The sequence below is a fragment of the Dromiciops gliroides genome, chromosome 4 (assembly GCF_019393635.1).
Source record: "Dromiciops gliroides isolate mDroGli1 chromosome 4, mDroGli1.pri, whole genome shotgun sequence".
NCBI classification, from domain to species: Eukaryota; Metazoa; Chordata; class Mammalia; order Microbiotheria; family Microbiotheriidae; genus Dromiciops; species Dromiciops gliroides.
In genome coordinates this window covers 462,315,689-462,559,481 of record NC_057864.1, presented here as the reverse complement: position 1 = coordinate 462,559,481, position 243,793 = coordinate 462,315,689, and the positions used below count along the sequence as shown (strand labels likewise).

General features: G+C 48.6%; 11 protein-coding genes and 4 non-coding genes across 33 annotated transcripts; 7 read left to right on the top strand and 8 right to left on the bottom strand.

The window, feature by feature from the left end:
• The first annotated feature begins 2,725 nt into the window (after positions 1-2,725).
• Positions 2,726-71,240, top strand: FAM222B (family with sequence similarity 222 member B). The gene is given in 4 exon segments (XM_044004610.1): positions 2,726-2,829; positions 58,154-58,275; positions 66,590-67,158; positions 67,160-71,240. Coding segments are annotated over 3 exon segments (1,683 nt in total). The 5' UTR covers positions 2,726-2,829; positions 58,154-58,193; the 3' UTR covers positions 68,192-71,240.
• Positions 71,241-74,524: 3,284 nt separating this feature from the next.
• TRAF4 (TNF receptor associated factor 4) lies at positions 74,525-83,589 on the bottom strand. 3 transcript variants are annotated; one of them, XM_043964249.1, is made up of 7 exons: positions 83,331-83,589; positions 78,021-78,072; positions 77,169-77,273; positions 76,893-77,054; positions 76,457-76,618; positions 75,988-76,140; positions 74,525-75,711 (listed from the first exon to the last, which is right to left on the bottom strand). In XM_043964249.1, exons 1-7 carry the CDS (start codon positions 83,471-83,473, stop codon positions 75,079-75,081), a joined length of 1,410 nt encoding a protein of 469 aa, XP_043820184.1. In that variant the 5' UTR covers positions 83,474-83,589; the 3' UTR covers positions 74,525-75,078. The 3 variants fall into 3 exon arrangements, with proteins under 3 accessions (XP_043820184.1, XP_043820183.1, XP_043820185.1); XM_043964248.1 differs by having other exon boundaries at positions 75,988-76,143; positions 83,331-83,588; XM_043964250.1 differs by lacking the exon at positions 75,988-76,140.
• Positions 83,590-85,031: 1,442 nt separating this feature from the next.
• NEK8 (NIMA related kinase 8) lies at positions 85,032-93,853 on the bottom strand. Of its 5 annotated transcripts, XM_043964333.1 has the most exons (15): positions 93,117-93,208; positions 92,358-92,563; positions 92,030-92,262; positions 91,597-91,728; positions 90,941-91,149; positions 90,323-90,402; positions 89,394-89,575; positions 89,152-89,302; positions 88,856-88,932; positions 88,441-88,558; positions 87,877-88,027; positions 87,301-87,464; positions 87,037-87,195; positions 86,563-86,721; positions 85,032-85,994 (listed from the first exon to the last, which is right to left on the bottom strand). In XM_043964333.1, exons 1-15 carry the CDS (start codon positions 93,161-93,163, stop codon positions 85,966-85,968), a joined length of 2,097 nt encoding a protein of 698 aa, XP_043820268.1. In that variant the 5' UTR covers positions 93,164-93,208; the 3' UTR covers positions 85,032-85,965. The 5 variants fall into 5 exon arrangements, with proteins under 5 accessions (XP_043820268.1, XP_043820266.1, XP_043820265.1 ...); XM_043964331.1 differs by lacking the exon at positions 93,117-93,208 and adding an exon at positions 93,735-93,853 and having other exon boundaries at positions 90,941-91,728; XM_043964330.1 differs by having other exon boundaries at positions 90,941-91,728.
• A 14,100-nt stretch (positions 93,854-107,953) lies between these two features.
• TLCD1 (TLC domain containing 1) lies at positions 107,954-111,973 on the top strand. 4 transcript variants are annotated; one of them, XM_044002051.1, is made up of 6 exons: positions 107,954-108,200; positions 108,351-108,523; positions 108,844-109,089; positions 109,464-109,546; positions 109,655-109,737; positions 110,843-111,973. In XM_044002051.1, the coding sequence occupies exons 3-6, from the start codon at positions 108,893-108,895 to the stop codon at positions 111,224-111,226; spliced, it is 747 nt and encodes a 248-aa protein (XP_043857986.1). In that variant the 5' UTR covers positions 107,954-108,200; positions 108,351-108,523; positions 108,844-108,892; the 3' UTR covers positions 111,227-111,973. The 4 variants fall into 4 exon arrangements, with proteins under 4 accessions (XP_043857986.1, XP_043857985.1, XP_043857987.1 ...); XM_044002050.1 differs by having other exon boundaries at positions 107,955-108,200; positions 108,351-108,449; XM_044002052.1 differs by having other exon boundaries at positions 108,003-108,074; positions 108,351-108,449.
• Positions 111,974-112,021: 48 nt separating this feature from the next.
• RPL23A (ribosomal protein L23a) lies at positions 112,022-116,325 on the bottom strand. The gene is made up of 5 exons (XM_044002049.1): positions 116,173-116,325; positions 114,750-114,933; positions 112,957-113,133; positions 112,393-112,462; positions 112,022-112,205 (listed from the first exon to the last, which is right to left on the bottom strand). The coding sequence occupies exons 1-5, from the start codon at positions 116,195-116,197 to the stop codon at positions 112,191-112,193; spliced, it is 471 nt and encodes a 156-aa protein (XP_043857984.1). The 5' UTR covers positions 116,198-116,325; the 3' UTR covers positions 112,022-112,190.
• LOC122727094 lies at positions 112,296-112,362 on the bottom strand. The gene has a single exon (XR_006353050.1). It is a non-coding gene; the product is annotated as a small nucleolar RNA Z17 (small nucleolar RNA).
• LOC122727075 lies at positions 112,541-112,606 on the bottom strand. The gene has a single exon (XR_006353034.1). It is a non-coding gene; the product is annotated as a small nucleolar RNA SNORD42 (small nucleolar RNA).
• On the bottom strand, positions 113,341-113,412 carry LOC122727093. The gene has a single exon (XR_006353049.1). It is a non-coding gene; the product is annotated as a small nucleolar RNA Z17 (small nucleolar RNA).
• On the bottom strand, positions 115,011-115,078 carry LOC122727077. The gene has a single exon (XR_006353035.1). It is a non-coding gene; the product is annotated as a small nucleolar RNA SNORD42 (small nucleolar RNA).
• A 2,448-nt stretch (positions 116,326-118,773) lies between the features above and the next one.
• On the top strand, positions 118,774-128,556 carry RAB34 (RAB34, member RAS oncogene family). 3 transcript variants are annotated; one of them, XM_044002047.1, is made up of 11 exons: positions 118,774-118,829; positions 120,445-120,520; positions 120,901-120,992; positions 123,340-123,408; positions 123,619-123,720; positions 124,491-124,555; positions 124,688-124,739; positions 124,955-125,036; positions 125,127-125,217; positions 125,585-125,692; positions 126,769-128,556. In XM_044002047.1, the coding sequence occupies exons 2-11, from the start codon at positions 120,467-120,469 to the stop codon at positions 126,834-126,836; spliced, it is 783 nt and encodes a 260-aa protein (XP_043857982.1). In that variant the 5' UTR covers positions 118,774-118,829; positions 120,445-120,466; the 3' UTR covers positions 126,837-128,556. The 3 variants fall into 3 exon arrangements, with proteins under 3 accessions (XP_043857982.1, XP_043857983.1, XP_043857981.1); XM_044002048.1 differs by lacking the exon at positions 118,774-118,829 and adding an exon at positions 118,845-119,258 and having other exon boundaries at positions 123,343-123,408; XM_044002046.1 differs by lacking the exon at positions 118,774-118,829 and adding an exon at positions 118,845-119,258.
• Positions 128,557-131,817: 3,261 nt separating this feature from the next.
• PROCA1 (protein interacting with cyclin A1) lies at positions 131,818-133,945 on the top strand. The gene is made up of 4 exons (XM_044005349.1): positions 131,818-132,035; positions 132,291-132,423; positions 132,732-132,866; positions 132,957-133,945. The coding sequence occupies exons 1-4, from the start codon at positions 131,861-131,863 to the stop codon at positions 133,462-133,464; spliced, it is 951 nt and encodes a 316-aa protein (XP_043861284.1). The 5' UTR covers positions 131,818-131,860; the 3' UTR covers positions 133,465-133,945.
• Positions 133,946-134,609: 664 nt separating this feature from the next.
• On the bottom strand, positions 134,610-167,809 carry SUPT6H (SPT6 homolog, histone chaperone and transcription elongation factor). 2 transcript variants are annotated; one of them, XM_044001392.1, is made up of 37 exons: positions 167,660-167,809; positions 157,127-157,269; positions 156,312-156,470; positions 156,149-156,222; positions 155,589-155,781; positions 154,974-155,058; positions 154,295-154,568; positions 153,911-154,012; positions 153,384-153,500; positions 153,101-153,190; positions 152,799-152,941; positions 152,492-152,643; positions 152,311-152,406; positions 152,019-152,148; positions 151,630-151,780; positions 151,268-151,422; positions 150,957-151,152; positions 150,466-150,605; positions 150,249-150,366; positions 148,296-148,372; positions 147,722-147,857; positions 147,252-147,389; positions 146,991-147,158; positions 146,671-146,798; positions 144,197-144,404; positions 143,582-143,729; positions 143,072-143,214; positions 142,281-142,421; positions 141,049-141,244; positions 140,427-140,665; positions 139,797-139,910; positions 137,328-137,452; positions 136,827-136,939; positions 136,603-136,680; positions 136,341-136,507; positions 135,647-135,837; positions 134,610-135,349 (listed from the first exon to the last, which is right to left on the bottom strand). In XM_044001392.1, the coding sequence occupies exons 2-37, from the start codon at positions 157,233-157,235 to the stop codon at positions 135,163-135,165; spliced, it is 5,181 nt and encodes a 1,726-aa protein (XP_043857327.1). In that variant the 5' UTR covers positions 157,236-157,269; positions 167,660-167,809; the 3' UTR covers positions 134,610-135,162. The 2 variants fall into 2 exon arrangements, with proteins under 2 accessions (XP_043857327.1, XP_043857328.1); XM_044001393.1 differs by having other exon boundaries at positions 156,149-156,219.
• Positions 167,810-167,890: 81 nt separating this feature from the next.
• SDF2 (stromal cell derived factor 2) lies at positions 167,891-176,001 on the top strand. Its single transcript, XM_044001394.1, has 3 exons — positions 167,891-168,261; positions 171,171-171,367; positions 175,329-176,001. Exons 1-3 carry the CDS (start codon positions 168,087-168,089, stop codon positions 175,614-175,616), a joined length of 660 nt encoding a protein of 219 aa, XP_043857329.1. The 5' UTR covers positions 167,891-168,086; the 3' UTR covers positions 175,617-176,001.
• Positions 176,002-179,862: 3,861 nt separating this feature from the next.
• KIAA0100 (KIAA0100 ortholog) lies at positions 179,863-213,095 on the top strand. 5 transcript variants are annotated; one of them, XM_044001400.1, is made up of 39 exons: positions 179,863-180,022; positions 180,955-181,084; positions 183,054-183,103; positions 183,416-183,563; positions 183,795-183,913; positions 184,196-184,256; positions 184,461-184,638; positions 185,688-185,811; positions 185,895-186,019; positions 186,243-186,310; positions 186,492-186,637; positions 187,076-187,194; positions 187,331-187,494; positions 187,692-187,950; positions 188,830-189,035; positions 194,798-195,857; positions 196,242-196,433; positions 196,580-196,782; positions 196,877-196,995; positions 197,115-197,335; positions 197,575-197,765; positions 197,905-198,004; positions 198,137-198,339; positions 198,721-199,015; positions 201,504-201,661; positions 203,030-203,236; positions 206,138-206,243; positions 206,536-206,721; positions 207,029-207,150; positions 207,467-207,622; positions 207,708-207,817; positions 208,343-208,523; positions 208,611-208,697; positions 208,876-208,986; positions 210,166-210,301; positions 210,406-210,536; positions 210,660-210,761; positions 211,003-211,137; positions 212,267-213,095. In XM_044001400.1, exons 1-39 carry the CDS (start codon positions 179,955-179,957, stop codon positions 212,447-212,449), a joined length of 6,660 nt encoding a protein of 2,219 aa, XP_043857335.1. In that variant the 5' UTR covers positions 179,863-179,954; the 3' UTR covers positions 212,450-213,095. The 5 variants fall into 5 exon arrangements, with proteins under 5 accessions (XP_043857335.1, XP_043857333.1, XP_043857337.1 ...); XM_044001398.1 differs by having other exon boundaries at positions 184,461-184,650; XM_044001401.1 differs by lacking the exon at positions 179,863-180,022 and adding an exon at positions 180,262-180,284 and having other exon boundaries at positions 184,461-184,650.
• Positions 213,096-213,280: 185 nt separating this feature from the next.
• On the top strand, positions 213,281-218,941 carry RSKR (ribosomal protein S6 kinase related). 3 transcript variants are annotated; one of them, XM_044001405.1, is made up of 12 exons: positions 213,281-213,565; positions 213,983-214,237; positions 214,340-214,423; positions 214,543-214,611; positions 215,068-215,137; positions 215,350-215,457; positions 215,690-215,730; positions 216,025-216,052; positions 216,205-216,294; positions 216,775-216,863; positions 217,033-217,143; positions 217,738-218,941. In XM_044001405.1, the coding sequence occupies exons 1-12, from the start codon at positions 213,425-213,427 to the stop codon at positions 217,957-217,959; spliced, it is 1,308 nt and encodes a 435-aa protein (XP_043857340.1). In that variant the 5' UTR covers positions 213,281-213,424; the 3' UTR covers positions 217,960-218,941. The 3 variants fall into 3 exon arrangements, with proteins under 3 accessions (XP_043857340.1, XP_043857339.1, XP_043857341.1); XM_044001404.1 differs by having other exon boundaries at positions 213,980-214,237; XM_044001406.1 differs by lacking the exon at positions 213,983-214,237.
• Positions 218,942-243,793: the final 24,852 nt, after the last annotated feature.

Here is a 243,793-nt window from a genome sequence, read left to right as displayed (position 1 = left end):
AACCAGATATCAGGAGGGACACTCCTAAGAAGTAGGGGGAGATTGAATTCTATAGCAGGAAAGTCTCCTGAGCTCGGAGACCGAGATAACTGCAGAGGTCCGGACTATCATTCCAAAGAAACATCCCACCCCTCATTCAAGCTTTCCCCACCTCCAAAGGGAACTTTCCATTGTCAGGTGGTCACCCCATTTGTTTTCCCCGCCCCTTCCCCCATCCATCATCCTCTATAAAAGCTTTGGCCTTCCTTCCAGTCCAGGAGAAAGGCATCTCAGAGAATCATGTCTCTAAGCCACATCTTCCTCTTGAGGCAAGTCTTTGACTTCCTTCTTGGTCACTTTCTCTTTGACTTCCCTCTTGGTCACTTTCTCTAAGCACCCCAATAAAAGATCATTTGATTCTAATTGGATTGTGTGCCCTACTTGTAATTCTTTACAGAGGAATACCTAAGGACCCCCAACACCTATTTCTCTGCAACAGAAATGTGATGTTAAGGCTTGTAGAAGTTATTGGAATGAGCAGAGTGGGAACCCCCTTCCCCTTGTCTCTTGGCTGCTTATCTAGAAAAGGGGCAGAAAAGAAAAAGCCCTACCTAGTCTGTGTTCTAGAATCTCTACCTCTAAATTTTTTATTATAACAACAACTCGGAGATTCTCCTCTCTTGAGCTGAGAAAAGTACAAAAAATACAGCTCCTGAATCCCTAACTTTTCATTCTTCCATTCAAACAAAGAAGTATTTTTTTTTTTTGCGGGGCAATGGGGGTTAAGTGACTTGCCCAGGGTCATACAGCTAGTAAGTGTCAAGTGTCTGTGGCTCGATTTGAACTCAGGTACTCCTGAATCTAGGGCTGGTGTTTTATCCACTGTGCCACCTAGCCGCCCCCACAAAGAAGTATTTTAAAAGATATTAGTCATAAATTTGGGGATGTAGACTTCCTAGATCTCAAGTATTGTCCCCAGCTTTATGTACACCTGCTATGCATAGTTTTATAGGGTCAGCTAGGTGGCGCAGTGGATAGAGCATCGGCCCTGGACTCAGGAGTACCCGAGTTCAAATCCGACCTCAGACACTTAACATGTACTAGCTGTGTGACCCTGGGCAAGTCACTTACCCCCAGTTGCCTCACTAAAACAAAACAAAACAAAAACCAACATAGTTTTATAACCATTTCCCCCATTTTCTCCCTCGAGTTCCTTGTCCATCTAGGACTGAGCATGGTGCCCTGCACATAGAGGGTTTTTCGCTAAATGAAGAGGGCCTTAACCTCCAGTAGAAGAGGGTTAAAATGCACACAGTAACAGTCCTTTTCGGCAATGACTCTGTTCATGTTAATGATCAAATAAATTTCCCAGATTAACTTGAGTTCGGACCAGATCTGGCTCTGGAAGACACGGACAAGAGTGGCACAGGGTGGTCATTCATTTCAGTGTCACGCACTGGGTGGAGCTCTCTACGGCACCTCCTCGGACTAGGAGGAAACAGCTCTTGTTTGGTATATGCTGCTCTGTTTAGGGCTTGAAGTCTTTCAGGCCTGTGTGCATTCTTTCCCTTTGTCCTGAGTATACCCTGGAGGAAGTGGAAGCTCGGGTGTACTTAAGTTAGTAACTTTCTTCCTGGACCACAAGATACCAGGGCAGTTCTTTGTGCTTTGTCGCAATGATTTATTTATCCTGCTTCACTTCCTTCACGTGGCTGTGGGGATGAGAAAAAAGAGAGGGTAGTAATATATCTAATAGTTAGCTGGGCTGAATTAGACAACTTAAAAGTTTCCCCATGAGGGAATCAATTGGCAAGGGAGGAAGAATGCCAATAAGAGTAAAGCAGAAGACATTCTAGAATGTTTTCTTTCTGATTCAGTTGTAGCAGAATTCACTTGAAGTCTTCCAAGGAAAAACTCTACACCATTTCAAGTCCTGGTGCCCACTTTTCCATCCTTGGAGTAGAATTGCCAGGAGGGGGACCGCTTGGGAATTACTGAAGGCAGGGAGAATAAAATTTAAAAATGGGTTTTTCTCTCCAATTAGTTGCCCTTAGTATACTGACTGCTCCCCAAAACTGGGCGGCTGAGACCCCCAGCACTGGACAGAATAAAGCCCCTGGTTTCATGGGAAAGTGGGCCTGGGCCAAGTAGATCTGCTAGTAGCCCTGTGAAGGGGCTGGGGGGTATGCAGCAGCACCTTTGCTGAGACTGACCCATTCTTAGGTTCCTGCAGTGCTTTCTGGGGGATGGCTTGGAGGGTCCCCCTCACTGTGGGGACCAATCATCACCACCCCCTCCAAAGACCCAGTGAATTCTAGGAGTGGGCTCCTTGAGAGGAGTCCCAAGACTTCTGGGGGCGGTCACCCCATGGACAAGGGCCCCAGGGCATTCTGGGAGTGGTCACTTCCTTGGCAGCAGCAGTGCTGGGGGAAAGTTGGCATTATGGGCATTAGCCAGTAACATGGTGTTTGACAGCGAGGCCGGGCTCGTCTGCCTCGCGGGGAAGTCCTGGCCAGGGCAGGCAGCCCCGTGGCTCTGACCCTTGCCTCGCCCCACCTGCACCTGGAGGAGGAGGAGGAGGAGGAGGAGGAGGAGGAGGAGGAGGGAAGAGGGTACTGGGGCATCAGGCACTGAGGAAGGCGCTCGCCAGCCCTGACTGCGCAGGCGCGACCGGTAGCCGAGGCCCCCTGCTTTCGGGGCTGCGCAGGCGCACGAGCAGCGCCCGGCAAGTCCCGACGGCGGCGGCGGCGGCGGCGGCGGCGGCGGCTGTGGAGGTGACGGCGGGGCCGGGGCAGGGAGCTTTGGCGACGGGGACGGAGCAGCCATGAGGGCCGGGCCCAGTCACCGACAGTGAGTAGTGGCTGCCAGGGTGCCCGGGCAGGATGGGACGCCTGGGGACGCGAGCGGGGGGGGGGAGAGGGCAGGCGGGGCCGGACACGGGGCTGGGCTGCAGCCGGGCGCGGAGGCTGGACGGCCTGGCCGGGGGCAAGAAGAGGCAAAGGAGGGATCGGGCTCCGGGTGGGGGTCCCCGACCCCCGCCCCTTGCATTGGGAGGTTCCAGCGCCCCCCCCTCCCGGACGGATCCTCCGGAGATGAGCGCTGAAGGAGATGGGGGCGGGGTGGGGAGGGGGGCACCGTGGGAAGAGGGAGTACCCGGCGTGGAGCTCGGGGGCCCGCGTTCTCGTCCTAGGTCTTACGCCTGGCACCTGCGTGACCTTGGGCAAGTCACTACACCTCTCTGGGCCTCAGTTTCCTCTTCTGCGAAATGAGGACTGTTGGGTTTGACGGCCCGGGGGGAGGTCCCCGTGATCTATGATCCTGACCGGGGATGGGAGGGGTTCGTGGCCGCTGCCCCTCCCCCCCAGCCGTCTGGGAGCCAGTGGCCACCTGGAGGAGGGGGTGGGCGGGGCCCGGCTCGGGCTGCCTTCCTCTAAAGGTGGGGATGGGGGCGGGGGATGAGCGGCATCTCTCCGATGTTAATTGAGCGATTTCGCTTCTGTAAAGGCCCAGTTGAGCACTTGCAAATTATCGGAGAAGTCGTGCCTAAGCAAAGTGACTGTAGTGTCTTATGTGAGGAAGCAACTAATACAGCTGATATATGGGTCTCTAATGTTTGGGGGGGGGGGAGTAGACGGGTGGGTTTGGACAAAGGATGTGCTCTGGGTTATTTAGGAAAGAAAGGAAACCTAAACCTATCTTGCCGTGGTCCCATGACCACTTTCTCAACAACACCCTGTGGCACCAGGTGTTTGTGTGACATGGTGTGAGTTTCAGTCAAATAGCTGGAAGGGTTGCCCAGTGAGAGCTGTGTGTGCAAACGTAATTTGGTATTTTAAAGTAGAAAAATGTCCCTCTGCAGAGGAATTCTTGATTACCTCCAGTTCAGGTTCAGCCCCCTGTTGGAGGCCGCAGCAGCTGTGGATGGAAGCGGCTTTTCAAACCCACTTTTTTGTTACCCTGTTGGTGGGAGGCTCCAGTATGGACTGGATCTCAAAGAAAGACAGAAACAGCTGTGCAAAGGCCTAAGATGTTGCAGACTCCTTGCTGAGAGGCAGGAAGAGCACAGAACATTGCTGGGTGGGTGGATTTTTTTTTTTTTTTGTAGACAAAGCAGAGCTAAACCAGGTGCATCTTGAGAGAGAAAATGGCTTCCTGTCCTCTGAGAGAGGTTCAAATTCCCTTCCGAGCCCTTCTGACTGATTTTTTTTTAAGAGATTAAAATAACTAAGGTTTGGGGGGGTTTCTGGGAAATGGGTGTGTAAGTTTACCTCTCTGCTGAGCCTTGGAGGAGTGGCTGGAATGGATGGTTTAGAGATTTTTCTGATAGGGAAAATGAATTCCTCTATGAGGGGGAGGTGGGGAGGAAGGGGGAGTGTGGAAAAGGTGAGTTGTTCTCCCCAAACTCGGGTTATCTTTAACTTCTCGATCTGGTAAAACATGTTTGACTTCTCTTCCCTGGAAAATTCACGGGGAGATATTTTGAACTTTTTCCTACAGTTCTTTAACCCCTTATTCTATTCTTTGGACACAGATAATCCTTTTGTTAAGAGATCAAATGAGAAAAGGAAGCTTTCCTTATCTTTTATGTTACTTTTATCTTCATATTCATCTTATCTCCTACTAGTCTAAACTCCGAGGACCGAACTGTCTCTCCTTCTGCTTAGCACAATGCCATGTATTCTGTAGGTGCTTAATAATGTTTGTCAAATAAATGTTATAGGTCACCCCAGATTACAAATTTAGTTGATTTAAAATGTGAGACTAGTTTATGGGACTGTAAGGAATTTATGGTAGATGAAGGATCTTTTGCTTTAGAGGGAAAAGGCAGTTTAAGAAACACTTTTAAAGTTTGAGAATTCCTTCTCTCTATTGTAAATTTCCATCAGGTCAAACAAGTACACAAGTGTCAGATGAATTGTGTTGGAATGATAGAAGTTTGTTCAGCTGTGAAGGGAATTTCCTGTCTCCCTTTTTCCTTTCTCCACCCCCCCCCACCCCCCATAGATTGCTACTTTTGTGCAGATGATAAATACCAAATGGTAACCCTTTACTCAGAGGTAGACACTGTTTCCCTGTTACATGTGCAATCTGCTTGAAAATGTGGGGCTAGCTGGTTGTGGGATGTAGGGAAATGAGGACTTCCCATGAAGTCATGGCATACCAGACATTAAGTTAAATAATTTGAAGTTCACTAAGCCTTTCTTTATCCTGATAAAATGAATCATTTCCTTTATAGACCAGGTAATGCTTCATGGAAAACATTCTATTTAAAGACTTCGGTTTGGTGTTTTCCTCCTCTTTTACTGAAGACATTTGCATGAAAACAGAATCTTTGTTTCTTCGGAGTCCCTCTGATCTTCTAGCTTATTCTCCAACTGAAGAGACCCCTTTGTGATATTTCCATGGTGGCTAATTATTCTCTTTAATAATAAGAGTACACACTGTATTTTTTGTTCACAATGCATTGCATATGTATAAAGGCAGTTTTAAGAACCTTAAAAATACTGGAAGACTTTAGACTGGACGAAGACCCCTTTGCAAATGAACTTTTTTTTTTTTAGAGGTGAAGTATATTTAGGGATGGGGGGGTGGGGTCAGTTTGGGGAAAGCTTGTATTTATTTATTTTTAAATTTTTTTTGAAAGCTTGTATTTAAAGGCCAGGAATAGGAGGGAAGGAGCTGCTGAAGTAGATAGAGCTCTTTATAACATCAGGCAGTTGGAGGAAATGAGCAAGGACACTGGCCGTGCACCATTGTGTAAGGCATAGAAGAGAAAGACAAGGAGCCCTGAACACTGTCTGAAGAGAAAACCCTGAGATTTGGATGTGATTCGAATGTGGAGAAGTGGGGGTGGGGGAGGGATGAGAGTGAGATGTAAAGTAGCTAGATAAAGGATACCAGTTGTCTATATAAGAGTCAGCCAGTCAGTAGACTTTGATTAAGGGCCCACAGTGGAAAAAGACAGTCCTTGTCCTCATAAAGCTTACAAACTTTTTGGGGGAGGGCGGAGCAATGAAGGTTAAGTGACTTGCCCAGGGTCACACAGCTAGTTAGTGTCAAGTGTCTGAGGCCAGATTTAAACTCGGATACTTCTAAATCCAAGGCCGGTTCTTAATCCACTGTGCCACCTAGCTGACCCCCTGAGGCTGGATTTTAACTCAGGTCCTCCTGAATCCAGGGCTGGTGCTTTATCCACTGCGCCACCTAGTTGCCCTGATAAAGCTTACAATGTAATGAGATGAAGTCACTTCAGTGTTGGTTCATTCTTTCTGCTTGAACTTAAACCCCTATTTTGTGAGGAAAACTGCTAGATGCTAAGAATACAAAGACAAAACTGAAAGTCGTTGCCCTCCTTAGTCAATATTGAGGGAAACGACACACACAATGACAAAAATACAAACTATCTAGAAAGTAGATACACAGTAATTGGAGGGCAGGGCCCCCTTAGCCTCTGAGTAGGTGGTAATCAGGAGGAGGAGCTAAGAGATGAGCTTCAAGAAGGATTTCTATGAATGTGCTTGGTGTGTGTGTGTATGTGTGCGCATTTTTGGCTTGGGACATAGCTTCTTTTTTTTTTTTTAATGAGGCAATTGGGGTTAGGTGACTTGCCCAGGGTCACACAGCTAGTAAGTGTTAAGTGTCTGAGACCGGATTTGAACCCAGGTACTCCTGACTCCAGGGCCGGTGCTCTATCCACTGCGCCACCTAGCTGCCCCTTGGGACATAGCTTCTACAAAAGCTTGCAGCCTGTAGATTAAATGTCCTATTTGGGGAACAGCAAATAAGACCAGTTTGCCTGGAACATAGAGTGCATGTAGAAGAGAAATGGTCAGTAAGCCTGGAAACCTAGGCTGGAGCCAGACTGTGAAAGGCTTTAAGTTTGTTTTAGCCTAAAGGGAGGAGGAGCCACTGAAGCTTCTGGAGCAGGGGAGTTGGTCAGACCTGTGCTTTGGGATGCTCTGGCTGCTGTATAAAGGCTGCAATGGAGGGAGGATATCACTGGGAGGCCAATTAGAGTTGCACTAGTAATCCAGACAAATGGAGATGGATTCTCTAGCTAGATTGGTTGCTTTGCGAGTGGAGAGAAAGGGGTGAATATGAGAACTTATGGGGGTAAAATAGATAAGACTTGACCACTGATTTGTCTGAAGGGTAAAGGAGAAGAAAGATTTGGTGGTGTCAGGTTGTGAGGCTGTGAGCCTGGGAAACCAGAAGGATGGCCGTGCCATGAATAGGAACAAGAAAGTGAGGAAGAGGGGAGGATTTGGGGGAAAATAATGAATTTTGTTTTGGATATTTTGAATTTCAGTCGCCTTTGGGACATTCAGTAATAATAATAATATTAATAACTAACATTTATGTGCTGCCTTCTGTGTGTCAGGCATTGGACTAAGTGCCTTACAGATATTCACTCTCTTTTGGGGGTGGGGTGGGGCAGTGAGGGCTAAGTGACTTGCCCAGGGTCACACAGCTAGTGTCAAGTGTCTGAGGATGGATTTGAACTCAGGTCTTGGTGCTTTATCCACTGCAGCGCCCCATAGCTGCCCCATAGATATTCTTTTACTTGATCTTCATAACCTGGGAGGTGGTGTGGTTATCATTCCCATTTTACAGTGCAAGCCTTGCCCATCATCACATAGCTGGTGAGTGTCTGAGGGCTGCATTTGAACCGGGGTCTTCCTGACTCCAAGTCTAGCATGCTCTATCCAACTGGAAATGCCCAATAGACAATTAATCAAAAGTGGAATTCAGAAGAGACTAGGACTGAGTATATAGAGCTATGAGAGTCATCTGTGTAGAGATGATACTTAAACCCACGGAAGCCCATCAAATGATGAGTTGCTGGATTAATATGAGAAATGTTGCATGCCTATTTCTGGATTTTTCACTTCCCCTCAAGAAATCTTCATTCCATCCTAGTCAGAGCTGCATCTTAGGTTAGAATTTAGGGTGATGAGGGATAAAAATTGAGCACTAAGAAAGCTGTTCTTTTTTGTTTAAAAATACATTTATTCTAAGTAGGGAAATATGGAACCAGAATAGCCTAGTAATAAGCTGGCTTTCTGAAATACAACCTTGGTGATATTGCCTTCAGGGGGAAATGTTCATCTGAAGACTAATTGAAATCACTTCTTTGGTGGCTAGTTGTCTTCTGTGAGCTCACCCTAAAAATAAAAGCATGAGAAGCCTGAAATATTTTAAGCTTGAATCAATAAACCTCTGTTTTTGCTTCAAGCTGAAACTAGGTTTATTATATTTATGCTCAACTTCTCCTTAAGACTGGTAGGAATTGGCATAATGGAAAATGGGAAATAAGTGCTTTTTGCTATGCTGTCTCCCTCTTGGAGTAGGAGCACCCTAGGAATGCCTGTTCATACTCCAGGTTGTTGGGGAGAATTGAAAGGCTTCTAAAAGGAAGCAGAAAAAGGGCTTCTATGGGGAGAAAGGGGAACTGAGGTAAGGAAGGGGAGACGTGAGCCTTGTCTAGTTGTTGGAGAAAAGTTTCACAGAGAGGAACGGAGAGGAAAGAACAGCTGGAAAATTAGAGCTTAAAACAGATCCGGGGCTCTTTGTGAGGCTGAGAGCTGGGTGCTTGAGGAATAAGAGTCTGCTTATCTTCCAAAGAAGGCAATAGAGAGATTCAGAAAGGGGCAGAGGAAGGAGAGAAAGAGGGCACTCTTGGGTAATTCCCTTCTTGGGGGTGCAGGCCAGCTATTTTTTGTGGTCTTCGCCTGGCATACATCCAAGATAGAAGAAAGCTGTCCACCCAAGACTTAACAAAATGAGTGACCGCTCCCCACTTCTAGGGATTTGCATGGGTGCAAATGGCATTTCCAGAAGGAACCTAAAAGCATGGCCAACTTTTATAAAGCTTCAGGTAATAAGTGGAAGGCTGTGTGTGTGTGTGTGTGTGTGTGTGTGTTGTGTTTTCCTGTTACCCATGGAAGGCAAGGGATGCAAAAAAGAAAAGTTAACTTTGGAATCAAACAACTGCCTCAGAAGGTGTTGTCTGAGAATGGGATTGGGACTTGTGGGCTGCAGCGTAAAATGCTGGAATGCCAGACATCTGATTGGATGGAACGAGCAAAGGCTGAGAATTCTGAAGGTATTTGCCAGGTGTCTTACAGGTCTGATCCTAGATTCTGTAGAGAGTAACCACGGAAGAATGGTGGCTGACACACCCAGAAGTTCCCAAGGGACAAAATTCAAAAAATCGTCAGGAGTAGAAACTCAGACCTCAAACGACCTCCGTACAAATGCTTGAAGAATAAACACCAAGCAAGAGGAACGGGTGGGCCTGATTCAGGGAGGGGGCACCTAGCCTGCTCTGTTCAGTTCTCTGAGACTTGGGAGGTGCAGACAAGGCACAGGTAGGGAAATCAGTAGGGGAGTTTCTCAAATCGGGAATCACCTGTGTTAAAGATAGCACAGGTCAATTCTCTACCCCTAATCCTGCCCCTGGGAGGAAATCCAGGAAGCAGGGGAGACATGATGGAATATTTAGGTGAAGGTCAAAGAAAGGAGAAACAGAAGAGATTTTTGTCATTGGGGTGTAGCATACATCATCTAGCCAGAAAGAGGGACTAGATGGGGAGTTTGGGAAAGCTCACAAGCCCAACACAGAGGCATGAGATTCCATAGTGAGGCGGGACATCAGTTATCCAGATGTTTGCTGGAGCTCTGCCAAAAACAGTTACAGTAACTTGTTTATTTGCCTTTAGTGATGACTTTTCAAAAAGTGGTTGGAGAGGTGGAAGTGTTGGTGATAGAAGATGGGGAAGTCCAGGTGTAGTCTATGGATGTAAAGGGAAACAATTTCAGTGACAACAGATGGGATTTCTCTGAAGAGACTGATATGAATGTCCAAGGACCTTCCTGACCAGTGTAGATTTTGGAAGCTAGAGGGGCAATGCCAGAGAGCAGAGGGGCAGTGAGATGTGAGTATCCGAGGATCCTCCCTGATTAGTAGATTATTGAGAGAGTGAAGATGATCGTGGGGGCAGTCTGCCAGAGAAGACAGGATGGAATGGTATCACTTGTGCATATAGAGGTTAGCCTTGGGCAGGAGAAGGGTCAACCTCTTCATGTGTGGTAAGGGTGAAGGAGGAGATGGTAGTGGATGGCATCTGTGGAATGTGAGATGATGAGAAGATGGGGTTCTGGCCTTAATTTTTTTCAGTGAAATATGAGGTAAGATTCTTAGCTGAGCAAGTGGGGGGAGGAGGAGCATGGGAAGTCGGAGGAGGAGCATGGGAAGTCGGAGGAGGAGCATGGGAAGTCGGAGGAGGAGCATGGGAAGTCGGAGGAGGAGTGCACAAGTTTGGAAGAGCCAAGGTGGAGAGTGAGATAGGCCATTAGGGAGGTGTGAAAGATTGCTTTACCACAGTGATGGCCCAGGTGAGTTTATGGAACACATTTGTAATGAGGCCAGTTGTTGGAGTTTGTTGCTTTTTCCTCACCTTTGTTCAGTAGCACATGAGTAGGAGCAAAAGCCATGGATGGTGAGAGTGGTCAAAGGCTAAGGCTTTGCAGGACAAGATGGGTCATATAGCAAGGGGACAGAGACTCCAGGAGAGGAGAGTATAGAATTGAACTGATTCATCTGCAGATCAAGATGGGGAAAGGAGAAACTTGGAGCCAGAGCAGAGGTGATGGCCTGGAAAGGAGCTGAGGGGTGGAGCTGGTGGTGAGGATAAAAAACTGACTTTGAAGTCTTAGGCAGAGGTTCAATGACAACGACAACAGATTGCAATCAGATAAGGGAATTTCAGAGTTACTGAACACTTGTGGGTGATGGGAAGATCAAGGCTATGACCATCTTTGTCTAGCTGAGTTAGAGTGGAGGAGCAGGTCATAGAAAATAGGTAGGTTGACTCTCTGGGAGGTGAGGGAGTTCCAGTGCCAGATGTCCCCTACTCTGAGGCTAGGAACTGAGATTACAGCTGTGGACAGAGTTTTCCCAGATTTTAGCCAAGTTTTGAATGCATTAAGTGATCAGATAGATTGAAAACTTATGGGATAACCAGTGCAGAATGACCCTTAATGTCTCTTCCATGGCCGGGTGGCCAGAGGGATCCATGCTTGGCCTTGGATCATTGAACATTACTCTCAATGATTTAGATAAAGGTTTAGGTGGTAGGAGTTCATCAAACACGGTCGATGGGAAGCTGGGAGGGATATCTTAACCATGGCTGACAGGGTCAGGAATCCTGGCTGCTAGAGCACTGGATGAGTTGTGATTCACTAGGGCTAACTGCAATGTCTTGCACTTGAACACAAAAAAAATCACCTTCACAGATGGAAGTTAGGGGAGGTGAAGATAGAAGACAATTCTGAAAAAGATCTGGGAATTTTAGTGGACTACAAGCTCAATGACTCAGCACAGTGACAGGGTGGACAGAGAAGGTAATGCAGTCTTGGGCTTCATTCAGCAGCCTGGATGGCTTCCAGGAACAAGGAAGTGATCCTCCTCCTCAGTCCTCATCTGGCATATTGGGTTCAGATCCCATCACCAAGAAGAATATTAATAAGCTGGGGAGCATCCGGAGGAGGACAGGTGGATATAGGATGCAGGGTCTTGAGACCATGACAGAGAGGAGAACCTGAAGGATCAGGGCATTTTGTCTTCTTTCAGAGGAAAGAACCTGGAGGGGGGCAAATTTGCTTGGAGGCCAATTTAGATAGGTGGGTCAGACTTGGAAAAGCACTGTCCTGAAAAGATGTTGTTCTTTAAATGGAGAAACTCTGTAGAGACTGTTTAGGAAGAATTGAGAGAAGCATGGAAAAGATCTGTATGAACTGAAACAGAGTAAAACAAACAGAACCAGGGAAAAGGTATACATTAAGATTAAAGAATAAAAGAGGGGCAGCTAGGTGGCTCAGTGGATAGAGCACTGGCCCTGGAGTCAGGAGTACCTGAGTTCAAATCCGGCCTCAGATGCTTAACACTTACTAGCTGTGTGATCCTGGGCAAGTCACTTAACCCCAATTGCCTCACTAAAAAAAAAAAGAATAAAAGAAATCAGAAACTTAATGTTTTGTAATTGTGATGACCAAGCTTTGCCTCAAAGAAAGGAGAAAATATACCTTTCTCCGTTGTTTATAGAAGTGTGGGACTGTGAGGAACATTGCACATGCTTATCAGATTCTGTTCATGTGTTTGTTAGTTTACCTGATCTGTTATTTTATTTCTTTCATTTTAGAAATTTTTGTTCAAAGGAATTTCTACTCTGAGAAGAGAGATATTCAGAAATGAAAGTGATATAAAGACAAAAGACATCTAAAAAGACATTTAAAAAAGAGCGTAGGGGCAGCTAGGTGGTGCAGTGGATAAAGCACTGGCCTTGGATTCAGGGGGACCTGAGTTCAAATCCGGCCTTAGACACTTGGCTAGCTGTGTGACCTTGGGCAAATCACTTAACTCCCATTGCCCCACAAAAAAAGGGAAAAAAAAGAGTGTAGTGAGGGACCTGTCTTATACAGTGGTCAAAGTGATAATTTGGAAGGGAAGAAATGAACCAAGAGTATTGCAAGAATTGATTTGAGGAATACTGTCAGATTTGGCAAAATAATGACAGCATAGTGAATTTCTTTTCTTTTTTTAAAGGAGCTTAATTAATCTTCAAGTGTCCAAGATGTTCCAGAACTACTTTGTGATTAGAACTTACTAAATGCTAAAACAGACTGAGACCAAATTTTCATCCTCTCCCACCTTCCCAGTCTCATTGCCTGCAAATACTATTATATTTATTGGTTTATATAATAATACCAAGCTGAAAGGATAGAAAGAGATGATTGCTCTAGAAAGTGCAAGAGGCAGAATAAGAATTCTGAGCAGTGATGCAGTGACAGTTGGAGAGAAGAAACTGGAGCAAAACTGGCTTGCATGACCTCACTTTCCCTCCATGGAATCAGAGCATTTTAGAACTAGAAGGGACCTTAACCAAAATCTTCATTTTATAGATGAAGAACTGGGAACCGAGAAGGGAATGTAACTTTCCTAGGGCCCCTCAGCTAGAGGCAGAACCCGTATCACCAGTGTTACTTTTCTTTTCTTTTTTTTGGTGAGGCAATTGGGGTTAAGTGACTTGCCCAGGGTCACACAGCTAGTAAGTGCCAAGTGTTTGAGGGTGAATTAGAACTCAGTCCTCCTGACTCCAGGGCCGATGCTGCCCCTAACCTAGCTGCCCCTAACCAGTGTTGCTTTTACTATATCACAGACCCTGTGGCCTCAAAACCAAGACGGACGAACAAACAAACATAAATAAATGAAAGCAGGAAAAATGAGATGCAGAAATTGGATGTGTTTTCCAGTGAAAGTAACACTGAATTTGGATCAGTGGACTGTACAGAATGTGGTTTTGAAGCATCAACACAGGCCTCTTGTGTGTGTGCAGAGATCCTGACCTTCTGCACTATGTATTGTTTTGAATATTTACTTGAACAGGAAACCTGGTATTTTTCTAAAACCTCTCTCCCTCCTTTCCCTTCCCCTTTAACTATTTGAAGTGCTTTCTGCTTGGTATTCACATGATGTATTTAGGAAAGCCAGTTTGGCAGCTCTCTGGAGAAGTTTTATATTGGGGCTTCCTTCTCTGCCTTTGTAGGCTAGTCTTTCTCTTTCTAGTCCCAGTGTACCACTGGCAGGAAGTCTCTTAGTTAAGCCACCACTAAGAAGTCTGGGCCTGTGAAGACTTGCATCTCTTTAACCTTTATCCCTAGTCCCTTCTTAAGCATAAAACTGATGAGCATCCTTAGGCAGATAACTTCTGGGTGATTTGGTAAAAAGCCTTTGTGGGTGGGAAGGGGGTGGAGAAGAAGACTTGAAAGAAAAGTTCCAGAAAAGTCATTGTCTAAATTTGTTTGGTGGTTTTGTTACCACAGCCTTCTTCCCCAAACACATACACAGACAGCAGAGATGGGCAAAATCTGGGTTCTTTTAAATGTCTTTACTTTGCTTAGAAATGTAGATGGTGCTTCATTGAGCACTTTGTCTTGTGTTTTATGAGGTTACTCCCTGGTCATTCTTGATGCCACAGCCCTTATTGGTTAGTGGATTGTTCATCTTCTTACCTCCTTTCCCAATAAACTGCTGCTCCATTAAATGGAGCTAGGTGGTGTCACAATGGATCAAGCTTTGGTCTGGAGCCAAGAAGACAAGTTCAAATCCAGTTCCTGACACTAGCTGTGTGACCATGCGCAAGTCACTTAACTTCAGTTTGCCTCAGTTTCCTCAATTGTAGACTGGGGAAACTAACATCACCTACCTTGCAAGGTTGTTAAAATCAAATGAGATAATATTTCTAAAGCTAAGCTTAGCGCAGTGCTTGACACATAGGTGAGTACTGATATGCTCATTCCCTCCTTTCCCCCCAACTACCTCCCAGCCCCCTATATGGATCAGTTTCTAGTAGTATATGTCCAGTTTGGGCATGTCAGAATCCTGTACCAAGTCTGGCTGAACTTTCTACTCTCCTAGGGATTGCTGCTTAATGGGTTGGTTCTTGGGCATTCTGAATTCTGGGATTACAGGGCTCTTTAAAGAGTCCTAGACCTTGTGTACTTCTGCTTTCAGGTGAATCTGGACAAATTTATTGAGAAAAATGATTATGATTATTAGACAACTGGACTTGGCCCCATTTGATAAATAGTATTTGCCTCTGCTTGGCACTGAGTTTCTTCACATTGATACAGAGTCCCTCCTGGGAGAGAATCTGAAGCCCCGTCAGTGTTTCTGGGGCTATCACCTTCCAGTACCTCTTTCATCTACTTTGCTCTGATCCACAGAGATGGTCCATTTTCTACCAGTTTCTAAGCCAAGACTTCACATTTTTTTCAACATCTCTAATGAAGTGTAGGGTAATTTATGTTCTCCTGGAATCTCCTCTATAATACTGAGCAAACAACGAGTACCTGGGTTCTTAACAATTTCTCTACCATGGACTCTTTTGGGCAGGCTGGTCAAAGCCTGTGGACCTCTTCTCAGAATTATCTTTTTTTTTTTTTTTTGCAGGGTAATGAGGGTTAAGTGACTTGCCCAGGGTCACACAGCTAGTAACTGTCAAGTGTCTGAGGTCAAATTTGAACTCAGGTCCTCCTGAATCCAGGGCTGGTGCTTTATCAGAATTATCTTTTAAAAGGCATATACTTGGGGCAGCTAGGTGTCGCAGTGGATAAAGCACCAGTCCTGGATTCAGGAGGACCTGAGTTCAAACCCGCCTCAGACACTTAACACTTACTAGCTGTGTGACCCTGGGCAAGTCACTTAACCCCAATTGCCTCACCAAAAAAAAAAAAAAAAAGAAGGCATACATTAAAATCCATAGGATTACAGAAGAAATCAGTTATATTGGAGTCATTATCAGAATAGGTGTTTTTTTTTTTTAATTCAAAGGGGTGTTGGGGTAAAGAGAAGGATGTTATTACACTCTTCTCCCACATAGTAATAAGCATTTGCCCTCTTTGGGTAATTAATTTCAGGTTCAGGTGGGCTCTTGAATCTCTTCTCCTGTGGCTGGGACCCCATTTCTCTTCCTGTGTCTACAGCCTCAGTGGAGGTAACCTCTGTGTGTCCATTTTCAAACTTCCTCGGCAGTAGTCATGAGTTCAGATCCTATTAGGAGGGTGAGGGGATGAAGCCATTTTTTTTTGCTGTGATGACATGAAGGTGGTGACGGTTCTAGTTGTGGTTGTTCCGTCTCCATTTGTGGCAAAAGTAAATGAGAACCAGAGAATACAACCCTTCCTTTTAGGAGGCTGGTTTTTTCATTGGCTCTTGGAGCCCTCCTATGCAGCACGTTTTTGGACTGCTCCGAGGAAGCCCGAGATAGGACTCTGAAATAGGTCATTTCATGACCTCAGATTTCGTCTGGCTTTTGTGCTATTCACCTTGGCCATGGACACTGAACACATCCGGGAGGGGGGCGGGCCTTGGGCCCTGCTTGGTGAAGCCCAAGTAGTCCAGCCCTGGTTCTTTCCTCCAATCTGGCTTTTGCCCATCTTGTTGGCTTTGTGAATGTGCTGCTTCAGATCTGGAATTCGGAGTGGTGGCTGAGATCCTTGCTTTTTTCCTCATTGCTCCCTCTCTCTGCTCCGAGGTGATTTTCCCATCTTGAATCTGCTTGGATCTATCCTGGCACTTGCCTTGTGTTCCTTGGATATTGTTTGAGTCCCTCTATTAGGTCATAGGTTCTTTGAGGGCAGGGGCTGCTTATCATTTCATCTGGGAGCTTTAAGAAATGTTTGACTTGAGCTGAAGTTCTTCCTTGCTTTAGTAACTGAAGAGAACAGCCCCTGGCACCTCAGAGACAAATAACCTTCTAAGCCTGCAGGTTCCCTTCTCCTGCCCTCCCCCAAGGTGACTTTTCCTGTTACCTACCACAGACATGGTCACATAGAAAAAGCACAGGTCAAGTTCTGAGCCTAAAGCTTATTAACTGTGTGACTTTGAGCAAGTCACTGAACTTGTCAGAGCTTCAGAGTCAGTCACCTAACATTTATGAAGCTCCTGCCATGTGTCAGACACTGCGCTTAGTGCTAGGGATACAAAGAAAGACCTAAGACAGGCCCTGCCCTCAAATTGCTTATAATCTAATGGGAGAAGATTAAAAGGGGATGGGAGGGAAGGAGATTCCCAGGCAGTCAGAAGGGAGAGGATCCAAGGAGGTGAGAGTTTTTTACATTTGATTTCACCTTGTGAAAGTCCAGGAAAGCAGCCAGGTGGGCAGTGATGAGGTGAATTCCCAGAGGGCAGAATGGAGGGTCTGGGGAGAGCTCTGTAATGTCCCCCTCCATCCCCCTCTCTGGAAGGGGCAGGTGGCTGAAGAGGGGCGTTTGAGTCGATTCCATTTTACAAAAGATAAGTTTCTGGAGGTCATGAAGTACAAGAAAGCTTTCCTTTCCATATCTGGAAAATGAGAATAATAATCCTTGGATATTATTGCAATTATCTATCTATCTATCTATCTATATCTATATCTATATATACTGAATAGAGTGAAAAGAACATTACATTTAGAATAGAAGGAACTGGAGTCCAATTATGGGCCTGGTTCCTTAGCTATATGAGGGATCCATCTGGCTCTAAGTGTTCTATACTCCTATGGAACCTCACAGTGCTGTTGTAAGCCAGTTGCTTTGGACCCTTAAAGTGCTGTGTTGAATTATGGTCATTACTCCTATAGAACATCCAGCTATGTAGATAACATATACTGTGGCTCTGTTTCTTTTCTTATGCTCATTCCACTTATTCCCTACCTTACTACCAGCCAAATTGTCACATATGACGTTATTTTAGCAAGGCAGCTGAATGAATGGCTTGGGGGCTACTATCCCTCTTCAGTTCAGCTCAGTTTCTGCTGATAGTTTGCCTGAAAATGTCCTCTGGCTTGGAGTTTGATCTGGCGCTGTGTAGCTATGGTGATGAGAGTAATACTGTTGTATCGAAGTCGAAGTCAGTCATCTTGGTGTGTGGTGCATTGTTCCGGTGGTCTCTGCTTTGAACTATCACGTTGTATTACATGACTGTAGCTCTTTTGAAATGTGCTCATTGTCATTGCTTTCTACTCACTAGTGCATTTCCTGCTGTATGTTATAAGTTATTTAGATTAGGTAGCCATTTATTCTTGATATTTGCTTGGACTGTGGTTCCAAATGTGTTCTAATTCTTTAAGAACTACTCTGACGGGGGCAGCTAGGTGGCACAGTGGATAGAGCACTGGCCCTGGATTCAGGAGGACCTGAGTTCAAATCTGGCCTCAGACACTTGACACTTACTAGCTGTGTGATCCTGGGCAAGTCACTTAACCCCAATTGCCTCACACACACAAAAAGAACTACTCTGACTACACTGGGACTAAGACTAGTATGAACAGAATATCTTGATTTATTACTGAGATGGCATTATTTAAGGGTTAGAGCCCCAGACTAAGGAATTGGAAGAGCAGAACTGATTGGCTATGTGACTTTGGGCAATTCACTTAACCTTGCTGTTTCTTCATCTGTCAGTTGAGGATAATGCTTGCAGCTTACCTCAGTGAGTGGTTGTGAGGTATCTGTGCCAAGAAGATAATTGTGCAACACTTTGGCAAGTTAAAGTGTGATATAAATGCTAAATAATATTTTTTCCCTGGGATGCTGTGATGTCTGTTGGAGGACTTTGAGCCCCTTTGGGAGGTGATATTTACATAAATACTATTTGGATAAAGGTAGCTCTGGATTTGAAAACAGTTGTTGATGCCCCAGTTTCCAGAATACAGTAACAGTAAATGGGAAACAAAGCAATTTCTGATTAGAAAAACTGTTTCTGAAAGATATTTATTGTAATAGCACTTTAGGGGATTTATAATGTGGGACCCTCAACTTGGGTTTTCTCAAATAAGTAAAGTTAGAGAATGCCACCCCTTCTGGTGTCTATAGATATAGCATAATGGTGGTGTTTGATTTGTCATCTGCAGTTAAAGCATCAACACTAATCAATAGACCGACTATGGGAAAATATTGAGAAAGCCATTTGTATTTATTAGACGTGACATGGAGTGGATGTCTGTACAGAGTTGGGAGATGGTTCTATTTAGGACTGTGGGAGTGACATGTTAACATCTACCACTAGTGCTCTGCTTATGGAGCTGCAGAATTGGAGTTCTCTCTGTTCATAACATGCTTAGGAACTGTGTTTGAAATTTGAATCCATTGAACCAAATTGTTCACAAGTTTCTCTAAGGAAGTATTAATAATGGGAGAAAATGGGGATGTGGCTCTTTTGAGGCCTGCAACTGATAAAAGGACTTGAAATCAGTAAATGATAGGTTGCTGACGTCCTTGAGATGGCCCAATTAGGATCTTGCACATTGTTTTCACTGGGGTCCTGTACATTTCTAATTTTAAAACCATGTGAGAGAGAGGCAGAGTAAGGGACGTGAAGTCATTAGCTATACATAGCTAGAATTGAATCTTTTTTTTTTTTCTGGAATTTTAGTTCTCCCACAGCCTATTGTGTCAAGGACAAGTTTAAAAGCTTAGATTTCTTTTCTTCAACCTGAGGACTTGACTAGGTTCTGTTGTAGATACACACTATTTGCTGGTTTCTTTTCTTTACTTTTCTTTTTTTTGCAGGGCATTGAGGATTAAGTGATTTGCCCCGGGTCACACAGCTAGTAAGTGTCAAGTGTCTGAGGCTGGATTTGAACTCAGGTCCTCCTGACTCCAGGGCCCGTGCTTTATCCACTACACCACCTAGCTGCCACTATATGCTGTTTTTTGAGGTGGGGAGTGAAACTGGTATCTGCAGGGGAGAAAAAGGGAGGGCACTTGGATGGACCAGCTTCCACAACACAGCTAGTAGAATAAAATCACATTCCTTAAATAGCCTTCAACTTTCTTTAGTTGATAATTTTGTTTGTGTAGATTCTTTTGTTTACCTCCAGGGCATAGAAGTTATTTCAAGGTATATTCTACTGTCTCTTATGGTTGTTTTCTTTGCCCAGTACCTATTTGGGATTTGGGCTCTCCCCACTTAACTATGTTCATTTTCAGCATCTTGTTCCCATTTGCTGGGATGTAAGTATTCATCCACACCACTTCATTGTGGTCTGTCCTGGAGTAGACATTTCACAATAAATCAAGCATTTTGTTAAGCAGTTCTTGTGGGTCAGGCCCTGGACTCAGAATGAAACAGTCTCTGTCCTCAAGGAACTTAGGATGTAGAATTCAAGCATTCATGGCTTTGGGTTTTCATTCAAAGAAGCCCGAGACCTCTGCAAGTTGGCACTTGGCAGGCCCAGAGAGCCAAAATGCAGCTAAGACCTAATGAAGAGATGGTTGCCTACCACTACCTGAGAACCAGGGAGCACGGGTTTCTAGTTCTGCTAATATCTAATGGTCTTCTCTAGGCTTCGATTTCTTCTTATGTAAAATGAGGGAGGGGGGTTGATGAGTCTATAATGTACAATGATTCTATGTAATCCTGAATAAGAAGTGAGAAATCATGATCTGGCATCAAACTGATCCAAACTGGTCGGTGTTTGTTCCTTGGTTCTCAAATAAACTAGTGACACTGAGCTTCTTCTCACTCCTCCCTCCAAGTCTTCCAAAAAGGCATTTCACAGGGGCTCCTTGTGAGAGCAGCCTGCCGTGAAGCACCGTCTGAGGATTCAGGCTCTGCTCTGTGTTGTTATCATTGACTTTTTCTGGCTGGTGTAGCCTTCTTTTCCATTTCTGTGTTCTGACAGATTATAAGATTGTGGGAAAACAACGGCCAGGGCTTTTTCAGGAACGGTGCCATTTTCTCTACAGGAGAATCCATTGGCTTTGGCACCAGAAGGGAATTGGCTGTGTACTTCAAGATGCCAAATCACTCTGGAGTCACAAGTTTGCCATCTCATTTTGTGTGTGTGAAACTTTTCCAGGATTTTGGCTTTCGCTTTTTCCACCATGTGCTACCCCCTTCGATGTGAGAACTGGAGTTTTTCTTTCCTAAAGCCTTGTCTTTTCCTTCCAAGTGTGAACAGCCCAAGCCATGTGAGATGGTTCTAGTTGTGGAAAAATAGGAAACAGACATGACAGCAGTCTCTCTCTTTTTCTTGGGCCATTTTCAATACTCACCTCCAATTGATCCATGACATTCTCTCCCATAGTGGTTGCATTTAGTGGGAATCATTTGCTAACCAGGATGTTACTTCATGGAAGTTTTCCAAAGAGATCAGCAAAGGCCTATTGCCAGGGAACTCTCTGATAGCCATATCTGTTTTTTGTTTTTTTCCAAAGTCAGAACAGGGGAAATTTCTCCCACTTGATTCTGTTGGTTCTTGCCTTTCCTTGCTTACTGTTCCAGTGTCATTTGCTCTCATTCCAATTAAGATGTTATTTTCATAACCATGTAAGTCATTTATAGTTAACCAAAGGTATATTTGTTACCTTTGCTTTTTAAAGTTAAGAGCAGTTGATTTTGAAAGCTGCTCAGTTCCAGCTCTTTTAGTAAATGTTCCTGCCTCCCAGAAGGTCTCCTCTGTTTAGTTCTCTGTGAAGAGCAGGTCACATGTCACCTTGGAGTGGGCCTGCCAGCCAGGAAAGCATCAGATGAGACAGGCTGCACTGTCCTTGTCCAGTATAAACTGTCATTGTACACACAGGTGACATTGCTCAGGGACAGTCAGAGGCTTTGCACATTTCCAGGAAGTGTATGGAAAGCAAAGTGCAGGCAGTGGAAAAAATGTTTAGTATAGTCTAACTTGCTTCTTTTAATGATTTTTTGTTTGTTTTTTTTAGTAAGGCAACTGGGGTTAAGTGACTTGCCCAGGGTCACACAGCTAGTAAATGTTAAGTGTCTGAGGCCGGATTTGAACTCAGGTCCTCCTGAATCCAGGGCCAGTGCGCCATCTAGCTGCCCCCTTTTAATGATTTTTTAAAAACTACATGATATTTGTTATTCAAGCCTGTTCTGAAGCTCAGGACTGGCCAATCAGAACAGGATTTCATTTCAAGGTTTTAAGTGTCAGGTGTTTATTGGTAAGATGGTGCCTAACAGGTCTTCCTGGGGAAAAAATCCAGCCTTTCTGAGTGCTGGGTTTCTTGCTCACATTAGATTTTTATGATGCTATCTCATATTCATTCTTTTCCACTGGATAATGTGTGTAATTTACTTGTGGCAAGTAGAGTAAAAGAAAAATGTCAAAAGCTGTGTTAATCTGCTTGTACTTGCTATGCTTGCAGGCTGAAAGCTTGAAAAACTGAGTATGTTGATAATAAATGGTATTGAAATAGAGCAAGTCAAAGTGGGTGCTCCTATATTAACTATATTATCCAAACTAAACTAGCTTCTTGTCTAGCCTTTTGATACCAAAGTTGTAAATGAGGTACTAATTCAGGATGATAAATAACATATTAAGGGAAACAGATTTGGGTCAGAAGGCCTCTGCTGAAATCCCATCTCTGTTTTATTATCCCAGTAAACTTGGACAAATCACTTCATCTCCTGGGACCTCAGTTTCCTTATCTGTCTTTTCCCATGAGCCTTCTCATTCAGGGGCTTGCTTATTTCCTACAATAAGAGTTCTATCCATTAGAGGGTTTTTTTTTCAAGTTTCTGCATTACTGACAAGGCGTAGAAAGGTGAAGTGACCTCAAGAGGCATAAACTTTCCAGAGTAAGTGGCAGATAAAGGCTTAAAATTTAGCAATTTCAACTACTATGGAGACAGATTGGAACAGCTAGGGTAGCTAGGTGGCCCAGTGAATAGAGCAGCCAAACCTGGAATCAGGAAGACCTGAGTTCAAATCCTCCCTTAGACACTTAGCTGTGTGACCTTAGGCAAGTCACATCACCCTGTTTGCCTCAATTACCTCATCTGTCAAATGAGCTAGAAAAGGAACTGGCAGACCACTCCAGTATCTTTGCCAAGAAAACCCCAAATGGGGTCACAAAGAATCCTATGTGACTAAACAAGAACATTGAGAATCAGGAGTAGTTGACTATAAAGTTTTTTCTGTATCCCATAACTATTTGGATCATCCCTTTCTGTCCAAAGTTAGTTGAGTATTGAGTCCCCCAAATATATTGTTTTACTGTGTTCCAAAACCTCTGCATTCACTTTGGAGGGAATATCTACAAAACTTAAAATCTGGGGGGAAGGGAGGGGTCTAAAGCTTGTGAAACATGAAAGCAATGAGATGTTGAATTAATGTGGGATTTGACTGTTGGGTTAAAAATCACTTTGGAGAAGGGAGAGGGCCCTCTGGGCAGAATTTAAAAAAAAACTTAGGGCAAGTGATGTTTGAGGGAGCTGGTAAGGATGGGGAGCATTTCTATTTTGGGGTGGGAAAGGAAGTATTGTTTCAGAAGGAAGTAACTCAGTGAACCAAAGCACTGATTAGGGAATCAGAATGATATGAGGTGGGAATGAGTGATATTTGTGGGTGGGTATGTGTATGTGTGTATGCTCACGGATAATGAGGAGAGTATCCCAACTAGATTATTAGGTATCATAGGAAGGGGAAAGGCATTTGTCAAGTTCCAACTTTGTGCCAGGAACTGTGCTAAGCAGTTGTTTACAAATCTCATCTCATTTGATCCCCACAACAGCCTTGGAAGGTAAACACTCATTATTCCCATTTCTCAAATGAGGAAATGAGGCAGAGATGAAGCCACTTGGCTGGGGCTACACAGCTAATAAATGTCTGAGGCTGGGATTCGAACCCTGGCTTTCCCTACTCCAGGTGCAGCCTTCTATCAACGTTCTTCCCAGCTGCTTTGGCAACAAACTCGGACAAGTTAAGGTGGGGCCATTAAAAAGCCAGAAGTTGGGAGATTAGACAGGAGGGAAGCACTGTATGTTCTTGAGAGGAGAGTGATGGAAGCTGAGTTTGGGAAAGATGATCCTGGCAGGTAAATGATGTGGAGAGGAGAGATGGGAGACTGCAAACCAGCTGGATTGGGTGGTGTGGTCATCCAGCTATGACATGTTGGAGGCCTGGACAGGAGAAGGAATGAACTTGGAGGAATAATAATATTAGCTTACATTTATAGAGTGCTTTGAGATTTGCAGAGAAAGCACTTTGTGTAACAAGACATTATCTTCTTTGATCGTAACAAAACCACTGGGGAACAGGTCATAAAAATATCATTCTCCCCTTTTTTAAAAGATGAATAGGGGCAACTAGATGGCGCAGTGGATAGAGCACCGGCCCTGGATTCAGGAGGACCTGAGTTCAAATTCGGTCTAAGACACTTAACAATTACTAGCTGTGTGACCCTAGGCAAGTCACTTAACCCCAATTGCCCCCCCCCACGCAAAAATTAAAAAAAAAATTTAAAAAGATGAATAAACTGAAGCTAAAAGAGGTCAAGTCACATCTCCAGAGGCTAGTAAGTGGTGGCCCAGGGGTCCTTTCTTTCCCAATACATCTTCATGTCGTTACCTCTTGAGTTTAGTCACTGACTTTCCCTTTCCTAGATTTCTTCCCCCACACACCCAGTTTAAGAAGACCATTGAGGTTGAAACAGCCATAGCATTTTCTCTCTTAGGAATGGGATTTCCTGTCAGGCATTTAAATTTCCTGTGATTCTCTTAACATAAGGATTTATGTGTGAAATGTCTCCATGACATTTTGGCTGAGTCTGCTGCCCCCCACTCCTCAATTTCAGTCTGTGTTGTCGACCTTCAATTTAATTGACAAATGATGACCTAGCTCTTGGTCTCAAAGTAAGCTTCTTTCCAGGCCTCTTTTTCCCTCAGTTGCATCTTGTCATTTTTGTGAAGTTGTGCTGCTTGTGATCTGTCTTGTTTTCAAATGAGCTAGTATTGAAAACCTATCTGGCCTTTGACTGTCCTATCTCTTTGTCTAGAAGATCGAATGTTTCCTTGATAAGATGATTGGGAGGCTTTTTCTGCCTCCCGATTTTGGTGATTGTTTACTATTGTTCAGATTTCTAAGCAATGGTCAGTCTGTGTGCGGTTCCCAGCCCCCCTCCCCTTTTAGCCATCTCCCATTCTTCAGGCATACAGGGACGACAGCTTGATTAAAAAAGCTGAGTAGGAGATGCTTTATTGCAGGAAGTGTCGTTTTATCTTGATCCTTTTTTAAAATTTGGTGTTGATTTTGAACTTTGGGCCTACTCAATGATATGACTACACATAGATGGCTTTGAAATGGCTGGTTTTTTCTTGCCAAGATGATCAGTTTCATTTTTGGTGTTCATGGGTCAAAATGCCCTGATCTCTTCATGAAGAAAGTATCGTAATATATGTGAGTGGCTTCTGAGTCATCTACAGGCCTTTTAATTTCTTGATCCGTAACCATATTTTACTACCCTCCTCTCTATCCATCTTCATATTTAGAGGATCTTGTTTAGTTCCTCAGCACTTCTCCACACTGGCCTCCTGTGCATTATCATCACGGTGTTCTGTTTGGTTTTGCTCATAAATGATTACCGAATGAAGAAAGATGAACAAATGTTCCATGAACTGATTTTTATGTTATTTTTAAGCACATGATGAAATCAGTTGTTCATCTCCTTTATTAATCTCTTAGAGGAGAAGCTGGCAGCTTTTCTTTCACTTAGCTGCAATTTCTTTGTCTTCTTGTTTCCTGGAAGAGGGGACATGTGAGTATGTGGTCCACTTCCTCCCAGCACTGTCTGTCATCTTGTTGATCTTTGAACAGAAATCACACATTTTGTACCCCCAGTTATACTAATGTGCATAAAGTGATGCTTTTAGAGAATGCTTGTTCGAATTCTCAGCCATGTTGTGTCCACCAATCTGGCCCCATCATTGCAGAAGCAGACAGAGGTGGGGGGTACCAGAAAAGACCATGCCATCATATTGTTGTGTCTGTTTTGTGGATCATTGTGGTCAGAAATAATCATTTGATGAGCGTCTTCCTCGTTGTGGTCCACCCCATACTTGGGCTAGTCCTTGGACAGCAAGCAGTCATTTGGTAGCCATATGAGCACCAGTCTTTGAGGATGATGGATCCTACCAGCTGGTGGACTTCGCTGGCATAGTGTTTGAGAACTCAGAGGCATCACTTTTGTAGAGAGTTTTATTGTTCCTTTGTTTCTCTTTTTGGTCCTTCTTTTCCTCAGCTCAAGCACCACCTTTTGCAGCCGACCTTCCTAGGTCCTAGCTGCTATTGATTCCCCTCCACCCCCATCCCCCTTCCTCAGGGCCTAGGACCAGTGTCTGGACATGTAATAGATTTTAATAAAAATGCTTAACCAATTGTAGTTTTGGAAGAGGTTATTGGCTATCTACCCAGAGGTGGTTTTTGGTGTGTGTGTGTGTGTGTGTGTGTGTGTGTGTGTGTGTGTGTGTGCGCGCGCGCGCGCGTGTGCTCTCTCGCTTGCGTGATCACGATCTCTCGAGGCAATTGGGATTAAGTGACTTGCCCAGGGTCACATAGCTAGTAAGTGTCAAGTGTCCGAGGCCACATTTGAACTCAGGTCCTCCTGACTCCAGGGCTGGTGCAGATGGTTGTTTTTTTTTAACCTTTTGTACATAGGAAAGTCATATACTATCTAAAATGTGACTGGCGGTCAGCTTCACAATTTTTTTTTCTTGGTTAAAAAATGGCACGTGGGCAGGACCAGGGCCAGAGGGAAGTCAGCATGTTCCATTGGAAGGCCCAGCCTAAGGAAGTTTCTACCCACCTTCTCCAGCTGTTTTGAACAGTAGCTTATTTTTTTCCTTTTTATTATTATGAAGTTGACAAATAGAAACAGACACAAATATTTCCCTGTGCAAAAAAAGAAGAGAAAAAGAGGCTCGAACACTAAGCCCTGAATCCTCCCTCAGTGCAATCTGTGTGGGTTGCGTGTAATTCACATTTGACTTGATAGTTCCAGCCCTGCCCTGCTCTCCCGTGGGCCCTACTGAAGTTTCTGCTTCTCTTTTTTACTGGAGTTTTTAAAAGAGTAACTTAGAAATGACATTAGAAAATTCCAGAAAGATGCTCAAATGGTTTCTTGAAGGATGGCAGAATTGTTACATTTTGAAATGATTCTTAAGGAGGGAAGCTGCCAGTGAAGGAGGGACAGAGATGAAAAGGACTTTCCCTAGTTTTTGAGCACCTTTGTCGGGAAAGCCAAAATTGATAGAAATTTTATATTTTGTCCCCTTTTAATAGGGTGTTTGGCTTATCTCTGAAACACCAATGAAGTTCACACATAACCTGTTGTCTTTTAGGAAAGATGGGGAAAATGAACTATGCAAGTATCTCCAAAGCTTAAGTTTCCACTTTACAGGAATATTGAAAACATATCCAGAGATCATACATAGCATATACTTTGAGATGCTCTAAAAGACCATTTCAGTTCAAAGTGATTATGCTCTTTTTAATTCCAATAGTGCCAAGGAAGCTAAGTATTATGTTTGCGGTAGACATTAGAAAATTTCCCAAGGGCTTTGTGGATAAAATGACTGCCTAGCCTCCCTCTCCCAAGGTCCCATTTTATTTGTTTCTCTCCAGCCTGTCAGCATAGATCTAAGATGTCGCTCCGTGACCTTCTGTTTTTCTTTTTCAACAAATCTAATCCAAGCAGCATCATGCCCTGCAATATTGGCATTGATGATTGAAGTGTTGGTCCAACCTGCCAGTTATGCTGTCTGCCAGTCCCAGAGCTGCTTTCTCCCGTCAGGTGTACGGTTCGAAGCAGGTCCGAGCATCGGCGCTCAAATGGTGCTGAAACCTACTCAAGGCGCGGCTGGCCCGGCTCTCGCTGGCCGGTCCCAGAGCCGGGTGGCCGCAGCTCTGCCCCCTTCCCCTGCCCCCCCCCCCAAAAAAAAACCAAACAGGCTGGGATCCGGCATGGTGGAAAGCCCCCGCGTTTCCTCGAGGAAGGGCCGCCGTGATCGGAGAGCCCGAGGGCCTGCGCCAAGGCGGGCGGGACGTGCTGCCCACGCCCGGGGCATCGCGGAGCATCTCCGGGATGGTGGCTAGCCGGCCGGGCCAGGGTGATTACGGACGTCTGCCCCGGGGCCCGGACGCAGCCGGGGGCGGGCTCGCCAAGAGCCCTCTTCCCGAGGACCCCTGGCTTGTGGGGAACCCGAGAATCCGGGCCGCGCTAACAAAGAGGAGCCTCGGCGGGGCCGGATCTGGGCTGGCCCGCCTCCCCCGGCGGCCGGCCTCCCCCCTCCCTGGCCGGGCCTCCCCCGTTGGCTGCGGCGCTCGTCTCTCCGCGGGCTCCTGGGCTTTCCATTGGCTGAGCCAGAGCTCGTCCCGCTGGGAGGGGGCCGGCAGGGGGCGGGGCCGGCTTCCGGCGGCGGAGAGGAGCCTGGCGGGGGCCGCCGGCTGGGAGGGGGCGGCGGCGGCGCACGAAGGAGCGGAGCGCGGTGCGGCGGCGAGCGAGCCGAGCAGCCCGGACGGGCGGGCGAGCGAGCGGCCGCCTCCCCCGCCGTGGCTACGCGGGCCCCCTCCCCCCCATCCTCCCGGGGCGGGGGGCGAGGAGGGCCGCGGCGCGGTGAGCCGGCTGGGGCGGAGCCCGGAGCGGAGCCGAGCGGGGCGCTGCAGAAGAGACCGCATCTGCCCGGCTGCACGGGCGTAAGGTGTGTTCCTTAGGCGGCCCGGCTCCGTCCCACGGAGCTCCGCTCCTCGGGGAGGGGAAACAGCCCAGCCTCTTGGCTTTCGGGCTTCACCTCTCCCCCTCCCCCCTAGAGCCGGGCCAGGAGAATCGCGTGGGGGGACGCTTGGATTTTTTACTATGTCGCTGTCTGTCGCCTAGCGAAAAATGCGTTGGGAGAAGAGAGCTCTTCGGGATGTGGCGTCTAATGCAGCAATCCGCAAAAAGGGGTGGGGGGTGGGGGGGAGCCGGCTGGGAGTGGGTTTTCTATACCGGACTACATTCGTTTGCATAGAGAGTCTCTTCATTTTCCGGATCTGGGACTGCTCAGGGATGGCTCAGACTTTGCAACAGTCTTTTAGGAAGTGGCGGGGGTGTCTGGAGAAGGAGGGTGAGGGGAACTGTTAGCTATTGATTCTTCCCATAGCCGCTACTCCCTGAGTTCACCAATATAGGCTTTCTGTTGCTCGAGCTTCTTGGAGACGGACCCCTTTGAGAGGGCACACTCGCTTTACCTTTGCAAAAACTTAACTCTGTCAATTTATTTATGGGTATGTTTCTACCTTTGCAGAGGAAGCAGCCAGGCCTGTGAACCGAAATCGTTGTTGGAAAGAGCAAAACACTGAGTCCCAACGGCTTTTTGTTGAGCTCGTTTTTCTTCCATTTGTTTTCTGGTTTATTTGAATTTAGGGGACAGGTGTTCCTATTATTTGATCAAGATTTAACGAGATATCTGGTGGATTCTGTAATTTGGGGTGTGTTTAAGAGGAAAGTGTGTTAATCTCCAGGAGAAATTGATGCCTCTTGCAGATGTAAAATTGAAAACAAAATCCTTCCACGAATTGATCTCTAATTGGAGATGAGCACTGAAATCCTTTGAAACAGATGATATATCTGTGTGCTCAGAGTGTATATATGCTAATTAGGTGGCTATGTTGATTGCAAACTTGCTCCAACTGGGCATTTTCTGCTAAATGCTTGGAACAAGTTTCTTATGTTGATTAGCCCAGAGCAAGTATGACTAATGTCTAGAGCAAAATGCCCGAAGAGTTGAATGCCAGATTTTTTAAGCACTTTGGTAAATATTAATTAAAGTGATTCAGAGTTCACTCTACAAAGCCAAGCACAGCTTGCTGACATGCTTTTAAGTAGAAGCCAGTTATGAAGGCAGAACCTATAGGACAGTAATGCCTCTTCTATGCAGGGTTAGCTGGGCCAGGTTTTTTGTCTTAGAGATGATTCATGGAACCTCTAATGGGCTGCAGTTTGCTATGAAGACCATGCTCTTGGACAGCAATAGATTGGAAATGGGTGGCCAAGTTATGTACATTATTTTTCATCTAGAAGATAGGGGTATCTAAAGAACCTTATAGCTCTGGTTTGGCATTTATTCAACATCTGGTGCCTGTATCCAGCTAGCTAGCATCTGTAGGAGTTGTGTCTTATGGAAATCTTACTGAGGGCAGGATTAATTAGTTCCGAGTTTTGAGGAGATTCATTACTACACTCCAGAACTAAACTGAAGTCCTCCCACACACAAAGGGAGCCCTATGATGGGTCCTGATGTGGTCCTAAATAAACGAAGGTGTTTAGGCTTCTCTAAGGTTATTTAATTGTGAACTCCCAGGATCTGGAAGGGGCCATGTCTTAGAGTTCTTTTGTGTCCCTGTGTCTCTAGCACAGTGCTCTACACATGGGTAATCAATGAATATAAATTTTTTTAAAAATTGTATTGACAGATTAACTCTTATCAGATCCTGGAGGTGGTGGTAGTGGAGGCAGAAAAGAACATTGTGAAATGTATTATTGAGAATGAGATATAAATAAGGAAGATCACTTTGCCCTAAGCTCTTGAGGTACTGTAGCTTGCTGTTGGGTCAAAGGAAGAGTTCTTTGATACAGGCTAAGATACTGTAAAAATGGGTGAGATCACTTGCCTTGGTAAAGCCAAACTGCCTCCTCCCACCCCCGTTCTGTCACGGTTGTTTTTTGGTTTTTGGACTGTGAGGGCCGTTGGGACAGCTTTATAACATACTACACCTTGTTCCTTTTTTTCATATTTTTATTTTCTTTGCTTAGTGGGATCAATATTTTTCGTGTAACAATGATTTCCCCAAAGAGCTTTCCCCAAACGGGAGGAAGAAAGGCTATGTTTAGAAATAATCACAGGTATGTCTACACTAATCTCCAAATATGATTTAAAGTGGATGCATAATGGGAAACCCTCAAATGCAGAGAAACAATTATATGAAATCATGACTTCTCATAATCTCTCTGGCTAAGAGACATTGTCCTGCTGAGGTTGAAGTAGCTGGTTTGATTTTCTTCAGCAATCTTGTTTACATCCATCCTCGTATTTTTGATCAGCAGAGCTTAAGGTGGTGTATAAAGGAAAAAGAGTTTTGTGCTTCTCCCTAAAAAGAGAAACAAATCCAGGCCCCAAATCACACCAGAAATACAAAATTACTCCCTTGAGAAGAAGGTGAAGGAAAAGATGGAACCCTTAGTGTCGCTTGATTGCTGCATTAATCAGCTTGGGTGTTTTAAGGTTTAGAACTAGGCAAAGCTCTGTTCAAGGTGAAAAAATATTTAGGGACAAAAGAGACCTGGGAAAGCTGTTCTCCAAGGTGAGAGACTGTTTAGAGACAATGAATGCATTCATATGGTGATTTGCCTGATGGTAATTTTTAGCTGTTCCGCTTTGTCGAGCGGGTGTTGGAAACTACATTTTGTATTTGTTTAAGGACAAGGGCCCCCCTCCCACTGGGCTGAACTATTGGAGGTGGAACCTTTTGAGGGAGCTGTTTACTGTGAATCTGGAGCTAGCGGGTAGAGGGCCCAGTGGAGACTGTTATCTGTTTACGGCTCAGATAAGAAGCTGGAATAGATTGCTGGCGGGTTTCTGAACTCTGCCTAATGAATGGTTGCTAGGCAAATTGCATCTCAATCAGTTTAATCCTCAAGATGTCATTTACAGGTCTGCTCTTTGTGAGGGCCGGAACTCTGCCTTCTGACTAGACTGCAAAGGCAACTTCAAATTGCTTCTTGGGGGTTTGATGGAGCGGGGAAAAGGGTGTTGCTTAGTGGTTATCCCTGTGTAAGAGGTTCGCCTTCCTAAGAAAGCATAGTTAGCTCTCCAGTGATAACTGATCTGGCAATGTCATGAAGGCCTTCCCCGAAGTAGGGCTGTATGTTTCTGAGAGACCATAATAGTTGGCTATTTTTTTTCCTGGTGTTTTTGGTTATTAGAAAGGCCCAGAGCTAAAAGGTATGGATTGGAAATAGACCATTACCTTCACTCTTGGATGGTAGGAAAGACAGGGCAACTTAAATAACTCTGAAGTTTCCAGTTAAGACTTGGGGAGAAGTGAAGACTAGCTTCCACACTTTTAGACCTTTCTGGAGGACGGGTTTATATGGCAGCTGTCCTTTGTGGCAGTCCAGTGAAGTTGAAGCAGGTGTTGTTCCCATTTTATAGATGGGAAAACTAAAGCCCAGAGAAGTTCAGTGATTACTTTTCCATTCTGTGGTTGACAAATAATTATTTTAATTTTTTGTGTTTAGCTTGGGGTGGGGAGGGGGGGTGCCTGGCATGCAGCATGTGATTAATAAATGTTTATTGGCTGAGTTGCTATTTGAAATAATTTGAAACCTCCTTACCCTGTGATAGACATCCTTTGCTTCTGACTGCAGTGGGACTCCCCACTCAGGACACATGACTGACAGGAAACTGAGGCAGTAGAGGTTTCAGTAAGGGCTGTTAGACTAGGGGTGATTCCTCACTCACCCAAAAAAATGAAGGAAGATTGGGGAAATGGAGTTAGAACATTTTGTGGTGCTGGATCTCAGAGAAGATCAGTTGAGGTTGAAGTGGGTTGCTCTCCTAAACGTGGCTGGGAAAGGAGCATGGGACTGTATGTGTGAATTCATACGGGCAGCATTTCCCTCTTGTGCAAAGATGATTAACCCTCCATTGTCCCTGCAGAGCAGAATGGGTGAATGAGATCTAGAGAACAGCCTCCATTCCGTGTTAGGAAATACCTTCAAACCAAAAGTAAAATGATTTGGATTTTGTTTCTTCCTCCTGACCTTTTCTTTCATGATTCCAGCCAGCAAGGAAAGGTCAAATGAGAAGTAATGAGAGATGTGGATAAAAAGTGAACTGTGAGAAATGCCTCTGAATCCTTCAGCACCAGGCCTGAGGAAGTTCAGCTCATTTCAGTGTCCCTGAAATTCACTTATATTCCAGTTTTATTAGTTACTGTGTGTGAAAGGCAAGAACAATTTAAAATCTGGGGCCTCTTTCGAATAGAACATTTTAAGAGATAATCTTACTTTGTCTACCCTACTAACTTAGGCCCTCTTCCTCCCTTTAATCTTGGGGGCCACAGAGACACTAACTCTTCACTAAAGGGGAGAGTATTGCTTATTGCTAGACTCAAGAGTAAGACAAATGAGGAAAAGACATTGGCTATAGTGGGTTACCTTATCTTAGTGAGACATCCTCTGAATGCTAGGTTGCAGCAGCTGTCTGTTTCCCTTATATTTAGGTGATTTTAGGAATTTAGTGCAGAGTTCTAGGAAGAAGCGGGGTGGGGAAGATCAGTGTTTTTATTTTTTTTCCCCCCTCAGGATAACCTTTGTGAATATTTTATTTTCTTGAAGCTTCAAATTTAGTTATATTTTGATCCCCTCAGATTTCACATTGGTCCAGTGTACAAAATTTCCTGCCAGTGTTTCAAAAACTGAAAATTTTCTTTACTTATAAAAGATTTTTAAAGAGCCATGTTAGCTTGTTGATTTAAGCAACCCCCATATCATAATCCTGTCTCATAGCCTGTGCATTTCACTTTTAAAAAATTTTCTGACACTGAAAGAAATTCTGGTGTTTTCACAATACTTTTGCATATCAATTTCTTTACATCTGTGAGGTCAATCAGGGGAATTTTCCCCAAACCTAAAGATTCTACTTTTCAGCAATAGATTCTCAATTTTGAGTATTCACTTACATTTTCAAGATAGCAAAAAATCACTTTACAAAGATGCTAGTTTTGAAATATTTCCAAGTCTGGGCCAGACATTTTAAATCTGGAAACTATATAGAGTCAAACTCTTCTGAAGATCCAGGCTGGGACCACCCCCACCTGTAGAACTCAACACTCATCACAAACAGTTCTGTGAACAAAGATCAGTGTTTTTAAAGATTGTTGTCGTGCTCCAACAACTGTACAGTGATTGGACTTTCTTATACTTCCTTAGTTTCTCACTGGCAAATGCATGCACATACTTACTCATTGGATTAGCTGAGAGTTGTGAGTAAATGAGCTGGAAGAGAGAAGAGTTGAGGCTTGGTAATTCTGCTCTACCAGGGAAGTACACTTTCTTAATGCTGAGTTACTTAGAAAGATTTCCCCTACTGTTAGGTGGACTTAACTAAAGACTGTGAATAATCCTTAAAGATCTCATAGTGATTTTCTAGTCCTATAAAATAATGAATCTGAAAGAGGCCCTTGAGGAGCATATAGTCCAGTCATTTTACAGATAAGCAAACTGAGGCCTCTAGAGGTGAAGTCATGAAGCTGGGGAAGATCTAGGACTAGAAGTGGTACCCTCACTTCCAGGGCTGTGTTCTCTTCACTACAGATTGGATTTTTAACTTGTCTCCACAGCCCCCCTGCAGGCTGTATTTGCTAAGGGGTATTTAGTAGCAGAACAGTATGGATTTCTCTTGTCAGCTAAATTGAATGCTGCAGCACCCATAAAGAGATGGTCTTTGGCATCTCTGTACCCAGCTGCTAGTTCTTTGCTTTCATTAAAGTAGGTTTGAGGATCAGCTGCTAATCTGAGTGAAGAGCAGATTTTATGCCATTTGGAGAGGAAGAACTACTTATAGGAAGTGAAGTTACAAAAGAGAATCATTAAGTGTCTCTTCCCTCAGATCTCACCTCCCCTTCTAAAAGTTGAAGTTACCAATACCAGATGCCCCTCATGTGCTTAGCTTTACAGCATCCCTGTGAAGGCGATGGGAAGTGCAGGAAACTTGAAATCTTTGGACATCTGCTAGCTGGAGTTCTCTTACTCTGCTCAAAAGGTAACTGAGCAATTCTTTCCTTGTCTTGTTGAGAATTTCATCTTTCAGAAGATGGAGGAGAGCTGCTGTTTTTGTTTTTTATTATTATGAATAAGGAGGAGTTGGTTAAGGAACTTGAAGTGATGAAAGCCTTCAATATCTTAGAGTTAGTGGTAGACTAAGTTGGGAATAGTTTTATGTTAGACTAAAATTGGAGAGTAGTTTTTGAAGAGGATGGAGAGTAGTCTGTAGGATCCCATAGACTTAGAATCCAAGAGGCCAGCGGCCTCCCAAGCGATAGGAGGCTGGCAAAGGGAAAATCTGGGGATGAAGTAGCACTTGATTCCAACAAGAAGAAAAGTAAGAGGCTTTTTTTTTTCTAGTAAGGCAATTGGGGTTAAGTGACTTGCCCAGGGTCACACAGCTAGTAAGTGTTAAGTGTCTGAGGTCAGATTTGAACTCAGGTACTCCTGAATCCAGGGCCTGTACTCTATCCACTGAGCCATCTAGCTGCCCCAGTAAGAGGCTTTTAGAGAGGCTGCTGCTCTTGTCACCAAACTCAGAGTTAGAGGATATGGAAAAGAAATGGGGGTCAGGGTGGCCAGTTGAATGACTTGCCCAGGGTCACACAACTAGTAAGTGTCAAATGTCTGAGGTCAGATTTGAACTCAGGTCCTTCTGAATCCAGGGACGATGCTTTATCCACTGCGCCACCTAGTGGCCCCCCATCAGTGGAAAGTCGTACACTTGGATTTCAGAAATATCAGTTGCACAAATACAGGATGGCAGCAGCATGACTAGAAAGCAGTTTGTGTGAAAACCTTTGGAATGTTAGTGACTGGCACGCTCTGTATATGACAGTCATGTGAGGTGGTAACCTTAGACAGCCTTAATAAAAGGGTCATATTCAGAGCAGTGGAGAGGTGCTAGAACCTATGTGGTTACCACATTGCAGCAGGATAAGGAGATGTGGAAAGGTGGCCCATACTAGTGGGGGACATGAAACTGTGCAATATTAGAGTTAGTCATTGGAACTGCAGATCTTGAGGTGGAGACCAGAAGACTGAGGGGTTGGGGTTGGCATGATTGCCTTCTTCACTCTGAAGAATCCTCATTGAAGGATTAGGGTTGTTCTGCCTGCCCTTAGAGCCTGGGACCAGGGCCAGTGAATGGGAGCTCAACAAAGAGACATAAGGAAAAATGAGAGCTATTCAGAAATAGAAATGAGCCTGAATGTGCTCCTTGTCTTTGGAGGTTTCTGAAGGAGACTAGGTCACTTATTGGGAGAATTGGAGAAGAGATAGATGTAGGCTTTTTGGTAGGGTTAGATTAAAGTTATTCTGTGGTCGCTTCCAGTTCAGAGATTTTGTGATAGGATTCTAGTAGTAGAGGATTGAAACCAGGCTGCTGCCCCCAGGTGCTGGCAGCCTAGCAGCAGATGGAAGACAGACCTAGGAATTGTAGCAAACTGAAAACTCCAGATGAGTCAGCAGTGTGCTGTGGCAGTCTGAAGTGTAGTGTCCAGAGCAAGGGATTTGTTCTCCTACAGTCTACTCCTGTCAGATTGCCAGTGTTCTTGCCACTGTACTGCTGTTCATTGGAAGGTATTCTGCAAGGTCACAGGACCATAGGTTTAGAGCTGACAGGGTACTTAGGGATAGAAGGCAGAACTGCAAAGATGTACTCTCATGTCATTCAGGCTGTTGGAAGGAAGAGAAAGAATGTCTTGAATGTGGGTGAGAGGGAAATATGACAGGTAATAGCATCCAGTCTGTGATTTTGTAGCTGACCAGATTCTAGTTATGGTATTTAAGAAAGATTGTCTCAGGGGCAGCTAGATGGCTCAGTGGATAGAGCACCGGCCCGGGAGTCAGGAGTACCTGAGTTCAAATCCAGCCTCAGACACTTAACTTACTTACTAGCTGTGTGACCCTGGGCAAGTCACATAACCCTAATTGCCTCACTTAAAAAAAAAAAAGAAAGAAAGATTGTCTTAGAATGTCCTGCCCACAACAGAAACCTACCAGAGGGGATAAGTTAGCAGATGGTCCAAACCTGCACCTGGCCAGACATTGTTATAAATTCACATAAAGTGCTTTTCCCAATCCTGTGAGGTATGGTGCACCCTGAGCATGATGCTGTGTTAGAACATTTTCACAGAGCTGTCAAAAGGAACCTCTCCCTTGGAGAGAAGATCTTCTTGGCCTATTTCTGCAGTCTGTATCAAAATTAGGTCAGAGCAGTGAGCATTCAGGGTAGGCTTTTTAAAAACAAGTGTCCAAATGGAGATACATCAATCAGCCTCTTCCTTTGTGGAAACGTTTTGGGGAGATTACGCTTTTGTCTATATAGAGGTGAGAGCTTGCTGCTACCTTAGAGGGGGTTGTATGTCAGTGTTGAATCTCCAGGGCTAATGCCCTCAAAAGCCATTCCGACTTGAGTCAGTTCCACATAACCCATCAGGCTCATCTGCACTGGAAAAAAGCTGCCCTGTCTGAGTCAGAATTGCATTTCATAGGGACAGCTGGGTGGCACAGTGGATAAAGCACTAGCCCTGGATTCAGGAGTACCTGAGTTCAAATCCAGCCTCAGACACTTGGTACTACTAGCTGTGTGACCCTGGGCAAGTGACTTAACTCTTGTTGCCCCACTGCCGAACCTCCCCCCCCCCCAAAAAAAAAAGGATTACACTTGATATCTGTCTTGGTTGTTTTCCTGTGTGCACAGGTATGCATTACTATATTGCAGGGTTGCTTTAAGAGCTGGCTTTTTGAATTAGAGCATCCAGCTCGTCAGAACAAGTTGATAAGTTGCTTTTCATTAAAGGTGTGAGTGCCAGAGTTGAGCTGGGGGGAGGGGGGCAGGCATTAATTAGAGCTTCATTGCCGTTTTTATCAATCACCTAGTTACAAGCTGTTCCAGTGTGTGGAGCTAAAACTGGTGACGACTTGTCCTCTTCGTTTCTTCCAGAAGGGCTCTTTGACAAGATGTCTGGGCTCTAGATTGTGTAAGCAAGGGGAGCCATGTGATGTATGCAACCATTTGGCTGGAGGCAGATCTGGTCCAGCCCTGAAGAGGCCAGAGGAAAACCCCCCCAAAAAACCCTGATTAATTAGCCTGGAAAAAAGTACAGTGAAGGCACAGCTTAATACAATAGCCTGCAAGTATACAAAGAACGGGAATGCTCTCCTTTTCTTCTCAACACTGGGTCACAGAGGAAGGACATGAGCTGAAGGTGCTGAAGGAAGGCTGGATTCTGGCTGCCATTTTTGTCAGGGCAGAGTTCAAACTGGTCTGGAGGAGACGCAAATGAGCATATATGACTCCCTTTAGGTGACGTTATGGCCAAGAGCCAGTCTGATGGATTTGAATGTCCTTCCTGACTGCACATTGGCTTTGGAAAAGAAGGTAAGAGAGCAAGAGTTTTGTCTCCTTTCTGTAAAGCAGGAGCACCAGCTTCTTAGATTTGGAAATGCCACAGGGATTCTTAGCCTGCCACCCTTGAGCCTTCTGCAGGGGCTGGACCCTCTGAAGAGGATCATTGAGCTTGGATGGGAAGCACTTTGATGGCTGTATTTCAGCAGAATGGATTTTCTGTGTCATCCTACACATTTTACTTTATATGTTTAAAAGCATTCCGAGAAGGGTTCTGCTTATGGAGGGGCCGCAGTTGGAAAACAGAAATTTCATATTAAATCCTGAGGGAAAGGACACTGTTTTTATATGTAATTGACGGTAAAGAAGTGGATCAGCAGGAATTTTCTCTGACAGAGCCACCAGAGAGGAGAAGGGCTCACCATTGAAACCCAAAAGATCCGGAGATGCAAGTCACTTGGCCCAAATAGAGATTACCCATGATTCTCATAGATGATTGATCAATAAAAGAGCTTTCTAGCTCAAAACAATATGACTTCTAAAAACTGGGTGGTGGTTTTGTTTTTCAATTGTGTCAGAGGGAGGCTTGAGGAGAAGAGGGAGTTATAAATCTATTGTAATTCAAAGCTTGGGGGTTGGGTCAAGGGTGCCCAATTGAAAGTACCCAGTGCAGCTTCCCAGTTCTCAAGAGTCCTGAGCTCGTAATGGTCTTGGTTATTGTTAAAAGTAGCCTCTTTAGCTAAGGGAGCACTCCTTTAATGACTTTCTCTTGGCCCGACATGCTGGGCATTAGCTGGAATCGTTGAGTGATTTGCAGTAGGGGAGACCACGAGAGCAATTTTGTGTTTGTCCACAAATTATCATTAGCAGTTTCATTTGCCTGGTACAGGAGCCGGGAGAGCCGGCTCACTGCCAGTCGCAGCTTTCCTTTGATTAGGGCGTTAGTTCAATTATGTCCAATTAACTTTTATTGCAGATAGCAGTGATAATTACTTGCAAGTCAGTTTTGTTGGCAGTAGTTATATCGAGGCTGAAGTATGAACTTGATGGATTTTAATAACCAGACTGATGCATTTCACCCTCTCCCTCCACTGTAGTTATTATTTTTTCCCAGGCTTCATTTAGACAAGAGGTCAGAAGCAATGTAAAAATCTATCTCACAATGAAGATGCACTGCCTTTCCCTTGCAGAGCTGTGTAGAATTGTATCTTCAAGGAAATCTGTTGGGAAGCAGCATTCTGAATGGCCTTTTGTGCTCTGAGATCACATCCTTGGACCAGTGGCACAAAGTGGGGCTGGTGTCTTTCAGAACACATTTGGGCCTATTGTAAGATCATAGTCATTGTTAAGGTGCACTTTGGTCTTCAAGTTAGATTTTAAATTTTCATAAAAAGAAAAAAGAACGCTTGGTTCGATTGATGGTAGAATATGATATTAAGTACATATTTCTTGTCAACCCCATTGGAGCTACAGGTTCCAAAATGGTATTTTTGGAGGCAATAATCCTGTTAGATTGAGGACCTGCAGTAGACAGGGAGCAAGCTGCTAACAGCACCGAGTTCTCCTTGAGATGGTGGTCTGCTTATATTTAACCTCTTCAATTTATTTTGTTATCTGACTAGAATTAGGAATGGGAGCCACCCAAAAGGTTTGTAAACACAATCTTGGCTTGTGAAAGGGCAAAAACCTGAAATGGAGATTGAGGTGGCAGGGGAGGAATGGAAAACTGACTCCTGATTCCCCTGTTGCCCCTGGTGTAGTGTCTGTCCTTTGTGTATCACTTAACTCTTCTGTCTCAGTCTCTTAGTTTATAAAACAAACACACACACACACACAATAAAACCCTTGATAATTTTTTTTTTTGGTGAGGCAATTGGGGTTAAGCCCAGGGTCACACAGCTAGTGTCAAGTGTCTGAGGCTGGGTTTGAACTCAGGTCCTCCTAAATCCAGGGCCAGTGCTCTATCCACTGCACCACCTAGCTGCCCCCCTTGATAATCTTTATAGTAGTGGCCACTGGGTTGTTGAAGCATCTCTTTAAAAATGTGCAGAAGCAAGGCCAGAAAGAGGCACAGGCAAGTTAAAAGTTACACACAGGGTCAGCTAGGTGGTGCAGTGGATAGAGCACCGGCCCTGGAATCAGGAGGACCTGAGTTCAAATCTGGCCTCGGACACTTACTAGCTGTGTGACCCTGGGCAAGTCACTTAACCCCAATTGCCTCACTAAAAAAAAAAAATTACACAGACACACACACACACACATATTTTGTGAGGCAATTGGGGTTAAGTGACTTGCCCAGGGTCACACAGGAAGTTACATATGTTTATAAACAAAAGCAAGCCCCACATAAAGAGACCTGAAGTTTCATGTACAGTCCTCTTTTATTTTGCTACATGTTTCGGAAATGCCCGTTTTATTTGGTGTTGGTTTAAATGAGGTGAGTGGGAGAAAGGAACCATGATTTATAGAGGGGGTAGTCACAGGTATTAGTAGAGGGGACACTGGGGAAAACCCAGGATAACTACAGTAGAATTCAGTTCAGCAAGCCTGTTGGCACTATGCTGATGTGGAAACAGCCCTATCCTCAGGTTGTGTTTACATTCTACTAGAAGGAAACAGCATGTACACATAAAAATCAATGCCATAGGGGCGGCTACGTGGTGCAGTGGATAGAGCACAAGCCCTGGAGTCAGGAGTACCTGAGTTCAAATCTGGCCTCAGACACTTAACACTTACTAGCTGTGTGACCCTGGGCAAGTCACTTAACCCCAATTGCCTCACTTTAAAAAATAATCAATGCCATAGGAGAGAATTTTTGTGGGGAAAGCACAGGCTTGGCCCGTAGTGAGTGCTGAATAAATGCTTCTTGACCTGACACTTGGGTGTATCAGGAAAGTCTTCCTGTTGGAGGTAGGGCCTGGACTGAGCCTTGAAGGCATTTGGGGTTTTCCAGAGAAGGGCTAGCATTCCGTGATCATGTTGCAAAGGCATGCATATGGGAGCTGGAATGCCTTGGTTCGGGGACAGCAAGAAGATCCCTTTGGCTGCATTGTAAAGTGTAGGAGAGAGAATGATGTAGAGTCTGTCTAGAAAGAAGATGTGGATCCAGATTGGGACATGCACTTCACATGTAGAACAGCATGAAAGCTCCTGGTGCTCTTGTGGTTGGCTCTGTGGGAGAGCTGGGCATCATGAACCAATCCTTTGAGGAGGGTTTCAGGCAAAAGTAATGTTACTTTGAGACATTTATGAGGGGCTTGGGCCCTTTCCTCTGCCTCAGTGCGAGACTTGCTTTGGGTTGAGTCATTTTCTCTAAGTAGTTTATATTTCGTGGACTCGTACTTGACTTGGTTTCAGTTAATATCAGTTTCTGGTGAGTAACAATACCAGACGTTTGGGAATTTCTCAGCAAATCAATGAATCAGAAGACTGAACGATTGTGAGGTTTGAAAGACGCCAGGGTGTGTAGCTCCTTTTAAAATACTTTGACTTGGTTTGTTTTTTTTGTGGCTTGGGGATCCTCCAGTTTGGGGAGAGCTTTGTGTGAAGCATATATACTATGCTAATCTGTTCTCCAGTACGTTTATTGTCCAGCATCCAAAGTGTGAAGAGAGTTCTCCTGGCTGGACTTTTTGGTCTCCTCGAAGCTGCTCCTGTTTCTATATCTTGTCCGCTAGCTGCAGTGGTTTGTGGGTTTTTCCCCTTAACTGGCTCACAGCATAGCATGCAGAACTCTTTGGGGTTAGCAGTCTCAAAGCCTTAGCTTTAGGCATCTGGCACAACCCGTGGAGCTTTGGGGTTTCTCTCATAAGACCTAGTGTCCTGGTGCAGCACTGTGGTGAATTTTGGGAAGGCCAGTGGAGGAAGCCCTGTTGTCTTACTCAAGGGCCTGCTTAGATTGGATTTGCTGTCAGTTCCACATCTTTATCAGATGTTTCAATTGCCAGAGGGCTTCATACAGCTATTCCAGGTGGTGTTCATGGAGACCTAAGTCTAAGAAGGTTACATTCTAACTGTACACCGACCCAGGGATGGGGGTGGGTTTAACATATACCACCTGTGTACTTTAAATTTGGGGGAGGGCAGGGTAATGAGGGTTAAGTGACTTGCCCAGGGTCACACAGCTAGTAAGTGTCAAGTGTCTGAGGCTGGATTTGAACTCAGGTCCTCCTGAATCTAGAGCTGGTGCTTTATCCACTGCACCACCTAGCTACCCCCACCTGTGTACTTTAGAAAATTAATTTCTGTGCATAAAATGTCTATAATAGCTTGTTTAGCCTCTGAGACCTGTTTTCTGTAATTTTAAAAAATCTTGGGGGGGGGGGCAGCTAGATAGCACAGTGGATAAAGCACCAGCCCTGGATTCAGGAGTACCTGAGTTCAAATCTAGCCTCGGACACTTGACACTTACTAGCTGTGTGACCCTGGGCAAGTCACTTAACCCCCATTGCCCCCCCCCCAAATCTTGGGGGGCAGCTAGGTGGCGCAGTGGATAAAGCACCAGCTTTGGATTCAGGAGGACCTGAGTTCAGATCCGGCCTCAGACACAACACTAGCTGTGTGACCCTGGGCAAGTCATTTAACCCTCATTGCCCTGAGCCCCCCTCCCCCCAAAATCTTGCTGAGTACAGATTCCCTCCCCCTTTTTGTTTTTGTTATTGTGGGTGTGGTTTTGATTATTTGGATTTTAGGGTTTAGAGCTGAAAGGGTTCTTAGAGATAATTTAGTCCAGACTCATTTTACCGGAGAGGAAGCTGAAGCCTGGGGAGGTAAAGTGATTTACTCAAATTCACCGGGCCTTGAGCAGAGTTACAGTTTAAACCAAAGTCTTCTGACTCCAGATCGATTGTTCTTACATCTCACCATTCTAGAAAAGCCTTTCCACATAGCTTTCTGCCCCTCCTATATACCATCTTCATTTCTTTTACATTACTCTACCATTCTTTCTTTCATTCAGCCTCTCACCAAGTGTTCAACATTTAGCCCTTTTCCAATTTTTATGGTTCTCATCTACTAGAAGATTGACTATTCAAGCCTCCCTGGAGAAAGCTGTCTTAGGAATTGTATATATTGGAGTTTAAGAGGTGGGTTTTAATTCAGAGATAGTCAGGGGCCACTACTTTCTTTGGCCATCAAGGATGGGGGTGGGAGAGCTTTGTGGCTGAGGATAAGAGAGTAACTGTTCTCCTAATTATTTGTTTTATTTTCTGACAGAATTTCCTCTTGGGAAGTAATGCCACTTTCATATGATGCAGCAATCCAACCAAGTACTTGCATTTGAAGCTTACTCTTTCTGTGAACTTGAGTCCTGCAGTCATATTCCTAATGGCGCCTTAGTGTGCTTAGAGCTGTCAATTTGCCTTGTTAAGAAGCAGTTCCAGAGTGGCAGGTAGAGGAAGCAGGGCCCTGGGCTGTGCATCTGGGGCAGGCAAGTGCCCCAGATCCATACGCTGCCACTGGCACCATCTAAAGCTTTGTTCATGGATCTTTTGTTGGAACTGAATGCTTTTAATGCTCCGTCTGGAGTAGCTGGTATGAAGGTCAGCGTGGTATGGTCAGAGGAGCAGGGGACTAGTGAAGGAATCCAGGGACTAGAATTAGCTATGCCTTTTACCAGCTGTGCTGCTTGGGGCAAGTTATTTATTTATTCTCTTTGGGCCTTAGATTCCTCATTTCTAAAAGAGGGGTGACCTTCCTCACCCTACTTAGGTCACAGGGTTTGGGACACTTTGGGACAGTCAGTCAATAAGCATTTATTTCTTGTGGAATAATGGGTATGAAAGAGCCTGGCATGGGATTGAATTGAAGACATTGAGTTTGGTTTTTTTCCCTATAAAAGTATTATTTTCTAGTTCCATGTAGTTTTCATTCTTTTTTTTTTCTTTCTTTCTTTCTTTTTTTTTTTTTGGCAGGGCAGTGGGGGTTAAGTGACTTGCCCAGGGTCACACAACTAGTAAGTGTCAAGTATCTGAGGCCGGATTTGAACTCAGATCCTCCTGAATCCAGGGCCAGTGCTTTATCCACTGTGCCACCTAGCTGCCCCTCCATGTAGTTTTCAACATTTGTTTTTATAAGATTTTTAGTTTAAAATTTTTCTCCCTCCCTCCTTTCTCTCCTCCCCAAGACAGCAAGTAAGCTGATATAGGTTATATATGTACAGTCACATAAAACATATTTCTGCATTAGTCAAAGAGAGAAGAATCAGCAAAAAAGAAAAAAAAAATAGAAATAGTAAGGTTCAATCTGCATCTAGATTCCATAGTTGCTTTTTTTTCTGGATTTGGAGAGCATTTTCCATCATGAGTCCTTTGGAACTATCTTGGACCATTGTATTGCTGAGAAGAATCAAGTCTGTCACAGTTGATCAAACCACAATGTTGTTGATACTGTGTATAATGTTCTCCTGGTTCTGCTCATCTCACTCAGCATCAGTTCATGTAAGTCCTTCCAGTTTCTCTGAAATCTGCTTGCTCATTGTTTCTTAGAGCACAATAGTATTCCATTACATTCACATACCACAACTTGTTCAGCCATTCCCCAATTGATGGGCAACCCCTCAATTTCCAATTCCTTGCCACCACAAAAAGAGCAGCTAGAAATATTTTTGTACATGTGGGTCCTTTTCCCTTTTTTATGATCTCTTTGGGATACAGACCTAATAGTGGTATTGCTGGGTCAGAGGGTATGCACAGCTTTATAGCCCTTTGGGCATAGTTCCAAATTGCTCTCCAGAATGGTTGGATCAGTTCACAGCTCCACCAACAATGCATTGGTGTTCCAATTTTTCCACAGTTTCTTCAACATTATTTTTCTTTTTTTGTCATGTTAACTAATCTGATAGGTGTGAGGTGGTACCTCAGAGTTGTTTTAATTTGCATTTCTCTAATCAATAGTGATTTAGAGCATTTTTTCATATGGCAGTTGGTAGCTTTGATTTCTTCATCAGAAAACTGCCTGTTCATATCATTGGACCATTTCTCAATTAGGGAATGACTTGGATTCTTATAAATTTGATTTAGTTCCCTATATATTTTAGAAATGAGGCCTTTATCAGAAATACTGGCTATTAAAAATATTTCCCAGCTTTCTGCCTCCCTTCTAATTTTGGCTGCATTGCTTCTCTTTGTACAAAAAACATTTTAATTTAATGTTATCAAAATTATCCATTTTGTATTTTTTAATATTCACTATCGTTTGTTTGGTCATAAACTGTTCTCCTTTCCACAAATCTCTGAGAGGTAAACTATTCCTTCCTCTCCTAATTTATTTATGGTATCACCTTTCATGTCTAAATCAGAAGACATTGAGTTTTAGGGCTTTTTGGTTTTTTTGTGGGGTAGTTGGGTTTAAGTGACTTGCCCAAGGTCACACAGCTAGTCAGTGTCAAGTGTCTGAGGCTGGATTTGAACTCAGATCCTCCTGAATCCAGGGCCAGTGCTTTATCCACTGTGCCACCTAATCTATGTCTACATTGAAGAAATAGTGCTTGTGTTCATCTGGACCCTTTAGTTATACTACAGTGAGCTAATTCTAAATTAGCCAAAAGTGAATTATTTCCCTTTTGGAATCATAAATTGTTCATATTAAATAGTAAATTGTCATCTTGCATATTATTTTAAAATTTTAAATTGTTTTTTTTTTTTTTAGGCAATGGGGGTTAAGTGACTTGCCCAGAGTCACACAGCTAGTAAGTGTCAAGTGTCTGAGGCCGGATTTGAACTCAGGTACTCCTGAATCCAGGGTCGGTGCTTTAACCACTGCGCCATCTAGCTGCCCCCTTTAAATTGTTTTTAATAAGGAATTTTAAAAAGTTTTCCTTAAATAACCATATAGGTAAAACTGAGAATTAAAGTTAATTCAGCTTTTTGTTCTTTTCTTTTTTCTTTTTGTGAGGCAATTGGGATTAAGTGACTTGCCCAGAGTCACACAGCTAGTAAGTGTCAAGTTTCTGAGGCCGGATCTGAACTCAGGTCCTCCTGAATCCAGGGCTGGTGCTTTATCCACTGCACCACCTAGCTGCCCCAAGTTCAGCTTTTAAAAAGACATAAGTAGAGATGTCTGTGAGTTTGTCCGTTATTTCCTCCCTTTGTGAATCTCTATTTGTGCAGCATTTGTGTATACAGTCATCATAGATTCAGAACTGGAGGGGGACCCTTCCCTAGAGATTTATACCCAGCCCAACACCCTCCTTTTATAGATGAGGATACTAAAGGCCATAGGGGCTGTGACTTTCCCCGGCAGTGTCAGGCTTAAGATTTGAGGGCTGTCACCTGGCCTGTCTCAATGCTAGACACCCAGGAGGTAGGTGAGCCTCTGTGCATCTTTCCACAAGGGGTATGGGGACTAAGGAGAACATTAGCCAGCATGAAAGAGCATCTGGAAGGCACCTCATACCCCTTCTTTTGCCCCTCACTTGACACTTGAGGAAGCAGGCTCAGAGGAGGCAAAGTCACTAGGGGATAAATGGGCTCTAGAACCTGGTTTCATGGGCAAACAGCTTTTGGATGGTTCCATTTTCTCCTTCCATGGCACCTTTGCCACTTCACTTCATCGCCATGAGGGCTTGCTTGGCTAGATTGGACTCACCTGTTGGCAATGGCATTTAGGCTGATCTCTTCAGGGCCAACAAGCCCTCTTTTAGGCATGTGGCATAGCCTGGCCTGTTTTGGGTCCAGCCTTCCATCACTTTCAGGCTTCCCCTCCCTCAAAACTCTTCCATTTTGAAATTGTTCTCCGAGATGACCCTTTGCCTCAGTTCCCTCTTCTACATTCGGGGTTACTCTTTTCAGGTGCCTCAGTCCTTTTGCCAGGAATTTCTAAATGATGGAGTGTTGGGTTGGGGGTCTGACCTTGGAAGATCAAAGGCCTGGATAATTTGCCCCTTGTTTGTTGTGTTCCATTTCACCTAAATAAGCAATTTGAAATACTCTGAATCAGCACAAGTGTTCAAAGAAATTGCCAAAGGTGGTAAAAATTCAGCCTTTGTGCCTAATCTGGAGGAAGTTAAATTCCTTCTACTCTCTTTTTGTTGTTGTTTTCTTCCATTATGTCTTGCTGGGCACAGTGCCATGGTATCCTGTGAGCAGAGTTCTCCTGGAGTCCAACAGCTTGACTTGAATTCATGAATAAGTCTTTTTCTTTCTGTGGTCAGCTGGTCTTCCTAAAGCCAGTGGTCAGTAAGCCAGCCTTCAGCCCTGACTCCCTTCCTGAAAGGGCTTTGGGAAGGCAAGCTCATTACAGAGGATAATGAAAAATTAGAGGTCCCTGAAACCCACAAAGCATGGGGCATTTTTGCATTTTCAGAAACATAAATGATTTCCATTTAGCAGGGATTAAGAAGAGAGAAGCCACGTGAAGCTGACAGAATAGTGCAAAAATGTTTCCCTTTACTCCTGGCCTGTGTCTGCCCCTGGGCCCAATATCTTATGGGTAAGTTGTTCAAACCAGTTTGCAGAATCCTGCCCCAGGTGTTTGTATTCTTCAGGGATGGGAACAGTGGCCAAAATGAAGATAAAGGCCACAGATAATTGTCATTCCTGTACTGAATATGTCGCCTTATTCTACGTGCTGGCTGGGGAGAAAGGCGGGGCAGTACAAGACTTGGATGACACCAGGCCACGTCATTAAGCAGCTTACCATATAGGTCATGAAATCATGAGACTGTCTAGTTTAGCCACCTCACGTGTAGAGGACAGAACTGAAGGGGAGGGAGCCATTGTGAATTTCCTTTCCACTGCTAGTAAATAGGACACTGAAGGAGAGTGTGTGCCAGTGGGGAAAGTGAAGCCTGCAGATTTGTTCTAGGTGGACTCTTAGAAAAGGGGGGGGAGGGGTGAACAGAACTGGGGTGAACTGTCTCAGGGATAGCTATTCATCCCCCAGGACTCCCTTTGAACTTGGAGAGTGATTCCACTAAATTGAATATGGAGCCAAGTGCTTCTGAGGAATAACTAAAGGAATTTGGATTGAGTGAATGACAATGACCTTTGCTTACTTGCTAAGATAGTCTACCTCTCCAGTTGGTGTGGGATTCATTTTTGTTTGCATCCTGCTCTGTCAGTGCATGGGAGTTCCCATTGGAAACCTTACTATAAAAATGAAAGAATCCTACTAGCTGGGTGTAAAGTCTTCAATCACTCTACAGACTTTTCAAATTTACGGCTTTTGGGGCAGCTAGGTGGCGCAGTGGATAGAGCACTAGCCCTGGAGTCAGGAGTACCTGAGTTCAAATCAGGCCTCAGACACTTGACACTTACTAGCTGTGTGACCTTGGGCAAGTCACTTAACCCGTTACCTCACTAAAAAAAAAAATTATGGCTTTTGTTTTTTACATAAATTTATTTCTAAATAAATTCCTCCCCAATCTCACAAGACTTCCTTGTAACTAAGGTTTTAAGAACCCCTTTATTTGACAGCCTATCCAATAATCCACACCCATCAGTCTCCTCCCTTTCCTCTGCTGACCTCTCCAAAGAAAGGAAGCAAGCATCTTTTCATCTGTGCTGTTGCAGTCATTGTGTCTGTTGTTTTCCTGGTCTTCTTAACCCAGCGTTTCTTGGAATCCCTCGTGCTTTATTTCTTCTTCTTCTTGTGGGGCAACGGAGGTTAGGTGACTTGCCCAGGGTCACACAGCTAGTAAGTGTCAAGCGTCTGAGGTCAGATCTGAACTCAGATCCTCCTGACTCCAGGGCCGGTGCTCTATCCACTGCACCACCTAGCTGCCCCATATGCTTTATTTTTTAAATTTTTTTTCTGGGCAATGGGGGTTAAGTGACTTGCCCAGGGTCACAGAGCTAGTAAGTCAAGTGTCTGAGGCCGGATTTGAACTCAGGTACTCCTGAATCCAAGGCCGGTGCTTTATCCACTGCACCACCTAGCCGCCCTGGCCCCTCATGCTTTATTTCTTGAGGCACAGTGATATTCCCTGTGCTACAGTTTGTTTAGCCATTCCCCATCCAATGGGCATCCACTCATTTCTAGTCCTTTACTACCACAAAAAAGTGCTGCTATGAATATTTTGGAGCATAGAGAACCTTGTTTTCTGTCTTTGACTTCATTAGATTACATGGCTACTAATAGGATCTCTGTGTCACTACTTCTTTGTCACTTTTTTGGGTTCCTATCTGGGCCCCTCCTGAAATCTGGGCAGTAGCTTTAGAGGCAAAAGGAAAAAAAAATACAAACTCTTTTGGAGTGATGGAGGGGCGGCATCAAAAAGAGCCTTTGGAAGAGGAAACTTTACCAAGGATAATGATAATGAGTCTTTTAATTAATGCAATCTCACAATTAGTTTTAATCACATTCTCTTGAGATGCATATGCCCTCAGGATTTTCACTGTTGAGTGCTTTTATAAATTGGAGTCATAAATAACAGAGGGTACATAACATTTTGCCTCTTTACCTGGGGTCTCAGATGCCACCGCCCCCAATTTCATTTTTTAATTAAAATCCATAAACAACAGTTTTAATTCAAAAGTGAATGCTGCTCACGATTTTTGTGCCTTTGGAAGAGCTGAGTTGGGGGAGGGGTTTCGAAAAGATAGCTAATCCTCAGAATTTCACATTTCCGTCAGTGCAAGGAATGATGGAAAGAACTGGCAAAGAACTCAGGAGGCACAGGAAAACACAGTAGATTCGAAACAGAAGGCACTGGGCTTAAATCCTGGCTTTGTCAGTACTTTGTATGCCCTTGGACAAGTCATTTAACCTCTGTGGGCCTCAGTTTCTTCATTTGTAAAAATGAGGAGGCTGGGCTTGATTGCCCCTTTCACCTCTGAACCTGTGATACTTTGAGCTGATGTGGCAGAGTGAATCTCCTAGGGAGACAGCTGCCCTCTAGCAGGGACTGGAAAGCTAGCCAGCCCAAGGGCCCTAGCACTGGGCCTGCCAAGGATGTCTTTGGCTTTTTTCTCATTGTTTTCTGCTGTCCTCACTTCCTGGACACGTGACTGCCCTTAAATAGCCAGGAGCTAGGGTCCGGGTCGTGGGAGTGTTGGTTTCTAGGTACAGTTGTGCATCTGGACGTATCAGCTGCAAAATCATGTTGGAATTTAAGTTCAAGGGAAAGCCAGACGGTAATCGAATGTGTGGGTGGCTTGGGATTTTTACTGAAAGGCCTGTGCTCATCTTCCAGGCCTCGCTCCAGAGGGATGCTTCATAGTGCTAGAAAGCCCATGTGTCCCTCCTCTTTGGGGTGGAGGTGGCCAGAAGCTGTTGGTTTTCTTCTGCTCATTCACAGGTGTCAGGATCACAGCCCCAGCCATCCGCACCCACCCTTCCTTCATAACCTACTGTTCTGCACTGAGATCCGAGCTAAATAAAGCCAGCCCGACCTTGCCTCAGGGAGACTGCCATCCCTATTTCTGCTACTCAGCTCTATCCAATTGTGACCTACCAAAATACCAGTGAGCTTAGGGGGGCAGTTGGATATCTTCCCTGAGTGCTGGAAAAAAGGACTCAGGCAGTGATACCACTACTAGGTCTTTTCCCCAAGGAGATCATAGAAAAGGGAAAAAGGACCCACATGTACAAAAATATTTCTAGCTGCTCTTTTTGTGGTGGCAAGGAATTGGAAATTGAGGGGTTGCCCATCAATTGGGGAATGGCTGAACAAGTTGTGGTATATGAATGTCATGGAATACTATTGTGCAAGGGGCAGCTTAGGTGGTGCAGTGGATAGAGCACCGACCCTGGATTCAGGAAGACCTGAGTTCAAATCTGACCTTAGACACTTAACACTTACTAGCTGTGTGATCCTGGGCAAATCACTTAACCCCAATTGCCTCACCAAAAAAAGAAAAAGAAAAAAAAAGAAACAATGAGCAGGCAGATTTCAGAGAAACCTGGAAGGACTTGCATGAGTTGATGCCGAGTGAGATGAGCAGAACCAAGAGAACATTGTACACAGTATCAACAGCATTGTGTGTTTGTTGATCAACTGTGATAGACTTGATTCTTCTCAGCAATACAGTGGTCCAAAATAGTTCCAAAGGACTCATGATGGAAAATGCTCTCCAAATCCAGAAAAAAACAAAACTGTTGAATCTGGATGCAGATCAAACCATACTATTTCTATTGTTTTTGTTGTTGTTCTTTTTTGAGGTTTTTCCTTTTTTGCTTTGATTCTTCTCTCATTACATGACTAATGCAGAAATGTTTAATGTGATTACCTGCTGTCTTAGGGAGGGGGGAGGGAGGGAGAAAAAATGTGAAACTAGAAATCTTATAAAAAACAAATGTTGAAAATTATCTCTAAATGTAACTGGAGGGGGCAGCTAGGTGGCACAGTGAATAAAGCACTGGCCTTGGATTCAGGAGGACCTGAGTTCAAATTCGGCCTCACACACTTGACACTTACTAGCTGTGTGACCTTGGGCAAGTCACTTAACCCTCATTGCCCCACCAAACAAACAAACATGTAACTGGAAAATGATACAATATTTATATGGGAAAAAAAGAAAGAAAAAAAAAGACTCAGGGCAACAGCCGGCAGTGGTGAAAAGGAATTGTAGATGATGTTGGAGACTGGAGGACCTTGTTCAGAAAAGATGTAGTAGAGGGCCTTGCAGTTCAGGTGTCCACCATGGCACCTACATTTAACAAATGCTTCTGGAATTTTTGGGGAGCCTTTCTCTTATTTTTATAACTGCGTTGTAATAAGTTTCTCAGTTTTCTCTCTGTTAGAGCATATGATATTTTACCCCCCATCCTTTCCCTCTTGAAATCCAAGACTTCTTTACCGAGACCTCCCATACTTCCTCTAGCACCCTACCATCTCATGGGAGAACTTGCCTGTGGAAAATAGCCAAGTAGAGGTCATCCTAGGGGAGTTCCCATTTCATCTCTCACTCTCTCCTCCTCCCTTACTCTCTCCTTTCACAGAGGTCAGCCCCTCCTGTCTTCTCCAGCCTCTCCTCTCCTCAGCGATTCCTTCTCTCTCTAATCTTCAGGCCCTCCCTACCTAGTGGTTTCTCCCTTGCTGCCTTCAAACGTGCTCACACCTTATGTCCCTGAACCTCAATTAACTAGAGCCTGCTCCCCTCTCAAGTGGTCATCTTGGATCTCTTCCTTTTCTCAGCCAAACAGCTGGGGAAATGCCTATACTCAGACATTTCCTGTTTCTGTCTGTTCTACAACCCTTTGCTCTCTGGCTTCCACTGACCTTAAACTGCTTTCTCCAGAGTCATCTATGATCTTCCTGCCACATCTGGTGGCCTTTTTCTCAGTCTTTATCTTTCTTGACCTCCTTGCAACATTCGACAATATTGACCACTGTCTTTTCCCTCATACTCTTTCTTCCCTGGGTTTTTATCTTTTGGTTTGCTTCTCAGTCACTATTGGTTCATCAGTAATATGCTGGGGTATGATAGCTACACTGTCACTGTGTGTGTGCCCCAAGACTGTCTTGGACCCTTTTATCTCTCCATTCTGTCATTCCGTGATCTCATTAGCTTCCTGGCTTTAATTATCCCTAGGCAGACATTGCCACAATCTGCGTATTCAGGCCTGCTCTCTTTCCCGAGGTCCAGTACTGCATCACCTATTGCCTCTTAGACATTTCAAAGTGGTCTCACAGAAATCCAACTCAGCAAATGCTAATAGAATTTTTCTTTCCCCATTCCCACCTCTCTTTTGAACCTAACTATTTCTGTAGAGGTCACCACCAGCCTGCTAATCTCCTAAGTTTGCAACCTCTGTGATAGCCCTGACTCCTCACCCCACATGTCTAATTAGTTGCCAGTTCTTGCTCATTCTGTCTCAGCATCATCTATTCTTACTCACACAGCCACCACCTTAGTTCAAGTCTGCATCCCCTCTTGCCTCAACTATTACAATAGCCTCTACATTGGTCCCTGGGCTCCAGTGCACACAGCAAGTTTCCTTAAGCACAGCTCACTTCCATGGCACCTCCCTATTAAATATATTGCAGTGGTTTTCTCTTGCTTCTAAGATCTAACATATACCTCCAGTCTCATATTTCCAGCTGCCTATTATTACTTGGGTTGGTCAAACTGGATGTTCTGTAGACACATTAAATTCAACTTATCCAAAAACCAGCGCATTGTCTTTTCCCCACAATGCTCCCTCTGCCCAATTCCCCTGTTACGGTCAAGGGAATTCCTACCAACCTTCCAGTTACCCAGGTCTTTGACCCTTCACTCTCTTGCTTAGTATCTACTTAGTTGTCAGATGCTCTTGTTTCTGGTTTAAATAACGTTGATAGTATATACTCCCATCTCTCCTCTGTCACTGCCATCACCCTAGTGCAGGCTGTCCCCATCTCACACCTGAACTAATGCTATATATAGCAAGCTGCTGGCCTTTCTGTATTCCATACCGTCTTCACTCAGTTGTCAAACTGATCTTCCTATAAAATGCACCAGTCACCGTATCAGCCTTCCATTCAGTGGACTCCAGTGGGCTAAACTCTGTTACCTCCAAGATCAGATACAAAATCTGTTTGGCTTTGATTCCTGTGTAAGCAGACCCTTTTATACCTCTCCAGTCTTCTGACTCCTTACTCCACAGTTCAGTGATACTGGCCTCTTTCATCTTAAAAAGGACACTTCGGGGCAGCTAGGTGGCGCAGGGGATAGAGCACCGGCCCTGGAGTCAGGAGGACCTGAGTTCAAATCCGGCCTCAGACACTTAACACTTACTAGCTGTGTGACCCTGGGCAAGTCACTTAACCCCAATTGCCTCACTAAAAAAAACAAAAACAAAAAAAGACACTTCATCTCACCTTCTGCAGGAGGCCTTTCCTAGTCCTCTTTAATCTTAGCACCTTCCCTCTGAGGCCACCCACCCCATTTATCCTGTATGGTTTTTATTTGTTTGTAGTTGTTTATATGTTGTTTCCCTCATCAGACTGTGAAGTCTTTGAGAACAGGGACTGTGTCCTTTTTTTGTTATTAACAACACATAAAACGCAATTCTGGTCGACTTAATTTGTTTGGCTTTTAAAACCCTTCAAACTGGGTCCTAACCTATGTTTCCAGTCTCGTGCATTTATTCCCTTTCAAGAACTCTACAGCCCATCCAAACCTGTCTCCTTGTTATTCCTTACACACAGTATTCCATCTTCTGCCTCCATTGCCTTTGTACAGGTTGTCCTTCATGAGTAGAATGCAATCCCTCCTCTCCTCTACCTCTGAGAATCCCTCCCTTCAAGACTAATGAATTTGCAAGACCTTATTTAGTTGCATTCATAGTTCCAATAGCTTTAATGATCCGATCCAACTTAGTGAAAGGTAGTGGTAGCCAAAAGACTTTAAAGGATTCTGATTATTGTAGAATTGTACTTGTCCAAACTGGTGTCTGCCAAAGGTGAATGGTTGTGGAAGAGACAGATTTAAGTTTACTGTTTCCTTTCTGAGGTGGTTTCTCCAGACTTTTGGGGTTTGGGAACTCCCCAGTGTGGAGCCTCAGGGCTGTGCTGGATAGTCTTAGAGAGTTGTAGGAGAGCTTGTAGGTGGTTGGTCCACCACCACTAGTATGGCTGGTAGTAGAGGGAGAACTGGAACCCAGGTCTTCCTGATCCCACAGCTCTGTCTACTCAGTTGGCTGTTCTCCAAGGATGGGGATTGGTGGGGGGAGGAACTGGGGGATCCTTGAGATCAAAACCATTTTCATTATAATATTAAGATGTTTTTGTTTTTAATAGAGTAAGCATCTGTAGATAAAGCTCACAGAAAGAGAAGCTCATTGAGTCCTTAATAATTAAAGGTGTAGTGGGTCCTGAGGCCACTGTACTAAGTCATGTCTACCTTTCTCCTAGAATTTAGGCCCATCATTAGCAGTCACTAACAATTATAGCACTCTCCTTAATACTAGCTTATGGTGGGTAGCTGTTACTTTCCACAGCACTCATCTTGTAGGGAGATCAAAACACCCTCTTCATAAGGCTTGAGACTAGAGTATCACCAACTTTATTGCTTTATTTCCTCTCTCCTGAGATCCTTAACCATTCTAAGAATTGACTGAATATTGTGTTTTTGTTTTTGTGGGGCATTTGGGGTTAAGTGACTTGCCCAGGGTCACACAGCTAGTAAGTGTCAAATGCCTGAGGCCGGATTTGAACTCTGGTCCTCCTGAATCCAGGGCCGGTGCTTTATCCACTGTCCCACCTAGTTACCGCCAGAAAAATTCTCACCCCTATGTGGTTGGTTTGTTGATCAATGCTCTCACTTATTTTCCCTGTCAGAGATTTTGAACATCGCTATTTCAGAGAGCTGCTAGGGGAACACTAAGAATTCTTGTTTTTCTAGTCCCCGTCCCGGTTTCCCCCCCCCCACCCCCTGGAAAAAGCCAAGGTTCTCTTCCCTGTGTTAGTTCATTTTTATAGTTCCAGTCTTCAAACTCGGGCAGCTTGATCAGTCTTTTACAAAGTGACTTTGGCTGTTCATTCTCCTTCTTAGGAAATATTGGGGGGGGGTGGAGCTGCCACTGGCTTTAAAGCCCCATAATTTTTAACCTTTGAACTTCCCCGGAATTTCCCTGATTTTCTGGCTTTGTTGTGGAGGGAAGACGTTTCCAACTTATTGCTTCCATATTAGGAACCAGGTTGCCCTATGGTGGGTTAGGAGCCTATATCTTTGCCAAGGGTGCCCCTACAGGAGGAAATTTGAGCTAATGACAGTCAGGCTGGGGTTCATGCTTGTAATTTATAGGTATGTTACCATGTCAGTTTGGGGGGGGGGGGAGTCTGAAGGCAGACTTTTGAGTTAGGTGCTCCATAGAGGCCTATGGTTTTTTCTTAGCATTTTTTTTTTGTTGTTGTAGACTTTCAGTTTTGTCCATCTTAGTTGGAGGCTGATCATATTGCGAATCTTCTCGCAATTTGCAGTTCATAAGTTGATCAGCCAGACTTCCTATAATTTGCCACTTGCTGTTAGCGGGCAATATCATGTTCTGCAAACTGTCATTACTAAACACTTAATACTGTGAGGTAAAGGATGATGGCTAGAGATGGTTTCTAGCAGAACTTGATGATCATCTGACATTGGCTAATCATAGGGGATTGGAATTAGCTCTACTGGTATCCATTTTACCTAATATTAACTTAATCTACTAATAAAATATCTAAATAAATCACAATTTTTTGGTTGATATATTAATCATTCATTCATTCATTTAGGCGGAGCAATTCGGGTTAAGTGACTTGCCCAGGGTCACACAGCTAGTAAGTGTTAAGTGTCTGAGGCCAGATTTGAACTCAGGTACTCCTAAATCCAGGGCTGGTGCTTTATCCACTGTTCCATCTAGCTGCCCCGATATATTAATTATTACCATTAAATTTCTTATAACTAAGGGGTGAGGAAAATCCCACTCACAATCAGGGACACAAATGAGGTAAGTATGTTGCCTCATTCTGAGTACCAGAAGGTCTCTTTGCCCTGAAAGGCCTTTTAAATATGGGCCAGATGAGTGGGAGGAGGGAACCCCCAGACTCAATTTACTTATTTTTTTTTTTACATATAAGGTATTTTGTTTTTTCCGTTACATGTAAAGATAGTTCTCAACTTTTGTTTATACAAGCTTTACAATTTCAGATTTTTCTCCCTCCCTCCCCCCTCCCCTAGACAGCAGGTAATCTGATATAGGTTATATCTATATATCTATATACATATACATATACATATAGCTATACACACACATACATATATCCATATAACATTAATCCTATTTCTGCATTAATCCTGTTATAAGAGAAAAAAATCAGGGCAGTAATGCAAAACCTCAAAATAGAAAAAAAAAAAACAGCACCCAAAACAAAAGAAAAAATATGGTTCAATCAGCATCTATACTCCACAGTTCTTTTTTTTCTTCTTTTTTCTTGGATTTGGAGATCTTCTTCTATCATGAGTTCCCTGGAACTCTTCTGTGCCATTGCATTGGTGAGAAGAATATAGTCCATCACAGTAGGTCAACACTCAATGTTGATGATACTGTGTACAATGTTCTTCTGGTTCTGCTCATCTCACTCATCATCAGCTCACCCAAGACCCTCCAGGTTTCTCTGAACTCCTCCTGCTCATCATTTCTTACAGCACAATAGTATTCCATTGTATTCATATACCACAACTTATCCAGCCATTCCCAAATTGATGGGCACCCCCTCAAATTCCAATTCCTTGCTACCACATAAAGAGCAGCTATAAATATTTTTGTACATATGGGTCCCTTTCCCCTTTCCATGATTTCTTTGGGAAAAAGACCTAAAAGTGGAATTGCTGGGTCAAAGGGTATACACAGCTTTATCGCCCTTTGGGCATAATTCCAAATTGCTCTCCAGAATGCTTGGATCAGTTCACAGCTCCACCAACAATGAATTAGCGTTCCAATTTTCCCACAGCTTCTCCAACATTTATTATCTTCTTTTTTTGTCATTTTAGCCAATCTAATAGGTGTCAGGTGGTACCTCAGAGTTGTTTTAATTTGCATCTCTCTAATCATTAGAAATTTAGAGCATTTTTTCATATGGGAATAGATAGCTTTGGTTTCTTCATCAGAAAACTGCCTGTTCATATCCTTTGACCATTTCTCAATTGGGGAATGACTTGGATTCTTATAAATTTGATTTAGTTCCCTATATATTTTAGAGATGAGGCCTTTATCAGAAGTACTGGCCTCAAAAATTGTTTCCCAGCTTTCTGCCTCCCTTCTAATTTTGGATGTGTTGCTTCTGTTTATACAGAAATTTTTTAATTTAATATAATCAAAATCATCCATTTTGCATTTTATAATATAATCTATCTCTTGTTTGGTCAAAAAAATTTACTTATTTTTTAACATAACTGGGCCTTCTCCCACTTAGCTCAAAGTTGTTTGGCTTTAAAGATTACAAGTTGTAAGGAGGTGGCCTAGGGGAAACAATCTGCTTCCCAACTTCTATGAAGCTTTGACATTCTCCCTTGTGCTGCAGATAATTTGAGACAGGATATTGAAGCTGGGGAGTACCCCCACACATACACACCTTTGTTCTACTTTTTTTTTTTTTTTAGTGAGGCAATTGGGGTTAAATGACTTGCCCAGGGTCACACAGTTAGTAAGTGTTAAGTGTCTGAGGCCGGATTTGAACTCAGGTACTCCTGACTCCAAGGCCGGTGCTCTATCCACTGCGACACCTAGCTGCCCCTTGTTCTACTTTTTTTAGGGGGAAAGAAAATCTCCTTAATTAGATGAGACATGGCCCTGGTCTGTGACTTAAATACAAAAAACTTTTCATCCTTCTGGCAGTATCAGGAGCCCCTATCCAAAATACTTAAGGGGTTCCTGAATTGGGAACTCATTCTTTATTGGGGGCAGAAGACAGGAAGCACAAATGCCAAGTGGTCCTATTAATGGGTGAGAGGGGTGGAGATAATGCTCCTTCACAAGGAATGAATGAGACTTGTCACTTAACTGTGTGGACAGGTAGTGATTTTCCAGTTGTTCCACTCTTGAGCACACAGCTGTATTGTTTGAAATGTCTCTTTAGCCAGCAGTTGGAACTGCTCCTGCAGTTAGAGAAATGGCAGGTAAATTTTGAATCAGCATATTGCGAATTAAATTGCATATTTGGAAAGTCTTGGGGTCTAGGCATACAACCTGGGAGTGGATGTGGCCTGGCCTCTCCCAGGTACTTGCTGGTGTTTGTGACCTTTTGTATCCTGACCATGTTTTCTTTTCTTCTAGTGTGAGTGACTGCTTCATGTTATGTTGATGCTGGTCTGCCATGCTAGCCTGTCTGCCTGGGCCAAGTGACCTGTCCTTTCAGCTTCTCTCTCACACGCAGATGAACACTGGACTTCAGAAATGTAAGTGTGTGGGCAGAACTAGACTGGGCTCCGTAGTCAGGATGGAGGCAGAACTGAAAGCCACATTTCCCCCATTAGATTGAACCTGGGCTGTCAATAACAGTGAGATTTCAACAAGATCCACTGTGGTGGGAAATTTCCGGGCCTTTGCCATCTTTCATGGTGGTTGCTTTTATGGGGCATCCAAAGTGCCAAAACAGATAGATAGAATGCCAGACCTGGAGTCAGGAAGATTCACCTTCCTGAGTTCAAATCTGGCCTCAGATACTTCCTAGCTAGGTGACCCTGGGCAAGTCACTTAACCCTGTTTGCCTCAGTTTCCTCATCTGAAAATGAGCTGGAGAGGGAAATGGCAGACCACTCCTATATCTTTGCCAAGAAAACTCCAAGAAAACTCTCATGGAGAATCATGTGTGACTGAACACAACATAGTAGGTGCCTTATTTGGGAGTTGGAGAGTGACCCTAGAGAAGAACTTCACTCTTGACTCTATTGTGTCAAATAAGGTGGAAGCAGAGTGCAAATCAGGCACCTGTAGACAGCCCTTGTGCTGTTGGCTTGTGCAGATGCTGATCCAGGAGCACCTGTCCCTTGGCCTTGCTCCTCGTGTGTTGGGGCTTAGAGCCACACAGACTTGGAAGGCAGAAGGACACTTACATGGGCATAGCTTTGGAAGCTGCCGGGTGGGGGGCCCCCCCCCCCCCCCCCCCGGACAGCTGTGGGTTCTTGTTGCTCTAAATCCCTGGTTATCCAGCAGCATCATTTGGATACTCTTATTAGCACCTCAGGCTGGTGGGCCCAGTGACCCCAAGGTACACTGCCTGAGTTGTGTCTAGTTGAGGGCAGTGATTCAGGAAAGAATTATAGAAGCTTAGAGCTGAACGGGAGTCAAGTGCCCACCCCTCAAGTTTCCTCATCTTGCCTTTGATCAGAGACCTCTGTTGGGCTTTCGTTGCTCACCCACACAGCCCCTTTCAATTGTGGCTGACTCTGAACGTTATTTTTTCCTTGTATCCAAAAAGATCAGCTTCGTTTGCTCATGGGTCTTTCTTTATCTGTGCCAATCCTCTTCGAGTTTTGTCCAGAGATATCTTTCCTCTTCCAGAAATAAATTAAATTGGTCCTAGGCCAGCCAGCTGCTGGGTAACCACAATGCAAAGTGTGTGTGTGGTTAATGTTCCATGGTGGAAGCAAAGTTACAAATCTTCATTTCATAGTTTCATGACAGTGAAGCAAGATTGGGCATGCCAGCTTTCCCCCCAACCCATCTCTATGCACAGTGATAGTTAAATGGCCTAAAGTTCTTTCCTCACAGAGGATCACAGAATTCTGTCACTGAAAAGGAGCTTGCTCCTGTCATCCCTTCCTGAAAGTAATGGCCACAAGTGAAGACCTCAAGGAGGGAGAGCCCATCACCTTGGTTAGAAGGTTTCTCCTGACATTGAGCCAAAGTGTGTTTCCTTCGGTTGGTTCTCGCTTGGCTCTTTAGGGCCATATGGGACAAGTCTAATCTCTCTTCCCTGTGATTGCCCTTCAGATACTTAAAGGTAGCTCTTCTGGCTCTCAGGGTCTTCTTCTCCAGGCTGAACATGTCTGGGACCTGGGACTCCAGGCCCCTCGCCGTGCTCATTGTCCTTGAGCCTGTGATTCCCAAACCTCTAGCTCTTCCCTTTTTCTGTAACCTGTGCCATTTTTAATGCATCTCAAGACCACACTGCATTGAGTTTTACCTCCCCATAAAACCTCCTGATCTCTGGCTGACAAACTGCTGGCTAACTATCTTTCCCAACCTTGTCAAAAAGGAAAAAATCAGCATAACTGATCTTTACATTGGCAAAGTCTGAACAAATGCGCAATGCACAGCACTTGTGGACCTCTCCTGCAAAGGAGTTTGCTGGGAGTGATTTCTCCTAGTTCTTCTTTCAAGCTAGGCTTGTTTTGAATAACGTTGGCAACATTCACTTTTTATTTTCTTGTTGCTCTTTTTTGTTTACTTTGTGGTAGCCATTGTGCATAATAATGTTTCCTGGTTCTTCTCACTTTTCTCTGTATCACTTCATGTAGATCTGCCCGTGCTTCTCTGTCTTTGTCATAGTCATCCTTTCTTACGGTACAGTAGTGTTTGATTACGTTCATGTATTGCAGTTTGTTTAGCCTTCCTCAGTTGATGAACATCTACTTTGTTTCTTCTTTGCTTTCAGGGAAAGTGCTGCTAGAAATATGCCAGTGTGCATGTTTTCTTCTTATCAATGGCTTCTTTGAGGCATAAGCCCAGTAATGGAGTCTCTGGGTCACAGCATGTGGCCATCATTCTATAGAGCTTTAGAGTTGCTTGGGGGGAGAGGGGGCGCAAGGGACAATGAGGATTAAGTGACTGACCCAGGGTCACACAGCTAGTAAGTGTTAAGTGTCTGAGGTCAAATTTGAACTCAGGTACTGAATCCAGGGCTGGTGCTTTATTCACTGCGCCACCTAGCTGCCCTCAGAGTTGCTTTTTTAACCTGTATCAGATATTACATTTACCCTCATTGAATTCTGTCAGACCAGTGTGTTACCTACTGTGCTCAAGGTTTGGGATCCCAAATCTCCAGTTAGCAATCCTTTAGCTTTGTGTCATCGTTTCATTTGGTGAGCCTTCCATCTCTGCTTTGATCATCCAGAGCACAGGGCCCTCCACTGGGGGCTTTGCACCAAGTTGAGAGTAAACCTGTAAGATGACTGTCCCAAACTCTTGGACCAGTTCCAAATCCATTCAAATGTACTTTTTGTCTAGTCCACCTTTCTCCATCTTTTACACAAAGATATAAAATGTGTGATCAAATGCCGTACTAAAATCTTGGTTTTATATGTGGAATTCTCCCCATTCCCTAGTTCACTGGCCCTTTTAAATGTAAATAAGGTTTAGTTTGGCAAGACCCATCTTGAGGAAGCCAGAGTAGCCCTCCTGTTCATGAAAATGAGATCTGATATAGATTTTGCACTCGTTGGTTTCTCCATCTTTAGAAGGATAAATTTTTTATCAGGGCAAGTCATTCTGATCTGCTTTTTTTCTGGATGTCTGGACTCTCAAAGTCTTCCATCACTATGACATCATAACCTATATGCCCGGCTTGTGATCTGTTTCCCTAACTCATTTATTTCTACTTTCTGTCTAGGTGGTCTGGAATATACTTCTGACACAATGGTTTCTTTTGATCCCTTCACTCTTTGCCTAAACTCTCTTGGTCACATTCCACCTCCTCCCACCCCCTTTCCTGGATTTCCCAGTGTCGACTATACTCTCATACTGTCACTCTCTCCCACCCTGTTCACCCATTTCTCTTTCTTCTGAAAACAGTGCCTTCCAGAGCTCTGCGCCAGTAATGAGTTTTATCCAAGTCTCAGGGCTACTTAGGTCACATTTTCTTCCTTGTATTAGTACCTTCAGGTCCTCTTGTCCATTTAAACTTGGACGTTTACAATATGGACATTCAAAGTCATGGGCTTTACTACTGACAACTTCTTCAGATTTTATCTCCTATGATCTTTCTTTAATCATTGCTATTCCCTATAGTATCTAGCTTTGGGGATGTACATAGGCAGTCCTCTTCCTTCCACCTTAAAGCTCTTCACCCCCCACCCCACCCCCAATTAGATTTGCAAGACACCAGGCAACCACATTCTTTTTTTTTTTTTTTTAATGTACAAAGAAATTTTTTTTTTCCCAGGGCAATGAGGGTTAAGTGACTTGCCCAGGGTCACACAGCTAGTAAGTGTCAAGTGTCTGAGGCCGGATTTGAACTCAGGTACTCCTGAATCCAGGGCCAGCACTTCACCACGGTGCCATCTAGCTGCCCCCTGTACAAAGAAATTTTTAATTCATCAGTCCCTTTTTTGTCTGTCACCTTTGTTTCTGAATAAATTGCCTCCTCCCAGCCAGCCCCTTCCAAGTTATCCTTTTTTTTAAAATTTATTTTATTATTTTCCAGTTACATATTACATATAAGGATAGCTTTCAACATTTGTTTACACTGGATTTTTAGTTCCAAATTTTTCTTTCCCCCCCCCCCATGCCTTCCCTCCCTCCTCCCCAAGATGGAAAGCAGTCTGATATAGGTTGTATATGTACAGTCATATCAAACATATTTCTACATTAGTCATCTTGTGAAAGAACAATCAGAGCACAAAGGAAAAGCCACAAACAAAAAAGTCCAGTCCAAAAGTAGAAGCAGTCTGGTTCAATCTGCATTCATAATTCACAGTTGTTTTTTCTGGATGTTGAGAAGATTTTCTATCACGGTTCTTTGAAACTGTTTTGGATTGTTGCACTGCTGAGAAGAGCCAAGTCTTTCCCCATTGTTCATCACACAATGTTGCTGTTACTGTGTACAGTGTTCTCCTGGTTCTGCTCCTCAGTCAGCATCAGTTCATTTAAGTCCTTCCAGCAGGCAACCACATTCTTATCAGTCTTTGTGAGGGTAAGAAATACGTCATCTCTAAGCCATGGTCCAGAAGTCCAGATCCTCTTCTCAGAATCTGCCATCTTAGCCAGCTGTTCTCTTCTCAGATTAATTTTTCTCTTCTTTATCCCCTGACTTCAGTGGCCATCAGCAAAGAAAATGCAACCCATGTTTCTGTGGTATTCAGTTTCTTGCTGAGACTTCATAACCATGGATAGCATTTTGAGGTTCCTTTGGGCACTATCACCTGTGTCCATGAATCACCAGGAGATAGTTGTCATCCATTCTGAGAAATGAAGGAATGTTCTCTTTTCTGCCTTGGATAAATGTCCTAGGAAGACTATTGATGACCAGGTGGGAGATGTGCTTGGTGGGGGCAAGAAGCCCCACATTCTTTTCTCTTCCTCTTTCTGGGTGATCTTTCACAGAAGAAAGCTTCTCTGAGGGTTCTGCAGTTTCCTAGAAGACAAGCAGCTACTTCCTCCTTGTAGGACAACTTTCCTTTTTCTTCCATTCCTCCTCCTCAGAATATTCTTCTACTCTCTGGTCACCTGACAAAGATTAAGTTTTCCCTTCTCTTTCCTTTAGGAATGCCTTCAGTGTGGAGGCCATTCCTGGTGCCTTCCACTTGTGTTGGCACCAGATAGTGAACTAGACACTATTATCCCCTCCAGTGTCTTGTGGCCAAAGAATGAGTGAACCATTTTTGATAAGCAGCTGCCTTTTTCTTTCTCTTCTGTGCATAGCAGGAAATGACCTTAGCAGCTAGAGTTGTCTCATCTCCTAAGCCAACAGAGTGTAAACTGTTCATGGCCAATTTAAGAACTCTCTTCATCCCAGGTTTTGTTTTCCTTGAACGGACCTGTTCTGCAGTGGCTTTTAATGGAACCATGGGCAGCAGTAGGTTGTCCCATTGGTTTCTACCAAGTTCTGGCCATTGGAAAGGAGCTTAGGCTGCCGTTGCCCCTCTGATCACTGCCATAGTCATCACTGGAACATGAGAGACTGAAATCAGAGAATCCCCAGACTGAGGACGTTTTAGACACTAACTTCAGACAGCAACAACTCTCTCCACTGTTTAACCTGCCTCATGGCTAACTCCAGCATCCATTGTTCAGTTTACAATGTGGGGTGTTTTTTTTTTCTTTTTCTAAAAAAGTTTTAATACATTGTCGGGGCAGCTAGGTGGCCCAGTGGATAAAGCACTGGCCCTGGATTCAGGAGAACCTGAGTTCAAGACACTTGACACTTATTAGCTGAGTGACCCTGGACAAGTCACTTAACCCTCATTGCCTCCCCCAAAAAACCAAAAACAAAAAACCCATTGTCTAAGGATAATAGAGCAACTTATCTTAGCACTTGATTTTCACCTGGTCGCCTTCTTGGGGACGCTCCAGGGGCAATGACCAGATCAAAAGCACCATAGGCAGGGGCAGGGGAAGCAGCTTCAAGGGACTCTGAAGCCACACTGTGGTGGTGACTTCAGGGCACCCTATTGGTGTGAGTTGGGGGGGATCTTCTTCCACTTGGCAGCTTCATCCACCGCTTCCAGAGAAGAGACAAAACTCTGGCTTGGGCAGATTACATTTCAGCACAGCTATTTTCAGAGTCAGTGCTGTTGCCCTTTTCCCTCTGAAATCAAACACAAGCAAGAACCAGTCATTTAACTCCAGAAAAGAAGCAGTTAATATAATGGAAGTCAGAAGACCCAATTCTGAAGCTCCTGGTGACCTATTACTCTTGGAGTTGGCTGCCTGCCTATGACGTTATAGGCTGTCTCCCCCTTCTCCCCCCTCCTGTCTTTCCTTCCCTCAGTTTCTCCTTCCCCAGACAGAAAGAGAAACATAAATGTATCTTTTTCTTGCTCACACCAAAGATAAGAGATTCTAGCTGAACTAAATTTCATTGACAAAGTATCCTAGTGAGTTTTACTTGAGGGTCTTGAAAATCGGTCTACTATGAAAAGCTCTTCGAGAGAGAGAGAGAGAGAGAGAGAGAGAGAGAGAGAGAGAGAGAGAGAGAGAGAGAGAGAGAGAGAGAGAGAGAGAGAGAGAGAGGGAGAGAGAGAGGGAGAGAGAGAGGGAGAGAGAGAGGGAGAGAGAGGGAGAGAGAGGGAGAGAGAGAAAAGCTTTTTCTTCCCAGAAATTGGCCCTCCTGTTCCTCTGTCCAGGTGTCTGTGATCCTGGCCTCTCCTGAGCCTGTTCTTCTGCAATGAATGGCCTTTAAAGAAACCTTGTGCACTTAGGCAGGTGTTACATTATAACAGAACCACTGGGGGCCCAAAAATGCAGTTCATTTTTTCAAATTAGCTTCTGACATCTCCTAAGGGAGATTCCTCAAGACAAGAGCTGCAGCTTCTCCTTGGCCTGATAAATTCTGCTTATCTTTCTGGCCATTCCAGAATCTGTGTCCTGTGGTCTTCCTCCCCTTGTCTCTAACTCTCAGACCGCTCTTTCCCTCTGCCTCTCCTTCCCTCGCCCCCCACCCCTTTCTCATTTCCTGTTAGTTTCTGACTCTGTTATTAGACTGACTCCAATTTCTTATGTCCTTCCCATTGTTGATGCAATCAGTGGAGGAGCTGAGGCTGGAGAGAAGGATCTGTGTGTGATAATTGTCCTCCCTGGGACCAGGTCTCTGAACCAGGCCATTGGAGGCAATGAATGAGTGTTCATGCTAAGCCCTTGTGCCTGCACCCTGGAGAAGCCCTCAGAAGGAGATAGAACGTTGTAGCCCTGATGGGAATGCCATAGGTGGAGAGCTGCTACCTGCCCATTCTCTGCACCATCAGGCTACAGTACTCGATGCATGAGATTTCGTTCCTTCACCTTTTGAGCCACATCCTCCTGTACACATTTTTTTTTTCCTGATCTTAGCTTTACCGCCCCCTTTCCAGAATGGTTGAGACCAACAACTACTTAATTGGATGCTTGCTTCTGGCATGGCCCTGGGCTTATTTCTGAACCTCTGCCCACCTGGCCATTCCCTAGGCCTGCCATTGGGACTTGGGCTTTAAACCCTATGCCTAACTCCTTTTTGGAAACCCGGCAGTTTGGGAGCTGATTCTGCCAGGGAGCAGAAGGAAGAAGGGGGTTTCTCAAAGAGTGTGAGTCACCTTTTCCCACAGCTCTGGAGCTCAGTGCCGTTCAGGTTAACTTGTAACCCAGCCGTGGGGCTTGGCTGATGGAGGCCAAGCCGCCTGGGTTGCCCATTCTGCATTAAGCATTCATTAAGCACCTCTTTTTCCATTGGGCTATCCCACAGACTCCATAATATTGGGGGCTAAGGGAAGGGACAGATGACAGAAAGAAGGGAGGGGGCTGACCTTCCCTGGGGCAAGAGGAGATGAGAAAGAACAGAGAAGGGCTGAGGACCAGAAGCTCCCTGAGCAGCTGTTGGGGCCTTTCACAGGAAGGCAGCAAAGGTGGCAGCTACTGAGGGCTCAGTTTGACCCAGACCGCTAGAGGACCCTCCTCTTTCGGGAGCCCCAGTGTAGGTGTGGTGGCTAAGCAGCTGCAGCTGACTTCTGAGTCTGGCTCTGGCACGTGGGGACGCTGCCTTTGTGTTGATTCCCAGGAGAGGCTGTTAGTGTGGCCTTCTCTGTAGAGCCCAGCCTTGCTCAAGCCCAGGCTGAAGTGTGTGGTCTGACAGGCCTTGGGACAAGTGCCTGGTACTGGGAAATCCTGGCTCTCTTCTTCACGCTTGCTTTGAGGGATGTTCCCTCCAGGTCTCCTGCTGCCCGCAGGCCTGGTTTGATTGCCTTGGCACTGATGAGCTCCTCTCTTCCTCCATCCTTTCCCTGTTCTCTTCCCTCCTCCTGTACCCCTCTCTCCTCCCCTGCCCCCCACCCCCCCCTTTTTCTCTCTTACTGTCTACAGGGGACACTACACAGAAAATGAGAACTGCTCACTACCCCACCCCAGCCGAATTGGATGCGTATGCTAAGAAGGTCGCCAACAACCCACTGACTATAAAAATCTTCCCCAACAGCGTAAAGGTTCCCCAGCGGAAACACATTCGTCGTACTGTGAACGGACTCGACACATCGACCCAACGCTACAGCCCTTACCCGGCCCAGGCCACTGCCAAGGCCGGCCTGCTTGCCATCGTCAAAGTGCCGGCCAAAAGCATTGTCAAAGACTTTGACGGCTCCCGTGCCCGACTGCTCCCAGAGGCCATCATGAACCCCCCATCGGCCCCATATGCCGCACCTAGCACTTTAACCCATCCCCAGGCCCAGGCCCTGGCCCGCCAACAGGCCCTACAACACGCACAGACACTGGCTCATGCCCCACCCCAGACGCTGCCACACCCTCAGGGTATCCCACAGTCCCAGGCACTGTCCCATTCCCAGAGCCTCCAGCAGAGCCTGGGCCACCCTCAGCCTATGGCCCAGACCCAGGGTTTGGCCCACCCCACAACCATGGCTCACCAGGGCCTGCAACACCCCCCCCAATCCCTTGCTGCAGCCAGGTTTGCATGGAGGCCGGAAGATGCCAGACGCAGACGCCCCACCGAATGTGACCGTGTCTACCTCAACCATTCCCCTCTCCATGGCAGCCACTCTGCAGCAGACCCAGCCCCCGGACCTGAGCAGCATCGTACACCAGATCAACCAGTTTTGCCAGACGAGGGCAGGCATCAGCACTACCTCAGTGTGTGAGGGGCAGATCGCCAACCCCAGCCCCATCAGCCGCAGCCTGCTTATTAATGCGAGCACTCGCGTGTCTACCCACAGTGTCCCTACTCCGATGCCTTCCTGTGTGGTCAACCCTGTGGAGCACACTGTGGCCACAGCAATGCCCACCACTGGTGCTGTCAACCTGCCTATGGTGGGCATCAATCGGGCCACAGCAGGCTACCCCAGTGACCTCAAGCCAGTGGCCTGGAACCAGCACCAGTTAGCCCACTTGCAGCAAATGTGCAGTGAGGCTGGTGGCAGCTCTGCCAGTGGCCTGGCAAGCAAGCTTCCTTCGGGGAGAGAAATGGCAGGGCCAGGTTTTACAGGCAAGGTGCCCAGTTACCCACAAGAACTTTGCATGGGCCAGCCCTTCCACCTGAAACCGCCCTTGGAGAAGCCAACCCCATCCCCGCCTGTCAATGGCCCAGCGGCCCCACTGGCCTACCCCAATGGGCACTATTTCCAACCCTTGTGGAACAACATTCTGCCCACACCTAACAGCGACAGCTCCGGGTCACAGGACCTCACCATGCCCTTCCACGGTGGGCAGCCTACAGGCGCACCCCTCGACTGTGCTGCTGCTGGGGCCCACTACCGTGCGGGTACCGGGGCCAGCACAGTGCCTGGCCAGAATAACTTGATGCAAACAGTGGATTACCTAAGTGGGGACTTCCAGCAGGCCTGCTTCCGTGAGCAAAGCCTGGCTATGCTGAGCAAGGCCCACCGCCCCCCGGGCAACCGGGCCCCTGAACCTACAGATAGTCGGAATCTTCATATTCAGCACCCTGGCTATAGATAGGTGCCATTGTTCTCAAGACACAGAACACACAACACACACAGACACAGACACACAGACACACACACATAGGTTTAGTCTTAATTTTGAGCAAATTGTTTTTAACTTTCAGAACTCCTTGGTGATCTTTCTACTTCACTCTCCTAGGGAGCACTCCTGTCATCTATCAGTGTGGGCACTTTGTCCTTCACCTTCCGGCACACTCCCCACAGCATCAGCTTTTAGTGTCAGAACATCTCCAAACCAGGCTTTCCATGGTCTCACTACCCAAGCTCCCTGGGCTTTCTCCACACGCCTTAGCTTGTCCTCTCTTCCTCCTGGTCACACAGTAAGCCCAGCTGTCTTGTTTTAGCCGCTTTCGACCACCTGTCCTATTTCTACTCTTCACATTCTTTAATAGTGGTGCCCACTGAGGGAAGGGCCATAGAGCTACAGTGGCCCCCTGGACCCAAAATTTCTGAGCTTGGCCTCTTTCTGCTTCCCTTTCCCCTTTGGAATTGACTGGCATTCTCAGACCTCGATTACTGTTAGCCCTCCGCTTAGACCCTCAGAAAACTCCATAACATCTCACCCCAATCCGTGATTCCGGTTTGACTTGGGAGGTCTTTACCTGGGCCTGTAGTGGGTTGATCACCACACACAGGAGGTGTTCAAACATTGCCCGGGAAGGACCCCAAATTTACGACCTTCCAAAATCTGGTCTTACTGATATTTTTGTGCCTGACGCCCTCCCTGTCCCTTCTCAAGAGCAATGGATGCAGACCCCTCCCCAGCCTGCTGACCTAATTTCACACACACCCTCCTCACTGGGATGAAGGATGATCACACTGGAGTTTGAAGTTAAAAACAACCTCCCCCACCCCAATTTAAAAAAAGTAAAATGCATTTGGTTCTTTCTCTGTCCACTGGCTAAGACTACTGCTCTACACTGTAAGTTTTAATGTACTATTTTGTATGAATGTAGTGTGGGTTTGAGTAGCGTTGTGTGTGAGTGGCCCCGAGGGCACATCCACCCACTAGCCACCTCTTGTCAGCCCCTCAGCTTAAAGAAGGAAAAGAAAAAAAACAAAAACAAAACACAAAGCCTTAAGCTCTGAACTCTTTCTTTACCAAACAGGAGCATGGTTTTAGTATCTGGAGACCTACCGATTTCGGAAACGACCTTCCCTTGCCCCTCACCACCTCTAGCACACACACTCAACACACACACACACACTCACACGCACACATAAACACACTCACCTTTTGCGATCAAGTAGCTTCTAGTTGTTTAAAGACTGAAAATGTTTTCAGTCACTGAAAACGTAGATGACATTTCTTTGTAACAATTTACTTCTTTCTCTCCCCACCCCCAGCCCCTCCTTTGAGTTGTAGTCACAAAGTTGGTCTGTAATTGTTTTTCTTTTCCCTCCCATTTCTTTTCGAGTTTCTGAGTTTAGCCATGTACCACACAGACCCTCTTCCCTGTCCCTTCCCTCCCCTGCTTCCTTACTCCTGCATCTCGGGGTCAATGTGAGCTGATGATGTCCTTATTTAAGATTTGAGGGTTTGGGTCTGCTACCCACTGTTGTTTAGCAAGAAACTCCTTTAGTGAGCTGAAGCGATGTGACAGAAGACTGGTTTTTTAAATTATGTGTTGGCGAGTTGCCTTATATTTAAGAAAAGAAAAAAAGAAAAAAATGCCTGATTGTGTTATGCCAAATGATGATAGCAACATGACGTCCTAATTTATTGTTTCTGATTGTTCTCCTGCAGTCTGTGTGAAAACTGGTAAAGGCCCCTCAGGGCCCACAGGAGCACTGGAGGCTTGTCTTCTGCCATCTTTTCCAAGGTGTCTCCCTCTTCTCCCCTCTCTTCCTCCTTTATCCTCTGCCCTCCCTTTCTCTCCCAATGCCCCTCTGCCCCCCCCCCAAACTATTCTCTGTCAAAGCCAGGTTTGTGTCCCCTCCCTCCCCCAGTTTCCCTTAGGCAAGCAAGACCTTTCTAGAAGTTAAGCAAGAAACTTTTTCACCTCTCCCTCCTCCTTTCCCTCCTGGCCAGAACAGCAGTGACTCTCTCCAGGCTCACACCCATTTTTAAAGAAATCAGACTGGAACTGATCTCTTGGGCATGAAAGCCAAACCGTCCAACTCAAGGCCTTTTCCTGGTGCAGGGATGCAGGGGGCTGAACCACTTGGCTCCTCCGGTGTCTATGGATCATGTACTGTGAACCCCCGGCCCCTCCTCCAGCCCCTTTGTTGGGGATCTCTTCCCCCACCCCCACCCCCACCCCACCAGCAATAAGGGTCCAACATGAGGCTGCCTCACACCCACCCTGCCCTGGCCCAGGGAGAAATGGGCTCCCCACCCATGTTCATAAACTGTAGCATTATCTGCTTCCTTCACCCTGCCCCCTTCACCTGGGGTGATAGATGGGGGTGAGGGGGAGGGACTTCTTATGACTAGGAACAATCTAGCCTTCTGACCTTGTACTATTTATTTAATGCTGTGAATGTTCGAGGTGGATTTGACTTTCTGGTTAGAACAGTTTCCAATAAGTCGTGTTTGTAGTCAGTTCAGGAAGAGGTTCCTCTGGAGATAGCCTGGGCTGCCTCTTTCCTTTGGAGGGGGAGGACCTCAGATTTCAGTTCCGTCTTTTTGCCTCTTCCACACAGACCCCTTTTTGTCCCACAACTACTGACAGCTCCAGCCACCGGGGAGCCACAGCCAGGGCAGATAGAACTTCCCCTGATGGATGCTGGCCCCCATCTCCTACCCCCTGTCAGGGCTGTCACTGGGCTTCATCTAGGGGAATGATGGCTGGCTGGAGCCCCTATCTCCATTCCAACCCCTGGGCAACTTTGGGGTTCTTGAGGACAGAAGAAAGCCTTGTGCTCACCGCTGGGCAGGCCTCTTGAGGTGGACCCTGTGACAGCTGCTGTAATCTCATGAAAACAAACCCCTTCTGGTTATATGAAGCTGCTTCTCATGTGCTACGGGTATAAACTAGAAAACCTTTTTTTTTTTTAATTTGTCTGCAGGAAAATTTGAAAAAAAACTAATAAAAAAAGCAAAGCCAAAAACATGCTGTTTGAACTCCCTCTTTCTGCTTTGTCTGTTGAAGTGTATGGTGGGCTAGGGCTCGGGCTGGGTGCCGGGGAGGGATTGCCAGTGGCCAACTGAGACTGAGACTGAGCTGCCCTTGAAGTAAGAGGGCCCAGAGTCACCACATCAGTAATGATCTGCTCTTGAGAGGCACAAAACCCATTCGAATTCTATCTCCATGGTTCCTCTTGTGTTGAATATATGAGATTTAAGTGATTCCATATCCTTAAACTTAGTTGTGATCTTTGGGATGTGTACGGGATGGGCCTTCTTGGTAGGAACCTTGTTGTCCTTCCTGTTTGCTGTAGAAACTGAGGCCATCAATGGTCCACTAGGTTCCCCTCCTGCGGTCTGTGCCAGGACTCATGACTCCTTAAGGAATCTCCCTGTTGAATCCTGCTGGGATGTGGGCTCTGATCCTACTCACCACTTAGCACTGACTTTTTTTTTTTTTTTTGGCAGGGCAGTGAGGGTTAAGTGACTTGCCCAGGGTCACACAGCTAGTAAATGTCACGTGTCTGAGACTGGACTTGAATTCAGGTCCTCCTGAATCCAGGGCCGGTGCTTTATCTACTGCACAACCTACGTGCCCCCTTAGCACTGACTTTCGTCAACTCTGATCCTGTCTTCTAGAAAATAAAATTTTGTGTAAAGTAGTTTACATTCCAGGGGGGCAGCTAGGTGGCACAGTAGATATGAGCACCAGCCCTGGATTCAGGAGGACCTGAGTTCAAATAAGACCTCAGACACTTGATACTTACTAGCTGTGTGACCCTGGGCAAGTCACATAACCCCAACTGCCTCACCAAAAAAAAAAAATAATAATAAAAAGAAAAGTAGTTTACATTCCAAAGTTGTGGAATGCAAGAAGGCTTTAGAAGCAGGGGCAGCTAGGTGGCGCAGTGGATAAAGTACTGGCCCTGGATTCAGGAGGACCTGAGTTCAAATCGGGCCTCAGACACTTGACACATTAGCTGTGTGACCCTGGGCAAGTCACTTAACCCTCACTGCCCCACAAAAAAAAAAAAAAAAGAAGGCATTAGAAGCAGGGGCAGCTAGGTGACGCAGTGGATAGAGCACCGACCCTGGATTCAGGAGGACCTGAGTCCAAATATGATCTCAGACACGGGACACTTACTAGCTGTGTGACCCTGGGCAAGTCACTTAACCCTCATTGCCCCTCAAAAACAAAAAAACTAAAGTAGTTGAGGGAGCTTGGTGAATAGTGCTTCCCCTGCCCTTAGATACAACAGGGCCCCACTCCCTGGTCCTTCAAGGCCTGCTGCCCTCTTCCCCCCCAACATACATGACATAGGGAAACATACATTCAGGTCTGGGGAGTAATGAGCTCTGACAGGTAACGCTGGCTTTAAGATGTGAGAGACACTGGAGAGCCAGGCCCCATTTGGGGCCTGGCCTCAGCATTGTGCCCCATAGCATTCCTCTGGAAATGGGCTTCCTTCTTGTTCCCCAAGGGGTGTTTTAGGATGCACGAATTGTGGAGCTGTGGAGGGGAGAGAGTAGTAACCCATTAATCTGGGCCTTGGCTACCACCTCTCCCAAAATAAGTTTGTGATCTGAGCTCATCCCGGTTCTGACCTACAAAGATGACAGAAAACTGGCTGGTCTCCCAATGGCATGAACAGTAATGTTCATCTTTAGCCATGCAACCTTAGTCAAGTTACTCCTCCAGTCTTCACTTTCTAAAGGAGAGGGTTTGATTAGATGCTCCCCAAGGTACCTTCCAGGAGTAAGTCCTATTAGAATCTATGGACACCACCCACGAGTCTTTCTGGACACCTGGACAAAACTGAAGTCCCCTTGAATTTCTCCCTACCCCGCACCCTATGTGGGCAGAGTGGAAAGAACACTCCTTGGCCCCGTGCCTGGCCCACAGCACGTGCTTAACAAATGTTTGACTTATCTGGCAGACCACCTGTGACTTCACATTGTTGACCCTTCTGAATCTCAAGTTTCTTCCTGTAAAATCCAAGTATTAACCTTGCCTTATTTTATACTAGGCATTTGGGAGACACTTAGCTGACCTTAAAAAGTGCTACAAAATGGGACAAATGTTGATGTCGAGGGATTCCTACATTCCTGGAGCTACTGATGACCAGTCAGGTGGGGGGAGTATGGAGATAAAAGCTCCAGGTGTGCCCTTGACTTCTGGGGTCAGCTTCCTGATCAGTTGTATTAATCACTCGGACTCAGGTTCGAGTTGTATTGTTTTCTGCTGGAGCCCAAAGGATTTGGCCACTACAGCCCCCCCAGGCCTCAGGAGTCATTGATGGCCCTTCTCTTGAGCCCTAGCTAATACAGCCCTAAGAGGCTGGGGACAGTTCATAGGCAAAAAACCTCTGAACCCTCTTTCTGAATGATGCTTTTAAATGCATTAAGTACATAGGAAACCGATTTGTTCATTGTCTTTCCCATTCTGCCTGAAAGGGTATGGGGCCCCTCAGCATTCCTATAACTTTCCAAGCCTAAAGACCCCTTCCCTGACAGCCAATCCCTTCTACCTGGTCTTCCCTTTATTGGAATGGAAGCTTCTTGAGGGCAGATTGGCATCCCTTTTGCATTTGCGTCCCATAACCCCCATTAGAGTGAGCAGATTTTCCCCCACTCCTGGTCCACTGTCCGCTCTGGCTCTTGGCCCACCAAGAACACTAAGAAATGTTATTAGCGGTCAGGCCGATGCACTGGCTGAGATCCGATCTTCCCTAATGTGCGAATTCGTCCTCCCCCGCTGCCCCCGCTTTCTTGTTCTCTCAGCTGTGGCATCCAAGGTCACACTCAAGGACCAGGAAAAAAAGCAGGCTTAGGAGGAGTGGAGAGCTTACTTCCACTGTCGGACCACCAGAGGGGGCCCGGCCCAAGTGCTGAGCACAGCTGCCACTGGCCGCCTGTGGCCACCAGAGGGGGCTGCTGTCCAGATGCAGAGAAAGCCGGAGCCCCAACACCAAGAAGCAGCCCAGACCCTGGAGGCAGGAGTCCTGGCTCTCAATTCCTGCTATATCCACTTTACTGTGGATGTGGACAGGCCAGAGGCAGTATGGAGCGGAGTGGGTGACAAGCCTCCCTGGGCATCTGGACTTCGGGCCTGCTTCTGCCATCAGTGTTGTCATTGTCCTTGTGCCTAGGGCCTCCCCCTTCGTTCCCCTTCTCAGGGCAGCTGTGCAAAACTTTCCTGGGCCCTGGGCCAGCCAAGCCCTTCTCCCACCCCCCAAAGCAAGGCCGAGCTGGACAAAGTTAATAAATACACAATCCAGAATTTATTACAAACCAAGGTTCCCCCGCTGTGCCCCACTGGGCACCCGAGCAATAAATAACCGGAGAGGGCACAGCTTCAGGGGATGGGGGAGGGGTGGAGTTCAAACCAAACTGCCCGCTAGCCAGGCTAACTCCAGCCCCACCTTGCCTCCCTATGGCTCTTGGGGTGGGGGCCAAGCAGCTCGCCTTGCTCCCCAGTACAGTACAATGGGCAGTGGGGCCAAGGCAGCCAAGGACCCACCAGGAAAGGAGACGGCTCATAGGATCAGTTATTTCAAGCCCTTAAAGACCCCAGTGCCTATTTCCCCCCCCCATCCCCCAGTGGGGTGAGAGGAACTGGGAGGAAAAGCACCAATAAGAGGCACCTGAGGGGGAGGGTACGTGGCAAGGGGGACACAGTGAGAGCCCAGTGGGTAGGGGAGAAGGGCAACCTGGCCTAGTGTGGTGAAGGGGGAGGGGTGAGAGAGGGGGGGCCTGCCCCCCTCCCTGTGTCTCTGCCCTCAGCAGCAGGGACACCCTGCCCACCCAGGTCCTCAACTCAGGATCTTCTTGGGCAGCTCGACAGAAGCACGGATGAAGACAGCATCATCACGCACATAGTTGCGCTTGCGGATGTCCTGGTGGGAGATGAACTTGGGGTAGCCAAAGCCCAAGGCGCTCTCGTCCACAGAGCCCCTCCAAGTGCCCGGCTTCTGGAAGTTCTTCCAGTGGGGGTCTGGATGGAAGGTCTCCGTGACGTGCTGGGGTTTGGTGACGGCCGGGTCGCTCTGGTCCAGCAGGGAGAAGGTGACCCGCCGGGCAAAGGGCCACTCCAGTAGGTTGTCAAAGGCACCGGGCAGCACCCGGATGTATAGGGATAGATGGGTCCCCTCGCCGCTGCCGTTGCCATTGAGGAAGGCCGACACCTGGAGCTTGTAGCCGTACTTGTGGGTGTAGAAGGCCGGGCTGAAGCACTCGTGGTTAGAGCGAGCCTTGGCTTCCTGAAGACGCCGCCCATAGCCGCCAATCTTCCAGATGAGGACACCGTCGCAGCCCACCGACAGCTCCTCCACGTCCCTCCTCAGCTCCTGCAGCTCCTGCCGCTGCCGACTCACCAGGGCGCACATCATAGCCAGGTGGGGCTTGACGCTGTCCTCCATGTGGCGGCCCATCGCCAGCTTGGGGCACTGCGGACACCGAGAGGTAGGGCAGGGGGCCGAGGCGGCCTGGGGAACAGGTGCTCCCAAGAAGCCGGCCCGGCCGGACACAGGACAGATGGAGTGTTTGGAACAGAGAGCAAATGGACACCCAGAAGCCACAGGTTGGGTGGCATGGGCAGGGGTGGCTGGGGGCATCCACAGTCCTAAGCTTCATCTTAGCCCAATCTCCTCACTCTGCAGATGAGGGGCCCAACGTCCGTCATGTTGGGGGAAGCTTGGGTCCCAAAGCTAAGGAACACTTACCCGGTGTTTGCAGCCCGCATCTTTGAATGGGCACAGAACGGGGGCTGTACTGCAGTTCTCTTTCAGGTGGCTAGGCAAGTCCTCTCGAGGAATGCTGCCCATTCCACACTGGTTAGGGCATGGCACAGGGTAGCGGGGGCACTGCTGCTGGTGCTTCTGGGCGGGATAGGGGAGGGACAGGGCAGTGAGTGACTTCTAGAATCTTAAGATTGGCAAGGGGTAGACTTGGAATGGGCCTACCTGGGTGCAGATCTCACCTCTGCCAGCTTGACCTCGGGCTCCCAGACTCACATAGAATGAAAGAGTTGAACTAGACACCCTCTGAATTCCCAACCAACCCTGGATGTGGAAGTGACCTCAGAGGCTCATCTAGGACCCCCTCCCCCCCCCCCCCGCCCCGTGCCCCCTCAGCCTGGCATGGGAATCCTTTGCCTTCCTGTGTGGGGCTCTGACATGGGAGATGGCTCACCTGGATGGTATCAAAGACAAACTCCTTGGTGCAGTAGGCACAAGGCTGGGTGCGCTTGGGGCACTCTGCGATCATGTGCTGCCCCAGCAGCCGCCGCATCATCCGGGCCCCACACTTGTTCTCACAATACACGCTTTCCTGGGGGCAGACCCCCTCGTGGCTCTGGAGGAGGAGGAGGAGGAGGGAGAGATAGCCTGAGCTCAGGCTCCAGCCAGATTCTCCCTCTGTACCCACCCTCAGCCTTCAGTACCTCCAAAGCCCAAGTCCCTGCTCCTAGAAGGTGACCGGTCCATCACAAAAGCCCCACCCTGGGCCGTCCTCTCCCTGGCCACACCCCATTGCCCACACCAGGCCTCAGACGCCCTCCTGCTCTCAGGCCATACACCTTCCACAGACTCCAGTCCACTTAGTGGCCTTTCCCCCTCCTCCCACATACCTCATAGGCTTCCCCAGTAAAGTCGATGCCACAAAAGTCACACTTGAGCCTCCTCTTGGGGCATTCGTGCTGCAGGTGGGTGGGCAGGTCCCTACGGCTCAGCTTGCTACTGCAGCGGTTGGGGCAGGAGACCACGTTATACCCACAGGAGCTCAGGTGGACCTATAGGGGACAGACAGGAGGGTTGTGCCAGTCCTGTCCCACAGGACTCTTCCAGCGGAGCCTGGGCAGCTCCCCCAGACTTCTGCTGGGTCAAGCACTGGGGGCTCCCCTTACCTGCAGGTGGCGTAATGCTCCTGTCCATCGGCAGCCCTCCTCACTGTGGATACAGCGGATGGCCAGGCTCAACACCTGAACTTCTAGTTCTGGGTCTGGGTAGATCTGAGAAGGAAGGGGGTACATCAAGGCTCTCTTCTGACTGCAAGAGGAAGCCTAGGGAGGCCTAGACTCTTGTCCTGGCTTTGCTACCTACTTGGTATGACCTTGGACAAGTCATTTAACTTCTCTGAGTCTCAGTTTCCCCTTCTGTTCCATGCTAGGTCTGGCCAAGGCCCCTGGCCACTTCTGATGTTCTAGGAATTCTGTGACTCTGCTCTCTCCTCCTCCCCAGACCACTCCAGGCCCAGTGACAGGCAGAGGTAGCCAGTCCCACCCAGCTGAGCTCTGGGACCCACCCCATCTGCTGTCTTTCTGGCTCCTCCTCCACTCCCAAGGCTGGAGCCTGGAGTGGGGGAGGGGTCCCTGCTCCAGGCTCAAGCCTGGCTTCCAGCCCAGCCCCTAGGACAGAGGGTGGGAAGGCAGCTTCCTGTGGGCACAGAGCGGTCTCTGTGAGCCTTGGAACCCCCCCACCCAGGCAGGGCGTTGTGCCCAACACTCCCCCAACCACACACACAGGGCAAACACCAGTGACTCCAATTTTAAAAGTGGTGGGGGAAGGGGGAAACAAGCCTCCTTTGTGGGGGCACACAGAGCCCCTTGCTCCAGAGTTGACATTGGCATCATGCTACTGCCCTGACTGCCAATACCCCCTTCCCCACAACCCACAGCCAAAATGAGACCGGTGTTGGAGGAGGGAAGATGGGATGGGCATCCGGATGCCCACTTGGCACCCAGCTCGCCAGGCCTCACCTTAGCATAGTCCAAGGGTAGCTGATCCTCAGGACACTTAAAAACTCCTTCACTGTGAGAGGGAAACATAATTAGGGGTACATGGTTAAGATAAGCCTAACCCCTGACACCCCCCCAAAGAGCAAATGCCTTGGGGTACAGGCAAGCAAGGAGCTGACCCTGCACTCACTCTCAGGGCCTTTCAATCCTCCCTTTGCCCCAGTCTCTCCCATCTCTGGGCAGAGAGGAGGAGATTGTGGCCACGCCCCCCCCACCCCCCACCCCCAGCCATGCCTGACTGGGCCAGCCCCCCCAAGCAGGGCTGGCCAGACCGGTTCCCAAACCTGCCTGCGGGTGAGAAACAGGCGCACAAAGAGTGGGGAGCACAGCAGCCTGCTCCGAAGTTCTACCCTCCCCCCCAAGCTGGGGGACCCCCCCATCTCCCCCATGGAGGGTGGATAGGCAAGAACGACAGGGGCTGGGGGAAAGGAAAAGCAGCTGCTTTAGGCAGCATTTGGCCAAAATATGGCAGCTGCTGCTTATTGGTCTGCACCCCCCACGGCAGCTGGGCTGGGGGGATGAAGGGGCCCCTCCTCTTCTCCCCAGTCCGTTACGAGCTCCAGGATTTCTAAGAGGGCGGGTTGAAAGGGGGGAGGGGGGCTGCCTCACCAGTGTCTACACTCCTGTTATCACGAAGGCACCCTGGCCCCACCGATCTCCCCCACCCATAGCCACTGATGCCAGGGCAAAGGTCATTCCCAGCAGCCCCACCCTTAGTGTGGATCTCCCCCAAAACACGGGGCGGGAAGTAGAAAGGGACCCACTAAACCATGAGATGGCTATCTGGAGAATGGCTGTGGGCCCTCCATCCCTGGGCACACTGGAAAGCGTGCCCCTTCTCCCCAAGTTCCTCAGGCCCAAATCTGCTCTGCTCTCTACCTACATTCAGTATCCCCTCCAAACCCTGCCTTGCTGTGCCTTGCCCCCTCTCATGCCCACTCCCACTAATTGGCAACTCCCTCACAGTATCCTCAAAGACCCTTGGCCAAGCCCCAGAGCCATGTGTGCCTGACCCAGTCTGTGGAAGCCTTGGCCACCCCTTCCCAGAGGACTAGCTAGGTGCCCCAGGGGCATGGCATTCCTGACGGGCAGATCTGAGTCAGGTGGGAGGAGTGGGCATGGGGCAGGCAGGGACAAGAGCAGCTCAAGGGGCCACGTGGCAGCCGGCAGCTTCCATAGCACTGGCACCTTCCTGGGCATGGTCAGCCCCCAGCCGAGAAGACTGCTGTTTCCTGATCAAACCTATATAGTTCCAAGCATCCCTACTTAACCACTGCTAAGTAAGCTGTAAGGGGCTTTTGCCCCCAAGCTTTCAGAAGCTTTCAAGTTTAGTTTTCCTGGTGGCCCCCCTAGAAGCTGGCTGCCAGTGGGGTTCAGCAGCCCAGTGTTACTCATTTATCCCCAATGCCAAGGGACAGTGCCAGGCCACCTGCCTACCTGTGTGGAAAGCCCAAGAACTAGCCTGACTAAAGAGTGAACTGTCTGGGAGAAACAGCCCTGGAGGAAAGTGGGGCTCCGCTTGACTTCTTTCAAGAATGTGCTGAGTTAGGAATTTTAGAAAGAAGGGGGAAGGGATTGGGTCAGCCGCCCTTCCCCCCACCATGAGCAAAGACTCCACCTTAGGTGGCACCTAAGCTTTGGCCGGGGCCTAGGATGGGGAAAGAATACAGTGTTGGACTAAGCTTCCCCCCCTCAAAAACCATTCTGAGTAAGCCTGAAATGGCGCCCCCCCCCCCCAGTTAATCTATTCATTCTCTCTCTCTCTCTGCCTCGGGGAGGCTGGGCTCAGGGGGTGGGGGAGAAGCAGCAGCTGCAAAACTGACTCCTTCATCAGACCGGACTTCAGAGCCAGCCAGGGAAACAGGCTAGGGGGGTGGGGGGGAGAGGGGGAATGGATCCTGTCCCCATAGGAGAAGTAAAGAGAGTCCTGAACAAGGCTTGTTCTGGGAAAAGCCCTACCCCCCCCCCGGAGGGGGGGGGAAGGAGGGGTAGGGGCCTAGAAAGGAAGAGGGGATTTCCGGGTGGGGGAAGTGGGCAGAGAGGCCCTGAGGCAGGAGAGGGGGAGGGGGGAAGGCATTGGACTTGGCAGCCCAGTCCCCCTTTCCCAGCTTCCCTCCAAGACAAGATCTGGGCTGGGGGGGGGGGGGGGCGGGACTCACTAACTTCCAGGTCCTTCAGGGGGCCAACTGTCAAAGAAGAGGGGGAGAGGAGGGAACATCTGGAGACCAAGGAGGCAATAACCCAGATGTGTGGGCAGCCTGAGTGAGAAGAGGAGCCCAGTCTATTGGAGAAAAAAGCCCGAAGGTCTGGCAGAAAACAGAAAACAAAAGCCAAGCCGGGAGACTTCCGTTCGGGCTCCGAAGGACCAAATAAAGGGCAGGAAGAGGAAGGGGCAAGGGTCCAGGTGGGAGCCCCCTGGCCTCTGCTCCAGGGGCCCCCAGTTCTCAATGGTCCAACTGGTTCTCCCACCCCCACCCCAGGCCAACTGTGTGTGCAAGATGTGGCCCTCTCTGAACTCCTCTCCCAGCGTGGACTTCGAGACCAAACTCCTGGAATTCCTCCAAAACGAGAAAGAGCAGGAAAGGGGAGGGCAGAGACAGACAGGGAGATTCCTTCCTCCTCTCCCTCAGCCCTTTCTCTGGCCTCCTCAGGCTTCTCAGTGACACTTTGCTGATTGCGTTTTTGAGGAGGTAAAAAACAACCTGAGTTCAAATCCAGCTTCTGCCATACTGATTCTGTGACCTCTTGCTGCCCCCCAGGGAACTCTCTAAGGCCCTAAAAGTAGCAAAGCAGGTGCCAACCTGCTCATCAGGTGGTAGAAGGGATTTCCTCACTGGAATTCCCTACAACAATGAAATCACAGGTTGGGCTGAAGAAAAAACAAAACAAAACAATGATGCTCTCTATCCCAAGCTGCCCCAGTGAGATATGGTACAGGGTAGAAAGGGCTGTCTAGGAGAAAATCCATTCTCTCTTTCCCCCCCCCCCACGATTCCCTGGTAGAAAAGAGTCCTAGGAAAAATGGGGACAGGGCGAGGGGAGTCTGAAAAATGGAAACATCAGAGTTTGGCGGAGGAGTCAGAACTTGGGGTGCTTGGGTGAAGGCTTCCATGCCAACAAAATCTTTGCTGGTCATAAAAGCCACCTATTCCCAACTGGTAAGAAAGAGATGGTGTGAGGCAGGGGGAATCCTTGAAACCAGGAAAGAGAGGGCAAAAGTAACAAATCCAGGTTCCAAATCAGCCCAACAGAAAGGTCTATGAGAGGAGGTAGGGAAGGAAAAGAGGAGAGAAGGGAGAGGAAAAAGGATAGAAAGGGGTAGAAAGGGCAAAGGAGGGAGAGAAATGTCACACTGGAAATGCTTGTAGAACCCCAAGACTAAAGATTCTGGGCGGCTTTTGGGATCACTGAGGCGGGCTGTCAACCCCCAGCCATCCCTAGAACTCAATGCCCCCTCTGTAGCCTGCCTTCCCTTTGTGCCCTGAGGGGTGGCACTAGCTTGGGGGAGGGTTGTATTAAAGTGGAACAGATGGTCAGGCAGGCAGGGAGACGGAGATACACAGTCGGAGAGAGAAGCTGACTGTCCTAGCTAGGCAAGGCAACTTCCTGGTCTTTACCTTTCTCTACCCTCACCCTTGTGTGGGAGGCTGTGGAGGAAGCTGGCTTAATTCAGGAGTGGGAAGAAAATAACATGGACAAAAGGGGGTGGAGAAAACGCTGCGGATCGTGCATGAGTGTGTGTGTGTGTGTGTGTGTTTGTGTTTTATGGAGGGCAGGGAGTTGGTCGGCTTGAATCACCCTCCAATGAAGACTCCAGAAACATGGATGGCCCTGATTTAGGAGAGAGTCTAAAAGTAGGGTGTCCCACGGCTGCAGTAGGCTGGCTTTGTGACCCTGGACCAATCACCCAACCTCTTCAGTGCCCCCAGGCAGCTTTCTAAGACGAAATTGCTGAGCCGGTCTTGCATCGGGAAAGCGAGTTCCCTCCAGGTCAAGTCTCTATCCCTAGCCTTAGGTGTGAAAAGCACCGTGGGGGAGACAAAGGTGGTTCCTGCTGGGGGTGGGGGATCCCTAGGGAGAAGCCTGTGACCTCTGGTTCCACTATTGCCCATAAATGGACCCAGATGCCAAGTATCAGACCAGCAGACCAGTCTAACTCTAATACCGATTCCTTTCACAGTTTATCGATCACCCCCAGAGTTTCCAAATCAGGTGACCCAGGGGCCGGGTATAGGCTGAGACCCCTCCAACCCTGCCTCTTACTCATCCAAGTCCTTCCCTCAGGAGGCGCTGATCTAACCCCTTTATGCCCAGTGTGCAGCGTAGACCCTGTTATGTGGGGAGGACTGGGAGCCGGGAGACCTCGCTGCCTGTAACTAGAGAAATCAAACAAGAGACACACTGTCAGAGCCCAAGAACAAGTTTGCATAGACTATTAGGAGACCTTTCAAGAGTTCTTTGGGGCTCCCGCCTAGAAAGAAGCTGGGGTTTCCCTAGAGGCGCTGGGACCCAGGCTGGCGGGCGGCGACGGGGCGGGCGGAGAATTTCTTTCCCAGCAGGGTGTCTGGGGAAAGAGTGCAGGCGGAAGAGAAAGTAAGGTAGGGAAGGAAAAGGTAGAGGACGACGAAGAAAAGGGGGAGGGGTCCCCAATGTGCTGACGTCACAAACGACCCTCTTCTGACGTCACGGCGCATTGTTGGGGGGCTCCAATGGGGTCACGGGAGGAGGGAGAGGGTGACCTCTGGCCGGAGCGGGTCCGGGAGTGGGCTCAGGAATAAAACAAAGGGCAAACAGAGCTCCCTGCCCAGCCCGGGCCGCCCCACCCTCGGCCCCACCTGCCCCGTCACCGTAGCGGCCGCCGATCGCTCCCCCTTCCTTTGTTACTCGGGTCCCTCCTAGCCAGGGGCTCGGAGCGCTCCCTCCCTCACTCCCTCCCGACCCCTTTGTTCGAGTCCGGGCCCAGGGGGTTCGAAAGAAAGCGAGAGGGGAAGTCACCCCGTTCCTCCCGCTCGGCCCAGTCGGGTTATCCCCCCCCAAGCCCACCTTGTCCAAAGAACCGTGCTCCCCCCGGCTCCCAACCACAGCGCGCTCCCTCGACTCTCCTTGGGAGGCGGGTCCGAGGACCCCCCCCCGGGCCCTCCCCTCCCCGCTGGGTCCTCCCCCAGGAGGGTCCTCCGGGGCTCACTCGGGCGTTGCCCCTGCCCGGGAACCCTCGGCGTCCCCTTGATCTCGGGCTCCTGGGCCCATGCGACCCGCCGGGACCCCGCGCACCTGAGAAACTCCTGCAAGCAGGTGTCGCAAAAGCGGTGGCCGCAGGTCGAGACCTGCACTGGCTCGCGCATGGCCTTCCCGCACAGCGGGCACAGCAGACGCCGCTTGGGCTTCTCCAGGAACTTGTAGTCGAAGCCGGGCATGGTGGGCGGCCGGGCTGCCGGGGTGAGAGCCGGCCCCGGCGCCCGCGGCCCCCGCAGCCAGCCAGCTCCCCAGCGAGGCACGGCGCGGCCGGCCCACTAGTGACTGCAGCCCGGGCAGCAGCCGCTCCAGGTCCATGATCCGGCCCCTCCCGGGGCGGGCGGAGAGGGGGCGGGGGTGAGGGCGGAGCCGGGGCCGACCGACCGGTCCTAGCGCCGTCCATCGCCTGCCCTTCCCCCCCCCCCCCCCCCCGCCCCAGCGCCGAGAGCCCGGAGCCCGCCCAGCCCCGAGTGGAGGGAAGGAGGGGCGGAGAGAGTAGCCCTCCAGCTCCCACTCCTCCTACTCATCTACCGAGCCCTGCTCAGCCTTGTCTAGGTACCCCCGACCCTCACCTCCCTAGTGCCCAGCTTTCTCATTCATTCATTCATTCATTCATTCATTCATTCATTCATTCATTCATTCATTCATTCATTCACTCATCTCTCTCCCTTCCCCCCCTTCTCCTCTATCTCCGTCTCTCCCAGTGTCAGACTCTGGCCAATTCAATTACGGACAGTGCCCTGGGGCTACCCTTTACCCACCCCACCCCCACCTTAAGGGTTGATTTCGCATCCCTGAAGAGCTGCGTCCCTCCCCCACACCCACGCCCCAGCCTTAAGTCCGAAGCAGGGTAGGTAGAGATTGTACAGGAGGTAGAGAATCCTCGGTGAATGAGTCACGCCCCCCTCACCTCCAGTTTGCTTCTCTGGCTCACTCTGCTACCTCCGGAAGTGGGGGAGGAGCTGCCCCCCATATCACCTCCTTACCCAAGTGGGGGAAGGGCAACTACTCCCCACCCTGCACAAGTCGGGGGAGTGGTTCGGGGAGTCCTCCCTCGCCGGCCGCAGGAGGTCTGCTTGGACCCTGAGGATTCCGGGACCAGGGCCAAGGGGAAAAATAGAAACACCCACAGACCCAGGTGCGGGTCCCCGGGCTGGGCGGAGGAGATTGCCCTGGCCGCAGGGCCTTGGGTCTGTACCCGAACTTGCATTTTTCCGGGAGGCTCAGGGCTCTGAGGGGCTGGGGGGTGGTTAGAGTGCCGGCAGCAGGGGTGGGTCCCATGCAAATCAGCCGGCTATTTTAGAAGTCCTAGTCTTTCGGGACCGAGGGGCGGGAAAGAAATGAGTGAGCCCAGGCTTTGCCCCGGCTCCCCACGGCCCCACGTGGCAGGCCCTTGGGGTCCAAGCGTGCCGAGCAGCTTGGCAACCCGAGGCCATAGGGAAGTGCCGAGCCAGTGGGGAGCGCGCACCAGGGCCCAGGGCAGCCAAGGGAGGGCACCCAGAGGGGAAAGGAGAGGAGAGACTAGGCCTGGGCATGGGGCCAGAGGAAACCGCAGCCCTGGGGCACCTGGCTGCACCCACATTCCTCCCCTGGCTACCCAGCAACCAAGGTCCCAGGCTTATCCGTACCCTTGGGTGCCTGTCCCCTACACCCCCACCCTCCCTACACACTCCGAGGCAAACAACCAGGTCTCGGCTTCCTTTTATTAGCCCCGCCCCCTGCCCCACCCCCACCCCACGAGATGACATTTCAGGCAACCCTTCCAGCCAGCCCTCAGGCATCTCTAGGGAGAGACCTCTGCCCAGGAGGACCTCCCCAAGGCAGCGAGGAGGCCAAGGCAGGAAGCTGGAAGTGAGGCTCCACAAGGCCCTTCCTCCTCTCCCCGTGGAGTGTTCTCTGCATTACATCTCTGCCCTTACCCAGGTGCCCCATACACTGCCCCCTTTCCCCCCAGGAATCTCTTGTGCAAATTCTAGACCCACTGGGGCTGCCAGTGTGGGGGTGGCAGCTACCCTTCCAGACACTCCCCCTCCCTAAAATGGAAAGCTCTGGACCATAGGAACAAGTTCAAACTTGCCTAGTGTCCAGGAGCCACGGGCATCCAATCTCCACCCTGGCACTGAAGAAATGAACTGACTCCCCTGTCCTGGATTTGTGGAAGTGTTCTTGGGGAAATATACACAGACACAGACACACAGCCTGCTGCCTGAAGGCCTGAGAGTGGGTACCTGCCCCCTCCCTGATGGCCAAGTCTGTTGTCTTCAAAAGCTTTCTGGGGACCAAAGCCAGGCTCTAAATGCCCCCAGGGAAGCTGGGCCCAACGCTGCCAGGGTGTGCTGCAAGCCTGACATGTAAGGGGGATTGGGGAGTGGGCTGGGGAGAGGGGCAGACCAAGCCTATCATGGAAGCTTGCACTTAGTGTTTGCTGGAGGAGCTGGGGGAAAGAGGTTGGCATTTCCAGTCCTGTGCCCGAGGCATTCCAGGGGAGCTAGAATACAGGCTCCCCTAGAGACAGATCACTGGTAAGTCACACCATCTTAGAGCTGAGGCACTGCCCACACTGAAGTCAGAAAACAGCTGAAAGTACCCACCCAGTACCAGCTGGGGGGTGGCACAGAGAGGAGGAGGGTGAGGTATCTGTTCTTTGCTGGAGCAGAAACCTAGCCTGCCGTCTTCATGGTGGTACAGATTCCTCTGTGGCAGCTGGAAAACAGAGCCAAGACACCAACTGAGCCCCTGGGGTGGGCGTGCCATCTACCTTCCCCAGCAGGCTTCAAGCAGTCCAAAAATAGAGTCTTCGTGGGGGAAGAGGGAGTAGTATTGGGGAGGGGAGGGCAGTGAGAGAATGGCTCAGAGGTCTCCCATGAAGGCTCCCCATTCCCAACCACAGCTTCCTGTGACCCATTTTCATAACCCTGTTTGGGACAGGTGCTTTGGGGAGGGGTGGGGAAGTGGGAGGAAGGGACTGACTGCCAGTTCCCTTAACAGAGAGTACATTCTGTAGCCCAGAAGATGTCAGAGACCCCCTTGGTGGGGCCCAGAGGATGATGGCCCATACCACTGTGACTTCAGGCATCAATGAGACTTTTCCAAGATTCTGGGAATTCTGAAGCTAGGCATGGTAAGGTACAAATGTCTGCATTTGGAGGCTAAGGGGAGTCTTCAGTGCCTACTCTGACCTGGGCAGAAGGATACAGGCAAGGAAAGCAGGGGGTATCCCAGGCTAGAGGGCTGATGGGCCCAAGCAGGGGGGATCTGAGGACTGACTCACGTCTGATGGCCAGCAGGGTGTTCCCATGGCAACAGGACACCGAGGTCACTAGGTAGGGCTGAGCTTCATCCAGCTGCACAGGCCGAGGGAGCCCAGCATCCTCATCCTTGCGCCCCAGTCGGCCACGGGCACCTTTGCCCCAAGTATACACGTCTCCTTCTGCCAGATGAGACCCCGAAAGAGGAATAGCCTGAAGCAGATGGCTCCATTCCCACTGGGGTCCAACCCTCACCACAGCTCAGGAGTCTGGCCCCCTCTTTTTACAGAGGAGGATACTGAGGCCTGGGGGGAGGGGAAGGGGTGCCCCACGGCTACCCAGGGTGTACATGCAGAGGCAGGATCTAAAGCCCAGGATCTCTCCATTGTCACAAGCTGACTTGCTGAATACCCAGGGGTATTTCCAATGCCCACTAAGTTTCCAGACATGCAGCACTACCCAGAGCACTGGCAAAGTCCATGTCACTTGCTCCTCACCTGCACCAATGGCCACGGTAAAGGCATCTCCACAAGCTACCATCACCACCTTGATGCCCTGGAGCCCTGCCACCAAGCAGGGGGCTCGGCTGCCCCGGTGGGCACTGGTGCCCAGCTGCCCATGCTGGTTGCTGCCAAATGTGTAGCATACACCAGAGGCTGAGGGAGAAATTGAGGGTGAGCTAAGGGGTATCCCATGAGAACAGCAAGCCCTGCTTCCTTCCTCTGGACTCCAAACTCAGGTGCAGAGAAGCTCCCACTCACCTGTCACAGCAGCAGAGTGGGCAGTGCCAACGTCCACACTCACTAGAGGCTCTGAGTCCAGGGGTACAGAACCAAGTGGCATAAAGCTCAGGGCTTCTTCCACCTGGTCATGGGAGGCAGGATCCTCCCCAGGGGACACTCGATCCAAGCCCAGCTTGTTGAACCTGCAAGGAAGACAAGGGACTCTAAATGGACAGAGGTCATAAGGGTCCTAGAGATCTAGACAGGGGACCAAGAGAGGTAGTCTAGAACACATCATTAGATCTGGACACTGGGGGCTAATGGAGGTAGTCTAGAACAGATCATTAGATCTGGACACAGGCCAATGGAGGTGGGAGATGGTTCTCTCCTAATCTGTGTCTTCGAGAACTGGCAATAGGAGGGAATAGCAGGAGATGAGGCTCACCACAGGGAAGAGGCAAAGGCAATGAGAGGCAGGAACTAGACAGGAGGGGAGGGCATCAGTAAGAGGATGGGCGGGTTGTGTAAGCCCACGGCTGGACGTCCCTGTGACTGTCTGGGTCCTGTGGGCCCTAATGATACAGAATTGAGGACGTTCAAGGGCCTTCCTCTCACCTGTTACTCCCGCAGGCCAAGGCCCGGCCAGGCACTGTGAGGATCATAGAGGAGTCGATGCCACACACAACCCACTGGGCTTCCTGTTCAGGGGGCATGGGCACCTGCTGTGGGGAGCTGTGAGACTCCCTGGTGCCCAGCCCCAATCGGCCTGCCAGGCAAGGGGAAGAAAGGATGAGACCTGGCAATGAAGGGACAGGGCAGGGCAGGGAGACAGGGCCCTGGAGAGAGATGAGCTGGAGGCAGTGGGAGGTGGAATAAATTGGGCCTGAGAGAGAACGGGGCTGGACAGAAGAGCATTTAGAAACTAGTCTAGACCTTCTGTTTTATGGATGAAGAATCAGAGGCCTGGAGCAGGGTCACACAGGGCTGCTCTATCCAGCCTAGATCCACCTTCCAAGATCCTGCCCCCTAGCCCAAGAATGGGACCTCCAACTGTGCAGGGGCATGTGGCCTGGGGAGAGGGGGGGTCAGAGGGCACCGAAGTGTTAGAGGTGCTGCTGGGGAGTGGCCACGAGACAGCCAGGGTTAGGGGCCTGTTAGTACAGAGGGGCCGGCCCTCACCACCGTCCCCACGGCCCCAGGCAAACAGCTCCCGCTCTGTGGACAGGGCCAAGACGTGGGATGCCCCACAGGCCACCTGCACCATCTCATAACCCAGCAGGGCCTCCACAATTGTAGGCTGCAAGATGGAAACGGGACCCTGAGGATTCCTCCTTGTCTCTCCTTCCCCTGGAGCCCAGCCCTGGCCCGGAGGCCTCAACCCCTGTGAATGCCCACAGTCCCCACCCCAGGCTAGACACCCCTCTTTGGGGGGCCTGTCTCTTTAAATCCCCCCTCCTTCCCACCCTGCCAGGATGGCACCAGGTGCAGGCGGGCACAGGTGCGGCCCCATGGGGAAAGGGAGGGTTTCTGGGGATTCCCCTTCAAACCCCAGGAGGTGGGCCCTTTGATGTTCCTCCTCCCCAACCCCACGCACCTGGCTGAGGTCAGTGAAGCTGCCGTGGCCCAGGCAGCCGTTACTACCGCTACCAAAGGTCATGATGATGCCCCGGTCTGGGGGGAGAAGAGGGAGATGCTGGAGCAAGGGGGCCAGCCAGGCCCACCACAGCGCAGTGGGGCATGATAGGGGCTGGAGTGGGGGGGCAAAGACCAGTGAGGGAAGGACATGGGGGAAGGAGTCGGGGCCTCCAGCACCCTGGGGTCCCTCAGTCCAGTGGCCTGCAGGCCCTCCCCTGGCCCAGACTTCACGTGGCACTGCCCTCTGTCCCATACCCGTGAGACAGGCAGTAAAGAGGTCCCCACAAGCCACATGTTTGATAGTCACACCCGACTGGCCCTCCAGAAAGCGCGAGATGAACTGAGGCTGGTGCTGTTCCAAAGCTCCTGGCAGCAGGATGCCCCCACCGACCCCCATGGGTGGCGCCTGCACTGACACAGAGCCGGCAATGAGCTGGGGTCCGAGGCACCAGCCTCTTCCTGCCCACTCCCCTGCCTGGCCCCAACAACCCCCTCACCTCCCACATGATGAGGCGCCCTGACCGTGTGACGCCAGCCTTCTGGGTGCGGCCGGCTGAGACCTGGACCACCTCAGTGTTGAGCATGGGCAGCCTGGTGGGGATGCTGAGCCCGCCGCCCCAGGTGTAGACAGAAGACAGGGGAGGTGGGATGGCCGGCCGGGGCAGCCCCTGAGGGCCACCTGCAGGGAGAGAAGATGGCCACTTCAGTGTGCCCTCCCTGTACTGACCCAAGGAGGCACCGGGAGAAGTCCTGGGGACTCTTCCAAACTGTCTCAGTAGCTAGTGATGGGGGCAGGAGTAAGAAGCCCCATCTCCTATTGTTGGAGGGCTGGGCTTGTGATCTGGCTGGCATCTCCACAATTCTCACACAGCAAGCCATGCCTCTGCTCAAGGGGCAGCTGGGCCTCCCTGCTGCCTAATAAGTGGCCCTGGCATTCAAGGCTCTCCTCCACCATCCTCCTTTGCCAGCCCCCCTTAAGTTTCAGCCAAATCGGCCCATCGGCCTCTGTCTGCATCTCGGCTTGGGTCTTAGATCATTCGTTCCCTGCTGGTACCTGGTGATGCCCTTGCCTTCACATTACTCACAAAGCCACACTGGGGAGTATGTGTCCTGGTCACTCCTTCCCTCCTCCCTTGGCTTTCTTCCAGACTTTCCAGGGGAGGCCTCTGCCCAGGCACCTCCCTTTCAGATGGCGTCCATCCACTGGGAGCTTTGGCATCCCAGGGATAAATACTTATGGACTAATGTCTCTCCAAGCACAATACTCTCCCGCTTTCCTTTGTGGGGCTAGTGTCTGCCTTACCCTTCTCCCTGCCATTAGACTGTAAGCTCACTGAAGCCAGGGTGTATGGCTTACCTCCCTTTGTGGCACCAGTGGCACTGAGGCCAGGATTGAGATGGGGGAGGGGGTCCAAGATGGACTTACCGCGAGATCGGGGGCCACTTGTTCTGCCACCTGCTCGGCCACACGGCATCGAGGGCACGCTTCCCAGGGGCTTCTCTACCCTGCAGGATAGATGGATGGATGTTGGCTCAGTGGCCACTTTGCCCCTGGTTCCTCCAGCTCAGCTAACCCCAAGGGGCGATTTATGCACACAGGGAGGAAGGGAGGGAGCATGGCCAAGTGTGAAGACTGGGCAGGAAATTGAGAGACCTGGAAGGTACTAGTACTGCCCCGCCAGGCCACTATGTCACTACTAGCCAGTCCTGTAACATCTTTGGACTCACCTGTAAAATGAGGGGGTTAGACCTAGAGGCAGCTTCAAAGGACCTGGGTTCAAATCCTCTTAGCCATTTACTAGCCGTTACCTCGGGCCAGTGATAAGCTCTGAAGCCTCAGTTTCTTTCTTTGGAAAATGAGGGGCTTGAATTGGATACTTTGTGAGATGCCTATAACTAGATAACCTGCCTCTCAGAATCCCCAGCTCTGGACCTATTTCTGTTCTAGATTCCAGGCCCACCTCCTGTACCCACCTTCCCGCCCCTGGTTTCCTCTCATGAATCTTTCCCTTCCCATCCACTCCCTCATGCCCATCCCACTGGCCTCTTCATCCTGACGCTGCCCACATCGGTATAGAGATTGAGCAGGGCCCGCACGCACAGGGGCTGGGCCATGATGTGGCTCAGGGGGGGCCGCTGGGAAGGCTCGAGGCTCAGCAGACTCAGCACCAGCTGGCGGAGTTCAACGCTGTATCGATCTGAGATGGGCGCGAAGGTTCCACTCATGATCTTCAGCACCAGAGCTGGGAGATTCTGTGCAAAGCCAAGGCACTCAAAAACCACGTGGACAGCACACAGGGCCAGGCCAGGCCAGGAGAGAGAGAGAGAGAGAGAAAACCCAGTTCCTGCACAGACACAGGCCCTTCCTCCTGGGAAGTTACCATGCTGATGAGGGAGACAAGACACAGACACGAGCCCCAGCAAAGAAGAAAAGACAGGAACAAAGCCAGCAGCAGCCAGTGAGAATGACACCTTCCAGCAGGACAAGAACCAGGTGGGGTCAATCAAGGGAGGCCGTGTGGAAGAGCTGAAGCCCTGAACATGAATGGGAAGGAGGAGAGGGACAAGGCTTGGTGTAGAGACATTCAGAGAGAGTCGGTCAGAGAAGAGGAATCCTGGATATTGTACAAGCTGTTGGAGCCACCAAAGGGAATGAGAAAGTGAGCAGGAAAGTCTCTCCTCCTGACCCCCAGGTCTTACCGCAGCCTCAAAGGCCCTCTTGAGGCTGGCCAGCTCATAGAGGACACAACCCAGGGCCCAGATGTCACTCTTCTGATTATAGGGCTTGCCCTCACACAGCTCCGGGGAGATGTAACAGGGAGTACCCACCACCTGCAGAGAAGGCGGCAAAGATTAACAAGGCCTTGGCTACAAGAATGTGGGACATAGATGTCTGGGACCAGAGTCTGACCCCAGCTCAGCCCCTTGTGCTGCACCTCAGTGTGGACCACAGATGGATGAGCCTTGAGTAATAGAGGACCAGAGGGCCTGGGAGACCACAAAGTCCCACCAGCAGCCTCATTCTAGAGAAAAGGGAAGGGAAAGTCATGTGTCCAGTACTGGCAGAGCCAACATTGAGAACTCAGGGAAGGGGGCCCCAGAGCCCCGGTCTGCTGCCCACATGCCCACATGCCGTGTAGGCCTTGCTCTTGCTGCTCAGGATCTTGGAGATGCCAAAGTCACCAATCTTGACGATCATCTGATGTTTGTCCAGGAGGATGTTCTGGGTCTTGAGGTCCCGGTGCAGGATGAGGTGGGTGTGCACATGGTGCAGGGCCAGCAGGATCTGAACAAAGAAATGCAGGATGGTCTCCTCATCCAAGAGGGAGTTACAGCGCTTCTGGATGAACTCGGCCAGCGTGCCCCCTGCGGGTAGAGAAGGGCATGAGGCTGTGCCCCAGGGAGTGAGGGCAGGCTGCCCCCAGAGGGCACAGAGTGGAGGGGATGGTGGGGGGCCCCACCTGGGGCATACTCCATGGCAATCATGAGGGCCTTGTCTTCCAGGAAGTTCTCGTAGTACTCGATGACGTTGGGGTGGCTGAGTAGCTTGAGCACCTGGCACTCGTTCTGAGCCGCCAGCCGCTCATCCTTGGTCATCTGCTCCACCGGGATCTGCTTAATGATCACCAGCTTCTGGTCGGCCTTCCGCAGGCACAGGTGCACAATCCTGAGGGGCACATAGTAGGTTCTCAAGAAAAGACTTGGGCGGGGAGGGGAGGGAGAGGGGAAAGGGTGGAGAGGATCATGGACCTGCTAAGAACTGAGAGAAGAGTCATGTAGAACCCCCCCCACAGACCCCATTTTACAGATGGAGAAACTGAGGTCTGAACTCAAGAGTTAAGTGACTGGTTGTGGGTGCCAGAGGCAGAACTTGAACTCGGGTCCTTTGAGTGGAAGCCAGGGGCTTCAGTCTAGACATGGAGAGCAAAGGGGCAGGGGCAGCAGGAGCAAGGAATAGGCCACACTGGGAGTTTGGGCCATGAGGTGGGCGTGGTCATAATAGGGGCGTGCCCGTCGGGGCGGGACTTCAGGGCCCGCCCAGTTGTGGGTGGGAAGCAGGGGCGGGACTTCCGGGAGCTGGACCTGAGCCCATCGGGGGCCAGGCTGGCGCTCCCAGACCCAGTGGATCTGAACTGGCCATGTTAGTCCCTTCCTCCTCAGTCGTGCCCTGCTTTTCATTCTCTCCCCCTCACCCCACCGCAGCCCGTGCCCTGCCTCACCCGAAGGCACCTCTTCCTACCACCCGGATCCGCTCGTACTTCTCCATGGCTTCCCTGCTTCCGGGACCCGCTACGGCGGCCGCAGGGCGGGGGGGGGGGTAACCCGCGCCGAGGACGCATGCGCAGAGCCTCCAGCCTCTCTGCGTTTGCTCCCCTCCCGGCTGGGGTGGGGCGCTGCTCTTGCCTCTTGGTTGCCCCCCCCCTTCACTCCCCGCCTTCTCCTCTACCCCCTCCCCCCGCTACCTTCCCTCTAGACGACGGTAGCTGATATTTCTAAAGCGCTTTAAAAATCACAGTGCTTTACATACATGAGCTTAACTGAGCCTCCCTTCTCCAGGCGGCTTAAGCCCCATTATACAGATCGAGAAACTGAGGCCGGCCCAGAGAGGTTGAGTGACTCGCTCCAGGACACACAGCAAGTGTCAGAGCGGAGATTTCAGCCCAGTCCAATTCCTCCGCAGTCTGCCATCACACTGCACTGTCTCAAGAACCGCCGAGTTTGCCTTACTGGCTCCTACCAGGGGGCCGTATTCTCCCCCAACGCCTCCCACTTCCCCGTCCCCCGTCCCTCCCCCTCCACCGCTCCTGCACCCCTCTCTGACACAGCCCCCTCCATACCTCGCATCTCATGCTTGGTCACCTCCAGAGGTTTCCTATCAAGTCCGGGATCAAACACGAAGTCCGGGTGAGCTGGGCCCTACCCGCCCCGCTCCGTTTCCAAGCGGGCTCTGAGATCCAGGGCCAGCGGCCTCATTGCACCCCGTGCCCTACAGGGCCCGGCCTGTCCCCCATGTCTGGAGGTCTCCCCCTCCCTGCTACCCCTGGCTTCTTTCAGGAGTCAGCTCAAGTCCCATCTACAAAAAACGTCTGTCCTGGTCCTCTCAATGCTACAAGCCTCCCCTCCCCTCTGAGCTTATCTCCTGTTGATTGGATACCCGGCTAGTGTAGACATACTTGTTTGCATACTCTCCCCTCCATTGGAATGTAAACCCCTTGAGGGCAACGACTTTGTTTTATCCTCAACCCTTAGCACCAGCCTGGCATACTGCCGGCACTTAACACCAGCTGGTCAAAAGTCCACCTTTTCATTTCCCCCATCTTCAATTCCCACCCAGAATGCCTCACTGCCAACTCCCGGAATCCCTCCATCTCCCCTTCCCAGCTCAGGGAACCCCCTGAGCGTTCCTCTGCTTCCACCCCCTTCTCCACCTTCTCCCCATCCTGGTGTAGCCAAATCTGGATTTCAGTTTGGCCTGATGCTTATTAGCTGTATAACCATGTGTAACCTATCTGATCTCCAACTTCTTTCTCTGTCAAAATTGAATAATAAAAACCCGTAGCATTTGGCTCGCTGGGAGGTTGTAAGCAGCAAACCTTACAACACTATATATACATTTTGTTTTATATATAAATATATACACACACATTTTATTTAAGTTTTCAGTCATGTCCGACTCTTGGTGACCCTATTTGAGGGTTTCTTGGCAAAAATACGGGAGTGGTTTGCTATTCCCTCCTCCAGCTCATTTTACAGATGAGGAAACTGAGGCAAACAGGATGAAGTAACTTGGCCAGGGTCACACAGCTAGGAAGGTCTGAAGCTGGTTTTAAACTCAGGAAGCTGAGTCTTCCTGACTCCAAGCCTGACACTCCGCTGCCCCACCTAGCTTCTTCCTCTTATATATATACATAGATGTCAATTATTTTTTTAATCCCAGGCACAGTTGTTGTAGAAACAAGACTGTGGTTTCCTGATTACTTCCTCTAGGAAGGGAAACACAAGCTCTAGCTAGGGAAGATAACCAAACCTTAACCTCAGAGGAGTCCCGAGGCAGGATCAGTCCTGATCTGAGGATCATTGAAGCAATAAGAATTTTTTTTTTTAGTGAGGCAATTGGGGTTAAGTGACTTGCCCAGGGTCACACAGCTAATAAGTGTCAAGTGTCTGAAGCCGGATTTGAACTCAGGTCCTCCTGACTCCAGGGCCGGTGCTTTATCCACTGTGCCACCTAGCTGCCCCACAATAAGCATTTATTAAGCACCTGCTTTGTACAGGTACTGTGATAAGCACCTAGAGATGCAAAAAGAGGCAAAAGACATTCCTAAAGCAGCTTACAATTTAATGGGGGGAGACAAACACATATACAAACTATATTTGGGATAAGTAGGGAATAACCAGGCACTAGAATTAAGAGAGATTGGGAAACCCTTCCTACAGAAGATGGGATTTTAGGATGGGTCTTGAAGAAAGGAGTCCAGGGTCACTGCTACTTTGGGAGCCTGAGGGACTGGGTGGATGGTGTGGGGAAGGTAGGAGAAGGAAGGGCTGTTTTGGAAATGTTAAGGTTAAAATGTGCACCAGGCATCCAGTTTGAGATGTCTGAGTGGCAGCTGGAAATGAGACTGGAGGTCCTCAGAGGATTTGGGATAAGATGGGTAGATTTTGAGGATCAACATAGCCATGGTAATTGAATCCATGAGAGCTGATGGGATGGTCAAGTGAAATAGTATGGCAGGAGAAGACAGAGTACTGTGGAATACATAAATGTAGTGTTTGACTCCGGTGAGGATGCAACAAAGGAGAGAAGGAGAGATTGAGATTGGAGGAGAACCAGGAGAGAGAGGTGTCCAGAAAACCTAGAGAGAAGAGAGGATCCAGGGGCAGACAGAGGGTGAATCAGCAGTGTCAGAGGCTGCAGAGGAGTCAAGGAGAAGGAGGACTGGCAACTAGGAGATCACTGGTAAAAACGGTCACTTTGGAGAGATCAGTTTCGTCAGAATGGGAAGGCCCAAAGCTGACAGTAAAGGGTTAAGAACAGAGAAGAGGACAGGAAATGGAAATGCCTTATGGTAGCTGCCCTTTCACTCCAGAAGGGTCAAGTGAGAGTTTTCTGAGGATGGGAGAGCTGCATGTTTGTAGGTTTGGCGATAGGGAAAGAAACGGGAGATAGGGAGAGACTGAAAGTTAGTGGGGATCATGGCAGAAATCTGTTGGAGGAGACTGGATGGAATGGAACCCTGCTTATGCAGGTAGAGTGGACTCCTCTTGGGCTCCTCACTCTAAATTACTTAGCCCCATAGCCAAAGCTGCTGCCAAGACCCGCAGATTTCACCTTTGTAACATCTCTCGAATCCCCTCTCCTCCCCCCATGGGTCCTTATCACTAGACTACTATAACAACCCGATAAAGGGTGTGCCTGCCTCATCTCTCCACACTCTGATCCATCTTCCATTCAGCCAACAAAGCAATTTTTCTAAAGCTCCAGTTGGATCATGTCACCACTACCCACGCCCACCACCTTCAATGGCTCCCTGTTGCCTCCAGGAGCAAATACAAAATGCTCTGACGTTCAGAGCCCTTCCCAACCCAGCCCCCTCCTACCTTTCCAGTGTTCTTCTGACTCACCCCCCAACATGGATTCTTCCACCCAGTGACACTGGTCTTCTGGCTGCTCCTTGAACAAGACCCCTCATCTCTCTGCTCTGGGCATTCTCTCTTGGCCATTCTCCATGCCTAGAATGCTCTCCCCTCTCCCCCCTCCTCACTCCGTTCCAACTATGGACCTCGCTGGCTGCCTTTAACTCTCAACTAAAATCTCTTCTTTTATTGGAAGCCTCTATGACTTGCTTATTTCTCCTGGATATAGCTTGTTTTCTATATGTCTGTTTGTCTGTTTGCATGCTGTCTGCCCCATTAGGCGGTAAACTCCTTGAGGGCAGGAATTGCCTTTTTTTGTATCCATAGAGAATGCTTAATAAATGTGTATTGATTCATTGATTGAGGGCGCCGCTAGGGGACGCAGTGGATAAAGCACTGGCCCTGGATTCAGGAGGATCCAAATTCAGATGTGACCTCGGATACTTGACACTAGCTGTGTGACCCTGGGCAAGTCACTTAACCCATATTACTACCCCCCACCCCAAAAAAAAGATTAATTGATTGAGGCACCGGGACAATGGCAGAAGGCATCTGAGTCATATGAGGAAGAGGAGAGAGGGAGCTCAAGGTACATGCCCAACACTGTCTATAACACCCAGGGCAAGGTTCTCACCTGAGAGGGAAGGGATGAAAAGGAGCCACGTGGAAAGTGGGAGGCTGAGTGGATAAGAGAGGCATGGAAGGCTTCCCTAGAAGCTGTGAGAGCCTGGTTAAGGTTGTAGAGTAGACCCATCCAGGCTCTTTGAATGATTTCCTCTAGTTACATTTGGCTGTAGGAATGGAAGGTGGCAGTGGCTGGGGCCCAGTACCCCAAACATGTCCTGGCCAGCCCCTCAATGCCATTCTCTGAATCTCTCTCCTCTTTCCACCACTTGATAATCAAATCAATATTACACGTGGAAGATGGTGTTGACCTTTGCCCCTGTGGCCCCACTCAGAATCCCTGGCATCTGAGTGTTAGGCCGCCTTATCCAAAGCTTCCTTCCCTGGCCACCATCCTCAGCTCTCACACACCTAGCTAGCCCTGGCAGTCCCATCCCTCCCCTAGTGTCCGTCTTGCCTTTTTAGGGTGCCCTCTGGCTCTCAGTTCTATTATACTACTATTATTGATGTGTTTTGTTTTGAATCACTTTGATTTCCAAATATATCCCTCTCTCCCAAGACCTATCTCTTGTAAGAAAGAAGAAAGCAAGCCCAGGCCCTGGATTCAGGAGGACCTGAGTTCAAATCCAGCCTCAGACACGTGATACTTACTAGCTGCGTGACCCTGGGCATGTCACTTAACCCTCATTGCACCACAAAAAAAAACAAAAGAAAGAACAAAATTTTCAAAAAACTAACCAACACGTTAATAGTTTATTAGCGGGGCAACTAGGTGGCGCAGTGGATAAAGCACCGGCCTTGGAGTCAGGAGTACCTGAGTTCAAATCCGGCCTCAGACACTTGACACTTGCTAGCTGTGTGACCCTGGGCAAGTCACTTAACCCTCATTGCCCCACACACACACAAAAAAATAGTTTATCAGTGTATGCCATGTTCCACCCCCATAATCTCTCACTTTTTCAAAGAAGATGCATTTTCTCCCCCATTTCCTTGTTCTATTAACAAACTGCCCTTCATAGTAGTCTTGTGCCCTCCCTCCAAATACTTTGTAAATCTTGTATATTTAATTTTCTATGTACATATTGTTTCTCCCTTCCCCAGCTCCCAACAGTTCCTTGTAAAGAAATAGGAAGTGAAGGAAGCTCTAGTTGATTAGTCATGTCCCACTCTCTGTGACCCCATTTGGGGTTTTGTTGGCAGAGATACTGGAGTCATTTGCCATTTCCTTTTCCACCTCATTTGACAGATCAGAAAACTGAGGCAAACACAGTCAAGTGACTTGTCCAGAGTCACACAACTATTGAGTGTCTGAGCTGGATCTGAATTCCAGGCCTGGAGCTTGAGAGGGATGGTTTATTGTCTTTCCATTCCCAGTATCTGGCACAGTGTCTTAGCATACAGCAGCTATTTAATAAATGCTTGTTGAACTGAGCCAAATTGGATGCAGAGCCATTCTGTTCCTTCTCTAGAAGTTGTTTTGTTTTGTGTAGGGCTCACCTGACCAGGTGTTTTACAGAGGGAGTGACCCATGTTCCTCCTGAGACAGAGACAGTCTCACTTAAAAATACACAATTCACAAGGACAACTGAACTGTAAACATTGAACCAAAATATAAATAACCCGATGGCAGTGTTGACATTGTCTTCAGGCAAAGGGCAAGGGGTAGGTGCGGCATTACCTGGGACAGGAAAGAGTGTTGGAGTTTCATATTTGCTCAAGGAGGGAGTGGGGAAGTCCCAAGGTCATGGAATGATTTAGCTGGGGAAGAAGAGGCATAGTCTTTTTTCTGGACTTCAATCCCAAGGGTATCGGAACTAATTTTTTCACAGGACTTTTCTGCATCTCCAGTGAAAGGGGCAGAACAACTGAGCTACCCCCAGAATTCATTCATTTACTCCATAAACTTGGATCGACCATCCACTCTGTCCATGACACTGGGTACCCAGCTCTGAGCTAGGCATCAAGGGGATAGAGAGAGATATAAATGGACACTTCTCTTAAGAAGTTTATAGTCCAACAAGGATCAGGGAAGGCATGTAAACAGCTTCCTTAGGTATCCTAAGGGAAAGTGAGCTAAGTGCAAGAATGAGTTTAATCGGTCAACAGGCATTTGCCAATGCTGTGACCTTTGTTAAGACACTGGAAACATGGACGGGAACAATCCCTGCCCTCCAGGAGTTTATATTCTATTGAGGTTAGAGATAAGTACATTTATAGATAGGATTGTTGAAGAGTATATGGAGGGGAAGGGAATAAACTCCAAGCACTTTTCAAATGTCACTTTTCAGGCAGTGTCTGACTTCTTGTGACTCCATTTGGGGTTTTCTTGGCAAAGATACTGGTGTGGTTTGCCATTGCCTTCTCTAGACAGGGTAAAGTGACTTGCCCAGGGTCACACAGCTAGGAAGTGTCTGAGGCTGGTTTTGAATTCAGCAGATGAGTCGTCCTGATTCCCAAACCCAGTGCCCAATCCAATGGGCCACCTAACTCCTTTACAAATATCTCATAGTGTGTCCAATGCGCCACCTAGCTGCTTTACCAATAGCTCATTCAAAAAGAACTCCAGGGGCAGCTAGGTTGCACAGTGGATAGAGCACCAGCCCTGGAGTCAGGAGGACCTGAGTTCAAATCGGGCCTCAGACACTTAACACTTACTAGCTGTGTGACCCTCGGCAAGTCACTTAACCTCAATTGCCTCACTAAAAAAAAAAAAAAAGAACTCCAGAAGAATAAATAGGCAGCTGGGTGGCTCAGTGGAATCAGGAAGACCTGAGTTCAAATGTAGCCTCAGACACTTTGGAGCTGCATGACTCCAGTGAGTCACTTAACTTGTTTGCCTCAGTTTCCTCACTTTTTTTTTTTTGCTGGGCAGTTGGGGTTAAGTGACTTTCCCAGGGTCACACGGCTAGTAAGTGTTAAGTGTCTGAGGCTAGATTTGAACTCAGGTCCTCCTGACTCCAGGGCCGGTGCTCTATCCACTGCGCCACCTAGCTGCGTCTCCTCACTTTTAAAATAGGGAAAAAAATACCTACTTCTCAGGGCTGTTGTGAGGATCGGTCTCCTTTGCTGGATTCTCCTCCAGAGGGGCTTCTGCCCTGGGCTCTTCTCCTTCTCTCCTACTTCACTTGGTGAACTCATCACCTCCCATGAATTTACTGACCATCTTTGTGTTGATTTTCAGACCTACCTATCCTGTCCCAAATACTCTGCTGACCTCCAGTCTCACATTTCCAAACTCCTTTCAGACATCCAGTAGACGTTTTAAACTCATTGTCTGATGCCTCCCCCTACCCCCACTTCTAGCTTCCCTATTCCTTTAGCAAACAACCTCCTCCCAGTCCCTCAGGCTCCCAACCAAGGAGTTGTCCTGGTCTCCTCACTATTTCTCACCAGCCCTGACCATGTCCAAGCTGTTGCCAAGGACTGCCGGTTTCACCTCTGCAACATTTCTCCAACATGCCTTGCCTTCTCCTGTCTTCTAACACAGTCACCATCCCTGTGAAGTCCCATCCCTGTGAAGTCACTTCCCCAACTCCTCTTAATTCCAGTGCCTTCCCCCACTCCCCTCTTTTTTTTTTCCTGTTTGTTTTTTTTTGTGGGGCAATGAGGGTTAAGTGACCTGCCCAGGGTCACACAGCTAGTAAGTGTCAAGTGAACTCAGGTACTCCTGAGTTTTGATTTGAACTTCAGGTCTTCCACTGGGACACCTAGCTGCTGCTCCCCCCCCCCCCTTAATAATTTCCTTCTTATCCTCTACTTAGCCTGTTCACATGTTGTCTTCCCATTACAGTGTAGGCTGCCTGAGGGCAGGGACTGTCTTTTGCCTCTTTTTGTATCTGCAGTGCTTAGCACAGTGCCTGACCCAGAGGAGGTACTTAACAAAATGTCAGCTGTTATTAGTACTAGCCAATTACTAGGCAGGGGGGCAGGACCAGATGGTGGGATCAGGAAAGACTTCCTGTAAAAAGTGCCATTTGAACTAGGTATGGACAGAACAAGGAATCCAAAGAGGCAGCTGGAATGTGAAGGCGTCCCAGGAAGGCTTGGGAGTACCCGAGCAAAGACAGACCCTCCCAAAACAGAGTGCCCTTGCAGAGGGATAGCAAGAAGACTTTCAGTCTGGCCTGTGGGGCCCATTAATATATAAGGAGGCTGAGAGGTAGATGGGGTCAGATTTCGAAGGGCTTTAATACCAAACAGACGAGTTTGCCTGTAATCGCAGAGGCCAAGGAGAACCACTACAGTGTATTTAGTTAAGGAATAACGTGATCAGATGTGCACCTAGGTAAATTACTTTAACTGTTTCATTATCTCTAAGTTAACCCCTATATATCTTGCTTGGGACAGTTAGGTGGTGCAGTGGATAGCGTGCCGGGCCTGGAGTCAGGAAGACTCATCTTCTTGAGCTCAAATCTGGCCTCAGACATTGACTAGTTGTGTCACTTCACCCTGTTTACCTCAGTTTCCTCATCTGTCAAATGAACTGGAGAAGGAAAATGGTTAACCATTCCAGTATCTTTTGCCAAGAAAACACCAAATGGGGTCACAAACTAAAATACTGAACAACAGTAATAGTTATATGATAGCAGCAGCAGCATTAGTAGTAATAATTAAGCATGAATATATGAATGCCTTGTTTGTACATAGTTGTGCCCATACTATCTTTCCCATCAGACAGAAGAAGCAGGGACTGGAACATAGAAGGCCTCAAAAAATAATGCTTGTTGACTGACTGAAGGATGGATTGAAGTGAGTAGACATGAACCAGGGAGACCAATTAGCAGGAAACTGCAGTAGTCTCAGTCAGAGACTATAAAGGCCTGAGCTAGGGTGCTTTCCCTAGCATAAATGGAGATGGAGAGGAGGGTCACATCCTAAGGGTAGGGACAACTCACAGATACTACTGATTAGATATGTTGGGTGAAAGCAGGGGAAGAGTCTTAGATAAGGGAGATAATGGGATAAATGATTCAGAAACAAATGGTGGCTTTTTAAATGGAAATTATGTGGGAAAAGGCATATCTATCTGCCTTATCAAAGTTATTGTTGTTTGTTCTTCATTCCCTAAGAGGACCTTGAAGTTAGGGTGATATCTTTTTTTTTTTTTTTGGTGGGGCAATTGGGGTTAAGTGACTTGCCCAAGGTCACACAGCTAGTAAGTGTCAAGTGTCAAGTGTCTGAGGCCGGATTTGAACTCAGGAACTCCTGAATCCAGAGCTGGTGCTCTATCCACTGAGCCACCTAGTTGCCCCTAGGGTGATATCTTGACTTACAGTGAAGTGGATTTAAGTGAGGGAGGGCTTTGCAAGGTCACCAACCTTACTCTCTCCTCCAGAGTCACCTGGATCCAGTGGATAGATAGATAGATAGATGGATGGATGGATGGATGGATGGATGGATGGATGGATGATAGATAGATATACATAGAGACACACACATACACACACACACACATCAGGACAACTGGAGATGACCCTGAATGTTTAAGGCAATTGGGGTTAAGTGACTTGCCCAGGGTCACACAGCTAATAAGTGTATGAGGTGAGATTTGAACTCAGGTCCTCCTGACTTCAGGGCCAGTGCTCTATTCACTGCCCCTATCTGACTTATCACTGTCCCCTAAGAATCCCTGGGCCTTTCCTTCAGCCCTGTAGCTGAACTCTCTTAGATCAGATGGTTTAACTGCTCCTTTAAGAAAGTAAGCCCCTGGGGGCAGCTAGATGGAGCAGTGGATAGAGCACCGACCCTGGAGTCAGGAGTACCTGAGTTCAAATCCGGCCTTAGACACTTAACACTAGCTGTGTGACCCTCAGCAAGTCACTTAACCCCAATTGCCTCACAAAAAAAAAAAAAAATTTAATTAAAAAAAAAAAAGATCACTGCAGACAGTGACTGTAGCCATGAAATTAAGACACTTGTTCCTTGGAAGGAAAGCTATGGTAAATCTGGACAGCAGATTAAAAAGCAGAGACATTATCTTGTCGACAGATGTCTATATAGTCACAGCTATGGTTTTTCCAGTAGCAATGGATGGCTGGGAGAGTTGAGAACTATAAGGAAAGCTGAGCGCCATCATGTTATTGACACTTTTGAAATGTGTTGGAGAAAACTGAGAATCTGTTGGTCAGCAAGGAGGTCAAATCAGTCAATACTTAGAGAAATTAATTCAGACTATTCACCGGAAGGACAAATACTGAAGCTGAAATACTTTGACCACATAATGAGAAGATGAGACTCACTGGAAAAGACCCTGATGTTGGGAAAGACAGAAAGCAAAAGAAAAAGGGGATGGCAGAGAATGAGATGGATAGACAGTGTCGTGAAAAAAGGACAAGATCCTTGGTGACTTTGGGGAAAACAATTTTGGTGGAATGATGGATTCATCAGCCAGACTGTTAAGAAGGGTGAGTATAAGGGGCAGCTAGGTGTCGTAGTGGATAGAGCACCGGCCCTGGAATCAGGAGGACCTGAGTTCAAATCTGGCCTCAGACACTTAACACTTACTAGCTGTGTGACCCTGGGCAAGTCACTTAACCTCAATTGCCTCACCAGAAAGAAAGAGTATAGGAAGTCGATGTCCTCCTGGAGGCACTATGTCCAGCTAGGAGATAGGTTGAGTGTGGTGATTATTAACAACAACAACAATAAAAACAAGTAGTATTTCTATAGTTCTTTAAGGTCTGCAAAGCACTTTACATTTTACCATGCTTGACCTTCACAACAACCTCATAAAATAAGTGCTATTACTGTCTTCATTCTTTTTGGGGGGGGGGGGGCAATGGGGATTAAGTGACTTGCCCAGGGTCAACACAGCTAGTAAGTGTCAAGTGTCTGAGGCCGGATTTGAACTCAGGTACTCCTGAATCCAGGGCCGGTGCTTTATCCACTGCGCCACCTAGCCGCCCCTACTGTCTTCATTCTACAGATGAGAAAACTGAGGTTGAGAGGTAAAGGCACCTGCTGAGAATCACACAGGGAGTGATTGGGGCAGCATTTGAACTCAGGTCTTCCTGATTGTTAGCCAGCACTATTGCACCACCTTCCCGTCAAAAAGATTTACAAGGGGAAAGCTAGGTGGCATAGTGGATAAAGCACCAGTCCTGGATTTAGGAGGACCTAAGTTCGGGCAGCTAGGTGGCGCAGTGGATAAAGCACTGGCCCTGGATTCAGGAGTTCCTGAGTTCAAATCCAGCCTCAGACACTTGACACTTACTAGCTTGTGACCCTGGGCAAGTCACTTGACCCCATTGCCCCGTAAAAAAAAAAGAAAGAAAGAAAGAAAGAAAGGAGGACCTGAGTTCAAATCCAACCTCAGACACTTAACAGTTACTAGCTGTGTGACCCTGGGCAAGTCATTTAACCCTCATTGTCCCACAAACAAACAAACAAAAAACCCAACAACAACAAAAAGATTTACAAGACATAAAGTCAAAGCATTTTTAAGACAGAAGATGCCATCTGTCAATTTAGTCAAATGTCACTTCTTTGTGCGGCAGAGGCAAGAAACCTGGGTCCCTTAAGGGGTTAGATGATTCCCCCAAGATCAACACAGAGAGTAAGAGACCCAAGCCAGGGCCTGTGAGTTCTTTCCACTACAAGTTACCTGTAGGGGTCACACCTAAGGCTATGAGAGCAAATGAGAGAAGATGGCCAAGGAGTGAACTCTGGGGGTACCCACCTCTAAAGGGGTTGCAGAGGATGAGGACGGAGCAGAGAGACTGGAGATGAAAGAACCAGGAGTGTTGCCTTTCAGAAATCTAGAGAAAAGAAAAAATGAAGGGGGGTTGGCTTCAAAGTCAGGTGTCTAGAGATCAAAGAGAACCTTGCAATGTCAAAGGATTTAGCTCCGTGATAAGAAAGTGCTTCAGAAGTTGGAGTGAGGTAGTTTTAACATTTCGAGAATGATGAGAAGGAAAGCTTGACTTCCTGGGGTGAAGACTGAGGCACCCTGGGGGATTCAAGAGTTTCTTCCACAGGAGTCCCCTTCCCTAATGAAATCACTGGTCCTGGCCAAGGACCACACTAAAGGACCGGAGTGAAGGAGAGGAAGGCTGGTGTGTTGGAAGGGAGCAGGCCTTGGCTTTAGGAAGATTTGGGCTCCACTGCCTCGAACACACTCAAGCCTAGGCAAGTCACTTCAATCAATCAATATTCAAAATAACAGACATTTATCAAGGGCCTACTCTGTGCCAAGCACCATGCTAAGTCCTGGGGATACAAAAGGAGGCAAAAGACAATCCCTGCCCTCTAGAAGCTTGCAATCTAACCTGAGAGACAAGATGCAAACAAATATATAGAGATGCAGCTATAGCCAGAATAAATAAGAAATAATTAACAGAGGGAGGGCCCTGGAATTAAGAGGGCTTGGGGAAGGCTTCCTGTAGAAGGTGGGACTTTAATTGGATCTTTATTGTGTTGGGGTTTTTTTGGTGGGGCAATGAGGGTTAAGTGACTTGCCCAGGGTCACACAGCTAGTAAGTGTCAAGTGTCTGAGGCTGGATTTGAATTCAGGTCCTCCTAAATCCAGGGCGGGTGCCTTATCCACTGTGCCACCTAGCTGCCCCTTAGTTGGATATTTTTTTTTTTTTTTTTGCAGGCAATGGGGGTAAAGTGACTTGCCCACGGTCACACAGCTAGTAAGTGTCAAGTGTCTGAGGCTGGATTTGAACTCAGGTACTCCTGAATCCAGGGCCGGTGCTTAACCACTGCGCCATCTAGCTGCCCCCCCCCCTTAGTTGGATCTTAAAGGAAGCCAGGGACATAAGTCTTTGGAGAGGAGGAGGGATGGCCACTCTACACATTAAGTGCAAATAAAGTCTCTTTTTGAAATTTGACAAGAAGATAGTTTAAAGGTCAAGAGGAGGGGCCTGTGTATGTGGGTCTTGAAGGTAAGAAGAATTTCACTTCTCACTCCTTAAAGTCTCTGATTGCAAAATAGGTCAAATTAATTCTCCAGAGGTTGCTATGAACAGGTCTTGAGAAAATAACCTGAGCCAGCTAGGGCAGGAACAGGTCAGATGTTCACCCCAAGCCTAGGAGAGCCCCTGGGGGACTGATGGTAGTTACTCTGACCTTCGGGGCTTCCCTGGGCCCAGGGCCCCTGATGGAATCCTGCTCTCCTGTCTCAAACAGGAAGTGGACCTAATAGTAGGCTACAGGTGGAGCCATAAATACCAAGTAATAATGGGGAATGGTGATAATTAGAAGAGTCCTGGCTTCTTTGGCTTCTGAGTGCATGGGAGAAGAATGTAGGAGACAGGGGAGCTGGGAGAAGGAAAACTAGCTTGGGACCCTCCCCCCCCCTTCTCTCCCACTTCCAGCGGTCCCTGTTTGGGTTTGGATAAAACAGTTCTCAAGAAGTTGCCTAATAATAATAATAATGATTGCAGCTTTACATATGTTAACTCCTTTGAATCTCACAACAATCCTAGGTACTATTATGATTCCCATTTTAGATGAAGAAACAGGCCCAGAGGTGAAGTGACTTGTTCAGCATCATCTAGTATCTGAGGCTAGATTTAAACTCAGCTCTTCCTGATTCTGAGTTCTGGTTTCTGTCCACTGCACCACGAATGCAGATGCCTTGTAATAGATATCAGGGCTTTAGAGTTCCAACAAGTACAGGGTGATATCTTTGGGGGTGGCATCTCTGAAAGCTTTGGGGCTTCTGGCTTCTTTCCCCTTCACCCCCTTCAGAGATTTGGTATCCTCAAATCTGTGCCTGCCTGGAAAAACCGAAGGGGCTGGGGGTGGGAGGTAGGCAACCCCATCTAAGGGAGCTTCCTGGGGTCTGGGGTGAGGGGCCAGCAGAGCAAGCAATGGGAGTGGGGGTGGGTATTCCCACTGACAAGCATGCTTCTCTCCAGAAAAGCTCTCTTAGCAAAGGTTTGGGCCTGGGGAGCCAGGCTAGGTTAATGTGTAAACTGAAGAGAAGCCCTCGGAGGGGAAGAGTAAACAAGTCTGGGGGTTGGGGAAGGGCCAAAGAGAAGGGGGGCTAGTTTGCTTCCCCAGCTCTGGGTCCCGAGGCTTTCAAGTGTGTGAGTGGAGGTTTAAAGGGAGAGTACTGCCCCTCTCTCCTCTGGGTGATGCCGGGGTGAGACACCCTCATGGGGTGCTGTCCCTCAGCGTCCTAGACTGTTGGAGCACAGATGGGACCCAGAGATCTTCTTAGAGCAGCAGAACTAGAACTTGGCCACCCTGGCCCAACCCCGTTCGCCTAGTGCCCATCCCAGTCACATTGCTCAGTCTGACCCAGCCTGACAGAATGCCAAAAACACTGCACTTGGAACCAGGAGACTGGGGTTTGAACGCTAGCTATGCTACTAACTAGCTGAGTGATCTGGGGAAAGTCCCTGGGCTTCTGTGAGCCTCAGTGTCCACATCTGTAAAATAGGAACAATAGAAACTTCGCAAATCTTTAAACGCAACTGAAATAATGCGAAATTACGGATCCTGCCATTTTTTACAGCTAAGAAAACGAGTCCTCGGGAGATGACGTTGTCCGGGAACTTCTTGCAAGGCTTTACACAGAATTTGGGGACAACTCGAGGGGCTCCAAGCGCTCCCACCCAAATGAAGGATTATTTGTCAGGTGCCCGGCACACAGCGGGCACCATCGCACTGCAAGGTAGCCAAGGAGGTGACATCTCATTTCACAACACCCTGTCTCCTCTGCTCTTCGGGTTGGAGCTGGACGTGGGGGGCCTGGGGGGCTCCACTGTGCAGCCACACTGACACCTAGTGGCTCCGGTCAGCAGCTGCTCCGGACATCTGGGTCTCAGGACACGTGCGGGGCAGGGGGAGGGAGGGGGCGGAGCGCCCCAAAGAGGCAGAGCCAACCGACGTCTGCAGGGACGAGTGCCTGCCATGGGGTCCGACGGGGCGGGACTGAGTTCAGCTGTCCGGTGGAAGTGAAGGTCACTCCAAGGGCCGGAGAAGTCGGAGAGATGGGAGGTGGGGAGGCCGTCCCCTCCCCCGGGGCCGAGGGAGGCGCGGGGCTGAAGCAACCAGCCCCTTTTCTCCCCCATCTGTGGCGTCGGGCGGTAGGCGGGGGAAGCGGGGGCAGGAGGGAACCCGCCCGGGGACGCTCCGGATTAATGAGGCCGGGGGAGGGGGCAAGGGGAAAGGGGCGGAGGAAGCCGGAAAGAATCCCTGGGTGTCCCCTCCGCCCGTTCACAGCCTCTTCATTGCAGGCGCCAGCAGCTCCCGTTCCTGGACGCGCAGTCCCCAGGCACCGGTAGCCCCCCCCGGCCGAAGCAAGCGGCTCCCCCACTCCGGGAGCTTCTTCGCAGGTGAACTCGCCTGGACGGGGCGGGAGGCAGAGGCCCCTTCCCCACTCCCGACCTGCTCTGGACAACTTGAAAAAGTTGGTCTACGTGGGTGCTGGGGTGGGGGTGGGTGGGCGGGGCCAGCGGGGCTCCCTTCGGAGCCGAGGGCGGGGGTCTGCCCCGAATAGGAGTGAGCGCTGAAGCCCTAACCCCCCCCCCCTCAGCGGGGGCGGGGGAAGAGGAGGCGGTGGCGAGAGGGCGGGCGCAGCGCCTGGCAGGCGGAGGGGGCGGGGGCTGGCGGGGGCCGGCGGGGGCGGGGACAGAGGCGCCGCGGGGGAGGGGCCGGCCGGGAGAGACCCGGACGGAGGGGCCGGCGGCAGGGGGCGGCTTTTGACGGCCCGAGAGGTCTCCCCGACAGACGCGGCGCATCCGGAGCGGCGCCGGCCGAGGCGCCCCAGCGCGACCCCATGCCCGTGCCCGTGCCCGTGCCCCCTGCGCTGCTGCTGCTGGGCACTACGCTGACCTTCCGGGCCGGGCTGCTGCTGCTGGGCCGGCTGCCCCTGCCAGTCCACGTGCGGGGCGACCCCCTGCGCACCTGGCGCTGGCACAACCTGCTCGTCTCCTTCACCCACTCCATCGTGTCCGGGCTCTGGGCTCTGCTCTGGTGAGTGAGGAGGGGGTTCGGCATCTCCCCGCCGCCCTCCGGGCAGGCAGCTCCGCCGTGACTCACGAAGGGTGGGGCGAGCCCTGCAGTCTCACCTGATTCCCATTTCAGAATCCCGGCCAGTGAGGGCAGGGCGGGGGCGTGGAGCGGGAGTGGGACCAAGCTGGCGAGGGGCAACTCTCACCTGGGAAACCGGAGGTACCTGGACGCCGGCCAGGCTCCGCCCGGCGTCTGGCCCCGCCCATCGCCTCCCTCTGCGGCCAATCAGGAGGGCCGGTCTCTCGGAACACCCCCCCCCCCTTGGGAGCCAGCGGAGGCCTGAGGGATCTCCCCAAGCGCCCTCTCTCTCTCCCCCCCCTCCCCTTTTCCCACAGCGTCTGGCAGACCCCGGAAATGCTGGTGGACGTTGAGACAGCATCGTCCCTCTCTGGGTATTTGCTCGTCTGCTTCTCCGCTGGTAGGTGCTAGCTTGGGTCAGGGCCCTCCTGGGTTCCCTGAGGATCTGGGGATACAGGGCCCCCAAGACCCCTCAGCCATGGCCTTTCTTGCTTTCTCCCATCTCAAGGTTATTTCATCCATGACACAGTGGACATCGTGGCGAGTAAGCAGGCCCAGGCGTCTTGGGAGTATTTGGTCCACCATGCCTTGGTGAGTGGGAGACATGGTTGGAGTGGTAGAAACCCAGAATTTGCACTTACCACATTTTTCTTATCCCCCTTCTGGAGGGGAGGAGGGGTAGGATTTCATCTTCTCAGCCCTGTGCTAGGAACAGGCTGTTCCAGAAGCTAGAGCTGCCATGGGGTCCTTTCCCCAACATTTTCCCGTTTTTTTCCTCAAGTGCACTTCTCATCTTGAAGTGGTTCTAGGAAGAGTTAGTCCAGCAGAGCCAGGGGCATAGAATACCCCTGCATAAAGCAGAAGAGAAATTTGGGCACTACACAAAATCGAGCTGCTTTGAGGAGGAACTTCTAGCCAAAGCAGAAACCTTGACAACTTTCTATACATTCTTCTGTACAATGAAAAAGGCTCTAAGTGACCCAGCCCAAACACCAGTCTTGAAATCCATGACAAGGATCTGGGTTGGGAAATCAATGAGGACATTTGCCTGAATGTTTGTTCCCATGTGTCTGGCTGCATCTACCAGCTTCCTCTGTCCATGAGAGAAGGGTCAAGCGTAGGCTAATGCCCTATCCAAGACAGGACACCCTTTTTACCACATAAGGGTTGGGCTGAATTGGTAAAGGTGGTTTCCTCTAGATAGGTCCCTTGTCCTATCATAGATTCAGTCCCTATCATATAGTGGGGGGTTCCCTTCTTAGAATTGTTTTTTTGTGGGTCATTGAGGGTTAAGTGACTTGCCCAAGGTCACACAGCTAGTGTCAAGTGTCTGAGGTCGTATTTGAACTCAGGTCCTCCTAAATCCAAGGCTGGTGCTTTATCCACTGTGCCACCTAGCTGCCCCCCCTTCTTAGAATTTAAGTACAAAATATATAGGATTACAAAGGAGACCAACCAATTGTATCAAAATGTGGTTAAGAAAGTATATTTACATATATTAAAAAAACCTAAGATCCCAGGTTAGAATGACACCTTGGGAGAAAATAGGGGATCACCTCTAGGGAGACCCTATCTCTGTCTTCTTAGCATAGGGGCTGCCACCTTTTCTACCAGCTGAACCGAGTTTCTCACATTTGGAATTTTCCAATGCTTAGCTTCCAAGGGCTTCACATTCCACATTCTGTCTCTTCTCTAGGCCATCTTTGCCTTTGCCTCGGGCATCTTTCAGGGCAGCTTCGTGGCAGGTGGGGTCCTGACCCTATTTGTGGAAGTCAGCAACATCTTCCTTACAATGAGGATGATGATGAAGCTCAGCAACAATCAGGACTGCCTTTTCTACCGGATCAATAAGTACATCAACCTGGTCATGTATTTCCTCTTTCGCCTGGCCCCCCAGGCCTACCTCACCAGCTTTTTCCTTCAGTACCTGGGCCGCTGGACACAGGGTGCCTTTCTGCTCAGTATCCTGTTGCTGGTGGATTTGATGATTCTCATCTACTTCTCCCGCCTCCTTCGCTCAGACTTCTGCCCAGAGCGAGCTTCTCCAGGGCACAACAAAGACAAGTTTCTGACAGAATAGATGCAGCTGGCTGTTCTTTGGTGACTTGGGGGGGGGGGAGGGTGTTTATTTCATCCATGTGGCCTAATACATGCAACCTATTTACTGACTTAGATGTACAACTGAAGACACTCAAGAAAAAAAAAAAAACCAAAACACACCATTTGGAAATCCTGTGTTGTCTATGGTTAAGGGAAGACAGGTTGGGGAGGACTCTCCTTGGCACAACAAAGGTAAGGCACCAAACTGAAGGAATGTCTGTCAGGAACAAGGATCACATAAAATGCTTCATAAACAAGGTAGGGGTGACTGCCCAGGCCAGACTCCCCCTTGCAACCAACCCAAGGGAGAAACCTTGGGGTCCTAAACAGTTAACCTCAACCTCGACAAAGGAGCCTCGATCTCCCCCATGTTCCTAGAAGGGGCTCACCCTGAGGTTTAGGAGCCTAAGTTCTAAGAAGAGGACCCAAACCCTCATCAGTCTCTCCCTGCTCTAGGCCCTAGTGCTTGTTCCTTTCCTTGGCTCTGGGCCCAGGCACTGCTGCTTTTTTTCCCTTCTCCCTCTGGACTAAAGGGTAGTGTGGCTCCCACCCTCCTGGGAGGAAACAGTTGTCAGGCCCTGAGAAACAACCATAGTGTAATGGCTTTCAGCCCTAGGGGACAGCACCAAGTGAAGAGAAAAGTGGCACTAGTTTCTGGGGGAAGCATGGATTCGCCCAAACTGTTCCCTCCACTGTGTGGGGGAGGCAGAATTGCCACTGCCTGCCCCACCCCCCATCCAGGCCCCGCCCTGATCTTCCAGATGACAAGCACAAATACACTGGGAATTGTCTTTATTGTACAGTCCTAGTAGGCCCTCTTTAGTCAATAGTAGTATGCAGGACAATTCAGGTAAAAAGCAAGTTGCTGATGAATGAAAGGTCACATGGCTATTAAGTGTCAAGTGTCTGGGGAAACATTTGAACTGAGTCTTCCTGGACACCGTTTAGATGATTCCAATCTGAAAGCAAAAGGCAACAGCGTTACCAGTTTACCAAAAGCTCCCCTGCCCCACAGCCCCCACCTAAGGATGCCCCTTGCTGCAGCCCAGGGTGCATCAGCCAACACAGTCATCACCGAGGCTCAGGCTTTGGTCACTCTGACTCATCACTTGCACCCAAGGAGGGGGAGGCCACCCCAACACTTACTTTGTTGGCAACGTCCAAAGCATCATAGTCTGGAGCCAGTCGGACATAGGCCTTCTTCTCTCCGTCAGGCCTAGAACAGAAAGTTACTTCAGCAACATCCTACATAGCACCTCTCCTGAGTCTCCTACCCCTTCTTTATGCCCACCTCATGCATCAGTGGTTCCTTTGTTAACATCATTTTTCTCTGTAAAATGGTATTTTCCATCATTTGCATGAACACTGGGAAATAGGCTCCAGAAGACAAGATCTCAAAGTAACACTGGATCATTTCCCTTTCCTTTTTTCACTTGAGAAATTCATCACTGTTCCTTATGTACAACACTGACATTCTAACCGCCAAGGCTTAAGTTAGAACCCAGGGAAGAGGCAGTAAAATCTAGCCACCAAGTCAAGCCAAAGCACGCCGAATCTCTCAACCTTGGTACAGCTGAAGATAGTTACATTGATAAGATGAACCATTCATTTGCCTCCCTGGCACCCAAGCTGCTTATGTTCCCTGAATCGGAACAGAAACACCATCTTACAGAACAGCTCCCTGCCCTGGGAGGAGGAGCCCAAACTCGCCTGATCAGTGTGTTGACCTTGGCCACATCGATGTCATAAAGCTTCTTTACAGCTTGCTTAATCTGATGCTTGTTGGCCTTGACATCTACAATGAAGACAAGGGTGTTGTTGTCCTCGATCTTCTTCATAGCAGACTCGGTGGTCAAGGGAAACTTAATGATGGCATAGTGGTCAAGCCTGGGGAAGAAAAAGAGCTGGTTATATGTATGGAGGCTGCAAGGCCCCTAACACTAGAAGAAGCAGGGATGACTTTAATCAACTGAGCAAACTTTAAAATAAAAAATTTCCTCCTATCGCTATTTTTTTTCCCTGGTGGATAAAATGATCCCCTGCAACACCTAAGGTAGCTCTTCCCTTCTCACTGTTGAGCCCCAGACTGAGCAGGGTGCATCAGACACTGAGTTTGCCAATCACTTTACTCAGACTTTGGTCGCTATGGATATCATCACCTGCACCCTGAAAGCTAGGGAGCTCATCCTGAGATGGAACCACAATCCCACTGGGAGGTTCCTTCCCTTTTACATTCATTCTCCAAGCACTTACTATGTAGGAGATGGTGGTGGTTGTCCTTCATTCTCCAAGAGGACTGATACTGGGAGGTGATGTCATAACTTGTAGTGAACTGGATTTAAGTGAGGCAGGGCTGTGCTAAGGCACCAACCTCACTCCTCCAGAGCCATCTGGCTCCAGTAGCAAGATACCCCCCCCATGACTAGAGATGGTTCAGAATGTTTTAAGGCAATTAGGGTTAAGTGACTTGCCCAGGGTCACACAGCTATTAAGTGTATGAGGTGAGATTTTAACTCATGTCCTCCGAACTTCAGGGCCAGTGCTCTATCCACAGCACCACCTCACTCCTCTAAGTATAAGGTACTGTGGACACAAAGACAAAATTCCCCTGAGAAACGGACTTCATTCCATGGGGAGCATGATCCTTACAACATTTCTTTTGGAGAGGTTTAGCTTTCCTTTGTTACCAAGGGAGAAATTTGGAGGTGGGCAAAGGAGCACAAAGTGGTTTAGGTAAGTGGGGAGAGTGCCCCCTCAGGACTACTGAAGGCAGTGGCAGAGCTGACAAGATTCCTGGGCCAGGAATATGCCAGTTACGTTTTCTTTGATTATCCTGTTCTACAGGATTATTATCATCTCTGTTCTCCTAAACTCCAGAACAATAATGGGCCTGGTCCACAGCCTTCCTATTCCATTCTGCAAACACTCCCTGGGGAGACTGAGACTGGCCAATGGATTCACACAGAAACAAGGTGACTGGCAGCACTGGCTTCCACGCCCACTTCTCCACCCATGTATAATCTCAAACTATTAGTGCAACTATGTGGACTGGAATACCTTTCGCCCCCACACTTTCGTCTAACTCTAAAGAGAAAGGCACTCGGGGACCGGGAGAGAGGGGCATGCTCTCTCCATTCCCAATGCCCACTTGGCATTAGTGACAACAAACCCAATTAATTAAATGGAAGCACTTCAACTACCTCCTCCACTCCTCCTGCAGGAGGTCACTTACCAGAAAGTGGACCCTCAATTTAGAGGGAAGTAACTATCAGCTCCTCAGGACAAACTAATTTCATGCTCCTCCGACTGTCTCCTGTGCCCATAGAATTTCCAAGCCTCACTCCATACCTTTCCACGAGGACCAGCCCACTCAGGAACTTCAAAGAGGAAGCAGTGATGGGGTGGGGGTGCTCCCCAACACCCACCTCATACGCCCCTGGTCGGGGGTTACAACTCCTCCTGCCACCCTCCCGGGGACCCAGAAGACCGAAATAAAGTCCTACTTGTTTCTCCTCGGGGCACTTTTCCGAGGGTACTTGGGCTGCCTTCGAAGTCTTAGAGTCTTGGGTCGCCGGAAGGTGGGGGACGTCCTGATCTTCTTCTTTCTGTGGCTGTGCACGCCCTTCAATACCGCCTTCTTGGCCTTCAAAGCCTTGGACTTGGCTTCCGTCTTGGGGGGAACAACCGCTTGGGGACACAAAGAGAAAAGGGCATCAGTCCACGAGATTCTCCCCACCAACAAGAGGCTGCTCCCAACCACCCCAATGCCATCAGTGGTTCCTTTGAGAACATCATTCCTGTCAGGAAAACAGTAGGTATCCATCACTGGCATGAGGTTCAACATCTCTCTAAAGTGAAATGCTCTGAAAAAAGCAATCGCTTTTAAAAACTCGAACCCAGGGGCAGCTAGGTGGCGCAGTGGATAGAGCACCAGCCCTGGAGTCAGGAGTACCTGAGTTCAAATCCGGCCTCAGACACTTAACACTTACTAGCTGTGTGACCCTGAGCAAGTCACTTAACCCCAATTGCCTCACCCAAAAAAACAAAACAAAACAAAAAAACCCCCAAAACTCGAATCCATCGCGAAAGGGGCGTGAGGCCCTGGGGACGAAGCAGCAACGAAACGTTTCCTGACCCCGAAGTGCTTACACCCCATCTGGGCATTTATCACGAAAGGGACCTCGGGGATCAATATGGCAGAAGAGTCTTCCCACTTGGGGTCCATAAATACATTTTGTAAGGACTTAGCCACCGTATTTAAGAAAGAACCCAACGCGACCCAGCTGTGACTCCGGGCAAATCCCTTCACCCCGTTTGCCTCAGTTTCCTCATCTGTAAAATGAGCCGGGGAAGGAAATGGCAAACGGCTCCACTAAATTTGCCGAGAAAACCCCACGGGCAGCGCCGGCGCGTGACGCGTGGTCCACGGGGCCGGATACGACTGAAGGCGAACAGCGTGTCAGGGGCTACGCTGAGTGCTGGGGATACGGGGAAAGGGGAAGGCCGCCCCTGACGTCCCCATGGGACACGATTCGCTAGGCCCGGGTCTTGCCCCAAGTCATTCAAAAGGCCTGGATTCACATTCGGCGCTCCTCTGCCCACCACGCCGCGGGCTGGGCCGGGATCCACGAGGAAGATCCGGCGGGAAGCCCTTACTTGGCCGAAGCCGCCTACCGGGGGCAGAGCCGGGGAGGGAGGGACTTCCTCGAGGGAGCCGGGCCGCAGGTCTTCGGACGCTGGGGCAGGAGACACCCGGGCTCTGCTAGGCCAGGCCCACGTGGCCCGCCTGAGGGCGGCCCCGGCCTCCGTGCCGGCAGCAGGGGCAGTGCGCACTCAGATAAGGCTTTCCCTGCTCCCCCTGTACCTGCCAGTCCTCTGCCGCCACCCACGCCCCGTCTTCTCCCCTGGCCCGGACCCCTCACCTACCTTCCTTCTTCGCCTTCGGCGCCATCTTAAGGAAAAAGATCTTCCGCACTGTTTCTCACGGGCTTATAGCGCTAACTCTCGCTCAAACCTCGCGAGGCTTCAATGCCTCCGAAGAGGACTGTGGGAAAAAACCCGAGACTGAGGGGAGCGAGATTATGGCGTTCGTGGGGAAAACTCGACGCAGAGCCTTTTGGGATTAGTAGTTCAAACGCTACCCCGATCCCGGAAAGCAGAGCGCCAAATTGAGCATGCGCCAATTTATCCGAAGCTTCATAGGAAGTGTAGTTTGTTGCAGACACGTAGTTGTTTGGCGGATTGGTGCTGTCTGAGGAGCTTAGTTCGGAGCTACTTTGCTTATCAGTTTTATCGAGGCGCTCAGGGTAGAAGGCGGGGAGGCTGTGGGCATATGAAGTGTTTGTGAGGGTGGGGGGCGATGCGAAGGGAGAGATCTGAGCCTAGATCGTTGAAGGCAAGGACTGTTTCTTTTTGTTACTCTGCTCTACAGGATTAGTCCGTCGACAGGCATTTATTAAGCTTGTACGCTGTGCCAGGTACTGTAGCCAAAAAGACAAAAAATAGTTCCTGAGGGACCTCATAGGTCATCTAGTTCAAAGTCTCTCACCTTTACAGCCGAGGATCGCGCTCAGAGTGACTTTGCCAAGGTCACCCAAGTTGTAAGGGGCCGACCCACCCAGAATTCTATCCCAGGTCCTGTGGCTCTACCACCCAGGGTTTATGGCCAGTACTACCCTACTTCCCATTTATGCGCCTTATGCTTAATAGGGTTTTTTAAGTTGAATTGAACGGAATGACAGGGGGAAAATAAACAGAGCAGGAAGGGACTGGAAAGTGAAAAATAGAGACCGTGGATGCGGCTGCCGGGTGGGAGAGAATGGGGAGAACTTCGGGACAGAAATGCTGGAGTGAGGATGTCAGAGCGGGGAAGGAGGACCTTTTATATCAGCCTATCCGTTTCATTTTGCAAATGAAGAGACACACCCAGAGAAAGGAACTAACTCGCTTAAAATTAAGGTAGTAGCAGAAATGTGCGGAATCCGGGAAAAAATCCCCAACCGTGAGAGGCAGCGAGATGGAGACCGTCCCAAAGGAAGCCAGGGGGCACTCTGAGAGTCTGCTCTAAGGACACATCCCTAATACTGTAAACAAACTGTTAAAATGCAGTGCAATGCTCCAGTTCCTCCCAGGAATTCCAGGTCGTTCCTGTGAATCATTCTCCTCACATAACCTTCTCTGCATTTAGAAAACTGCCCCATTTTTTTAAAGTAACAAACATTTTTATTTATAGTTTGGGGTTCCAATTTTTATCCCTCCTTCCATCCTTCCCCTCCCCTCTCCCAGAGTCGGTAAGTGATCAGACATAGCTTATACATGTATGATTATGTAAAACATTACCATATTAGTAATTTTGTATAAGAAAACTTGAATTAAAAAAAGATGAAAGAGTGAAAAATAGCATGCTTCAGTCTGTGTTCCATCAACATCAGTTCTTTATTTGGAGGTGGATAGTATGCTTCATCATTAGTGCTTTGGAATTGTCTTGGATCATTGTATTGTTGAGAATAATTAAGTCTTTCACAGTTCTTCATCAAACAATATTGCTCTCTGTGCACAGTGTTCTCTTGGTTCTGCTCTCTTCACTATACATGATTTCATACAAGTCTTTCCAGGCCTTTCTGAAGTCATCCTGCTTGTCATTTCTTTTAGCACAATGATATTCCATCATAATCATACTACAGCTTATTTAGTCATTCCCCAAATGATGGGCATTCCTTTGATTTCCAATTCTTAGCCACCACAAAAAGAGCTGCTAGAAATATTTTTGTACACATACTTTTTTTCTCTTTTTGGAAACTACCCCATTCTAAGCTGGCTTTTCCCCCTCAGTCCTATGGACACTGATTTCCCCCACTGTTCTCACCAGGACTGCTTCCCAATTCAATCACTTTCCAGTACCAGAAGGCCTTGGAAAATCCCATGGAAAATACTGAGAGAGTGAGAATCTCAGTATGTGGCAAGAACCTGGCTTAGAAGGGAGGGGGGTAGGGCAGCTAGGTGGCGCAGTGGATAGAGCACTGGCCCTGGAGTCAGGAGTACCTGAGTTCAAATCTGGCCTTGGACACTTAACACTTACTAGCTGTGTGACCCTGGGCAAGTCACTTTACCCCAATTGCCTCACTAAAAAAAATAAATTTAAATAAATTTAAAAAAAGAAGGGAGGGGGGCCCTGGAGTCAGGAATACCTGAGTTCAAATCCGGCCTTGGACACTTAACACTTACTAGTTGTGTGACCCTGGGCAAGTCACTTTACCCCAATTACCTCACTAAAAAAAATAAATTAAAAAAAAGAAGGGGGGGCAGGGGAAGGCATATAAACACGGAATAATCTCCCCACATCTCCAGCTTCCTCAAAAAACAAGAGGAGATGAAGGGCTGATCCGGGACCCCTCCACTAAGCCCTTCTTTTCCCTTGGAAGCAGGGAGTTAAAGAGAAACTTCTGTCTACCCTCCAGCCTTAGAGATCCTTGTTGGGGGGCGGGGCCTGTTTTTTACAGGATAGAGAGCAACTATGCGAGGAGCATCCAGACTTCGAAAAGTTCCTCTTCCCTGGGCTTAGGGACATCATCCAACCCAAAAGGGTAAGGGGGCCGGAGGTAAGGGTGGGCATTAATATGTCGGTACCCTTATGGCTGGGTACAGCGCGGGGGCACTCACACACACACGTACACCAAGGGTCATCGTAGCTGCTGGCTCGTATCCTCGGTCCTGAGTCCCTCGTGGTTCAGGGTCAGGGGACTGGCTGTACCCACCTCCCACCCCAGCCCCCCGCAAGGGGAAGAGGGAGGGGAGAGGGCAGAGGCGTCTGGCAGACTGTGTGACTCACTGCCGGGGGAGTCGGAGAAGGAGGCGCCGCCCCTCGGCTCTGTGCCCCCCTCTCTCTCCTCCCTCCTTTCCTCCCTTTTCCCTCGATCCCTCCTCCCCCTCCCCGATCCGCCTGCTCTGGCAAGTTTCTTCAGCCTCCCTCAACAAAACGATCCAGGCCTAGCCCTTAGCCCAGCTCTCGCTTGGTAAGTGGGTGAGGGTCCCCACCGATCCACGTGGCGAATAGATGCGTGGTCCGAGGGCACGGCCCGCATCTAGTTCTGGCGGGCATGGCCTGGCCATGGGTGTGTAGGGGTGGCACAGTCTAGATGGGCAGGGGGCACGAAGGGAGATCAGCTCTAGGTGGCCCGAGTTGTGGTCCATGGATCCCGGGAGATACCCTGACCGAAGGGAGGATACCCCGGTCCGTGGGGTGGCCCAATAGCCCCCTCGATGGAGCAGCTCGAGAATCCAAGAGTCCAGCCCCGGAGGGGTGGGGGTGGGGGGCGCCGCTCGGTTGCTGGAATTTCCGGGGATCGGGTTACAGCTCTGAGCCCTTCGGAGATGGCTAGCCGCGCGCTCGGGGTTAGCGAAGGCAAGAAAGCCCAGAATCTGGGAACAGACGACCTGGGTTCAAGTCCCGACTCGGACACTTATCTGTCTTTAGGCAAATCATTGAATTTAGCCCCTACCCCCGCCCTGCTTTCCTCGTCTATAAAGCTGGAAGGAGTTGTACTAGATGCCTCCTAAAGCCCCTTGCAGCTAGATCCAGGATCCTCCGACCCTGCCTTTGTTTCCTCCCTACCCAGCTTCCTCCCTCTTGGTTGCCCACGGTGACCTGGGGTGGTAGGGCTGCTCTCCGGAATTCTTCAGATCCCTGTGTGGCGTATGGTCTTTCACCCCACCCTCCCCCATCCCAGAGTTTTTGAAAGTTCCCTCATCCTCGGATTTTACGGTCTCTCTCCTCCCGGAATCAACAAGCATTTATCAACACAGCTCCTGCTGTGCCAGGCACATGCTGGGTGCCCCTGCCCTCCAGGAGCTTCCTCTCTAAGAGGGTTTCCCCTCCCCCCTCAACCGTGTTATGATGACATCTCTCCTTGCCTTGCGTTTTGGAAGGGTCCCTCTCCCTCAAACCCCTGTTTGGATCCCTGTGTTGAGAGGGTCTCTCCCACCGCTGGAACAACCCCCCCCCCCGGTTATTTGTCCTGGGGCTTCCCCCCTCTCCAAGAATGAGGCTCCCTACAGGCTGGACACAATCAGGGCACCGGACCAGGAGTTTGCGTTGGGGATGAGACCCGAGGGGCTGCCTCGCCTGACCCCCCGCCCACAGGTCAGGCCAGCTTCCCAGAGCTCCCTTCCACCCCCACCCCCACCCCCGCATCTCTCTAGTCTGTAGCTCCAAGGACGGAGGATGAACATCCTGGCTCCAGTGCGGAGGGACCGTGTCCTGGCCGAGCTGCCCCAGGTGAGTACCCGCCGAGCCGCTGTCACTGCCCGGCTTGGCTCGGTCGGGATATAGACTCGATGTCGTCCAGTTGGGGCAAAGGAAGCTAGACTGAGCTCCTGCCTCCCCTCTCTAGCCTTGGGCTTCCGGAGCTCCAACGGGGGAATTGGGAGTGTGTGGGAGGGGAGGGAGAGAAGCCCAACCACTCCTGGGTTCCCCAGCCGTGTTATTATAAGGTCGGCCTTTTGGGTGGGGCAGCCTCTGGAGCTTAGGTACCAGCCCGCCAGCTCCGCTGGCTCCCTTCAGGCTACTTCTGGGTGGTCCAGATTGGCAGCTCTTCGGGGGCGGGGCGGGGTGTGGGGCTCCACCCAGCCACCCAGCTCCCCCCCTCCCCATTTCAGTGCATGAGGAAGGAGGCTGCTCTCCACTCCAATAAAGCCTTCCACCCTCGGGTCAGCAGTGCGTGTCAGGAGCAGAGGACAGGCACCGTGGGGTGAGTGATGGGCGCTGAAGTAAGGGATGAGTGTGGAGGTCAGGGATGGCCACAGAGCAAGGGGTGCAAGGAGGGAGGAGCACAGTAGTGGGAGAGAACATAGTGAGTGGACTTGAGATCAGTGGTGAGTCTAAAAGGGATTAAAGGGATCTAGGGTCTGAATCAAACAAAAACTGAGCATCCTACAAAAGCTATGTGGTGAAGTGGATAGATTATTGTTTGTCCTTTCCTTCTCAAAGAGGGTCATGACATCAGGAGGTGATGTCATGACTTGCAGAGAACTGGATTTAAGTGAGGGAGGGCTGTGCAAGGTCACTAACCTCACTTTCTCCTCCAGAGCCATGACATATATCCAGAGGACTGGAGATGGCCCTGGATGTTTAAGGCAATTGGGGTTAAGTGACTTGCCCAAGGTCACACAGCTAGTGTCTGAGGTGATTTGAACTCAGATCCTCCCAACTTTAGGGCCAGTGTTCTATCCTCTGTGCCACCTAGCTGCCTGGAAGTGGCTAGAGCACTGCATCTGGAGTCAGGAAGATCTGAGTTCAAATCCAGCCTCAGACATTTAATACTTGGCCAAGTCAATGAATTTCCATTTGCCTCAGCTTCCTCAACTATAAAATGAGGATAATAATAGCACCTACCTCTCAGGGTTGTTGTGAAGATCAAATGAGATAATATTTGTAAAGCTGGGACTTGGAAACCAAGGAAGCCAGGAGGCTGAGATAAGGAGGGAGTTTCCAGGTATGTGGGACAGCTGGTGACAATGGCCAGACTGGGGACACAGAGTGTCCTCTGCAGGGGACAGCCACTGTAAATGGATCACTGTGTCACTGGATCACAGAGTATGTGGTATCTGTTGGGTTGTGGTGGTAGGGGGAGGTGTGAATAGGGTAATGGAGTAAGGTGTGAGAAGACTTGAAAGTTAGAGGAGGCCAGGGGATTTGATATTTGATCCTGCAAGTGATAGGGAGCCAGTGAAGTTTATGGAATGGGGCAGGGGGTAACATGATCAGGCCTACCCTTTGGAAAGGTCACTTTGACAACTAAGTGGAGGATGGAGTGAGGAGAGACTGGAGGCAGGGAGACCAGTCAGCAGGCAGCAGTCCAGATGTGAGATGATGAGTGCAATAGTGTAATAGTCCAGATGTGAGGTGGTGAGTGCTTGCATCACTGGGGTAGTATAGTGTCAGCATGTCTCTATGCAAGAGATATCATGAAGACAGAAAGAATAGGACTGACATCTGATAGGATATGGGCAGGTGAGAGAGAAGGGCCATTGAAAATGACACCTAAGCTGCAAGCCTGTTTAAATGAGACGATGGTATTGTCCTAGACAATAATAGGGAAGTGAAGGGAGGGTTTCAGAGGAAACATGATGAGTTCAGTTTTGGATATGGGGAGTGTAACATGGCTATGGGACCCCTAGTTTGAGATGTGCAATAGAGAGCTGGAGATGTGAGAATGGAGGTCTGAGAGGGGTCAGGGCTGGACAAATAGATCTGAGATTTGTCTGCATAGAGATGATCGTTGAATCCATGGGAGTTACCATCATTTTAAATACCCCTGGGAGGCCCTACAATCATAACACTACTACACAGACAAACCTCTACCCATAAAGCAACATCCACAGTCCTTCAAACACACAGACACATAGACTGTACTTTGACACACACACTCAGACACATATGAACTCACACTGTGGCACATCCAATGTTAATTTCTTACTAAAATTATGCCTCTGACTGGGGAGTGACTTCAGCTCAGCACTTATTGGGGAGGGGGTGTGTGTGTGGATAATCCCAGAAGGGAACTATGGGCCTGAAACTGTATTCCTTATTATCACTTCAAGAAGAGTTATTGTGGGGGGCAGCTAGGTGGTGCAGTGGATAAAGCACTGTCCCTGGATTCAGGAGGACCTGAGTTCAAATCCAGCCTCAGACACTTGACACTTACTAGCTGTGTGACCCTGGGCAAGTCACTTACCCCTCAATGCGCTGCAAAAAAAAAAAATGATGAAGAGTTATTGTGGGATAGAGGGAGAATAAGAAGGGGTTAGCCCATTCACTGAGGCCTGCCTTCTGCTCCACCACCTTTCCAATGCACTGGGCTGGATAGTGCCCCTCCAAGGCCCATGGGATCACCTCCTTCCTACCCCCAGCCTCACACCTCTGGCTTGGGCAAGGAGGCCTGGGAGGTCTGGCTTCCATGATATGCTTGGCTTGGGCTCAAGCCAGAAATTCCTTCTTCCCTTTGACCAGTTTCCTTTCTCAGCCCCTTAAAAACAGGAGTGGTCAAGACTGTCTGAAAGAGCAGGGGATAATGTTAACTACCTTCTTCCTCTCAGTAGGTTTAAGATCTCCAAAGTCATCGTTGTGGGGGACTTGTCTGTGGGGAAGACCTGCCTCATTAACAGGTGAGAAGTGGGGAGAGCTGGGAGAATCAAGAATGGGTGCACGGGGCCATTTGTGCGCATGCGCGCACGTGCGCGCGCGTGTGCGTGTGTGTGCATATGTGTGCATGTACGCCCTATATGAGTGTGGGAGCAGGAGAGATTGGGCTAGGAAGTGAAGATTGGTTCGAGGGCAAGACCTCACTTCCCCACCTTTTCTCTCCTTCCTTTCAGGTTTTGCAAAGACACTTTTGACAAGAATTACAAGGCTACCATTGGGGTGGACTTTGAGATGGAGAGGTTCGAGGTGCTGGGAGTCCCCTTCAGTCTGCAACTGTGAGTGCTTTCTCCCTTCTCTGATGCCAGGCTGTCTCTCCCATCACAGAAGCCCCTTTCCCAGAAGCCCAATCGGTCCTCATCATAGCAATCAACATAGACCAACAATTTAGGGTGGGAAGGACCCTAGAGGTCATCTGGCACCCTGGTGCCTAATCCCCTACCTGCTCATGCCCCCTCATGCCTGCACCCACTTCCATGGCCTCTGATGCTCTCCTCCTGATAGCCCATTCACATCTCCTTATTCTTCCTAACACCCACCATACCACTTCACTGCAGTCCCCATTGCCATCGCTGTCTATGCACCCATCTTTGTGCCTCCATTGCTGCGGCTCCAGCTCCTTCAGTCAGAGCCCTGTGCTGGGCTCACCTTCCGATGCCCAATGCCCACATCTGCTTCCCAGTCAGAGCCCTGTGCTGGGCTCACCTTCCGATGCCCGATGCCCACATCTGCTTCTTTAAACACTCCATAGCCCATGTCCCTGTGTCCTCCTGAACATGCTGTCCTCACTCCTTCCCTGTAATACAACCAACGTACTCCCCTTGCTGTGTCCAGTGCGCTGGGCCCAACTCTCTGTTCCCTCCATACTCTGTGCCTCTGTCTCTGCATCCTCCCTATGTGGTAGCTATCTCTCTCTGCCCCAGGGCCCCACACAAATCTCCCTGTGCCCCTGATGTCCTGAGCCCACTTCCTCTGCCCCTGATGTCCTGAGCCCCACGCCCATCCAGCTCCTCAGAGCCCCATACCCATACAGCATCCTCTCTTCCAGCTGGGACACTGCCGGGCAGGAGAGGTTCAAATGCATCGCATCTACTTACTACCGAGGAGCCCAAGGTGAGTGGAGGCAGCGCTCAGAGATGGTAGGACTGGAGGGGTGGGCCATGGGTGAGGCTAGGGAGCCTAAATGGAGGAGGGACAAGAAGGCCTCCCAATTTTTTGCTGAATCTGTTTGTCTTTCTCCCCCAGCCATCATCATTGTGTTCAACCTGAATGACGTGGCCTCCTTGGAACATACCAAGTATAGTGTTGGGAGGAAGGATTGGAGAGGGAGGGGCTGGGGTGGTAGGGAGGGGTTGGACAGGATGAGGGAGTGCCCAAGGGGGCAGGGAGAGAGCTCTTGGTCAGTGAGGGACTTCAGGGAATGAATGAGCATCACGTGGTTGGTGGGGATGGGGGGGGGAGGTGTTGACAGGAACGAGAAGGGGACTCTCACCTTTTCCTCCCTGGTGCCAGACAGTGGCTGGCCGACGCGCTGAAAGAGAACGACCCCTCCAATGTGCTTCTGTTCCTCGTGGGCTCCAAGAAGGACTTGAGCGTGAGTAAGACGAGGGGCCGGGACTCAGGATGCCAAGGCCCAGGAGGTGGCTCTCCTGGGCCCAGGCCCTTGATAATCTTCTCTTGTTAGACTCCAGCTCAGTATGTGTTGATGGAGAAGGATGCTATCAAGATAGCCCAGGAAATGAAGGCCGAGTACTGGGCAGTCTCATCTCTCACAGGTGAGCTGTGGGCACAACACCTTGTGTCGCACTCTCCGCTGGCAGCTGTGGCCGCCTTGGGTCTCTGGTCTCCCTTTTGGCCCACAGTGAAGTCCTGTAGTGCTCACCTGTGTCTGTCCTGTTGGCTCCCTCCCATGTCTGCCCTGATGTCACCCTCCTCCTTGCACCTTGGTGCCCATCTGTCCCACACTCCATAAACCTACCTTCTTGGTGCCCTTGTCCTGTACTGTGTCTAATGCCTAACCCTGGGGACCTTGATGCCCAAAGTCGCCATCCCCTGAACTCCCTACCATGACCTGCCTGCCCCATGGTTTCTGCTCTACCTGGCACTCTACTACCCATTCCTGAGTGTCTGCTCCCATTCCAGGTGAGAATGTGCGTGAATTCTTCTTCCGTGTGGCAGCGCTAACATTTGAGGCCAATGTGCTGGCTGAACTTGAAAAGACAGATGCCCGGAGGATAGGTGACATTATCCGTAAGTGTGTTGACAATTCCATTGCCTCCTCTGTTGATTACAGGGCTTCTGTAAATAGAATGTAATGTAATATGATACATGATGCAACATAATGGAATGTAACATATTTATCCAGGCATATAACTTATGGCACAGTGGGGGACCCAGGGATCAGTCCTTTCTTCCCCCAATCCCTCCCCCTTCCAAAAGGTCTTTGAGAAACTTCATCAAGTCTCATCTTGGACAAACCCAAGGGAACAAAGGGAATGGAGAAGGGAAGGACTAATGGGATTAAATTTTATTTTTTTTTATTTTAAATTTTTTTTGGTGAGGCAATTGGGGTTAAGTGACTTGCCCAAGGTCACACAGCTAGTAAGTGTCAAGTGTCTGAGTCTGGACTTGAACTCAGGTCCTCCTGACTCCAGGGCCAGTGCTCTAGCCATTGTACCACCTAGCTGCCCCCAGGACTGATGGGATTAAACCACACCTCCATAATAGACTTTGTCATAAGCAACTTGAGTGAAGGTCTTTTGCATTCTTTTCCCTGATGTCATCCCTACAGTTCATTTTAATGTCAATCACCTTCAAGTCATGTCAACCTATACAGTTGAATGATGCTAACCAATCAGATTTGACTCAACCAGCTTTGCTCAATGTATCATGACCCACTTCTGTCAAAGTAGGATAAACAAGCCCTTGGAAGACCCCTGAGGGGGTCTTCTGGGGTATCTTCTGGGTCTCCTTTGGTCTCTGTGTCTCCTTGAGACCACGTGCTATCTCCCAGTCTCAGCAGGAGTCTTTGGGGGCTTTTCTCCTGCTCCCTCTAATTGCCATGCTGAAGCTTGCTCCCTGCTTTCTCTCCCACACGGCCTGAGACCATGAGAAGTTAGGGAGAAACGTAGTCAGTCCTTTATTGGTATAATATCGATAAATTAATAATATGCTTACCCAAAGCTGGTGTCTATTGTAATTATTTTCAACACCACAACTATAAGCAGGATCTCAGAAAAATGTCCGCTGGGTGAGAAGGGAGGTGGAAGAGATAATCCTTCTAGATTCTGCCTTATTTCACACCTCATTCCCATCTCCTCATTTAGGAATCAACAGCAATGACAGCAACCTCTACCTGACGACCAGCAAGAAGAGGCCCAAGTGCTGCCAGTGAGCGTGCTGTCCCCAGATCCTGGCACTGCCCATGGATGCCATGCCTCTCCCTGGTGTTGGGCCCATAGACATTTGCACTGAACTGTTTTTTCCAGACCAAAGAGCTGTTCTCATAAGGGTAGCAGGAACCATGCCAGCCTGGATGCCCTTCTTCCCCTAGGCACTGCACCAAAGATTGGATCTCTCTCTCCTTTAAGGTGTTCCATGGGGACTTTGGGGAGATGATCAACATGGCAGAGTAGAAAAGGGACTGGAGGGTTCCTAGAGCTTTGCTCTGCCAGCTGGGCAAAGGTGGGCACAGATACCCACCTGCTGCTCCCTTGCCCCATCAGGCTGTGCTTTACACAATAATCTCACTCATATGTGGTGTCTTGGGGAAGAGGGTGAATCATGGACTCACAAGACCATGGAATTTTGGGGGATCTTTAGGATCTAGGGGATCTTAGAGACCAGTGCCAGCCCTTTATTGAGGCTGGATAGGAGGGAGCTGAGTGAAGTCACTGGGCAAACACTTAGTGCCTTGAAGGAGACAGCTGCTCTGTGGCTGCCCCCGAAGCTCATGCCCTGACCTTGGCACTGAGAGTGTTCTAAGCAGGCAGTGTTCCAGGCGGTTTGGGAAGCACACACCGTGCTGATTGTGGGGTGATGGAGGGAGAGCAGCTGTGCAGGATCTCAGGCCAGCATCCCCTAGGGTGGAATAGGCAGCCATCCAGAAGGGATATTCTGAGGGGCCCCCAGCATTAATCCCTGTCCGAGAATATCTCCCCAGGCCCGAAACTCCACCATTAGGGAGCTATTACTTTGGCTAAACTCTGTGCTCTCCCTGCTTTGCAAAAATTCTCCTCCAAGGAATAACAGGTTATCAAGTGTTTGTTTTGCTGGGGATAGCTGGAGATGGGCTCATGGATTTAGGTTTCATCCAGCCCAGATCTCTGACCCTATCTCTCCCTACACTGATAAGGGACCATCCCTAGTCCCTGTTTCCAGGGTCACAGACAGAATGTAAAATGGCTTCAGGTCCATCGCTTTCCAACCTTGATAACTTTGCCAAGTGCCTTACCCACCACTAACCCCCATCCTCGAGGCAGAGGTTGGCCGGACCCTGGGAGAACTTAGCTCCCTCCATCACACTTTGTGTCCCTTGTCACACCTGAGTTCAGAATCTCAGAGCTAGAAGGGACCCTAGAGATCAATCTACCCACACACCCCTGCCTTATTTTATAGAGGAAGAAATGACTTACCCAAGATCATACTGAATCAATGGCAAAGGAGGGCTAGAATCCAGCTCTCCTGACCCCCCTGCCCCCCGCCCCAGTCCAGGAGTCCCTCTTCCACAACACACAGCATCTAATCCCAGTCGTGTTCCCTTTGCCTTGATGTCTTCATTTGGCCCTGCCTCCGCCCCATACATTGTGTCCTTAGTTCTATTCCCCCCTATCGCCCACATGTGGGATATGCAGTTGACACAGGTTAAATGAGCCTTGGGGGCTCAGCAGGTACAAAGAGGCTCTCTCTTATTCGAGTGGGGAATTGGCCAGAACATCTTGCTTTGAAGGTGGGAAGTTGGTGAAATATAGTTAAACAAAACAGATGGACCCTTTGATAATGTCTGATGGAGTAAGCACTGTTCCGCACCTGTAGTCCACCACCTCTCTGCCCAGAGGAAGGAGCTTCACAAGAATCAAAGTCCACATTGGCCATTGATTGCACTGCTGATCTGAGGTCTGACGTCTCTGGGTGTTTTCCTTTATTCTATTGTGTGTATTGTCCTATGGTCGTCTGCTTTGCTCTGAATTGGTTTACACAGATCTTCCCAGGTTTCTCTGAATTTTGCATACTTGTAGTTGATGGTACAATAACTGACCTCAGTTTGTTTATTCAGCTGTTCCCGGTTCAATGGGCACCTGCTTTATTTCTAGTTCTTCGCTCCCACAAGGTTGTTCTGAATATGGCAGCTCTGTGTGGGGACTCTCCTGGCCCTCCTTGGCCTGTGGCATATGCAGTAGCGGGATCTCACCTGGACACTGGGTCCAACATCAGGCTGAGATTTGGATCCAATTCTCTTGCCCCGGGACTGATTCTTTCCCCTTTCATCAGGCTTGTCCTCTCCCATTGCACTGTCTCACTTTTCCCTGATGGGAAGGATGGTACACGGTGAGAATCATGCTGGATCGGGATTTGAATCCTGGCTTGGCCACTTCGTGTGTAACTTTGGACAAGTAATTAACCTCTCTTGGCCTTGGCTTCCTTATCTGTTTTCTTTGTTTTTTTTGTTTTGTTTTGTGGGGCAATGAGGGTTAAGTGACTTGCCCAGGGTCACACATCTAGTAAGTGTCAAGTGTCTGAGGCCGGATTTGAACTCAGGTCCTCCTGAATTCAGGGCTGGTGCTTTATCCACTGCAGCACCACCTAGCTGCCCCATTGGCTTCCTTATCTGTAAATGATGCTATAAAGTCCTCACATATATCTAACCTTAGATCTTGCTGAGTTTTTGTCTGTTGCCATTTACATCATTTTCTTTAGTCTAATCCCAGACACTCCAGGTGTTACACAGTCCACTGCCCCTTCCATCCACAATTGGCATAGACGCATGGTCACATTGGGTGGCTATCTATTCACAATCTACCCCTTCTACATAAAGTTTGGCATCCAAAGCCCTCCATAAGCTGTCTCCAGCTTACTATTTCCCATCATGCAGTCAACATTTTAGCTGAATTGGACTCTTCTCTGTTCCCTCTTCTTAGCCTCCTGGCCTTGACTACATTTGTTCCCCACATTTCTCCCCCAGTCTGTCTGTTGAAGCCCCTCCAAGGCCTGTTTCTGGTCCTACCTCCTCCATGAAGCCCAGGGGAAAGTGATCCTGATGTCTTTTTTTTTGGGTGGGCAGTGGGGGTTAAGTGACTTGCCCAGGGTCACACAGCTAGTAAGTGTCAAGTGTCTGACGCCAGATTTGAACTCAGGTCCTTCTGAATCTAGGGCTGGTGCTCTATCCACTGTGCTACCTAGCTGCCCCAGATCCTCAGATTTACTTCCTTTGCCCTCCCCATCCCTTCACACTCTACTGTCCTTTGTATGATATACATTTGCAGACTCGTCCTTCTGCCCTTCTTGGATTTATTTCCTTGAGAGTGGGTTCTATATTGTAAGACCCTGAGTGTCTGACAGTGTACTCTGCATACTGCAGGTGCTTAATAAATGCTCATTGGCTCATACCTTAAGGGTCATGAGCTCTCAGTGCTGGGTGCGTGGTGGTAGGCAGCCCTTGGCAGTGGTCTGGGCCTAGAACCAAGATCAATTTTCTTACCTTCCTCCTCCCTCACTCCTTATTCCAGTGTAGCAGGGGGTTGATGGGGATAGAGGTACCCCAATCCACAGACAAGGAAATAAACATCTAATCAGAGAGTTTGCCTTTTTTAGACTTCCAGGACGTGAACCACTGAACATAGACCTCCTTCCTCCTCTTACAACCTGTAATTTATTGCATGGAGGGCAGGCTTAATCAGCCAGGGGCTCCTAGACACAGCAATAGCTTCAGGGGACCCCTCTGGTGGTGTCTATGTGGCCTTGAGGCAGCTCTCCCATCCAGTGAGGCCATGAGCTAATCTCTCCTTTCTGCAGATGCTTTGGTTTAATGCCCACCAATGAACCAAGAAGGGTTCATGGGAAAGAGAAGGGCAAGGTCAGATCTGTGGGGTTGCTGGAGTTCCTTCCAAGGCTTGGAACCCAAGTAAAGATGTGGGGCTGATGTGTGTGTGTGTGTGTGAGTGTGTGTGTGTGAGTGTGTGTGTGTATTGTCCCAGAAGCAGAAGGGATGGCACCTGCCTACCCACAGGTCGAGGTGTGGTAGTGGGGAGGCTTGAAATGCCAGGGTGTGAACCACTCACATCCACCACGGATGGGGAAGGGGGGTCATTTTTCTCCCCCATACCCCCGACTTAGGTTCTTCAGAGCAACTTCAACTAATAAGGCAAGACCTCCTTCTATGCTAATTCCCTTGGCTGGTGGTGGGAATGAGGTCTCTCCACCAGCCCAGAGGGATGAAAAGATCCTCCTCCTCTCTTCTCAGCTCCCATGGGGAGGAGGGGAGGCTGGAAAAAAGGACCATCTCTGTGGCTCAATGGGCTTGTTTAGAGAGGGCCCGCAGGGCAACATCACCCCATTCTGGGCTGCCATGGCAACCAGGCAGGACCCACCCCCTGCTCACTCTTTGAAGGAAGAGGGGGTCAGAGGTAATTGGCGGTCGGACTGCCCAGATTAGGGGGTGGTATTATTTAACTCCTGCTCTTCCCCATGGGTCTGATTAGGACTTGGGGTGGACCGGGAAGAGGAAATTAAGTCGCATCACGTGGCCGGTAGCTTTGGAACTCTGAATGAGGGAGATGGTGGTCTGTTCTTCCTCTGTTCAGGCCAGAGAGCTGCAGGGATGAGTAGATAGGCAGCTTTTCTTGTTCCCGTCCCGGATTACACGGATGCCTCCAGCCAACACAGGGGTTGACCAGGGGAGAGGGCTTGGCCCAAACCTGGGCCGGCGTGATGCCCATTCGACATCTCCAGGCTACTTCCTCCCCAAAGATTATCACCCAAACTTGGACCCGGTGTCCAGAAGTCCAAGGACTCTGGTAAAGGAGGGAAGGGCAATGGTCCCTGGTGCCAAGCTGTGTTGGGGGAAGAGACAGTGGCCGATAGATCCAGGGAGATCAGAAGACTCTGGGAGAAAGGCAAGATAAGGAAGAACAGAGCTAGGAAGAAGGGGGCAAACAAAAGGGAGGAGGGAAAGGGGAGGGGAAAGGCAGACAAAGGAGAAAAGAGAAGGGGAAGGGGCAAGGGACAGGAGGTGGGTATAAAAGGAGTTGAAAGAAAAGGGAGAGAAAGGGGTGTGTAGAGGGGGAAGAGGGAGGGAGGGAGGGGTAGGCTGGGGGCCTTAGCCCCTCCCAAGGCGGATCAGGCCACCCAGCGGCCTTGGGTGGTTGTATAAGGCTGCGGGGAAGGAGAGACTTGCTTTGGCGATTCAGACCTGAGCAGGCCATGAGTTCCCAGGGCTGCTGGCTGGGGCTGCCACTGCTGCTGACCACCGTGGCTGGGGGACTTGTTGGCCCAGGAAGCCTAGGGATTGCACCCCACCGGGTCAAGAGGGGCTTCACTTACCCAGGCACACTGTGGTGTGGGGCAGGAAACAATGCCGAGAGCTTCGAGCAGCTGGGTGAGGGTCCAGAGCCGGGAGGTAGATTGGGGAGGAGGATGAGAACACTCCAAGGTAACAGGGCAGAGCTTCCCCCCTCCTGGCTAAGGCCTAAGCTTGGGTAAAGGGGACGTGGTCAACAGCCAGAAGGAGCTGCTGAAAGCTGCCTCCATCTCTATACTTGAGTCAATGGAGAGGGGGCAGGGGAAGCCTCCCTTGGGGGGGAAGTGGAGGCAGGGGTCCGGCCCGCTAAGCTCCTGCCTCTCCTCCACCCAGGGGAGCACGAGGAGACAGACAGATGCTGTCGAGAGCACGACCAGTGTGAACATGTCATCCACCCCTTCACTGTGGGCTTCGGCCATCACAACTTCCGCTGGCACACCATCAGCCATTGCGACTGTGACACCAGGTGAGTGGCCAGGGTCATGGGCTCAGCCGCCCTCCGATCTGCCCACCAGGCACTACAGAGCTTGGTTTCTAATGCGATCCTGGAGGTGACTCCCTTGGGGCAGATTCAGCAGCTCAGCCTCTTTCAGGTCGGGCTATGCCCACCTGGATGGTTCTGGATTTCTTATGGAAGGAAGGCAGGGTGCGGTCTGGGGAGCCAGGAGCCCAAGACCAGCCCTCTCCCCACTGCCCCGATCTAGGCCTTGGAAGTAGGGGGGTGGGGGAGCGGGGTGTGGCTAGGGGCAGGCCTGAGAGCTGGGTGTCTGGCAGGCTGAAGGAGTGTCTGAGGCAGGTGAATGATACCACCTCCCGGGCCGTGGGTCAAGCCTTCTTCAACGTCATCCAGGTGCCCTGCTTCGAGCTCACCTTTGAGGAGCAATGTGTGGAGCGCTACTGGTATGGTTGGTGAGTAGCGGATGGGCAAAGGCAGGGAGGTTGATGATGGTGGCTCCTCTTAGCCCCTGTGCTCAGTGTGCCCTCCCCTTTCTTTTGCAGGTGTAAAAGCTATGGCCCCATGCCCCGGGCAGTGCTCCATGATCCCGTGCTCTATGAGTTTGGGGGAGAGGTCATCGATGGCCTGTCCCACACCTCCCTACAGCTGGGCAGGACTACAGCTCCAGGCCTTGGGGTTCCCACCCAGACCTGGAGGGTCCAGTACTCTCCGGCAGAGCTGGCAGCCCAGGATGCCAAGGGTGGCAAGAAAGGGAAGAAGAAAAAGGAGAAAAGGAAAAGGAAGAAGGGCCTATCTCTGCCACAGCTCCTAGGACCAGAGCCCCAGCTGGTGAAGGAGCCAGGGGAGAGCAAAACCTCGGCACCCAGGGGCAACGGGGTAGTGGCCCTGGATTGGGGTGGCAAGGACAGCTTTAACGATGTCCTTCACGACGAGCCCAAAGCAGAGGAACTGACAAAGGCAGAGCTCAGGACCACGGCCCAGCCAAAGAAGGGGAGGAAGGGGCATCGAAGGAAGAAAGGCTTGCCCTTGGCAAGGCCGAGCCTCAGCTGAGGAGGGGGCTGGGGGGACTCCCCCTATGGGCTCCCTCTCCCTGGCTCCTCCACCGCTGTTGGTGCCCAGGCACCGAAGGGGCTGCAGCCATGGAGGGGCAGGCAGGGTTTTCTGGTAAAGGTCCAGGGACTGTCAGCGACTGGAGAAACTGTGAAGAGGGATGGGTGTGAGTGGAATCCAGATGAATGCTTCAATAAAGACTCTGGGGAGAATCCCACCGGGTAGGGGGGCTGCCTCCAGCCCCCCACCTCTGGCTTAGGGGCAGGAGATAGGGAGAAAAAGGGGGTGGTAGGGGGCAGAGAGGCTGCCTCTGTCCAGAGCTCCTCTGGGGAGGGAGGTTAACAATAACAGCGCTAAAATAAACCCATTTCAGCCTCTGCTCTGCCTGCATCAATTAGGTGACCCTTACAAGGAGGGCCAGGTCAGGGTGGGGGGCAATAACCATTAACCCTTCTGGCAACAGCTTTGGGGAAGTCTGGAGCGTGGGCAGCCAAACTTGCCAGGGCTGGCCACTAGGCCTGCACATGTAAAGCATCCAAGAGACCAGGAACCAAGTCAATAGCTGGAGGGCCTGGTTCCCTTCCCTCTGCTCAGCCAGGCAAGGGGGGAAGGCCCCCCCCCCCAAGACTGCCTTTCTCTGTCATCTCTTCTCTGCTCCGGGGTGGAAGAGGCAATGGGGGAGGGCCTGCCCACTTCCCAGGATTCTCTAACAAAGCAGGGATGAAGCCCTTGTAAAGGAGGCACCCAGGGGCTGGGCAGCTTTGAACAAAAGAGGAGGTGTTGGGGCTGGTGATGGGAGAGGGGGCCTGGCCAGGGCCTGGCAGCTCCAAACGCCCAGCGCGGGTGTGGAGACCAGTCTGGCCCGCACTGCTCTGCTGAGGCCCTCTCCAGGGTTGAGGCTGTAAGGAGCTGTTAAAGATGAGAATCGTGGGGCGGCCAGGGAAAGAACTCACAGAACACTGGGCCCCCGCTCGGGCAGAGGGTGAGGGCGGGGGAGAACACTGCCCTGGGGGAGGGAGAAAGCAAACAACACAGGAAGCTCAGAGCCCTCCTGCCTTTGCTGGGCAGCGCCAGCCTAACTGCCACCTCAGGGGACAGCTTTTTTGGGGGATCCTGGCAGCTGGGGAGAAAACCTGCGCCACGGCTCGCTCTGTAGAAACACTGTTTATTCCAATGACAGGGTCGAAGCTGCAGTGGGGGTGGCCATGCAGCGGCGAGGCAGATGAGGGTGGGGAGGGAAGGATCGCCCCAACACTCCGGTTTAGATGAGCTGCCACCGCCCCGGTTTGGCTTCAATGTCAGCTTGTTTTCCTTTTTCAGCCCTCCTTTAACCCGCCACCCTCCCCTGAATAAATAGTATCTCCTTTCAGAACTGGAGACTGGGGGTGGGGGTGTCTCTTCTCGAGGGGGCTCGGGGCCCCAAGTCATCCCCCAGAGTCAGTGGGTACAGAAGCCTGCAGGACGAAGTGGAACAAACTTGCTCCAGTCCCATCCTCCTCTCTCCGCCAAAGGGGGGTCAGCATGGGGAGGGCTGCCACCTAGCACCTGTACTGGTATACATGGGTGCCCTGTCTCCCATCCCCTATCCAAGCTGACCAGCATGGAAAATGTCACTTCATGCCATCCAATGGACAGAAAACGAGCTCTCAGAGGGCTTGGCCCAGCCCTGGAGGTGCCCAGAGTCCCAGGGCAGGCTCCCTAGCGATCCATCTCATCCAGGAGCGGTGTGGCATCGCCAGCGATGGACATGGGGGTGCTTTCGATCATGGGGCTGGGGGAGGGTCGAGGTGTCAGCCGCTGCTTCTGTTTCCGACGCTCTGCCTCCTTCTCCTGTAGCCACTGCTCTGCCATCTTCCCCCAGTCGATGGCGGCATGGCTGTTGGACCTGTATGCAGAGAGGGAGTTAGGTGTCAGAGCTGCTCCTGGAGGGGGTGGGGGGAGCCTCTCCCTTGGAAGGCACTCCCTACCCCTCCCTAGAGCCCGGGGAAAGCAGCAATGGCTACAGCTCCCAACCTGCCCCTCCTGCATCTCATACAGGGCATCACCAGTCTTGTCCACCGGCCTAGAACCCTGGGCACCTGACCAATTCAATATATCAGAGATTCCTCCTTCCCCACGACATCTGCCATTTCTCCTTGCTGCCCCTCACTGTCCTACTTCTGGCTCTTCCCAATATACTTACTTTGGCTGTTGTCGGTGCCGGGAGCTGGAGGAGGGCTGGGGCTGGGGCTGGGCCTGGGTGGACTGTGGGGTGGTGTTGGCTTGTAGCTGGTGGTACTGGGGCGTGGTGATGGGCTGGCTGGGGGTTGTGTATGAATAGCTGGGCGTCATCAGGGGCGTGGCCACAGGCTGCTGGGCTGGGGTTGGGAACACCTTGTTGAAAAGAGAAGAATGCACAAAGGTCAATGATTATAGATCAGCTTTGATTCCTAAATAAGGGACAAACTAGAGAGCAGGACCCTGAAACATCACAACAAAAAGACTGACAGCCCGAAATAAGAGGCTATCTTGTTTCTATACCAACCCACACTGACTGGGGGACCCCTGGGCGCATCCTTAAGCCTCTGGATGCTCCAGGCAACTTCCCAAGCCCGGAAGATGCAACGAAGGTTCTGACTAGGTGTCTGTTCAGGAGCTTCCAAGCCCAACATAATCCCAGGCCCCAGACCTTACCTGGAGCTTGACAATGAAGATGAGAATGTGACAGTCTAGGACTGCTCGGCACCAATACCCCCAAGGAAGGTCACAATCTCCCTCCCCCAGCAGCCTCTCCTCCACACAATGGAGTTCCTGGTCAGTGTGGGCATGGAGGAATGCATGGTATCTGCCTAGAGGGCCTCAGGCCTGCCTCCCCCTGTCCCAGCCGAGTCACTTACATGGTAAGCGCTGCTGCCGCCGCCGCTGCCACCATAGCCATACTGGCTGGAGGCCCACTGGGCCGGGGTGGCGTTGGGGTTCTGCCCTTGGCCAGTCACAGCGGCAATGGCACTGAACATCTGTGAGGTCATGTTCTGGGGCAGGGCGTTCACTGCTCTGGTCAGGTCTGCAAGACCAATCGAAAAGTGGATGGGATTGTGAGGTTGAGGTGAGGCTGGGCCCCGCTCGTGTCACCACGGCCTATGCTGGGGCCATCCTTACCTGCGAGGTTGATGTTGGCAGGGGTGGCATTGATGGAGGCTGGGGTCCTTGTCCTGCTGCTGCTGCTGGGTGTGATGCCTGGGGGAAGGGCAGGGTTTTAGTGAAGAAGCTTCTTGAGCTTTAGCCAGGGCAGGGGCTGGGTGGGATTCTGTCTAGGGACAGGGCGTCAGAACGCATCTGCCCACATGGCTGGCCCGGGAGTGGGGGAGAAGGGGAGGAGTCACCTGGCACAGGGTCCTGGTAATGATCCTTAAACCATCGGAAGAGCCCATTCACAGTCGGGAAGACCTGGCCTCGGTACCGGAAACCTTCTGGGGTCACACTCACATATTCTATCCTGGAGTTAGTGGGGAGAAAGCACATTAGGCGTTGATGAGCCCCACCCCAGGACGCCATGCACTGGTCAGAAAGGGGTGGGGAAGGTTATTTAGCAAATACTGGTAGAAGACAGTGGAGCAAAATGGTAGCAGTCACACAACTGTCTGTAACAGGTTTGTGTCCTTGACAATTCAGCTGAGTAGACAGGGGTATTCATTCTCATTCTCTCTCTCCCTCCCTTCCTTTCATCAACGTAAAGCAAAGTATAGACAAGGAGCAAACAGCCCAGTCAGCAAGTATTTCAGGGGGAGAAGTCACTATGGGCCAGAGACAAGTGGAGAGAGTTCCAGGTAGACAGCAGTACTTGAGCGCTCCCTCCTGAGCTTCAGCCTGGAATGGTGCCTCACCTTGGCTTGCCCCGGGGCTGGTACCCCAGCAGGAATTTGCCAGGGAGTTCCTTACAGGCACAGATGAAGTAAGGAATGAAGGTGGGCTTCTCCTTCTTGGTTTTGACGAGCAGCTCCTCTAGTTTCTAGGAGGAGAAAGGGCAAGAGAGATGACAGGGAGGATGGCTCAGCATATGGCTCCCATAAGGCCCATATTTGAGTTACTTCTGTACTGAACATGCCAGGGCCCACTTGGCGGCCATCCTGCCCCTGGGTGTGGGTCTCTTCCTGCACTCTTGAGACCCTCCCCAGGTCACATTACCCAAGCTCATCTCTACCTCAGAATGACTCTACTGGGGATACTGTTAGAAAAGGGTCTCTTTCACTAGGGGAGATTTGCCCTCTGCCAAAGAGGTATAAAGTGTTGTTCTTTATTAAAAAAAGCAGTTCCAAACAATCTCCCTCTTTCACCACCCCCATCCAATGAATGAGACAGCAAAACAAAGTTACAAGTATGTATAGGCATGTTCACTCTCTCCCCAAAAAGACAGTTTCCATTTGCACCCTGAGTGCATCAACTGTCTGGAGGTGGGCACCAGCAAGTTTCCTCATGAGTCCTCTGCAACGGTGGCTGGTCATTGTGTTGATCAGTTACTAAATCCTTCACAGGTGACTATCTTTACAATATTGCTGTGATTGTATAAACTGTTTCTCCTGGTTCTACTCACTTCACTCCGCATCAGTTCATGTCTTATCAAGTTTTTCTGAAACTTTCTCTTTATTACTTACAGTGCAAGAGTATTCCATCACATTCATAGACCATAACTTGTTCACAGCCATTCCCCTCAGTTTCCAATTCTTTAAAAAGAGCTGCTGGGCAGCTAGGCGGCGCAGTGGATAGAGCACTGGCCCTGGAGTCAGGAGTACCTGAGTTCAAATCTGGCCTCAGACACTTAACACTTACTAGCTGTGTGACCCTGGGCAAGTCACTTAACCCCAATTGCCTCACTTAAAAAAAAAAAAGAGCTGCCATAGATATTTTTGTACATACAGCTCCTTTCCCTTTCTTTGATCTCTTTCAGTAGAGACCTAACAGTGGTATTGCTGGTTCAAAGGGTCCACAGTTCAGTAGCTTTTGGGGCACAGTTCTAATTGGACTAGTTCACAGCTGCACCACCAGGCATCAGCATCCCTGTTTTACCTATGTCTGCTCCAACATTTATCATCTTAGCCAAATTCTTACTTTAGAACTGTGTTAATTCACATTTCTGTAATTATTAATCACTTAGAATCTTTTTCATGTGGCTATTGCTAGCTTGGCAGCTAGGTGGTGCCATAGCACAGAGAGTGCTGGGCCTGGAGGCAAGACTCCTCTTCCTGGGTTCAAATCTGGCCTCAGACAGGAGCTGGGTGACCCCGTCTGTAATGAGCTGGAGAAGGAACTATAGTATCTTGCAAAAAAAACTACCTAATTGGGATCAAGAGTTGGACATGAACTGAAATGACTGAACAACAAATTGATAGCTTAGATTTCTTCTGAAAACAGCTTATTCATGTCCTTTGACCATTGCAGAACGGCTTTTATTCTTGTAAATTTGACTCTGTTGACTTTATCAGAGAAACTTGCTGTAAAGATCCCTCCCTACCCCTGTCCCAGGCTCCTCTTCTTTTAATTTTAGCTTCACTGGTTTTGTGCAAAAAAACTTACATCACCCTTTATATCTAAATCATGTACCCATTTTGAATTGCTCTTAGTACATGGTGTGAGATATCGGTCTATGCTTAGGTTTTGCCAGACAACTTCCTAGTTTTCACAACAGTTTTGGTCTCATGAGTTCCTGCCTAAAAGGTGAGATCTTTGAGATCATCAAACACAAGGTTACTGTGTTTGCTTGTTTCTGTACATTGTGCACCTAACCTGTTCCACTGATGGACCTCTCTAGTTCTTATCTAGTACCAAACTGCTTGATCACTTTGCAATATGGTTTAAAATCTCATACTCCTAGTCCCTCTTCCCTCCCATTTTTTCTATTTATTCTCTTGGTATCTCAACCTTTTGTTCCTTCGCATTAATTTTGTTTTTATTTTTTCTAGCTCTATAAAGCAGTTCCCTGGTAGCTGGATGGCTATAGCACTAGCTAAGTACATTCATTTAGGGGGTGCCATCACGTTCACTCTGTTGTTTTGGTCTACTCATGAACAATGAATGTTTTACCAGGTATTCAGACGTCTTTACTTGTGCGAAGAGTATTTCATGAATGTGTTCATCTAGTTTCCAAGTGTTGGCAGACTCCCAAGTATTTTATACTACTTGCAGCTATTTTAAATGGAATTTGTCTTTTTGTTTCTTCCTGCTGTTTGGTAATACACAGAAGTGCTGGTGATTTCTTTGGGTTTACTTTCTATCTGGCAACTGTGCTTTAGTTCTTGATTGTTTCAGCTAGGAACAAGTCGCTCTTTCAAGGTTATGTGTGGCCTGCTGGGACTCACCTTGCGATCCCCACCACCACATTCCTGGTAATACTTGTGGTTAAGAAGATCTCGAGCAAAGGATGCCATGGGCTGGACATACCGGGCAACGATCTCATCTAGATCCTCAAACTCCTGTGGGGAAGAAAGGGTAGGGAGGATACAGGCAATCCGTGCACAGCGTAGCCACAGAAGTGCTCAGACCTCATCACAAAGGCAGAGTCGTCTCACCTCCATCTGTCCCGCCAAATGCCCACCACCCTCTCTCTACCTTTAGTAGAGACTCTGCTAGCATCTCCTTAGAAAAAAGGACCGAGACTGTTGGGAACACTAGAGGGCTGAGCAAAAAGCTTTATACGAGTATGTGAAAGGACTCCTTTCCATTCCTCTCCTCAGGGAAGAAGCTGGGGACAGGTTGAAAAACCACCACCCCCCCCCCCCCCCCCAGGTAAACAAGGACACACTGAGACATGACCAATTTAAGGAAAAGGTGACTGGCTCTTTGCATCAACAGAGAGAGGTCGTGTTTTACACTTAAGGGGATATGACCAAAGGATGGCTAGTGATGGCCACACTCTTGTCCAAGGGCAGAGATGGGCTCTAGTTGGATGAAGAGTCAGAAGGATGGGCTGAGCCCAGCAGAGTCCTTACCTCACTATTGATCCACAGGGTGGCCCCCAGGCTGAAAGCATTCTCTTTGCCTTCCTCCCGGACATCCACGTGTTGATAGATGCCATCGCTGACCTTCCAAGTCACTGTTAAGTGGTTCTCTCCTTTACTGCTTGGCCGAATAATCACATCGCCCTGGTCCATGGTCTCCATCATCTTCTCTGCTTGCTTAAAGTTAATATTATGGAACGACGGATGTGCAATCACCCGCTTAATGTATGCTGTGAGAAAGAAGGAAGGAACTCTTAGGCTGCAGGATAAGAAGCTGGGGAAGAGTGAGGCCTGAGACTGAGCAGAACTCTTGGAAACGGAGGCCCAGGAACAGATGCTGGTCTGAACTCGACAGATTTAGCTTCTCTGGGCAGTGCCCTAATGCCCCTCGATGCACTGCCGAGGGGGTTAACTGAGATGAAAGTGGCAAGGAGAGGCAGGTTCTGATCCCAGTCCTCAGTGCTCTATCCACTTCGCCACCTAGCTGCCCCTGTACTTCCTTTTAATACCCCTGGGCCTTAGCATTCTCATCTGCAAAATGGAGAGATCGACCCCTCCCCACTAGGAAGCAGAAAGAGTCTTATAAAAGGGAGAGGGTCACTGGGCTACTCACTGGTCCTCTGCTGCTTCCTCTTTGCGTCCTCTTCCTGCTTGTGGTCAGCCGCTTCAGCGTCAAAGTCGTAGTAAGTGTCTTTGGGCAGTTTCCACTCGTTGTTCTTGTCCATGAGGTCGGAGGTGCGGCAGGTCAGGTCTGCACTGAACTTCTCGATGTCTATCTTCATGATGCGGCAGTGAACGGTCATCCCCACCTAAACAGAGGGATGACAAACTTGCAGGCAGCTCACTCCTGCCCCCTCTGGCCCTTAGGCCTATAAACGCTTGCCCCTGGTGAGCCCCACCCAGCTCCAAGTCATGCCAGGCCTCATTCACCCAGAATGCTGACACAGCCTTTTCTACATGAGTCTGCACCACTTAAGGGACCTCTAGTCTGACCTCTTCAATGGCCCTGACACTTTATCTGATCTTATGTTTCAAATTAAACCATAAACTCTGAGGGGAGACAGTGCCTCGATCTTTCCCCTGCTTTTGAGTGCCCAGTACATGGCATACTGCATGAGGTTGATAAACAGTGGTGGCAACAACTCAAAGAGAAAAATGGAATGTAGCTTAAAAAGATTAACATTGGGGCAGCTAGGTGGTACAGTGGATAGAGAACCAGCTCTGGAGTCAGGAGGACCTGAGTTCAAATCCAGCCTCAGACACTTAACACTTACTAGCTGTGTGACCCTGGGCAAGTCACTTAACCCCAATTGCCAGACAAAAAAAAAAAAAAAAAAAAGATTAACATTAAATTGTTAAAGCCACTTTCTGCCCAGCAAACAATCCATAAACTTGACCCCCGAACTGTAAGAAAGACCAGAAATGTCCTCTTCTAGCAGCTAAGGCTGCTGCTGATTTCAGAACTCCTAGAGGATACGAATACTCTTAATAAGTGTTAACGCGCTTAGCAAATCAGAACACTGTTGTTCACTGACCCTATCCCTATGAGGTAGTTAAGTAGCCTAATATTGGCCCTTTTTACAAAAGAGGAAATGAGCTGGGGGAGGGGCCCAAGTCTAGGCAGTAGTGGAGATGCAGCTTTTTGGGAAAAGGGGTAAGAGGGCAGCTGCTGCTCCTACTTCTTTCTGTCCTCTGTGACCCCCCGCCAGGAAGGGAGCTGGTAAGGACAGAGGTTCCCTCTTCATGGGCTCAGTCCAGTCAAGGACAACTCAAGAGGGCAGCAGGGCTCTGGGAGCCTCAGGCCTTTCTTCAGTCACTTCCCTGCTCCAGCTCACTATCACCTACCTTCACCCGCTCCTCAGGCCGCTTCACCACCTTGTCACTGAGAAACTTGGTAGGGATAAAGCCAGTGACCCCATTGTCCAGTCGGGTCTTGACACCGATGGCCTGGCCTGGGCATGAGCCACTATCAAAGTGGTTCCAGACCTGAAGGAGTGGAGGGGAAAGAGGAGAAATACTGACCCACTGGTCTTCTACTGCATCCCCCCATGCCCCCACCTCTGGAACGAGTCACTGGCTGTATGCAGAGCTCAGATGGTGATGGAGGAGTGAGCGTCCAGCACCTGTAGTCCAAAGAGCAGGAGCCTCCCTGCACGGCAGACCTTGTGACTACCTGGCTTGTACCCCTGCCTCTAAAGGCTTACGTCCATTCACAAACTCCTTGAGGTTAAACCATATACCCTAAAACGAACCTTTTATTATTAACTTAAGTCCCTCCTGCTCCGCCTGAAAGCCCTTTCATTTTGCTCGGGTCTGACAGAAATACTCAGGGGGAACTCAGGGAACCTGTCCCCTAATAACCTATCCTGGTGAAGCTGGTTCCTCTTCTGCCACCTCTACCCTAGGCTTGGCTGCCCAAGGTCCTTTACTCCTTCCTTTTAGGACCTGATTCTCAGGCTGGGGAGTGATGACTTCACCTCACCTCTAACATGCTTTCTAGATCTCTACCCATTCATTCACAGGGCTGTGATCAGATGAACACAGTGGTCCTGGGTCATGTGGACTCTCCAGGGCACTGGGACTTTCTGAGCTGGGGGATTCTTCGGCCTGAGAGGACACAGTGAATTGCCACCAACCTCACTCAGCTCAGGGAAGTTGTCCTGCTGGCAGAAAGGACACTGCCACAGCCCTGTCTCATCATTGCGGATTGCCTGGTCGTAGCTTTCGCCTTGAGGGCGTCTGTGGGCAATCCCAGTGACGTTGCAGATGATCAGTTTTCCTGGAGGAACGGGAAAAAGAAGACTCAAAAGCTAGAGAAGAAGCAAGTCACATTTACCTCTCAATTACAGTATTGACACTCACGAGCCCCAGTTCTGAGAAGGGAGAGGCCGCCATGAATTAGTCACAGTAATTTGAAGTGGGAAATGAGACCCACATAAAGCAAGTCTGCCATAGCAAGGTGGAGCTCCACTTGGGTAATGACCCCCCACTGGAGGTGCTAGCAGCTGGGCTTCACAGCCTCTGTCAGTGTTCTCCTAACCATTCCCCATCCCCCGGCTCACCCTGCTCAGGCTATGAGCTTGGTGTAATGCCCATGATCCATCCTCTCTCTTCCACGACAAATGGGCCCTGGTGTTGGAACCTACCGATGTAGAAGGTTTCTGGTGTTTCTTTAGTCAGCATGTTGAAGACTTCCTCAGTGTTGGGAGAGCGGTAAGCTGTCCGGAGATCCTTGTATCTGCAGCTCAGCTCAGCACGGATGTCATACAGAGTGATGTGTTTATCACCATAGCCCTGTTGGGGAAGGGAGACTGTCACTGGACTGGCACATGGCTGGTGTCTGGGCAACAGGCCAGTTCCAGTGGAGACTGGCTCTCCCCAGCTACATTTTAGACTTCTTAGAAGAGAAGAGATAACTGGGTTCTTTGTTAAGCAAGAGTGCAGATGACTGCACATGCTATTCTTTACCTCTGACTTATTGTCAGCAGGAAATAATATTTTTGGAGTTCTTTTTTCCCACAGTGCTGAGACTCTATTTAACCCTGCTCCCTGTCTGGTCTACCCTTCAGCTAACGGCGCGTCTCAGTGATCAGGGCTGGAAGCAGTCCTGAATTACTGGGCTGCAGCCTGTGGAGCCTCAGCTGGCCTGCTAGACTTCTGTCTTTTTGGAAGGCCCCACCAGGCTGAGGTACTGAGGGCTCCAGATCTCCCCCCACCCCCCTCCCAGGAGGTTCCACCTGTGTAACAGCGATGATGCTCACCTGCCTCTCCAGCTCTTCAGCAAAGGCATCTAGATCTAGGTCCTTGAGCCGTTCTGGGTTCTCTAAGATCTCCTCTAAAGCCCCTGCAGGGTTAGCATCCTCAGCAGACTCATCATACTCCAGGGCATCAACTGCCATCTTCCTGGCCCATTCATAGGTCTCAGGATGGACCCGGGAGCCATCCAAAACCTCAATATATGAGTCGGTGCTAAAGGAGGGGAACAAGAAAGGTCTTGGCCATGTCTCCCGGGATCTCTCTCCACAAACCTTCCCAGACTGGAGCCATGCAGCGTACCCACACTGATACGTCCGGCACAAAGTGCATTTTGCCATTTATTTTTAGTACTACACTAAGTGTGTTCCCCTCTGATGGGGAATGGGGTGTCAGCCTTTGGGGAAGCAGGGGCCTAAGACAGCAGTCAGTTTGAGCACATCCGTGAGCCTCCCAAGGGCGTTGCTCTAGCTGCTCACTTTCCCTTGGTAGCAATTTCTTGTGTACCCAGAGGAATTTCTCCAACATCCGTGGGTCTGAATCTATGGGCTGCCTCCTGCTGGACACTCAGCTCACGCACTTTTTTAAACCTGAGTATCTGTAGCCAAGAGGAGAGTGAGCCTGTGACATAGCACACCTCCCCAGGAGATGCTAACATGTGAGGGAGCCCTGGCTGGGAATTCCTTATAGAGGGTTCAAATTAGATATAGCCACGAGTTGGTCTGAATCAAGGCCCTGCCTTCTCCCACCAATGAAGGCTTTAATCATCTCCCATCAGGGAGGTTTTTCAGTATGTATTTATTTATCTCATTTTAGGAGGGCAACTTGGACTTGACCCAACATGAGAGTGCTTTTCCTACTTAGCGATTTTTCGAATTCAAAATCTGGAGCTGAGTCTGCTCAGAAGGCTACTTAAAGACAATGCATTTTGGCATATACTTAAGTATATATGAGTTCACCTTTCTGTAGTATTCACACACACACACACACACACACGTATGTGTACACATATATGTATGTAAGTACATGTGTGTGTATGCTTTTAAAGCAGTCTGTTCCACTCTTTATGGCTCTAATTTTTGGAAAGATGTTTATGCTATGAATTTGTTCCCTGATCATTTCCACCTAGTGGTACTAGTTTGGTCCTCTGGAGTCACACACATGACAATACTTCTGGGCACTGGCCAGCTTCTATTTTTACAGTACGTTTACATTGCTATTTATGATTGCTTCACGCTAATGAGCTATCCTTGGCTAGCCTCGTTATGCAGAGTAAGCCAAAGTAAGCTGTTGCTCGTACTCTCTGTGTCCACGTGCTTTGGTCTGCCTCTCCCTTTATTGGACACGATGCCTATGGCAGATGCTCCAATCGAGAGGCCAACAGATGACGGCATGGCCAATAACAGAGCAGTGCTACCTCTCTTTCTGTCTGAGAGCCTTAGGAGACCGAGGCCTCGTTGCCATACAGATTGAAAGGAAGCAAGGCCAAGGTTCCAGCCCAAGACTGCAGGCCTTAGGGTAAAGGTTATAAATCTCCCTTGGACTGGACGGCTCTGGAAGTGATTCTGCTGGTTGTTGTTCAGTAGTTTCAGTTGTGTTCAACGTTGTGTGACCCCATTTGAGGTTTTCTTGGCAGAGACACTAGAGTGGTTTGCTATTTCCTTCTCCAGCGCATTTGACAGAGGAGGAAATCGAGGCAAACAGGGTGAAGTGACTTGCCCAGGGTCACACACCTTGTAAATGTCCGGGGCTGGATTTGAATTTATGGAGATGAGCCTTCCCGACTTCAGGCCCAGCACTCTGGTATAAGTGTTGGCAAATAAATGGCCATCAGATCTTTTTGTACTCTGCCAAGCTCTGGGATTTCAAAGCCAAGTTTTTAATTGAGGCAGAGATTAGAAAGGAAATTTGGTGGTGGGGGTCGGGGTCATGGGTGTAGGGATGGTTGGGATTCAAGACACCTTCCAGTTCCCAGGCTTAGCAAGTACTGCATGGGTGGAAGATGGACGAGCACTCTCTTAGCCAGGAAAAATCCCTGGTGTCTTTAAGATTATGCTTAAGACTTCTTCAAGTTCTGGGGTGGAAAATCCAGGCTACAACAGGACCAAATCTAGCTTTCCTTGAGAAGTACTTTCTGTGGCCCAGAGAATACTCTTCCTCTCTATCTCTTTCAGAATACTCTCCTGGGAGCTGAACAGAATTCAAACCAAAGGCCCTCGAAGACCTCAAAGAAGAACGGGGGGGGGGGGGGGGGGGGGGGGGGGGGGGCAGCTAGATGGCGCAGTGGTTAAAGCACCGGCCCTGGATTCAGGAGGACCTGAGTTCAAATCCGGCCTCAGACACTTAACACTTACTAGCTGTGTGACCCTGGGCAAGTCACTTAACCCCCATTGCCCCGCCAAAACAAACAAAAAAAAAAAACAAAAAAAAAAAAAGAAGAACGGGGGAGGGAGGGGAGGAATGGAAAGGTCAAGGGCATTACCTGTCACCCAAAGAGGCCGTGTCTATCTTGAGGAAGCCAGCACAGTTCATGAAGACCTTGGGCCCCATGTGGCACATGGTGACCAGCTGGGTGCGGCTTTCCAGGCGAGTGTTATTCTGTTTTAGAATCTAGAGGAAGAGGAGGGAGAAAGAAGCCTGGAGTAAACATGTGGCACTTCCCTTTCTCTTCTGCCCACAGAAGGTGTCCCATCCAACTAGAACCAATTCCTGCTTAGTCTGTGTATCTGATTTTGAATCCTGGCTCCAGGACACTCTCCAAGAAGTATTTTCTGACTAAGCCCGGCCCGGCCTGGCCCTTACCTTCAGAAGATGGGTCCCTTTGCGTGGCCCCAAGCCACAGACATACTGGATCAGGGCCTGGCTGTAGGGATGGGCGATTGCTCGGTTGACATCAACACCAACCTCATTGACTCGATTGATGAACTCACAGTACAGGGCATTGAGCAGCTCCTCCTTTACCACATGTTCCTGGTGGATGCCAGAGATAAGATTATTACATCTTTGTTGGGTCTCCTTATATGCACTAACCCCCACAAACACCTACCTGTTAAGCCTTATTACCTGCAAAGGGTGGAACTTGAGACAAAGGATGTCCTCATCTGTGCTGCACACCTGGGCAAACTCAATCAAGGGGTCCTGGATCCGTCGGGCCAGAGACACTGCCTGCCTCAGTACTGGGGGGTAATCTCTAAACTCCGCCTATAACCAGAGTTAACAGAGTGTGTCCCAATTGAGACAGAGCTGCTTTTCCTACCCCCAATAAAGAAGCAACAGAACATTTCTGGATCAGGGAAGCTTCTTTCTCCGTCCAAAGCTCTTTCTTTTCCACCCTCCTGGGTTCTGAACCCTAAACTCTGCCATGTGAGAAGGGAGCTATGATTAACAAGGAAGACATTTCTGCTTGGGCCAGAAACGGACGGGATCAAGTGTTTCTGCTGTCTTTTGCTTTCCTATTGACTTTGCCTGAGGTCAGAACGAGCACCACCTGAGGGGAGCTGAGGGACGGCAGGGAAGCGAAGGGTTTCACTCACCTCAGACTTTTTGCTATTCATGTAGAGGGTGGCCAGTTCATTGTCTACCATCTCCACCCCAATGGACGACAGCTGCTGGCCTTGGTCAAGCTCATGCACGATACGCTTCACATCTTCAATCATCATCTGAGCATCTCTGGAGGGACAGAGGGAATGAATCAGGGGTATGCCTAGAGAGACCTTACCCACGGAAAGCATCTGCCCAGCTTTGGACACACTCTCTAAGCAGACTTCCTCACTGGGCGTGCTTAAGCAGAGCTACAGAAGACAAAATGGGCCCAGGAGCCAAGAAGGTCCCATGGGTCAGTCTCTCTCTTTTTTTTTTTTGCGGGGCAATTGGGGTTAAGTGACTTGCCCAGAGTCACACAGCTAGTTAGTGTTAAGTGTCTGAGGCCAGGCCCGGTGCTCTATCCACTGCGCCATCTAGCTGCCCCCAGGTCAGTCTCTTTTGCAGCATCCTGAACACCCCCTTCAGGACTGGGTATTACAACATCAATGGTGCAGGGGCAGACAGGGTTGACCTAAAAAACACAACTCTGCTGAGGCACCAGACTGACCTTCCTGACCAACCTACCTGTTCTCCCCTGCAATGGTCACCACGTGTGGTTTCTTGTTCAGGAGGAATTTCTTTAGTGTTTCAATGTCCTGAGCCTGGGGTGAAAGAAAGTTGGAGCTGAATGGCCGTTGTGGGATTGAGGCAACTACTTTCCTCTCCCCCACTCCCCAGCAGAAGGACTTCAAAGAGTCATGGAAGTCAGAGGTGGACAGTACCTCGAGGTCACTTAGTCCAACCAAGGCTGAAGCCTTTCAGTGACACAGTTTATCTGATTCCTGGATGGTTCTCCAGCCCACCCCTCTCTTTTGTGAGGCTGTTTTTGTATCTTCTTCCCCTGGAGCACAGGTACTACAGCCATCTTCAGAAAGCTGCCTCCCCTTCACTTGTACCTACTAGAGTGTAAGCCCAAGCCCCTCATTGCACAGCAGCCCTCTGAGGAGCTGAGGATAGCGTGGGAGGTCCTCCTCAGCTCCTCCTCGGCCTAAAAGGGCTCGATTTCCTCATCATTCGGCTGCTCTCGATTCTGATTCAAGCTACTTTCATAATAATACTCAGATGTTACTTGCCACCTATCAAAGTGTTCCTCCCTTGTCCAACTACATGTGTGAGGCTGCACTTTCTTCTTTTGCTTCAATGAAAACAACATAAAGCAAAAGATTGAGTGCAGACAGAAGCAGATGGGAGAATCCAGCTGCCTCCTATTATGTCAGACATTAGAGATCTGCAAAAACATGCTATGAAACAATGATGCTCAGCTCCCTAAATTTTGTTTTCATGCAAATGTTATTTATATCAACATGTAAGGAGTTTATTGTTATTTTAAAATAAATTTATAACGATCTTAAAGACAGCAGTTTTAATTTCTGATATGGTCAACAACGATAGATATAATATGAACAAAAGTTCTCAATTTTTAAGTGTAAAGGGGTTCAAGGACGACTGTCCCAGTCCATCAGTACCTCCATTAGGTCTGCTCAGTGTCGAAATAACAATTATCTCTACTGATTGTGGACAATATCTGTCTCACAGCACAGAGCACCCCGCTGGCTCATACTCAACTCTGGGGTGCTACAGACCAGGGTTCTCCAAGGGAACTCCTTGGCAAGGTAGGGCTCCCACCCTCAGCTTCTATTTACACAAAAGATGTTTGGAAGCCCAGTACGGGACTCCAGAATTCATCTGTTCAATGGAATCTTGTTCATTTCAAATGGCTGAGTTTTTGTTTTCCTTTTTCTTTAAATTGTGACCGTCACCCAACGCATACCTTGGGTAGCTTGTAGCACCTTAGTGTTGGTTTTTTAAAAGGGAATGAGCACTTTTCTTTAGGAATAAAGACAAGCCAGCTTGTGTAGAGCTTCACTTCCCTCACAACCTTCCCACCCCACCCCACATGGTACACAGCAATATCAGCACCACTCCCATTTTAGAGACGGTTGTTAGAGCATGACCTGCCCCCCAAGTCTTACAGCTATTCAGTGGGGCAGGGCAGGCTTCTTCAGAGCCAGCAGGATTTCTCCTAGCCCTTGCTACCTTTAAACCCTTTCAATCAAACCAAAGGTGTTATCAAGACAAAAGGAGAGGCTGTGGCAGACCAGTGAAGTCCAAGATCTTTCTCCTCAGAGAAGAGCTGGGGAGGGCAGGCTGCCCCACACTCTGAAGGCAAAAATGACAAGCCACCCTCAAAGGTCCTTAAGTGTCGTTTGAGTATGACACCACTGCCTGCCTTCCTGCTTCAGGGGAGAGATGACCCCAAGCCAACACCAGCTGTTTCCAAGAATATACAAGGATATGGTTTGGCAACAGGCCAGAAATGGGCTTCTTACAACTAATAATTTAATTGTCATCTAAAGCCCATAGAAGCCGTATTTCCCCTGGGAAGAACTAGGGGCCAAAGAACAGTAAGAGGAATAAGAACAACAAGGGCAGTCTCCAGCTCAGATCCCACAGCCTTTCCCCGGGATCATCACTTACTTTTTTTTCCCTCTCTTCTTCCCTCCATGCAGTCCTCCGTTTGGTAAAGTGAGGCAGCCGTAGGAAATCTGTTACTTCTCCCTCTCCATTGACCAAGGCACAGAACACGGGGTGGTCTCTAGCAGAAAGAGGGGAGGCTCATGAGTCACTGCTGAGCATGCAGGGGATGCCTGAAAGGCATAGGACGAAGCTGGGCAGGGGGGCAGGGGGCACATACCTGGCGGAGGAGAAAGCGATTCCCAGGACCCGGACGCCTTTCCCTTGATTCTCTTCCATAAAATCATCATCTTCTTCTACCTGTTGGTCAGGTCGGTAGGGGGCCACCTTCAGCCAGTTGTACAGCTTCCGGCTACAAGCCTGGGAGGAAGAGAAAGGCCCATGGCAGACTGCTAAGGACAGACCTGTGTGTGGTGCTGAACCAGGTGCTGCGGTGGGACACCCCTTGTCTGAGGTGAGGAGCCCTGCTGAGCGCACGCAGAATATTCCGCGGTCAGCCTGGGGAACGCTGCGGCCGGCCGCTAGTGGGAGAAAGAGGCAGAGGCAGGTCCAGGAGGGACCTCAGGGAGCATCTGGTTCAAGTGCTTCCTCATACAGATGAAGAAAGTGACCTGCCCAGTCATCCAGCTTCCCTTCTGACCGGAAAGCAAACTCAACCACGGGGCCCGCCCCTCCGGCCAGAGCAAGAACACAGACGGCAGCCGCCCTCACCTTAATGACGAACTCTTTGGCCTCGGCCAGCAGCTTATTCTTCAGCTCTTTGGCCATTTGCACATAGAGGAACTGCTGCAGGGCCCGCTCGATGGCCATGGTCCGCTGTCGGTTCCATTCCTGCACTTGGTGGCTGAACTCGTCTCGGTAGTAGAACTGCTTGATCTCCTCAAAGTACGTCTGGTCACTGCCATAGCTGGCGGAGGAGAGGACGGGGCTTTAGCGGGAGAAGGGACTGCAGGGGACACAGGCTTGTACAGCCCCAGCTCGCTTCCCGAGGACGCCCCCGCCACACCAGGGACTGGCCTCACCCCTCGACTCCCTTCATGTCGATGCTGATGTCAATGGTGAGCAGCCCTTCCTCTTCAGCCAGGCAGGTCTTGAGGAACTGGTCATCTCGAAGCTCCTTCACGGGCTTATTCTTCAGATACTTGAAAGAGTAGGCGTAATGGGCCTCATCCACGTCCTGTAGGGAATGGCGGGGGCGTCAGGCCCTCGAGGGCTTACTGGAGAAATGGCTTTCCCGCCTTTCTGGGCCGCAGCCCTCGACCTCTGCTGACGAGGGTGCCAGGGGCTTAGCTAAAACTGCAGAGAAACCCGCTCTGTGCAGCCCAGCGCAGCAGGGCTGAGGTGCGGGGATCTCAGCAGCACTCGGGGCTCCCGGCCTGCTCACCTTCTTGCCCTTCTTGGTCGGGGCGATGTTCACTTTGGCCCTCTCCTGGAAGGTCTGTCGAAGCACCTGCCGGACAAGGGGCTCCCGGGCAATCTGCAGGGCCACCATGTACCGAGCACCCTCGAGCACGGCCTCCGGGGTGGGGAACTGACTGTGAGAAGAGAGGGCGACAGGAAGAAACCCGGTTAGCCACCATTCCCTGATGCGCTTCCCGGCCGACCGTATAAATCCCAGCCCTGCCCGTCACCAAGTTACAGATGAAGAGGCATCTAGGGTTTAGAGAGGCTGAATCCTGAAGCCTGGGCAGAGGCAGGTGTGGGACCCAGATCCCTGATGCCAGTCAGGGTTGTTTTCACTGACACACGCCCCAGCACCTTCTTTGTGCCCACCTGCACACGTAGTCTTTTGCCAGCTCCAGGGGCTCAGCAGGGAACTGCTCTGTCTCATGCCGCTGATAGCTGTCCCGAAGGTTCTCCCCAAACTGTTCTGGGGTGAGCCCAAACTTTTTGGCCAAGCCATCTAGAGAAAAGGGAGAAGACTGAGTGGGTAAGACATCACCTGGATGGGACCCTTTGTCTGGCTTCTTCAGAATCTGATGGTGAGATAGGTCCCCGAGTCAGAGAACCTCACAGAAAGCAAAGACGCCTGTGCTGGGCGCAAGGAGGGGAAGATGGCTCTAACCTAGGCCGGCACTCTGGCAGATGGTGTACATGTCTCGGCGGGAGGCCTGCTTGAGTTCTGGGCCCTTCTGTTCGTCTTCCACTTCTTCTCCTTCACCTGTTAAGAGGAAGACATTTGAGGTGTCAGTGCTCGGCCCCCAATCCCCGATCCTGGGGAGGGCCCTCCCTGGCCTGAGCCTCACCTTCCTCCTCATCTCCATCCTCCCGGGTGCGCTTTGACTTCTTCCGGCTGGCTTTGGCAGCATTCTGCATCTTTGGGATGTCACGCCCGTAGTAGAGCAAGAAGTGGTTGTAGACATCCTTCAGCTCATCCATCGACTGCACGTCTTTTAATCTGGAAGGTACAAGAGCCGGAGAGTCACCCCCAAGGGCAACACACCTGGCTGGGGCACAGACTGTGACTGGGGAGGAGTGCCAACCCTCCCATATCCTCCAGGATGCTGGGTGTTGTCTGGGGCATTGTCTGGGGCTGGGAGTTGCAGACTCTACCTCTCCATATCTGTGGTGTCCAAGGCCCTGATGCCATCAGCCAGGGGCTTGTCTGGGTCAGCAGATATCTGCTCATATTGATAGGCCTGCATCTTCTCAAAAAGCCGAGTCAGATTCTCTTTTCGGATCTTTAACTGTGTCCACTAAATGAGAAGAGGACAAGAATGAGCCCCCAACTTCTGTGGGCTTGGGTGAGCCCAGCCCTAGGCTCCACATGCTCACTGCAGTGAGGCTCCCTGTTTGGGAACCAGGCCAGGGGGCTCATCCTGTATCTGCTCCCGGGGGAGATGCCGGACAGGTACCTTCTCATCCCACTGCCACACCCTCCACAGGTCATTGATGTGCAGCTCAGGTTCCACATATTCCTTTCTGTAGAAGGCGATGAAAGGAACCTATGGGAGCAAAAAGACACCGCGGGCCATCACCCGGGGGCAGCTCTTGGGAGGCTGAGGGGGTCTGAGTGGGCTGGGATCTATTTTGCTACTTTAAGATACTTAGTATCTTAAAATGAGACCAGTCTCCCTCCCCCTTCTAATGGAGCTGCTGTTCAGCAGGCCACAGGCTACCAAGGACCCAGGACAGTACCTCGAAATGCTGATTTCGGATGAAGCCCAGGGCCTCTTTGATCTTTTGGATGGTGCTGGGGCCTTTACGACTGAAGCTGCTGACTGGCTGCCCACGGTCCAGGTAATCAGAGCTTTCCTGGCACGGAAAAAAAAAAAAAATAAAACCAAGGAATGATGGTCTTATTCTGGAGAGAATCTGAGCTCACTTTCTGGAGGGAGGGGCCAGACCCTTGGATTTACTTCACTTTCTACTCAACAAAGTATAATCTACACATAACAGGTGCTTGATGGAGGCTTCCAGATGATGATATCCACTTGTCCCCTATTCCCTTCTAAAGATTTCAACAGTCTCTCTCCCAATCTCTCAATTCCCCCATGCCACCATATCTGTCTCTGTCTGTCTGTCTGTCTGTCTGTCTGTCTGTCTCTCTCACACACACACACACACGGTCATCTGACCCTGAAGTAGCTGGTTTATGCCAAAGCCCAAGGGGGAAGAGCTGCCAAACTTAGCCAGTCTTCCAGCTAGGATGGGGATGCTGGTACCTGGAGTGAAATGGTTGGCGTTGCAAAGGCGTTCCTATAGATCCAGTCGGCTTCTTCTTCCAACTCATCATCTTCAGCTGCCTTGACAGGGATGGAGCGCAACTGGGAAAAGGAGATTTGTAATGTGGCCATTTAATCAATGCTCAATGACTGACTGACTGAGATTCACATCCTCCAACGGGCAATGCCGCCTTTGGGCAAGGATATTTGTTACACCATGCAGAACCAAGATGGGCTCCCCATGGCTAGGAGTCGGTCCATCTCTACAATTCTGGATCAGACTCTGTCTTCATCTTGCCCTTTCCAACAGACATTCCTAATTACATTGGGAGTGGGATGGAATGAATGCCCCTGGCAGGATGAGGAATGCGGGTCAGTGCTCACCTGGAACCTTTCTGGCAGATCAGTAGCACGGATCTCATTGTCCTGATCTGTCAGGTGGCTGCTCTCCAGCTCACTGGGTTCGTACATCTCAAAAATGCTTCGGCGGCTAACCCGCTTTTTGGCAGTCTTCTTGGGTCGCACCCGGATCTCACCCTCAGCCTCGTCATCCTCATACTCATACTCCTCCTCCAGCTCTTCATCATACTCATTGTACTTCTCAAACTCATCATAGTCAAAGTCTACCCCAAAGATCTCCTGGGCCTCCTGCAGGGCCCTGTAAGAGAAGAAAGCTCTGGTGAAAGGGAGGCGATCCTCTCACCTTCCTTTATTGTGGTCCAAGGGTACTAGGAAGGCTACGGGGAGAAGGACAAACAAATCGTCCAAGTCCACTGGGGAACAAGGGCTCAGCCAAGGTGCAGCTACAGACAAAAATCTGCCTATCAAGGGGGGGAGGGGGGGAGGAGAGAGAGCTCAGAGTCACCTGATATGGACATGGGAGAAGGTTCACAGCCATAGTGGTCAGCATTTGCTAAAGCCCCATAGGACGCCTGCTTTCTTTAGAGGGAAGACAACTTAAGGCAAGGAGGCAGGTAGAGGAACGGCAGTCATTCTGGCCTCTCGTGGTAGCCAATAATCCCACCTTGCCAGAACTCTGCTCATCATTGATGCCATCACTTACGCATCTGTATAGCCTGGAAGTTTCTTCCTCCATTTGGGCTTCTTAAGAGGCTGTCCATCGTCATCCACTATGAAGTCGTCAATATCTGAGCATGGAACAGGAGCGTAAGCACTTTCCCCCCAGGTGCATACCCCGTGTTTAGAGAGGTCAGGGATGCGAGATTCCCTTGGGTGAAGAATCTCAGCCTTCTAAGAAAACCATTTCACACACAAAAGCTGTCTGTCCTGTCCTGAGGTTTTTTAGAATCATCTGCAGAATGGGGTCAAGTCCCCACGAATGTCAAGGGAAGATAAGATTTGGCAGTATCCTAAAAACCACAACCCCCTGCTTGGAACCTCTTTTCCATCTCTTGCCATCAGTGGCATAATCCTGGTGGGAACCGCCAGAAGATGCCCATCTTACTGACACTACAGATTTTCCTTTTTAGGAGATTCTTTTGGGTAACCCCTGAAGCATGAAGTTTTGTGACAAGCACAAGTACTGAGCCGAATGACCTCACTGTGAACATTTAATCAGAACGCTGCCACCCGCTTCATTATTGCTGACCAGAAAAACCAGATTCACCTGAAACCATCCCCTCCAAAGGAGCCAGATTCCTCGATGCACGTCACCTACCTGACTCTTCATCCTCTTCCTCCTCTTCCTCCGGGGCTGCCATGGGGGCCTCCACAGCCTCCTGTCCCTCTTCTCCTTCACCATCTTGAAAGATTTCCTCAGCAATGGCCTCTTTCTCATGCTCCTCCTTCCCATATTCCTCCTCCTCCTCATCCTCATCATCCGACATCTTCCGCACTCGCCTGAACTTTTGCTGAGGGTGGAAGGGCCTCCATTGTTGGGTTGGACGTGAGGATTTCCCCTCCCTCCCTCCCTCCCTCCCTCCATACACTGTTAGGGAGGAACATGGAGTGTCTGGGCCATCTCCCTTTTGCCCTTCCTTCCCTTAAGTCACGATTTCCACGGCCCCGAGTGCAGGGGCCCAGTGCTGGAAAAACAAGGCGAGACCATCTCAGTGGACTCCCGGCGCCTTTTATAGCTGGTGGGGTGCCCCTGAGCCCAGCTCCCGAATGCGGTACGCAATGCACATTTTCCTTGCCCCCAAGGAGCAATTAAGAGGCGGATAGAGCAAACACCAGGCATCTCGCTTTTGCTCTTCCCTGACCAATTCTAGAACTCACCCGTTTGACTTTGACACCCAAGTTCTCCTCGATGAGGTCAAAGTCGTCATCTTCCAGGCGGTCATCAAAAGCTGCTGAGAGAGAACAGCGCTGTCCCTCTCAAGGTCGGGTACCCGCCTAAGGCACAGGCGCTCCTCGTCTCTGCCCTCGTCCCTCTACTTACTTCGCTTCCTCTTTTTGTGTCCCACGTCGTCCTCCGAGTCCCCAGAATCACTAGCCTCGTCCTCCTCTTCTTCCTCTTCATCATCATCGTCATTGATGAAGCCTTTCAAGTTCCCCTGTTCATCCTGGTCATCCAGGTTCTCCTCCTCCTCCTCTTCATCTGTAACAGATGTGTCTGTCACTCACCACCAGTAAAATGAACACATCTGTTCCCGTAGGACTTACCGGCAAGAGTGGGGAGTCAGGGGAGGAAACCACCCCAGCAAAGCGATGCTGTTTCGTTGTAAGGAAAGGGACACAAACACCCTCGTTCCCTATTGAGCAGGATTTAGAAAGGGTCTCCCCCATCACTGAGTCTACTCTTCTTGTCTAAGTGGGAGGAGCGTGACCCTTGGGCTCGAAATCATTCCAGCTCCTTCAAGTCTAAGGGAAGGGAAAGGCCTGATCCCTGTGGGCAATAGCCCTCATTAGACAGGGGCCTTCTTTTACACGAGTTTTTAAATCTTCCCTACGTAAGACAACTGCTTGTGAACCCAAGGCACACCGCCCACAATGCCCCCCTTTCTTTGATAAAACCTGCTTTCCCCTGACTCCCCCCAAAGTCCTCCCATGCTTCTACTTTCTCCATGTGCCCAGGTGGCTTTACTGGATTAGATCCTGCCTGGCTCTGCCAAAGGCTCATCATACAGATGAGGATGAATGGTGGAGAAATAGAAACCCTGCTACGTCTTTCACACACACAAGAGCAGTCTCTAAAACAGGGATCTCGCCTGCAGTGGCCTCTGCCTCAGGCCCCTGGTGCTGAGACACACTCACCATCTTCTTCTTCTTCAACAAACTTCTTGGTGACCCGAGGCACCGCCTCTCCCTCGGCGTTGTACTCTTCCTCAGATTCCTCTGCCTCGCTCTCCACAAAATCAGACATGGCTGCAGCTGCTCACGTGCTTCGTCAAGGAGATCTGAAGAGATGCAGGGGATTTCACCTTCCTGCTAGGAGGGTGAAAGCAGAACCCAAGACCCTGGAGTCTCGGAAGCTGTTCTCCACCCTGGTCTCTCCCAAGATAAACTCTTCCCTGGGGGTAGACTAGTTGCTAGGAGATCCCTTAGATGGCTTCCTTCCCCCCATCTTGCCTTCTTTACTCTGTTCTCTCATTTGGATTTCTCTCTCTGTCCCCTTTCTTGCCCAAATAACGCTCTCTACTCTCATGCCATCTGTCCTTGAGTTTCTTTACGAATGTGCCTTGAATGGTTAGGGTTATAGTAGAAGGGTTCCCATGTTACAGTCGGACCTCAGCTCCCTTCTCTGTAAAGTGATAGAGTTCAATTAGATCTCTCCGTGGTTCCTTCAGGTTCAATCTCTGTAAAATGAGATGCCCTGTCTGTCTGTCGTCATTTTAGCTCTCACTCCTTCCCCACAGGAGCCTTCTGCTCCAACAAGATTCATCTCCTTAGTGTACCCCTGAGCATTTCATGCACATGGTCCCCAAATCCCTATTGACCTATCCAGGGCCTACCTTCCATTGGAGTCTCCCCTTACCACCACACACACAATGACCTTTCTCTTCTGAATCCCTAAAACACTTGCTGACTCTTCCACTTCTTCAGAAACACTGATCCAAGGCTTCCTATCCACAGTGTACTTACTACACTAGGCCACTAGAGGAGATGCAAAGAAACATCATATATATAGTTCCTGCTCCTAAGAAGCATAAAGTATTGAGAACTCAGATACAGGAAAGATGACTATAAAACTGAGAGGACAGATGAGATCCTAGAGGTGAAACTAGGGGGAGTTGGGGCAGGGTTCACAGAAAAGGATGCATGTGAACCAAACTTGAAATAACAGGTCACCATAGGAGGAGAATATGTGACTATGTGAGGGGTGAGAGGCAGGAAGTGTTCAGTGTCACTAGTGCCAAGGACAAACGGGAAGTCGTACATGGTCGCGGTTAGAGGAGGGTTTCAGAATGCCAAGATAGGAGTCTGGGCTTTTCTGGGCAGGGAACAGAGAGCTGTGGAAGATTCTGAAGGGTCAGGACTGAGGACAAATTGTGCACAAAGAACAATTAATCAGAAGTTGTTGGAGGGATTCAAGGGCAGTGGAGCTTAGGGAGGGAGACCTCAAGGTAGAGGCAAACTCATCCACTGCATTTTGTACAAAACAAAGTAATTCACAGGTGGTCAAAACACATTTATATACACATATACATGTGTGTATGAGTACGTGTGTATATATGTATGTACGTGTATGTGTATATATCTATGTGCATGTGTACACTCATACCCCCACACCCCCTGGAAGCATAACAAGAGGAAGATAAAAACCAAAGCTGGGCTCTATGGAGCTCGTGACTTGTGAAGGTGGCCCTCAAACTCAAGCTTCATCTCAGAATGAATGTCTGAAGTGCTGTCACCCTACAGAGAACCATTAAGACTCTCATGTGCTTTCCAAACAACATAACCATCAGAAACCTTAGCTCCTTATCTGCAAGACTGAGGACACTGAAAAATCTCTATTTTTGATACCATTATGTGAGCCCATCATGTAACACTACAACCTCAAAGAATCAACATTGCAGCTGATGGAAAGCACAAGATGTCAGCTGACTATATGTAGCCTATCATTGGTGAGGAGTGACACACACAAACAATGGCCAGCAGAAAGGCATCATCGAGGGGCCGTGTGATTAGAAAAGGAGTAGCCTGGTCTCATGATAACAGCAAGGGTTAACAGATGGACAGGTCAAGTACTGTACCTTGACCCAAGGAGGATGGAAAGATTTTGATACTGGCCTCTAGCAGACCAGGGGGCCCCTAGGTGGTGGCACAGTCAATAGAACACTGGGTCTGGAGTCAGGAAGGCTCCTCTTCCCAAGTTCAAATCTGGCCTCAGAAGCCTTGTGACCCTGGGTAAGTCACTTCACCCTGTTTTACTCAGTTTCCTTGTCTGTCAAATGAGCCAGAGAAGGAAATGGCAAATCACTCCAGTGTCTTTGTCCAGAAAACCCCAAATAGGATCATGAAGAGTGAGGAAGGACTGAAAAAACCCTGAACAACAACCCAAGCGTGCTAAGTAGTTCTTCAGCAGAGGCTCAAAGACAGAAATCACAGATGACTTGCACTCGGCACCACTGGAGGGAGTAGGCATACTGGTCAGATCACGGATTCACCAAAACACGTGAGTTTCAGCGAGCCGGCAGTGAAGGTCAGGGTGATGTAGTACCCCAACTAAATCCTGAAGGGCTAAACGGAGAAAATCAGTATCAAGAAAGTATGTGCGTTTAGTGGGATGGAGGAAAGAAGCAAAGATACGGCTGATCCCTATTGACTCTCAGCCAGAGCTTGAAGGCTCCCAGCAAAAGGTTTTTTTTCCCCCTTGATAGGCCGTGCCTGAAGGCCTCCCACGTGTCACTCCTTTCTGTCTAACTGAAGTACCTGTTTTCAGCAGCTCCTAAAGGTCAGCTCACCTGGCTGCAGTGTTGCCAACACTGGGTGCTGTGCAACTCTCCAAGCCCATTTGGGGTTTCTAATTATAACTCCCTCGCTGCGCCCCCTCAGTTCAGAATCGCACCATTAAAATCGTCTTGGATAAACAAAAGTTGAGAACTATCTTTACATGTAACGGAAAAAATAAAATATCTCATAAAAAAAAATCGTCTTGGATACGACAGCCCCCACACACAGCCTGTATCAGTCCCACAGAGCTCAGTGTTTCACAGATTTCAGGCAGTGGCAGACCAGGTCTGGACATAGGGAGACGGCAGCCTCCCTTTGAACACGTGGCAGTTGTAGTCTGGAGGTACAGAACACCCTTCCCAGGCAATTCTATACACTCCCCAGAGGTGGCACGGCAGAGCAGAGAGAATAATGGCCTGGAGTCAGGAGGACTTGAACATTTACTAGCCATGTTAGCCTGTTATCACTACTTCTTTAAGACAGGCAGAAACAGCCCGTCCAGCACTTCCCTCAAACTCTGTGGGGAGGATCAAATGAGACCTTACATTAACATGTAAAGGGCCATCAGCCTTTGTTCTCTAGGGGAGGGAGGGACCTCCACCTTTGCTTTGGCTGAGGCTGTCCCTTTCCAGTTCCCCAGGAACAACACCCACGTCCACAGACATGGGGGAGGGACTGGTGGAAGGGTCCAGTGAACAGTATTCCTTCTCAAAATTAGCCTAGGGGATGAAGGGTTTTACAGAGCCCCAGTGCTGGTGGAATTGTCCTCAAGTCTGGGTATGTGAGTGAAACTGCAGCAGAGGCAGGCGGAGGCTATCTGGGAGGCACAGCTGAACAGGTGGCTGAGGCTCAACCGGCCCTGATGGTGGTTACCATGGCATCCCTGGGAAGGCAGGAAGGGGAAGGGAGCTTGGATCAGGATGCCACAGGGGAGGCTCACAGCTGCTCCTTCTCCTCAACCTGAGGAGCTGAAGGAGGGAGGAAGAATCCGAAGGTGAAACAAGTGGAAAAGGTCCAGTCCAAAACCCCATCTGTCTGCTTTCCGCTGTCCCTCTTTGCACCACCCCAGGATCTCCATGCCCTCTATCTCACAAACAAGGATCTGCTGGAGCAGGTCAAAGTCCTGCTGGAAAACAAGACTTTCCGGAGCTCCCGAGCTTCTCCTTTTACTTTATCGCTGGCAAGGGAACACCTGCTCAGGGCTGGGGGGAGAGTTCATGTTAGGGGCTGGGTCATAGCAACGATTCTTTATCATTCCAACTAAATGGTTTGGGGTGGGGGGAACCCCAAACCCCAAAACTTATTTTCAAAACCAGCTTCAATCATGTTGCCCAGACACATCTTCTTCCTAGTAGTCATTAAAATAATAAAAGGGTAGAGGAGCACTATTTCCTAATGGGGTGGTTAACAAGCAGTAGAAAGAGATAAAGGAGGTACAGATTAAGTCAGAAGCTCCTAAAACAAATGTACAATAAATTACGTGCAAAACTAAATACTGAATAGCAAGGGTTCTCTCTACCCAGTGAAAACAAGTTTATCAGGCAATCTTCTACTCCTTTCAAGTCCACACTCCTCCCTCTTCTCCTGGTTTATCCCTCTCCAAACTCAAGTTTAACCAAGCCAGTAATTGGCTAGCCACCACCTTAGAATCTCTCAGCCCTCTGCCACTCTGATGTTCTCCACCTGCCAATTCTCAATCCTGGGTAAACCAAACCATGCACATTACAAGATGGTATTGATTTTACTAATTCTATGTTGTCAAATAACAACAGCTGGACCCTCACAGTTACTCACTCATATCTGGCTGTCCCATGTTGCTCACAACAGATGACCTCAAGCGCTTTACGCCTGCTCCTTCTCAGCTCTAAATGTACGCCTATAGCCTTTTCTCCCCCTCCCCACACCACTCTTCCCATCCCTCTCCTCTTGGCTGGACTTGTTTCAATCACTTTCCCTCTTCTCTTATGCCTCTTCCATCTGTCCTTGCTCCCTGCTCTATCCTATTTGTCTACACTCCCTTTTGAAGTTTCTCCAGTCCTAAAAATGCTCCCATCAAACCACAGTTCCACCTCTTTCCCAAATGTGAGCTCTAGGCAGACTCACATCTGAAGCTATGTGCAATAAATCTCTATCCCCCCTGTGAAATACAAAGAGAAAATATTTCTAGCAGCTCTTTTTGTGATGGCTAAGAATTGGAAATCAAAGGCATGCCCATCAATTGGGGAATGGCTAAACAAGCTGTGGTATATGATGGTGATGGAATATTATTGTGCTCTAAGAAATGACAAGCAGGATGATTTCAGAAAGGCCTGGAGAGACTCAGATGAAATGATGTATAATGAAGTGAGCAGAACCAAGAGAACATTGTGCACAGAGACAGCAATATTGTTTGATGAAGAACTGTGAATGACTTGACTATTCTCAACAATACAATGATCCAAGACAATCCCAAAGAGCTAATGATGAAGCATAATATCCACCTCTAAAGAACTGATATTGACTGAACACAGATTGAAGTATGCCTTTTTTCACTTTCATTTTTTCCCTTTTATTTGAGTTTTCTAATACAAAATGACTAATATGGTAATATTTTACTCAATTGCACACATATAACCTATCTCTGATTGCTTACAGCCTCAGGGAAGGGACCGATAGAATTTGGAACTCAAAACTTTAAATAAATAAGAATGTTAAAATTTTAAAAATGGGGGCAGCTAGGTGGCGCAGTGGATAGAGCACTGGCCCTGGAGTCAGGAGTACCCGAGTTCAAATCCGGCCTCAGACACTTAACACTTACTAGCTGTGTGACCCTGGGCAAGTCACTTAACCCCAATTGCCTCACTAAAAAAAAAAAAAAATTTTTAAAATGTTTATTAAAATAAAAAAGGAAAGAAATTTGGGCTTCTTAAAGACAAACTACCATTCCCATTTGTATCCCCAGAATCTAGCACTATGCTTTGCGCTAACAACCCACACTCAGCACCACCAAATCCAAGCCTGTTAGCTGGTTTCAGGCTATCTTCCCAGTCTTATTTCGAGTCATCCCTGGCCACACTGGCACACTAGCCCTTCCTCGGAATTCTATCCCTTTCCTCCATACCCTTTGCAATGCCCTCTCTGCAATGTCTGCTGTGTCCCATACTCTTCATTTCTGCCTGAGAATCCTCAGCTTCTTTTAAGGTTCACCTCAAGTGCCATTTCCCATGGGAAACATTTCCTGATTTCCCCAGTGGTTGGTGCCATCTCCTCAAATCACAAGTAAATGATATTTACTTATATGTGCATATTGTATTCTTCTAACAGATTGTTAACTCCTTAAGCGCAAAGACTGTCTTGATGTTCCTAGCATACCACCTGGCACATATTAGGTGAAAATTCTTACCTAATTGAAGACCTTTTGCCCAAAAGGTCTTCCCTGTTTCTGTCAGCAGGACTAGCTAATTCACCTTTTTTTCTTCTGTGTTCCATAAACTGTAGTGTTATATGTTTTTCTCCCACTCCACCAGCCGCCGCCCAATCCAATCAGTGGACAAATTCTGTCATTTCTAAATCGGAAAAGCTCTCATCTATGTCTGTTTCTGCAGACACCATCCTAGTCCGGACACTCAGTCATCGGGCTGGACACACTAGCCTTCCAACAGGTCTTCATCCCCATACCTAATCTACCCATCACAACACGGCCAGAGGAATCACTTCCTTATGAAAAGATGTGAGCACCTTTCAATGGGTTCCTTAGCCTGGTATCCAAGGCTTTCCATAACCTAGTACCACATTATCTTGTTACTCACCTATACATCTGCAATGCTCTAAATCAAACTGGCTACTCATCATCTACGATAAACTTTCCATGCAGTTCTGCCCTTTTATCTTGACTCACTGTACTCCCTATAGTTGGAATAACACTCCTCTATTTCCACCTTTCAAGATTCTGCCCATTCTTTAAGGCCCAGCTCAAATGCAGCCAAGTCATGAGACCTTCCTTGATTTCCCCAAGACCAAATGATTCTTCCTTTCCCCCGGGGTACAAAGGTGTCATGCCTTTATTCATTTATGAGCCTCTCTTTATCGACACTATTTGATGTGGCTATGAATCAACAAGTATTTATTTTGCTCAGACTCCGTGGGAGGTGCTGGGGCTCTCCTACCCTTTTACTAGTCAGTGCTCTCCAAGAAGGCAGGAACCATTTGTTTCTCTATTTCTCTCAGCGCTCAGTACAGTGCTCTGCCCTCTGTGGAATATTTCCCCCAAAGTAGACATTGAACAAAATTACTGACAAGAAGTCATAGGAGACAGTGTATCACCCTCCATGCACGGAGGTGAGGCACCACATACTGGTCCAGTACTCATATTCCACTTAAAGGTAAGTAATTACTTTAAATTTAGGGATCTTGTTATTGTAAAAATGTGAAATACTTTGGTCCTATTCATTCATTGGACTGAATAACTCAGTTTCAGAAAGAATTTAAACTTTTCATTTAATCTATAATAATTACCTTTCGAGATAGGTAATGCCAAGCCTTCAACTCCCCATTTTCCAAAGAAGGAAGCTAAAGTTAAGAAGGGTTACCATCTTGCCAGAGATCACTGAGATGGGACCAGTCTTCAGTCTCCAAGACCAAGGTACCAAACCCCCTAGAGGTGAACAATTCCAACTGTACTTTCTAGTTGACATATCTCTAGAAGATTTATCCAAACAGTATCAACTGATGAGGAACTGAAAATTGACTAATTTAGCCCAGTGCCTAGCACAAAGTAAGACTTTAATAATAATAAATGTGTTATTTAATCTAAGTTTAGATCAAAGTTCTTAACAAAAATCTGATTATTATTATCAGCAGTAAGTTAAATAGTCATTTCCTTCCTGAGATTCAACCAATTTAAGGCCCAAAGATTGGAATCTCTTTCTCATTTAATATAGCATATAGACTCAGAAACATGCAGGACATTTCACTAGACTCAGAAACAGGTTGATTATGACAGGGTAGAGGACTTAGACTAGTTGACTGAAACCTGGGACAAGTAGAAGACTCTCCCCCCAACAGGAACCTGTCTAGTTATATACCCCATCCATATATATACCTCATACAAAGATCCCAAAAGGGAACAATACTAGAGTTAATCTGTCTTTGCATTCAGACTTCTTAAACCAACAATCACTGATTATTTCCATCACAGTCATTTTGGCTGGACGTGTCTATCAGATCAAACCTTTGTTACACTTAGAATCAAGACAGAGAACTGAGATGAAGGCTCATTAATAATATAATAACTGTTTCAGAGAAGTATGGGAACAATGTTTTCCCACAAGAGTCAGTTAAGCTGTGTATTCTTTCCACCTTCCTCCAGGGCTTTTAGTACCTCTATAGCTACTGCCTCTCACAGAAATAATGGCAAACTCCCAAGGTAGTGCCTCAGGATGTCTGGGACAGCAGACAGAGTTAAGGAGAAGTAGGAAGGGCAGGGATAATGGAAAGAGCATCAGACATACAGTTAGTTAGAGGGGATGGGCCCAATCTTGGCTATCATTTATCAGCTGAAGGAATCCTGGAGGCTTGGCAGTGGTTCTCCCTACCTCCCACCCTTCTCTCAAAAGATTAGGCTTTCCCCATCTTGCCCAGGCTAGAAGCTCATTGGCCATTTGGGGCCTGAACCCACTGATCGCCGCGGGGGCTTTAACCTGCTCCTTTTCAGATGTAGGACAGCTCCCCTTCTTTAGGCAACCTCATGGCCCCTTGCTCCCAGGGGCTCACCATATCAAGGCCAAATTTAGGCTGCATAGCTCACTGCAGCTCAAAGCTGTCAAGCTCAAGAGATCCAGTCTCTCCTGTAGCAGCACCCCAGGGCCAGTGGGTTCTTTTTTTGTTTGTTTTTTTAGTGAGGCAATTGGGGTTAAGTGACTTGCCCAGGGTCACACAGTTAGTAAGTGTTATGTGTCTGAGGCCGGATTTGAACTCAGGTACTCCTGACTCCAGGGCCGGTGCTCTATCCACTGCACCACCTAGCTGCCCCCAGTGGGTTCTTAAATGCCAAGTCCAAGGGCATTTTCTTGTTCTTAATCCTGATCCTTCTTAACCTCCAAACAGCATTTAACACAACTGATCATCTTCTTTTCTCTAAAAGTTATTGTGACTCAGCTCTGTCTTGGTTCTCCCCCTCTCTGTCCGACAACCGCTTCTGTCTCCTTTGCTAGAGCTTCATTCAGGTCATGCCCATTGTGAGTATCCCACACCAGTCTGTCCTAGGTGCTCTCTATTTTATCTCACTTGGTGATTCATTGGCTCCCATGAGTTTAATTATAATCTGTATACAGATGATTCTTGGCTCTATATATTCAACCCTAGTTTTTCTGCTGAGCCAATCACCCATCTTCAACTGAGTCTTGGATATCTTGGGCTGTCCCACAGCTATACCAAACACAATCCATTGTATTTTCCCCTTCTAAATTTCTCTATTACTGTTGAGGTTACCCACTATCTCCCAGTTACCCAGGTCGTCTTGTTTTTACTATTATAACATGTAACACATTTCTCAGATACGTTCCCTTCTCTTCACTGACACAGTGACAACTCTAGTCTGGGCCCTCAATACCTCTCCTCTGCATTAAAGCACTAAACCTTCCAACAGCTCTCCTTGCCTCAAATATTTTCCTACCCCAATGCATTCTCAGCTGCCAAGGTGATTTTCTTACGGGGCAGATAGAAAAATCTGTAACTCCCCTGGTCAATGAGCTCTAGTAGCTCCCTATTACCTTCAAAAATAAATACAAAACCTTCCAGTATTTAAAGTGCTTCCTACTTTTCCAGCCTGTTCCTTCCAAGGAGTCTATAATCTCGCCAGCTACACTGGCCTAGATGCAGTTTCTTAAACAAATCACTCAATTTTCCACCTCCATGAGGGTGGGGGGGTGGGCACGGCCTTGGTAATGGGGTGACCTGGGGCCTAGAATGCTGTCTCACCTCTTCCTCTTAGTTTTCTTCCTGGCTCCAAGATGCAGCTCAAATCTCAAGGAGGCCTCTCCCAGCTTCTAGAACCTTCCCATTCCAAATACCTGATTATTTATCCATTGCTTCCCCACACAGAGTGCACACTCATTTCTTGGTACTCCTGCAGTGCCTAGTACATAGCGAGCACTTAACAAGTGCTCACTGACTGATCTCTGAGTCAGGTCAACACCTCGTACGAGCCTAGTTTCTTATATGTGGTGTCCCCTATTAGACGGAGCGCTGCTGGAGGGCAGGGACTGGGTGCCTGGGGAGGTTTGGCCCCTTCTTTGTATCCCTGGCGCTCGGCACAGCCGGGCACACAGTAGGCGCTTCACTGATGCTGGAGGCGACGTGCTGACAGTCACGGACAGACAAGATCAGAGGGGTCGGAGCCTCGAATCTGGTCTCATTTAAAGGTCCCAAGCCTGCCCCCCCGCCCGGCGGCTGAGTAACTTTAGCTGAATTCGCCAAGAAACAGAGCAGGGGCTGCGACCCCCGGCTGTTGCGGGGGCTACCGTCCCCGGCTCGGAGCCATCGGGCAGGGGAGCGCCCCCCGTTTCCCCCCCCCCCCGCAAGACAGGCCGCTTGTCCTCTACCCACGAGGCCCCCCTCCAGGAAGCCGCCCCCTCCCCGCAGGAAGAACCAGGCCCAGGCGCCGCCCGCCGCCCTGCTTTGTCCCCCACCCTTCCCGCCGCCCCGGGAGGCGCCTCCCTGGGCTTCTGGGGGACGGGGGACCCCGAGGATTCAACAAGTGGCGGGAGGGGGCCGGCCCAGCTGAGAGGCGTGTGCGCAGGGGGGAGGCCCGGCTCGGAGTCCCGCGCCCCTCAGGGCCCCCCGCCCCGCCCCACCCGGTCCCACGGCACCCCGGGCCACCCGCGCAGTACCCCCGAGCCCCAGCCTCCGTCTTACCGAGCCCGCCGCAGCGCGGAGTCTCCGAGGAAAATGGAGTCGCCGCTTGGCAGCGCCACCGAAGGCGAATCCGGGGGCCCCCACCGACGTGCCCCCTCCCCGACGCCCGCAGCGGCCGCGGCGTCTGAGGTCACTTCCGGCGCGCTGTCACTGAGAGGAGGCGGCCCTCTCCCCCTCCACCCTGCGGGGCGGGGCGTTCTCGGGGGCTGGAGCAGCGGAGGGGCAACTAGGACCGCGGTAGAAAAGCAGCCCCTGGCGGCCTCCGCGTGGGGGCGGGAACGGGAGGCAGGCGAGTCCGGCCGTTTCCTCCCGGCGCTCTAGCGGGAGGAAGCATAGAGAGCAGAGGCCAGGGGGTGCCTCTTCCTCCTGGGCCTGGCTCCGCCCACTGCTTCCGGTTCCGGGGAGGGGCCGTGTTTCTGTCGGGGCGATGGGGCGTTGGGGCCCGGCCGGGATCGCGGTGGGGCCGCTGCTGCTGTTTGGGGGCTTGATGAGCCTGGCTGGAGCTTCCGATCTGCCCCTCGTCACTTGCGGCTCTGTCGTGAAGCTCCTCAACACGCGCCACAACGTCCGGTTGCACTCACATGACGTACACTACGGGTCCGGTGAGCCCACGGGGCGGGGCTGGCAAGAGGAAAGAACGGGGAAAGGGGGCGGGGCTTGGCCTGGGGGAAACCCCGGGGCGGGGCCTGGGCGAGCTCGAAGAGGGAGGGGGAGAGGAACCAGTGGGAGGCAGAGCCTAGAGGCGTCGTCGACCGGAAAAGCACTTGGGAGGGGGAGGAGCCCCGAGCTTCGAGGAATCTTGAGGGGGCGGGAAAGAGGGACGGAAAAGCACCTCGGGGCGGGGCCTGGAGGAGTCGCGGGGAGGAGGGGACGGGAAGACTTCCGGACTGTGGCCCACTAGGGGTGGGGAGGAAGGGAATAGGAAAGCTCCGGACACCTCGACCTCGTAGAGGGGAGGAGGAAGAAGAGGAAGAAGAGAGGAAGGGGGAGGGGGAGGCGGAGCCAGTCCGGGGGAGGGGGTGGTCGTAATAACGAACAGACTCTCCTGACCGATGGTGGCCAGTGTTATCAGGCTCGTGGGGGAGGAGGGCTTTGGACTGGTCTAGGCGGGGAGAAGGCCATTGGCTGGACTTGGAGGCTCAGGGAAGGACTCTGACTGAACCTCCCCAAAACAAAACTCATCTCATTCTCCCACCCCCCAAATCCAAACCTTCCTGGTCTGGAGGTCTTAAGAAGTGTAGAGTACGGGGCAGCTAGGTGGCTCCGGCCCTAGATTCAGGAGGCCCTGAGTGCAAATTTGACCTCAGACGCTTGAGACACTAGCTGTGTGACCCTAGGCAAGTCACTTAACCCTCATTGTCCCGCAAAAAAAAAAAAAACAACCAAAAACAGGGGGGAAAAAAAGTGTAGGCTGGGAAGGATTTTGGAGGGCATCTAGTCCAAACCCTACATTTTCTTGCCTTGTCAGTTGCCAGTTCTTGCTGATTCTAACCCCCACGCTGTCTATCTCTTGCATCTCTCTCTTCTTCTCATCACACAGCTGTCACCTTTGTTCAGGTGACTTGCTGTAAGCTCCTAACCGGTCTTCCTGAACTTAAGTCCACTTTTCTCCATTCTTACACCCTTCTTTTTTTTGCATTTTTAAAAAAATTACATGTCATTACAAATTTTTAACATTTTTTTTGGTAAATTTTGAGTTCCAAGTTTCATCCTTTCCTCCCTCCTTGAGAAGACAAGCAGTTTGATGTAAATTATACATATCAAAATAATCTCAACAGGCATGCTACTCCCCAGCTCAAAAAATTGTAGGGATTCTAGATTTTTTTTAAGGTAAAATGACAAATTTCTTGTTTTAGCATTGCCTTTCTTTGTATTCCCAGCACCGAACCGAATATCTGGCACATGATACATGCTTACTACATTGCTTATTGCTTGAGTTACAGTCGGGCTCCAGCCTATCTTTCGAGACTGATTTCAGATGACTCCCACTCTTGCCCTCTTCTTTGTAGCCAGTCCAGCTTACTTACTGTTCTTCCTTCATGACATTCACTTCCAGCCTTGGAACAAGCTCTCCCCCGGACTCTCTAGCTCCCTCCCAGAGGCCATTTAAGTGTCTTCTTATATGAGGGCTTTCTCGAACCCCAACTATTAGGTATATAATTTATGGTTCCCTATCTCTGTACAACCCACCTCCCAAGCTCCGTAAGCCCGGGGACTAGTTTAGTTTTGGTCTTCACATCCACATAGTACATACTTAATAAATACCTAATCGATGGAATTAAGTATCATAAAGAGCACTGGCTTTAGAGTTGGGGGACCCAGGTTCTAATCATGCTTACGACCTGCATAACCTGGAGGACAAGCCAGTTAACCCTTCCAGGCCTTAGTTTCCTTATCTGTAAAATGAAGGGGTTTGCATGAGAGGGTCTCTGAGGTCCCCTCTAATTCACTCAATCTGTGATCAGAATTGAATTTTTCTGGAGGGCACCATTGTGCTTCCTTGGTCACCCAGGTTCACCATCTCAGTCAGGCCCTTCTGTGAGGGAAAAATTCATCCTCTTATCAATAATTCTCAGGAACTCAGCAGCGAAGTGACAAAAGCTCTCTTATTTCCTTCTCTCAAAGAGGCACCCTAGTGTGCAGCTAAATGGGTGCCCCGAAAGGGGCCTCGCAGGCCCTGTTTTATACCCTAGTCCCTAACTCGAATGGACCTTCCCCTTTTTCATCACTGGTCGGGGTTACAATCTCCTCCCCAAAACTAGCTAATCAGAACGCAGTATTCCCACCCCTCTTCCTTGTATGGGCATAACTCAGGAGTGGACCTTATATTTCCTTATATGGACAGAACTCTGGAGAGGACCTAATTGAGACCAGGGCTCCTTGAACCATGTGACCTTGCTGAGGGGGAGGAGGGGATCTGAGACCTTTGTCCTACAAACAGGTCAGGGGAGTATGACTGACTGTTATATCCACATTGAGAGGAGACAATTACCCATTTCTCACACCTTCGTATCCAGTCATTTGCTGTACTCTAGTGTAGGACCGCATTCCCTCCTAGACTTTTGCTACAGCCTTCCTCACCTCCTTGCTTCCTGTCTCTTCAGCAGACTGCCAGATCAGGCTAACCAAGTCATTCCCCTACTCCATTTTCAGCCTAGGCTCCCTTTTGCCTCTAGGCTAAAATGCAAACACCTCAGCCTGGCCTTTGAAAACTTCCATTATCCTGCTCCCACCCATCTTTCCTGACTTATTTTTTATTACTTCTGATTAGATATAAATCTGCACTGTCAAAATTCAAATAGAAAAGTATCTCTCCCTTAGGGCACATTGACTTAGAAAACCACAAATTAACATTATCTTTGTAGTATTGTATTTTTATGGCTTTTGTTCACGTTTCCCTTTTCTGAGGTTCTGGCCACACATTTTGCAGAGTTTAACCCTGGATAGTTGATAACTAAGTTCCCTTCTAGCTCTCAGTCAGTGAGCCTAGAATATCTTCATTTTTTTCCAGGCAGTGGGCAGCAGTCAGTTACAGGGGTATCGGATGTGGACGACAGCAACAGTTACTGGCGGATCCGAGGAAAGACCTCTACGGTGTGTGAGAGAGGAACCCCAGTGAAATGTGGCCAGGCCATCAGGCTGACTCATGTTAATACTGGGCGCAATCTTCACAGTCACCATTTCTCTTCACCCCTGTCTGGCAACCAGGTGAGCACAGGGCTAAAGGAGCCTCATTCAGTGGGATTGTTTCATTTCTGGGCTGTTAGACCTGTTTGATCAGGAGGGCTTTGCTTTCCTCTTTGTTCATGAGGAGAAATGTATCTATTTAGGAATAAGAACCGGTTCAGGACAAGAAGGGAGGCTTGTTTGGCTCCCCAGTGATCAGAATCCTGGGCTAGAAGGGCTTGGGAGGTTTCTCCTTAATCTAACAAATTAGAAAAACAAGCTTGTCTTGCTGGTTAAACACCTAGGCTTCTATAGAATGTGGAACATCCAGAACTTTGTAGTTCTGGCGAAGACTAGAATTGTTTTCTGGGACACCAAGCCCCGTAAGAAGGAAAGGGAGGAAAAGAAGGGTCCTAGCTCTCAATGGCTTTACCATTTAGTCAGGGAAGGAAGGCAAAAATTCCAGAAAAGTCAAACAAGGGAAGAATTAAGGAACAGTAAAATAAACAGCACTAGAGATGTCCCAAAGGATTGGAGATCAGATTTGAACCTGACTTGGGTTGTGTTGGTGTCATTACTGCTTGAGTTTTACCTGCCACCATCCAAGTTTAGGCTTTTAGTCACTTGCCACCGCTGTCATTAGCTTGAATAATCCTCAATAAATTCCAGGGGCTCCCCATTGCCTTTAGGATCCAATATACCAAATGCTCTGTTTAGAGGCCTTTGTCACCTAGCCTCCTCCAACCTTTTTTTAGTCTTTTTACTCCCCAAAATGGACTCTTCCATCTGATGTGGGATGGAATTTGGTGTCAAATTGATCGTGAGTCATTCCAAAAGAATTACAAGACTCAGTGACTCAGTTTCCCAAGTGAACACAGGGAGAGAACCAGAAAAGTGGAAAGGTATCGCTCAAATAGGGAAAGAAAATTCAGTTATATTTGGATAAATTGATTATCAGTCTCATTATAATAATGTCCACCTAGGGGCAGCTAGTTGGCGCAGTGGATAGAGCACCAGCCCTGGAGTCAAGAGAACCTGAGTTCAAATGTGACCTCAGACACTTAACACTTACTAGCTGTGTGACCCTGGGCAAGTCACTTAACCCCAGTTGCCTCACTTAAAAAAATTAATAATAATGTCCACCTTAGGGAGGTACAGGGGAAGGTTTATCCTAATTTGGAGTTCCTGGGGTCCTAGGCCAACCCCTGAGGCAGGTACCTTTTTCCGTGGAGGTGTTTTTGAGGTTTACATGTCATAAGGTGAATCTGGGGTCAAATTGGGCCTTTTCTGCACATGTCTCCTTCTGATTCCCATGGCTAGTTTCAAAATATCTTCATTTTTTATTTATTTCTAGTTTGATCTCCTATAGCCTGTCAGTATATCATTGTTATTATGGTCTTTTTGACCTGGCTCTTTATGATCTTGTTATGGATACTGATTACTGTGGGTACATGAGAAGCCAGGCCCTGACTTACATTAATGAAGAAGTTATCCATTAACTGAGGTCTGAGTCCCGTTTAGAGCTCATATCTGAATTAGAGCTTGGGTCTTAGGTTTTCCTATTAACCCCTTTTTGCCTCCTACAGCACATCTAGTGACATTAGCCTCCCGGCTGGTCCCCGAACAAGACACTCCATCTCTTGGTTCCAGGCTTTGTCTCTGACTGTTCTCCCTGCCTGGAATGCTTTCCCTCCTACTCTCCACCTCCTCACTTTCCTGGTTTTTTAATTCCCAACTAAAGTCCTACCTTTTACAGGAAGCCTCCCCCCCCACCTTTTTTTTCCCATAAAAGTATTTTATTATTTTCCAGTTACATGTAGAGATAGTTTGAAACATTTGTTTTTATCCCCCCCCCTTAATTATTTCTGGTTTATCCTATATATATAGCTTGTTTATATATAGTTCTTGGCTTGTTTCTTACTTATTAGATTGTAAACTCCTTGAGAGCAGGGACTTTCTTTTGCCTCCTTTTGTATCCCCAGGGATTAGCACAGTGCCTGCCTGGCAGGTGGTAGGCACTTTAAAAACGGTCACTAATGGACTAACTAGTTTTACCACCAGTCTTTCCTTTCTTCAGCCCACACTGCAAATGTAGTCTTCCTAACACACAAGCCTAATCATTTCACTTACCCAAATCTTCACTGTCTCCCCACTGTTTGCCGAATTATATACAAACTCTTGGACCTGGTCCTTAAGGCCTGCACGTTTTTGGCTTGACTCTGCTATTCCAACCTTACTTCACAGTATACTCTTGCCCAGTCTGCTCTTGTTGTCCAGTGGTAAGATACAGATCAGGAAGACTGGAGATTGGCCCTGTCATGGGTGGAGTGGTTCTTGGATATCCTCAATTAAAGAATCAAACTCAGCACACACATCATTTAGCTAGAAGTAATACTTGGTTTGTTGCAATAGAGCAACTGGCCGGGAGGAGAGATCCTATCTCTCAACCTCCTCCCAAGCAAAGAAACTGCTGGCTTTTTACAGGACAGAGTAAACAAAGAAAAACTATGCAAAGGGTCTTCCTTACTTCTTCTTCTTCTTCTTCTTTTTTTTTGCAAGGGGCAATGGAGGTTAAGTGACTGGCCCAGGGTTATACAGCTAGTAAGTGTCAAGTGTCTGAGGCTGGATTTGAACTCAGGTCCTCCTGAATCCAGGGCTGGTGCCCTATCCACTGCACCACCTAGCTGCCCCTCTTCCTTACTTCTTGGGGCCCCTCTCTTGTGACACCTCAGCAGAATGTTTTGTCTTGGGAATGTTGCAGTGCCTCAGAGACTCTATCCTTGGACTGGGCGCCATCTTGGAGCAGGTATCAAGATGTTTGGTAGGCTTTAACCACATCCTTATCCCCCCAGAGGTTTACATGTTTCAGCTCTTCCTTACTAGGGGACTGAAAACTCAAACAATCAGGCCGGCCCGCACAACACAGCTCAGTGTTCTCTCTCTATGCCATTCTGCTATTTCTGATCCCTGTCCCTCACTGAAAACCAAACCAATCAGACCAGCCAAGCCAGCACAGTTCTTTCTCAATTCCAGGCTGCTACTTCTGCTCCCATCCCCCACTTCAGCCCCAGATGCTGTGGAAGACCTTGACCTTTTTAAGCTTAGGTCTTTCCCCAGTGTCAGTTTGCCTGAAGCAATGCCCATTCAGTGACTAAAGCTAGGTAAGAAAGGAGGCCAAGAAAGGCCTCTTTTACCTAGCCAAGAGAAAAATAAATAAATAGGTTGGGGGTGTGGGGAGAGAGCCTTAGGGTTTCTGGCCAAAATAGAAACACTTGCTTTTTCCTTTCACTGAACCATCTTGAGGCAAAACTATGGCCAATGAGGCTTGAGCTGGGACCTCTTATTGGCTAGTCAGTGAGAGCCAGACTCATACCTAGGATGTGCCCTAACCCAAATTCACTGTTTCCTTCCCTCATCCTGTCCTTTCCTTGTATCTCTCTGCCCAACCTGTCTCCTGTTCTTGGTATGAACCTCCATCACCCCCTTCTATGTCTTAAAATCCTTTTCTCCTTTCAAGCTCCCACTCCACTGTCACCTCCTTCCCCACTGACAAACTGGAAGTCATCTCTTTTTCTGTTAATCTCATGTACCTCTCGATTTGACTTCTCTTACATTTAATCCCACACTAAATTGTAGTCTAGCTACTTAGATATTTCTGTTTGTTTTGCTGTTTCTCTTTTCTAACTTCTAACTCATTGAGAACAAGGATGAAGTCCTTTTTCATCTCCCCCTCCTTGTAAGTAGGTGCTAAGCAAATGTTTGTTAGCATGTATTATCTCATTTGTATTCTTTTGGGGGCCATTCTTTGGTATTTTTTGAGCGGGGAGAGGCAGGAAAAGGGATTTGTTTTATGATCATTTCCCTCCTTTCAGCCCATACTTTTGAGTTCCTTCTGTGGAAGTGTTACCTATTTTCTGTTTTATCCCCTCATCCTGTCAGCCTTATAACCACTTCTCAAATTTGTCCTGGGGCTCATGTTAATTCTTCTACTTCTCTGTTCCAGGAAGTGAGTGCATTTGGAGAAGAGGGTGAAGGGGACTATCTGGATGACTGGACAGTCCTCTGCAGCGGGTCCCACTGGGTGAGGGATGATGAGGTTCGCTTCAAACATGCTTCCACAGACGTGCTGCTGTCTGTCACAGGAGAGCAGTATGGGCGGCCCATCAGTGGCCAAAGAGAGGTGCATGGCATGGCCCAGCAGAGCCAGAACAACTATTGGAGGGCCATGGAAGGCATCTTTATGAAGCCCAGTGAGCTGCTTCAGACTGAAGCCCACCATACTGAGCTATGAGAACCCTTTACTTCTCCTGGCCTGGCCACACAGTGTTGAGTTACACCCACTGCTTTCTTCATTGGAGCAGCTGAGGCCTCATCGTCCTTGGGGTGAGGATCCAGTGTGGGAAATTTCCAAGGTTCTTCAGAGCAGCAGCTCTCTTCCTGCCAACATGCATCTATCCTTATCCTGGACTTGGCGTCACCTCCTAAATGTGGGAGTTATTGCCAGTGGTGGCACTGATCCTTTCATCCGTTTGGAAGAAATAATCAAGAAACATCTCTTGGAGATGGGAAATTCCCCTCATTTGGGAGCTTTGACATAACAATCCGTTAATAGGCTGAGTACAGTCTCTAATGTATGCTTTTTTCTCAGGAGTAATAAAAGGGATTTGATTCTTTAAGTGGTCATTTAGTAACATCCCTAGGTCTGCTCACTACTGTAAGTCTTCTGAAATTACTAGGGATGGTGCAGTGGATAGAGCACCAGCCCTGGAATCAAATCCGGCCTCAGACACTTAACACTTACTAGCTGTATGACCCTGGGCAAGTCACTTAACCCCCAATGCCCCACAAAAAAAAAAAAAGGAGAGAGAAAAATTACTAGGGACTCTCAGCTATTGACCTTGTAAGGTCTTCACTTTCCTTAACCTCAATCCTTTGACTAGAGGTCCAGATCCTTATAGATTCAAACCTCTGATTAGTTTGCCTTCATGGTGTGACATAAAAAATTCAGGAACCAGTTTCTGAGTAGTTAATTATTGCTATTGGATAAAAGGGATCAGTGGCACTCTAATGCCAGAGACCCCACGTGGAACCCACTCAGGCTTATGTGCCCCTGGAAGAGTGGGTGTTTCTGTGGATGACAATTCTGATTGGCTAACAATGAGAAGAATGAGCCCGTTTTTTAGGAGAGGGCTGGAGGGTGGAGGGTGGGGCAGTTTGAGCTCTCTCCCGCCCTGACTATTCCCTCTCCCAGCTTCAGGCCATCTAGATTCCCACCCAAGCCTGAATAGAATACAATGGACTGGAATTCATTTTAGATGAAATTCTTTGTAAAGTTCTGGTGTGGGGTTGGGGGGTACTGGGAGGTAATGATTCCAAGATTTCATTACATCCATCCTTGCCCTTCAGAAAACTAAGCTTTGACCTAATATCCAAATGAGGAAGGGAAAAAATCCTGGAGCTCCCCAATATTAACAATTGGTTATTTAATGATCATTTCTCTCAGTGGTCAGGGAATTGATGCAGCCTGAACTCAGAGTCGATGAGTCTACTAGTATTGCATTTACCCCAAGGGCACCCATCTCTACTCCCCTGGAGGAACTGGGCAAATGAGGTCAAGTATATGAGTGTGAGCATAAGTCTCTGTGATGGGAAGAAACAGTCACTTATCTTCAGCCTCCCTCATACTCCCAAATCAGATGGATTCTGGGATGTTGGACTCCTGCATTCCAGAAGTGTGATGGGGGCGGAAGGGAGGTGGCTGCCATCTGCTGGGATTCCAGGGGATATGTCAAGAATCACTTTATTTTAGGATGGCTTTTTTTCCACTCACTCGTTTCGCAGCCTTTACATTTTACTTGGAGAATGTCAGCTCTGTGCCAGACCTCCCCTGTCCAAGATGTTAAGATTCTGTCTCTCTCCCAGGGACACAATCTGAACAAGGTGTCATAGCGAGACATGTTCCAACTACAGAAACTCTGATTTCCAGAAAACCTTCCCATTTCTCCACTTTAACTGTCTAGATGCTCTGAGAAGAAAAACCTTGAGAGAGAGGGGCCAGGTGGAGGCAATCATCTGAGGAAAGGGAGCAAGAGTCAAACTGAGGTGGGACTAGAAAAGCCAAGGCAGAGCTAACTAAAGGGGTTTCAGTTAATTTGGGAGATTCAGAATGAGGGTCTAAGTGACCGGCTGGCTGGGAGAGGAAGGGGAAGGACCAGAACTCCACTACAAGTGAGGAGCCATAGAAGTGGGGAGAGGCCGGAAGGACAGCTGAGCTACCTCTGCCTTGCTTACCAGGAATCTGTATAACAGGACAGGCAACTTGTTAGAGGGCTGATAATAGAACAGGAGAATGACCTATTAGGGGAAACTATTAGAAGGAAGTGGTTTGGGGTAAGACAGCAGATACGGATAGAAAAGAGGCTGGTTCATGAAACAGTATCGATGTGGCTCCCCCTTGAGCTCTCGGGACCCTAAGCCATTAGGCATTTGAATATGTGTTGCCCCAGGGATTAAACTTGGCCTGTTTCCTCTAGGTCTATCACTCCTATCCAGTGATTCCAGGGGGGCAAGAGGTAACCCCCAAACTCATGTGCTGTCATGCCGTGCACAGGGATGCTTCATATTTTGTGAGTGGAGAGAATTTGAAGAACTCACTGGCCATAGCAGGGTGTTGGGCCCCTGGTTCAATCAACAACAGCTGGCCAGAATAAGATACTCCCCGAAGTAAATGAATTAAATGCAGTGTTTTCTATTTCTATTTTGATACTTTGAATGACTCATGGCTTCATCAGTGTTTCTTTCAAAATGCAGACCACAATCCCTCCGTGCTTTCTCATCCTAAATGTCCGTGTTTTACTATAAATTCTCCACAACTGATTAACAGATCCATCCAGCATGCTACAAACTTTCCTAGGCAGCTGGTTGGCTCAAGGGATAGAGCACAAATCCAGCCCCAGATATTTACCGTGTCACCCTGGGCAAATCATTTAACGTTTTCTGTTTCTTTCTCTGCAAAATGGGAGTGATAATTGCACCTGCCCCTCCCCAGGCGTTGTTGAAAAGGCTCAGATGAGTTAACCTAAGTAAGATGTAAACCTTAAAGCACCAAGTAAAGGCCACTTGCTATTATTATCTTGCGCCTTTTTTTGGTATCTGGAAGATAGCTAGTCTATCAGTTGGGCTGTCCTGCTATTTTCTCTCATTTCTTTTTCCTTGGATGGGAAAAAGATGATGAAACTGTTGCTCTTATATTTACCTAGCTAGGATCTTGGGGTCCTCAGAGACCAGAGTCCAACCCCGTCCTCCTTCAATAGCAGAACTCGGGCCCAGAGGCAAAAAGCACTTTGCCTGAGGCTTCAGAAGCTGTAAGCAGCAGATCCGGGGTCCGTTCTGACCCCTCTACCTTAGAAAGAGTGAGCTGCCCTCTTAAGTTTCCTTCCAGCACCGGCTTTCTTGGCAAAGGGCCAAAGGTGGTCCTTTCCCCCTTATTCTCCTACCCCTGCACCCGCCTAGGAGCCCCCGAGATAGCCCAGACACACGGCTCCCCGGGTGGTAATGAATAATGCATCACTCCACAGAGATCGCCCTTGGACTTGGATGGGGAGACTCAGGAGGGGATTCTCTCCGGACAACTCGCAAAATAGGGTGGGGGCAAGAAAGACCTCAAGGGACTTGCCCGAGAACCCACGTCGGGGAAGGGTTAGCGCGGGAGCCGGCCCAGAAGGTGTAGGGCCTGGATTCTAGTCTCCTCCCACCGGCCACGCGCTGCCCGAGTGACCTTGGCCAAGTCGCTTCCCCCTCCTCAGCCAGCCAAAGCGTGGGGCTGAACTGGACCTCTAAGGTCCCACCCTGCTCCGTTCAGACCCCACTTCTTAGGACTCGCCCTCCACTCTAAGGCCGTTGCGAGAGGGATGGGAGAGGTGTCCTAGGACAATTCTTTGGGTTGCGGCCCGGAGGCTCGCCCCCTCCTCGGGAGACAAACGCCACGCTGGTCGCGGGGCTCCGCCCTCCCTCAGCGAGAGGCGAAGGTCGGCCCGAGCCAGCCGGGGCGGGGAAGGGGGCGGGACCAGCACCGTGTCTGGTTCCTCCCTTCGGGCTGGGGCTCCTGTGGGGCGGGGAGGGGGCGGGGAAAGGGAGGAGAGACGCTTCTGTCTCCTCCTCTCTGGCCCTGGAGCCCGGAGGGGGAGGCCCGGGCTGACGGAAAGGGGCGGGGCGAGGGAGAGGGGCGTGTCTAGCTCCTCTTCTCTGCTCCGGCCCCATAACCTGGAGGGCAGGTTAGGGCTGACGTGTGGGGGCGGGGCGAGGGAGAGGAACATGCGTTGGCTCCTCCTCCTCGCTCTGATCCTGGAGCTTGGAAGGGGGAGGCTGGGGCTGACGGGAGGGGGCGGGGCTAGGAAGAGAAACGTATACTGGCCCCTCCCCCTCCCGCCCTCCTTCGCTCGCTCGCGCGCGGGCGCCGCGGGAGGGGTGCGGTGGGGGTGGAAGGCTGCCGGGCCGGGCCTGGGCGGGGCTCGCGGTGTCTCCTCCTCGCGCCGTCCCCCGCGCAGGCGGCTAGTCGGCCCTCGGAGGCTCCGCACGGAACTCGCGGGGGCCGGGGCCGGGGCCGGGGCCGTGCGCCGCGGGGGACGCGATGCCTCTGCTTTTGGCCGCGTTGCTGTCCTTTCTCCTGGCTGCGCTCTGCGCCCTCTTCCTATGCCGGTGAGGGGCCTCTGGGGCCGGAGAGGGGCGAGGGGGCGCGCGGGAGCGCGCGAGGAGGGAGGGGCCGAGCGGCAGGGACGCGCGGGGAAGGAGGGGCCGAGCGGCGGGAGCGCGCGGGCTGGGGAGGGGCTCGAGGGAAAGGGGTGGGCCTGTGGAGAGTGGGAGGGGAGCCCCGCGAGTGGGTGAGTGGGGGGGTCCCTCGAGTCCCTTTTCAGCGCCCTTGGTTCCAGGTGACCTTGGGCAAGTCCCCACTTCTACAAAGGTTTGTGCCGCCAGCCGTGCCCCGAGCACTGCCCTCCTCCTCCACTGCCTCAGTTTCCCCCGCTGCACAGGAGGGGTCACTGGGCCCCCTGCCCACCACCGAGCTCGCCCGAGGAGGCTTCCTTCTCTCCCCGGGGGCAGGGGGGTACCTGGCTGTCCTAAGGGGCTACCCTCTAGCTCTTTCCTGGCCCTGACCGCCCAGCTCAGCTCGTCAACCTTGGGCTTCCCCAGAGCAGCGGGGTCCCCCCTTCCAGGGAGGCTGCGGCTTCAGACAACGGACTGGCGGGGAGCTCCCCGGCCCAGCTCGGAGCGCTGGGATGGGGTCTGGAGAGTGACTGATCCTCTGATTTCCCCTGGGGGGTGGGTGCAGGAGGGGGCCCCTGGCCTAGACCTTGGTTCCAGGGTCAGGACCTCTGAGGGCACTGTGGGGAGGGGGGGGAACGAGCCTAGCATCGTAGCTGTTGAGCCAGAAATCTCATTTTACAGACAAGGAAACTGAGGCTCAGAGAGGGCTGCCTAGGCGGCAGAGCAGGGATCGTTGAGTCCCCCTCATTTTACTGAGGTGCACACAGGTAGTGAGTGCCTGAAGTAGGGGGGCCCATCCAGAGCAAAGGGGAAAATGAGTGCTGGGCTCCCACAAGCAGCTGGCCCTCACTGGGCTTTTTGGGCAGGTGGCTTCTGGTCCGATTGGCCACCAAGTGGTGTCATCGGAGGCTCCAAGCTGAGCTCAAGATCGGCTCCTTTGGCTTCTTCTGGATCCAGAATGTTAGTCTGAAGTTTGAACAGCACCAGCAGACAGTGGTGAGTACTTGGGAATTCCCTGAATCAGGAGGCGGAGGGGAAGCCCAGCTGAAATCCCAGTGGCTAAGAATTTTTTCTCTTCTCCACAATAGTGTTTCATTTTTTTCCCTACAAATTTAAATCATCAGTACTTTTGGAAGTTGCTGTGCTGTGCCCTAAGAGGCATCATGATGTCACATATAGAGGGTTAGCTTCAGAATCAGGAAGACCTGATATCAAATCTTGCCTCTGACATTCTGGATGTATGATCCTGAACAGGTCATTGTGCCCCAAGCAAATCTCTAAAACTATATATTGTAGATAAGTTGCTAACCTGTATTGGTGAAGACAGTTTAATTTCCCCATGAAATCACAGAGCCAGGCCAAAAAACCCCATTATAAGATGTGGTTCTTACCCTGTTGTTCTTGTAGTTGTTGTTTTGGCCTTCCATTGTCCACTTTCCTGGCAGTTTTTATTGAAAAATAATTTTCCATCATGTTTTATGATCACACATTCTATATCAGTTCCTTATTTGAAAAAATGAGAGAAGTAAAGTAGGACCTCAGAGGTCCCTGCTAGCTGCAAATCTATAATTCTGTGAACCCAGCTCTGTTATATTCTTTTGGTTCTGTGTTCTCTATTTTGTTCTGTTGATCTATTTTCATACTTAAAAAAAACCAGACAATTTTGATAGCGCCTTTTACTTTGAGTTGTATTTTAGTTCCCCTCTCATTTTCCTTGGTAGTGTTGTTCCTGATAAATCTTCAGTTACAATCCTATGAGGTAGCTCATTGGTATTTTGATTGGCATTACATGAAATCCATCATTTAATTTGCATAGTACTGCTAAAACCTATTCACATGCACTGGCTAGCTCTTCAGTTATTTAACCATCCAGCTATTTATCCACCATGGTTTCTTCCTTCTTGAATGTTAGGTGGCTTTCCCAGTTAATCACTCCTTTAAGTTAATCCTGGATCTAACCTGAGAATACCTGGTTTAGGATGAGTCAGTTGATCAGTCGAGAACAGTTGTTGGGTCCCTACCATGGGTCTGCTTGGGCTCTTTGGAAGGATATAACAGAAACATCCTAGAGCATAATGGGAGAAATGTACCAACACACCCATAAAAGAGACATAGAAAAGTAATCAGCATGACTAAGATATACATGCTGAGAGAAAATGCGGTGGTTGCTCTGCATTTATACTGCCTGACTTCCCCTCCCTTCTCATCTCTGCTCTTTAGATGCATTATAATATCATTGAAAGACCTATATTTGAACCCTGGCTCAGTCCCTTCGGTGACCTGTCACTCTGGACCTCAGCTGCCTCCTTTGTAAAATGGGGGGCTTGAGTGAGACCCCCGAGGTTCCTTCCAGCTCCCTATCTAGTGTCTCTGATTTCTCTGAGCTTCTGACTCTGCAGCTGTGAATTGGCAACAGTAATAGTGTCTTATCTAGGATGACATAATACCCATAGAGGTTGGTGCAGACCTTAAGAGTGCTGTGTGTGAATATGAGTCTCAGTAACAATACTAATGATACTGTCGTCTTCCTTCACAGATCAGCTCAGGTGGTGCCTTTTTTTGGCCTTCCTTATCCCCTCAGCTGATAGCATTGGCTCCTTCCGCTAGTTCTACAGTACTTTATCTTCTGCTTCCTTCTCTCCCAACTTTGTACGGTGTTTATCTGTGCAGTGCCATAGTGCCACCATGCCCTTCCCCACAAGTAGACTAGAATCATCTTGAGGGTAGGGACTATTTTGGGATTTTTGTCTTCGTAGCTCCAGCAGTTAGCACAGTGCTTTGCATATAGTTGGTGCTTAATAAGTGTCTGTGGAACTTAATCGATCAGGGTGGGTTCAGTGTGGGCCTATGGACCACCCTCCTCCCCTGCTACTCCTCTGACCCTTGTGTCAGCTGTGGAGACTGTCCAATTGCTTGGGCCTTGGCTGGCAGCCGCTGCACAAAGCCTTTTCCCATACTGTTCCAGGAAATTGATAGTGTGTGGATTTCCAGCAAACTCCTGAGCCATGATCTGCTGTGAGTATCTCATCTTCCATTTTCCATTAGGGAGATTCTTGTAGTTTGGGGCTGGGAGTTGTTGAATGGGATCTGATTGATGTTAAGCCTTATGGCCTGAGGAGGGGACTGGGTTTTATCTTCTTAAAGCCACCACATTGGTCTTTACACTGTGAACCTGGTAAGACAAATAATGACATGTGCTAGCAGTCCTCACTTCCTGGACCAAAACCTGCTGGCAGGGAAGTTGGGTGGGTGGAGGGAGGGAAGGGTTCTCTGGCTGATAGACCGATTAAAGTACTGGTGGTAGTCGGGTCTCTCCCCTTGGGGCAGGCACTATGTGGCACTGTGTTTTGGGGAGGTGCGGATCAGAACTGATCTACAGAAGATGTCTGGCCTGCCCAACTCTTTGTCCCAGACCACTGGGGTGGATCAGAGAGAGCTGCCCCTCAGCCCATCCTTGCTGCGGATCATTTGCCAGGTGAGGCTTTTCCCTTTTTCTCCTGGACTCTGCAGCAGTGTATATTTGGGCCCATGCTGCAGCCTGGCTTTACCTTCACCTCCCTCTTCTGAGTTAGGGCTGTTCAGAACTGGTGTCAGCAGCTGTTTGAGGCCCTGGCTTGCATAGCCTCTGGGATGGGAGATGCCTCTTTCTCTGAGGGCCAACATTGGCCTGCCCCAGCCATTGATCATGCTGGCTTCTTCCCCTCAGCTTTTCTCTATCCATGTGGACTCCATCAACATCATGGTTCTCAAGGTCGCCACGTCTGAGTCCCTGTGGCACATTCAGATCAGTAGGAGCCGATTCCTTCTGGATAGTGATGGGAAGAGGTAAGTGCCGGGTGGGTCGAGTCCCAGATGGCAGCATCTAAACCAACTGTTCCCATCCTGGCACCAGAGAGGAGCAGCTGAAGCAGGGCTGGCTGGCGGAGTGGCTGACGCCACTCACGGTGCAGAGATGAGGCTCCCCCACCAGGCCAGGGCAGTTACAGTGACTGCTATGAGTCAGGCGTGAGGTCACCTTTTCTGCCTATAAGCAAAGCTTGCTTGGTGATGGCAGTTGAGGAGGGACCAATGACCAAGGATTTGGATTTTTTTTTCCCCCCTTCTCAGAATCGACTGTGAGGTGAGCCTAAGCCAGGTGAATAGCAAAGTCCTGAAGAGTGGTCAGTCGGTGAGTGTCACCTCTCTGCCCTCCTCCATTGTGGGTGGGAGCTCAGGAATACCGGGGCTCCCATTATTTCCTATGCCACTGGTTCTCTTGTCAGCCCAGTGGGGACCCCTTGGGACTTGCCATGTGAACCATCCTCCATCTTCCTGAGCTAAGCCTCCCGGGTATGAGGGGTTGACGTGTCATCTGTCTCCCTCACCTGTGCAGGAGGACACTTGCCTGGCAGAGCTCTCCTTGGCCATGGATCTGTGTGTGGAGGTGGCTTTAGGCAGCCTGCATCTGAAGGCTATAACCCTAGATGTGTGGACACTCCATGCTGAGCTGCACGAAGGCCTCTTCCACAGCCAGCTGCTGCATCCGAGCCTGGTGCCTACCTTGAGGCCAGGTAAAATGCCAGGTAAAATGCCAGGTAAAATGCCAGGTAAAGATAGACCTATTGTTGATCCTCTTCACCGAAGATGCACAGAGACTAAGTTCTGGGTCTTGCTATTCATCTGGCGTGTTGTTAATTTAAACTGGCATTGGCTGTTGGCAAAAGGGCCTTGACCTTGAGAATAGATGGACCAGGAGTAAGGATGGGACTCCCTCGGAGGCAGTTGGTCTCTTTCTTGGACCAGAGGAAGGAAGGAAGTCAGAATTCTGTGCCCCTGGAACATTTACCTGGGGCATCTTGGGGTTTTAGGAGACTGCCAACTCAGTAGAAGGCAGCAGTTCAGCACAACACCCCAGAAAGCCCACCGTCTCAGCTAGAGTCCCAGAACAAAGGAGGTCATGTTTGGGTTTTGCTCTGTTGTGGTAAGGCTTCATCTGGAATTCCGGGGGCACTCAGTCGTGCGGGCCCCCTTTTAAAAAAAGGGTATGGACTGGACAGCCTGGCTTTTGTCCGTAGGAAGGACAATGAGGACATGGAAGGGCCTAGAAATGATGCTGCAGGTGGAGCCTTGCAAAGGATGGGTTGATAGAAGAAGAGAAGGCTTGGGCTGGGGGACCATGAGCGTTCAGGCATTCAGAGTGCCGTCACATGGGGAAGGAAGCAGGCCCATTCTCCTTGGCTTCAGAAGCCAAACCAGGTGCCTGTGATGGCAATGGCAGGTGTTGGTTTCCTGTAAGGGAAGGCTTGCCAATCATTAGAGCAGCATTAGGATGTGAAACAGGCTGCCTTGGGAAGTGTCAGCTTTCTGGTCTGGTAGAGTACGGGAGGGCCACTCTCTGGGGATGTTGTAGAGAGGATTATTGTACGGGGTGTTCGTGATGGCCCGGGTGGCCTCTGAGCTGCCTTTGAACCCTACAGTCCTGTGGTTCTGGGAGGCGCTTTCTCAGGATGGAGGGACAGAAACAACCTTGTCTGCAAGAAGAGGACAGTTTGGGAGAATCCGAGGGGCCTTTCTTGGCTGTGGCTCAGTGGATGTGCCACCTCTCTTTTCTCGTTTGCAGAGGGGACAGAGGACTCAACTGAGCCAACCATTCCTGGCTTGAACCTCCTCCACCTGCTGCCAGGGAAGGTGAAAATAGAGATGGAGAATACCAGTGTGGTGCTGTCCATGAACAGCCAGAAGAGGTGAGGCCCAGTGGCCGCTACGGGGCCAGGGAGGGGTGGGCATGGAGGGGCTTGGGGGTTGAGCCGCCTCAGTTCTTGGCTAGGCACCTCAACTGGACGCTGAAGCTGTTGCAGTTCTGTTACCACCGTGATGAGGACCAGCTGCCCCTGCGAAGTTTCACAGCCAATTCTGACATGGCCCAGATGAGCACTGAACTGCTGCTAGAAGGTGCCCACGGGACCTAAGAGGAGGGAGTGCAGAGGGTCCAGTTTGCTCTGCTTCTTAATTTACTACGACCCTAAGTTGGGATGACGAAGGGCAGGGAAGATGCTGAAAGGAAGAAGTCCCTAAACTCGGGGAAGGTGGTGCGGGGGTGGGGTGGGGGGTGGTAGAAGTCAGGAATCTGCTTCTCTCCCTCCAAGCTCCTTCATGGTCCTTTTGCCTCCTGCAGATGGGCTGCTGCTTTCTCAGAGCCGTCAGCGCATCCTCTGCCTAAACTCCCTAAAGGCCAGCGTGCAGGTGAGGGCCTCAGCCCCTCCCCAGCCCCACCCTGCCATTAGTGCTCCTCAAGCTGGTAGCTAGTCCCCTTCCCAAAGAGGGGGCATATGGAGAGACCAGACCCCACCCCCTACCTCTCTCCCCTCCCCTCCTCCTTTTCCTTCTTCTCCTCCTCCTCCTCAGCCCTCGTACCTTCCTCTAGGTGACCACCATTGACCTCTCCGCCTCTCTGGTGCTCAGCACGTGCATTGTCCACTACCGGCACCAGGAATTCTCTCACTGGCTGCACATGTTGTCGAGAGAGAGGCAGGGGTCAAAGCGGCCCGTCTCCCACACCAGGAAAACCAGGTGAGATCAACCGTCTCCCAGTGTTCCACCTTCTGGCTTGGTTCCCTAGGACAGTGCTAGCATATTCCAGATGGGCATCCTTCTCATGTGAGCACATCGGGGGCCCTCAGTAAACACCTCTTATTTGGTTGGGCTCCTAAATAGTAGGAGCCACGTGGTGGCTCTCTGGAAATGCTTGGAACCACGTCGCACTCAAGGGCTGAGTTAGATTTTTGGTGGTGGCGATGGCTGCTTTCTTGGCTGTAGCTTTTTGGGTTTCTGTAGAAGCCAGAGGGACCAGGGCATTGAACATGTTTTCAGCTCGTTAGTCTCCCTCCGGCTGTCTGCTCTTCTGAGGATCCTATCAAAGCTCTGCTTCTCTGCTCCGCCCTCAGAGCCAACAAGAAGCCATCTCCAGGTGGGTGCCGACCCTTACGGTGCTGTTTTTTCCTTCTGCAGAAGCTTCCCTCAGATTCTGGCCCCCATCATCCTCAGCACTTCTGTCTCCAATGTCAATGTTTCCGTTCAGCTTGGAGACACTCCCCCCTTTGCTCTGGGCTTCAATTCCATCTCTCTGGGTAAGGTTCCTGGGAAGGGAGCAGTGAGTGTGTCCATTTTAGGGGGGCCAAGCCAGCTTGACAGTCATGATGGTCTTGGCTTGAGGGCAGGAAGCTGAAGACATCACCTCATCCCTTCCCACCGTCTTCCCTTCAGACTACCAGCACCTGAGGCCCCAGAGCATCCATCAGCGGGGCGTCCTGGCCGTGGACCACTTGTGCTGGCGTGTGGGAAATGACTCTCACATCCAGCGGGCACCCCACCCACCCAACATGCATGTCTGGGGTGAGGCCCTTGTCCTCGACTCCTTCACACTACAGGTAGGTGAGGAGCCCCTGGCCCTTGTGCCCCATGCTAGGTATCCAAGAGCCCCTCACACATGCTTTCTTGACTGAACTGTGGAATGATGATGAGCATTTCATGATGAGCCATGATATTGGAAGAAGGCGGTTCCCAAATCTGTATAAGGAGTGGGGGCAGGGCAGCTTACATCCAGACATCTCCATTCCCTTTCTAGGGCAGCTATAACCAGCCCCTGGGTCTGAGCAGCACTCAGTCGGACACCCTCTTCCTAGACTGTACCATCCGAGGTCTGCAGGTGGAGGCGTCAGACACTTGTGCTGAATGCCTCGCTCGAATCCTATCCCTGGTGGGTTCTTGGTCTGGGAAGCCAGTCCCGCCCAGGGAACTTCCTTCTGGGGAATGTCCTGTGCTCCTGTGGAAGGTGGACTTGAAGGTGGAGGACATGAACCTGTTCACCCTTTCTAGCCTGGTGGGTAAGTGTGGGCCCAGTGGCTCCAGCGAGAAGCCACATGCAGAGTGGGGACCACCCAATGGCGAGCAGAGACCTTCCCTTACTAAAGCAGGCGATGCTGGTCTGTTTGATTCTCCAGGAACTGGCCTGCTAATCACTCTGGGGTGGAAGAGGTACCACTATTCAGGGATGCTCTTTATTTTTATTCTTTTTTTTTTTTTTTGGTGAGGCAGTTGGGGTTAAGTGACTTGCCCAGGGTCACACAGCCAGTAAGTGTTAAGTGTCTGAGGCTGGATTTGAACTCAGGTCCTTCTGACTCCAGGGCCAGTGCTCTATCCACTGCACCACCTAGCTGCCCTGGATGCTCTTTATTCTTAAACACTCCTAAGGGGTGAGGTGTTCATGGTGCTTCGATATTTGGATTTGCCTGTCATTCGTGGTTTCCACTGTGCAGGTTGAGAACATATGGAAGGATTCAGATCAGTTCAGATCACAGTCTTTCCATGTCTTTGCAACCTGTCTTTCTGTAATTCTTCCATTGAGGATCCACCCATGCTGTGGAGGTGCTATTTCCCTGTAGCAGATGAGAGAATGAGACATACAGATCTAGGCCATTTTCTTTTTTTCTTGAATAACACTGAATGGCTGGGGGTGAGAGAGAGGACTTGTCAGTGTCTCTTGCTGTGCCTAATCTAGACAGGCCTCTTGCAGGAGACGAACTCTCAGGTGACCTTGGGATGAAGAATGGGGATAGAGTGGCTAGGCTGGTAGGACAGAAGGGAGTAAGTAGAAGGCTCAAGGAGAGGTGGAGGGAAGAGAATAGATGGAAGGGGAGAGAAGGAAGCAGAGCTGCCATTTGGGAATGTGGAGCCCCAGTCTAATGGGGAGTCTGGGATTCCAGGTGCCTCGGAGGTCCGACTGGACACCCTGACAGTCCTGGGCAGTGCTGAGAGCTCCACGGTCGGGATCCAAGGGCTCGTCCTGGCCCTGGTAAAGACAGTCACAGAGAAGATGCAGCCGTGTTGCAAGGCCCCCGACATTCCCACTCCTGTGCTCAGCCTTTCCATGCTCTCCATCACCTACCACAGTAGCATCCGTTCTCTGGAGGTAAGGCCTGGGCACTGGACGGTAGGGTCAGCATCCCCTTCCCTCATGGTTTGGATCCTTGTCCCGTGGAAGACAAGCAGCAGCATTGGCTCTTCAGCCAGCCCTCCCTCTGACCTCACTGGGGTTTTCTGCACAGACTCTAAAAGGCCTAGAGATTGGCATAGAACCATCCCAGTGAGGACTGCAGGGGAGGGAAGGGCCCGAGTCCTCGCTCAGGGGCATCACTGTCCTCGAAGAAGCCAAGAACTTCCTTTGGTGAGAAGGAGATCTGAGGCAGTTTGTCCATGCTGGAATTTTGTTTCCTGTGGCCTGCTTTCCCAGTCTGTTAAACAGTTCTCTTCATAATGCTCTTTAGCTCAAGACATAGTGTGTGGAACTTCAGGCCTTCCCAGCTGATGCTGTACTTGTAACATTCATCAAGGGCATTTTTCACATTAGTTGTCCTCTTCTGATTGCAGCTATGGGATACCAGGGCACAGCTCATGTTAACAGTAGTCCTTATAATAGTGGCATACATTGACATGCATAAATTTGGTTCCATCTTTACTTAAAAATCTGTAGTGGTTCCCAGCAGCCAGTTTGTAAAATGTAGCTACCTCTGCCTGGCACTCAGGACTTTCCACAGTCAGGGGTCAGCCTGCATTTCTTCTTTTTCTCTTTTTAAAATGATCTACTAGGGGCAGCTAGGTGGCCCAGTGGATAAAGAACCGGCCTTGGATTCAGGAGTACCTGAGTTCAAATCCGACCTCAGACACTTGACTTACTAGCTGTGTGACCCTGAGCAAGTCACTTAACCCCCATTGCCCAGTAAAAAAAAAAAAAAAGATCTACTGGTAATCTTCCATTTTTATATCATTGTCATTTCCCATTGAGTGTCCCCCCCCCCCACTCTCTTTCTCTCTCTCTCTCCCCCTTTCTCTCCTGTGTAATCCTCCATTCTAGCAAACAAATGCAGTTAAGCAAAACAAAGTTGACATCCGCTGTGTCTGAAAATGTAGGCCACGTTGCACACCCATTGTCCCCTAAACCCCTCTCTGCCAAGGGCAACAGCTGCGCTTCACCTTCAAGTTCTCTGAAGTCCTGATTGGCCATGATGTCGATCATAGTTCTGAAGCCATTCCGCATTGTTTTCCATTACCTTGCTGTCATCATTTTGTAAACTCTTTTCCTGGGTCCATCACTTTACTCCATATCAGTTCCTTCCTACAAGCCTATCCAGTCTATCCAAATTTCTGTCCATCTTTTCTTAAGGCACAATAAAATCTCACTACATTTAGATAACCCAGTTCAGCAGTACCTCAGTCAGTGGCACCTACTTTCCTTCCAGTTCTTTGCTACTATATATTTCTCTGTATAGATCACGGGACCTGTTGTTTAGTCATTGATCTTCTTGGGATGTTCTGAAAAGTGGTATTTGTGAGTAGTCGGTCAGAGGATTGTGTGCCACGTCGTGACTTGAAAGATCATTCCTAACAATCTTTGTCAAATGGCTGGACTGCGGTGTGATTAGGGGTGCCTCTCTTCTCACTACCCCTCCAACATTGGCAGTGTGATGATGGGTACATCCTGAAGCCTCAGCGCCGTCTAACTCGGCATTTCTTTTATCGTTGGTGATTCAGAGTGTTCTTTTACATGACTGCTTTTCCCCTTTTGAAAACTGCCTGCTCAGATCCTCTCCTTTGGCCACTTATCTGTTGGGAAATGAATCTTGTGCTGATGAGGACAAGAACCTCATGTGTCCTATAAGCACTACTTAAAGGAACTGGGAGTTCTCAGCCTCGAAGAGAGAAGACTGGGGGAAATGAGAGCTGTCTTTAAGTATTTGAGGGCCCTTCACATGCAGTGGGATTTGACTTGTACTGTTTGGCTCCAGAAACAGAACCAGGAGCAGGAGCAGTGGGTGGAAGTTGGAGAGAGACCAGTTTAGACGATGGGAACAAAAACTAACCCAAGTGAAAGATCCATTCTGAAGTAGAGAATGGGCTGTTCTCCTTGGAAGTCTCCACCTCCATATGGCTGGGCGGCCTTCTGAGGGGGAGATTCCCTCTGTGTGTACTTTGTTTTTGATTTTTTTTGGTTTTTTGGTGAGGCAGTTGGGGTTAAGTGACTTGCCCAGGGTCACACAGCTAGTAAGTGTCAAGTGTCTGAGGCCAGCTTTGAACTCAGGTCCTCCTGAATCCAGGGCTGGTGCTTTATCCACTGCGCCACCTAGCTGCCCCTTCTGTGTGTACTTTGGACAAGGTGATGCTGTGCTTCCTTCCAACTCTCAGATGCTGTGATATTTATACACTTGTGTCCGTTTTCTGTATATCTTGGATAGACTGACCTTTAGCAAGATATACTAGGTCTTCATCTTTTTTTGGGGGGGGGGGGACAATGGGGATTAAGTGACTTGCCCAGGGTCACACAGCTAGTAAGTGTCAAGTGTCTGAGGCCAGCTTTGACCTCAGGTCCTCCTGAATCCAGGGCCGGTGCTTTATCCACTGCGCCACCGAGCTGCCCCAGGTCTTCATCTTTTACCAGCAGTAAAGACTGTTCCTCTCAATTTACTCCCTCTCTAAGCATCGATTTGATTTGTACAACAGCTGTTCAGTTTATATGATCAAAATGATCCCCTTGATCTTTTGTGATCCCTGTTACCTCTTGTTTAGTTAAGCGTTCTTCCAGTAGCAATAGGTGTGCAATGCACTTCCTTTCTTCTCTCTCTCTTTTTTTATGACCTTTTCTATTTAGATCGTGTATCCATAAGGAGTTTATTGTGGTGTAAGTTTGTTAGTCTAAACCTCATTTCAGTCAAACTGCTTTCTGGTTATCCCAGTGGTTTTTCTTGACCAGTGGAGTCCTCATCTCAGTAGCTGATGTCTTGGGTTCATTAAACAGTAGGCTGCTATAGTTAGTAGCTTCTGGGTCTTCCTTGCTTAGTTCATGTATGCTGCTGAGCAGCCTTTTTGTTCTTCCACCAGTTCCAAATAGTTTTTGTGACCCGTGTGTTCTGGTGTAGTGTAAGATCTGGTGAGGGTGGCCCCTTCATCCCTACTTTCTTTATGATCTTCCTTGACTTTTAGTTCTTCCACATAAATTTTGTTATTATTTTGTTGAATCTTATAAAGGGAAGGGAAGGCCAGGGCAAGACCTTGGATATAGCACTGATTTTGTGCTCGGTGGGGTAGCTAGGTGGTGCCGTGGATAAAGCACCAGCCCTGGATTCGAGAGGACCTGAGTTCAAATGTGGCCTCAGACATTTGATACTTACTAGCTGTGTGATCCTGGGCAAGTCAGTTAACCAACCCTCATTGCCCTGCAAAAAACCAAAAACAACCCCAGTGTTTTTGCATGGCTACTCATGTATAACTTATATTGAATTGCTTGAGTACATGGTGGGGGGAGGGAGGGAGGAAGAGAAGTTAGAACACAAAGTTTAAAAAAAAATTTATGTCAAAATTTGTTTTTTACATATAATTTGGAAAAAGTAAAATTCTAAATGATTATGTGCTGGGCAACATGCTATGCACTTTACAATTAATTATTCTGTCAATACATATTTAGTAAGCACCTACTATGTGCCAGACACTATGCTAAGTGTTGGGACTACAAAAAGAGACAAAAATCAGCCCTTGCCCTCAGGCAGTTTACAGTCTATTGAAGGAAACAACATGCAAACAAATAGATGCAGGCTATCATATTGTATATTATTATATATATATTATTTATTATACTCCTATGTTATATATTATTTCATACATGTATGTATATGTACACACATATATAACATACATGTATACATAAATATGAAACAGACTTTTTACAGGATAAAAGAAATAATTAACAGAGAGAAAACACTGGAATCAAGAGGGATTGGGGAAGGCTTCCTGTAGGAGGCGGGATTTTAGTTGGAACAGAAAGGTCAGGAGCTGGAGAGGAGCATGTTCTAGGCATAGGAGACAGTAGAGAAGATGCCTGGAAATGAGCCATGGAGAGTCTCATTCCTGGAACAGCTGGGGGCCTATGTCCCTGCATTGAAGAGTGTATGGGGGGGGGGGGCAGCTAGGTAGTATAGTGGATAGAACACCAGTCCTGGAGTCAGGAGGACCTGAGTTCAAATCTGGCCTCAGACACTTGACACTTACTAGCTGTGTGACCCTGGGCAAGTCACGTAACCCTCATTGCCCAACCAACCCCCCCCCCCAAATGTCATTAGGAAAAGTGTATGTTGGGGAGTGAGGTGTAAGAAGACTGGAGAAGGAGGAGGGCTTTGAATGCCAAACAGAGCATTTTGTTTGGATCCTGGAAGTAATGGGGAGCCACTGGAGTTTACTGAGCAGGGGAGTGACATGGTTGGACTTGCAGAATCACTTTGCTGGCTTCATTGAAGATGGACTGGAGTGGGGGGAGACTTGAGGCAGGCAGACCCACCAGCAGACTTTGCAGTCGTCCAGATGTGAGGGCACATACCAGGTGGGAGCAGTGTTGGAGGAGAGAAGGAGCTCTCACTTTCTCCTCACAACAGCCCTGCATAGTAGGTGCTGTTATTATCCCCATTTTTCAGTTGAGGAAACTGAGGCAGACAGTAGTTAAGTGACTCGCCCAGAGTCACATAGCCAGTGTGTGATTTGAACTTGCGTCTTCTTCCTGACTCTACTCAAAGCTCTACCCACGGCCACTGCGCCCCCTAGCTGCCAGTAAAGTAACCTGTTAGTAGTTTGACTGACTTGACTCCCAGTCTGTCAGTCTGTTGCCATTTTATTATATTGGCAACACCTAACCACAAATAGTGAATCCTTCCCATTTTTATGAGGTGCACGTTTGTCCTGGCTCTCCTCCATGTCCTATGTACTCCAGTCAGCCCTCTGAACATTGCCCACAGCCTCCCTTGCATAACTACTTACATTGTTCCCTGTGTCTAGAATGTCCTTCTTTTTCTCCACCTTTAGAGTTTCCACCCACCCTTGAAAGTTCAGCTCAGAAGTCACCTTCTTGATAAGACTGTCCTTCTTCTCTACCCATTCCTCGCCAGTGGTGCCAGCCTCCATTCTTGGCCTTTACATAGCACACTTTGCTCTACAGTGCGCTGAAATACTTACAAGGGACGTTGTAAATGTTAGTTGGCCAGTAGGGTTCATGTCTGGTCTTTTCATTAGACCACAACCTCTGTTAGGACAGGGATGATATCTTGTCTATACTTCCTGTCTCAAAGAAGGCACTTAATGAAGGTTGGTTGGATGGTGGTTAGTGATTTACTAAGAACTTTCCTCCCAACAGCTCCATGGAGTGGGTAGTGCTGATATTATCCTCATTTGAAAGAGGAGAAACTGAGGCACAGAGAAATGGTGAAGTGACTTGGCCACAGTCAAACAGCCATAAAATGTCAGGGTTGGGATTAGAGCTCAGGTTTTCTGCTTGTGAGCCCAGGGCTCCTGAGAGAGTAGACATTTGGTTTTTCAATGAGGGCCAGACCAGCCGCTCAGGGGAGTACCAAAGAAATAACTGGTACCTGCCTTCAGGGCGTTTACAGTCTCGTTGAAGAGACAGTACACAGACATGAAACAACTCGAAAATGTGTGGTTGCAAGACAATATAAAACTCACTTTGGTGTGTTTGAAGAAAAGCAAAGTGAGGGAGCCAGTTGGGTAGTTGGAAACATTTCTGGGTAGAGAAGAGTCCTGTGCCAGGGGTACAGTGTTGATGGAATGTTGGCCCCCTGGGGAGCAGTGTTGGATGGGCTTGAACCAAGAGAGTAACATCTGCCCTTGATTCCCCCAAAGGTGCAGTGTGGGGCAGGGCTGATGGTGCTCTGGAGCCCCCCGGACCACATGTACCTGTACCAGCATGTCCTGGCCACGCTGCAGTGCCGAGATCTCCTCAGAGCCCGGGGGGAGCCAGGAACCCTGGCTGAGCCTGATGCCACTCCTCCTGAACCAGCCCCACCCAAGCGGCTCCTGAACCTGACCTTGGAGGTGAGCACAGCCAAGCTGACGGCCTTTGTGGCTGAGGACAAGTTCATCACGCTGGTGGCTGAGAGTGTGTCCCTGAGTCGCCATGGGGGCTCCCTCCAAGTCTACTGCCCGGAGCTGGCGGCTGGCTTTGACGGCAACAGCATCTTCAGCTTCAAGGAAGTGGAAGTGCAGTTGCTGTCCGAGCTGGAAGAGATGATCTTGCACCGCAACCCCTTCCCCGCCCTGGAGACCCTGCGCAACCGGGTCTGGCTTTTCTCCCTGGGCTCAGTGTCGGTGGAGTTTCCTTACCAGTACGACTTCTCTCGGACGCTGGACGAGGCCGTGGGTGTGCAGAAGTGGCTCAAGGGGCTACACCGAGGGGCTCGGGCTGGGGGGCCTCCAGCCCCAGCTCCACTGCCACCTGACTTGCTGATCAAGGTGCAGCACTTCTCCTGGGTCTTCCTGGATGACATCTTTGAGGTGAAGCTGCGGGACAACTATGAGCTGATGAAGGATGAGAGCAAGGAAAGCGCCAAGCGGTTGCAGCTGCTGGACGCCAAAGTGGCTGCCCTGCGCAAGCAGCATGGGGAGTTGCTCCCCGCCCGCAAGATCGAGGAGCTCTATGCCTCCCTGGAGCGCAAGAACATCGAGATCTACATCCAGCGCTCCCGCCGCCTCTATGGGAACACGCCCATGCGCCGGGCCCTGCTCACCTGGAGCCTGGCAGGGCTGGAGCTGGTGGCCCTGGCCGATGCCTCCTTCCACGGGCCTGAGCGGGTGCTGAGGCAGCTGCGGGAGCTTGACCCCGGCAGCCCCTTCCCCAGCGAGGGCCTTGAGCTGGCCATCCAGTGGTGCCGGATGCTCAAGTGCAGCATGAAGACCTTCCTGGGTAAGCGGTGCTCCCCCTACCCAGCCTCTTGTCAGGCAGGCCAGCTTCCCAAGCGCTCTGAGGAGCTGGGGGAGCAGCCCTGACTTCGAGCATATAGTGTAGCATAGGAAAACCCCCCTCCTCACATCTGGAACCCTGCTTGGCTTATGGTGAATGGGTTCCCCCTCCCTTCCTATGGACTTCTCTGGGCTAGAGTTGCCCCTCTGGGGTAGGTCTTTTCTCCTGGGCTATAGTGGGTGATCTGTGTCCTTCCCCGTGCCTTTTTACATGGTTTTGCCATCCCAGTGTGGCATCCTCAGGCCTTGACCTGAGTTGGTGAATGAGAAAACCCAAGGGAGATGACATGGGTTCCTGAGCGTCTGTCCCGTGTGTCTTTCCATGCAGTGCGGATCCGTGATTACCCACGCTACCTGTTTGAGATTCGTGATTGGAGGCTGCTAGGCCGATTGGTGGGCACGGAGCAGAGTGGGCAGCCCTGCTCCCGATGGCGACAGACCCTGCATCTGGGACCCCCCTGGGGCGATGTGGTCGTGGAAAGGAACATGCCTCCACTCAAGTTCTACCACGATTTCCGTTGTGAGTGGGTGTGGGAGTTTGGTTTGGAGGGGAGACACCTATGATGAAGAGGGTGGTCAGTGAGGTAAAGTTCATCTCCAAGACTCAGGGAGAATCCTGGGACTTTGGTAAAATGTTTGTGAGTGACTGGCCGACATTTCCTCCAGCTGAAGTCTTCCAGTACACGGTGGTCTGGGGGCCATGCTGGGACCCAGCCTGGACGCTAATCGGCCAGTCCGTGGACCTCTTGACCAAGCCCTCTGCCGACCCCAGTGCTCCCCTGCCCTGGTGGGACAAGAGCCGCTTGCTTTTTCATGGGGACTGGCATATGGACATCGAGCAGGCCAACCTGCATCAGCTGGCTACAGAGGTGAGCGGCTGGGCAGGGAGGCTGTGGATGTTGTCTTCCTCCCATCTGGTTGTGATGCTCAATGCTATAGGACGTGTCTATGGCTTACTTACAGGACCCCTACAATACCACTGAAAACATGCACTGGGAGTGGAACCACCTGTTTTTTCACTGGAAACCAGGCCAGTTTGTATTCAAGGGTGACTTGGACGTCAACGTGAGGACAGCCTCCAAGTGAGTCCAGCGGTGGGTACTCCTCGGTTTGGGGTAGCGGGGATGTCGCCGAGGGGAAGGGATGAGTTTGGGGCATTGGGGCAAGGGCACTGAGGGCCGGGGGCTCCTTTGTGAGGCAGGTACGACGATTGCTGCTTCCTACACTTGCCTGACCTCTGTATGACACTGGACCTGCAGTGGTTGTGCCACGGCAACCCCCATGACCACCACAGCGTCACCCTTCGAGCGCCAGAGTTCTTGCCTGAAGTGTCCCTGGGCCAGGCCCACGACTCCTACCGGGCCTTCAGATCCGAGAACCTCAACCTCTCCATCAAGATGGACCTGACACGGCACAGCGGGAGTAAGGCTGGGAAGGGGGCTGCGCAGGCCTGGGCGGGAAACTGGGAGACAAGAGAAAGCACAGGAAGCTTTGGTTTGGCCTATGTTGGGAGGGAAGAAGGAACCTTGGTCCCCAGGACCCAGAAAGTGCCAAGATGACAGGTCTGGGGCCTTTGGTCACAGTCAGAAAGGTGCCGGTTTTCTTGCATCCCCCTGAAGCCAGGCCGCTGGCTGAGGCTTCCCCCTTCTCTGCCTTGGCAGCAATGTCCCAGCCCCGGATTCTGCTGTATAGCAGTACTCTTCGGTGGATGCAAAACTTCTGGGCAACGTGGACCAGCGTGACCCGGCCTATCTGTCGAGGAAAGCTCTTCAGTAACCTGAAGCCGGGGAAGAAGAAGCTCGGCCAGCACTACAAGCAGCTCTCCTACACGGCGCTCTTCCCCCAGCTGCAGGTCTGAGCGGGGCCCTCCAGGCTTGGCTGCACTCTGCCTTGTGGCGCCCCCCCCCTTCCTCTCCGTAGCCCCGGAGGCTTTCCTTTGCACCTCTCATCCCCCTCTCGGTCACCTACCCACTGCCGTCGTCTCTCCTCAGGTACACTACTGGGCCTCATTTGCTCAGCAGCGGGGCATTCAGGTCGAGTGCAGCCAGGGCCACGTCTTCACTCGGGGGACCCAACGCCTCATACCTCAAGGTTTGCCCAGCTGCCCCTCGGTCTCCTTCCTCCTGTCTCTGCCCACACCCCTCTACCCCCTTTCTGCCTCCCTAACCCCATCCCAGGGGGCTTGCTGGGCAGACCTCTGAGTGCCTGTCTCACATCTCACAGCAGGCACTGTGATGCGCCGCCTCATCTCTGAATGGAGTGTGACACAGATGGTGAGTGACTTGAGTCAGGTGACAGTGCATCTGATGGCTTCACCCAGCGACGAGAGCTCCGACCACCGTCTCGATCTGCTGGTGACGAAGACTCACCTCCTGAGCCTGTCCTCCCTCACCTACCAGCGGCATAGCAACCGTACTGCTGAAGAGGTATCTTCTTGAGCCTGAGGGCTCCCTCCTCCCCGCTTGGGGGAGGAGGCACCCCAGACCTGCCTGACTTCCTCTCCCCCAGGTCCACAGGTGATTTCTCCATAAATCCTTTGTTTGGAAGCGTTTTTCCATCTGGATGAGGTCTTTATGTTGAGTCAGATACATTCTCAGTCCTGAGGCCTAATGTCCTGGGATATAATTGGGTCAGTCAAATGAGAGCTCTCCACATCCTTCCTAGTTGCCCCAAGTCGATTTCTTTTTTGGTGGTGCTGTTCTCCGTGCCCTTGCAGTTCAGATGCTTGAGCAGCCCACAGCCCCAGGTGGGAGTCAGTCCTAGGCCCCACATGACTCACCTTTATCCAGCTCTTCCTCTTTCTTCAGGAGCTCTCCTCCCGAGATGGGGACCCTGCCTTTCATACCCACCAGTTGCACTTAGTGGACCTGCGGGCTTCCTGGACCACCACCAACAGGGACATTGCCTTTGGCCTCTACGATGGCTACAAAAAGGCGGCTGTGCTCAAACGAAACCTTTCCACGGAGGCCCTGAAGGGGTTAAAGATCGATCCCCAGCTGCCAGCCAAAAAGCCCAAGCGGGGTGTCCTGCCCAACCCCCCAGCCCCACCTCGGGTCAATACCCCCAGCCTCAGCAAAGGGCCTGAGAAGGGCTCCTCCGGAGGTAAGGTTGGGGAGGAGATGCTGTGGATCAATTTAATAAGTGGACATGACAAGGTCAATTGGATCAGGGATCACAGACCCCAGGGATCGTCTGGCCTCACTCCCTCGTTCTCTTATTTTTATTGTTGCCTCGTGTTTTCACACCAGTCGTTTCTTATCGGATCACTCACCTCGTCAAACATAGAACAAAGAAAAACATGTAGAACCAACCAAGGCAATCGCTCCACGTTGTCAGGATGCCCCCTTCATCAGGAGCCCCCTCCTTGGGTGTTTCTATATTATTTCATCACAGTGGCCTCAGTGTACATTGTTGGAACCATTAGCTTATAGTTCTCCTGGTTCTGCTCATTTCCCTCTGAAATCTTTCCTAAAAGTCTGTCCATGCTTTCTCAAATCTCTTACATTCACCTTTTCTTATGGTGCAATAAGGTTCCATTCCATTCATATGTTGCAGTTTGTTCAGACATTTCTCATTTGATGCCACCCCTCTGCTCAAGAACCTTCCGAGGCTCCCTATTACCTCCAGGATCAAGTCCTGTGCTTCACATTTAAGTCTCTTTGTACTTTTCCAGGCTTCTTACACTTTATTGCACTAGGTCTATAGGCCAGTGTGTCCATTTCCTTGAATGCATCCCTCCCATTTCCGATCTCAGTGCCTTTGCAGCGGCTCTCATCCCTCTCATCCTTGCTTGGAATGCTCTCTGGCTTTGCCTCTGCCTGTGAGGTTCCTTGGTTTCCTCTCAGATGTGGCTCAGACCCAACTTTCACGAGGCTTTTTCTGGCCTTCCCAGACCCCCGGGTGCTGGTGCCTTTGTCTTTGAGATGACTTTCCGTCAGCTCTGTGCACAAATACAAATCTTGGATGTATCTAGTTGTTTCCATGTTTGTCTCTCCCTTTGGAATGTGGGCTCCTCGAGGGCAGGGCAGTTTTTATCTTTCTTGGTGACTCCAGTGCTTTTCCTGGAGGCTGGAACATGGTAAGCAGTTCATAAATGCTGGTTGATTGACTCTGACTGATATAGCTACTTTTGTTTCTATTTTTCTGCTGTCACAAAGAAGAGTTGCTTTGGATGTACTGGTGTGTTTACCTTCCCTGGGGTATATGCCTAGGAGAACATCTTTTTCATTTTACAAATGAAAAACCAAATGAGACCAACGGAAGTGAAAACCATTGTGTATTGCCCTTAGTTGACAGCACTGGATTCCAAGTGAGAAGAGGCCTGGATTCTAATCCTGCCTCTTACCCTTTGTGTCTGGGGGCCAGCCTGTAAGATCTGTGAGCCTTAGTGTCCTCATCTGCACAATGGGTGTATACATTTAGTAGCTGCCTAAGAGGATTGGATCGGGTCTGATGTACATAAGACATTTTGTAAACCTGAAAGCAAAGTGAGTTGGAAGGGAAGGGAATGTGTCTGTGAGCCAGGAAGTCAGCAGCGGACCCTGCTGGAGGGGAGTGTTTGACTTTTCTGATTCCAGAGACAGGCACTGCTCTCACTGGTCTGGAACTGGTGACTTCAGCTCGTGAAGACAGCTAGCCCACTGCTCTCTACTCATCTTGGGTCTCAGCCCCATGGTGGTCATCTCCTGTCCCTTCTTTTCCAGTCCAAAGATCGTTCTTGTTGTCAGAGAAGCAAAACAAGGCAGGAATGGAGGGGCTCTGGCAGCTTCTCCTCCCCTCCCCCCATCGTGCAGGGGCCCCGTTCACCTTCCAGGCTCCCTTTGCTCATTAGAGCCTTAAGAAGACACCTTGCTGTGGTCCTCACTCTTTGCCACTCGCAGCCAGTGCTGAGCATCCGCTCTCTTGGCACTCTTCCTAGGGGAGCGGGCCGTCCACACATTTGTGCTCCCTCTTGGTCATCTGCCTGGGCTTCTGTCTTCTGTGTACAGCTCTTTAAAGTCCAAGCGGGTTGGTCATGTCCTTGGGTATCCACAGGGATCTCTTCAGGCAACTCTTCTTTTTCTTCTTCATTAGAATTGTTTCTGAGCCTTCATTCCCATGATTGAGCGTCCCATCCTGGCCCGGCCTGACTTCCCACGTCCATGGGATCCTACTTGTCCTTTCTCTATATCCTTAGAAATGTGCTATCTGTATGTCAGACTCTGCTCAACTTTCTTCTTCTTCCCTGCCATACATTCAAAGATGGAGTAGTCACCTAGAGCAGGATTGCCGTCATTTCCGTCCAGCAACCAGTCCTTCCTTGTTAGTGAAGAGCAGAGCCAGGAGAGAATTTTGCCCTGTTAGCACTTTTTTCTGCTTGCTCTATTGGCTCGTTTTCAGTTCTGTTTCATACCACAAAGACTGGGGCATTAAAGGGCCCACAACAGAGACTATGAGGAAAGTTCTAGGACTAGGGGAGAGGGAGTTTACTTAAGGAGGATTATGATCCTGGGGGGCAATGGGGAGAGGAGGGGAGAATTCCATATGTTTTCTGGTTCAGCAGTATGTGATTAGACATGATTCTGACCATGGCCCTCTTCTTCCTCATCAGGTGCCCACATGTTGCGGAAGCTGATTGAGGAGACAGATAAATTTGTGGTGTTCACAGAAGAGGAGTCTGGTGTCAGCGAGCAGCTGTGTGGCATCGCTGCCTGTCAGACAGATGATATTTTCAACCGCAACTGCCTCATTGAGCTGGTCAACTGCCAGGTACCCTTCTCACCAGCACCCCAACCAAGGGGAAGGGTTTGGAGAGACCTCTCAAGCCAGTCGCTCTGCGGGGCTTTGAGCCTCTGGTGTTAAGAGCCTGCTGGGTAGTGGTCTGGGGAAGCCTTTTAAACGCATGGAATAAAGTACATAGTGTGTTGGAGGAAACTAGTCATCTTGACTTACAGTCATCGAAATATATTTTTTTAAATATATGGATCCTTGGGGGCAGGTAGGTGACTCAGTGGATAAAGCACCGGCCCTGGAGTCAGGAGGACCTGAGCTCAAAGCCAGCCTCAGACACTTGGCACTTACTAGCTGTGTGACCCTGGGCAAGTCACTTAACCCTCATTGCTTGCAGCAAAAAAAAAAAAAAAAAGGTATGGACCCAAGTTTGAAAACTCCTGTTCTACCAGGAAGAGATCACTCTGCTAAAAAATATTCCCATCTTTGAAGGCCAGAGAAGGTGAGGAACTTGGCCCTTGGTCACTTTCCCTCCGTCTCACTCTTTACTTGGTGATCGGGAGGTGGGTGCTTCTTCTGAGACATGCACAGAGAGGCATTGCAGGAAAGTGGCAGGTGGGGCCCAGGGTGTTCTTGGGCTGGGGAGCCAGAGGGGCCTGTGGGCCAGCCATAGCATTTGGTAGAAACTTTGAAACAAAATTGTATTCATCTTAAGCTTACGTACAAAGAAAGAAAAGGAAAAAGGAACATTTCTATGGACACAGTAGAACATAAGAGGATTCTATATAAACAATAAATTTCCATTTCAAGAAAACCTGTGTAATAAACACTACTTGTTATTTTCAGAGCTACCCTAGCTTTTCTGTGTTTCCTTCTAACTTTTGTTCTCTGCCGCGCACTTTTTATTTTAACTTTTTCTCCCTTTCCCTTTTTGTGCCCTAGAGAAGGCTATAATTAAACGTGACATACTCTCTCCATCTCTGTGTCTGTCTGTCTCTCTATGTATGCATGCATGCACATGTGTACACACATATTTATACATATATGCACATATACATATATGTGTGTGCACATACACATACGTAAGACCATACTGTGCACGTTTCTATTTGTCACTTCTTTCTCTGGAGGTAGCTCGTATCTTCTTTCATATGTCCAAGTCTTTCCATGTTTTTCTAAATCAAGCAGCTCATCATTTCTTCTATCGCAGTTGTCATAGATCATAACCCTATACCACAGCTTGTTTAGCCATTCCCCAATTGAAGGGCATCTATTATTTTAACCAGATGACTTGGTATAAACGTATGCAGCTGATCGGTGGCAGGATGAAATCTTTTATTCTTTTGGCTTATTTTCCCTCTTCCTCAGTGGTCCTGGTGTCCGACAGCTGCTTTTCTTTGCCCATAGATGGTTCTTCGAGGTGCAGAGACAGAGGGCTGTGTCATTGTGTCTGCTGCCAAAGCCCAGCTGCTTCAGTGCCAACACCACCCGGCCTGGTACGGCGACACCCTAAAGCAGAAGACATCCTGGACGTGTCTCCTGGATGGCATGCAGTACTTTGCTACCACCGAGAGCAGCCCTACTGAGCGTGATGACCGGCAGCTCTGGCTGGAGGTCAGTGCACACTACTCTCCCCCACCCATGTAATGAGTAAAACTATATGTGGTGGCTGTCCCAAGTATAGGGAAAATTAGCTGTGGTTTCTAATATAGTTGCTACTTATAAATTAGAAGCTTTAGCATCAGTTTTTGGGCATTAAGCATTTATTAAAGTATATTAAATATTAGTAAAGAGAGAACATGTAAGAGTTCAGAAAGTTCAGAAGCCCTACATAGAAGAGTCAGAACAAGGCACCCTCACCACCTTCAAGTCTCAGGCCAAAAAGAGAAAGTTCCTGTGCCTGTGAGAGTGAAAGCTACCTCTGGGTCTGGACAAGAGGCGGTCCTTACACACTGCTTCAAGCTCATTGGCTAGTATCACCCAGACCCATTGGTTCACTGGACTTGAGGGTGGTCCATGAGCAGACTGTGCCGAGGTCAGCAAACGCACTCCTTGAAGGCCAGGCTGTCAGGCAGGTGTGGTTTCAATCAAGTCAACTTCAAGTGAGTCAATCAGCAAAGTCAATCCAAATCAATCTTTTTTTTTTCCCAATCAATCTTAACATAATCCCAGCGGGGGCGGGGAGGGGAGCCCTCTGGGTGTTCCAAAACCCATTATTTTCTCACATCCAGCAGGACTAGGCACATCTTTCCCATTATTGAACGTCACTCCTGGCTCCCTCTTGCCTCTGGGATCAAATATGTACGGACTTTTCTCTTTGGTTTTTCAAACCATTTACCATCTGACTCCAGGCTGCCTTTCCAGGCTTCTTTGTGGACATCATACTAGGGGAGCAGGAGAGAGCTCGCTCTCCCTCTCCTATTTCTGTGTCTTTGGATACCTACATGGCACGCCCGCTTCCCCTCCACCTCCCATAGGAAGCCTCTCCAGACTCTCTTTCCCCCTCACCAGTTGTCAAGGCCCTCGCTCTAGAAATCACTTTGTATGTATTCGTGCTTAGTCATTTTTGTGCCGAGTATTTCCCTCAAGAGAATGTAAGCTTCTTGAGGGTAGCTACTCTTTCATTTATTTTTGTATCACCAGGCAGCCAATGCCTGGCACTTATTAGAGACTTCATCAGTGTGTGCTGAGTGAGTGAGTGAAATGAATCATTGACCTTTGTAGCAGTCAGCACAGGTGGGGAAATTCTTCCCATTGCCTGTTGCTGTCAGCCAAGTGTGGTGATGATGGCAGGAGTTCTGTGTTTGTAGAGCCTTGATATCTTTTAGGTTCTTCTCATACCCTCAGCACGTAGTACAAAGTTTGTTGGGCTTTTGACACCTGCTTGTTGAATCACCCCTCCATGGAGAGCACAGCCCTGCCCACACACCATGCGGGGGGGACCAAAGCAGGTGCCAAGCCTGGGAGCATGTTGTTAGTGGCATCTGACCTCTCGTGATCACTGTTTGTTGTTTGTCGCTGATTGCATTTGTCAAGTGAGAGCAGATCTGATTTTAGGGCTCCCCTGGGCGGACTCTCAGAATGTGCTCAGGCCTGTGAGAGGGTGTGCTGTGGGGAATAGAGAGGACAGGAGCTGGGAGCAGAGCTACAGGAAGTGTTCAGACTGTCCTTAATCTCTTGCTGAAGCACCCAGAGGCTGCAACAGCAGGAGAACCAGTTCTTGGGGTGATGGTGGTGAGAGGACAACTGCAAGGTCTCACCAGCAATATTGGACATTGGTGCCTTTAGTTATTAACAAGTGCAGGGGGCAGCTGGGTGGCACAGTAGATAAAGCACTGGCCTTGGATTCAGGAGGACCTGAGTTCAAATCCAGCCTCAGACACTTGACACTTACTAGCTGTGTGACCCTGGGCAAGTCACTTAACCCCCATTGCCCCGCAAAAAACGAAACAAAACAACAACAACAACAAAAAAAACAAGTGCAGCAAAATAAGGGGATTCTTCCCCCTCCCCAAGCCATGTTCCCTTTATCCATACTGCTGATGCAGCTGACAAGCACCAAAGCAAAAGTCACACTTGTTAGCCTGTTCTTTGGGAATAAAGCTGATCCCTCCTCCCTCACCCTAACAGACAGAGGAGCTCGGTGTAGGCAACATTCAGTATAATTATACAAGAGGTAAGAAACGTTCAAATCACATGTCACACCAGACAGGGGACGGGCAGATTGGTGGTGCTATGAAGAGGGCCTTGAGCTGATCCAGGCAAAGGGTGCCCCTGGCAGCAAACACATGCAGAGCAGCTGTTCTCCCTGTTGTGGTGGGCCGAGGGGAGCTGGGAAGCAGCCCGTCGCAGGCACACCCGGCCTTGGATCTTAGGTGGAAGTGACTGTGGCCTTCTGAGAATGATGCACTTGGGGATACTGTCCCTGTCCCATCAAAAAGGGGTATGTGACGGTACATTTTTCACAGAACTGATCCTCTGCGAATCAGTGTATTCAATGGCCGAGGGCTCTGCATTGTTTTCCCTTTTTCCAGTGTTCTCATTTAACTCCTGCTCTGGACCCCTCCTGGCAGAGAGGTTTCAATGCATGTCACTCTCGGTTTCACCAGCCCATCCTGCCATTATCCTTGTCCACAGAGAACAATGGGAATGTGAACAGGGCTAGAGAAGCTTCAGCTTTAGTGAAAGTGTGCACTGTCCAGAGTCTGATTTCTGATTTTTGCTTCCCACATTTCCTTGGCCAGCAGGGACTTTGGGAAAGGAGGGTTTACGGTCATGGCTGTGTCCTTGGAAGGCTCAAGGCCAGGCTTGGAGAACCGAAGGCATTTGAAGCTATGAAGGGGACTGTCTGTCTTCTTCTGTGGGGGTTTCTCTAGAGATCTGGGAATGGGAGGGCCATGGAACAAGCGGCGACAGCTCTCGGGTTAGGATGTGGGTCCCGTTTGCCCAGCAAGCGTCTGGCTCCTTAGCATCTGTGGCTATCATGGCTGAAGCTGCCTGCCCTTCCTTCCCCAGGTGAAGAACATCGAGGAGCATCGGGAGCGGGAACGTGCCCTGGACTCAGTGCAGGAGCTGATGGAAAGTGGGCAGGCTGTGGGTGGCATGGTCAGCACCACCACAGGTGGGTGTGGCAGGGTGCCAGGAAAGGGCCTGGGGTGCCAGGGAAGGTCTCAGGCCTTCAGCCTTCTCTTTGGGCCTGATCGTGCTGGGGCAGGGAGCAGGTGGAAGAGCACAGTGGAAGTTGCCCTTGGACTAGGCTGCTCATCTCTGAGTTTCTGCTGGCTTTCCCTGGAGTCTTTGGGCTCTTATAGCTAGATGCAAAGGCTCTCAGGCCTGGCTCTTTGGGTGTGAGTCAGCGGGATGGCCCCTGTGGAGGAGAACTTGCCCCTGAGTGGGCTTTCTCCCCTGTCCAGACTGGAACCAACCAGCGGAGGCACAGCAAGCCCAGCAAGTCCAGCGGATCATCTCTCGCTGCAGCTGCCGGATGTATTACATCAGCTATAGCCATGACATTGACCCTGAGCTGGCCACTCAGATCAAGCCACCAGAGGTCTGTGAGCAGCAGGAAGAAAAGGAGGATCTGCTCAAGAAACAGGAAGGTGGGCAAGAGCCAATGGGGAGAGGGGTTCCCCGGGGAGCTGCCCTCTGCCGGGGCCTGGGACCTGGGTGTTTGCCAAAGTTCCCGCTGGTCATGCCCCCTTGGGGCTAGCCTCAGGGGATAGACTGGCCCTAGGCTTTATGGTTCTGCTTCAGAGACAGCATTAGTTCTAACGAGGACCCCGCTCATGACCTAGAGACAACCAGTGTTTCAGCCTCGATGCAGTCTCCCGGCCTGTGAGGCTCCGGGGTGTGGAGGGTTCCACGGAGGGGCCCAGATGTCCTCCTTAACCCAGCCTGATGTCACAGGGGCTGTGGACACCTTCACCCTCATCCACCATGAACTGGAGATCTCTACCAACCCAGCCCAGTATGCCATGATCCTGGACATTGTCAACAACTTGTTGCTCCATGTGGAGCCCAAGCGGAAGGTAAGCCTGGCTTCTTGACTTCGGGCCCTGTGCCTCTTTGGGAGTGCTTGGCTGGGCTCTTCCTCCCTGAGGAGAGCCTCACAGGTGGGTCAGCATCGGTGGCTCCTCAGTGACGGCAGGGCTGGATCTCTTGGTCCTGTCCGGTTACCGCTTAACCACCACAGTAACCCCTATGTGGACCTGATCCGTGGCCGGGAGCAGGAGATCCCTGATCTGAGCTCAGCCCCTTCTCTCCCTCTTCCCCTTGGAGGGCAAAGATGCTTTCGCCCTGCGCCCAGCTATGCCCACGGGCCTTGTTCTTGCTCCCCTCTCTTAGGAGCATAGTGAGAAAAAGCAGCGGGTCCGCTTCCAGCTAGAGATCTCCAGCAACCCGGAGGAGCAGCGCAGTAGCATCCTCCACTTACAGGAGGCCGTCAGGCAGCACGTGGCTCAGATCCGGCAGCTGGAGAAGCAGATGTACTCCATCATGAAGGTGGGGGCACAGGGAAGGAGAGGGGGGGCGCCCTGGGCGCCGAGAGGGAGATCCCGCTCACCGCTGCCCGCTCTGCTTTCCCCAGTCTCTGCAGGACGACAGCAAGAACGAGAACCTCCTTGACCTGAACCAGAAGCTGAGCCAGGAGAAGGCTGACCTGCAGCTGGAGAGCGAGGAGCTGAATATCCTCATCAGGTGAGCCTGCAGGGCCCAGAGCCTTCTCGCGAGGGGAGGCCGTTGACTTGGGGTTTTTTCCTGTCTGTCTCCTTCTGGCAGCCTCTGCCCAGGAGCTGATAACCGGGCTTGGCTTCCTCGCCTCCCTCCCTTTGGCTCCCAAGCAGGTTGCATCCAGGAACAGATGGTTCTGAGGGAGGCACGCAGGGATATTTGGGGAAGAGCCAAGTCCCTTCTGGCTGGCAGCCTTGATGCCATGGCTCTGAACCTGAAACTCTATCTGGAGTTTGCTCAGCCGGAGGGTGTGATTGCAACTTAAATATTGGCCTTGGTTACAGGGAGGGAGCTTGGGGTTTCTTGATAAAGCAGAGCAGAGAAACAGGATTGGGCTTTGTGCGGCCTGGTGGCTGGGGCGGTGAGTCCAGGCCGGTCTCAGACTTGAGCCTGGAGTTTCCTCCTGCATTTGGGATGCCCTTGATACGCACGTTTGACCTGTCTGGCTTTGGCTCTGTCTGCTCCCTCCTGACCTCACCATCATGCTGTCAGGTGTTTTAAAGACTTCCAGCTCCAACGGGCCAACAAGATGGAACTTCGAAAGCAGCAAGAGGACGTGAGTGTGGCCCGCCGCACCGAGTTCTACTTTGCCCAAGCACGATGGCGCCTCACTGAGGAGGACGGGCAGCTGGGCATCGCCGAGCTGGAGCTGCAGCGATTCCTCTATAGCAAGGTAGTGCCGTGGCCCGCAGAGCCTCAGGAGGGCCCCTGGCAAGCCCCGGGAGGAGCTTATGGCAGTGGGTCACGTCTGTCTTAACAGGTGAATAAGTCTGACGACACGGCTGAGCATCTCCTGGAGCTGGGCTGGTTCACGATGAACAACCTCCTGCCCAATGCGGTCTATAAGGCAAGGTCCCTTCCTGCTGCCCAGCCCTGCGTACCCTCTTCCCTGCCCAGGCCCATCCCCCCTGCAGAGAGCAGTGGGAGAGAGTGCTGGAAAAGCAGGGCCTCTCCCCTGGCTCTCCCTACAACTCTTTGGGCACCAGGTGGATCTGGATATTCAGTTTCACTCTTTCATCCCAAAGGTGGTGCTGCGGCCCCAGAGCTCCTGCCAGTCTGGCCGGCAGCTGGCCCTGCGCCTGTTCAGCAAAGTCCGGCCTCCTGTGGGGGGCATCTCCATCAAGGAGCACTTTGAGGTGAGGTCACCCTACTCCTGGGAGTCTAAGGGGAAGCAAAAGACAGGGCTGTTTCTACAGTAGAATCAGGCAAAGGAAGAGTGACCAACTTTGTTGTTTCCTGTGTCTTTTTTCTTTTTTGATAAATTTTTATTTATATTTTTTGTTTTTAGTTCATTTCTATTTCCCACTGTATTCCCCCCTCAGAGAGCTATCCCCTATCATATGAAAAAAGGAAGAAAATTTCCACAAAATTAACCACTGCTTCAAAGTCTGACATCATAACCAGTAGCTCCCATCTGTCATCCCTCTCTTCTTCAAAGGAGTATTCTCATGTCTCTTCTTTGGGGCCAGGCTTGGCCATTGCAGTTCCCCAGCATTCAGTTCTGGTTTTGTTGTTTGGTCTGGTCGTGGTGTGGGTTGTTTTCCTGGTTGTGCAGACTTCACTCTGCATCGGTTCATTTAGGTCTTCCTGTGTTTCTCTGTATTCATTACATTCATCGTGTCTTTCGCCCAAGTACCACTCCATTACATTCATGTACCACAGCTTGTTTAACCATTCCCCAGTCAGTGAGCATCTCCTTTGTTTCCAGTTTTTTGCTGTTGTAAATATTTCGGTGTGTTTGGGACCTATCTTTTTGTTTTGTCATTGATACCCGGCAGCAAAATATACGGGGTCAGAGGGTAGGAACATTTTAGTCACTTTCCTTGCATCGTTCCAGATTGCTTTCCAGAATGATTAGACCAATCTGCACTTCCAGCAGCACTGCATTAGCGTGCATATCCTCACAGAATATCTCCAAAATTGACTATTTCCATATTTTTCATCTTTTCTCATTGCTTTGATTGAAATTTTTTATTGGTGCTTTGGAGCATTCCATCATATGATTATTAATCATTTGCAATTCTTTTGAGAAACTAACTTGATTTTTATTTTTTCAATGAACAAAATCTGCCTTCTCTCTTCAACCTTCCCTGAATTACCCCAAAAAAGGAAAACAAAACCCTTGTAACAAATATTCATCGTCAAGCAAAACACCTTCCCACACTGGCCACGCACCTCCCATCCATCCCCTTTGTGAGGGTGTGGAAACTTGTCTTTAACTGAGAGTCCTCTGGAGTTCTTGGTCTTTGCACTGATGTGAGTTCTCTGGGGGCAGCTGACACACTTTCAACCATCTGCCTGCCTCTGTCTCGCAGGTCAATGTGGTTCCCCTCACCATCCAGTTGACACACCAGTTCTTCCATAGAATGATGGGCTTTTTCTTTCCGGGTCGTAGCATGGAGGATGAGGAGGTTGGCGATGAAGAGGACAAGTCCAAGCTCGTGACCACAGGTGAGGGCCTCGGGATGGGCCTCCCTCAGAGCGGGGCAGAAGCCCCAGAAAGGAGCTGAGGCCATGGAGAGGGGGTGATGGCCAGCCTGCTCGTTCTCTCCTAGGGATGCCAGTGGTAAAGCCACGGCAGCTGATCACCGCCGAGGATGCAGTGTCTCTGGGCCCTGGCAAGGGTGTGGCCCAGGGCCTGAACCGTGGCTCTGGGGTCAGGAGGTCATTCCGCAAAGCACCAGAGGTACCCACTGTATCCTTGGCGTGACTGGATGGGGGCGGGGTCATCTCTCCCTGCTTCTTGGGACTCCCGGCTCACCCACGAGCCTTTCTCTTGGATGGATCTCATTTCTTCTGCCTTCCTCAGCACCCTGTGGATGACATTGACAAAATGAAAGAACGGGCGGCCATGAACAACTCCTTCATCTACATCAAGATCCCTCAAGTCCCACTTTGTGTCAGCTATAAGGTCTGGCCCTCCCTGGGCATGCTGGGGCCTGGTGAGGGTGGGGAGGTGGCCAAGAGTCTGTGGCCCAGAACCTCTGGTGAGCTCTGGCACTCTCTCTCCTCCCCCAAGTGGTTGAAGGGCCCGTTGCTGTTGTGTCAGGCAGGGGAGGCATGTATTGGCGGTCTCTGCACAGTGCCAGCAGCCTGGCTGCTCCTCAGTGGGTGCATGAAGCCTGTCTCTGTGTCTCCCCTCCCCCATGCAGGGTGAGAAGAACAGTGTGGATTGGGGTGACCTTAACCTGGTGCTGCCATGTCTGGAGTATCACAACAACACATGGACGTGGCTGGACTTCGCCATGGCTGTAAAGAGGGACAGCCGCAAAGCCCTGGTTGCCCAGGTGTGTGGCCAGGCTTGCCAGGTCAATCGGTCCCAGGGGTCTGTGGCAAGCTCTCAGAAAGCCAGGCGCTGAGGCAGGGGCTTGGGCAAGGCAAGAAGTTTTCTCTGCTTGTAGCTGAGAACACTTTGCTCTTCCAATCACCCTCACCTCTCCCTGGGACTGTGCTCAGATGATACAGTAATTCATTCAGCAGATAACCTACTAAAATCTCCTACTCTGTTCATAGTATTGGGGTGGGGGGTGCAGTGTGATTAGGTGGAAAGACTTGGGGTCAGAAGACCTGGGTTCAAGTCTCTGCTCCAGCACTTATGACCTTGTACAGGTCAGTTGAATTTCTCTAAGGCTTAGTGTTCTTGTCTATATTCTATAAAGACCCTGTTTACAGGGTATGTGTAATGAAAGCACTTGGTTAGCCCTTACAGTGTAAAATTGTATATTCATTAATCCCTTCCTGACACGGTCGTTGTGAGAAAAACATCCTATGAACTGTTAAACTTCCATGTAAATGTGAGCCTTGAGAACAAGATGCTGATGGGGGAGCCTCAAGTAGGCCCCAGGCTCTCACTATACCTGGCTCCCCATGCAGGTCAATGGTTAAACCCCAATGGAGCTGCTTTATCTGAATAGTTCCACCTTTTATATACATTATATAATTATATCTTCAATAGTGAAAATTCAGGTACATGCTGCTGCTTCAGGGGGGGTCTTTGTTCCCACTAGTTACGGACCTGGCTATGGATATGAACTCTTGAGGGCAGGGCAGCTGCCTCCAAGCCCAGCCCAGTCAATGCCCAATTGAGCAAGTGCTCAGTATTTCTAGTTCTGGTTATATAGTTGCTGTGTTTGTCTCGGGAGGCAGACTCCCAAGTATTGTTTTATTTGTTTGGGGTTTTTTGTTTTATTGCGTTTTTGCGGGGCAGTAAGGGTTAAGTGACTTGCCCAGGGTCACACAGATAGTAAGTGTCAAGTGTCTGAGGTCAGATTTGAACTCAAGTCCTCCTGAATCCAGATCAGGTGCTTTATCCACTGTGCCACCTAGCTGCCCCCTTCAGTGAGTATTTCTAAGTAGTCTTAGGTGCTTCATGTCAGATTCACTAACCCTCACCCCCTTTACCCCCACTCCTTCCAGGTGATCAAGGAGAAGCTAAGGCTGAAGCCGGCTGCAGGGTCCGAGACCCGAGGGAAGCTTGAAACGAAGTCAGACTTGAACGTGCAACAGCAAGAGGAAGATGAGAAGGCCCGGCTTCTCATCGGTCTGAGTGTGGGCGACAAGAACCCCAGCAAGAAGTCGATTTTCGGCAGGAGAAAATGAGCAGGGAAAGCCCCCGTGGGGCAGAACCAGACTCTGGCCCTGGGCTCCAGGGCCCAAGTGACTCAGGGCAGGGGCGCGGGGGAGTAGAACTCCCCTTGCTCCCTGGGGATTCGTGGGGGCCTTAGGGAATGAGACCCAGACTAGGCTGTGAGGAGGGGGTGGCATATTCCCCTTGGAGGGCCTAGTGGCTGATGCTACCGTGCTGCCAATTCCTGTCCAAAGCAGGCACGGGATCAGAGGCATCGAGGTCAAAGTCCAGAACAGGGACATAGGCACTGGATCCTTCCCCCTGGGGCCAGAAAAGAACAGGGAAGAGATAGCCAATGTAGAGCCGAAGTGTTACATTTTTATAAATGGACATTATAAATATTTCTATGTGTAACCTCTCCCCATGTGCCAGGGTAAGGAAGCTGGGGGTACATGCCCCCCTCTTGGCTCCTTTACCCCCTATAGCCTTGTACAGAAAGGGGTCTTTGTGTGCTAGAGGGGGGACCACCCTCCCATCCTACCCAGACTTTGTGCCAAGCTCTGTGAGAGGATGGCACTGAGTGCCAGAGCTGGCCGTGGGCCCCTTACCCTCTCCCTTGAGGCAAGCCCTGAGTGCCAGTGGTGGTGGTGCTGGTGGTGGTGACAAAATGGGATTTAAGGAGAAAGAAAGAAAGATGATTTTAAATTTGCTGCTGTTTTGTGCTTCTGTCCAATGTGTGGGCCCCACTTTTTTGTGCTTGCTGTTGGTAGCTCCCAGCCCCAGATGCTCCCACCCATCCCTCACATCCCTGGGCATTCCTCTGACAAAGACCTTCTCTCGTACCCTCCTCCATCGGCGCTGCCTGGAATCACTGCTCCCTTCAGTGATGAGGAAGCCAGCCTGCATTTTAAGCACTAGTTACAGAGTGGGGTCATGCCTCTGCAGCAGGCTCTCGAGGAACGAGTAGCCAGAAGTCTAAGTAGAACAGGAGGCAGGCACCATGAATAATGGAGCTGGGGGTGGGGCTCATGAGTGATGCACCACAAGGGGGTGGGCCTGCTTATGTAACTAGGACACAGGGGTCTGGCAGCTGGGGAGCCTCTGGCGGGATGGGAGTAGCCGGCAGCCGGCGGACCCTTCCCCACAAGGTAAGTGGCCGAGGCTGCACTAGCCCCCAGTTAGGGGCAGCTTTGGCTTTATGCCCAAGGTGGGAGAAGGGGGGAGGGGGTGGAGTCAGTAAAGATGGCCAGGATGAGAGCTATGAAAAAAACCAAAGCAGGAGAGAGGGGGTGAGTGGTCCCACCACAGAATGAAAAGGAAATGTCTTATGGAGAAGGGTTTGAGCAGGACCCTTGAGAGTGAGAACTTGGCTTTGTGCCCAGTGCTAGGCAATGCCAAGTTGTGTTTGATGATCAGAGAATACAGGCTGGTACACAGAGGAGAGCTGACTGCACTGTGCTGAGTGACCCCGGAGGGACTGGCTCCTGCCGAGAGAGGCAGCCCATGGGGTGCCAGGCCCGGGCAGATGGAGGGAGTTCACTGTAGCTCCCCTTGGCTCTCAGCAGGGTGCCAGCATCCCCCCCATCCAGGGCCCCTGGGTTCGGGGCTGGAAGAGATTTTTGTCAGGTGTGGGGACCACCATATCGGGCCTGGACCAGCTGTGGGTACAGCGAAGGAACCAGTGCCCCCATCTAGGGTCCCTGGATCCAGCCCTGCTACCAGCAGAGAAGCCCCTGACTGAATGGCCAGTGCCGAAGCTCATCTCTCTCTTCTTGCCCGAGTTCCCCATCCGGCCCCCCCAGGGGCAGCAGCAGCTGAAGGTGGGTTAGCCAAGTCCCAACAGAGACTACATCTGGCAGCCTGGTGAAAGGCTGGACGCCTCTGTCAGAACTCACTTTGCCTCCCTCTTTGCTTCTCTGCAGGTCCTGGGTTTTGTGGCCAAAGGCTCCTTTGGGACTGTCCTCAAGGTGCTGGATTGTGGCCTGGGGGCCTTGTTGGCTGTGAAGGTAACTTCACTATTGTTCTCTCTTCCTCACTGCCCTCCTAGCTATCCTGTCCCCAGGGGAGGGAGCTGGAGGTGGGGGGAGGCTTCAGGTGCCTTTTGGCCTCTGTCCTCTGGCTATAGGTGGTCCCCAAGGTGGACGTTCTTCAGCGAGACAGTTTGAGGCAGTGCAAGGAGGAGGTCAGCATTCAGGTAGGTACTGAGCACAGAGAAGACCCGGAGCTGAGGGATGGGGAGAGAGCCCTGGCCCTGGGAGGAGATGTACCACAGGCAATTAGGGGCCCCCTCCTAGCCCAGCCCTGGGCATGCATCATAGAGGCCTCCTGGGCTCTGCCTCTGTTCCCTTCCGAGCTCACAGACTTAGCCGTCGCTGCTGAAGATTCCAAGTCAGCACTGCAGTTTTGGGCACTGGCCGGGCATCCCCTCATCTTTGCCAAGCAGGGTCCTGTTGGGGAGCCCTTTGGCCCTCCTTGTGCCAGGCTGAGGTGACGGTCAGTTGGCAGGGCCAGGTATAACACACATACGTCTCAGCTGAGGGATGAGCCAGACAGAAAGTTCCTCTGCCCAGCCAGGTGGTGCCTGGCTCATCCCTTTGTTCTCTTAACAAGTATTTCCTTTGACCTGACCACCTGTTCTCTTTATCCCCAGCGCCAAATCCGCCACCCATTTGTGAGTGGCTTGGGAGGCAGCTGGCAGGGACAACGGCACCTCTTCACTAGTGAGCCTCCCTCCTTGGTCTCCTTGCTCTTTGCCCTCCTACCCAAGATCTCCATCCACGGGAGGGGAGTCCCCTGCTTTCCTAACCCTCCCTGGGGACCTAAGACCTCCCTCTAGCCCTGGAGAAAAGGATGGTACCATTTGGGGCTTAAGAAGTCCATGGTACCCTGGGCCCTGGGCAAAGCAAGACCCTGACCCCAGGCCCTTTTGCAGTGTACAACTACTATAGCACAGGAGACCTGCACTCTCTCTGGGCCACGGTCGGCTGCTTCTCCGAGGCTTCCATCCGACTCTTTGCTGCTGAACTGGCCCTGGGCGTGGGTAAGTGGAGCATAAGAGGTATGGACCCTAAAAGCCCATGGGAAGAGCTCTCAGCACAGTGGTGGGACGGGGAGGCCCAGTGGGGCTTTAAGACGAATGGATGCTGACTGAGGGTCTGGCTTGGGATAGGGGGTGAGGTGGCTGATGGGAAAGTTGGAAAAGGTAGGACATGGCAATGGGGGAAGGGGGGGGATGGAGAATATTGACTTTTCAAGCTTGTTCTCTTCCCCAGGCTACCTACATGACCTGGGCATTGTGCATCGAGATCTAAAGGTAAAGTCCATGTCCCATCCTGCTTCCCCAGGTGGCTCACCTGGGGAGGGGAGGCTAGGACTCGACCCAAGTACCTGAAGCCACCTTTGAGCTACTCATTGCCTTAGTGTTAGTGTGGTCAAGCCGGACAAAGCCAACTATGGCCTGCCCCCTAAGGTGTTCTTACAGGACGAATCAAGAGCCCTACTGAAAAAACAAAATGGAACATGGAGTAGGGTAGTTTTCTAGGTAGGGGTTAGGAAGGCATCAAGCAGGGAAAGGGTAAATTTGGATGTTTTCTTTATAACTTTTCAGATGGAGAACATTTTACTGGATGAAAGAGGTAAATCTCTTCAATTCCTATATCTAATAAAGTGTGTATGTGTGTGTTTTTGGGGGTGGTGGACTGTATTTTCAAGGTGGGAGACAGAGGGAATGCCTTCCTGAGAGCAAAAGGTATATGTGTGTTATTAATGAGTCCCTCTTCCCTCCAAGGCCACCTAAAGCTCACAGACTTTGGCTTGTCACGACACCTACCCCAAGGAGGGCGTGCTTACACCATCTGTGGAACACTCCAATACATGGGTGAGACAGCAATGGGTCTGGGCGGTCAGGGCACAGTGTAGCTTTGTCTGGGCGGCAGTGACATCCCGGGCCTTCTCTTTGCTCCTTGTGCTTGGCCCCGGACCTGTCCTCTGCATTGACGAAGGATGCCCTTTGCCTTGGCCATTCATTTCCCATAGCTCAGATGGACTCAATCAATCCTTACTTCTGCCTGACCCAGTCCATCTCTTCCTATAGCAGAAGTACCACTTTCTACACAGAGCTTCTCTCCAAGCTCCCTGATATATTTAACTCCAACATGTTTATTTGCATCCATTCTCTCTCTATTCATTTGGTTCATACTTACATGTCCCTTGATGGAAACTCCCGGACTGCAGGGAGTGTTTCAGTCTTGGTATTTGTATATGCCCAGCTCCCAGCAGAGCATCTGCTGGCACATGGCAGGTACCTGATGAATGCTGGTTGGTTGGTTAGTTGGGTGATCGGACTCTCTTCCTGCAGCCCCAGAAGTCCTGAGTGGTGGGCCCTACAACCATGTGGTCGACTGGTGGTCCCTGGGCATCTTGCTTTTTGCCCTGGCAGCTGGAAAGGTAAGAAAAGGATCAGAGGGGCCAAAGGGGGAGGGAAAGCAAGGGGAAATTATGCCATGCATCACTTAGCCCGGATTTTACCCAGTGAGTCGAGGTCAGCAGTGGAGACGAGAGAAAGAAGGGCTTTGTGATAGGCGGCCTCTTCCAGCCCTATTCTTTCCTGTCCTAGTTCCCATTGCAGGCTGAGAAGGATCACGTGGCTATGTTGGCAAGTGTGACTCGCTGTGACTATGAGGTCCCAGCCTCTCTTAGCCAGGGCCTCTCTCTTCTGCTCCGGGAGGTAAGAGCAGCCCCGTCCTGCCTCTTCCCTGCTCACCAGCTTCTTTCCCACCTTCCACGTGCATCTGAGACATTTCGATTCTTCACATTTCTCCCAGCTTGGCATGCCTCACTTCTTTCCTCGCTCCCTTCGATCTTTGTTCCTTCCAGCTCCGATTGGCTCTGCCTATCTCCCCAAAGGCTTCCTCCCCCCCTTAGGCCGTCGTGAAATTCCCCACCCCAAGCAGACTGGGGCTTCTACCATTGCTGCTCCCTTTTCTGGGAGAGAACCCAGTATCCTCATGGAATATTTTCCACCAGCCTCTGGGGGAATTTTGTGTTGCCTGAAACTTGGGCTCTTCCTATGTCCCAAATACCTTGTTCTCATTGGCTCCTACAAATCTTCTCAACTCTTGGGCTGCTGCTTGCCCAAGTCACACAGACTCCTACTATCCCAGGGAAGGGCCCTCAGAGGCTGTCTGCTCCTGCCTGTAGCCAACAGGAATGTCCTCTACTCCATGCCTGACTAGCCTTCTCACCCCTGTCATCTTCCCTTCGTCTCCAGGGTGCGGCCAGTCCTTACTCACACGGCCTCTCACGCTTTGTCTTCCTTCAGCTCCTGTGCCACAACCCCTTCCACCGTCTGCGCTACCTGTATCACTTCCAGGCCCATCCTTTCTTTCGGGGCATGGCCTTTGACCCTGAGCTCCTACAGAAGCAGCCAGTATCCTTTGTCCTGGAGGCAAGAGCTGCTCTTCCTGCCCCAGCTGAGGCTGTACCGTTCCAGGATTTTGACTGTGATATGATGTCTCTCTCAGCCCACCCCTGTCCTGCCTGAATCCCCCACCCGCCCAAGCTGGATTATAGCTGGGGCTCTCAGGATCTTCTCCACTGCCAACTCAGGAAGACCTCCCTAAATCATCCTGTTGTCTCTGGCCCACATACTTGTCCCTTGTTCTTTGTAGCAGCATTCTCTCCCATTTTGTAACTTAAAACATTTGATAACTGATCCTGGGGGGCGCCATCCCTTTAGAGTAGTATAGTCTTCCCCCAGGGAAACCAAAGCCACATTTCTGGGTGTCCTGTCACAGGCCTCTCATTCCACCTTTTTCCCTCCTCATTCAGTAGGTCAGAGCAGGCCCCTCCACATCTCCCAGCCTCAAGCTCTTAGCCAAGGTCCTCTGGTCCACTTGTCCCTTCCTTATTTCTTTGCCACATTCCCTTTCTCCAGCAATACTGAACTCTACTGACACACATCAATTCCTCGAGGTGCTTGACAAGCTGAGCCAGCCTGTCCTTCTCAGAAGCAATAATTGTTTTTTTGTAAGAATACATACAAATCACCCTTGCCCCAACAATTTACATTTTGAATTGTGATCTCAGAACTCAAGGCCCAATTGTGCAATCTATTAAATAAAGAAAATAAAATGGAGACTTTGACAGCCTGTTGTGGAAAGGAGCGGGGTTGGGAGGAGGGGGTAACTGAGACACCCAGCTAAGAGGGAAAAGCATAAGGTTAACTGTCCAGTTCTGTAGGGAAAGTGATCATCTCCCAGGAGAATGAACAAAAAACAATAAACTTACTTGTAGCACTTCCTGATTTCTGAAGTATAATTCACACTGAAGTTTAAAAAATTGTTATTTTTGACATAATAAAAAATTTTGAATTTCAAATTCTCTCCCTACATCCCCTGCCCCATCCATTAAGAAGTCAAGCAATATGATATCAGTTATATATGTGAAGTTATGCAAAACATTTCCACATTAGCCATGTTGGACAAAAAGGCAAGAAAAATAAAAGTGGAAAAAGTATACTTCAATCAGCATTCAGAGTTCAGTTCTCTCTCTGGGAGTGGATAGCATTTTTCATTGGGAGTCCTTTGGAATTGTCATTGATTATTGTATGGATCAGAGTAGCTAAGTCTTTCACAATTGATCATCATTATAATATTACTATGTCTGGGGCACCTAGATGGCACAGTGGATCAAGCACCGGCCCTGGATTCAGGAGGACCTGAGTTCAAATCTGGCCTCAGGCACTTGACACTAGCTATGTGATCTTGGGCAAGTCATTGATTGCCCCACTAAAAGAAAAGAAAATTGGATAATCAGCATTAACTTTGATTCATGTTGGCTCTAGCACACCCCCTAGATAAAAGAATTATGGAAAGACAACCAACAGGACTTGATAACAGGTTAAATTTACAGGAGAGGAAGTGAGAAGAGCTAAAGATAATTCCGAAGCTTCAGGTCAAGGGAGACTAGATCTGGAATAGACACAGATGAGACCTATGAGATGGGAAAGTCAGAAGGAATACAGATGTTGGGACAAAGGTAAGCATCGGATGGTTGTTACTGTTTGTCCTTCATTATCCAAGAGCTCCGTGACATCAGGGTGATGTAATGACTTGCAGTGAATTGGATTTAAGTGAGGAAGGGCTGTGCAAAGTCACCAGCCTCACTCTCCTCCAGAGCTATCTGGGTCTAGTGGCAAGATACCTATCAGGAACATTGGAGGTGGCCCTGGATGTTTAAGGCAATTGGGGTTAGGTGACTTGCCCAGGGTCACACAGCTAGTAAGTGTCTGAGGTGAGATTTAAATTTAGGTCCTCCCAACTTCAGGACCAGTGCTCTATCCACATCCACTGTGCCACCTAGCGCCTAAGCCTGGTATGGCTTTTGAGTTGCTTGAGGTGTGGTTGTGGACTTTGGAGAAAGGTCTGAGCTGGAGAATGGGTCTGATCTAGGAGTGTGAGAGGGAATGAGATTACCAAGGGAGAAAACCCAGACAGACCTGAAGAGAGAAGGGATCTGAAGGTAAAACTTGGAGAAATACTCATTTTAAAGAGTCCTAAGACAATGAGGAACCTGAGAATGTGGGATCAAGTAAGATCAGACTTCTGTATACCTTTTCCTTGCACAGTGACGTAATGGGCTCTATAGAAGAATGAAGTGTGTAACCGTATGGAAATTCGATTCTGTGTTTTAGGGCCTAACTCAAAAGTATTGGGTTCTGACGGATAGGCAGAAAGGAAAAAGTGATGCTACTCCATGGAATTTCCACAAGAGGTCGTTAGATTAATCAGCAAAGGAAATCAGAGCTTGGTCCAAAAAACAATTTTAGGTTCAATTATTCATCTTAGAGTCACTGAAGTCTCTTAAGACCAAATAATGTAACCTAGGTCAGTTTTCCGTTAGAAAATATGAGATTTCCACAGTCAACTCGCCAGATTAAAGAGAATTCAATTTGAGTTGCTGAGGTAGTTTTCATTTACTTTCAAGTGCCCTGGATTAATTTTATTTCCCATTATGGTAGTAGTTTTGTTATTTTATAACCAGTCTGCCCGGAGTCAGCTTATTGTTGTGAATTCTAATGGATTAACAATGCATTTATTGTTTCTTCAGAACAGACATAGTGTTTTTGAAAATTTTCCACTGGGTATAGAGACAGAATTTAAGAAGAAGACTCGAGGGGCAACAAGTAAATTTTTGTCTTGGACTGTTTCAACAAAGCAACTGACTCAAGTGTTCTGGTCAAAAATGATGAATTTTTGTTTTATTTGGTGCCTACCTCATAACACCAATAAAAGGTGTTTTCAAAAGAGGGGGGAAAAAAGAGAGGTTAAAGAAATAGGACAACGTGTTGTCCCAGAAACCTAAGGAGACAAAAATCTAGAAAAGGGTTCTTAACCTTTTTTTGTGTCATGAACTCTTTGGAAGTCTGAGGACTCTTATGGACCCCTTTTCTCAGAATTGTGTTTTTTAAATATGTAAAATGAAAATCTTAGAAATAGAAAGGAAACCAATTATACTGAAATATAGTTATCAAAATATTTTAAAATTTTTATGATATAGAAATATGTACCTAACATTAAATAACAGAACAACATATTTAAAATACAAGCAAAGTTAAATTTTATTTTTTAAAGACATCATTGTGCAGGTTTTTGGTGCTTAGAATGAATAAGAATATTAAACTATGGGATAGTTACAAGGTAACATTTTGTCATGTTGTATATCCAATTGATTTCGATTTGCAACAACTGTAATGTGATATGGTAAGTTCTATGATTTTTACTGGTAACAAAGACACAGGGATTGTTAATGCTCTGGTGGTTTGTTGCCTATATTCATAAATGAAGGGAAATGCTGGATTCCAATTAGAGATTAATGAATATAAAGATGTAATTTTTTTCCCCATCCAAATTCACAGACTTGATAAAGTCTCTCCACAGACGACAAAGAGTCCCTAGATCTAGAAAAAGGGGTGGTTATTGATGTCAGGTGCCACAGAGGGGGCAAAAAGGATGGCCTTTGTCTTTGGCAATTAAAAGGTCATTGGTGACCTCTGAGAAAGCAGTTTTATTATAGTGACAGGTCTATAAGCCAGATTAGGAAAGAGAGGCAGACTTCTTTAGGAAGTTTGAAAGGATTTTTTTTTTAACAATTCAGAAGCCATGAGCATAATTGGATAAATGGGAAGGAATCCATAGAGAGGAGAGACTGGGAACACATGAAAAAGAAGAGAGTTGACCACTGGAGTGAGGTCCTTGAGATGTGTCAAATCCCAGCTGGGTCACTTTTTACCTGTGTGACCTTTTCCAAGTCCTTTAAGTTCTATGTGCCTTAATTTTGTAAAACGAGAAGGTGAGGCTAGATAACTTCTAAAATCCCTTTAAATTCTGTAGCTGTGATCCTATTTTAGCAACACAATGTTATTTTTTTATTCAATTTTTATTTTCAGATACATATTCTCTCTTTACCACTTCTCTCTCTCTCCCCCCTTCCACTCTGAAAAAGCCAAAAAAACCCCAAACCCATTACAAAGGTACACTAGCTATGATATCTTATTCCTGGAATCAAGGGTGAAGGTAGAGATTAGATTAGTAAGGAATAAGGAAAACCTCTTCTTTGTATTTTATTTCTAATTTTTCTGTAGTTCCAATTCCTCTCCCTCCCTTCACTCCCTGCCTCATCCATTGAGAAGGTAAGAAATATTATACCCGATAAACCTATGAAGTATTGCAAAGCATATTTATACATTAGCCATGCAAGAGAGAGAAGAAGAAAAAGGAGGAGGAGGAGGAGAAGGAGGAGGAAAGGAAAGGAAAAAAAATATGCTTAATTTGCATTCAGAGTTCATCAGTTCTCTTTGAAGGTAGATAGCATCTTTCATCATGCGTCCTTTGGAATTGTCATGGATCATTGTATTGATCAGAGTAGCTAAATCTTTCACCATTGATTGTCATTACATTATTGCTGTTGCTGCATAGAACAGCTCACTTCATTTTGTATCAATTCATGTCTCTTTCCAGATTTTTCTGAAATCATCCTACTTGTCATTTCTAGTATCCCATTACTTAGAACACTAATGCATTGTTAGTGGAGTTGGTGTCTTTAGAGGTTTATAGAATATGGATTTTGATATGCTAAAAACCCATTGTCTTGTTTTGGTTTGATTTGCTATACTGTGCATTATTTTCTTAGAATTCTAAAAATATAGTAAGTATTTGGGAGTTTTGGTTTCTTTCTTTTTTAAAAGAAAATACAGGGGGCAGCTAGGTCGTTCACTGGATAAAGCACTGGCCTTGGATTCAGGAGGACCTGAGTTCAAATCTGGCTTCAGACACTTGACATTTACTAGCTGTGTGACCCTGGGCAAGTCACTTGCCCCACCAGAAAAAAATACAGGTAAAAGAGAAAATTAAAAATTAAAAAAAGAATGTTGAAAACAATATTTACATGTAATTAGCACAGTGCCTAGCACATAGTAGGTGCTTTATAAATGTTTACTGATTGATGGATTTATGGTAGAGACATAGTCTGGAAACAGTTAAGGTGAGCAAAATATTCCGTTATTGGTTCAGTAATTAAGGAAAGAGTGACTACATATGGAGAAAATTTAGAGGGATGTGGTCCTTTGGGGGAAAGATTTCAATTAAAGTCTGGGCTCCAACAGGGGCTATAACTTATAGACCCTAGTTCTGAAAGGGATTGATGGGTAACTTAAGATTTGGACCTTCATTAATACAAGTCAGGGCCTAGGTTCTTGTTACCCACCTTAATCACTACTAATAACAAGAACATAAAGAGGCAGGTTATAGAGATCTTAACTATAACAAAGACATAGAGACAGGCTATAGAAATTCTAATTGATAAATGAAAATATTCAGAAACTAGGCATGGGAATGAAAACATAACATGTGCAGAAAAGGCCAAATTTGTCCCCAGATTCACCTTATGATGTGTAAAGCCCCAAAACACACCTCCATAGAAAAAGGTACCCACCTCGGGGGTTGGCCTAGGACCCCAGGAACTCCAAATTAGGATAAATCCTCTCCTGTACCTCCCTAAAGTGGAGATTATTATAATGAGACTGCTAATCAATTTATCCATACTATAAATATAACTGTCTTTCCTTTCCCTATTGGAAGGACACCTCTATGGTGCCTTCCCTGTGGTCACTCACAGTATTGCAATAAAACTTGGGAAACTGAGTCACTGAATCTTGTAATTCTTTTGGGATGACTCACGATCAATCTGATCAGTCTAAATCCATTCCTTTTTTTTTTTTTTTTTTTTTGGTTTGTTTTTTGCGGGGCAATGGGGGTTAAGTGACTTGCCCAGGGTCACACAGCTAGTACATGTCAAGTGTCTGAGGCCAGATTTGAACTCAGGTACTCCTGAATCCAGGGCCAGTGCTTTATCCACTGCACCACCTAGCCGCCCCCCAGTCTAAATCCATTCCACATCAGACTCACATGTATAAAAATATTTATAACTGCTCTTTTTGTGGTGGCAAAGAATTGGAAATCGAGGAGATGCCCATCAGTTGGGGAATGGTTGAAATTGTGGTATATGAATATAATGGAATACTATTGTACTATAAGAAATGATGAGCAGGCAGATTTCAGAAAAACCTGGAAAGACTTACATGAACTGATGCTGAGTGAAGTGAGCAGAACCAGAAGAACATTGTACACAGTATCAACATCATTGTGTGATGATCAGCTGTGATAGATTTAGATCTTCTCAGCAATACAATGATCCAAGACAATTCCAAAAGACTCATGATGGAAAATGCACTCCACATCCAGAAAAAGAACTGTGGAGTCTGAATTCAAATTGAGGCAAACTCTTTGTTTCTTTGTTTGTTTCTTTCCTTCTGTGAGGCAATTGGGGTTAAGTGACTTGCCCAGGGTCACACAGCTAGTAAGTGTTAAATGTCTGAGGCCGGATTTGAACTCAGGTCCTCCTGACTCCAGGGCTGGTGCTCTATCCACTGTGCCACCTAGCTGCCCCGTTTTTCTTTCTTTTTAAATTTTTCTTTCTTTTTAATTTTTTTGAGGCATACTCTTTTCACATTTTGTTTTTTGTTTTTTCTTTGTCATGGTTTCCCCTTTTGTTCTGATTCTTCTCTCACAACTTGACTAACGTGGAAATCTATTTAACATGATTGGACTGTATAACTTATATCAGATTTATTGCTGTCTTGGGGAGGGAAAACTATTTTTACATGTACTTGGGAAAAAATAAAGTAAAATATTATTTTAATTTTTTAAATAAAAGAAGGGTTTTTGAAATTTTAATTTACTTTATATATATAAAATATATATAACAATTCTAAAGTATTTACTTCTTGCTTTGATAAAAAAAATGAAAAATAGGGGAGCACTGCTCCTTTGTAGGAGGGAAGGGTAATATGTACAGCTTCCTTTAGATACAAAGAAAAATCATATTAATAAAATGGTGATTCATTGATCAAAAACAAGGGGGAAGGCCTATGAGCTGTAAGCATTTATTCACACTATACATCCCATATCATAACCTCTGGCTGATTCATCCTCATTCATAGCCACCAAGAGTGGGGAGGACTACAGCGGATTTCCCTATTTCTAGCTTGGAGGCAGTCCTGTCACAGATAAGCCCCAAGGGTGGTCTGTTGGGGCTTCTGGGCATTTCCTGGAATAAGGGGCCTGGCAGATGCCAGGGTCTGAGTGCCTTCAGACATTTCTAGTACTGTTACCTTTTAGCAGGTTTGAGTCCAACAAATTATGTATCTCCTTCCCCAGAGGGAGGGAGAACCCATGGGTGCAAAACAGGAATACCAAGACAAACCACCACACCTCAGCTTTCCCCCATCTCTTTGTTCCTGCTTCCTGCATCCTTTCTCCCCAAAATCCTCCTGCCAAGTCCTAGCCAATTTCCTTAGTGATACAAGGACATCTCTTCTTTTTTTAAAAAATTAATTTATTTTTTAATTTAATTTTTAAAATTCTGAATAGAATTTTATTTTCCAAAATATATGTAAAAACAAAATTTTAACATCAATTTTTAAAAAACTTTGTGTTCCAACTTCTCTTCCCTCCTCCATTCCCATCCCCCACCCACAAGAACTCAATCGATTCAAAATAAGTTATACATGAGTAGTCATGGAAAAATTCCCATATTAGCTACTTGTGAGAGAAAACAGTCAAAAAACCCAAAACTTCAGATTAAGGAATTGTCAAAGAGGAAATGAAAAAAAATTTTTTAATGTGTTTCCATCTGTTTTCAGATACTATCAGTTCTTTCTCTGCAGATGGGCTGCAATCTTCATAAGTCCCTCAGGGTTACATTGGATCATTGCCTTGCTGAAAACAATCACATGCTTCCCAGCAGATCATCCCCCACTTTTGCTGTTATTTTGTATACAGTACATTTCACTCTACTTCAGCTCATGTAGGTCTCTCCAGGTTTTCCCGATAGCATCCTATTCATCACAACCTCTATATAGTACCTTAAGCTTGACAGAGAATCTTCTTCACAAAAGCCCAGCAAAGTAGGTACCATACATTTTGCCATTATAATCAATCATCATAACTATTTCCCTCCATCCCACTCCCTTCCCATGACATTTACTCTATCTTCTTTTTACCTATTCCTCCTCAGAGGTGCCTTACTTCTGACTATCCCTCGCTCTGCACTCCCTTTTTCACCCTTCTTTCCTTGTCCACTTCCCCTCCTATTTTCCTGCAGGGTTAAATAGATTGTTCCTCCCAACTGGGTATGAAAGCTATTCCCTCCATGAACCCACTCCAGTGAGATCAGGGTCCCTGAGCTAATTCTGTGTTCTAAATTTTTCTTCCTCCCTCCCTCCTCAACCCTCTCTATGAGATCAAGCAATTCCATATGTCATACTGGTACAGTAATGCAGAACATCTTCATCTTCCTTGAAAGTGTTTTGTTTTTTACTGCTCTCTCCCCCAATCTGAAGGACATCTCTTCTGAATGGATTTTGCTGCTGCAGCTTGCAAAGCCCTCGATGGCAGCAGATGGGGGTCCCACACAGAGCCCCTCTTACTGCTGATGGCCAAGGTCAAGCCCAGCCCATTCTCCAAGGAAAAGGGGAATAATGGGAAGTTTGGTTTCCGTTCTTGGAGTCTTGAACTTTCAGAAGCTGATTTCACCCTGGAGGGAAGATTGATTTTTTGGGGGGTGGAGGGGAGAGGAGATAGGAAAGGAAGCCTGGGCCTTTGGAACGCCGAAAAGAAGGTATAAATGGATTGTCTAGCTGCAGCAAGGACCCAGTTAAGATTATGTCACATGAATTTGTGAATTTAAGATCACAGATTTGGATGATCGGGATTGTGAAATCGGTATGATAGGAGTATGATTTGCGAGTTAGCAGAAAATAGATGAAGCAGCATATTGGGTTAATGTCTTCAGGAAATTAATCCCAAACCATTTCCTAGGCTATGACTGACTGAGTTGTGACCTGTATTGGTACAGCTTGTATTTGCCCATGGTGAAATGCATTTGCCACTTTCTGCCCAGCATGGTCACTTGTTAGATCTTATCATCTCCTCGAATTACACTGCTCCCTCTCCCCTCGTCCAGGTGAACCTACCTGACCCATCCATACTTCACTGTTCTTCCTGATGTTGGCTTTACTGGCTTGTATATCCATTCTCGGATCCATAATATGCCCTTTTAATGTTTCCCCAGAATCTTTTGTCATCCCGCCTCCCATCCTGCCATTCTCAACTTTGGAATCATCTTCCACTTCTCTCCTGCTCCAGGACTGCTGAGTGCCTCTAGGAAAAGTAATATATTTCGGCCGATTTCACCCACTACAAATTCATGATGCCAGGGATACCCTGTACCTTCACTTGCACTCTGCAATCCTTTTCCTTCACCACCTCCTTATCTTATTCCCCACAATGACTTGTCCAAACCTTCTCTTCTCTCTTCATAACTATCACCCATATTCTTCCTACACACAGAAGATAACCTTACCCTCTGTGGCATGAATTCTCAAGTCCCTTCTTGCTCCTCTCCAACTGCTTCCAGGTCATTCTCATTCAGATGCCTGTCTCAAATTCAAATCCAAACAGAATTGTTATCTTTGTCCTACACCAGCTTCTCCTTCCAGAGCTTTTATTTCTTTCTATGGAATCACCATTCACCTTGGGGGTTATCTTTGACTCTTCTCATCTAGTTCAGCCACTTCTATCTTCACAAGCAACTAGCATTTATTCTTTTAAATTAAAATTTTTTTCAAAGAACTAAGTATCTATTTTCTATTTCTTTCCCCTCCCCTACTGAAAGAAAAAAAAAAAAGGAAAAGAAAGACCACTGCAACAAATATGTACACTCAAGGAAAATAAGTTCTAACATTGGCCATGTCCAAAAAAATTTGATTCTGCACCTTGAGTCCATCACCTCTCTATTAGGTGGTCCTCTGCAATAATGGCTGGTCATTACATGTATCAAAGTTTTTGATTCTTTCAGAGTTGCTTGCCTTTACAATGTCTTATTTTTCTATTATAAAAAATTCCTTGAGGGGCAGCTAGGTGGCGCAGTGGATAAAGCACCAGCCCTGGATTTAGGAGGACCTGAGTTCAAATCCAGCCTCAGACACTTGACACTTACTAGCTGTGTGACCCTGGGCAAGTCACTTAACCCCAATTGCCTCAGCAAAAAAATATAAATAAATAAATAAAATTCCTTGAGGAGAGAGACTGTGCCGTCTTAATTTTCTATCTTTCCTACTGCCTGGAGTAGAAAGAACTTAAATGTTTGTTGCATTGTCATTAAGGCAGAGTAGCTTTGTCACTGATGACACTTTTTAAGTGCTTCCCTTCTTTCCTGGGTGTGCCTAGTGACAGCCAGAAATTATGAGACACTGACAATGGAGAGTTAATTGTGTACTTCCTTCTATAACTCACTGTAAGGAATACAATTATCTCTGTACTAGTAGTGTTATGGGCCTGGGGTACCTCAGAAGTTTTTCTGGGGAAATTAGGGAATTTTATCCTTGAGAAGTTAAACCAAAGGACAGACACACCTAAAGAGATAATTGGGGACTGAGTTAACTCCAAGACTACCACCCCTCATTCCAGTCTCCCCCACCCCTGGGGGAGATAATTCTATAATCCTATTAGGCATGGCTACTGCCTGAGTGGTGTTTAGGGAACAGACTACTCCAAAAGTCAGGATCACCTCCCCTCATTCCATCTTCCCCCACCTCCACAGTCAGATGATTACCCCATTGGTCCCTCCAACATTGGTCCTCTATAAAAGTATTTTCCTTTCTCCTGCTCAAGGAGACCCTGAGACTCCATCTCAGAGAACCATGTGTATGTGCCATGCTATCTCCCCATGAAAGAAGTTCAACTTCTCTCTTGGTTTCCTTTCTCTAGCCCTTAAATAAAATATTATTTTATTCTGATTAGATTTGTGTGGAAGAGAGTATAATTCTTTAAAGAGGAATTCCTAAGAACCCCTACCCCCTCAACCTACTTCCCCATAACAGTAGAAAGTAGGGCAAAAGTTGCTAGCTCTACCAGCCCTTCCTGCTTTTTTTGTTTTAGTTCCTCTCCTGAGTTAAATTAATCTCACCTCATAAACCTACTAGCTGCATGACCCTGGGCAAGTCACAACCCCAATTGCCTTAAACATCCAGGGCCATCTCCAGTCATCCTGATATATATCTTTTTTTTTCCTTTTTTTTTTTTTTTAGTGAGGCAATTGGGGTTAAGTGACTTGCCCAGGGTCACACAGCTAGTAAGTGTTATCCTGATATATATCTTGCCACTGGACCCAGGTGGCTCTGGAGAATAGAGTTAAGTTGGTGATCTTGCATAGCCCTCCCTCACTTAAAAATCCAATTCAGTGCAAGTCATGAAATCACCCCGATGTCATAGTCCTTTTTGAGAAAGCACAAACAACAACCTTTGTTAAATTAAATGGCAAGAGGCAGCTAGGTGGTGCAGTGGATAAAGTACCAGCCCAGGATTCAGGAGGATCTGAGTTCAAATCTGGCCTCAGACACTTGACACTAGCTGTGTGACCCTAGGCAAGTCACTTAACCCTCATTGTCCCACAACTCCCCCTCCAAAAAAACCCCCATAAATTAAATGGCAATCAGAAATATCCTTAGGGTTAAAAGGAATTAATCTATCACACTTTTCGCTCAGCTTCTTACTAGTGTTTTACAGTATCTTTACAGTGTCTTACAGTGTTTTACTATAGGATTATTTGAAGGGATTCAGGGTCCCAATGTAGTTATAAAAGGAATTAAAAGAAGTCAAAAAAGAGTTTAAATTGAAGACCTCTCCACCTATTTTTGCCCCTCTCCTACAGTGCTAATAGGAGAAAAGTTCAAGAATGGAGCTTAAAAATGCCTAAGAATTTCTCCAGCTAGCTGGCTGGTGTGGCTGGTGTGGCTGGTGGGGGTCAACTTCATGGAAGAGCTAAAGATAGCCCTGGGGCTATGAAATAAAGAGCTAGGAGTTCCTTCCCCTTAGTGGGGAGAAGCCATGCAGTAGCTGGTGACCAGCAGATGGTAGAAGAGAACACCAACAGTTTATTAGATGGAGACACCAAGCAGAGTATTGTCTCAGCAGAGCAAAGTAATAACATTACCTTACAGCATCTCAGCTCTTTACCATTAGAGGTCTGGTTTAATTTGAACATGTGTGTCCTCTAGCCATTCTTGGTTAAAGACTTTCTGGTCTTTGGATGATGTGAGAATCCTGCTGGCAAAAGGAATGCCACTCCTAGCAGCTTGTGGTGCAGAAAATATCTTTTTTTTTTTTTTTAGTGAGGCAATTGGGGTTAAGTGACTTGCCCAGGGTCACACAGCTAGTAAGTGTTAAGTGTCTGAGGCCAAATTTGAACTCAGGTCCTCCTGAATCAAGGGCCGGTGCTCTATGCACTGCACCACCTAGCTGCCCCAGAAAATATCATTCTTGATAGGCTCAAGCAGGGCATGAGAGCAATAGGACTGACCCAGGCACTGCTGATCAGAGTGTTTATTAGCTTGGGCCAGCCAGCATCAAGGAAGGTCCCAATGTCACTCCACAAGCTGTGTGCCAAGTGCTGAGCACAAAGAAAAAACAAATTAGACCCAGCCCTCAAGGAACTTTCATTCTATATTAAGGAAAAGAGTATGTATACTATAGTATAAATAGTGAGGAACCCCTGATCGTTTTTATGATTTACCTCTCCCTAATCCCATCAACTTGATGGAATTACAGTTATCCCTTCCAAATCTTGACTTTCTCCATGGAGGTTTTGATATATCATGGGTCAGCATAAGAAATGAAATGGGAATTTTTTAGGAGTTTTGTGGAAGCCACAGATGACACGTGAAGGCCAGCAGACAACACAGAAAAGGTTTAGGAACTCAGAAATGCATAAAAATGCATATATAGTATTATATATAATATCAACATATTTTATCTTTTTATACTGTAAACACCTTATAAAAGAAAAAGAACAAATTCAGATTTCTTTGGTACAAAAGGAAGGTCAAAAAATTTTATGTAGATTTTCCTGATGGTGGGTATGCCCCTGACTCTGTGATGTGGAAGGGATTACTGTACAACAGGGTGTGGATCTTGAAGGAGGCATCAAGAAGGGCCTTTCCCATTGAAGTAGACATATATTAACTCCTTCGTGGTCAGGCTTTAGAGACTGGAGCTATCTCCTGATGACTGATTGAGGTTTAGGGAGACATTCTTAATCAAAGAGAAGCCTTGTGAGTGCTGGTTAAGATATGCCCCTTAAATCTTTTTTTTTTTTTTTTGGCAGGGCAATGGGGTTAAGTGACTTGCCCAGGGTCACACAGCTGGTGTCAAGTATCCGAGGTCAGATTTGAACTCAGGTACTCCTGAATCCAGGGCCGGTGCTTTATCCACTGCGCCACCTAGCTACCCTGCCCCTTAAATCTTAAAGCAGTGGTAGAGAATTGAGGAGGAGACTTGTCAGAGATTAATGGAATGTCCTAGAGAACCCATTTTTGAGCTTGTACATCTTTTTAAAAAGTAGCCTCCCAAGATCCCAGTGCCTGAAGAAGCTCAGTGGACAACTTGGTGATGTGAGCCTGTGTCCTGTTTACCAATGCCTTTCAAGATGGAGAGAAATCCTTTAGCCTTGTGTTCTGTACTAAGAGGTTCCATGATGACTGAAAAAAGAGATGGACAAGGCCAGATTGACCCACGCAAGTAGCCAGGGGGTTGATATATAGGGCTAGGGACACCTGACAATTCCTAAACATTAAGAACAGTGTTTTAAGAAGGCAGAGTTGATACGTCTAGTAAAGAAACATGTGGCAAAGACAGAAGGAAGAGATCAGTATTGGGCAAAATTAATCCTGATCAGTTTCACAGCATTTCTTCATGGATTGGACACAGTGGCCGAATGAGAAATTACTCCAGATCATCTGGACTTCACTATAGAAGCTCTTGGAAAATCTGCTATGGAACAGAGCAACTACTTTCAAACCATCCCTCTTCAAGAGCAATGCCAACAGAATGCAGCTAAAAAGATCCAAGTATCTAGGGGGCAGCTAGGTGGTGCAGTGGATAAAGCACCAACCAACCCTGGATTCAGGAGGACCTAAGTTCAAATCCGAACTCAGACACTTGACACTTACTAGCTGTGTGATCCTGGCCAAGTCACTTCACCCTCATTGCCCTGCAAACAAACAAACAAACAAAAAAGATCCAGGCATCTTGCTTTGATGGTTATACACAGGCTAAAATACCCCATAGAAGAGAATCAGAAATTAGCTTAGCAGAAGCTGAATTCCACTAAGCTGGCATTTGGTTTGGAGACATAGGCTGTTCCAGGACCCAAAGAACCCAAGCCATTCATTTATTCTGATTCCTTTCTACCTGGACTGTACCTCACATTGTTACAATCATAAAGATGGCAGATGTAGAATGTCCTGCTATATAGAACAGTGGATCCCAAATGACAATTGTATTGCAATCATTTTATGAAGGAAACTCGTATCTAGTTTTTTGGGACGTTAGGCACCTGTGAACTGAATGAAGCTAACCCACTGTGAGCTTGAATTTCCTTTAGGGAAGTTGTGGCTGTCAGTAAGAAGGCAGACACCAGTAGAACATCCAGACCTGGGATCTTGTCTGGTACATCAGCATTAATTGGGACTAATTGCCACCTGTACAGCCAGGGCATCAAAGTAAGCAGTTGGGGTTCAGTGCCTGAACGCCCTTCTTCTCCTTCCTTCCTTCCTTCCTTCCTTCCTTCCTTCCTTCCTTCCTTCCTTCCTTCCTTCCTGAGTCGACTCTTACAAGATGACGCCTGAATAGCAGGGAATATCGATGGAGGACTGACTGAGGCCTCTGCTTTAAAAGTGGATCTGGAGAAATTGAACTTTGGTGACTTCTCAATGCCTAAAGGAATGGGATGATTAGAAAGAAGCTGCACATGGCCTGCTTGTAATAAACACAAACTACCTTAAAGATTCCAGACCTTTTTTATTTTTATTTTTTTAGTGAGGCAATTGGGGTTAAGTGACTTGCCCAGGGTCACATAGCTAATAAGTGTTAAGTGTCTGAGGCCGGATTTGAACTCAGGTACTCCTGACTCGAGGGCCGGTGCTCTATCCACTATGCCACCTAGCTGCCCCGATTCTAGACCTTCTTAAGAGTGATCAGATGAAATTGCTATTTCTGAGATGGAAAACCTCAGGAACCACTGGAAGGAAATTAGTCAATGACATCACCATAGTCATGGGGGTTGCTAGCTGGGATGATGACTTCAGGGCTATGCTAGAAGTGGGAATGGTTGTCCGGGGGGAGCCCCCACTCCTCCTGGGGTTTTCCAGGGTACTTGCCCATCAGTGGCAGTTGGTCAGTGACTGTTAGTGGTAGTGATGAAGAAGGTGGGCTCTTCCAATGGCCTCCTGATATTTCTTATATGCCTCACCCATAGTGAAGAGGACTAGAAAGATCAAAATTGCATTAGTATACTTTAAACAAGAGAATGAAGTGAGATTGAGACACCATGCTGCACAGTCAGGATGCCCTAGACTGCTTTCTAGGCAGTCACTGATTTATTTTATTTTATTTTTTTTTGCAGGGCAATGAGGGTTAAGTGACTTGCCCAGGGTCACACAGCTAGTTAAGTGTCAAGTGTCTGAGGCTGGATTTGAACTCAGGTCCTCCTGAATTCAAGGCCAGTGCTTTATCCACTGGGCCACCTAGCTGCCCAGTCACTGATTCTTCTATGATGGACTTAAAAAATTGAACAATGAAAAAACAGCCCTCAGGACAAATAGCAAAGCAAATCCCCCACATTGGCCATGCCTCAAAACACACACCTCATTCTGGATTTTAAATCCATAACCTTTCTGGGCAGGAGGGAAATGGAATGATTCATCTTTAATCCTCTGGACTCATGGCTTATCAAATTGCATTAATTTGAGTTCTAAAGTCTTTCAGAGTTGCTTTTTTTCTATAATGTACCAATTATATAAATTGTTCGCCTAGTTCTGCTCACTTCACTCTATATCAATTCATAGGGAACTTCCTAGTTTCTTCTGAAACCTCTCATTTCATCATTTCTTATAGCAGAGTATTATTCCATTACATTCATATACCACAATTTGTTTATCTATTCCCCAAGAAGTGAACATTCGGGGCAGCTAGGTGGAGCAGTGGATAAAACACTGGTCCTGGATTCAGGAGTACCTGAGTTCAAATCTGTCCTCAGACACTTGGTACTTACTAGCTGTGTGACCCTGGGCAAGTCACTTAACCCTCATTGCCCCACAAAAAGCTAAAAAGAAAGAAGTAAACACTCAATTAATTTTCAGTTTTTGCCTACTGTGAAAGGAGCTGCTATATTTTTGTACCTATGGGTCCTTTCCTTCTTTGATCTCTTCGAGTTCTAGGGCAAGTAGTGGTATAGCTAGATCAAAGTTATGCACTTTTGGGGAATCCTTTCAAATTTCTTTCTAGAATGACTGAACCAATTCGCAGCTCCATCAAAAATGCATTTTGGGGGCCAGGTAGGTGGAACAGTGGATAAAGCATTGGCTCTGGATTCAGGAGGACCTGAGTTCAAATCTGGCCTCAGACACGACACTAGCTGTGTGACCCTGGGCAAGTCATTTAACCCTCATTGCCCTGCAAAAAAAAAAGTGTGTAAAAATGCATTTTTGTACCTGTTTCTCACAGTCTCCCTAACATTTGTCATATTCTTTTGTCATCTTTGCCAAATAACTGATTCAGTAAATATCAGAATTACTTTAGTTTGCATTTCTCTAATTATTAGTGATTTGGAGCATTATTTATGTGGTTATTGATAGCTTGCTGTTTGTATAGTAAAGCTTCAGATTTGGTACAGCTAGCCCACCTTCCTGTGCATTTTTTTCATTAGTTCCCTTGATATTCTTGACCTTCTGTTTTTCCAGATGAATTTTGTTATTATTTTTTCTAACTCTATAAAATAATTTTTATGTAGTCTGATTGGTATGTCACTGACACTAACTTTGAAACAGTTTTTCCTATATCTTGGATATGAGACCTTTATCACAGAAACTCAATGCAAAGACTTTGTCCCCCAAAATATTTTTTACCTGTTTTCATTCTAATTTTAACTACATTAGATTTGTCTGTGTGAAAACTTTTATGTCATAAAAATAATGCTTTTTTTTTTTTTTTGGTGAGGCAATTGGGGTTAAGTGACTTGTCTAGGGTCACAGAGCTAGTAAATGTGTAAAGTGTCTGAGGCCAGATTTGAACTCAGGTCCTCCTGAATCCAGGGCTGGTGCTCTATCCACTGCACCACCTAGCTGCCCCCATTTTATTTTTTAAGATCCTCTTTATCACTTTTAAAAAAAATTATTATTTTTAGCAGTACTTTCTTTTTATTTGAATTTTTTTCCAGGGTAAACATGTATTTTACAGTACCTGTAAACACATCAATATGTTTACATTGATCTTTATCACTTTTTAATCATGGACTCTTCCTTATTTATAGATCTGAAAGGTAATTTTCCCCCCTTCCTTTTCTAATTTGGTTATGGCATCACCTTTCATGTCTCAGTCATGTATCCATTTGGAATTTATATTGGTATACAGTATGAAATGCTGGTCTATACTCAATTTCTGCCAAACTGCTTTCTAGTTTTCCCAGCAGTTTTTGTCACTTGCAAGTTCTTCAAGTAGTAACTGGGACCTTTGAGTTTATCAAACACAATGTAAGCAATCATTATTTTGGCTCATACTGTTCCACACATCACACTTAAGCACAACCAGTCTCCCAGCACATGGAAAGGATGACTAGCAGTGGGTATCATGAATGATCACCAAGTCCTCTTAGCCCAAAATGACTCTTAGGTTGTAGAATCTATCAGTATTTACTAATAGCAGATATTTACATAGTACTTTAAGTTTATGTCATTGCCTAGAAAAACCTCAGTTCTCCAGACTAGTCTTTCTCCAACAATTTGCCTATGACACATCCTTTCCCTCTTGCTCTACTACATTTCTGAACTTCCCTTCCCCTTACCCACATCTGGAATCTTCTATGCCTAGAACCTTCTAGTTTCTTGTTTAACTAGAATCCCTCTGCCTGTGATTTCAAAGGTGGGGAACCAGTGAGATTGATCTGAACATGGCCCCATCTCTCCCTATAGACATATGAGACTGTTCAGCTTCCCTGATGTAGGGAGTAAAGAGGGACCTAAGAGTCCCGTCCTTTGAACTGGTGAGATTGTCGTCAAGGTGAGCCAAGTCCTGAGAGCAGTTTCTCCCAAGAGCATTATGGACTCCCTCCTTCTACCCTGCTTTGAAAATCACTGTGGCTGAGGCTCTCTGGTAACATGCCCTCTTGTATCCCTTCCCTGCCCCACTTTGGAGGTCCTTAGTAAGTCCTGGTCCCAGAGGGAGAGGGGGGAGGAAATCTGAGACTTGTCCTATTTTTGGAGATGTCAGCTGCCGCCTCATTTGGGGTAGTAGGATGCTTGAGTTCCCTATCTCTCCTTCCATGTTCCCTTGAGCATCTCCATTAAGCCACATGACCTTCCCTTAAACATGCCAAATAAGAAGTCCTCTTGTTGTCAGCATTGACTAGCTCATCTGGACCCAGAGGAGCTGGGTTCATATCCTAGCCCCAATACCTACTATGTGTGTGATCTTGGACAGGTCACTTAACTTCTCTGGTGGTCTCTATTGTCACATCTGTGAACCAGATGCCCTTTTCTGGTCCCCTTCAGTTCTAAGTCCCTGGTAAGCTTTGAAAGATCTGTGGATTGCTTCCAGGAAACATTATAAAAATGAGAGATACATGTAAAAATAAAATAAAGGGCAGGAATGGAATTTATTATGTAAAAAAGCAGGGACAGTAATCATGATCTCAGACAAATTTAAAGTTAAAATATGTCTAATGAAAAGAAAAAAATAGAGAAAATACAAAATGTATCATCAATAGTATTGAATACTATTTTAGAATACTTAAAATAACTAAACAGTATACCTAAGCATTTACTTGCCAAAACACACAAGGGAACTGTTTGAAGATAAGCATAAAATACTTTTTATACAAATAAATTCAGATCCAACATAATTGAAGTAATAGTCATTGTTCATGGGCAGGTAAAGCCAATACAATTTTTTTTTTTTTAGTGAGGCAATTGGGGTTAAATGACTTGCCCAGGGTCACACAGCTAGTAAGTGTTAAGTGTCTGAGGCCAGATTTGAACTCAGGTCCTCCTGAATCCTGGGCCGGTGCTATAGCCACTTCGCCACCTAGCTGCTCCCCAATACAATTTTTAAAATGACAATTTTACCTAACTAATCTACGCTTTCAATATCATCCCAATGAAATGACTAAAAGTTATTTTACTGAGTTAGAAAAAAAAAATAATAAGGGGGCAGCTAGGTGGCGCAGTGGATAGAGCACCAGCCCTGGAGTCAGGAGGACCTGAGTTCAAATCCGGCCTCAGACATTTAACACTTACTAGCTGTGTGACCCTGGGCAAGTCACTTAACCCCAATTGCCTCACTTAAAAAAAAAAGAAAAAGAAAAAAAATAATAACAAAGTTCATTTGGAAGAACAAAAGGTCAGGAGCTTCAAAGAAACCAGGAAAAAAAAGATGTAAAGGAAATAGTTAAAGCAGTATCAGACCTTAAACTATATAATAAGGTGAGAGCATTGTTGAAGTGTAAAATGGATAATTTAAATTATTTTAAATTAAAATTTTAGTATAAATAAAACCAATGTAGCCAAGAATAGAAGGAATGTAGAAAATTGGGGAAAAAAACTTTCATGGACAATTAGATAGGATGTGATTGGGTTGGAATATTGTTATTGTGTAGGAGATGAGGAGCTGGTTGACTTGGAAAGACATGGATGGACTTGGACTTGTGAAGGAAGATTCTATCCACTTTCAGAGAAACAGATGATGAGTGGAAATAAGCATAGTATGATCTTACATATATGTATATGAGTATATATGTGTATGTATGGGTATGTGTATAGATATCTATGTATATGTGTATATGTATATCCACACTTAATTGCAACCTTCTTTGGGGGGGGGGGAAAGGAGAGGCAGGAGGAAAAATAACAAAGTAAGGAGTACACAGCAGAGAATACAAGAAAACCAAAAGGGAAGCAAAGAAAAGCTGGGCAGATTTGAAAACAATGTGTAGTGTTGATTATATAGGTTTTCTTGAAATGAAAATTTATAATTTTATATTGAATCCCTTCCTATGTTCTGCTGTGTACGTGACAACATTTTTTTTCTTTTCTCATTTTGTACTTAAGTTCAAACTTTAAAAATAAAAGAAAGAAAGGGGTATGGGAAATAGGGCTGTACTCATCTGGATGTAGAAGGTTTGGCCGACGTTCTGGGGTAAGGCTGAGGGTAGAAGGGTGGAGTTCAGAGCATCACAAATTTAGATCTGAAAGGGAATCTAAAAGGGCATCTAGTTCTAGTTTAATCCTCTTACTTTATGGGTTGTTTAAAAAAAAAAACACTGTCACCATACTTCATGGCCAAGTCTAGTAAAACCTTGCTGAATTCCCGCCCCCGACTTTTCTCAGTCCATTCCAGGAAAGAAAAACAAATCTTCTCTTTCCTGAAACTTAATTGAAAGACAGGCAGAGCTTTATTTTTGTTAGCCCTGTGTCCTGTAGTTCATTATTCCCCTTGATATTCTAGATCTTTTCTTATTCTTTTGTCTAGCTCTGTAAGGTATGCCCTGGATAGTTTGATTTGAGATCGTCCTGCAGTTCAAATCAATAAATATTTGTGTGAAGGCACATAGTTTATAGTTTATATAGCCAATAGTCTTACAGAGTTGGGTGCTCTCTCCACTTGTGCACATGGGAATCCACCTAGGATTTCTCCCAGAGGATTCTTATTCATGTTATTTCCTGTGTGGACTCTTGCGGATCTCCTTGAGGAGGCCATGAAGTAGTATGGGCCTCAGCAAAAGCAGGACAATACTATGCACAGACAGGACTCTCTGGAGAACCAATGCAGAAGAAACAACTCTAGGTTTGGAGTCTGAGACCCTGGGTACACATCCTCGATCTTCCACTGACTTCCTGTGTGACCTTGAGCAGAAGCCTCTTAAACTCTCTGGGTCTCGGTTTCTTCATCTGTAAAATGAGGGAGTTTACTAACTGGCTTCTAAAGTCCCTTCCTATTCTAAATCTATGATAAGATTTGGTACCTATTGGGAATCTCTCTTCTATTTGGATTCTGAGCTGGACATCCTTCATGACAGTGGTGAATACCTTTTCTTTTATGCCTAAATTGATATTGATGATAGTAATAATAGCTAGCATGTCTAATCTATGTCAGCCACTCTGCTAAGTGCTTTACAAATATCATCTCATTTTATGCTCACAACAACCTTGGGAGGTAGGTGCTATAACGATCCTCATTTTACAGTTGAGGAAACAAAGGCAGATAGAGGTTAAATGACTTGCCCAGGGTCACACAGCTACTAAGTATCTAAGGCTGGATTTGAACTCAGGTATTCTTGACTCCAGGTCCAGTACTCTTTTCATGGCATTGTCTAGATGCCTCTGATAATCCAAGGCTCACTGAACAAAATTAATTTTGTAGAGTGTATCTATCAAATTATCTTATATGATCTTAAATATGGGAAATTGTAAAGAGGATGTTTAAAGTTTAATTTTTATTTGACTCCATTGGTGAGGGAGGAGTAATAAACAATAAACACAGCTAGTCTTGTTTTTTTTACACAGTTTAATGACATGTTTTTATAGAGATATGATCTTTTTTGGAAAATCATCCATGAGGGGGCAGCTAGGTGGAGCAGTGGATAAAGCACCGGCCTTAGATTCAGGAGGACCTGAGTTCAAATCCAGCCTCAGATACTTGACACTTACTAGCTGTGTGACCCTGGGCAAGTCACTTAACCCTCATTGCCCCACAAAAAAAAAAAAAAAGAAAGAAAATCATTCGTGAAATTCTATCTGTTCCTTTCTTATATTTTCATCCACAATTACTTTGATAAGGGTATAGATCATTTTCATGAAGATTTCATAAGGATGAGAAAGCAGGCATATGAAATGGTAGTTACTGATTTTCTACTGTCAAGGTAACTTTTTGTGGGGTAATAACATGGTCACTGACTTTTTATCCTTTTTTTTTTCCTTTTTCTTTTGGATGGGGTATTCCCTCCTTTTCCTTCAGATTAAACAATGACCTGCCAGGGCTTTAAAAACTGCTTCACCTCCATCTTATACTTCTTTTGTTTACTGGTCCATTTCTGGTCCATCAGTTCCCCTCCCCATCTTCTAGTGTGTATCACATCAAAGACTGAGGTGTTGAGAGCCCAAATATGGTGAGTGGTAGATTGCTGTAGAAATACTTGCAAATCTGTTCAATTTTGAATCTATTTGTCCTCATTCCAGGTTCATTTGCAAATGCTCTTGGAATGAGCTCGTTTCAATCTCATGCCAAGCTTTCTGTAGGCTCATATTCTCCTTTTCTGCTCCCAATGTTCTGTAAGCTGTTGCTGCAGGGAGCCGGGTGGTACAGTGGATAAAGCACTGGTCCTGAAGTTGGGAGAACCTAAGTTCGAATCTTACCTCAGACACTAGCTGTGTGATCCTGGGCAAGTCACTTAACTCCAATTGCCTTAAAACATCCAGGGCCATCTCCAGTCATCCTGATATATATCTTGCCACTGGACCCAGATGACTCTGGAGGAGTGAGCTTGGTGACTTTGCACAGCCTTCTCTCACTTAAATCCAATTCACTGCAAGTCATGACATCACCCTGATGTCTTGGTCCTCTTTGAGAATGAAGGATAAACAACAATAAGCTGATGCTGCTCATTACTTTCCATCATCCTCCATAATGTTTTATAGATTAACATGTCTTCTAAATCACTGTTGCATTTGCATGCCATATATGTGTTAAGGGCTAAAATTTTAGCTAAACTGTCTAAAATATCTAATGAGTGGTCGCCAATAAATTATAAGCTTTAGCAAGAGTTAGACTTTTAAGCATTTATTAAGGAGAATAAGAATTTGGTAAAGAGAGAGAGAAAGGCCTAGATTTCTATCTATTAAAGGGAGAGCACATTTCTAGCTCCCTTCTCCGCCAGAGTCCAGAGGAAAAAGAGCGAGACCGAGCGCCAGTCTCTTCCTTCCTCCTCCCACTAGTCCGCGTCACTTCCTGAAGCCTGGTCTTGCCCTCAAAGACCTTTGCTTCATGGGCAGAACTCTTCTACAGTAAGTCTCCAGCAGGTGGCGTCATTCCAATCGTTACATATGATAAGACCAGTATCTACCAGGGTCTGCCCCTGATTCCAATACCATGGGCTAAGCTAGTTTCCCTTTAGTGTAAAGGTGAAAAAGCTGAGGCTTGACTGGCCCAGGAATAGGGCTGGGTTCAAGGCGTACCTTTCTTTCTTTCTTTCTTTCTTTCTTTCTTTTCTTTCTTTCTTTCTTTCTTTCTTCTTCTTTCTTTCTTTCTTTCTTTCTTTCTTTCTTTCTTTCTTTCTTTCTTCCTTCCTTCCTTCCTTCCTTCCTTCCTTCCTTCCTTTCTTTCTTTCTTTCTTTCCTTCTTTCTTTCTACGGCAATCTTTATATCCACAACACAGAATAACCATGCACAAATCCAGGGATGCGGGGCACTATTTACAGAGAAGGTTACAATGAACTGATTACAAGTGCTGTGGAGTGGAAGAAGAAACAGATATATGAATGAACAGAGGTCTGCCCTAGCCCTGGCTTTCCCATGCAGACTAAGCCCGTTTGTGGCATAGCAGTTACTCAGCAGTGTCCACTATTGACCAACCTAACCACACCCAGAAATGTGGACTATGTCACGAAGACTCCCTACAGCTTTCTTAGTCACCCTACCCGTAATCCCAGTGGGTGGGTATCGAGGGGGTACATGAGGGGACCAGAGGCAGCCCCTCCCCTCAGAAGGTGTGCCTTTCTTGACACAATTTCCTGGTAGGCTCTGCCTGTATGGTGTCTTCTTGATCACCTAAGGGCACAAAAAGGCCAACCTTTATAGGGTCAGGTCCTTAAGGTTTAGTGGATGTCCCAGGACCAGGCAAATCACTACATCCTGTCCTGCTGAGCATATGAAGATTGTCAATCTGAAAATTAATAAGAAAATCAATATAACAAAATTAAGGTCTTTATTCTCATGGGGCAGAGGAGTGATACTGCTATAGCAAGTGCTAGGAGCATCTGAAGATGGGAACTGGGGCCAGGGTTGATATGGGGTAACAGAATAGAGAGAGCAGAGACATTGCTTCTGGGAAAGAGTAAGTTTTTCACAGATAGGTTCTTTTGCATAATAAGCTAAAGTTCTGGAAGAAAGCTTGGGAACTTCAGGGAAGGCAGAGCTTGAGAGATCCACAACACAAATCAGAGGCTGAAACTGATAGTCTGGTCTACCTCACACGATTCATTGGCCTGGGAAAGAAGTCAGTCAATTCTCAGTTAATTATGTTTGTCAAGATAAAGGGGCTACATCTACCTTAGTTTTGTACCACTGTATTCTTATTTTATTTTATTTTATTTTTTTAGTGAGGCAATTGGGGTTAAGTGACTTGCCCAGGGTCTCACAGCTAGTAAGTGTTAAGTGTCTGAGGCCGGATTTGAACTCAGGTACTCCTGACTCCAGGGCCAGTGCTCTATCTACTGCGCCACCTAGCTGCCCCCACTGTATCCTTATTAAATATTCCACGTTAGGGCTAAGTAAACCTCCCTTTGTTAACCGTTCAATGACCTACCTATGCCTCATAGCATCTGAACTAACAGGGTGTTGGCCTGAGTCAGGGCAACCCCTAACGCTGCATCTGTCCCATTGGCAGGGAAAACAAGTATTTGCTGCTGGAGTTGGTTTCTGGACTCTTCTTGATCTCTTCATTTTGGTAATTGTTTTTATATTGCTTAAACTTTAAAAAATGATGGTAATCAGAATCAGTGGATTGACCTTTACCCATTTCCTGTTTTTCAGGGTTAATGGTTATTTATTTATTTTGAGCACAAATTTTTTCTTTTTTTTTTTTTTTGGTGAGGCAATTGGAGTTGTGACTTGCCCAGGGTCACACAGCTAGTAAGTGTCAAGTGTCTGAGACAGGATTTGAACTCAGGTCCTCTTGACTCCAGGGCCAGTGCTCTATCCACTGTGCCACCTAGCTGCCCCAATGTTACTTAGTTTCTTTCTTTTCTTTTCTTTTCTTTTTTTTGCAGGGCAATGAGTATTGAGTGACTTGCCCAGGGTCACACAGCTAGTGTGTCAAGTGTCTGAGGCCAGATTTGAACTCAAGTACTCCTGAATCCAGGGCCAGTGCTTTATCCACTGAGCCACTTAGCTGCCCCTTGAACACAAATTTTTAAAAAAATTTAGAGTTTCAAATTCTCTTCCTCTCTTCAGCCTCTTCCTCACCCATTGAAAAGGCAAGCAACACAATAATCAACTGTTTATTTGAAATTGTGCAAAACATTTCCATATTAGCCATATTGCTTTAAAAAAAAAGCTGGTGGATAGCATTTTTCATCATGGGTTCTTTGAAATTGTCTTGGATCATTCTTTTTTTTTGGGGGGGGGCAATGGGGGTTAAGTGACTTGCCCAGGGTCACACAGCTAGTGTCAAGTGTCTGAGGTCAGATTTGAACTCAGGTCCTCCTCAATCCAGGGCCAGTGCTCTATCCACTGTGCCACCTAGCTGTCCCTTGGATCATTCTATTGATCAGAGTAGCTAAGCCTTTCACTGTTGATTATAGTTAACAACAGTGCTTTTACAGGTTATTTATTAATTCAGTGGGTGTTGATTTTTTGCTTTCAATTACATTAATCTCTCCTCTGATTTCAAGGATTTCTATTTTGATGTTAAATGGATAAAGTTATTTTGTT

Excerpts from the sequence above, each read along its gene's own strand:
- TRAF4 (XM_043964248.1), bottom strand. The coding sequence starts at position 83,473 with ATGCCCGGCTTCGACTACAAGTTCCTGGAGAAGCCCAAGCGGCGTCTG. Across the intron at positions 78,073-83,330 it reads TGCTTGCAGGAGTTTCTCAG|TGAAGGAGTTTTTAAGTGTC; the intron begins GTGCGCGGGGTC and ends TCCCTCTCACAG. Across the intron at positions 75,712-75,987 it reads ATGCGGGCTGCAAACACCGG|TGCCCCAAGCTGGCGATGGG; the intron begins GTAAGTGTTCCT and ends CGGTGTCCGCAG.
- NEK8 (XM_043964330.1), bottom strand. The coding sequence starts at position 93,163 with ATGGAGAAGTACGAGCGGATCCGGGTGGTAGGAAGAGGTGCCTTCGG. Across the intron at positions 88,559-88,855 it reads GCTTCACTGACCTCAGCCAG|CCTACAATTGTGGAGGCCCT; the intron begins GTGCGTGGGGTT and ends TCCATCTTGCAG. Across the intron at positions 85,995-86,562 it reads CACCCTGCTGGCCATCAGAC|CTGCCACAGAGGAATCTGTA; the intron begins GTGAGTCAGTCC and ends TCTGTTTTCCAG.
- TLCD1 (XM_044002051.1), top strand. The coding sequence starts at position 108,893 with ATGCCCGTGCCCGTGCCCGTGCCCCCTGCGCTGCTGCTGCTGGGCACT. Across the intron at positions 109,090-109,463 it reads GGGCTCTGGGCTCTGCTCTG|CGTCTGGCAGACCCCGGAAA; the intron begins GTGAGTGAGGAG and ends CTTTTCCCACAG. Across the intron at positions 109,738-110,842 it reads ATTTGGTCCACCATGCCTTG|GCCATCTTTGCCTTTGCCTC; the intron begins GTGAGTGGGAGA and ends TCTCTTCTCTAG.
- RPL23A (XM_044002049.1), bottom strand. The coding sequence starts at position 116,197 with ATGGCGCCGAAGGCGAAGAAGGAAG. Across the intron at positions 114,934-116,172 it reads GCCGAAGGCGAAGAAGGAAG|CGGTTGTTCCCCCCAAGACG; the intron begins GTAGGTGAGGGG and ends TGTGTCCCCAAG. Across the intron at positions 112,463-112,956 it reads AAGGTCAACACACTGATCAG|GCCTGACGGAGAGAAGAAGG; the intron begins GCGAGTTTGGGC and ends TTTCTGTTCTAG.
- RAB34 (XM_044002047.1), top strand. The coding sequence starts at position 120,467 with ATGAACATCCTGGCTCCAGTGCGGAGGGACCGTGTCCTGGCCGAGCTG. Across the intron at positions 123,721-124,490 it reads GTCCCCTTCAGTCTGCAACT|CTGGGACACTGCCGGGCAGG; the intron begins GTGAGTGCTTTC and ends CCTCTCTTCCAG. Across the intron at positions 125,037-125,126 it reads GCTCCAAGAAGGACTTGAGC|ACTCCAGCTCAGTATGTGTT; the intron begins GTGAGTAAGACG and ends TTCTCTTGTTAG.
- PROCA1 (XM_044005349.1), top strand. The coding sequence starts at position 131,861 with ATGAGTTCCCAGGGCTGCTGGCTGGGGCTGCCACTGCTGCTGACCACC. Across the intron at positions 132,036-132,290 it reads CGAGAGCTTCGAGCAGCTGG|GGGAGCACGAGGAGACAGAC; the intron begins GTGAGGGTCCAG and ends TCCTCCACCCAG. Across the intron at positions 132,867-132,956 it reads GAGCGCTACTGGTATGGTTG|GTGTAAAAGCTATGGCCCCA; the intron begins GTGAGTAGCGGA and ends TTTCTTTTGCAG.
- SUPT6H (XM_044001392.1), bottom strand. The coding sequence starts at position 157,235 with ATGTCTGATTTTGTGGAGAGCGAGGCAGAGGAATCTGAGGAAGAGTAC. Across the intron at positions 152,407-152,491 it reads GGATGGAGATGAGGAGGAAG|GTGAAGGAGAAGAAGTGGAA; the intron begins GTGAGGCTCAGG and ends TCCTCTTAACAG. Across the intron at positions 152,149-152,310 it reads CTGCCAGAGTGCCGGCCTAG|ATGGCTTGGCCAAAAAGTTT; the intron begins GTTAGAGCCATC and ends CCTTTTCTCTAG.
- SDF2 (XM_044001394.1), top strand. The coding sequence starts at position 168,087 with ATGGGGCGTTGGGGCCCGGCCGGGATCGCGGTGGGGCCGCTGCTGCTG. Across the intron at positions 168,262-171,170 it reads TGACGTACACTACGGGTCCG|GCAGTGGGCAGCAGTCAGTT; the intron begins GTGAGCCCACGG and ends ATTTTTTTCCAG. Across the intron at positions 171,368-175,328 it reads CACCCCTGTCTGGCAACCAG|GAAGTGAGTGCATTTGGAGA; the intron begins GTGAGCACAGGG and ends TCTCTGTTCCAG.
- KIAA0100 (XM_044001398.1), top strand. The coding sequence starts at position 179,955 with ATGCCTCTGCTTTTGGCCGCGTTGCTGTCCTTTCTCCTGGCTGCGCTC. Across the intron at positions 187,495-187,691 it reads TCGACTCCTTCACACTACAG|GGCAGCTATAACCAGCCCCT; the intron begins GTAGGTGAGGAG and ends TTCCCTTTCTAG. Across the intron at positions 211,138-212,266 it reads GCAAAGCCCTGGTTGCCCAG|GTGATCAAGGAGAAGCTAAG; the intron begins GTGTGTGGCCAG and ends CACTCCTTCCAG.
- RSKR (XM_044001404.1), top strand. The coding sequence starts at position 213,425 with ATGGAGCTGGGGGTGGGGCTCATGAGTGATGCACCACAAGGGGGTGGG. Across the intron at positions 214,612-215,067 it reads AGGAGGAGGTCAGCATTCAG|CGCCAAATCCGCCACCCATT; the intron begins GTAGGTACTGAG and ends CTTTATCCCCAG. Across the intron at positions 217,144-217,737 it reads TCTCTCTTCTGCTCCGGGAG|CTCCTGTGCCACAACCCCTT; the intron begins GTAAGAGCAGCC and ends GTCTTCCTTCAG.